Here is a 288,358-nt window from a genome sequence, read left to right on the forward strand (position 1 = left end):
CGTGACAGACTGCACTATATGGCTTGAAAAGCAAAGTGCGAAATGTCATTCACTTTAATATGGAAGCAGCGCTTTTTCCATAGCGATAAAACGTTGTGCGAAAAGCTGCTCAAAAAACGCAAACTGTGTACAAGGCCTAGATGTCCGTCTATGACCAGCTGGGAGACGTGAACATATGAGACTACAGAGCGAAATAATAATAATAATAATATGAATGCGGCCTCATTCAGTCACACAGTATCCGGCCGGCTTCCGCCATAGTGTGTGGTACTAGAATTCCTGAGAGAAATCAATGCCGCTCCACACACATCCCCGGCCTCCTCACTGACATGTAACGTTACACACGCCGGCTGACACGGGGGGAGGAGCCACGCTGTACCCGCCCCCAGCACACACATACACACGGACTGACACAATAGAGAGGCCGAGGATAACACAAGAGGGTCGTAAGGATACGGAATTTGGAGCGCAGAGACGCCCTGGAGACAGTGTCGTATCACCCGAGAGGTCCGGGCAACTGACCGGTAACACAACAGCCACGTAAGACTGCAAGAGTCCTGGTAAGAGAGACCGTTGTGTAGCCGGGACACTAATAACATGGATACACGTACACTGCCTCTATTAAATGAGCCAGGAATACAGTGACATTCGGTTACATAGACACCTGAGCAAGAACAGAGCAGCCGGGTCCTAGATGTCAGACATCTGGATATAGACCCCCAGTTGACTTGCTGTATTAGGCAACCTGGATCTAAACCTCTAGGTGCCCCACACACTGGTCACTCCATACTGGTTTTGCTGGAGACAGATTGGTGATGCTAAAAGCCCCATGCTGAGTTTCTTTGGCAAAGTGTCCCCCAGGGGCCCAGGACAGGATGTTGGAGCCGGCAGGGTTCGCCGAGGCGTGGCGTGCACAGTTCCCCGACGCGGAGCCGCCACACATGGAGGTGCGCACAGTGCGGGACATGGAGCAGGAGCTGGAGAGATGCCAAGTGTCTGTACGTAGGTTGGAGCGGGAGCTGAACAGGGAGAGGTTCCGTATGATCTACTTGCAGACCCTGCTGGCCAAAGAAAGACGAGGTTATGACAGACAACGCTGGGGATTTGAGCAAAGGGATCCACCAGGTGGTGGTGAGGAGAGACCTGTAGGTCCTGGTCGAGAAGAGCGGGCCCTGGGTCCAGGAAGGGAGCAGAAGAGTCCAGAGGAAAAGATTCGAGGTCCAGGTCGGAGGGAGCCACCTGTCGGAGCCCCTGATCTGTCTCCAGGGGATATGCTTAGGGGCCCGCGCCGCCTGCTAAGTTTAACAGAAAGGGATGCACCAGAACCCCGTTCGGATAGACTTCGCAGGGCAGCCTCTCAGCCTGAAGGGAATCCAAGACCTCCACAGCCTGCAGAAACTCGTCGTGGACGCTCTTCAGACAGCAGTTGTGGTTGGGATGGCGAGTATGACGAAACCGAGTTGAATCCACGCTTCATTAGGGATAATGCATTACCTGGCCCTGGAAGTCACTGGGGTGGACCATGGCCTCGGCGCTCTGTTTCACCACAGAGCTTTGAGGATCTAGGGGGAGGATATACACCTGACTGCAGCTCCAATGAGAACTTGACTTCCAGTGAGGAGGAGTTGTCTTCTGGACCCTCAGGAAGGGTGTCACCACGGGGTCCCTGGGGTCGATCCCCTCCCTCTCCTGGCAGTGCCAGCCCTCCCACACCCCAGGTACCTGCCCGCCACTGCCAGCTGAGGGTATCTGAAGCCGCAATTGTTGGTGTGAGACGTAGTGGACAGATCTGGCCAAGTTGCATAGAGCCGACTGGAAGAGATGGAGGATACCATGGAGATGGTGGTGAGAATATTCTGTTTCATACCTTTTCCATATTCTCTGAAACATTCCAACATCATTCAACTTCATTGTTTACTCTCTTCCTTTACTGAACTAACTTGATGTGATATTGATCTATCTATCTCATACCTTCCAACTTTGAAGTATCGCAAAGAGGGACAACCGTTGCGCGCGGCAACTTTTTTGTTTTAAGCCACACCTCTAGCCCTGCCCAATCCCTGCCCATACACACCCGGTAAAGCCCACACAGTAACATTCTCCCATAGTGCCTCCCCAATAGTATAATGCCCCCATAGAACCACCCACACGTTATAATTCACCTAATGCTGCCCCCACACAGTATAATACCCCATAATTCCACCTACACAGTAAAATGCCAAATAGCTGCCCCCATGCAGTAAGATGCCCCCATGCAATATGTCTCCTTAGCTGCCCCATACAGTATAATGCCCCCTTAGCTGCCACCATACAGCATAATTCCCCATGGCTGCCCCCATACAGTATAATGTGGCCTTAGATGCCCCCATACAGTATAATGCCCCCTTAGCTGCTCCTAGTCCCAGTGCCCACATATAGTCCCAGAGCCCACATAGCGCCACAGTTTCCCCTGTAGATTGCTCCGTTGGGGCTGCTTCTAGGAGCGGAATCCCCAGTTAGAGCATCGTCCACGATGTGGCCAGGGAAGAGCCACTGACGTCACTGTCCATATATGGACAGTGATGTTAGGGGCTTTGAGGTGCAAGAATCCCCGAACGTAGCGTCGGCAACGTTCCGGCAAGGCATTCCCTTGCTCCTCAAGGAGCCACTGGCATCAATGTCCATATATTGGCAGTGACGTCAAGGGCTTTCCCGGGCTCAGCGCTTAAAGTAGCGCTATGCCCGGGGGGGGGGGGGGGGTCCTCGATGAGTGGAAAGTGAGTGCTGAAGCAGGGAGCTGACGGTTCCTTGCTTCAGCATTGGATTCAACTGTATCTGCACCCTGAGGACGCAGATGCAGTTGACACCGGGACATACTACCAGCCACCTAGGACAGCGGAACACCGCCCGGAATCCAGGACTGTCCCGCTGAATCCGGGATGGTTGGAAGGTATGCTCTTTCTTATCTCAAATTCACCACAAATACTTATTTTGTAGGTTGATGTTAACATTAGTGAGCAAGACAGAAGAAATGAACTAATCCATATTTGTTCCCTATGAAACCAATCACTGTCAACCACACAGCTCTCCCCCTGTCAACCCTCTCACTGTACAGCTGGAGTGAGCTTTATGGCTACAGACATGCATTCAAGGGATAAAATCCAGCACATTTTCACTTTCATAAAGCATATGCCTTATACATGTACATCAGTGTCCTGAAACTTGTAACTCTCCAGCTGCTGTGAAACTAAAAGTGGCAGCATGCCATGAAAGAGGGGATGGATTGCTAGGACTTGTACTTTCGCAACAGCTAGGGTGGCAAGGTTTGCTGCCCCTCTCAGCAGTAATTGATGGCTGCCAAGTAATTGTTTGCTGGCAGTGTGCTCCCTTCATGAATACAGAGGACTTATAACTGAGGCCGCTAGCTAATACTAGTCAATCGGCACTGTGTGTGTGTGTGTGTGTGTGTGTGTGTGTGTGTGTGTGTGTGTGTGTGTTTTTTTTTTTATAGATCCACGTTCTCTTTTTCATTCCATTAAAAAAATAAAAAAAAATTTGTCTGAAATGTTGTCAACAATGAAAAGTCAGATGTCAGCTGGTAAATAGGGCTGCATATTCTGATCATCTATGTTTAAGTATACATATATTTAGATATTGTGACCGTACAAGAGTATGCATCCTACAATCCATCCTCTATTTCTAAGTAAGGGGGAAGAAATTGAAGGCGTATGCTGGCTAAATGTTACCAGGTTCAGCAGATGGACATATAATATGATTATGTGTATCGGTTAATTATTTCGGTAGGATTCTTGATGAACTAACAACTCCAGTCAGAAATCCTCCATGAGAATAGACACGCTGATGTTGGGAAACACCTGAGCTGGAAAGGTTTTCAGTTTCGTCAGTTTGACTGGATACTACAGCAACGCTGCTGACATCACTTTCTGTTCCCCAAAGCATTACTTGTTCCATTTTACCAAGTGCAGAACTTCCAGGTTAACCCATGTAAAAGATATGGCTCTTCTCCCTCACTATTTTACAATACTTGAATACCATTATTTTAGCTGCTTTCGTCCATGCTGAATGAATAGAAACCCTAAAAGGAGCGGTTTTCGATCCTCGCTCCCAGGGTGCATGTGGGCTGTCACGTGACCGGTATAGATGGGCCTTTCCCATGTCTACTAATGCGAGTAGGCACTGAGGACATGGGGTTGAGACTATGGGAGCAAAATACAGACAAAATAAAGACAGGCAGAGTTGAAAGGGAAGAATGTGTAAAATTGTTTACAATTTGGGTGACTGGGGGACACGACATCCCTCCATAGCGTCTACAATTCTGCCTATAGTTGCATCTTTCTGTCCCACTTGACAGAACAGCAACTCTGAAGAGGAACATTTATGGGCTTTGGCTTAAAAAAACGGAGCCAGAAACCGCACTAAAACCGTATGTGTGATCCTGGCCTAAAAATGGACAAATGGATTTGTGTTAAAGTAGGAAATATTCCTCTAATAGAATGGCGCCCTTTGGAGAATTCTTTTAATGTTTTGACATTAATTTGTCCAAGGTGTAAATTAATTTGTGCATATGCATTTTTCCGGATAATTACGGTTATCCTTATTTAACCCAGAGAGAACATGAGGTCCTGGGAAACAAACCCCCTCCAATTATCATTCATTTACATAAGGTAAACTAGATGGTTGCAAATTTACTGTAATCTTGAAGCAGTTTAATGGTGTTCGTATGTTCGATTTGCAGGCACAAATAAGCTTCTGAAAGGAGAACTCCATTAAATATAAAATAATATATTTGTCCCAGGGTGTGAATGATTGGTCCGTTCCCTTGTAGCCTTCCTTATCTTGGAGAGAGTCAGCAAACACCGATTTAGAATTCACAACCAGGCAGGTAAATCATTTCAGTTGGCTCCAGGGGACATTTACTGTAATTAAAGGGGTTATCCAGTGACCTAAAATTGATGGCCTAGGCCATCAATATCTGATCGGTGGGGTCTCGACTTGGCACCCCTGCCGATGAGCTGTTTGAAGGGGCCATGGCAAGCGCTGCTTCCCCTTCATTGTGTACACAGCTTGGTACTGCACAACGCTGTCACATTTTTAGCGGTGGTGCACAGTATTACAGCTTCCTCGCTTTCGTTTGAGGGGCCCCTTCAAGCAGCCGATCGGCAGGGGTGCTGAGAGTCAGGCCCCACCGATCAGATATTGATAGCCTATCCTGAGGATAGGCCATCAATTTTATGTCACTGGTTGACCGCTTTAAAGTATATTAGCAAAGTACTCTCCTTTTATATGTCTGTTTTAATAAATGCTTCTCCATGAAAAAACCCTGGAGCATCTTTTCGTAAAACTCTGCACTGTACCATTCCTCTGTTATTCCTCCTGAAAATGTATGAATACATTGTACAACTGGGCGTTACCATTCCACTTGTCAAAGGGGTGTGTCCCTGCAGTGTGACACTGAGCACTGATTGGACAGTGGCAGACTGTGTAGGGACACCCTCCCCAACTGGTAACACCCAGTTGTCAATTTATTTACACATATCTAAGAGGAATAACAGTAACAGCACATTGCAGCATTCTAAGAAAAGATACTCTGTAATTGTTATATTTTGTGGAGCTGACCGGTCCTCAATCATTTTTCCTAGTCATACAATCATGGTAGAACTAACCGTTTCGCTTTGCATGTATTCCGAACCCCTAGACCATCTGTGTGCCACCATGCATCTTTGAGCGTTACTTCTAGGGAAAGTAAATCCGCGACATGTGCAGGTACAGTATGGGCCAGTATGTGTACAGTTTGGTCGTACAATATGACACTCGAATAGAAATATGTGCATGAAGCCTTATCGCTCAAGCACGTGGCAAAGCTTTGTCCACGATTCCTGTGCAGTGGCACACGGAGTTCCTATGGGTCCATATTATGGACCTTTATGCACTCCGTATTCTCGCCTAGAAAGCAATCTTCTAGGGGAGATTTCCTGCATAATGACCTCAAATTAAGCAAAATATCTGTGTCTATATATAGAATCAGAAGCACACTGAGGTATAGTGTGGGCAAATGGCAGACTATGGACGCCGTTTAATGGATTTGTACAACACCGATCTGTAAGGTTTTCCTACAACTTAAAACATATAGGTCTATTCACTAATGAATTGGTGACACAACACTGCTGATGCGGGTTCTATTTTGTCAGCCATAAGATATGATGAGCCTCTATTGTACACGCTGCTTTTCTTCAGGTTTTGTAATTATTTTTTATTTGAGCCTCTGCTTCTAAATAAGATTCATTTATTCTAGGGCAATATGGAGGAATAGTCTCCTCTTGTACACTCGTCTGTTCAGCAGGGCCGTTTTTATAGCTCACGCTGTGCTAGACGCATACAACCCTAAATGCCCATTTATGCTGGCTAATTATTGTCATGACTTGATCATTTTTGGGCGATCATGACGGTCATTGGCCAATGTTAATGGAGAAGATCAGCGATAAACATTAAAGCTAGATCATTGATCTTTATCGAATATGCTGTTGTAAAATCATTATTGGAGGCCTGATCTGTAAATGTAAACACCATACCGTTCCTAAATAATATCATCATACAGTAACTTAATAAAACCATCATGCACTGACTCGGTAATACCACCACACAGTGACAGAATAATAACACCATACACTGACTGAATAATACTATACTGTGAATCAATAATACCACCACAAAGAGACAGAATAATATCGCCATACACTGACTGAATAATACTATACTGTGAATCAATAATACCACCACAAAGAGACAGAATAATATCGCCATACACTGACTGAATAAACACACTATACAACCAGTAACCCACCATAAATAGCCCGATTCAGCTAGTGCCTCCAAATATAACCCATAGTAAATAGTGCCTTACAGTGATCCATAATAAATAGCGCCATAAACATCATCTTTTTAATGTTTATTAATGACCTTGTAGAGGGTTTATAGAGCATAATTTCAATATTTGCAGATATTAAGCTCTGCAAAGTTATAAACACAGAGTAGGATAATATAATATTACAGAGGGATTTAGGAATGCTGGAGACATGTGTAGAGAAATGGCAAATTAAGTTTGATGTGGCTAAACGTAAGGTTATTTACTTGGGCCAAGGAAACAAATTCTATAATTATATACTGTAAAACTGCTACTGAAAAGAACTTGGGGATATTGGTGGACTGTACACTTAAGCATCCAGTGCCAGACAGCTGCTGCCAAGGCAAATAAAAAAGATGCACATGACAAGAACATAGTTTGCCTCTATACAAATCACTAGTCGGATCACACATGGAATATTGTTAACAATTTTGGGCACCTGTGTATAAGAAGGACATGGCTGAACTAGCAACCAAGGTAATTAAGGGAATTCCTGTAATGATGTCAATGGGGAAAACTCTACGTCTAGGAAAGCTTTCACCATAGTCAGGGATTCTTTACTGTAAGAGCAGTGAGACTATAGAACTCTCTGCCACATGATGTTGTGATGGTTAGTTAATTGAGCAAGTTCAAGGAGGACTTGGATGCCTTTCATGAAAAATATAATCTTACAAGATTCTGGGACGTTGATCCAGGGAGTTATTCTGATTGCCATATTTGAAGTCGGGAGGAATTTTTCCTTTAATGAGTCAATTGAAATCTGCCTCAAGGGTTTTTGCCTTCCTCTGGATCAACATGGTAGTATTATAGGTTGAAATGAATGGATCTGTGCCTTTTCAACCTAATACACTAAGTAACATCGTGACCCCTCCAAAGTGCCCCATAGTTAATAGCTCCATACAGATTGGGTTACCCCAAAAATACCACAGTCCGGGTGCAGCAATGCATAGTGCCGCATAGGTTGCTGGCCAAAAGAAGCCAGCATCCTATCTAGTGAGTGGCATAGCAGGGAGCAAACCGTTCCCTTGCACTGACAACTTTTAAGATCGAGCTTCTGCTGGCGGAAATCGCTGTATCTAGGTGGGGGGGGGGCACCATTTAAAAAATGTGTAATATATATATTTTTTATTTTAGTATAGGGCTCACTCCACTATAGGCACTGAAACTCCAGTACCTAGGGTAAAATATTTGCCTGTTCACTTTAACACTTGGGAAACCTGGTTTTCCAGAGATAATGTAGTGCTCATGGAGTGCTCTTGACTATGTCTACATTGCAGTGTCCTCTATGAAAGTTTTATCATTCTTTTCATCTATAATTAGCTTATATGTTCATGGTTTTACATATAATTTTTACTTTTATATAGATGACTAGTACTTTTATAGATGGCCCTTAACACTAAAAATATCTAAGGGCCCATTCACACGTCAATCTCGTCTGTGTGCTGTGCGTTGAAACCGATCAGCAAGTTACCTCTTAGGCGGGATTCACACGACAGGGTTTCCCGGCCGGGTGCCGGCCGTTCATAAATCGGCCGGCACCCGGCTGCATTAGGAATAATAGACCCCCTAATGGGGCTATTCACACGACCGATTTTTTGACGGCCGGGAAAACCGGCCGTCAAAAAATAGGACATGCTCTATTTTCGGCCGGGTGCCCGGCCGCCCGGCTCCCATAGAAGTCTATGGGGCCGGGTAATACCCGGCCATCACCGGAATGTGTCCCGAGTGATGGCCGGGTCTACCGTCGCTCGCGCACTCTCTCTCCTCCTCAGAGTGCATGTGAGGAGGAGGAGGAGGGTCTTTTATTGCTCGCTGTAGGAGTCGGAATCCCCAATCCCCGGCCGGGGATTGGGGATTCCGCTACAGGAGAAGTGCGTGACTACACTGTCCAGATATGGACACAGCAAAGTCACTCACTTCTGCAGCGGAATCCCCGACTCTATGGCCGGGGATGCCGCTAAAGGAGAAGTGCATGACTACACTGTCCATATATGGACACAGCAAAGTCACGTACTTCTGCAGCGGAATCCCCGACTCTATGGCCGGGGATTCCGCTACAGGAGAAGTCAGTGACTACACTGGCCATATATGGACATTGAAGTCAGTGACTTCTCCTGGAAGGGGGGGGGGATGGGTGCAACCTACAGGGGGCTGTGTGGGATCACCTACAGGGGACTTGGTGGCATCACCTACAGGGGGCTGGTGGGTGGCATCACCTACAGGGGGCTGGTGGGTGGCATCACCTGCAGGGTGGCATCTCCTACAGGGGGCTGGGTGGCATTACCTACAGGGAGCTGGGTGGCATTACCTACAGGGGACAGGGTGGCATCGCCTACAGGGGACAGGGTGGCATCGCCTACAGGGGGCTGTGTGGCATCACCAACAGGGGGCTGTGTGGCATCACCAACAGGGGGCTGTGTGGCATCACCAACAGGGGGCTGTGTGGCATCACCAACAGGGGGCTGTGTGGCATCACCTACAGGGGGCTGTGTGGCATCACCTACAGGGGGCTGTGTGGCATTACCTACAGGGGGCTGTGTGGCATCACCAACAGGGGGCTGTGTGGCATCACCAACAGGGGGCTGTGTGGCATCACCAACAGGGGGCTGGGTGGCATTACCTACCAGGGGGGCTGTGGCATTATCTACAAAGGGCTGTGTGTGGCAACAAATTTAAATGAAATTCATCCGATTTTAAAACGGACAGGGAAAAAAACGGATGCAAATCGGGTCCAAATCGGCCGGTAAAAACGGCAACTCGGCCCGGAACGGAATCGGAACGGATGCAAATCGGATGCAAACCGGCCGGGAAAATCGGCCAAAAACGGTCGATTTTCCCGGCCGACACTCGGACCCTGTCGTGTGAATGAGGCCTTACCCTACGGATAGGGGGTAACTTTTTGTAGCTGGAATACCCCTTTACTTTATTTTTACTTTTTGATTTTTAAACTTTATTGTTTAGATTAAAAAAAATACACACCCATTTTTTATGATACACTATAAAATAAGTCTCAATACATAAAATATACACACATTCGGTATTGTCGCGACCCTAATAACCTGCACACCAAATTTATAGCGTCATTTATGATGTGTACAGTATAAAAAAAAATAAATAAAAACAACTTTCTTTCACTTTTTAATGTGAGACATGAGTTATGAATTTTATACCTCCATGTGCCTCATTAATAGTAATTAACCCCATCATGTACCTCACACATGATAATTGAACAAATCTCATCCACGCGCTGCGTAAATAACCCACTGAAAAACCGTTCATAAGTTGACCTGCGGTGCGTTTTGTTTATCCGCAGCATGTCCATTTATGTTGTGGAATCGCTGGTTCTCTGTTGCAGGTTTTCCCTATTAAAGAGGCTCTGTCACCAGATTTTGCAACCCCTATCTGCTATTGCAGCAGATAGGCGCTGCAATGTAGATTACAGTAACGTTTTTATTTTTTTTAAAAAGGGGCATTTTTGGCCAAGTTATGACCATTTATGTAAATGAGGCTTGCAAAAGTCCAAGTGGGCGTGTTTACAGTAAAAGTCCAAGTGGGCGTGTATTATGTGCGTACATCGGGGCGTTTTTACTACTTTTACTAGCTGGGCGTTCTGACGAGAAGTATCATCCACTTCTCTTCAGAACGCCCAGCTTCTGGCAGATCACGCTGTGACGTCACTTCCCCAGGTCCTGCATCGTGTCAGACGAGCGAGGACACATCGGCACCAGAGGCTACAGTTGATTCTGCAGCAGCATCAGCATTTGCAGGTAAGTAGCTACATCGACTTACCTGCTAACGCCGATGCTGCTGCAGAATCAACTGAAGCCTCTGGTGCCGATGTGTCCTCGCTCGTCTGACACGATGCAGGACCTGTGAGTGACGTCACAGCGTGATCTCTGGAGAACACGGCTGTGTCTGCACTGCCAGAAGCTGGGCGTTCTGAAGAGAAGTGGATGTTACTTCTCGTCAGAACGCCCAGCTAGTAAAAGTAGTAAACACGCCCCGATGTACGCACATAATACACGCCCAGTTGTACTTTTACTTTAAACACGCCCACTTGGACTTTTGCAAGCCTCATTTGCATAAATACAAAAATGGTCATAACTTGGCCAAAAATGCTCGTTGTTTAAAAATAAAAACGTTACTGTAATCTACATTGCAGCGCCGATCTGCTGCAATAGCAGATAGGGGTTGCAAAATCTGGTGACAGAGCCTCGTTAAATTCAATGGGGAGGTAAAACCCGCAACAATTAGCACATGTTGAGATTTTTGTGGCGGAAAAGCTGCGTTATCGGGGGCGTCAGCCCTAAAAGTGCCTAGGGCAGCACAAACTCTAAATACGGCCCTGTATGTGCCCTAAATGGAGCGTTTTAGGAAAGGTGTAGCAGTATGTACTTTGAATCAAAGTGTGCCATTGTTTGCCTTGAGCGCCTGTGTGTAAATTCTTTGTGCCGGTTTTGCTGACAAGGCTGCTGGTTTTGTAAGGCCGTAAAGCGATCATTATCTCCTATTCCTCCAGTGTTTTGGAGTGAGGTTTATGTATGTTTATGGTCCAAGCTGTTTACTTCCATTCATTGTCTCTCTTGCTTGTTGCATTTTAATGGGCAGGATACATTGAGAAGATGGTGAAGGGGAAAGATGGGCAGATGTTAATCAGGCGTATCTTGTGCAGACCATCTGTCTCTGCACAGCGGCCGCTACTCTTAGCTAAGAACAATAGCCTTGTTGCATGGAGCACCTGCTAATCCCAAAGCACTCTGAACCCACTAGGGCAAACCCCGGGCGCTCTTTTATTTCCCTGTCTCTTGTACAGTTTTATCTTGAAATACTGACATTGCTTCACTTTCCAAATCCTGTGTTCTCCGCTGTGCCTTGGGTATGATTATCTAGGGCATCTCTAAGAGGATGATGCTTTTATAACTGGGAAGAGGTAGTGGATGTGGTGGGGGAATACATGATGGAAGGGAAGAAAGAGGTCATGTGACATTGAAAAACGGACACCGATAAAGGGAGGTCATGTGACTTGGGACTTCTCAACGGCGAGATATTTACAGCCTAATCCCATTGTGTCCACTCAACCTTATCAGGCTTTGAGCACCTCCAGCTCGGCTAATAGCCAGCTAGTTAAAGCTTCTTTGTGTTTTGTCTAGTTTAAACCACATCGCTCTGACTTTTTTTCTCCTGGTTTTTGGAAAAGCATTGGGAAAATGGACCCTGCCCCCACAGTAGGAATATTGGCTGCGTAAGCTAGAAATTTTCCGAGCAGCAGCGTGAATATTTTATATGTAGCTATACCCAAGCTGACCTTCTGAGGCTTTTAGGCTATTGTCCCGGGGTGAGTAGAGGAGTGATTTCTTATGACTCCTCTGGATCCTGTAGGTAATGGCCGTAATGCATTTGCTGATCATGTGTTTGTCCGGAAACAAGGTGTGATCACTTAGTAGTTGAAAGCGTGGGAATGAAACCGATATGTGATATGAACTCCATGTGAACAGGCTAGAAATGAGCTCAAGAAATTTTTTCCCGAAAGTCCCCCAAATTAGAATTCTGTTCTTTATATAGTGCTGACGTAGCTCAGCCCTGCTCAGATTATAAATCTTTATTATTGAGTTGTCCTTTTCTGTCAGGACTTTTTTCTGCCATACACCGGGCGTAGTGATAGGATATGCAGTAATTGTTTGTTTAGGGTTGAACCCCCCCCCAACCGTTGTAGGGGATTGTGTGTCTCCCAATTACAGAGGAGGGGTGACTGTACATGTGCACTCTCCATTATACTCTGTGGGAGATATGGAAGCTGAGGGGTGAGCTTGGAGGACACGAGAACCGCATAGTTTGGACTGGAACTCACACGGTTACCTGTTTCTGGGAAAGCTGACTGACAACCAATATGGCTGCTATAACGGCTCTCACCCAGGTTTACCATTCTGCCTATTTATGCTGTTATACATCCTCACTCCCATGTTGATGCATAAAGATTTGCCGTCGGGTGGCCATTTCTGTGGAGCTGTAATGGCGGCCATATTGTTTGTCATCCTGTTTTACCTGAAGCCGATACAACTCCGATATCGTTAAACTGAACTTTTAACAATTTGACAGAAGAGGACTCCTAAAGGACTAGTATTCTGGTAACTTTTATTTTAGGTAGTAACGCTTTGTAAGTCGACATTCTTTGGGTATAGATTGTTTCATATATATATATATATATATATATATATATATATATATAGCCGTTTCCAGCTTGGCATCTGCTAGGACGTATTGCTTTTCCACAAGCATTTTCGTCTGGGGTTGACCAATATCCGCTTTGATACAATTAGAGAGCAAGCCGTACATAGACCACCTGACGGCTCCAGAATATGGCTATACACACAGCTCAGCGAAGACACTAAGGTCTATGTGAATGGAACCGCTCCAGCTGGCATCGAGGTAGCAGGTGCACTGTATCCAAAACAGCGGGTTGTCAAGCCACACGTGTTACACCTGTTGTTCCTGCCAGTAGTCCGCACTGCAATTAGTTACTGATACAATGTGGTCCCTTGGGTGTACAGAGCTCATTGCGGAGTGACCGCTGCTCTGGAGGTTCATGGTAAACATTGGAAAACCCTGTAATACCATGGCCACAAAATGAGATTTGTTATAGAGACGCAACTGTACTAGAATTTGTCATTTGTGGCACTGAAGACTGTTATCCTGCTGGGTGTTACCTGGCATAGCTGACCTATTAGTCAGGATCATGTCGTATGAGTTTCTCACAGCAGCCTTTGGCACACTGTACTGGATCCTGTCGTTGCAGAATATTTTATTTTTTTCTTGTTTGCTTTCCACAGAAACCTTAGTTTGGTTTCGTTTTGAAAGCACAACACATACATGGCTTTTTGTCTTCAGCACTATATGTTCACATTGCTTATTTTCAGGCTGATTTTGGGGCAGAAAAGCCTAATTTTAGGCCCTGTTCAGTTTTTTGGCGCTGATTTTGATGCGGAAATCACGTCGGAATCTGTGCCAAAAAACATCTGAAAACGCCCCCATTAATTACAATGGGAGGCAGAGGCGTGTTTTTGTTTGTGTTTTTTTGTTTTGTTTTTCCAGGGGGGAAAAAAAGTGCCATGCAGTCTTTGACCTCCCATTGAAATCAAAGGGAAGGCAGAAAAAACCAGCGGAAGTAGTTTCCGAGCATTTTATTTTTCACTTTGTTTTTGCCCACGGTCCTTGCATTAGTGTCAATGGTCGCAGGTGAAAAACGCGGCAAAACAGCGAACGCAGGTCAAAATTCCTGAAGGAATTCTGAGGCCGATTTTCTTTCTTCCTGCAAAAACAGGGAAACAGGGTGAACAGGGAAATACACTGTGCCGTTCGCATGAGGCTTATTTTTACGCTGCTAAACAAAAAAACAAAAACGCCTCGTAGAAGAAAAAAAAGCCTCATAAAAAGAAGTAGCATGTCACTTATTGAGGCGTTTTTTGGAGCTGGTTTTCCATTGAAACTATGAAAAACGCCTCAAAAGAAGCTTCATTTTCAGCTTCAAAAATGCCTTGAAATCAGAGACTGTTTTCCCTTGAAAAAAGCTCCGTGATTTTCAGCCACTTCTTTTGGGTGAAGTCACTCGCGGCAGATTTTGTTGCACTCATCTGAATGGAACTTGAAGAAATCTGTGCACCTGCTGCAGAAACCACCACATTCAGCTAAATGGAACTGACTTTCTGCAACAAAATCTGCCACGTGTGACTGCACCCTAGGCCTTGTTCAGACAGTGCAGATTTGATGCAGATTTTGTATGTATTTTTTAATTCAAATCCAGGAATAGGAACCTAAACAGAAGAAATATATAAAGGGAGGCCTTAAAGTATCTTCTCTCCTGGATCCAATTCTGGTATGACTTAAAAAATGCATGCAAATCTATCAAATCTGCACTGTGAACAAGGCCTAAATTTTTAAACCAGTTTGTTCTTTACCTTTGTGCATGGTGTGTAGTATTGGTCCCTTTAGTTAGCCTCATAAACTTTAAGGCCTTATGCACACGACCGCAATGGTTTTGTGGTCCACAAAACCACGGGTCTGTATTGGTCTTTCGGACCGCAAAAAACCTATGTTGTGCATCTATGTGTCGTCAGGACTCGCGGATCCACAACAATTCACCAGTATTGGTGAATCTGCAAATCCAGACTGTAAAATTACTTGTCTGGATTTACGGCCCCCACACGGTTCCATGTAAGCCACGGTAGTGCATGGGGCCATAGAAATGAATGAGTCCACCATTGATCCTCAAAAATGCAGATAAATTGCGGATGCAAAAGCACGGTCGTGTGCATGACGCCTAAAGGTGACTTCTCAGCAGGTTAGGGCTGTGTTTTTATTTGAGGCATATGGAGTACCATACTCTCAAGTGCAGGTATTGAGAATTATGCTCCTTACCAGGTAGGTAGGGATCAAAAATAAAGCTGCATTTACATGTTACTATTTTAAGTCCGCGATGAATGATCTGTGTTTGGCAAAATAGCTTTAAGCACTAAATGGACATTGCCATCATTTTGTTTTGGTACGTACGCCATTTTCGGACATCTGTTGATCACATCGACAATGTAATTTTATAGGGTTTATTAACCATAAACGATAGTGTTATTGATGCTTTTTTTTTGCTTTTACTTTTGCAGTTCTCGGAAACGTATACTGATAATTGATGCTTGTAAACTGCTCATAACTAATAGGTGCGCTGATCCCAGTTACACTCAATCCTGGGTAGCCACTTCCTTGAATGTGTCTGCTGCAGAAGTGCTGCCTGCAAGGGAGGAATCCATATGCTTAATACGAGAGTACAGGGCTCCACTGAAACCTTCTAACGTCCTGAACGCTTTAAGAAATTGCCAGTAAATGTCTTTGTGTTTGTGTTCTATGAATTTGTTGCCATTTCTTAGTTCTGTCTGTTTCTGGTAAAACTTGATAACAACCAATATGGCCACCATTACAGCCTCGTAGAGGTTTTCACCAATCTTTTCTAACATCCCAAATATCAAAAGCCTACTTGTGGCTCTATGTAGGAGCTTGGGATGAATCTGTATGCAGCCAGTCAGACTTCAGGCTGGAGAACTATAATGGTGGCCATCAAGCCTCCCAGAAACAGAAATACCCAAGAAATGGCTAAATAGAATTAGCATCCTGACAGAAAAGGGAATACTCATTGGGACAGAGATACTTCTATTTAGACAGTGTAAACTTAGACCTGGCAGTCAAAAGATGCGTCAAATTTGTCAAAGTGGTTTTCTCTTCCTTCTACCATCTCTTGGTTCGCTTAGTTTATGCCAGTTTTTTGGGACAAATTTGATGCACGTCAGAGGGAAAGGGGCTAGGTTTAGAATGCACTAAGCCATGCCCTTGCAGAGTCTGGCACAAAAAGGGTATAAAATTTGAGACCGAATTCTGGCCCATTTTGAATAGTTCTACTGCCCCAATGTCTATTGCTAGGGCTACACGGAGGCTTTTGTAGCATGACAGCTGTAGTCTATAGCCATACATTGAGCAATTTATCAGACTGTGATGACCTTTCTTCCTTTTTTTTAATCGCATGCAGCGAGACTTTTCGTGATACATTTCAAAATTGCAGACAGTCTGTGTATAACCCCAGTGTTACGAGGGGAATGTCTTAGGCCCCATGCACACGACCGTGTTTTTGCGTCCGCAATTCCCCCGCAAATCCACGGGAGAATTGCGGACCCATTCATTTCTATGGGCCCATACACACTATCCGTGTTTTCACGGGTCTCCGCATGTCCGCAAATCCGTGCCGCAGAAACTCAGGACATGTCTTATTACGGCCCGCAAATTCGGATTTTTGCGGATTTGCGGAAGTGTTGCTAGGCGACGACCGGGAATGAGTTCTGTCGTCATCCTGTTTTACCTAGGCTTTTTTTTTTTCATCCGCATTTTGCGGATTACATACGGATGAACTGCGGATTACATACGGATGAACTGCGGATGACATTTCACGGAACACGGTCCTGGAATTTGCGGACCAGAAAAACACTACGGTCGTGTGCATGAGGCCTTAAAAGCACTGGAAAGATAGATTTTGCTTTATATTCGGAAATAAAATTGGTGATAAAGTAATGTAGCATCTAAATAAGGACCAAACTTTTTCCTTGGATATTATAAGGCTTTTAATAAGAATTAGACAATCTGGAAACACATATTGACCATACAAATGAAGTTTTCCATAAGGGTTCTAAAACCATACAGTGCCGTCGGAAAGTCTTCAGACCCTTTTCGCTTTTTTCACATTTTGTTATGCTGAGGCCTTTTGCTAGAATAAAAAAAAAACTAGCATTTTTACCCATCGTTCTGCACTCCATACCCCATAATGACAAAGTAAAAATAGAATGTTAGAAATTGTTGCAAATTTATTGAAAATTAAAAACTCCAATTTCGCATGGACTTAAATATTCATACCCTTTGCAATGACACGTGAAATTTTAGCTCCGTGGGTCCCCCCTTTTTTTCAAGATCATCTTTGAAATGTTTCTACACATTCTCAAGGACCGTATCCGGAGAGTTGTGGTCAATGATTCCTACTCTGAATGGTCCCCGGTTATAAGTGGTGTACCCCGGGGTTCCATGCTGGGACTACTATTTATTAATGATATAAAGGATGGGATTAATAGCATTATTTCTATTTTTGCAGATGACACCAAGCTATGTAGTATTCAGTCTATGGAAGATGTTCGTAAATTGCAAGCTGATTTGAACACTAAGTGTTTGGGCGTCCACTTGGCAAATGAGGTTTAATGTAGATAAATGTAAAGTTATGCATCTAGGCAGGGGCGTATCTAAAGGCTCATGGGCGCCGATGCAAAGGTTCTTCTTGGGGGGGCCCCCCCCCCCAAAAAAAAAATTCTCATGGCCGATGGCCCGCAGCTTTCAGCTGCATCGCTGGGTCTCCTGAGCAACCGAATGATGCAACACCAGCAGCCAGGGGCGTCCCTAAGGTCTTGAAACGTCAGGGGAAATAGCCCCAATACATATTACCCCCCCCCAAAAAAAAGTGTGTGTGTGTATATAAGAGACGGCATATCTATAGCACTATGACCCTATAGCTATGGATGGGATTAGATACAGGGCTCAGCTCGCTGACATTGCGGCTCCAGCGCTGGACCCAGGAAAGGTAAGATAATAATTGTTTTGCTTTTTTATGTGTTACTAATTATGTTTGTGTGTTTGTATTTTTTTTACAAGTTCGGTTGTTGGACTACGTCGGATTCGAGGACTACTTCAATGATGGCGTTTTTTTTAAATCTCAATAAAATGGTTAATGAGGATTGTGTGTCGGCGATTCACAGTGTGAGAAAATGACCGGAATGAAGGGGAAGTAGCACTCGTACGAGCGCTACACCCCCTTCAAAACAGCTGATTGGTGGAGGTCCCGGGAGTCGGACCCTGACATATCCGCTCCAGCAGACCGTGGTATTAAACTTACCCTCTTGGCCGCAGTGGAGGCCCTGACTCCAGCCAGGGTCGGGATGTTGGGCACAGCACATAGTGTTGTGACGTCAGGACCGTCGCTGTGCTCCGGAAGGAGGAATATAAGTACTGTCAGTTGCTATAGTAACGGGGGGCCCGTGTAGTTTATTACATAGGCCCCAGTTACTATAGTAACTTTTCATTGCTGTGGTGCAGGGGGGCCGCGGGCCCCCTGGCTTTGGGGCCCAGTTGCAATTGTGACAGCTGCGACCGCTATAGTTACGCCACTGCATCTGGGAACCAACAATCTGCGTGCATCATATGTCCTAGGGGGAGCTATACTGGGAGAGTCGCTTGTTGAGAAGGATCTGGGTGTAATTGTAGATCGTAAATTAAATAACAGCATGCAATGTCAATCAGCTGCTTCAAAGGCCAGCAAGATATTGTCGTGTATTAAAAGAGGCATGGACTCTCGGGACAGGGATATAATATTACCGCTTTACAAAGCATTAGTGTGGCCTCATCTAGAATATGCAGTTCAGTTCTGGGCTCCAGTTCATAGAAAGGATGCCCTGGAGTTGGAAAAAATACAAAGAAGAGCAACGAAGCTAATAAGTTATGAGGAAAGATTAAAATAATTAAACCTATTTAGCCTTGAAAAGAGACCACTAGAGGGGGGGGGGGCGGCATGATTAACTTGTATAAATATATGAATGGCACATAGAAAAAATATGGTGAAATCCTGTTCCATGTAAAACCCCCTCAAAAAACAAGGGGGCACTCCCTCCGTCTAGAGAGGTTCAACCTGCAGAGGCGACAAGCCTTCTTTACTGTAAGAACTGTGAATCTATGGAATAGTTTACCGCAGGAGCTGGTCGCAGCAGGGACAGTAGATGGCTTTAAAAAAGGCTTAGAAAATTTTCTAGAACAAAAAAATATCAGCTCCTATGTCAATGTGTTGAAATAGCTGCTTTTTAGATCTAGTTTTTCGGTGCGCGGACAGCCCAAGTTTAGACTAATTTCTTAGGAGATGTGGTTTTAATTAGTTGCTTCTTACTCCTGTGGGCTTCAAATGAAGACTGGGCTTAACGGCGTTCCTACGACTTTCGCCATGTTTTCAAAAATGTGGGTGGAGCTGAGCAGGAAACTGCCGTAAATTATTAGCAGCTCATGGCTGGTGTAGATTTAATTCAGTGTCAGACGGAGAGTCGAAAATGCGACTTTATTAAGAGGCCTTTTTATTAAATATTTTTGTTTTTATTAAGACTGGCGCAGCCTTAACACCTTTGACCACCAATACGCTTTTTTATGGCTGTCACTAAGGGGCCTTAGGCTAGGCCATCGCCTTTTCACGGCGGCCCAGTCGAGGTCCTGCACGGGTGTCCCATGCAGGCTGAAACCGGGGCTCGGGTGTCTGATGACAGCCAGGCTCGTGCTTCAGCGTCCACGATCGATCGCGGCCGTTTAACCCGTTCAATGCCACGGTCAATACTGACCGGGGCATTTAAATAATTTGCAGATGGAGGGTGCTCCCTCTCTCACCCATCGGCGGCCTGCAAATACGATCATGGGCCTCCGATGGGTTGCCGGGGTCTGATAAAGGCCCCCTGGTCTGCCCGGGGCATATGCATATTAGGACGTGCCAGAGACCCATCCTAATAGATTGCCTGTCAGATTTACACTGACAGGCAATAATGCTCTGGTATACGAAGTATACTAAAGCATTATAGCAGCGATCTAAAGTAATCGCATAGTAAAGTCCCCTAGTGAGACTAATAAAATAAGTAATAAATGTGAAATAAAAATTACAGTAAAAAAATAAAACCATTTTTTTCCATAAAAAGTGGTTTTATTTAGTAAGTGTAAAAAATAAATAATTTTAGTTCAAAAGTCTTTTTATTGTGCAAAGCTGTAAAACATAAAAAACCTCTACATATGTGGTATCGTCGTAATCATACTGACCTATAGAATAAAGGTAGCGTGTTATTTACGCCGCACAGTGAACAGCGTCAATTTAAAACGCATAGAACATTGGCGGAATTTCAGGGTTTTTTTTTTCTATTTCCCCCACAAAAATTTAATAAAAGTTAATCGAAAAATGATATCTACCCCAAAATGGTGCCATTAAAAAGTACAACTAATCCCGCAAAAAACAAGTCTATGGGTTTAATACATCTTACCCTATGTTGTTGTTTTTTTTACTTTGTTAGGTTGTCTCTAGATTTACAAGATATTTCTGTCTACCTTGCTTGTCATTTGGGAAAAGGATCTTATTCCTAATCGCACGTAATAGCAATGATTGATTTAGAAAGCAGTTACTGTAAAGTTATCGATACAAGGTGGGTACATGGGTATGATTGCTGCAGGGGCGTGATGTTGGCTCTGGGCCTGGGTTTCCATGAGATGTCCAGTTTCCTAGTCTGCTCATGTTGTTTCCTGTGTGCACACCCTGAGAGCTGTAGTCACACGGATGGGTCACGTGCACTTGTCTGTTTGCATTTCTCTCCCTTGTTGAGTTTTGTGTGCAGTAGGAGTATGTGGCACATATACGTCACTTTGTGCCCTTTCTATTTATCTTCCTGTATCTTCCGGACGCTCCCTAACCAAGGGTATGTCTGTCTTTGAGATTATATCTTTGTGAAACTGTGGTTGTTTCCTAACTCTCCTACCAAGCTGGAAAAACCGCTCTTTCAGAATCTTGTCTCCTCCGTGTAAGAGAGAGCTGGTAAGAAAGGGCAGGGGCGAAGGAAAAAAATGTAGAAGGGCACATCACAGGGAAGAATGCTATAATGTGTCCATCTAAAATATTTTCCTTTCTGTGTTCCTGACATTTGTGGTTTAGTTTTCTGCATTAATACCCATGGCGTAGCTATTGGCATTACAGAGATTGGAGTCGCACACGGGGCTCTGCACCTGTGGGGCCCACTGGCCCATCTTTAACATAAGAGAGTGGCAGGGCTAAGCTGAGGTTGTGGAGGCGAATGACATCCTAATAGTTGTAGTTTTAGAGCCATCTCGCTATAAAGTAATGCTTCATTTTAAAAGTATTTTACTGAATGTAGCAGGTTGTCCTTACATGCACTATATGGACAAAAGTATTGGGACACCTACACACTACACGTCCAGAAGCTTTTATGGCATCCCATTCTAAGCCAGTAGGCATTAATATGCAGCTAAAACCGCTTCCACTTTAAGGCCTTATTCACACGGCCGTGTTTGGTCCGTGATATACGGACCGCACGTCGGCCGCATTTCCTGGACCGAACACCGTTCAGGGAGCCGAGCTCCTAGCATCATAGTTATGTATGACGTTAGGTGTCCCTACCGCCCCGCAGGAATACTGTCCCATACTGAACACATGTTTTAGTCTGAGACAGTATTCCCGCGGGGCGGCAGGGACACATAGCGTCATACATAACTATGATGCTAGGAGCCTGGCTGCCTGAATGTGCTCGGTCTGGGAAATGCGGCTGACATGCAGTCCGTAAATCATGGATCGACCGCAGCCATGTGAATAAGGCCTTATGGGAAGGATTTCTTTTTTTAAATCCGATTTGTATTGACATTTTTTTCAAGTTTACAACCAGAAACCACAATACCCACCCCTCCCCCTGGTCTTTAAATAAAACTACACTAATCCGGTTCCAGTATAAAATGTTACAAACCCATGACAATCCCAGAAACATTGAAAATTCTAAACTACATTTCAGATCGCATTGTTAGCATGGTATTTACACGTAACATTCAGTCATGCAAAACTTGCAATGGGTCCACCCCTTGAGGGCAATGAAGGTGTCTTGGAAGGCTTTCTACAAGATTCTGGAGTGTCTGTGGAAATGTTGCCCATTCATCAAGAAGAACCTTTGTGAGGTCAGACATTTATGTTGGAAAAGAGGGCCAAACTCGCCCAAAAATTCCTTTATGGACCTTGCTTTGTGCACAGGGGCACCGTCATTCTGGAACCGAATAGACCTGTGCCCAAATTGTTCCCACAAAGCATTAGGATTTCCCTTCACGGGAATTAAGGGGCCTAGACCAACCCCTGAAAAACAACCCGTAGCGTTCTCCATCATCCACCAAACTTTACAGTTGGCACAATGCAGTCAGGCAGTTAACGTTCTCCTTGGCAAACCCAGACTCGTCCATCAGACTGCCAGATAGAGAAGTTTGATTCATCACTCCACAGAACACGTTTCCACTGCTCCAGAGTCCTGTGGCGGTGTGCTATACACCACTCCATCCACTGCTCGGCATTGTGCTTGGTGATGTAAAACTTGTCCATGGAATACCAATGCCATAAAGCTCACTGGGCACCGTTTTTGTGCGGATGTTAAAATGGTTTGGAACTCTGCAGTTATTCAGTCAGCAGAGCGTTCTCTACTTTTATGCACTATGTGCCTCCACACTCGACAACCCTGCTCTGCACTTTACATGGTCTGACACTTCGTGACTGAGTTGCTGTGGTTCCTAAACGCTTCCACTTTGCAATAATACTGCTCCGCTCACGGTCAATGGTGGAATATTTAGGAGGGAAAAAATGTTACGAACTGACTTGTTACAACAGTGGCATTATATTACAGTACCACGCTGGAATTCAGTGAGCTCTTTAGAATTACCCATTCTTTCAGTAATGTTTGTAAAGGCAGACTGCATGGCGAGGTGCTGGATTTTATACACCTGTATCAATGAGAATGAATGAAACACCTGAATTCAATGATTAACCCCTTGCTGACATTGTCGTAACTGTACGTCATGGTTGGCAAGGGGTTACCACAATTTTGCATATATTTACGACAAGCTTATGGGCGGGCTCAGAATCTGAGCCCATTCCATAAGTTGTGGGTGTTAGCTGTATATTATGTGATTTGTATATTACAGCTGACACTCTGCTGTAATGATAGGGGATCAGAGCTAGCTCAGTTTCCGGCCAACTCCTTAGGAGCCGAGGTCAAAAGCGGCCGCAGCATGGTTTGTAGCCAATGGGCACCATGTGGCGCGATCTCGGGGGTGCAGATGGTCCCTATTCTAACTGGAGGCCGAACAACGGCCTCCAGATCTTCCATCTTCCAATCTTTTGGGCCTCCTGCACACTTCCATCACCGTTTTCACGGCAGTTTTTGACGGGTCCGTGAACCCGTTTTAGCGGCCGTGTGATTTCCGTGTGCACTCCGTGTTTCCGACCGCCGAGCATGATACTATCCAGGGTGCTGAAAGAGCAGGGTTGTTCAGCACTAGTCACTGTACAGGGTGCTGAAAGAGTTAATGGGCTGCACTGATCGGCGGTAACTCTTTCAGCACCCTGGACAGTGACTAGCGCTGAGGAATGACCAGGCGCTCGCAAAATACAATTTATGAAATAAAAAATTAAAAAAATCAGTTCATACTTACCCAGAACTCCCTGCGTTTTCCTCCTGTCCGGCCTCCTGGGATGATGTTTCATCCCATGTCACCGCTGCAGCCAATCACAGGCTGTGGTGGCGGTCACGCAAGTCTGGATGACGTCAGAAGGCCGGCCTCCAGGGATGACCCTTCATCCCACGTGACCGCCTCTGCAGCCAATCACAGGCTGCAGCGGGCTCTGCAGCCAATTACAGGCTGCCGCGTCATACAGGAAGGTTGGACTGGAGGAAGAAGAGGGACTCGTCACCAAGACAACGACCGGGATACGTATGAACTTCTTTTTATTTTATTTTTAATCAGCAGCCTCTTCTCTCTATTAGTGATTGATAGAGACAAGAGACTGCCGATTAGTGTAATATCTCTAATGTACTTCTGCCCGCCCGGCCGTTTCTAGGCAACGGCTCCGTCACACACGGACGGATGCCTTCCGTGTGCCTTCAGTTTTTTTGACGGCCCCATTGACTTGCATGGGCCTCACGGTCACGGAATCTCGGACCAAAGTAGGACATGCTCTACTTTTGTCGGAACGGAGCAACAGGACCGTAAAAAAAAACTGAAGTGTGCATGGCCCCATTGAAATAAATGGGTCAGGGTGCTAGCCGTCAGAAAAACGGCTAGCACCCTGAAGAAAAAGACTGAAGTGTGCACTTAGCCTTAGGCTGCCTGTAAGTGTAAAACTGACAGTTGTAACACATTGCACTACATTAGAAATGCAATGTATTCTAATACTAGTCAGGGGTTCAGGCCTTTTAAGACCACTAGTGGGACTAAAAAAAAAAACAGTGAAAGTGAAATGAAAAAATATATATTTTAGAAAAAATCCACTATCTCTCTTTTTTTTTTTTTTTTTTTTTTCCCCCCTTATCAAGTCCTTTTTATTATCCCAATTTCTCAGTGGAAGCATAACCTCAAATCATTGCGATTTGAGCTTTCAATTGTTTTCTATAATGTCTTGTTCTTACTTGTCTTTGGTGAAGTGTGCAGTATAGATGACAACCCCAAGTTTAAATTTGGAGGTAGTATTGCCTATCTCCCAAATTCAATTTATGTTGACCTTTTATTCTTCTTTTTTTTTTTTTTTTTTCTGCTTTTGATGTTCGATTTCCACCTCATTGGCTTGTATGTTCTCTTTTGCTGCCCACGACCGTAATTTTCATTCATAATTACGGGTGTAATTTCTGACTTATTAATTTCTATTGGCCACGGACACCTTTCCGTATATTTACAGATGTGTGTCCGGGCCATAGAAATGATCCGCAAAATATAGAACATGTTCTATTCTTGTCAGCAGTTGCGGCACGGACTCGCCCAAAGAAGTCTATAGACACTTCCGCAATTGCGGATGGCTATGGATGTGTATCCGTAGCAGTTGGATCCATATTTGCGGACCGTAAAATCCTTTGTCTTGTGCATTAGGCCTAAATTATATTAAAAAAATCCAAACAGGTGTGCTGCGCTTTATCCAGGGATGAAGTGATGGCGTTCTAATATACATTTTCAGGAACACACAAGATCTACACACATGTACCGTTTATATATAAATAATACACACACACACACATACACGCCTTACCTTTCAGTAATAACATCAAACCCATTTACAGGTGAAGTAAATAGCTTTCTGTCAAGGGTTAAGGCCCCATGCACACGACCGTAGCTTTCGTCTGTAATTGCGGACCGTAATTACGGACCCATTCATTTCTATTGACCATGGACACCTCCCAGTATATTTTCGGGAAGGTGTCCGGGCCGTGGAAAGCCTCCGCAAAGGATAGGACATGTCCCATCTTCTACTTTTTACGGACCGTGCTCCCATACTTTATATGGGACTACGGGCCGAGAATGCGGGTGGCTGGCCATCCCTGTAATCGCGGAACCATTCTTACGGGCATGGCCGTGTGTATGAGGCCTAAGCATATCAATCGGCAATTGAGCAGTCCATTCTCAAAGTGGATGTGCTGGAAGCAGGAAAAATGGGCAGGCATAAGAATCTGAGAAGGTCCAAGTTGTGATTGCTAGATGACTAGATCAGAGCAACTCCAAAAAGGCAGGTTTTGTGTAGTGTTCCTGGAATTATGTGGTTAGTACCTACCAAAAGTGGTCCAAAGAAGAACAACCGGTTAATCAGGGTCATGGGCGCCATAAGCTAGTTGGTCCGATTCTAGGAGCGAAGGCTGGCCAGTTTGGTCCGATCCTACAGAGGAGCTCTTCTAAAATAAATTGCTGAAAAAGTTAAAGGGGTTAGTCCGGTTAGACAGGCCATAAATATATGAAAAGCGGGGGGCCTGCCAAAGCTGCGTCCCTATTATTCACTACACTATTCTATACTGTACAACCCCATCACACTCCTAACGGAGGAGCACAGTATTAGATTCCTCCCATTCACTTGAATGAGAGTATGTTTTTATCAGTGGTAGAGCACAGAATTACACCAATGTTATGCAGTATATGTATGTGTGGATATATAATCTATATTAACACATTCTATGATGGGAGTCAATGGTGGATGCACGCAACTCGCTATAGTCATGCAATTGCATACGATTCTATCCCTTCTAACATTTTTGCTTTTTAAAACCAAACCATATTACCCAAACATCTGAACAATGCTCCAGTCACTGGATCATTCTCAGACCAATAATTTTAGTCTTTGTGTGTTTCTGGTTTCTCCTTTTTAGATGGATCTCTTTCCAGGACACCACCTGGTGGTACAGAAGAGCAAAGGACACAGAATGAACTTATGCCATATATTGATGATTCCCCAAGCTCCTCTCCTCAGCTCAGTGGCAAGAGCCACAGCAGCAGAGACACCCTCTCCTCTGCATCTTTGGATTCCAGCAAATCGGTGAGTTGTATGGAATAAAAGGGTTGTCTCTTAAAGACGACCCGTTTTTAAAAATAAGTTGTCGAGCCGATCGGCTTCCCTAACATCCCCCACCCGCAATATGTTTGCACGGCTGATCACACATTTTCCCCCTGCACCGAGTGCTGCAGGGAAAGTGTTACAATATATGCCGACCATTTGAATGAATGGCAATCTATATAGTGCATTTATGGGCTGGATCAGCCAGAGTGGGAGCTGCACAAAATCACCTTGTGTCTCTCACTATTTATATAATAGCAAGTGTATTCGGGAGCTACACATCCATCACGAGTCAAATTTGGGTATCGCAATCTCATTTCCCTGCCACAAACCAGTTATGGACAACTGGCGACCTATAAAATTGGCCCATCTCTGCAGTTTTGGAAGTGCACGGTAGAACGTAGAAACTCATACACACAACCACGTATTACATGGTTACCAATTAATTTAAATGGGCGCCATGTATTACCACAGGGGGCACCTATAGCTTTCCCTAGCGAAAACCGCAGATCACCATGGTTTCAGCTGCCAAACCTGTTGTGACCAGCTAATCGCCAGCATGACCTCATTTAGAGAAGGGGTCATCCAGGGAGCTATTCGTTACAATATTCATCTTTGAGTTTTGTATGGAGTGGTAACTCCAGAAGTTAAATGGTAATTGATTCTCAGGGGCCACACAAGCTCAGTTGTGTCTAAATCCTATATCGTGACATGTAAGAAGAACCACGCTCATAATACTTCAGTTTAATGATTGGCTCAACTGGATGTTGGCCAAACACCATGAGACCTTTTGAGCTGTTGCTAAAACATCTCCTTGCTCTGTGTGACTAAGGGATGTTGGGAAAACTCCTTCTTCTGAGATATTCTGATTACCAGAAGAGCTTCATTGCTCATTGAACAGTCCAACTCTCAGCTTGATCGTCATATCCGGCTGTGCATGTCAAGCTCAAGACAATGTGCACTTGGTTCATGGCTGGATATCTGCAAATGATGACACCCCACTTATTGTCTATGATGGTTTCTCTCTACTTAAAGAACGAGTTGGATCTGGAGAAGGGCCTGGAGATGAGGAAATGGGTCCTGTCTGCAATTTTGGCTAGTGAAGAAACATATCTGAGCCATCTGGAAGCCTTGCTGCTGGTAAGTGTATGGATAATACTATGCTTTTTGGGTCTTGATTTTATCACAAAGTCTCTGCAACCAACATTCAATATTTTTTTTTATTTTTTTTACTCCTGTAGCCAATGAAACCTCTTAAAGCAGCAGCGACCACTTCACAGCCAGTTTTGACCATCCAGCAGATAGAAACTATTTTCTTCAAGGTTCCAGAGCTGTATGAGATCCACAAGGAATTTTATGATGCTTTGTTCCCACGAGTCCAAAAATGGAGTCATCAGCAACGAGTTGGGGACCTTTTCCAAAAACTGGTAAGTGAAGCAGTAGGCTGTCAGACATAATTTAGTGTTTAGAAGGCTTGGCTGTTTGTCTTGGATGGTTTTCTACTGGAAAAATGTCAAAAGCTAGAGGTTCACCTTTAAAAAAAAATCTCCTGATATTTCATTAATTGGTGGGGAGATGTGCCCTTTGACCCCAACGATCAATAAATAGAATAGGCAATTGTACTTCTTAGAGTTCCATGCCCGTTTGTTTTCGGACTAGGAGATTTTGTGATCTCCAAGTCTGTTGTTGGAATTTCCCATTCACTACAATAGAACTGTATATGCGCACAGTCCATTTGGTGAATGGACGATTCCCTTTAACCCTACCTAGATAAATGCATCCTTTTTTTTTTTTTTTTGCATTCGTTACTATAGTAGTAATTGTCTCTCAAGGGAGTCATTTTGTAGTTTTATGGTATTTCCTATCGGTGGGGTATGATATACCACCCCTCTGCATATATCTTTTGTGTTTTTTTTTTTTTTTCTCCTTGTTTTCACTGTACAATTTAAAAATCTTCACCTTTTTTATTCTTTTGTATTTCTACTTCCATGTACAGGCCAGCCAGCTTGGTGTGTATCGCGCCTTTGTTGACAACTATGAGGTTGCTATGGAAACAGCAGAAAAATGTTGTCAGGCTAACGCACAGTTTGCTGAAATTTCAGAGGTGAGAAGGTTTCGCCCCTAATGCTTAAAATAAAGTGTAATAGAGCGGAGTGTAAAAAATGATGAATTAATATACCATGCTATTTAAATCCTGTATATTTAAATGCTAATCTGAACGAGACATTATAAAACTATATTGTTTTCTCTATTAGGGTATTACTAAAGTACTTAGAGAAACTAGCAGAATCCCAGCATTATTTAAATGGTCACTAACTTTTCTCCAAACTTTGCATAAATCAATAGTACAAGCAAATTTAAGAAACTTTGTAATATTTCTTATTAGAGAAAAATCCCTCTTTCTCCACTTATCCCCACACACACACTGTTCACTCACAATCTAAGGGGAGGGGAGGGGAAGGAGGAGAGCAGGAGCTGAGTGAGAGAGGCAGAGATAGACACACAGACGCTGCTGCTAGTAAGTGATATATCTCACCCCAGTGCTGAATTCTCAGCTACACTGCTCGCGTGTGTATATATATATATATATATATGTGTATATATATATATATGTGTGTGTGTGTGTATATATATATATATATATATATATATATATATATATATATATTTACACAGCTTATTCAGAAAATCCACCTGAAAGGTTAGGTACGCTTTAACAAAATAACTATACTAGCACATTTTACTACTAAGCTCTCACATTAAACCTTTTGCTTGTCCACACACTTCTTTTTTTTTTTATTTTTATTATTATTATTATTATTTTTCTGTTTTGATAATGCAGACAGCCTGTACTGTCTGTTACCATCTGCTTTACAGTTTTAAGCTTGGATAAGCACATCTTGAAGCTTACATACACTTGGCCACCATGGATGAAATACACCTTTAGGGCTTTAGTTGAATAGCAGTCACCAGTGGCATTTTTTGATTACTATCATTGTCTTTTCTTATGAACCAAACAATTTAATTTGGTTTCTTGATGGACCTTTTTTAGACTTGCATACTGGATGACTATTTGTGGTTAGAAGAGTTGTCTGGTCAAGATTGGGAGCATTGACTATCCGTGTATGTTTATTGTAGAATGTAGTATAGTTAAAGAGGATCTGTCATGTCACTAGGACATATAAGTTGAACTGACCTAAATAGTGGCGTCTCTCTGATTCTAGCACTGTTAATTTTCCTGGGCCCCCGCGTTACAGAGATATGGACAGTAAATTAGCATAAAGGGAGCCAACGCAACAGTGGGCCATATCTTTGGAACAAGGGCTTGGGACTCCAGGAAAAAAAAAAACAAGTGCTGGAATCAAGGAGACAGTGTTTTTCAGGTCACATAACCATTTTAAGTTCTGACCTAGTGACAGGTCCTCTTTAAACATAAATCTTCCATGCTTTTGGTTCATTTGTTCTTAATTCATCCATGAAAAATGATTGTCCATAGTTAAACTTGAATATGTAACCTGGACTTTTGTTTCCAGAATCTAAGAGCAAGAAGCACACGTGAGTCCAAGGAGCAACCAGCTAAAACCTCCCTAGAGGGTGAGTGATTGCACTTGTAAAGGTTAGGGAAGGGCTGGTTGGCATTGCTGTGGCACATTAGCTAATTTTGTGATCTACAGAAACATATTTATGACGGCCAAATTGGCATTGACCTGGAATATTGGATAGTCCTGGGTGTGTCATCCTGTTTTTATGCTGTAATGGTAAAATGTGTCACCCTGTTTGTTCTTTGTTTCTAGCTCTGCTCTATAAGCCAGTGGATCGGGTGACACGCAGTACACTTGTTCTACATGTGAGTGATTTTATATTTATGGACCAACTCCGGTCATTATAGAATTTTACACGGATGAACTCCCAATGGTGCCAGTAATTATTCCCTTTAAAATTGTACAGTGGAAATGTATGTTATGTGACATAATGCATCTATTCTAAACCTTTCCTACTTAGTTGCCTTATAGCGGTGTATGCATAACTATTGACGCCTGTATAAGAAATGTTAATTAACATACTGCTGTCACGTTTCCTGGTGTGGGAAAAAATGTATATGAGAGATAACAGCCACAGGCTTCTGCAATGCAGAAACCATACTGTAATAGAGAATAAGGGAAGAACAAGGCCTTAACAGGTTCCCGACCGCTGGCTGTATATATACGGCCAGCGGTCAGGGTCTCTGAAGTCCGCCGTATAGACTATTTACGGCGGCACTTCAGAGACTGGTGCACGCGCGATCGCGTGCACACAGCTCTGTGCCCTGGCTGTTGCTAACAGCCATGGGCACTGGGCAGAATGTCAGGGGCCAATCTTTTGGCCCCTGAACATGTGATCGCTGTGACAACCAATCACAGCGATCACATGCATTTCTGCGTATAAAACAGTGTGCACGCGATCGCGTGCACACAGCCCTGTGCCCACGCTGTTACCAACAGCTCTGGGCACTGGGCAGAGTATCAGGGACCAATCTGATGGTCCCTGAACATGTGGTCGCTGTGAAAACCTATCACAGCGACCACATTTGTTTTATTTTGACTTTTCTGGCAGTAAATATCCTGCCTCTTTTTTCTTCTCCTCAAACATTGTTTCAGTTTGAGGAGAAGAAGAGACTCGAGAGAATTGCTGCCAGAAGAATACAGTGAAAAAAAAATACAGTTACACTAAAACATTCTCTGTATAGATAGATTTCTATCTATCTATACAATCTATCCATCTATCTTTTTTTCTATCTATCTACCTTTCTTTCTTTTATTCTATTAGAATAGGCAGGTAGGGAGTATATAATTATATATATATCCACATATATATAATATATATAGCAATAGCGGTTTATTTTTTTGTTAGCGGTAGTGTAGATATATATACCAGTTAGTTTGTGTGTTTTATAAAAAAAAATAATAAAATAATTGTTTCGTTCGTGTTAGTTACGTTATGGCGGGGAAGTTGTTTAGCGCCGAGGAGGCATACGCCATGCTGTGGTCTGAGTCGGAGACCGCATCAGAGATGGCGTCCGAGATGGAACCTGTTTTAGGTAGTGACGATGACAGCGTCACTTCAGGTTCATCTTCAGGGGACGTTGTCCCTGATGCAGTTGAAACTGCAGAACATGAAAGCGCAGGGCCAAGTAGCGCTGTAGCACGGGACAGCCTGGTCCCTCCAGTCCAGGCTCTTGTATGGGCACCTGCCCCATCTTTTGGGCCTAGAATCCACGGATTTACTGCCACTCCTGGCATAACCGTGGACAATACAAATTTTGTCCAAATGGATTACTTCCATTTATTTATAACGGACGACATCCTAAATCAGATTGTCCACGAAACAAATTTATATGCCACGCAATATATAAGGCAGAAACCTTCATCCACCCATGCCAGAGATTGGACGCCCACCAATTTGCAGGAATTTAAAAATTTTTTGGGGCTCACCCTAAATATGGGTATTGTCAAAAAGCCCTCCATTAGGTCTTACTGGTCAACAAGACCCGCCCAAGCCACCCCAGTATATTCTGCAGTAATGCCCAGGTCTCGTTATGAGACAATAATGAGGTTCATCCACTTCAACGACGACGCACAGGCCCCCCCCAAGTACCGATGCAAACCTGGATCGGTTGTTCAAAATAAGACCGCTAATAAATTCCCTGAATAATTTATTTCTGCAACTCTACACCCCTGAGCAGAATGTAAGTGTGGACGAATCCCTCCTCAACTTCCATGGAAGACTTAGCTTTCGCCAATATCTACCTTCCAAAAGGGCGAGATATGGCGTTAAGCTTTACAAATTGTGTGAAAGCGGGTCAGGATATACCACCGCCTTCAGGATTTATGAAGGGCGGGACCGCTCAATAAATGTTCCTGGATGCCCCCTGATCTTTCCACCAGCAGCAAAATTGTGTGGGAGATAATGCAGCCTCTGCTTCACAAGGGGTACCACCTGTACTGCGACAATTTTTATTCCAGTGTGCCCCTGTTTAGGTATTTGCATGCTGCAAGGACTGGGGCATGTGGTACGATGCGCAAAAACCGAATTGGTTTTCCACAGCAATTAGTGGGGAAGCGCATGGTAAAGGGGGACTCCTGTGCTTATGCATCTGAGGAATTGCTGGCGGTCAAGTTCAGGGATCGCAAAGATGTGTATGTGCTAAGCACGATTCATACCGCAGGAACAGTGGCAGTGAGGGAAAGAGGGGCAACATCGGACAAGCACAAACCAGTGAGCGTGTCCGAATATAACAAGTACATGGGGGGGGGGGGTGGATTTAAGCGACCAGGTTTTACAGCCCTATTTAGTAAAGCGAAAAACAAAAACCTGGTACAAAAAAGTGTTTGTTGCAGGTGGCAATCCACAACTCATTTGTGCTCTACAAAAAAAAACAGAGGCAGAGACACATACCTGGATTTCCAGGAGAAAATTATTGAAGGCCTCATTTTTGATGTTCAGGACACCCGAGAATGCCCCCAGTCTGAGGATGTCAAGCCACTGACTGAAAGACACTTCATCAGTCGGATTCCCCCAACAGCAACCAGAAGCAACCCCCAGAAAAAGTGCCGCGTCTGCAGAAAAGACGGGCACCGCAAAGATTCCCGATATTTCTGTCCCTCATGTCCCTCGCAACCAGGCCTGTGCATTGAGCCATGTTTTAAAAAATACCACACTGTTCTGCATTATTAGATTTTAGTTAATTCGTTGAAAATATATTTGCCCTACATTACATTTTTATTTTTCCCCTGATTTTACTCCAAGGGTGAGGGAGGGAATGGGTGGGTGGGGGGTGGATGTCGGGGGGTGGATGTCACGTTTGCATATTTTCTAAAGATCATCTGCTGTAGAGATCCATTTGCATAAACCTGCAATTTCTTATTTTAGAAAACCCCAAAAAATAAATTCCCATTATACCCCTAGATGAATGTTTTGGGATTTCTGCTTCAAGAGCAGATATTTTGGAAGTGTTATAGAAACTCTGTTGAGTTTTGTAAAACCAGCTTTGAAAAAAGCCATTTGTGAAATAATCTTCTTCTATCGTCCGCCCTCCTACATCTCTATGTGATAATAAGGCCCACATATTTGGTATCCCTATGCTCAGGAGAAGTGGAAGAATGTGAAAGGAGATGAATTTTGTCCGTGGTCCATACCGTGTGTGAAAAATGCTATTATAAACTGACGCAATTGCTAAATTCTTGCAATTTTTTCCAATTTTGCCCACTTTAGAGAAAAAAATAAAAATGATATATACTGACAAATGCCACTAAAACAAAGCCCTATCTGTCCTTTTAAAAAGAGTGTAAAATTCAAAGATGAACTTTATTCACCTGCAGAGTTATAGTCATCTAAAGAAGCGCATAGCAAAATTGTGAAATTTGCTCTGGTCATTTAGCTGTAAACAGCCTAGTCCTTAACCGGTTAACAATGTGCAGTTAGATAAAACATACAAATACTGTGTGATCACCAACACATTTCAATACTTGTAGGACTTACTGAAGCATACGCCCATTGGTCATCCGGACCACCCCCTACTTCAAGATGCACTTCGAATTTCCCAAAACTTTCTGTCTAGCATCAATGAGGAGATCACACCACGACGGCAGTCAATGACTGTTCGAAAAGGAGAGGTGAGTGACAACTGAAGGAGACTGATTGTCGATTTGGAAATTGTACTCTTTATCCAAGACTATATATAGATAGAGAGAAGAACGTTACTCATTCATTTAAATATAATGTAACATATTTGAATGCACACTTAACTAAACTGTAAGGATGGCTTTCAATATTTTGCTAATCTTTATAAAGCCCTATTCAAATGACATTTGGTACGTAATGTTAAAGCATTCTTTTTTTTTTTTCATATACTAGTTATATGTACAAATGTCGGTCATTGACTTTCATTGCGAAACTACATATACCCTAGGATATTTTGTATATATTTTTTTTCTCTCGGTTTTTTTCTGTATTGAAATAGCGTTGCAGGCTATGCTTTTCAATACATTTAATACTTTAAAAAAACAAAAACATTATCCAGTGTTAAGTTTGGCCCAGATGGATTCATCTGAAGAAGCCCATAGACTTGATGATAATGAAGCCTGAAGTACAAACTTCCTAGTCAAAAATATTAGTCACATGTGCCATTTTTGTTACCTTTATACTTAAGTTTATGGTGGGACAAGCCCTTTATCACCTATCCACAGGTAATCCCAACGATTACGAGAACGGGGGTTCCGGATCCCGTGTTTTAGTGGATCGTCGGTCACATATGCACACTGCCACTCCATTCATTTTTCACTGTAATTGAAGCATTAATCTTCTCAGGACCCGATTCCACAAGTGTTTTGTTTCCTGTCAACTTTAATCTGCTCCTCCTCTAAATGAAGTGCACGCCATCTAGAAGTTTTGCTTCAGTTTTTCACTTTTTGCTCCAAATAGTCCCACAAACTTTCTATGGGACTGTGACCCAGTGAGTTTGTGGGCTAGTTCAAGTGTTCAATTAGTCCATCTTGTTAACCAAACTTGGTATACATATGTATATGATCATATTGCAGACTGGGGCTTTTGTGGTGGGAGCTCGACTGTAGACACAAATTGATCATCAATTTCCTGACAATTTGATTATCTTGAAACACATTATATTATTGAGCGTTTTGCCCGAAGCTGGCTTCATTGCATCATAAATGGAATCCACATAGATTCTGGAGCAATGTTTACCCTTTTTCCTAATGTAATAGAAATACATACCATTATATTAGTACTACGTAACTTTTTTTTTTTTTTTTTTACTTTTCCTGTTTTTTTTTCTTAGCATCGGCAGCTTTTGAAGGACAGTTTCATGGTAGAGCTGGTAGAAGGATCTCGAAAGCTGCGTCATGTCTTTCTTTTCACTGATCTTCTCCTGTGTGCAAAGCTAAAGAAACAGATAGGAGGGTATGAATCTTTTGTTTTTTTAAATATGGTACTAAAAAAAAAAAAAGTGACAGCCATATAATTTTAACATTTCTGAATTCTCAGGAAAAGTCAGCAGTATGACTGCAAGTGGTACATCCCTCTTGCGGATCTGAACTTCCAACCTTTGGATGAATCCGAAGCTGCCATCAACATTCCACTTATACAAGATGATGAGCTGGAAGCTATCAAAATAAAAATTTCACAGCTGAAAAGTGACATCCAAAGGGAAAGGGTATGTCTTATTTCCATGTATTATGTAATTTAATAGTATAGTTCTAAAAAGTCACTAGGCTGATTTGTAATTTTATACATGTCAATGGGTTTTTTACCCCATTCATGTGTTCACCCCATTAATATATGTATAATCGGTGCATTCTGATGTCAGAATTTGCCAATTATACAGAGATGAACGGCACTAACTATTCCGAGGAAGAGAGCACTGGGCAACATGCTGAAGGTGAGCATTTATTGTGGTGGAGAGGATTGGTATTTTGGCTGGTACTATCTGAGAGGGGCACAACTGTGTCTCTCTGGCACTGCATGGTCATGCACAATGTGACTGGCACTGTAATACAAACTTCATCTTTACAACTTGATTTTTAAGAACCGGTTCAAGTTATTCAGTCGGGGATTACCATGAAGCTCCTTATTCAGAAAAATGGCTTGCAGCGTGGGGTGTATTTTAAGGAATATCCTATAAATTTAATATAATCAAAGCTGTGTAGAAGAGAAACAAAAGTTTGGAGTTCCCTTCCGCAGAACTTTATGAAGTGTTTTATGTTCTATACTAGATAACTCAAGCATAATAACCACAGTGACGTTGAAATAATTTATCTACTTCTTTATTTTAGAAAGCAAACAAAGGAGGAAAGGGCCTGGAGCGTCTACGCAAAAAACTTTCAGAACAGGAGTCAATGTTGCTGTTGTTGTCCCCCAGTATGGCCTTCCGAGTGCACAATCGCAATGGCAAGGTGACCCCCCCCCCCTAACTCCCCCTGTCACAGTTCTGTCTGCCCTATGTTTGGTTCTTCATCACGTTCCTTATACCAGTCATATCAGCCCCGTCACTGTCTTATCTTTTAACTTTCCACCTTTCATAGGGTTACACTTTCCTAACATGGTCCGATTATGAGCGGGCTGAATGGGGAGAACACATCCGGGAACAGCAGAAGAAATGTAGGTGTACATCTGATTGGCTTAGGTTGTACTTCAATATAGCATTTATGATTTATAAAAAGTGTTCTAGTTTTGGTTTATTTAGTTTCTTTCTTTTTACTTAGGTATAAAAAGCTTCTCTCTTACGTCACTGGAAATTCAAATGTTAACAAACTCCTGTGTGAAACTGCAAACTGTACATAGAGTTCCTCTAACCATCGGGAAAGAAGGTGAGAACACTTGGTGGCTGCAGTTGAAAAACCAGTCTCGCAAGTTGTACATTTTGTGATTAAAAAAAAATAGGAAACACTAACTGTTTTAGATTTACTCAGAATTATTATTTTTTTTTTCTACAGATGATGAGTCTTCTGGTCTCTATGGGTTCCTAAATGTTATTGTTCACTCTGCATCAGGATTCCAGCAGAGCTCAAGTGAGCGAGATTGTCTCCTGTTTACGTAAAATACAATCTTTACAACATCTATAAAAGCGTTACATTTATGACACTGGCATCTTTGTACCAACAGATTTGTTTTGCACTCTTGAAGTGGATTCTTTTGGATATTTTGTTAACAAAGCGAAGACACGAGTTTACCGGAACACCACCGAACCCAGCTGGAATGAGGTGAGGATCCAGTGCAGCATTCTTTTCTCAGACCCATGGTATTCTACCAACTCTTTACAGAAAGCAAGAAGGAAAGTATAAAGGAAAGACCGATATATCTCCTCTCCTGTGCATCCACTCCTGTGTTTGGCTCAAAAACCGCATAAAAAAACTACCATGAAAACTACATGTGTGATTCCAGCCTAAAGAGGACCTATTGGCTCTCCTGACATGTCTGTTTTTTTTAGTAAATACTTGCATTTCCCATTAAATAACAATGCTGGATCACCTTTTCTTAGAACTCTGCGTTTTGTCGTTCCTCTGATATTCCTCCTGGAAATGTATGAATACATTTACAACCGGGCGTCATCGTTCTCTGTTCAATAAGGCGTGTCCACCACACACTGGCACTGCCCAATCAGTGCTGACGGTGTCAGACTATCTAGGGACACGTTCTATAGACAAGGGGAATGGTTATTAATTTCTTAGTACATTTCCAGGAGGAATATCAAAGGGATCAAGGCAGCGTTCTAAGAAAAGATTCTTGAGTTTTGATATTTCATGGGGAATACAAGTATTTACTAAAACCTACATCCTGAGAGGTGATCGGTCCTCTTTAAACAAATCCTCACACTGGCTGGGGTATTAAGTAGTAACCACTTTTCAGTAGAGTATAGTCTTCCTTTAATACATGCAAACAAGGCATTGCTAAGGCCAATTCCAATTTGCTGTGATCTTTTTCTCCTGTTCCTTAATGATATGTATGCTGGTCTAAGGATATGAGGAGGATGACGTCTCCTTTCTTTCTGTCATATGTTAGTTGTTACTTAGGTTTTATATTGCTGTTTTTCCTATGCTTTCAAAAACCAATATACAGTACAGCGAGTACACTATGCTGTTAAGGGAATAAATGTGCATCAAATGCTGAAATGCCAAGAAGTACCAATAGGGAGGAAAGCCTAGTAGACCATTTTGATTAAGAAAGGCAGATTACCTAAGGCTCTGTTCACATAACGTTTTAGCCCCCTGTCGGAGGTAAACGTCGGAAGGACATCTGATGTATGCCTTTGATGGAAGGCTGCAATATCTGCCACTGGACATTCAATGGCATGTGTCACCCAATTGACTGCATAGTAAAAAAAAAAAAGTATACAGTTATTACTGTATCTCTTTGTATAGAATAGCATGGTCTACTATGCTATTCTATACAACAAAAACAAAGCTAACATTTTGGCGTATACCCTGGGAGCTTTCCCGCGTTGCTCACGCCAAACGTAGGTCATAAAACGGTATGTGAACAAAGCCCAACGCTGGTCTGTAATCTTCCAACCTGCCTCCTAGTACAGAAAGTATTTCATTTTGACAGTACAAATTTGGCTCTCCTTCAGTAAACTCCATTGGCATATACCTTGCACTGTCTCCATTGAGGATAATGTAGTATTATTATTATGGTCCTAAACAAATGCACGCACGTACTTATTTTTATTATATTATGGGGACCTATTGACTGATGGTCTTATTTTTTTGTAGGGACACACGTATCCTAATACTTTTTCAACAAAACGATAAAAAAAATGTTAGGCAATGGTTCATCATGACCATCAAGATCACTTGAGATTTTCAGTTAAACCCATAACAAGAGACTGACATTTTCACTGCCTTGTGGGGGACCTGTGTCAGGTATTCTGATCATCTGAGGACCTCTCCTACATGGACGAACTATTCATTTTTACACTCTTGTGAACTGCGCATAACTGTAAATCATTTTGAATAGCTATTTCCATTGGAGGCAGATTGACAGTGACTGACCACGTTCATGGCATTGGTGGGTAACCATTAGCAGAAATTCCTAAGGTTTGCCTTTAACCCCTTAAGGACGTGGACTAGTTGGCACGTTCAGGATGCAGCCCCATTTTTCAAATCTGACGTGTCACTTTATGTGGTAATAACTTTGGAATGCTTTTACCTATCCATGTGTTTCTGAGATTGTTTTCTCATGACACATTGGACTTAAAGAGGCTCTGTCACCAGATTTTGCAACCCCTATCTGCTATTGCAGCAGATAGGCGCTGCAATGTAGATTACAGTAACGTTTTTATTTTTAAAAAACGAGCATTTTTGGCCAAGTTATGACCATTTTTGTAATTATGCAAATGAGGCTTGCAAAAGTCCAAGTGGGTGTGTTTAAAAGTAAAAGTCCAAGTGGGCGTGTATTAGGTGCGTACATCGGGGCGTTTTTAATACTTTTACTAGCTGGGCGCTGTGAAGAGAAGTAACATCCTCTTCTCTTCAGAACGCCCAGCTTCTGGCAGTGCAGATCTGTGACGTCACTCACAGGTCCTGCATCGTGACGGCCACATCGGCAGCAGAGGCTACAGTTGATTCTGCAGCAGCATCAGCGTTTGCAGGTAAGATCGACTTACCTGCAAACGCTGTTGCTGCTGCAGAATCAACTGTAGCCTCTGGTGCCGATGTGGCCGTCACGATGCAGGACCTGTGAGTGACGTCACAGATCTGCACTGTCACAAGCTGGGCGTTCTGAAGAGAAGAGGATGTTACTTCTCATCAGAGCGCCCAGCTAGTGAAAGTATTAAAAACGCCCCGATGTACGCACATAATACACACCCACTTGGACTTTTACTTTTAAACACACCCACTTGGACTTTTGCAAGCCTCATTTGCATAACTACAAAAATGGTCATAACTTGGCCAAAAATGCTCGTTTTTTTAAAATAAAAACGTTACTGTAATCTACATTGCAGCGCCTATCTGCTGCAATAGCAGATAGGGGTTGCAAAATCTGGTGACAGAGCCTCTTTAATGTATCGACCAAATTTTTACCAGTAACGTAAACACCAAAATGTAGCATTTTTCGAAATTTAAATGTATCTGCTTGTAAGACAGATAATTATACCACACAAAATAGTTGCTAATTAACATCCCCCATATGTCTACTTTATATTCATAGTTTTTTGAACATTCTTTTATTTTTCTAGGATGTTACAAGGCTTAGAACTTTAGCAGACATTTCTCACATTTTCATGAAAATTTCAAAAGGCTATTTTTTCAGGGACCAGTTCAGTTGTGAAGCGGTTTTGAGGGTCCCATACAATTCTAACCCCCATAAATCACCCCATTTTAAAAACTGAACACCTCAAAGTATTCAAAACAGCATTTAGAAAGTTTATTAACCCTTTAGGCGTTTCATAAGAATTAACGCAAAGTAGAGGTGAATTTTCCAAGTTTAATTTTTTTTTTTTTGCAGAAATTCATTTTTAATCCTTTTTTTTTTTTTTTTAATCTGTAACACAGAAGGTTTTACTTGAGAAATGCAACTCCATATATATTGCCCAGATTCTGCATGTGGCCCTAGTGCGCTTATGGACTGAAGCACAGGCCTCCGAAGCAAAGGAGCATCTAGAGTATTTTGGGGCCTTCTTTTTATTAGAATATATTTTAGGCTCCATGTCTGGTTTGGAGAGGTCTTGTGGGGCCAAAACAGTAGAAACACCCCCAAAAAGACACAATTTGGCAAACTACACCCCTCAAGGAATTTATCAAGGGGTATAGTGGGCATTTTGACCCCACATTTTTTTTTTTTTTGCTGAGTTTTGTGGAATGAAGCTGTGAAAATAAAAATGACATTTTTTTTTTTCCAATAAAACGTAGAAAGTTTTTATTTTTAAAGAATAAAAAAACACCAACATTTGAAAAGCAATTTCTCCCGATTACGGAAATACCCCATATGTGGTCATAAACTGCTGTTTGGACCCACAGCAGGGCTCAGAAGGGAAGGAGCACCATTTGGCTTTTGGAGCTCAAATTTTGCTGGAATGGTTTTCGGTTGCCATGTCGCATTTGCAAAGCTCCTGTGGGACCAAAACCGTGAAAAACCGGCAAAAGCAAACTACACCCCTCAAGGAATTTATCGAAGAGTATAGTGAGCATTTTGACCCCACAGGTTTTTTGCTGACTTTAGTGGAATTAGGCCATGAAATTGAAAAGCTAAATTTTTTTCTAATAAAATGTAGTTTGAGCTCTTTTTCCATTTTCACAATAAATAAAGGAGAAAAAGCACCCCAACATTTGTAAAGCAACCTCTTCTGAACACTGCAATACCCCATATGTGGTCATAAACTGCTGTTTGGACCCACGGCAGGGCTTAGAAGGGAAGGAGCACCATTTGGCTTTTGGAGCTCAAATTTTGCTGGAATGGTTTGCGGCGCCATGTCACATTTGCAAAGATCCTGTGGAACCAAATCAGTGGAAACCCCCAAAAGTCACCCCATTTTGGAAACTACACCCATGAAGGAATTTATCAAGGGGGGGATAGTGAGCATTTTGACCCCACAGTTTTTTTTGCTGAATTAAGTGGAATTAGGCCATGAAATTGAAAAGCTACATTTTTTTCAGATAAAAGTGGACATTTTCAATTCTTACAAGGATTAAAGGAGAAAAAGCACCCCAACATTTGAAAATCAATTTCTCCCGATTACGGCAATACCCCATAAGTTGTGATAAACTGCTGCTTGGACACACGGCAGGGGTCAAAAGGGAAAGAGAACCATTTGGAGCTCAAATTTAGCTGGAATGGTTTTCGGGTGCCATGTCACATTTGCAAAGTGCCTGTGGGGCAAAAACAGTATGAACCCCCCCCCCCCCAAAAGTGACGCCATTTAGGAAACGACACCCCTTAAGCAATCTATCTAGGGGTATAGAGAGCATTTAGACCCAACTGGTCTTTTGCATAATTTACTGGAATTAGGCCGTAAAAATGAATATCAACATTTTTTCCACTAAAAAGTAGAATTTTTTTTTTTTCCATTTTCACAAGGGATAAAGGAGAAAAATCACCCCACCATTTGTAAAGCAATTTCTCCTGAGTTCAGTAATACCCACATGTGGTCATGAACCGCTGTTTGGACACACGGCAAGGCTCAGAATATCAGGAGCGCTATTTGGCATGCAGATTTTGCTGAATTGGTTTTTGGGCACCATGTCGCATTTGCAAAACCCTAAGGTACCAGTACAGGGGAAACCCCCAAGAAGTGACCCCATTTTGGAAACTACACTGCTCAAGGCATTTATCATTTGCCTGGACATATGACAGAGCTCAGAAGTGAAGAGCAACATGCGCATTTGAGGTCTATTTTGGTGATTTTCACAGCATTGGCCCACAATTGCAGGGTTCTGAGGTCAAATAGTAAAACAAACCCCAAGTAGTGAGCCCTATTTTGGAAACTACACCCCTTAAGGCATTTTAAGGGGTGTAGTTAGCATTTTGACCCCACAGGTGTTTTTTCATTAATAATTAATGCACAGCGGATGGTGAAAATCGCAGTTTTCCTCTGATATGCCATTTTAGTGAACAATATGTTGTGCCCAATTTGTGCCACCGAAGACACACACCTCGTAAACTGTTAAGCTAGTTCTCCCAGGTATGGCAATGCCATATACGTGGACGTAAACTGCTGTTTGGGCACACTGTAGGGCTCATAAGGAAGGGAGTGCCATTTGGCTTTTTGAGCGCAGATTTAGCTTGGTTGTAGTTTTGTTTGGGGTTTTGCTAGTATTTCAGTTTGTAATGTGGGGGCATATGTAATCTGTGTGGAGAACATCCGGGTATAATAAGAGGGTATAATAATGCGGTAAATAAATAATAATTCAGAGATGTGTGGCCGGTGTCGCACTGATAAATGGTGCTGATCTTATCCGCTTTTGCGCACATTGCACATTTTGTGTTGCCATATTCTGAGAGCCAGAATTTTTTATTTTTTTTTTTCAGTTAAAAAAGCTGTGTAAGGGCTTATTTATTGCGGGACGGGTTGTAGTTTTTATTGGTACTATTTTTGGGGTACATGGGACTTTATGATCACTTTTTATTCCATGTTTTAGGAGGGGTGGTGATAAGAAAAAAAAAGGCCATAATTGCTATTTAGTTATTTTTTGCGGTGTTCACCTTGCGGGAAAAATAAAAATTCTAGTATAGTCTTATAGATTGGGTTGTTACGGACGCGGCAATACCAAATATGTGTACTTTTTTTTTTAAACTTTTTTTTTTCCTATAGTAAAAGACTTATTATAGGAAAAAAGGCAGTGTTTGTTTTTATTAACTTGAAACTTTTATTTTTACACTTTTATTCAGTATTTTTATTAACTTTTTTTTTTTTTTTGTCCCTCTAGGGGACTTGAGGTCCTGCACTTCTGATCTTTACTCTAATACATTGCACTACCCACATAGTGCAATGCATTAGAGCAGTTAGTCATTCACTGACGGCAAGCCTAATAGGCTATCGTACGTGGCAGACTAGGAGGCCATTGTTAGGCCTCTGGTTGCCATAGTAACGATCAGCATCCTCACGATCACATCGTGTCGATGCTGATCGCTACAAACCACTTAGATGCCGCTAGCTCTGTTCCCTGCCGTTACAGCACGGTGTCAGCTGTAACATACAGCTGACACCGGCGGCTGATGGCGCAGGCATTTTAGGCCCCACCTCTGGGCGGGTCCTAGCAGGCATCCATACTTTGCAGACAGGACGCCATTGTTAGGCCTCCGGTCTGCCAGAGCAATCATCGAAACCCTGCGATTTCATTGCGGGGTTCCGATCTGCTTGTAAACACCATAGATGCAGCGCTCGGTTTTGAGCGCTGCATCTAAGGGGTTAATTGGCCGGATCGGAGGCTAGTTACGTTCCTGGCCTTGAAGCAGTGATCGCGTTAAGCTATCACTGCTTTCAAACTGTGTCTGCAGACACATTACCCTGTTAACGCTATTACGTAATAACGTGAACTGACGGACTAACAGGACAACGCCTGTGACTAACTATTACGTCACATAGCGTTAAGGGGTTAAAAAAATACTGATGTGAGATTCAGTCCACTGCATTCCTTACCAGAGCTCCAGACTGCTGCAAGTAAAGGAAAGGATTACATAATGATTATGGAAATCCGCTATAAATTCTAGAGCATGAGCTGCTTATTTCATCAGCTATCTGCTCTGGCCAATGGAGTAGGTTCCAGATTGAGGAGCGCTCCTTTGTTATCACCAACTGCCCAGATAGGGCATTTGGGTAGATTTTTTTAAAAGAAGGCAGCCACCCATTACTTTGACGGCTCAAAACTGATTTGTATAATAAAAAAATGTCTGTCTTGATGTAAATATTTGAACTGTTATTTCACACAAAACTTCATTTGTTTTCCCATGTACAGGAATTTGAGATTGAACTAGAGGGCTCCCAGACCTTGCGCATCCTTTGCTATGAAAAATTCTACAATAAGAACAGACCATTGAGGGAGGATGTTGGTGAAAGCAGTGAACGCTTGGTGGCCAAGGGACAGGTACAGGTAAGAGCTGGTAACATTTAGTGCCCTCAGCAAGCCAGTGTAAGCAGGATATACATGTTCATTCAATATTACAGCGTTAAGTGTGTTTATATCTGTGTGTCAACTAAGCCTTTGTTTTTTGCTTTTCGCTACAGTTGGACCCTCAGCTTGTCATGGGGAAGGATTGGCAGCGGTCAGTAGTCTCTATGAATGGGGTAAGTTATCACGATTAAGAAGGCCTGAATGATGTGGATAGTGTCTGTTATGCAGGTCAAAATCTTATCTAACCTCCCCTTATTTACCCCCTCTGGCTGCCCCCAATACATTTTGGCCCTCCCATCACTCCCTATAATTCTAATCCATTTCTTTGTAGATAGAGGTCAAACTGTCAATGAAGTTCACAAGTCGTGAGTTTAGTCTGAAGCGATTCCCATCTCGAAAACAAACTGGGGTCTTTGGCGTAAAAATTGGTGTTGTAACCAAGTAAGTGTAGTCTATTACATTTAACTACAAAAGCATTGCAGGTGTACGATTACACAATAAGCAGATGCAAAAGATGCAATTTGATTTCTGAATTGTGCATTTTATTTTCAGTAAGTAATTGTATTTGTTTACTGACAGACGAGAACGCTCCAAGGTCCCATACATAGTACGACAATGTGTGGAAGAAATTGAGAGGCGCGGCATGGAAGAAGTTGGCATCTACCGAGTTTCTGGAGTAGCCACGGATATTCAATCACTGAAAAATGCTTTTGATTCAAGTAAGTAATAAAAGGGGCTATCCAGGTTATTCAAATTGATGGCCTATCCTTTGGCTAGGCCATCAATTTTAATAAACCAGATAACCCCTTTAAGAAAATTTTAAATACAGGGCAGCTAAATATATTCCTAGAGAATTGTTAAATATACCAGAACATAAAATTTGGAGAAATGAGGATATACGTAATAGAGCAGCTTCTCCGTCGGCATAAATACTGGATACTGAAACACTGCTTCATTGTCATCTTTAAGATAACAAGGATGTGGCTATCATGATGAGCGAAATGGATGTTAATGCCATTGCCGGAACCCTCAAATTATATTTTCGAGAACTACCAGCACCTCTTTTTACTGATGAGTTGTATCCGAACTTTGCAGAAGGAATTGGTGAGTTTGTTTTTCCTATGATATTTTCGAGAATGAGACCTTTATATTGACCTACTGTATAAATGCTGTCCACTACCACCTTAATTTCTCAGCTTTGTCAGACCCTGTGGCCAAAGAGAGCTGTATGTTGAATTTGCTGCTGTCCCTGCCAGAGCCCAACCTACTCACTTTCCTCTACCTCCTTGACCATCTCAAAAGGTAAAGGCTGTACTTATTCTTTTCATGTGTTCGTTATTCAATCCTTACTGGTCAATGCTGAATCCAAACAACCCGCTTGATTTTTCCCAGTGTTACTTTGTTCATATCCATATGTCATCCTATCCTATATTGAACTAGTGAAAGTGTTCTAATTTGGTGGGGGTATGTATGTCCACATTAAGCGAATCCTACTGGAACTACGGTATTTCTTTTATTTTTTTTATTTATATAATCTCATTTCCCAAAGCGAAAGTTTTTGATGAACTGCTTTTTGGTAATCTATGCATTGTTCTAGCCTACACCCCCCCCCCCCACCTCTTCTCTCTTCCCCCCCATTAATTTAGATAGAAAGCTTATTATGAGCAGGGTCTCCTCCATCCGTATGTTGTTAGGGCTTGTCCACACGTAACGGAATTGCTGCAGAAAATTTCTGCAGAATTTCCGTTAAAACTAGCAGGTTAATTTCCACTGCGGAAAAACCGCACCATTTCCTGCGTGTTTACTGCAGAAAATGATACAGATTTTGCTTCATTTTTCTCAATGCTGGGAGATGGTGTCATCTCCTCTGAAAAATGCAGCGATTCAGTCCACTCCCGCAGCAGGAATTGACATGCTGCGGTACGAAAAATATGCGCCGCAGGTTAATTTCTGCTCAGAAATTTTACGCAGCGTGTGGATGAGATTTGTTAGATTTCACCCACTTTGCTACTACTTTATTCTGCTGCGTATTTTCCGAATGGAAAATACGCAGCAATTCCGCTATGTGTGGGGACAAGCCCTTACTGGTCTGTTCCAGACTGTGTTTGCAGAAACGGTTGTGCCTGTATAATTATTATTATTTTTTTTTTTTTAAAGTAGGTGGATGTCAGATTTAACAAAATACAAACAAAAAAACAATCGCCTGCTAATTTCTGACCATCTTTTTAATCTGTTTATAGTATTTGTAATATGAAGAAAAAAAAACAGCCTAGTGCACAAAAATTTACTTCTTGGATATGCATTATTTCTTACACTCAACAATTGAAACAACTGAATGAATGTACCTATAAGGGCCTGTTCACATCAGCGTTGCCCTTCCGTTGAGGGGTTCCGTCTGAGGTTTCAGTCAGGTTAACCCCTCAACAGAAAGGTAAACGGAAACCTTAGCTTCCGATTGCATCATCATTGATCTCAATGGTGACGGAAACGTTGCTAATGGTTTCCGTTTGTCTCCGTTGTGACAGGTTTCCATTGTTTTTGACGGAATCAATAGCGCAGTCGACTGTGCTATTGATTCTGTCAAAACAACGGAACCCTGTCATAACAGTGACAGACGGAAACCTTCAGCAATGTTTCCGTCACCTTTTGAGCTCAACGGTGAGGGAAAGGGAAGCTAAGGTTTCAGTTTGCTTTTCCGTTGAGGGGTTAACCCGAGGGAAACTTCCGATAGAACCCCTCAACGGAAGGGCAACGCTGATGTGAACAGAGAGAGTCCCTGGAAACGGTGACACAAGTTCCCTTTTAGCCAATTGTTCCAAAATGTCAGAACACGTTGTGAAAGTAAATTCCACCTTTGTCGAATACAATTCTGAATAGTAAACCATCAAATCAATAAGTTTAAATATTCCTTGCGTACAACATGCTGCCAGAGATAACAGCCTGCTGCTCTGTGTCCTGAGCATGGACTATAGAGCTGGTTGTCACACACCGCCTCTGTCACTTCACATGATCTAATCCAGAGGCTTCTTATTAACCACAACTGGAAAAGCTGCTGCCTTTCTGCAATTTGAGAAGGCTGGATTCACATGTGCAGTGTTGATGCAGTTTTTTTAAGTTCAAGCCAGAAGTGGATAGTAAGGAAGAGTACAAACAAAAGACTGTATTTGACTCTCTTGTATCCTCTCCTATGTTTGACTACAAAAACTGCATCAAAACTTGGTGTGAATCTTACCTAATTGAGTACCTAGAGAACCTAATGGGGTAGATCTACTTAGACTGGCGTTTCATTTGTCAGTCTAAAAGCAAAATAGGTTGGATTAATTTCCACCAAATTTATTAAGAGGCGCTTGCCTCTTAATAAATTGACACATCTTTGGCTGTCCATCTGCATCAGCTATGGCTGGCGTCGATTTCCTCTATCGTTTATGGCAGCTTCTGGTGTAAATTATAGTAAAATTGATCACGACCCCTTATAAACTGCTTCACCCCCTTTTTTTTTTTTTTTTTCCTGAGAGGCGTAAAAGTGAAAAAAAGTCTAAAAAATGTTGTTGCATGCGCCAAAATTTGCTACTCTTTTGTGCCAGGATACTGGTGGAGAGGCTTTAAAGGGGTTTTCCCGTAATACCTGTGGATAGGTAATAAATATGTGATCAAGAACAGGCTTACCTTGGAAGTGTTTGCAAATGTTTCCCTAGCAGACATTGGCGTGAATCCATTCTATATACAGAAATGAAAAAAATATATATACCAAATAGGGAAATGGACTGAAACAGATGCCGGTTTGTTTGTTTGTATCCATTTTTTTTTCTTTTCAATTGTCTAACGATAGTGAGCAGGATGCCAGGCATCTAATTCTAAACATTGATTCCTCGCTAGTATACCGGAGTACGTCATCTTGTATTTGGGAAAACTGTCTGTATAACAGGCGGATGGGATGTAATGTACATATTGTGATATTTAGATCAATATGTCAGTACTTCTGTCGTTCATTCTAACCTGCATTTAATTTGAACAAACTGGTTTAAAAAGGGAAGAAATTTATTCCCTCTGAACAATTCTTCAGACTCTATTTTGCACAGTATTGTGCTTTTTCTAATCATTTCTTTGTTTTGTATCAGGGTGGCTGAGAAGGAGAGTCAGAATAAGATGTCCCTACATAACCTGGCCACAGTCTTTGGTCCAACTTTACTCCGGCCTTCAGAAAAAGATAGCAAGATCCCTACCAACCCCACTCAGCCGATTAGTATGGCAGACAGCTGGAGTTTGGAAGTGATGTCACAGGTAATCTGGGAGTATACATTGAGTCTGCGTAAAACAATTAATGTAGAAGTTCTATTGTTATAGAAAACTGTCATAGAAAAGTTGTTAAATTCTCCCCAATGGCTTTTTATGCATTGCCTTCTGTAAATCAACCAACCAGTTGTCTTCTTATTGCCAGTCTCTTTATAAGTTGGCCTAAAGATCTTTCTCACTATTCACCACTGTCAATTATAGCACCATTTATTTATTTTTTAAGTGTTTCCTTATAGTGAAGCTACACCAGGGACTACTTTTAAAATCTGACCATATACATGTATTTATCTCTACGCAAGACATACACTCCTCAACATTGAAATTGCAACACCAAGAAAGACCAGCCGTACTGTCATGCAAATCGAGGAAGTAGCAGGTGTCGCTAAGATCCGCAAATTATCAGATTTTCAAGCCCCGAGCTACAAGCTGTGGCATGCGGGAGAACCGAAAGGTCAGATAGAAAGCAAAATTTTTGAGCCACATGAAACTTCAAATATCAGATGAAGTGGTGTGGGCTGATTGTGCGATGCCTCTTGTTTGTCGACGTGCCAGTTATCAGCACTTGTCGCAAACTGAGAGGGAGAGAATCCTTGAACTGAGAGACCTTAGTTTATCACTCTGGCAGATTGCTACACGCCTGGGCCGAGATGTCAGCAATGTTCAATGTTGCGTATCCTAGACGTTGAGAGAGCAACAATAAATGGGAATGCCAGCAAGAGGCGCGCGGAGGCGAACCTCTGCTTGGACGGATCGTCTGATTGGAAGAATGGCGCGTAGTGATCTATTCTGTACTGCAAGTGAGATTGGACGTCACATCCCAAGCCTAGGGCGACAACCAGTGTTGACACAAACCATCAGAAAGCGTTTGCACGACGAGCCAGGCGTCCAGCTACAGGTGTTTCATTGACTACACGCCACCACTCTCAAAGGCTATCATGCTGCACAGCGAGGCTGGAATGGAAATCTATCCTCGTCAGTGATGTGTCCCGCTTTTCTCTCGGATGCAATGATAGCAAGAGATTGGTCTGGAGACCACGTGGCCAATGCCATGAAGAGGCCTTCACAAGGTAACGTCACACCGATCCTACTCCTGCCATTATGGTGTGGGGTGGCATAATGTATGGTAGCCGGACCCGTCTGGTCTTCATTTCAGGTACACTAACAGCACGACGTTACGTTGATTTTGTCGTGGAACCAGTGTTACGGCCATTTCTCAAGTGTCCCAGGAGCCATTTTTAAACAGGGCAACGCCAGGCCGCATGTTGCTCGTGTTCCCGTGAGCCGCCTGCGTGGCCTAAATGTGCTACCATTGCCTGCAGCGTCTCCGGACTTGTCTCCCATCGAGCACATTTGAGACGTCGTTGGACGGCAATTGCAAAGGGAGCGGCCAGCAGCCAATCTTGATGGTTTGTGTGCCCAAGTGTATTCAGCGTGGCATAACATTCCTCAGGCAACCATTAATAACCTCATTGATAGCATGCCAAGGCGTGTAAGTGCGTGTATTACTGCACGTGGCGCTCATACTCGATACAGAATAAATCAAGAGTTTTGGAATATTTTGTTTCCATTTTTTTATCATTTGCATATGACTATCGATCATGTGATTTCCACAATTCCAAAACTTCCTTCTTGGTATTGCAATTTCGATGTTGAGGAGTGTATACAGAACTTTTCAGATTTGCATTCCTTTTTTGTGGTAACACGTTTTGAACCTGTAACTCTGAATTTCTGCTTTAACCTGCTTTTTCTTTGGTGATTTATCTTTTCAGGTGCAGGTTCTGTTGTATTTTCTACAACTAGACACAATTCCCACCTCCGACAGCAAACGTCAGAGCATACTCTTCTCAACTGAAGTGTAACACACTACTCCACCCGCTCTATACATATTACAAGAAAACGTGCTGCCTCTGTGGGCTTTTCTTTTACCATTCTTAAACCTCTCCCATGAGAGTTATGAGAATAAGGGACAGTGATTTTTCTTCAACCAATATGAGGCTTGCACTAGAAAATGACTAGCACTGAAAGTGCTCTATTTTTAATTTATTTATTTATTAGGTCATCTGTAGCGCAACTGTGGACCCATGGCTTCCATCCCTCCACGACATATGGACGTCTTCTAAGCAATTCTATCTTCAAGAACCAAAATATCCTAAGGATTTTCTGTAAATCTCTCCACAATACAAGAAAATACTTGTTTTTTAATTTCTTTATTCAGTTAGTTACTTTGTATGGTTAATGCATCCTCAAAATGTCATGTTCTCCGTTTGATTAGAATGTAGATGATTGTTAGAAGTTGGAGCTCATACTTGTCATTGCACAGTGTTAACATGATATATAAATGCAATAGCTAATGTTTATTATATCTAGGACATTTTTCTAATAAGCTTCAGAACTTGGCTTGGCCACTAGGTGTCAGGATAGGCCGCCAAGACAAACCTGCTGCTGAATTAACTTTTCCAATGCTGGATATATCGGAGGTCCACATTTTTAGTGCTGGGATGTTCTTTGTAGGACTTCCTTGAGCCTGTTATTTCAGGTGTATTTGTAGTAGTTTTTAGAACATTTTTTTATTGTCTGTGGTAATTGCAGCATGTTTTAGCTGGTTCTTTCTTCTGACTGGCCTTCTACATGAAAGAAATTTAGCCAAAAATGTCAGGATCCAGTTTTATGCAGGAAACGTCAGACTTTATAATACTCAATAGATTTCTGAGTGTAAAATATAATTTATCGTAATAAGCAACTCTCTTTTTCCAGCCCATTGCTATAGACAAGTGTACGTTCTACACTTCAGTTGTATATCACTGTCCATCTATGCTACCTTTACGTTTAGCGGATATGAAAGTTGGAAAGTGATCTTACGGCCTTGGCATATTTGTTAAATTTCATGCAGCATCAACCAGCTAAAGCATATGCCGTGTCATCGGATAAACTGTCTACAATGGGATCTGAAGCCATAAAGTGAGTTACTGCCTTTATTTCAAGTATTTCCTCCACTCGGCGGCTGACGGAATAATGTATCGGACAATGTTACAAACTGAAAGCGGAGCTGGTCTCTGTGTTCAGGTGCTTCATACTAAGGACCACAGGAATTCACTGCCAGAAATGTGGATACATTTCCTCCACATACTTCATTATCCTTATGTACAGTTTTAGGTGGGATCTGTACACGATAAATACAAAGGCAAGTAATGTGTGAGACGTGCTATGAAGTAGGCTGCCTTGTTTGGGGGGGGGGGGGGTGCAGGGCAGTTACTGAGCATATATGGTGCTTTTGTGTGTAATGTCTTTAAAGAGGCTCTGTCACCAGATTATAATTGCCCTATCTCCTACATAGTCTGATCGGCGCTGTAATGTAGATAACAGCAGTGGTTTTTATTTTGAAAAACGATCATTTTTGAGCAAGTTATGAGCAATTTTAGATTTATGCTGATTACTTTCTTAATGACCAACTGGGCGTGTTTTTACTTTTTACCAAGTGGGCGTTGCACAGAGGAGTGTATGAGCCTGACCAATCAGTGACCAGTGTCCTACACTTCTTATTGTTCCAGCCCAGCTTCTTTCACTGCAGAATCACACTGGAACAATGAGATGTGTATGTGTATGCTGATTGGTCAGATTGGTCAGCATCATACACTTCTCTGTACAACGCCCACTTGGTCAAAACTAAAAACACGCCCAGTTGGTCATTAAGAAACGAATTAGCATAAATCTAAAATTGCTCATAACTTGCTAAAAAATGATTGTTTTTCAAAATAAAAACCACTGCTGTTATCTACATTACAGCGCCGATCAGATTATGTAGGAGATAGGGCACTTATAATCTGGTGACAGAGCCTCTTTAAATGATGAACCAGAATCCTCCTGAATGGTTTAGTGGAGGAAATTTGATTCTTCTGCAAACATTTTGAGATTCCATGTTTGGGGTTGAGAGAGATTACTAAAACATGAGCCTTCCTAAGGCCTGTCCCACCGTGCTGTCTGAGATGGTGGGGTTATAGACCCTGGAGCTCTGTCAGGCAGTGGATCATTAAACAGATATGAATATTATTTTTAGTTGAATGTGTGTAGAATCGGCCATAAAAAAAGGGAATCGTGAATTTAAACTGTTTCTAACAATTTGTTTTAGTTGTCCATCGCATCTAAGCAGAATGGACCATAGGCTACAAGAAACCAACCAACTGACCAGAGCAACAGCATATATTTTAAACTGCTTTTTTGGTTAGTAGCAACGCCCATTTCAAAATGCTTCACCGACCGACTGCATAATCGCAACTTTTTTGGTTGGTATGGCCTTTTAGTTATGGTGGAATAGTATAGGAGAAAGGACTATTAAGCATTATTCGGATGAGCGTACGAATCGGCCATGTGACTGCTCTTTTTTGTTTTGTTTTAACAGGCGTCACATGGCTGCATGTAATTCTATAGGGCTATTCACACGGCCATTGTTTTAACAGACCATGTGAAGGGCCTGGGAATAAATAGGACATGTCCTATTTTCAAGGATCCCTCAATAGACTCAAGTCTATGAGGGATCTGTGAAAACAGGTCCCGCACGGGTGCAAATTTGATACCCGCTCATCTGAATAATGCTTTAGTGTGAAACTTACCGATGCTACAGCTATAACCTACCATTGTGTGTGCTTATATTCTTTCCTTCTATGCGATGGGCTGAGCGTTCTTTTAAAATGTTGTTGTTCTGATCCATTGGTTTCTTTAAGAGTAGGCTTACACGGGTCGGATTTGCTGTGGGAAACGCTGCAACAAATCCTACCCAGATTTCACAGGGAATTCTGGCCGATAGTCCACATTAAATTGTATTTGATTTGCCGCAGATTTTCGGCCGGATATGCCGCTACAGACAACAGAAGAGGGGATAAACAAAAAGCCCATCCTCCTCCAACATAGGTTTTATTTTAAAGTGGAATAAGTGTTTTTTTGCTGCAGTAATGCAGCTATTCCGCAGCAAAAAAACCAGTTGTCATTTGTTGCGGATTTTCACTTCCCCAATGAACATAATGGGGAAAATAGGCAACATATGTGCAACCATCCTGCGGTATAAATTGACATTCTGCAGTTTTAAAATCTGCATCGCAGGTAAATTTCTCCATAGAAATTTTCCGCAGTGCGTGGATGACTTTTTAAAAAAAAATCTCATCCACTTTTCTGCCACTGCAATATGCTGCAGATTTTCCGCTTGCAAATCTGGACAGAAAATTTGCAGCAATTATGCTATGAGTGAACAGAGCCAAATAGTCAGTAAAGGGCAAGTGCTGATCTTACACAATGCTTGGCAGGCTCACCTCAGTTTTAGGGGTAACAACAAGAACCCCAGATACATTGAATTTTTTTTTAATTTACTAAAATGGATACATAATATTTAAAAAAGGGAATTTTATATTGTATTTGTTTAAATATCCAAATGCATTTTTAGCCTGTTTGTACACAAGCTATACAATAAAACTAAAGCTGGAACTAAATTGTGGTTACTTTCATCAGTACTACTTGGGCTTGGCAGGACCGGGGATCCGGGATGCAATGGAAAAAATCCTAGTACCAGTATTTTTCTTGCAATTTGATGTTACCTCACATTGAAAGGCAAAAACTAAAGCAAAGGAAAACTGTGATAACCTATAGCACTTCTGCCAGGGAGTCTGAGGGGTTTTCTAAGATGAAAATGGGTAATGGTGGACAAAGGAGAGTGCTATTTCTTAGGCACACAAAAAGATCCATCACTGCAGCCAGTGTTGGGCTCCTTTACACTGGCCAATAATCGGCACGCGAGCGTTCATATGAACACTTGTTCTCGATCATTGCCCAGTGTAAACAGTTCTTCATCGGCTAATCTGCTCGTTTACACAGCGCTAAATATTATCATTGTCGGCAGCACATCTCCCTGTATAAACTGTGCGGTTAGCTTGCCCTAAGGACTATGACATGCACAGCTCTTCTTAGGATATCAGTATGTGTGCACATAACCGCTCTAATTCCATGTATCTCAGGAGCCTGCCAGAAACTCGTGACTGTCTGAGATGTCAATAAGGGTATATTCACACAGAGCTTTTTTTTTACACGTTTTTTGACGTGGAAACCGCGACGGAAAATGCGCCAAAAAACTGCCAAAAATGCCTCCCATTGATTTCAATGGGAGGCGGAGGCGTTTTTTTCCCGTGAGCGGAAAAACAGTCTCGCGGGAAAAGACGCGACGTGCCCTATCTTCGGGCATTTACGTCTCTGACCTCCCATTGACATCATTGGGAGGCAGAGAAAGCGTATTTCGCGGCGTTTTTTGCCAGTGGTGCTCAATGGCAAATAACTCTGTGTGAACCTACCCTAAGGGTCCTAATACACGGCCTGATATGGCTGTAAAAACGGGCGCCGATCAATGAGACCGTTGATCGCCACTCGTTTGCTTCTTTCACAAGTTGCTATGATTAGTAATGTATCCAACACAGATACAGTGGAAAACTAGAAAAAAAAATGCGTGAGATGACCTCCGTTATATGCGCGAGAGAGAATACATCAGTTACGTGCACTGAATTTCGATTTTAATGGTTTTTTTTTCCGATTAATTGTACGTTGGGCTGGGCAATCGTCCAAAATGTCTTCTGCCCTATTCACACGACAGGGATTCTCGGCCGTGTGACGGAAGTTTTTTGAACGGCCGTCACACGGCCGCAGTAGGAACAATAGACCCCAAATGTGGCTATCCACACGGCCAATTTTTGATGGCCCGGTAAAATGAAACGTGCCCTGTTTTGGGCCGCTCTCGCGGCCGTACGGCTCCCATAGAAGTCTATGGGGACGTGTAAAGCACGGCTGTCACTTGGATGTGATCCGAGTGATGGTTGTGCTTTCTGCCACTCACTCGCTCGCTCTCTTCTCATCACAGTGCGTAGTGCATGTGAGGAGATTTTTTTTGCTCCCTGTAGGAGCGGAATCCCTAATCCACGGCCACGACATTGCTGAAGCTGCGGCCGGGGACTCCGCTCCAGGATATATATGGACAGTGAAGCCAGGGACTTCTCCTGACGCGGAATCACCAGCCGCTGTGGCCGGGGATTCGGCTTCAGGAGCAGGGGACCGCTCCAGAAGGCCATGACGTCACTGTCAATATATGGACAGTGAAATCAGGGACTTCTCCTGGAGCGGTCCCCTACAGTGGCGCTATATACAGGAAAAGGGGGTGCTATGTACAAAGGGGCTCTGTGGCACTACCTACAGGGGGGCTGTGGCAGTATCTACTGAGGGCAGTATATGGCATTATCTACAGGGGGTCTGTGGCAGTATCTACTGAGGGCAGTGTATGGCATTATCTACAGGGGGGTGTGTGGCGAAAAGTTGACAAATTAAATTTGTCTGTTTTTTAGATGGACAGGGAAAAAAACTGATGCAAAATCGGCCGTTAAAAACGGAACACGGAACGGATGGAAAACGGCCGAAAAAAACTGACCAAAAAGGCAGACACTCTGACCCTGTCGTGTGAATATAGCCTAAGGCCCTTTTACACGGTGCAGTGAGCGCCGATCAACGAGACATCGTTGATGGGCATTCGCTTGCTCCTGTTAGGCTTGATTTACACGAGCGTGTGCGTTTTGTGCGCGCAAAAACCGCTGCATATTGCGCACACAAAAAACGCTGCGTTTTGCGCGAGGAAAAGGCACTTAACCGCTCCGTGTGTCATCACCATATGATGCGTGGCTGCGTGATTTTCGCGCAGCCGCCATCATTATGACACTCTGTATGTTTGTAAACAGAAAAGCACGTGGTGCTTTTCTGTTTTCAATCATACTTTTTACTGCTCTTGCGCGAATCACTCGCGTCACAGGGAAGTGCTTCCGTGTGCTGCGCGTGATTTTCACGCACCCATTCACTTCAATGGGTGCGTGATGCGCGGGAAACGCACAAATATAGGACCTGTCGTGAGTTTTACGCAGCGGACACCCGCTGCGTAAAAATAACTGACTGCACGGCCGTATAGTCTAACATAGGTCCATGCGAGGTGCGTGGAAACCACGTGCGTTGCACGGACGTATTACACGTTCGTCTAAAAAAGCCCTTACACAAAGCTATGGATGGGTCGAGCGGCCGTTACTCCGATCGCTCGTACCCATACATTATTATCATGTCGGCAGCACGTCTCCCTGTTTACACAGGAAGATGCGCTGCCGACAATGATAATCTTTTACTATTTTAAAACTATACGACCAGCAGATGATCGAGCGTTTTTACACAGGGCAATTATCGTCAACGAGCATTATATTAACGCTAGTCTGCCTGATAATCATTCTGTGTAAAACCCCCTTAAGTATGCTGTATTTCCCTTCAGTGGAAATAAGAGGCCTAGGCCAACCCCATAGCATTATCCCTCCTCCACCAAACTTTACAGTTTACCTGCCTGACTGCATTTTGTTAAGTTTTTCTGGCATTCGCCAAACGCAGATGATTCCATGTGACTGCCAGATAGAGAAGCGTGATTAGTCTCTCCACAGAACACGTTTCTGCTGCTCCAGAGTCCAACGGCGGCAGCGGCGTGCTTTACACCGCTCCATCCGACGCTTGGTGATGTAAGACTTGCATGGAGCTGCTTGGCCATGGAAACCCATGCCATGAAGCTCCTGGCGCGCAGTTTTTGTGCGGATGTTAGTGCCAGACAAGGTTTGGAAAACTCTGCTGACTCAGTAACTGCAGTGTTGGCGACTTCCGCCTCAGAACTTGGCGAACCCCGCTCTGTAACTTTGTGGTCTGCCACTTCGTGGCTGGGTTGCTGTAATTCCCAAACACTTCCACTTTGCAATAATACCACTCACAGTTAATGGTGGAATATCTAGGAGGAAAGATATTTCACAAACTGACCTGTTGCAACAATCGTATAAATTACAGTACAACGCTGGAATTAAGTGAGCTCTTTAGAAAGATCCATTCTTTCATAAGGGTTTGTTCACACAGGGCAGATACACTGCGTAAAAGTGCACAGCGTATCCCTGCAGGGAACTCAAGCCGAAAAACCGCACCAAATTGTAATGCAGTTTTTCGGCTGGAATGTCTGCTGCCGAAAACAGCAGGTAAAAAAAAAGCCTATACTTACCCATAGCCATGGCGATCCGTCCCTCTGACGTCCTGCAGCCCGGCTTCCTGGGAAGACCTTTCATCCCATGTGACCACTACAGCCTGTGATTGGCTGCAGCAGTCCCATGTGATGAAAAGATTTTTGCAGCGGAATCGCACCTTTTCCGCCTTAAAAATCGCAACATCTGCTACTTGTTGCAGTTTTAACTCCCTATTGAATTGAATGGAGAAAAACTATAACCAAAAACCAGGTCAATTTGAGGTTTTTTATGCAGCGCGTGGATAAACAGCGCTCTCTGCTCCTGGCCGTTAGTGCGAAGTGTCAGCTGTAATACACAACTGATACCTGCAGCGTATGGAGCCGACTCAGTGCGTGAACCCACTCCATACTTCACCCCCGCACCATGACATATAGTTTAGTCATGGAGCGTAAAGGGGTTAATGTCCCAATACTTTTGTCCATATAGTGTATGTATTTAAATGCCATTAACCCCTTCCCACCGCAGCCCTTTTTCCGATTTCCATTTTCGTTTTTTTTTTATTTATTTTTGTTTTTTCCCGTCCCCACCTTCCAAAAGCCATAATTTTTTATTTTTATTTTTCCGTCGATATAGTCCAATGAGGGCTTGATTTTTGCGGGACATGTAGTTTTTTGTAGCACCACTTATTGTACCATATAATGTACTAGGAAACGGGGAAAAATGAAATGGTAGAAAATGAAAAAAATAGCGATTTCTCCATTGTTTTTTGCACGTCGTTTTTACGAAATTCACTGTGCAATTAAAACAACATGTTAACTTTATTCTGTGAGTCAATACGATTACGGCGATACCAAATATATATAGTTTTTTTTTCTATATTTTACTAGTGTAAAAAAGAATTTATTTTGTGTCGTCAAATTCCGAGAGCCATAACTTTTTTTATTTTTTCCGTCGATTTAAGTGATATGGTTTATTTTTTGCGGGATAAGCTGTAGTTATTAATAATACCATTTTGGGGTACATGCAACGTTTTGATCACTTTTTATTTAATTTTTTGTAGGAGATGAGGCGACCAAAAAAATTGAGATTCTGGCGTTTACAAGTTTCTTTTTTTTTTACGGCGTTCACCGTGCGGGTTAAATAATGATATATTGTAATAGTTCAGACTTTTATGGACGTGGCGATACCAATTATGCTTATTGTTTTATTTATTTTTTTATTTTTAAATTCTTTTTTATTTTCATTTTGTAATTTTGTAACACAAAGTATACACAACACAATTGGAAAATGCCAGTGCAAAACAGGCCACAGGTCGACTATCAGCATGACATAAGTGCATGGGGTCACATGAAATTAATACATCGCTCGAGTATGAAAGAATCTCCGATATGCACCGTGAACCCGCAGCCGTGCATAATACTCCAGAAGCGAACATGAGAACAGTAAGGCCTCATTTACACGAACGTGATATACGTCCGTGCGACGCGCGTGCTTTTCACGCGGGTCGCACGGACCTATACAAGTCTATGGGGGCATGCAGACAGTCCGTGAGTTTTGCTCAGCGCGAGTGCGCTGAAAAAAACTCACGACATGTTCTAAATTTCTGCGTTTTTCGCGCATCACGCACCCATTGAAGTCAATGGGTGCGTGAAAACCACGAAGGTCGCACGGAAGCACTTCCGTGCGAACTGCGTGATTCGCGCAAGAGCTGTCAAACTCTGAATGTAAACAGAAAAGCACCATGTGCTTTTCTGTTTACAAACATCCAAACGGAGTGTCTTAGAGATGAGCGAACCGAACTTCACCGGGTTCGGCCGAACTCGGTTTGACCGAACCCGGCAAAAAAAATTCCAGTACGCGACGTCAGGAGACAGTCACTGTCCAGGGTGCTGAAAGAGTTAAACTGTTTCAGCACCCTGGAGGGTGACTTCCGATCACAATATACATGAACGTGTAAAAAAAAAAAAGAAGTTCTGACTTACCGATAACTCCCGGCTTCTTCCTCCAGTCTGACCTCCCGGGATGACAATTCAGTCCAAGTGACAGCTGCAGCCAATCACATGCCAAGCACAGGCTGGAGCCAATCACAGGCTGCAGTGGTCACATGGACTGCCGCATCATCCAGGGAGGTGGGGCCGGATGTCAAGAGAGGGACGCGTCACCAAGGCAACGGCCGGGAGACCGGACTGGAAGAAGCAGGAAGTTCTTGGTAAGTATGAACGTCTTTTTTTTATTCACAGGTTGCTGTATATTGTGATCGGAATTCACTGTCGAGGGTGCTGAAAGAGTTACTGCTGATCAGTTAACTCTTTCAGCACCCTGGACAGTGACTGACGTCGACTAGCCTCATCTCTATGATGGCGGCTGCGCGAAAATCACGCAGCCGCGCATCATACACTGATGACACACGGAGCTGTCAAGTGCCTTTTGCGCACGCAAAATGCTGCGTTTTTTTGCGTGCGCAAAATGCACACGCTCGTGTAAATGAGGCCTAAGAGGAAGAAAGAAAAGCAGAGACAGTAGGAAGGAGAGGAAAAAAGGGGGGGGGCGAAGCTGACCTGACACATCGGATCTAGGTCTGAATTCAAGAGGCCATGATGGTCTTATATTCTGCAGTTGATTGAAATCTGATCCATTCACGCCATGTTCTGAGGAAGGAGGCATGGGACCCTTTCATTGATGCCGTGAGGTCCTCCATTCTCATGATCTCCTGAATCTTGCCGAACCACATGCCCACTGACGGGGGACAGGATTGTCTCCACAGTGCAGGAACACACGCCCTAGCCGCGTTCACCAAATGGCGAACTACTGAGCGTCTATACGTAGACAGAGGGACCTCACACAGATGGAGCAGGAAAAAGCCTGGGAATCGTGGGAGGGCGAAATCTGTAAATTTCGAGGAAATGCGCCACACCTCGGACCAGAAACCAGTCAGGAGTGGGCAGTTCCAAAAAATATGTATAATTGTACCCACATGGTCACCACATCTCCAGCATAATGGCGAGGCCGCCGGGATCATTGCATGCAATCTGGAAGGCACCCTATACCAACGGGACAGAATCTTGAACCCTGCCACCTGAAATCTGCTGGCCAAAGAGGACTTATGCGTCATGGTGAACAGGCGTTCTTTTTGTTCATGGGGTAAATGTCTCGCCCAAGTCCCTCTCCCAGCTAAGCAGGTAAGGGGGTGGAGGCAGATTGGAGGGTGAGATCAAGAGAGTATAAAGTCTGGACAACGAGTGACGAATCGTGCCCGTGCCTGTACATAAGAGTTCAAACGGGGAGCAATCTCGCGGTTGCGCTGCAGGATGTTCTAATGATGCCAGGAAATGTCGCAACTGGGTAACCTGCCACGCCGAGAAAGGGTCTGGGTCAGACAAAGACTGTAGTTGAGCGCTCGACATCCACCTCCCATCCTGCAAAAAGTGTACGGCCCGTTCCTTACCTGCCCTCAACCATAGCTGAAATGGGCCACTGTCCAGTCCCGGTGGAAAAGCATGATTGCCCAAAATCGGGAACATTGGGGAGGGGGACGGCGAGAACTCCGCCTGAGGAAATACCCGTGCCGCAACTGCAAGGGTGGGACCGATTGTCGGGTGTGTCCGTGCTACCAGGGGAACATGTCTACTCAACCAAGGTAGTGCCTGTAAAGGGACTGTCATAAAAGCCTGTTCCATAGTTACCCATTCTTTAATCCCGCCATGTCGGAACCAGTCTAAAATTCGTGTCAAGTGGGAGGCGTGATGGTAGGAGACAAAGTCCGGTAGACCAATGCCCTTTACACGAAAAAGCAAGGATCGGGCAACACGCGCCGGTTTCCCTGCCCAGATGAATTTGTGCACAAGGGACAGCAGGGATTGAAAGAACGGGCGTGGGATATGTATCGGTAAGGCCTGTAAAAGATACAGAATCTGCGGTAAAATGTTCATTTTAAAAATCGCACACCTACCAAACCAGGTAAAGGTGCCCGACATCCAAGAATCCAGGTCTGCCTTTATACGTTGAAGAAGTGAGGGAAAGTTCACCGCATAAAGGCGAGATAGATCACTGGGAAGTCTGGTTCCCAGGTATTTAAGCGAGTCTCTTGCCCACTTAAAAGAGAAGGACTCAGACAGGTCAGTAACCAGAGTCTGTGGTAACGAGATGTTAAGAGCCTCTGACTTCTGGTAGTTTATTTTGAAGTTGGATAGTCTCGAGTATCTACTCAACTCCGCCATCAGGTTGGGCAAGGAAATTCTAGGGGCTGTGAGGAAGAAGAGTAAATCGTCCGCGTAGGCGGCAACCTTATGGGATCTGCCTCCCAAGTCCAAGCCCGTAATATCCGGGTTGGAGCGGATATGGCACAGCAAAGGTTCCAGGCATAAGATGAAAATCAGTGGAGATAGGTAAATGAGGATGAGAAGTGCCCGTTGACCTTAACCTGGGCCAATGGGGAGGAGTAGAGACCCGAGACCCAGGACATCATATGAGCCCCTATTCCTATATGTTGTAAAGTTTCCCACATAAAGTCCCAGCTGACCCTGTCGAAGGCCTTTTCTGCGTCCGTCGACAAAAAACAAGTGGGGAGTGACGAAACTGCCACCTGGTACTTTAAATTAATCGCCTGTGTGGTGTTATCTCGTGCTTCTCGTAAGGGCATAAAACCCACTTGGTCGGTATGTATCACATTGTGTAGGAGCGGAGACAACCGATATGCCAGAATCTTCGCAAATATCCAGTAGAGAAATAGGACGATAACTCTGGCATAGGGATGGGTCCTTCCCCTCTTTGGGTATGACCGTAATGTGCGCCCTCAATGTGTCTCCAGGGATGGAGCCCCCCTCGGTGAGTGAATTAAAGGCCCGGAGGAAGTGGGGCGTGAGCACGTCTGAGTAGGTCTTATAGTATGGCAGGGACAGGCCGTCTGGGCCCGCGGCCTTCCCCGTGGGTGAGTCCTTCAGTGCCCATGACAACTCCGGGGAGATGGGGGCCTCCAAGGCCGCAATATCGTCTAGCGGGATAGATTTAATCCCTGAGGACCGAAGATACTGCTCGATCTTCTCTAGCTGACTGCTGCCTTCCAGAGAGGAGGATGCCTTCGGGAGGTTATAGAGAGAGTGGTAATAAGCACGGAAGGCCTCTGAAATGTCTTGTGGGAGCTGCAGCTGTTCATTATGTGGGCCTAGGACGTGTGGGACATAGGTACGTGAGCGGGTTTTCCGAAGAGCACGGGCCAGGGTCCTACTGGGTTTATTACTGAATTCGTAAAAGTGCCGTCTACATTTAACTAAGGTGGCCTTCGCCTTTGCAAGACAAAGTGAACGTACCTGCTCCCTCAACTGCCCCAGTTCTGCCCCTAATACCCAATCCTGAGATACCTTATGGGACTGTTCCAGTCTATGTATTCGGGACAGTAAGTCCCGGAGGTGAGCCGTCCGCTCCTTCTTAAGTTTGGTTCCGGTTCGTATAAAGGAACCGCGCACCACGCATTTGTGCGCCTCCCAAATACAAAAAGGGTCCATCCCCGGTGTGTTGTTTGTGTCGAAGTACTCCACCAGGTCCCTGCGAACATCGGAGACCACTGTCGGATCATGTAGGAGCGATTCGTTCAGTCGCCACTGCCAAGAACGAGGGTGGGCCGTTGGGTGAGCTAAGGTGAGAGTAATAAGGGCATGATCTGATATCATTATGTCATCTATTGAAGACAATGTAAGGCTAGGGAGATATGTGTGACGCAGGAAAAAGTAATCCAACCTAGAGTAGGAATTGTGTGGTGCCGAATAGAACGTGTAGTCTTTGGTTGTGGGATGCAGAACCCGCCACAAGTTGGTGCTCATGCAGCAGTCGTCGTATACGACGATGAGCTGTCCTGGGTAGAGAGGAGTGCCCTCGCGAGGTGTCTAATACGGGGTCCAGTGTGACATTTAAACCCCAGTATTAGGGTGCCTTCCATAAAGCCATCCAGCGCTGTTAAAACTCTGTCCAAGTAGGCCACTTGACCAGAGTTAGGGAGATAGTATGAGGCCAGTGTGTACAGTGCGTTATCCAACTTACCCTTCAAGAAAAGTGCAGGTCTCTACGTGTTCCCAGTGGAGGGAACGTGAGATCAGGATGGAGACTCCCTTAGTCTTGGAGTCAAGGGATACACTATGATACCCATCAGGGTAGTTAGAGTCCGTGAGCTTCGGGATGCAGTCTGCCCGAAAGTGGGTTTCCTGCAGGAAGGCCACGTGTGCTTTTCTTTTCCACAGAAGACGGAGAATGGAGTACCTCTTTTCCGGAACATTCAGACCCTGCGTATTTAGGGAGACAACGGTAATGTCAGACATGGTAGCGGATTTAGGGATGGACAGAAGGGAAAGGGGAGGGAGAAAAGAAAGAGAAAAAGAAGAAGAAAGAACTCCTACACAGGAGCAGCAATAAAGAAGGAGCCAGAAAACACGAGTTCCCTAAAGTCGGAGTACAATATCTCTCCACTACTCAACGTGAGCTATGTCGCCCGCAGAAAGCCTTCGAACACGACACAGCTGCACGGAACCCTAATAGGGAACGAGGAAAGACAGTAGTGCAAAAACAGCGTGTCAGCAATTCAATTGTCAACTAGTTATTTCAATTAAACTGAAGTGCATTGAAGCCCCGAACTCACCAAATCAACAATTAACAATTCCAGAAACCACCTTCCCCCACTTGGTGAGAAAGATGAAACATCCCCCAACTGGTGAAAACCTTCCCTCCCCCCAGGCCCACAGCAGTACAGATGGCCGTAGAGCAATACCAGCAATGCGTTTTTCACCGTCCTACAAGAGCCCTATGGAAGAAAAAGGTGGGAAGAAGTACAAGTAAATGTCCACATAGTAGTGCCGAAGATCAGTCAGTCCCTCCGCGGTGAACGTCGTCCTGGAGGATGAGTGTCAACGGGCCCGAACCCACGGTCTCGGCGTGGAGGTCGACGCTCCTGGGGTCGGAGTTCGGGCGGCTCCGCTCCTGGTCGAGTCGGAAGATGAGACACATAATCTGGATACGGGCCTCCTCTGGGAGCGAATGGTGCCGGAGGGTCAGTCCAGTCTGGTAACCGCACTGGTGGGATCTCCAAGAACCGGAAGGCCTCCTCTAAGTCATCCGGGGAGCGGACCGCAAATGACATTCCCTGCTTGCGAAGGATGATATGGAAGAGGTGTCCCCACCTGTAGGTTGTGCCTGCTGCCTTTGTCGCTTCCAGTAACGGATGGACAGTTCTGCGCATGGAGAGTGTCAGTCTTGAGACATCTGGCAGGACTATGATGTCGGTACCGTTGAAAGGGACGGCCCCCTTCTCCCAGGCTTTCCGGGCAATCTCCTCTTTCTGCTTGTAGAAATGTACTCCACATATAACATCTCTGGGTCGGTTGCCATCTCTATTCCGGGGGCCCGCCAGTCTGTGAACTCTGTCCATCTCTATGGGCATATCCCGCGGACGCTCCAGGAACTTGTTAAAAATGTGTGTCACAGCATCGTAAAGCCCATCTGGGGGTACAGACTCGGACAAACCCCTCAGTTTCAAATTATTACGCCTCCCCCTATTCTCGACATCATCCAAATGTAGGGAGAGGTCCCGGAGTTGCGTAGCTTGGGTAGCCAAGGACTGGGAGAGGACCGATATGTCCAGGGAAGATACGGAATGCTGGCGCTCTGTTTCCACCCGCGTGGCCAGGGCTCGTACATCCTGTGTGACCTCACCAAGGGCCCTGTCGTGTTTCTCCTCTAACCGGGCGAGGCGGAGGTCCAAGTCGGTTTTTGTGGGCAATACTCTGACTGTCTCCCAGAGTTCTGCCAGGGTCCGTTCCATTGAGAGCGGGGGGCCCGAGGACAGGCCTACGTGATTATCCCGTGTGCACTGGTGGGGTGGGGGTCCCCCGGAAAATGTCCGGCATTCCCTGACTCTGCTGGCTGTCTGGCGGTAGAAATGGCGCCTCATGCACCCTGCCAATTGGCACCGTGTTAGAGACCCAGCGTCCGGGTGCCGGCTGGAGATGGGGAATGGCCTCTGCCGGGGCCGGTGGGGTTGGCCCTGGAAATTCCGTCCCACACTGACCTCTGTCTGCAGACGACATCTCTCCTCCAAGGGCTCGGGAGTGGTCGCCGGTCTGTAGCCGGCCGGAGGGGGAAGAAGGCGGGGTGTGCCCACGCGGCGACGGAGTCTGGGTGGGGCCTACAGGAGGAGACGATAAGGACCGCTGCGGAGTGCCATCCAGAGTGGACCGGAGAAACCGGCCGATGGAAGGGGTGCCTGAGGCGTCCGGGAGGTTCCTGCGGTGTTTCCCCCTGGTCATTCTGAGTCGAGAGACCGGTGAGCAAGCCCTGTCGGGCGATTTTCGGCGGGGTGAGTCCGGAGCTGCAGACACGCGTCCTCACACCGCCATGCCTAAGCCACACCCCTCGTTTTATTTTATTATGCTCTAGGGGGAAAATGGGAAAAGGTTTTTTTTTTTACTTTTTTTTATTTATTTTTTTACATAAAAAAAAAAACTTGAACTCTTTTTTTTATTTTTTTTATTAGTCCCCCTAGGGGACTTCAACCAGCGATTGTTAGATCGCTTGCACGGTATACTGCAATACTAATGTATTGCAGTATATCGTGATTCTGACAGGCATCTATTAAGCCCTGCTGGAGGCAAGGCTTAATAGGTGTACAAAGATGGCGGACGTGGGGGCCTTCATTAGGCCCACAGGCAGCCATAGCAACCATCACCCGCCCCCCCCCCGTGATTGCGTTGCGGGGGCGCGATGAGCTATTAGAGGGGTCGCCCCCTCTTTCTAATGATTTAAATGCTGCGGTTGGTATTGACCGCAGCATTTAACGAGTTAAACGAGCGGGATCGCGCTTGATCGCGATGCCGCTCGTTACTCCTGAAATCTCTGAAGTGTAGGCTGTAACATACGTGAGTCCGTTCCATACTTCCCCCTACCCGACTTTGGCGTATGGATACGTCAAATGTCGGCAAGGTGTTGTCCCAGAATTGACAATTACCACCTATCCACATAAAAGGTAATCATTTTCTGGTAGCTGGGAGCTCCACCCATAGTGAGAATGGGTGTCTCGCACCCCCAGATCCTCCTTACTGCACCCCCTTCAGTGAAGAGGAGCTTGATTGTAGTAGAAGTCTAGCATGCACCAGCAGCTCCATTCAATGTCTACCAAACTGATGGAAACAGCTGAGCGCTGCACCCAGCTGTTTCCAGCATTCCCATTTGACTTTGAATGCGCATGTCAACCGCCACTACTTTCAATATTCTTTACTGCGGTCTAGCAGTGAGAAGGAACAGGGCGATGCTCGCAATCTGTGGGGTCCCCAGTGATTAGACTATTATTACCTATCCTGTGCAGAAGTAAAGATTTATTTCTTGTGCTTATGTCATTTACATCAGTTATGGGAAAAATAAAGAGGAGCTAGTTTTCATAGTTCTCACGAATGGAGACAAAGTGTAAGATTAGATGTAATGGTAGTTAAAGAGGACCGGTCACCTTTTCTGACATGTCTGAGTAAATACTTGTATTTTCCATAAAATAAGGATCTTTTTTTATAACTCGTTGTGCTGATCCTCTATCATGCCTCCTTTTACATTTTTTAATAAATTGACAGCTGGATGTTCCCATTCTCCTTGCCAATGGTGTGTGTTCCTGCAAAGTCAGACACTGTCCACACTCTTTGGATACATTCAGTCTATGTAGGGACAACCCCCCCCCCTCCAACTGGTAACACCCAATTGTTTAATTTAGGCCACTTTCACATGTCAGTGTTTTGCGTCAGTATTTGGAACCAAAGCCGGGAGTGAAACATAAACAGAGAAAAGTATAATAGAAAGGATTGTACCTATATCCGTATTTTGGACCCGGTCCTGGTTTTTACTTAAAAATACTGTGAAATCGCATGTAAAAGTGGCCTGATTCATAAGTTTATAGGAGGAATAACAAAGGAAAGTCACAATGTAGAGTTATAAGAAAATATGCTCCAGAATTGCTAGTTCATGGGAAATACAAGGATTTACTAAAAACAGACATATCAAGAGATGACAGGTCCCCTTTAAACCTGAATTTTCTGGTTTTCGGAGGAGATTGAGAATAATGTCAAGTAAATCCTATTTGTGTAAAACTTGTCTCCTGTGTCCGAAAATAATCAGATTTTTCTTTTGTTGGACATAACCGAATGTAAGTAACAGCTGCATTGTTGGTTGCTCTGTTTAGTAAATATGAATACATGAAACTTGGTAAGGCCTTGTTCACATCTGCGTTGGAGGCTCTTTCAGGGGCCTCTGTCACAGATTCAGCCGAAAATACTGCTATGCTTCGCTATTGTTACCAGTAAAACCACGGACACTGACGGAACCCTTTAAAGTCAATAAGTTACGTAAGCAGTAGGTGGTGTCTGTCGTGCAACGGAACTGGCGCTTCCGGTATTTTTGTTGTTCTGCTCCTCTGACGGAGCAGATGAACGGAAAGCCTATTGCAGGTGTGAACCCAGCCTAATCTAGATTATTAGCAGAAAGTGGCTTCGTCCTCATCTTCCATCAGCCTGTTTTCCCCGTCTGCAGGCTATCTGTAATTGTTTAGAAACCTCCTTAGTTCCCCCCAAATATGCATCTGCCGTAATATGGTAAATAGAAGACAGAGGAGGGGGATGTAACTGCAGTTTCTCTTTTTCCTGTGTCTGTGGCATTGCATGCTGGGAGAGGGGAGGGGAACAGAAGTAGGGGAGACTTATGATTGGCTCAGCGTGCTAACCACTAGCTTTAAAGGGTAACTAAGCTTTTAAAAAACTTTTGACGTCATAGTGACATGTCAGAAGTTTTGATTGGTGGGGGTCCAAGCCCTGAGACCCCCATCGATCTATAAAACAAAGTGGCAGAAGCGCTCGGGTGAGCACAGTGCCGCTTCGTTTCTGAACGACCTTACTCGAAGCAGTGTACGTACGGGCTCAATAAGTGTATGAGCCAGTACACGCTCTCTCAGCTTTTCAAGAAAAGCTGACCAGAAACTAAGCGGAACAGCGCTCACCTGAGTACTTCTCAGTACTCGGACCCCCACCGATCAGAACTTCTGACATGTCACTATGACATGTCAAAAGTTTAGTTACACTTTAAAGAATAGAGTAATACACAAAACACATCTTGCTGCCGATTTATTTTTCATCTATTGAAGACACCAGTTTGAGTCTGTAATGTTTCCGTAATCCACTCTAGTTCTGGGCCTATGCCAGTTCTTAGAAGCCGTTCCAAATTTTTAAAGATAGCCATGCTTTCTATTGTGCGCTCTAGGGACACTCCTACTTGGCTTTGTTTCCACAGCAGAAAGAATATTTGAACAATTTGAAATAACTGTCTTCTGTAACGTTAGACTAGAGATCATACAGCACTAAAATCCTAGTAGACTGCTATTTTGATGGGCATACAAAACTATGGATTTTCATGTGCACTTTATAATAAAAAAAAATAAGTATGTCAAGCTTGGTCTGCATGGGAGCAAAGAAATGTGTGTCCGAATGCTTAGAAACAACACAAATTTTAAGTATCACAAAGCTGGCTTATCTGTCCGTAGTTAATGAGGTTATGTCCCAGCGATCATCCGTCTCTATCAGGGAAACCACGCAGCAGGAGAAAGTGAAGTATCACTACACAGCACTCACTGATGATATAGGCATCACTATTGTTAAAATGGTATTCCCGTTTTAAGCATTTATGACATAACGCGATATGCCACAAATTCCTGATAAGTGCCGGCACACCTGTGGGACCTTCACTTATCTGGAGGACAAGGGTTTGGTGACCCCCATTTGCTATTTCCCAACCGCCACAGCCTCCATATAGTTCAATGTAGAGGCGACTGTGTGCACGTAAGGATAGGCCATCAATATCAGATCGGTGGGGATCCGACTTCCACCCCCACGATCAGCTGAGTGATGGGGCCACGACGCTAGTCACCGCAGCCTTTTACCAGTTTACAAGGACAGCGCCATACGCATTCATAACGGCTGTGCCTGGGATTGCAGTTCCGGTCCCATTCAAGTGAATGCGACTGAGCTTTCATAGCTTCAATTGCTATGGATGCGTACACCACTGTGCCTGGTAAACACTGAAGAGGCTGCGGCAACGAACGCCGAAGCCTCTTCAGTCAGCTGATCAGCAGGTGTGCTGGATCTGACCTCCACAGATCTGATACTGATGGCCTAAGCCTAAGGATAAGCCATCAATATAAAATGCCTGGAGAACCCCTTTGAGAAGTGCTCGGCTCTTTCCATAGCTCCTATAGAATTAAGTAGAGAGCAAACGGGGGTCACTGGACCCCTGTTCTCCTGATAGGTGTAGTCATGCCTCTTCGAACTTCATCTATAAAGCATTTATGACATATCCTGTGTGTGTATATGTGTATATATATATATATATATATATATATATATATATATATATTTATTATAAATGCTTAAAAGGGTTTTCCAGTCGCTAAAAATTGATGGCCTATCCTCAGGATAGGCCATCAATAGCTGTTCGGTCAAAGTAGACTCCCAGGGACCCCGCCGATCTGCTGTTTTGAAGGGGTGCAGCGCTCATACGAGTGCTGCTTCCCCTTTATTTCTACTTGCTCACTGTGAATTGCCGACACACACGTAGCGGTGGTTCACATGTATTGCAGCCTTCTCCCCTTTGATCTGGGAAGCTGCTAGCCACGGGTGCCTCCTGGAGAAACCTATATTTAGCGCACAAGAAAATGGCGACCGCACACTGCGAACACCAATGTCACCTAAGCCACTAAATATAAATAAATATGCATTACTGCTAAATCTACTTACAATAGGGAGGTACTTAGTGCACATTCTAATCAAATTGTGTTTGCCCACCTGCCACAACACGGCGTCCCGCATAGGTGTGGACCTACTCTAGACATACACCCAGAACTGGGACTAAGCCTACATATATCTGGGGATGGTAGGAACCAGCATTAAACAAATTAAAATCACCCAGGGCAGGATGGGAGGAGCGCAAGATCAAAAAATGGAGGCATTGCACTCCTCCCATTCTGGCAGTATTTCTCAAACAGCGCAGTTTGTGAACTGTTTGCGTGCTGCTGTGGTGAAAGTGTATCCTGAGTGGAGAAGTGGCACCATTGGGAATAACTGATGTGGAAACTGCAAAGAACAACGTGGCATTGGATGTGGGAGGTGAATGTCGGCTACGAAGGTATGCAAGGGCCAAATGACACGCTACAGTAGAGCAGCTCACCGTGAATTTCATCCAGATGTGTGTCTAAAACAACAGTTCAGCGGATCACTCTGCAGTTCCGAAGCAGACGGATGATCACTGCCCCTATGCTAACAAAGGTGCATCTGAAAAAAGGCTTCAATTTGCACGGCCGTATCGGAATTGGACCAACGATGGGGAATTTTTTCATGGCATTCTCTAGGCCCACTCATCCATGTGGAAGGCACTCTGAACCGATTTGTGTATGTATCCATCGTTGCAGATCACGTCCACCCATACATGCTGTTTGTCTTCCCTGGGACAGATGGAATCTTTCAGCAGGACAATGCGACATGTCCGACAGTGTTTGGAAGAGCACGACCAAGTACTTCCCTGGCCCCCTAATTCGCCAGACTTGAACCCAATTGAGCAGCTGTGGGACCACTTCGATCCTCTTGTTGGCTCTATGGATCCTCCCCCACGCACCTTCCAGCAAATGTGGGATGCACTGCAATCAGCATGGCTCCAGATACCTGAGACAACCTACCAGCACCTTATTGAGTCACTACCAGTCTAACTGCTGTCCGTGCTGCACATGGAGGTTACTCTGGATATTAGCTGGTGGTCATAATAATGTAACTCGACTGCGTGTGTGTGTGTGTATGTATGTATGTATGTATGTATGTATGTATGTACGTATGTGTATGTATATAATATCTCCCAGTGAAGAGGATTGATTTTTCTAGGATGCAATACACACAAAGAAACTTTTTTTTTTTGTTTTACTTGGCACCAGCACTCCACAGATTTGGACCAACTGATTTTAATTTAGGAATGACCTCATAAGTGTTTCTGCTCTTGCTTGTGTTCTCTGTTTGTTCACTAGGAGCATATGGTAAGGTGAGCTGTTTCCATCTGTTCGTATGTTGTGGTACTGTTGGGTGGTATCTGTTGCTGTAGTGCTGCACTTGTGGGTGGACGTGGCCCTGAATCAAGGAGGCTTGGCATGGCCCGACAGCATGGGGGCTTTTGGGTCTCGGAGTAACGACCGCTCGTCCCTATCCATAGCTCCGTGTGACAGGAGCAAGCGAGCGCCGATCAACGGTCTCAGTGATTGGCGCTCGCTGCACCGGCCGAGTGTCAGCTGGTGTAAAAGGGCCTTTAGGCTCTATTCACACGACCGGGTCAGAGTAAGGACCAGACATTTTGGCCTTAAAGGGGTTGTCCAGGATTTTTTTTTTTTTCTAAAAGGTGTCCCCCAGCCTTGATTTGCCTTCCCTAATACCCCCTATTAGGCTGGGTTCACACACACTATTTACAGACGTAATTCGGGCGTTTTAGCCCCCGAATTACGTCCGAAAATGCGGCTCCAAAGCGGCAGCAAACATCTGCCCATTCATTTGAATGGGTTTTACGATGTGCTATGCCGACGGTCATCTTTTTTAAGCGCCGCTGTCAAAAGGCGGCGCGTAAAAAAAGACGCCCGCGTCAAAGAAGTGCCTGTGACTTCTTCAGACGTAAATGGAGCCGTTTTCCATGGAAAAACAGCTCCAATTACGTCCGTAATCGACGCAGCGAAAGACGCCTGCACATGCCATTACGGCTGAATTTACGGTGCTGTTTTCAGGAGAAAACAGCACCATAATTTCAGCCGTAACGGACGCTGCCATGTGAACATGACCTTAAATTTCGAACCAGTTTCTGTTTGATTTCCATCGTCACTGCTGCTCTTTCTGTTTGTTTACATCCCTTGCTGTTTGTTTACATCCTTTACTGGCTGTTTCCGGTCTTGTAACCCACCATACCCATGATCCCCTGCTGCATCTGAGGAGACAGTTGCATCCCCCCCTTCCTCCAAAGCGCCTCAGCAATTTGCATACTGCCACGCCCCTCTATGGTCACAGTGTCCTTCCCTGCTCTAATTACAAATTACAGACAGCTCCCTCCCTGCACACTGTCTGAGGCCAGATTTACACCAACGTGTGCCTTTTGCGTGCGCAAAAAAACGCGGCGTTTTGCGTGCGCAAAAGGCACTTAATAGCTCTGTGTGTCATGAGCATATGGTGCGCGGCTGCGTGCTTTTCGCGCAGCCGCCATCATTATGACACTCTGTTTGTATGTTTGTAAACAGAAAAGCACGTGGTGCTTTTCTGTTTTCATTCATACTTTTTATTGCTGTTGCGCGAATCACGCGCGTCCCACGGAAGTGCTTCCGTGTGCTGCGCGTGATTTGCACGCACCCATTGACTTCAATGGGTACGTGATGCGCGAACAACGCACAAATATCGGACATGTCGAGAGTTTTACGCAGCAGACACACGCTGCGTGAAACTCACGGACAGTCTGCACGGCCCCATAGACGAACATAGGTCCGTGTGACGCGCCTGAAAATCACGCGTGTTGCATGGACGTATTACACGTTCATCTAAATAAGCCCTTATGGACCGTGACGTCAGTGGATACTCCTTGAGCGAATCCCCGTTGCCGACTCTGGCCGGGGATTCCGCTCCAGGAGGAGCCACTGACGTCAATATCCAGATCATCGACAACGGGGATTCCGCTCAAGGAGTAGCCACTAATTCTGAAGCAGGAAACTATCAGCTCCCTGCTTCAGAATTAGTTCAGAGCGGAGGGAGCTCCTCCGCTCGCCGAAGACTCCCCGGCATCATTGCCAATCTCCACTTCAGAAATTTCTGGACAACTGAGCTAAAAATCACGGACAGACCAAAAGTTTTACTGACACATTACAAAATCAAGAGTAAGGCCCCATGCACTCGACCGTAGATTTAGTCAGTAATTACGGACCCATTCATTTCTATGGCCGTAGAAACCTTCCGTAAAGAATAGGACATGTCCTATTTTTGTATTTTATGAGCCATGGTCTGCAAATGCGGATGACTGTACGCAGACGTCCGTGGCCGGCCGTGCCCGTAATCACAGAATCTGATTACAGGCAGGGTTGTGTGCATGGGGCCTCAGTGATCATAAAGAGCATAACTAACACCTTTTATAAGTGATCACACAAGTGGGTTAGAAAAAAGAAGAGTACGGGCACAACTGAAGTTGAATTAAAAAACTATTAAAGTAAGGGCCTGTTCACATCACCGTTCGCTTTCCGTTCCGGAGTCCGTCGGAGGTTCCCGTCGGGTGAACCCCGCAACGGAAAGTCAAACTGAAATCACAGCTTACGTTTCAGTCGACTGCGCTATTGATTCCGTCGGAAAAACGGAAACCTGCCGGAATAGTGACTGAAACGGAAGCTGTGGTTTCAGTTTGACTTTTCGTTGCGGGGTTCACCCGACGGAAACCTCCGACAGAACCCCGAAACGGAAAGCCAACGCTGATGTGAACAGGCCCTAAGGCTTCTTTCACACTAGCATTAATATATGTTTACCTCTCTTCCGTCAGAAGAAGAGAGGACCGATACGTTAAACGGAAAGCAACGGTTCCATTAGAATTACCATTGCTTTCAATGGTAATTCTTTTGTATCAGTTGCTTTCCGTTTGTCTCCGTTCGCTAAGTTTTCGTTTTTTTTTAAAGGAAACAAAAGTGCAGTCTGCAGAACTTTCATTTCCGGTCAAAAGAATGGAAACCTAGCGAACGGAGACAAGCGGAAAGCAACTGATACAAAAGAATTACCATTGAAAGCAATGGTAATTCTAATGGAGCTGTTGCTTTCCGTTTAACGTATCGATCCTCTCTTCCTCTGACGGAAGAGAGGTAAACGTATATTAATGCTAGTGTGAACAAAGCCCAATACAAGTAAGATATTAATAATATTTAAAAAAAGAAACCCAGATGGGCTTTGAACCAACAACCTTTCATATGTAAGCCAGACAATCTGACCACTACACTATAGAAACTGTAAAGACAAAACCTGGGAAACAGTAGTAGTTGAGGGTTTATTGAATAACGACAGGCACTATCTCGATCTATCCTGCCGACAACGTCTGTCTGCTGCGTGTGGATGGTGACTGGTCAGAGACTGGCTGCCGCATGCAGTGTGCACTGGGAGTGACTGTAAGACTCACCAGTCACAGCCCCGCTTGTAGCTTTCCCATGCTAATTAAGCACAGGAAAGCTACAAGCGGGGCTGTGACTGGTGAGTCGGACACTCAATCCACCCACAAAGTAGCACTGTGCCCGGGGAGCCCTCGGCGAGCGGAGGAGCTCCCTCTACTCCTCCGCTATGAACCAATTCTGAAGCAGGGAGCTGATGGTTCCCTGCTTCAGAATTATTTTGACAGCGGGACATACCCCTGGCCGCCCGGGACAGCGGGACACCGCCCGGAATCCGGGACTGTCCCGCTGAATTCGGGACGGTTGGGAGGTATGCTAAAAGTACAGAGGCTGCCACTGTACCTCGTAGACTGTGCTAGTCCTACGCAGGTGCCGTCCTTTTTCACTGTGAACACGCATAGGCGCGCTCACAGTGAAAAGCTACATAGGCTGGGCGGGCACTAATGAACCAGCACCCACAGAAACGACACGTCACCAGTGACGTGTCGTATCCCATCCGAGGTCTCTCTGGGGCGAGACCATGTGATCGGGATACGACACGACAGTGGAGGAGGATGAAAAAGTGACGTCAGAAGTCATGTGATCTGAAGAAAAGAGCAGCCAGAGAGGAGAACAGAAGCAAGATTGCACGGGTAAGAATATTATTCAACTGTAAATATGTGCATTGTGGGTTTAAATTTACTGTAAAAATAAATCTCGGACAACCCCTTTAAGGTGTTTGCAGCTCATCGGAACCCCAGCAATGAAATTGCCGGGGTTCCGGTGGCTGCAATGGCAACCGGAGGCCTAATACTGGCCTCCCGGTCTGCCTAGCACGGAAACCGGTCAGGACCCGCCCGACGGCGGAGCCTGATCGGCTTCCGTAGCCGCCGGCAAGATGGCGCCGGCTCAGGAGAAGTCAGTATGTTACAGCTGACATCCACCTGTAATGGCAGGAACCGGAGCTAGTTCCGATCCCTGCCATTAACCCCTTCGATGCAACAATCGAAAGCGATCGCTGCATCTTAGCGGTTGCTAGCAGATCGCCAGCCCTGACAGGCAATTAGGACTGGCGACTGCTGCTATGGCAGCAGAAGACACAATAGCCACCTGCTCTGCCATTACGGAAGACGATTAGGCCCCGCCGGGAGGCGAAGCCTAATCGGCTTGCTGTCAGTGAATAACTGACAGATCTAATACATTGCACTACGTAGGTAGTGCAATGTATTAGAAAAAAAACATCAGAAGTTGGACCTTCAAGTCCTCTAGTGGGACTTGAAAAAAAGTGTAAAAAAAGTGTGAAAGAAATAAAAGTTTGAAAACATAATAAAAGTTTCAAGTAATAAAATAAAATAAAAAAATCCCCTGTTCGCTTATCAAGTCCTTTATTATTGAAAAATAAATAAATAAACCATCCGTATTTGGTATCGCCGCGACCGTAACGACCTGAGGTATAAAAATATTATATTATTTATTGCACGCGGTGAACAGCGTAAAAAAAACCCGTAAAAAACTATACCAGAGTTTCTGTTTTTTGGTCACTTTGCCCTACAAATATTGAAATAAAAAGTGATCAAAAAGTCGCACATATCCAAAAATGGTACCTATAAAAACTATAGCTCGTCTCGCAAAAAACAAGCCCTCATACAGCTCCGTCGACAAAAAAGTTATGGTTCTCACAACTTCGCGACAGAAAAAATACATTATTTTTGCAAAAGTAATTTTATTGTGCAAAACGTTGTAAAACATAAACAAGTGCCATAAATTAGGTATCGCCGGAATCGTACTGACCCGCAGAATAAAGGTAACATGTAATTTATAACGCGTGGTGAACGCTGTATAAAAAAAACTTTAAAAACTGTGCCAGAATTGCGTTTTTTTTGGTTACCTGGCATTCCAAAAAATAGAATAAAAGGTGATCAAAAAGTCGTATGTGCCCCAAAACGGTACCAATAATAACTACAGCTCGTCCCGCAAAAAAACAGCCCTCATACCACTACGTCTATGAAAAAATAAAATTATTTAAGGCTCCAATAAGTCAGGAAATAAAAAATATGCAGTTGTGCCGGCCTGAGGGGAACATTTCTTCTGTTTCAAGAGGCGATTTATCAAGGCCCTAAAATTAGGGAACCAGGAAGGGGAGGGTCCAAACATATCTGCTGGAAGCGAGGGTGCCCGTATTATTCCAGGACAACACTTCCCAACAAAATTCCCCAAACTGCAAAGGTGCGGAGTGTGGACCAAAAGGGGCATAAGAAAGGACGCCATTTATCAGTGCGACACCGGCCTGTGCAGAAAGGATTGCTTCACAGCGTAAGGACTTATTCAGACGAACGTATAAAACGTCCGTGTACACGCGTGATTTTTACGCGCGTCGCACGGACCTATGTTAATGAATGGGGCCGAATTCAGAGAAGCGTATTTCTCGTCTGTGTGACGGCCATTAAAAAAAACAACAAAAGAAAAACGGCTGTCACATGGACGCATGTATTTCAATGGAAAAATAGGGCATGTCCTATTTTCGACTCAAGTCTATGAGGGATCCGTGAAAACGAGTCCCGCACAGGTGCAACTTGGACGTGAAAAACTGCAGTTTTTCACGTTGGAGTTTGCACTCGTTTGTGTAAATCTGGCCTTAGGCAATGCCTCTGGCACTGCCTAATAGGCATACAGCCAGGGAAGGCCTTGGGGCATTTGTTAGGTCCCCGGCTGCCATGGCAACCCGTCGGTGGTTGCCGATCGGTGACAGAGGGATCTCCCTCCCATCGTGTTGGACGAGCGAGGACACATCGGCACCAGGCGACAGAGGCTACATCGACTTACCTGCAAACGCCGATGCTGCTGCAGAATCAACTGTAGCCTCTGTCGCCTGGTGCCGATGTGTCCTCGCTCGTCCGACACGATGCAGGACCTGGGGCAGGAAGTGACGTCACAGCGTGATCTCTCGAGAACACGCTGTGTGTCTGTGCACTGCCAGAAGCTGGGTGTTAACGAAGAGAAGTGGATGATGCTGATTCGTCAGCATCATACACTTCCATTCACAACGCCCAGCTAGTAAAACAAGTAAAAACGCCCAGATGTGTACACACACAATACACGCCCACTTGTACATAACTTTAAACACGCCCAGTTGTACTTAAGAAAGGCTCATTTGCATAAATATAAAAATGGTCATAACTTGGCCAAAAATGCTTGTTTTTTTTTAAAAAAAACACGTTACTGTTATCTACATTGCAGCGCCTATCTGCTGCAATACGAGATAGGGGTTTGAAAATCTGGTGACAGAGCCTCTTTAAAGAGGCTCTGTCACCAGATTTTGCAACCCCTATCTGCTATTGCAGCAGATAGGCGCTGCAATGTAGATTACAGTAACGTTTTTATTTTTAAAAAACGAGCATTTTTGGCCAAGTTATGACCATTTTTGTAGTTATGCAAATGAGGCTTGCAAAAGTCCAAGTGGGTGTGTTTAAAAGTAAAAGTCCAAGTGGGCGTGTATTATGTGCGTACATCGGGGCGTTTTTAATACTTTCACTAGCTGGGCGCTCTGAAGAGAAGTAACATCCTCTTCTCTTCAGAACGCCCAGCTTCTGACAGTGCAGATCTGTGACGTCACTCACAGGTCCTGCATCGTGACGGCCACATCGGCACCAGAGGCTACAGTGGATTCTGCAGCAGCATCAGCGTTTGCAGGTAAGATCGACTTGCGGGACCACAATATTATTTACCGATGGGGGTTCCCGTTCTCCCTTACAGCTCGAAGAGATGGCGTCTCTGCAACCGAGATACCCGGGAGATTTGCCTCACTTTTGTGACACCCTTGGTATACCAACGCCCAAGATGCAGAATTGGGAGACTCCTTTGCCGCTTTCTTCTCCACCCCCAGTTTGGCAATCCGTCAGAAACAAGCGGAGGCACTCCTCAAGACGACCGCCAAGCCGAAGTTCCTCGAGACCTGATCAGAATTGATGGACGCTGCGCTGTTACACGGCACTTTTGTGATTTCTGTGAAGGAGTCTCGTCACCTATACCAGATGCTCTCTTCACCAGTTGCACTGTTTTAGGCTAAAATACATTTAGGAGTATATTTCTTGTTTTACATTGCTTCTCTTTATTCCGTTAAAGTAAATTGTGGCAGGGTGCGATTAACCTGAGTTCACTTAGCTCATTCACCCCTTTTTGCTTTTGGCCTGTACGTATTTATATGTACTTTTGTTTCAGGTTCTTTGACTGCTGAGGCCCGACCTCCTCTTTTGATAGGGGTAATATTTTTGCAGTTCTCCCTCTGTTTTTAGAGAGAGTTGCAAAGGGTAATATTGTATTGCCAGCTTTTACTTGCTTTAATACCACCTGCACCAGGGTATAGTATTCTCCCTGGTAGTCCTTTCTGTTTTTGTTTGAAGTACACTGAATTCATGCATTTTTCTTTGTTCTTACTGCAGATATGTGTTTTGTTTGCCTGGTACGTCTCTATCCCAGTGTCTCTCCCTTCCCTTCTACTTTCATCCGAGATAACAACTGAGACGACTTTGCGTCGTCCACGAACCTCCACGGTGGAAGGACACCACAGAACACTGCTTGCTCTGAGACCGGACTGGGACCGGTACCGACGTAACTGTGAGCTGTACACATCCGCACTTTCCACATCCTTCTTTGCTCTCTCACACACCTTAGATCATGGTTAAAGAGGCTCTGTCACCAGATTTTCAAAACCCTATCTCGTATTGCAGCAGATCGGTGCTGCAATGTAGATTACAGTAACGTTTTTTTTTTTCAAAAACGAGCATTTTTGGCCAAGTTATGAGCATTTTTATATTTATGCAAATTAGCCTTTATTGAGTACAACTGGGTGTGTTTAAATTTATGTCCAAGTGGGCGTGTATTGTGTGTGTACATCTGGCCGTTTTTACTTGTTTTACTAGCTGGGCGTTGTGAATAGAAGTGTATGATGCTGACGAATCAGCATCATCCACTTCTCTTCATTAACACCCAGCTTCTGGCAGTGCACAGACACACAGTGTGTTCTCGAGATCACGCTGTGACGTCACTTCCTGCCCCAGGTCCTGCATCGTGTCGGACGAGCGAGGACACATCGGCACCAGAGGCTACATCGACTTACCTGCAAACGCTGATGCCTCTGTCGCCTGGTGCCGATGTGTCCTCGCTCGTCCGACACAATGCAGGACCTGGGGCAGGAAGTGACGTCACAGCATGATCTCTCGAGAACACGCTGTGTGTCTGTGCACTGCCAGAAGCTGGGTGTTAACGAAGAGAAGTGGATGATGCTGATTCGTCAGCATCATACACTTCTATTCACAACACCCAGCTAGTAAAACAAGTAAAAACGCCCAGATGTTACACACACACAATACACGCCCACTTGGACTTAACTTTAAACACGCCCAGTTGTACTTAAGAAAGGCTCATTTGCATAAATATAAAAATGCTCATAACTTGGCCAAAAATGCTCGTTTTTGAAAAAAAAAAAAAACGTTACTGTAATCTACATTGCAGCGCCGATCTGCTACAATACAAGATAGGGGTTTGAAAATCTGGTGACAGAGCCTCTTTAAATTTGTCACACTTAATGTCAAGGGCCTCAACTCCAATGTGAAGTGACGCTTGCTTCTTAGGGAGCTGAAATCGCTTGAAGCGGAGGTCGCTTTTCTGCAGGAAACACACTTAGAGTCCTCCGGATCTTTCCAATTTGCTCGAGGGGCATATCCTGCTGTGTATTCTGCCTCGTCAGGTCGTAAGAGGGAGGGGGTGGCCATTCTGATAGCCACAGCCTATCCCATACAGGTTCACACCTCACATTTAGATCCGAGGGGCAGGTATTTTATCTTGGAGAGGACTCTGTTGGGCCAGCCCATTGTGTTATGTAACATCTACTCCCCTAATACTGCGCAGATTCCATTCCTACGCAGACTCCTCTCCAGGCTCCAAAAGCTCCCTAGGGGTGCATGGTTGGTGGGGGGAGATTTCAATATCCCATTCTCCACGACCATGGACAGGGCTTCTCTTACGCACGCTACTCCGTCCCCCACCCTTGCAGGACTTTCTACTCGCTTCAGGCAACTGATTAGGGAACATCATCTCTATGACCTGTGGCGAGTGGATCATCCGGGTGATAGGTCCTATACTTTCTTCTCCCATACGCATAACACTCACACGCGCTTAGATTACTTCTTTGGTAATGTCCCTGCCCTCCGTTTGCTACAAATGGGGTTATAGACCCCATTTCCTGGTCAGATTATGCGCCAGTTTCTGTGACTTTGCAAATAGGGAAACTTTCCACGAGAATATGTCATTGGCGTCTAAACGGAACTTTGATTAAGTCTCCTGCTCTTAGGGATAGCTTGGCCGGGCACATGCGTGAATTTTATGCACTTAATGAGGGTTCGGTTCCTTCCATATCCACTCTCTGGGAGGCGCATAAGGCGGTGATGAGGGGGCAATGCATCGTTATGGGTTCTAGGCTGAAAAGAGACTCTGGGGCCAAGCGGGTGGCTCTCCTTCGGACAATTGCTAAACTGGAGAGAGAAATGGGGACTAAACCAGCGGTGCCGACATTACGGAGATTGATAGAGGCTAGAGCACAACTCAAGGATTTAGCTATGAAGAGGGTAGAAAAGTCACTCTTATACACGAAACGGAAATATTATGACAAAGGCAATAAGGCGCATTCGCTTCTAGCCCATCTATTGCGGGATCAGGCGACTGCTCGTACTCCACAGGTGGTTCGGGATAACGCAGGCATCCTCCAGCATCATCCAGACACGATAGCCGCACTCTTCCACGACTATTATAAATCCCTATATCATTTACCGACTACCTTACCACCTGATCCAGCCCGCGGGAAACGCTTCAAGCTTATCTTTCTTCCTGTACTCTCCCTAGATTGAAAGACGAGGAGCTTTCTTCTTTGAATGCCCCGATCTCTGCGGATGAATTGTCTGATATACTGAAGGACCTCCCTGGTGGTAAAGCCCCTGGGCCAGACGGCTTCACGTATGAGTATTATAAAACATTTGCGGAGATCCTGGTTCCAAAGATGGTTTCGTTATTTAACGACTTCCTGCAGGGTTCTCCCATCCCTCAAACGTTTCAGCATTCCCATATTACGCTGATCCCTAAACCGGGTAAAGACCACGCAGATTGCTCCAATTACAGACCCATAGCTCTTTTGAACTCTGATCTCAAAATTTTCACTCGTCTTCTTGCAAATAGACTTAATGTTTGGCTCCCATCTTTGATCCATAAAGATCAGGTGGGCTTTGTGCCTCTTAGACAAGGGGGAGATAACACGCGAAGGACCCTTGATCTCATTGATGCCCTCCACAAGCAAGAGGAATCAGCGATCCTTCTTAGCCTGGATGCGGAGAAGGCGTTTGATCGCTTGGGATGGCCATTTATGTTTGAAACTCTAAAATCATTTGGGATTTCGGGTCCTTTCTTGATGGCGCTGCGTGGTCTTTACTCCACCCCAACAGCGGCAATTAAACTTCCGCACTCCACCTCTCCACCGTTTCAAATTTGGAATAGTACGCGTCAGGGGTGCCCCCTGTCCCCTCTCCTGTTTGTGCTCTGCATTGAACCCCTAGCAGCTCAAATATGGCAATCCATCGATATAGCGGGGGTCAAGATATAAGATAAAGAGTTTAAGGTTTCCCTGTTTGCGGATGACGTCCTCTTGACAATCACTAAACCTCATTTCTCCCTTCCTACTGTTCTCCGTAGGTATGGGCGGCTCTCAGGGTATAAAACTAATACATCTAAAACAGAAGCGCTCCCTCTCAATGTCCCACACCGGGAGCTCATGCTCCTCAAACAAAACTACACCTACAACTGGAAGGAAACCTCCCTGACTTATCTGGGAGTCCAGTTCACTCCCTCTTATGCATCAGTCTACAAGGCTAATTTCCCCTCTCTGTTTATGGAACTACGTAGACTTATGGCCAGGTGGGATCCTCTTCCCATGTCATTTTTTGGACGCATAGCTGCGGTTAAAATGACCTTGCTCCCTAAATTACTGTACTTCTTTGAGACCCTGCCAGTGGCGGTACCTATGAGGGAATTGTGGGCTATGCAGTCTTCCATCCTCCGGTTCATATGGCACTCCGGCAGACATCGAATCCCGAAATCGGTTTTATTGTCCGGTCGATCTGCGGGAGGGTTGTCAGTGAAATACTACTGGGCGACCCATCTCCGCCGCTTACCTTGTTGGGTGTCCTTACGGGCATACAACAAGTGGACTGAAGCAGAGAAGCTATGGATGGCTCCGGTTCACCCAAACTCTTTGTTATGGGGCGACCCGCTGGTATTGCCGTATTCATCTCTGTTGGGTCCCATGCGCTTTCAGCGGGAGGTGTGGGAAACCTGTAAAAAACGCTTTCATTTGGCGTCGGGTTGCCCGCCCTTGACCTCGGTACTCTACACTCCCACTACCCCGGGCGGTACTACCTCCCGAGTAGTCCGATTGTGGACGGGAATAGAGGTATTTCATCTGGCCGACATGGTTGATCCCCACACGCTAGAGCTCCACCCGTTTTCATATTTCCAACGACATCATAACGTCCCCTCTTCTACATTTTTCCACTATCTTCATATCAGACATTACATGCAACAAACTTTCGGATCCACGCGGGTCACTACACCTACAAGCTTCGAAAGGTTGTGTCGGCATACTACCACCACTAAAGGGCTTATATCTGCTATTTATGCGATACTGCTATCCCCGGATGATTACACTCCGCCGGGGCATAGATATATGTTGAAGTGGGAGGCCCTGCTGAATAAACCTATCCCTCTCTCATTGTGGCAGATTATCTGGTCACAAGCAGCTAAAACTTCCATCTGCACTGCATATAAAGAAAATCAATACAAAATTCTGATGTTTTGGTACCATACCCCTGCCTTTCTGCATAGCTTAAATCCGGGTATTCCTTCGGATTGTTGGCGATGTAGAGATCAGAGAGGTGACCTGTTCCATATTTTTTGGAGCTGCTCACTGGTCCAACAGTTTTGGTTAGAGGTTAGGAATTTGGCGTTGGCGGTGTTACAGCAGGATATTCCTCTAGACCAGGGGTCTCAAACTCGCCCGGGTAAGTGGGCCGCATATAGAAAAAATGGGAAGTTGACGGGCCGCATTACTTTCAAATTTGATACAATACAAAATTAATGTTAATCAGTTATTTGAACTACTATAACACTATATTACTAGAATAATAATACTACATTACTATAAAATTAATACTACATTACTATAATAATACCGCTAGGTTTAAAATTTGAGATATTTCTCCACGTGCTTATTTCAACAATCCAGCTTTCCAGTTTAAGTGTCGCTAAATGCAGTCCGGCGGCTCAGTTAGCACACATGTCAAGATTGGGCAGCCCCTTTTTAGATAGTGCCGCAGTGCCCTCTGTGGATGCTGCCGCAGTGCCCTCTGTGGATGCTGCCGCAGTGCCCTCTGTGGATAATGCAACACACCCCTAGATAAGGCCACAGTGCCCTCTGTAGATAAGGCCACAATGCCCTCTGTAGATAAGGCCACAGTGCCCTCTGTAGATAAGGCCACAGTGCCCTCTGTAGATAAGGCCACAGTGCCCTCTGTAGATAAGGCCACAGTGCCCTCTGTAGATAAGGCCACAGTGCCCTCTGTAGATAAGGCCACAGTGCCCTCTGTAGATAAGGCCACAGTGCCCTCTGTAGATAAGGCCACAGTGCCCTCTGTAGATAAGGCCACAGTGCACTCTGTAGATAATGCAACACACCCCTAGATAATGCCAGTGTCCTCTTCAGATACTGTCACACACCCACTTGTAGATAACGCCACAGTGCCCTCTGTAGAGGCTGCCAAAGTGCCCTCTGTAGAAACAAGTAAAAATAGGGAGGATTTCTCCAGCTCACCTTGTGAAAGTTGCGTGTTTTGTAATTGGTGATCCTGGCGCTCGGATCCTCGTGGTGGCACACGGAAAACTTGCTGTTTTGTAGGAAAGAGTGGTTGGATCCAGCGCTGGCAGAAGTAAAAGGAAACTTTTTCCAAGTTTTATTTGTTCTTGATTAAAAGAGGGTATTCATTTGCGTATATGGTATATCTTGCAATGAAAAGTTTGAAGGTAGGTAGCCTACGCGTTTCGGATGGTGTCTCCATCCTTATTCATGGCTTAGAATGTAGAGGCTGCCCCAGTGCCCTCTGTAGAGGCTGCCCCAGTGATGTCAGGGGCTTGCCCAGAGCTGGAGTCCCAGGCAGAGCGCTAGTAGGCTCTTCCTGGGACTCCAGCTGTGTTCCTGACATCACTGGGACTCCTGCTCTGGGGAAGCCCCTGACATCATTGTCGATGTATGGACAGCGATGTCAGAGGCTTCCCCAGAGTCACGGAGCAGAGCCGATAATAGCGCTCTGCCCGGGACTCCGCTCTGGGAAAGACCCTGACACACTGTCCATATATGGGCAGCGATGTCAGGGAATTCCACAGAGTCCCGGAGCAGAGCAGACACCAGCGCTCTGCTCGGGACTCCGGCTCTGGGGAAGCCCCAGACATCGCTGTTCATATGTGGACAGCGATGTCAGGGAATTCCACAGAGTCCAGGAGCAGAGCCGACACCAGCGCTCTGCTCCGCTCTGGGCAAGACCCTGACACACTGTCCATATATGGGCAGCGATGTCAGGGAATTCCACAGAGTCCCGGAGCAGAGCCGACACCAGCGCTCTGCTCGGGACTCCGGCTCTGGGGAAGCCCCAGACATCGCTGTTCATATGTGGACAGCGATGTCAGGGAATTCCAGAGTCTCGGAGCAGAGCCGATACTAGCGGCTGTGTCCCGCGGGCCGCAGATGACAGCCCCAGGGGCCGCATGCGGCCCGCGGGCCGCGTGCTTGAGACCCCTGCTCTAGACCCTCTTCATTATCTCCTGAATGTCCCTCCTAGGTCCTTGGAGAAGCCACTAGCCCGACTTTTTCGACACTTTCTCACCGCCGCTAAGACGTTGATAGCTTGGAAATGGAGACAGACCGCCCCTCCTTCTCACATCGACTTACTGACTAGAATTAGGGAAATTCGCACTATGGAGCATATGACGGCCTCTATTAACAATGAGCTGGACAGGTTCAAAGTGGTGTGGGATCCGTGGGATAAGTATTGGCTACAGATATCTCGGGATTAGGCCATAGAGTGATCTCTGACTATCCTTCCCCCTTTTGTCTTTTCCCCGGTGTCTTGTTTTGTCTGTTGGAATTTACTGCTATGTCAAATGGATTGTATGGCCTGCCCATGCGTCCTAATGTCATGTGTATATTTTGAAAAATTTTCAATAAAAATAAAGTTGAAACAAACATCTGCCCACTGCTTTCAATGGGAATTACGATGTTCTGTTCCCACGAGCCTTTATCTTACGCGTCACTGTCAAAATACGTTGCGTAAAATGACGGCTCGTCAAAAGAAATGCATGTCACTTCTTGGGACGTTTTTGGAGGCGTTTTTCATTGACTCCATTGAAAAAGCTCCAAAAATGGCCGTGAAAAACGGTAGTTGTTAAAAAAACGTCTGAAAATCAGCAGCTGTTTTCGCCTGAAAACAGCTCCGTATTTTCAGACGTTTTTGGTCACATGCACGGTTTTCAGACGTAATTCGGGCATTTTATGACTTGAATTTCGCCTGAAAAAATGCCCCTAACACTCCTACAAACATCTGCCCATTGCTTTCAATGGGTTTTACGATGTTCTGTTCCCACGAGGTGTAATTTTACGCGTCGCTGTCAAAATACGGTGCGTAAAAAGCTACCAGCGAGAAAGAAGTGCATGTCACTTCTTGGGCTGTTTTTGATTGACTCCATTGAAAAACAGCTCCAATAACGAACGTAAAATACGCGAGTTGCTACAAAAACGTCTGAAAATCAGGAGCTGTATTCGCCTGAAAACAGCGCCGTATTTTCAGACGTCTTTTGCGTTTGCCTGTGAACATACCCTTATAGGGCAAGGCCAAGTAAGTGCAAGACAACAGATATACAGTATGAATATAGTGGCGGGACTGACTTCTAGAGCGCCACCTAGGGTGAATAAAAGGCAAAATCTAAAAACAGCATGTTACCAAAGTGCACGTCACAAGCAATATACCAGACTTGTATAATATTTACAATGTCATGATGGGCCAAAAAATACAAAAATTCCCTTTTAATAGTTGGGGTTCTTCTCCCCACACATTACACCCCTCTCCAACATTTATTTGTTTACCCCCTTCCCTTGAAACTTCCTTCCTTGCTAGTGTGTGCCAACAACATGGTACTCAAACCCAATACAGCTGTGAGGGCGGAGGTGGCAAAACAGTAGAAACCCGTCAAACCATATACCAACTGGTCGCCACCTGGAAGTCTGGAATGCGGTCTATTCCCAGAAAACACACGCACTTGGACTTTTTTGCTCAGGGCACTCTTCTCTATAACCAGTCTGACGTTTTCTAGGTAACGCTACTCGAATACCAGTCACTCAGTGACCCGCTAACGGAGCATGCGCAGTGCACTGCTCCCCTGCCGGACAGTGGGCAGGATCAGCAGAATACGACTGGGGATTAGTACGCATGCGCCGTGCTGTTTCGCCCCCGTGTCTTGTAGAATTCCGAGAGCGCCGGAACCGGAAGTGACCCCGGGACCTATCCCGACCCAGAGCCGCTTCAGTTTCGGGACAAGGGATGAACACCGTATGTATACTGTATCTTGTACTATTGTCTGCTTAGCCGCCTACAACCAGATAGTACGACTGAGGGTCTCCTTTTGTCACCACGTATTATGACGGTATAGTCTGTTACTAGGTAGATTACTTGTGTGTGTGTGTGTGTCACCTGTATAGATTGAGGCGAAATTGTACGTGTAGTTGTTTTTCAGTAGTTCGAAATCTGACATATCTTGTGGTTTATACGTGGGCTACCTCTACATACTGGCACCGAGAGTAGAAGACTGGATCGCTAGGGTTACATAATGATTATGAGAGTCCGCTATACTGACTGTAATTGGAAACATGCCCCATTCTGGGATGGGAGTTGTCTGAGGTCTTCTGGTAACTCTGCTTGCCTGGCATCAATGTGAAAGCTGCCCTTGCCAGGGTATGTGAGTGGTCAGCAGCCGGGTGGCATAGCTCTAGGATAGATTGCCTTTTTCTTGTAGAGTTGTGTGGGATTTTAGCTAATGGTTGTCCTCCTGTCCATGTAACTATTGGCATGTTGTGACAGCTGTCCTCTCCGCTTCATGTTTCTGCTAGTCTGTGGATTATGTGCCATCTACATGTTCGAGAAGAATATGAAGTGATGGGGCAGATTGAAGAATGCCCCAGCCAGCCTCTCCTTATCCTGTATTGGCATCTTTTTGGTGTCTTTCCTCTGTTATTCCTCAGGGAAATATAGGGACACACCCTAGTAGAATTGTTAGGAGAGCTGATAGGTCCTCCGAAGGTCTTTTGTTCTACCAAACATTCATAAAATGTAGATTCCTATGTGAGCGTTTCCTATTAGAACGTTTTTATTGCCTCCGCCAAGGTTTGCTGTTTTAAAATCGTTGCAGATATTTTTCTGCAAAGTTGGAATGGAATAGTAAAAAATTCAATTTGTAGTATGGAAATATGAACATACCAGATGCGTAAAGCAGGCAAAACACATGAGATGGGTAGTTTTATCCCCCATAAACATGCAGGCAAAGGTTCTGTGTTTACTGCCTAGGGGAGAGAGGGATAAGGAGTTTCCAGACACCTCTGGCGCCGTTTATCTTCATGAACTATCTTAAAGTCTGCAAACTGATGAACTGCTCCCATGTGGAATCTTCCGACGTTACCTGGTGGAGTTGTGAAAGACGATTGGTTCAGGCTATTTTAAATGAATGTAAAGCTATGTTCACACAGTGCGGTTAATTACCTCTAAACCAAATCATTTTGCTTCAATTTTGCATAGAAATCCATTGTGTGTTATGTACATGGAACTTTCTTGACATTTCCATGCAACTGTCATACTACAAATAGATCAATAAGGCTCTGTTCACACTTGCGCTGAGTTCCATTTAGTCGTATTTTAATATTTTTGACAGGTAGAATAGTTTTTAGCCTGCAGCATTATTCTTGGCATCAAAAACACCGGAATCCTATGTCCTCTCAGGTTTCCATTTGAAAATTGATCCATCATCGCTTTCATGGAAGCTAAAATGCTTGTGTGAACAGGGGCTAAGAAAGACGTTGGCTAAATAAAACCACAATGTTGCATGCAAGTTTTGCTGAAATTTAACAGCAATTACTCTTAAAGCTGTTAAAATTGTATCTGTGTCACCACAAAAAGTCTACCCTTAAGGGCCTGTTCACATGGCGTCGGCCTTCCGTTCATGGGTTCCATTGCAGCTTTCTATCGGAGGAACCGATGAATGGAAAGCCAAATGGAAACCATAGCTTTCGTTTGCATTACCATCGCTTTTAATGGTAATGTTTTTGTTTCCGTTTTTTTGCGGAAACTCTAGCGTAGTCGACTGCGGAACTAAAACAAACGGCTTTCTGTTCATCGGTTCCTCCGACGGAAAAGTCGAACGGAACCCATGAACGGAAGACCGACACCGATGTGAACACAACCTAAGCTGGGCTCCTACACAGCGTAAACACTGCGGAATTTTCAGCGACTAAATTCTGTGTGGAAATTCCGCAGAATTTACAGTAGCAGCAAAAGTGAATGAGATTTTGCAATGATTTTGCCACACGCTGCACAAAAAAAGCGAAGAACAGTGTTTCGGAAAGTGCTCTGCGGTTCAACTTTCAATTCCGCAGTACGTCAATTTATGCTGCGTATTCTGTGCGGGGATGTTGCGTGTTTGCCGCAATTACGGGAATCGGGACAAAATGCATTGTTTTTTGTCTAATTCCAGCAAAACTGCTGCCAGGAAAGGTATTCAGTCCCTTAGGGCTTCTCCACACGTAACTGAATAGCTGCGTATTTTCCGTCCGGAATTGTGGACGGAAAATACGCAGCAGAATACAGTAGCAGCAAAGTGGGTGACATTTACCAAATCTCATCCATGCGCTGCGTAAAATTTCCATCCCGAAATTCACCCTGCGGTGCGTATTTTTCTGTTTTGCAGCATTTCAATTCTTACTATAGAAAGTGGACTGAATCCGCACCATTTTCTGCAGCAGTTCCGTTGTGTGGACAAGCCCAAACAGTATATTTAGCAAGTTGCAGATCTTTTCAAGTTACTATTTTCATTATTTGCATAAAGCTGGAAAAATCCTTTAACCCCTTAATGACCAGCCTATTTTAGACCTTAAAGACCAAGCTATTTTTTAAGTTTTTCCGTCGTCTCATTCCAAGAGCTATAACTTTTTTTTATTTTTGCGTCGACATAGCTGTATAAGGTCTTGTTTTTTGCGGGACAAGTTGTATTTTTTTAATAGCACCATTTTGAGGTTCATATTATTTGATTAACTTTTATTAACTTTTTTTTTTTGGGGGGGAATAGAAAAAACCCTGAAATTTCGCCACTATTTTTCGCGTCCTAAATCGACGCCGTTTACCGTGTGGTATAAATAACACAATAAGTTTATTCAGCGATACCAAATGTGTATAGTTTTTGTATGTTTTACTACTTTTACACAGTAAAAACGCTTTTTTTTCAAAATTATTTGTTTTTGTGTTTCTATATTTGAAGAGCCGTAACGTTTTTTATTGTTCCGCCGATGCAATTGTATGAGGGCTTTTTTTTTGCGGGACGACTTGTAGTATTATTGGTACCATTTTGGAGAAGGTGCGACTTTTTGATCACTTTTTATCACATTTTTTTTAAGTCAGGATTCACAGAAAACAACAGCAATTTTTCCATAGTTTTTTATTAAATTTTTTACCGCATTCACCGTGCGAGTTAAATAATGTAATAGATTTATAGTCGGGGTCGTTACGGACGTGGCGATACCAAATATGTGTAACTTTTTAACTTTATTTTGTTTTTTTAATAGTAAAGCAGTTTGTAAGGGGAAACGTGGGGTTTTATTTTTTTAACTTTTTTTTTAAATTACACTGCAGTACTTTTGTATTGCAGTGTATTATGCCCCATATAAACCGGACAGGCATCTGCTAGGTCATGCCTCCGGCATGATCTAGCAGGCATTCACTACAGGCAGACCTGACACAGACACTCAGCGATCTTATCGCCGGGTGTCGGTGGGGAGAGAGGGAGCTCCCTCCCTCTCTCCAAAACCACTCAGATGCGGTGCACGCTATTGCGCACCGTATCTGAAGGGTTAAACGGGTGAGATCGATACTAATATCGATCTCACCTGGCAGAGCAGGGACGCTCCCAGCCCTCATCTACATCTGGCAGCTGAGAGCAGGGAGATTTGACAGCTCCCTGCTCTTTACTTATTCTGATACAGCGACGTAAAAAGTCTATGGCATCGGAATAAGGCCTGTTAGTGACCGACGTAGAAACACGATGGGCCGGTCACTAACGGGTTAAAGTGTAGCTAAACGTTCGACAAACTTCTGACATGTCATAGAGACATGACAGAAGTTTGGATTGGTGGGGGTCCGAGCACTGAGACCCCCACCAATCGCTAGAACTTTAAGGCCTCATGGCCACGATTGTGGGCACGGCCGGCCGCGGACAGCCGCCCGCATTCTCGGCCCATGCTCTTATACAAAGTATGGGAGCACGGCCCGTAAAATGCAAAAGAATGGACAAGTTCCATAATTTTCGGAACATTTCTACGGCACGAACACCCATCCGTAGCGATACGGAAAGGTATATAGAACTGAATGGGTCCGTAATTGCGGACGATATTACGGTCCGCAATCACGGAGAGTTTACGGTCGTGTGTATGGGGCCTCAGTGTGAGGTCTCTGAATTTTTCATGCATGTTCTGTTGTAGTTCGTTCTATAAGAACAAGTGAATAAAAGCACATAACCTCTTTACGCTTCTGAGATTCTTTGTGGAAATATGAGCTTACACTTGGCATATCGTTTTCTAATGATCGTGAAAAAGGGATCAGAATCAAATCTCATATTCACTGTGAAAAGATTAACTTCCCTTCATAAAGACAGATTAACTCTGCATGTGCTGGCTTGGTGCAGAACGGCAACTGGGTAGTGTTGCTTGCTATGTGTTGCGGTATGGAAACAGTGTGTTTTTTTATGCTGCGGTTTTTCCCTACTGAAAGGGATTGGAGAATGGTGAGGGATAGGGCATGCTGTAGTTTAGCATTACCTAAAACCTGCATGGTTCGAAACTGCATTGTGTGAATAGGATAATCTGGCAGCAGTAAATTACAGCAGTGTGTGAGCATCGTACTATTTTTTTAAAGTCTTGTGATCTGGCATTGTTTTTTTTTGTCTTTTTCGACTTGTGTGTAGTGACAGCTGCATCCCAGGATCGAGCCAGAGCCTGTCACCCCTTCTGGCATGTCTGTTTTCGTAAATAATTGTATTCTCCACAAAATACCAATTCTAAAGGATCTTTTCTTAGAAGTCTACGTTTGTTCCCTTGTTCCTTCTAGAAATTGATTTAAAAAAAATTGACAGCTGGATGTTACCACTTGGGGGTGTGTCTCTACACAGACAGACAATGTCCAATCAGTGCTGACTGAGTGAGACTAGGGACACACCCCTTTGACAAGGCTAATGGTAACACCCAGTTGTCAATTTCTTCATACGTTTCGTGGGAGGAATAACAGACAAACGGCACAATGCAGTTCTAAGAAAATATGTTCTAGGGGAAGTATTTGGACAAGCGTTTACTAAAATAGACATGTTATGAGAGACGACAAGTTCTCTTTAAATCCAGACATTTAAACCGCAAGAAGAGAGAGATCTGCTAATAGTAAATTTATGTATTTATTTGTAAGGTTCTGTTCACACTGGCGTCCATGGCTACCCCTTATAACAGAAGCCATGACACTGTCAGTTAGGGATTCAAACAACACCTGATGAACACCATTGACTTATAATGTCGTGGCTTTCGTTTTTTGACAGCGAATATAAGGGTATGTTTACGCTTAGCGGGACATCTGCAGCGTATTACAGTAGCAGCGAAGTGTATGAGATTTGAATAAATGTCATCCACGCGCTGCAGAAAAAATCAGCTGAGAAAACGTTCAAGTGAGCCGCCGTGCTGTTTTTTTTTAATCAGCAGCATATCAATTTATGTTGCGGATTCGCTGCTCCTCTGTTTCAGGTTATGCCCATTGAATTTTTGCGATTCCGCGGCAAAAATGGGCAATCAGAAAACGTTTTTTTTTTGTTTTGTTTCTATTGTATAAAAAGAAAAAGTCTATACTTCTCCCCCAGCCGTTGCCATAGCAAAGAGTTCCTCGCGCAGCCTGGCTTTCTGGGATGACGCTTCATCGCACAAGCTGTAGCGGTCACATGGGCTGCAGCGTCATGACAGGAGGCCGGGCTGCACGGCGAACAGAGGGACGACACGCAATATATATAGCAATGCCGGATGGTAAGTATTGGCTTTTTGTTTTTTTAACTCTGTTTTCTACGGCGAAGATTCTGCTTGAAAATCTGCACTAGAATTTGGTGCATTTATTTGGCCGGAATTCCCTGCGGGTTCTAGGTCGAATACGCTCCATACTTTTACTCAGGGTATCTGCCCTGTGTAAACCCTGACGCTGCATGCCACGTGTTGGCGGGAACCCCCACAGAACCCCTGATAGACCTAACGCAGATGTTTATTCTACTGTTCCTACAGATAATATCCATTCTCTAAACAGAAAATATATTGGTCCACTTTAGTTCTAGATAACGTGTGCACATTGAACATAATGTCCACGAGTTTTCTCCATAATATAATTGACATTGCGTCTTTTTCAGGTGGGAGCATTGTCCGCAGTGTACAGGCACAATTTGTGGCAATGTAATGGTTTCCAAGTAACACAGATTTTCCTCTACAGTTTATTAGGCTATATTCATGTGACAGTGGGAAAAAAAAAGGCAATAAAAACTGATCAACTGTCACACTGATTCATAATGGCCATGAATTACAGTCTCTAAATTTTCATCTATTTCCAGTCCGTCTGTCTGTTTTTAATGTCCGTTTGTCACCCGTTTGCCGTCCGTTTTTCATGGCCGTTAAAAAAAAAAAAAAAAAAAAAAAAAAATGGATGGATTTCATTTGTCAGCGTTTTTTTATTGTCCCAACTCCCTGAAAACGCCACAGTGCCCATGTAGATAGTGCCGCAATGTCCCTGTAGGTAGTGCCACGGTGCGCACTGTAGATACTGCCCACTGTAGATAGTGCCACAGTGCCCACTGTAGAAAGTGACATAGTGCCCACACATAAAGTGCCAGAGCCCACATAGTGCTACAGTGCCAGCATATAAAGTGACATAGTGCCCACATATAAAGTTCCACAGTTGCCCATGTAGATAGCGCCCCTGTGGATGGCACCCCCTGCAGATAGTGCCACTGTAGCTCCCTGCGGCCGGAGATTCCGCTCTTAGATGGAGCTCCTGATGTCTCTGTCCATATATGGACAGTGACATCAGGGTCTTCCTCTAAGGGCTTATTCAGACGAACGTATAATACGTCCGTGCTACGCGCTGGATTTTCACGCGCGTCGCACGGACTTATGTTAGTCAATGGGGCCGTTCAGACTGTCCGTGATTTTCACGCAGCGTATGTCCGCTACGTAAAACTCACGACATGTCCTACATTTGCCCATTTTTCGCGCATCACGCACCCTTTAAAGTCAATGGGTGCGTGAAAACCGCGCACGGTACACGGACGCACTTCCATGTGTCAAGCGTGATGCGCGCTACAGTAGTCAAAACTGTGAATGAAAACAGAAAAAACACCACGAAAAACGCACACGCTCTTGTGAATCCGGCCTAAGAGTGGAATTCCCTGACAGAGCGTCGGCAGCACTCTAGCCGGGGATTCCGCTCCAGGAGTAGCCCCTGACGTCACTGTCCATATATGGATAGTGACGTCAGGGGCTTCTCCAGGATGGGAATCCCCGGCCAGAGCTTAGGCAACGCTCTGGCCAGGGATTCTGCTCCAGGAGTAACCCCTGACGTCACTGTCCATATATGGACTGTGATTCCGGGGGCTTCTCCAGGAGCGAAATCCCCGGCTAGAGCGTTGCCGACACTCTGGTAAAGGATTCTGCTCTTAGAGGGAGCCCCTAACATCACTATCCATATATGGACAGAGGCATCAGGGGCTCCCTGTAGGAGCGGGGTCTGGCTGCTGTGGATTCCGCTTATACGGGGGGGGGGGGGGGGCGGTTTGCTGTCTTCAGCTGGGGTGCTATCTACAGGGGGAGTCAGAGAGAGCCCCTGACGTCACTGACCATAAATGGACAGTGATGTCGAGGGCTTTCCCAAGACAAGAGTCCCCGGACAGAGATCTTGCGATTCTCTGGCCGGGGACTCCATTGTTAAAAGCCCTGACTTCACTGTCCTTATGTGTACCTTTTATTAGCGCTATGCCCGACGAGTCCTCGGCCAGGATCAGTTTTTATCGGCCGTTACAAGGATTGATTCCTGAAAAACGGCCGTTAACTGATCCATTGAATTCTATGGGAGCCATCTGCCCGTGAAACAGGCAAAAATAGGACATGTCCTATTTTTACGGCCAGTATTCATGGGCCGTTAAAAAAAGGCGGTGTAAATACACCCATAGAACCTCATTGTTCTGAAAACGGCAGTTTTTCACTGTCGTGTGAATGTAGCCTTAGGGCGGATTTATACGAACGTGATATACGTCTGTGCAACGCGCGTGATTTTCACGTGCCTTGCACGGACCTATATTAGTCTATGGGGCCGTGCAGACAGTCCGTGATTTTTACGCAGCGGGTGTCCGCTGCGTAAAACTCAGGACGTCCTATATTTCTGCGTTTCTCGCGCATCACACGGAAGCACTTCCATGTGATTCGCGTGATTCGCGCAACAGCAGTAAAAAGTATGATTGAAAACAGAAATGCACCACGTGCTTTTCTGTTTACAAACATACAAACAGAGTGTCATAATGAAATCACGCAGCCGCGCATCATATGGTGATGACACACGGAGCTGTTAAGTACCTTTTGTGCACGCAAAACGCCGCGTTTTTGTACGCGCAAAACGCACACGCTCGTGTAAATCCGCCCTTAGTGTGACGGGTGGGGTTAGATCGCTTGGATCGCCATGATCCTGAAAAAGGGGGGTAATAAACTAATGGCTATGCATACACGGCCCTGCTACATTGAGGTGAATGGAAGCACTCTCACAAAAGTGTATAGTGGGAAAACCTATAAGGCTACAGATTGGCGTAGAAATGTATAGTATAGTAATTTTCCTGGCCTCTATGTAAATACGGCCTCATTTGCTGTCTGCACAAATATTGGTGACTGGAATGTTCATGGAAGTGGAGGCCACCGCACAGGGACATGGAAGACTAGAGACTGGTGTATGAGGTACTGTGGTGTTTTCTAGTCACTCAGTATAAAGATCTATCTCATATGATGACTGTTGTGACTGTCTAGTTTTGGTTTGTTAAAATAAATAAATATATATGGGAACGCCTGTTATTCTATAAGACGCAAGTTGGCGGTTTCGTGGAGGCTGGACGCATTATAATCCTTCTGTTGTTTCTTTGCAGTGTGTTGCTGTCAGTGTTTTCCCAGCTCTTTGAAGTGGCTTTTGGAGAACAATCCTCCCCCTCACAATCTGATCTTCAGTGAAAAGAATGCCTAGCTGCACACTTCCTATTAACTGAATCCCCTGTGGTCACCTACTAGCACGCTTAGGAAAATCAACCCCCCCCCCCCCCACAGTGTACAAGCTCGCCTATATATAGTGGAATAGGCATCACACAGATGCAGGTTATGCCAGCTGCCCATACAGCATTGTTGTAATCTAGGCACTGAGCGTTTTGAAGAGTTGCTGAATTCCGAGATCATTGCAGTGACTGAATTAACTTTGCCATATGTTGTAAAATTGTGGTATGCTCGGTGCGTGCTATGCGTATGTACGGAGCTATTCTCTAGAAGCATTGTTTCTAGGGGAGAATAATTTCGTATGCAGTACCCGACGGAATATGGTATGAGAGCACGCGGAGTTCCTGAGATTCCATAGTACAGGGAAGCATAGGGCTCCATGTGCCGCCATACAGCCTCCTTCACATTCCTTCCGGCCCCTGACAGGGTGCCACTCATTGGGTGCCATTGAATCCACTTGTTACCAGCTATATGGTTATCCCTTTAGCTCTTGCTTATCTGTGTTTGATCTCATTGGTTTTCTTCTTTAGTTGCTGCAGTCATCTCGTATTTTTTTTTACATGAAGCGATTTCCCGACTAGCGATATCGCACTTTTTAATGCATTCATAATTGGTGTCGTTGACCGTTTTAGAATTTTGCTCATTTTCACAGAACAATTGTTCAATATCTCATAATAATTCTAAATAGTAATTCTACTGTCTCTTTATTACCAGCCATGGAGTGGGTCACGTGCATCTGACACCTGTTCTGGGGATTGTGAGTGGTGTCTCTATCAATGGTGGCCACCATGCAGTGTATCTATATATTTAGGCAGTGGCTGAGATCGGGCCAGTTGGCAGACCATATCTATATTCCAATGTTATAGTTTTCTACTCTTAATGATTTCTCCAATAACAAGTGAAGTTCTTGATCATACTAGTATTACGTAGAACAGGCGCCCCCTCGGTTGTTGGTAAGGCTAGGTTGGAAGGCAGTTTTGCCAGGAGTGACAATAGGCTGATCTCCTCTGCTACACGGATTTCCATCAGGAGAACCCATGAACGGAATCCATACGGAAACTATAGGTGGTGACGGATCCGGTGCAAATTATTTCCATTTGTCCCCGTTGTATAAAGGTTCTGTCGTTTTGACGGCATCAATACCGTAGTCGACTGCGCTATTCATTACGTCAAAACGATGGAACCCTTGCATAACTATGACAAATGGAAAATGTTTGCACCGGATATGTCTCTGTTGAAATCAATGGTGATGTCTTAAACACTGTTGACTTTTTTGATCACTATGGCTTTGACCCCCCCCATGCACTGCAGCTCCGTGCCATTCAAGTGACTAGGACTGAGCTGCAGTATCAGGCGCACTTGCCTGTATGGACGAGAGTCCTGTGCCTGTGTAAACAGTGTAGGGAACACAGCTCTTGTAGGAATGCCACGGCCCCTGCATTGTGCTGATTGGTGGGGGTCTTGAATGTCGCGCCAATCAAACACTGCCATCTGTCCAAAAACCTCTAAGTATTGCAGAAGGAAGCCCGACTAAGGGACTGTTTTATGTGATCTCCAGTCTCTAGCTTTGCTTGCGATGACCGCTATAAATACACATGTTCTCAGAGCTTTCTGTTCACCTCACTTTTTGCATGGAGTGCTGTGTTTTGCATCCGTACAGTTATTGGTACAAGCGTCTATTAAAACAAATGACATGTATTTGTAACCTTCCGCATTATAGAGGTAGATCGGAGTTGTCCGAAGACTAGCTGACCACATTAATTCACACGACAGGGTCCGAGTGTCGGCCGATTTAAAAACTGCCGTTTTGGTCCGTTTTTCTCGGCCCTTTTGCATCTGTTTTGAAACCGTTCCGGGCTGTGTTTCCGTTTTTTAACTACTGATTTTGACCCGTTTTGCATCAGTTTTTTTTCCCCTGTCTGTTTTAAAAACAGATGAATTTAATTTGTCACTTTTTTTTTTTTTTTGCGGAGGCCACAGGCTGCCCCCCCGTAGCGGAGGCCACAGGCTGCCCCCCCGTAGCGGAGGCCACAGGCTGCCCCCCCGTAGCGGAGGCCACAGGCTGCCCCCCCGTAGCGGAGGCCACAGGCTGCCCCCCCGTAGCGGAGGCCACAGGCTGCCCCCCCGTAGCGGAGGCCACAGGCTGCCCCCCCGTAGCGGAGGCCACAGGCTGCCCCCCCGTAGCGGAGGCCACAGGCTGCCCCCCGATGTCACTGTCAATATATGGATAGTGAAGTCATGGACTTATCCTGAAGTAGAATCCCTGGCCACAGCTTCGGCAATGCTGTGGCCGGGGATTAGGGGTTCCGCTTCTACATGGAGCAAAAAAATCTCCTCCTCCTCTTCACATGCACTTTGCACTGTGAGGAGAAGAGAGCGAGCAGTAGAAAGCACAGCTGTCGCTCGGATCACATCCAATAGACTTCTATGGGAGCCGTGCAGCCGGGAGAACGGCCCAAAATAGGGCGTGTTCCATTTTTTGACGGCCCGGTTTACCGGCCCGTCGAAATATCGGCCGCATGAATAGCCCCATTTGGGGTCTATTGTTCCTACTGTGGCCGTGTGACGGCCGTTTAAAGGACGTCCGTCGCACGGCCGAGAATCCCTTTCATGTGAATAGGGCCGTATGTGTTACGTCAGTCACTATGCATAACAATAAACAATAGGTACTGTATCTTAGTAATGCAAATGTGCATAGAAAATGTTTAGTACTGGATAAATTCATTAGATGGGGGTTGGGCGAGTACAAACTTTCTCTTGTCTGTCATTTCCATGGAATTCCAAATATTAGGAGCGTTTAATGTCTGTCAGAATGGCTGCAGCGCTGTGTGAGATTCCAAATAAGGAAGATTTGTCCCCTGTATACGAGCTGCGGTCTCTCAGCACTTGCTGGATTTGAATCTGAATCCTGTTACCTTTTTGACCCTCCTGATGCATTGTTGCTCGTTTCTGAGGGGAGGAAAAGATTCCCCGAGTGTTTACTGATGTCTGATGCATCGCAGCCCATTGGGTTACAGCAATTTTTGAACGTTTAGAGGGCGGGCGAGTAAAAGCTATATATATCTTAGATGACTCTATTGTAGTGATATGAAACCTAGTCCAGATCCGTTTCTCCATGTGTTCTCCTAGAAGACTCCAACTTAGCAGCAGGTAACAAAGCCAATGTCTCATGAAGGACACCTTTCTTCTAAAAGACACGGATTTTTATTCAGGTCTGACAAGTGCTGGACAGGTATGTTGTTAATGTAATTGTAATGAGTATAGAAAAAGGACCCATCAAGATATCCGAAATAACGTATGTAAGTTTTTGTATTTGCTCATACGTCTCTACTGTCTCCCTCAGTGTCCTATATCTTACATAGCAGAGTATCTCTTAACATGCAGATGTGATCAGAAATAGAAAATGTGAAGATAAAGATGGTCAAGAATGTTATTTCATATGCTTTTATAGATTTCCTGCATTTAACCCACTCTTCTAGTAGTGAAATTCTATCCTATGTACAGAAGCGGGCCGCCTATGTTATTAAATAGACTATCGGGCATTACTGTGCCTCTGACTTTATACAGAGGCATTAGGATGTTTTTTTGTCAGATTCCATATGAATCCAACAGAAAAAAAATGGTGCCATGTTCACTTGGATGCCCTATGATGGATGTATTCTTCTTTAGAGGCATTGCTTTAAGGGGAGAATATCTTCGCGATAAAACGGCGGTACACGGTGCCTACAGCTCCTTTAGGTGAAGATGCCGTGATTCCATCTGCCACCATACAGTCTCCTGCCCACGGCTCTGCCATGTGCATGAGGCCTAGGATGGAGTCACAGATTTCTTTGGAAAAAGATCATGTACTAGCTAATCTACGAATGGTTCCATTAAAAGTTATAAAACATGGCAGAATTTGCTGTTTAACCCAACATGTGCCATAGTAGTGAAACTACAAAAAAATGCACTATAGCATGTTGAATATCTTTCTTTTGCTTCACAGATTCAGCTGTAAATGCATCACAAACAGGCCGCCCAGGATGAGGAAATCAACCAGGAGTATAAACTCTGCCCCCAAAGTACCTGCCACCAACAAACCACAGGGCAGTGAGAGGGCGAAGTCAGACAGCAACGCGCCTACATCATCCAAAGTATCCCGTCCGGGATCCTCTTTATCTAAGGTAAGAACTAGTGCTGACAGAAAGTGTAACTTATATACTGTAATGAAATAAATCCGCATCTAACATTATATTTTGACATATTATTAATTAATTGCTAGTGAAGCTGACAGGAGACAGACCATAGGATCACTAGTGCGAGGCCGAAGAAGCATGGCATCTCATGGCCTGGTCCCCAAACTTGCAGACGTCCATCCAGAATGGTCCCTGTGCTCTTAGCTTAGGGCAAATTTGACACAGAGTGTATATTCTAAAGCTTACACGTTGTCCCTCTTTACGCCCAAGTAAAGAAGTCCCAAGGGACAATAAAGCTAAAATCTGTCCTCCATTCTCTGTAAGCGTTCTTTCGAGGAGGGTGATAGACTGATAATAGTGGTCTTCAATGGGATGACCGGAAAGTTCAGAATATTCGGAAATGCGTTTGTCCCCTTGATCACTGTTGATACCTTTTTTTTTTTTTTTTTTTTTTTAAGAAATGCATTTATTTTGTGTTAAAAAAAATTCTGTCATTTTACTTTTATGAAAAATAATTCATCGTTTTACTTCTGCAGCTTCTATGTACCACAATACATAGAAGTTGCGGAATCCCGTTCAGTGGTAATCAGTCAGTGAGCTTCTCTGATGGCTCGGTCCGCAGCAGCCAGTGTGCTTCTGAGCTGTCTTCTTAAAACATACACCAAGCACATTGTCATAATGCCACTTCATACACCCAGGCATCGTCATGCAATTTTTTTTTATGGAACTTGCATACAAGTTTATGTTTGTGGCTGATGATGAAAGCAGAAAATTAGATGCGCCACACTCCTAAAAATAAAAGTTCAATATGTGCAGAGTTCGTGCGCCTTTTGTCTACATGCATATATCTTCATTAATAAACCAGAAATCTGGTTTGAAGAAAGTAACAACCTATAAAATATACGGGATTAAACACTTTAAAAAGAAAGTGAACCCCAGACCTATATATTTTATTAAGGCCACACGCAGATGTTGGCGTTAATTAAATGTTACACAAGTTTTTTTTAGCCGTTTTTAGTGACTTATTTGGTGACGTTTTTCATTCGGTGTCATTTTTGTACATTCTTATTTTCTGACATTTTTGAAGTCTTATGGAGAAGCCTATGGGAAAAACACCAGAAAAACCTCCATACACGTTTTGGAAAAAAACGCCACTGACTACAAAATTGCCTCAAAACCAAACGCAGTTGTGTGTAGACATTTTATATTTTTCTGTAGACTTTAATTTAACATCTGGCCGAACTAAAAAAATACAACAATAAATCGCAGCAGTAAAAAACGCCAATAAAAACTCACTAAAAATATCAAAAGGCTCTGTGTGAATACAGCCTTAAGCAGACAACTTGACGATTGTTTTGGCGTGCTGTTGGCAGCCATGTCCAACTTCACATAACTTTGTGACAAACAGGAACCATTTTAAAAAATTGCATTATAACATACATTTGCGCCTAAGACTCAAATACAAGCAGATTCTACACATGAAAACGTAAAATGTAAAAATAATAGACCAAGGTAGGCAAAATTCACATATCACATGTCTCATCGTTAAAAGCTTGTGTTTTCAAAAACGCTGAAACGGAGGCTATGCAATATTTGTCCGTCATCCACAAATGTGTTTTAAAATATATACAGCACACGGCTACAATGCTACCAAAGTTACATTTTTTTGAGAGCGCACAGAATATGGTGTATAAAAATACAACGTAATAATTTCTACACACAACCACGAAACCGTGATTATAAGCAAAAATTGCATCAATATTCTACTTTAACTAAATTGCGTACTCTAGTAGATGTGAGGGATTGTTACTTACGACACATTTCTATGGTCACAAGTGCTAGCGTTGATAAAATAAAAAATTTGCAAGAAACCAATTTTTGCATGCATTGCTCTACAAACACGAAGGCTGTGTTCACATGTGAAGGTCAAATTACATTTTTTGCCGCATTTAAAAAAAAATGCAGTAAAACCCTCTATTTTGCGGCGGTTTGCAAAAATCGCATAAAAACATATACACTGTAAGTGAACACAGCCCTACTCTGATCAATAATCGCAATTCCCTAAACTTAGAGGCTCTGTCACCAGATTTTGCCACCCCTATCTGCTATTGCAGCAGATCGGCGCTGCAATGTAGATTACAGTAACGTTTTTATTTTTAAAAAACGAGCATTTTTGGCCAAGTTATGACCATTTTTGTAGTTATGCAAATGAGGCTTGCAAAAGTCCAAGTGGGCGTGTTTAAAGTAAAAGTCCAAGTGGGCGTGTATTATGTGCGTACATCGGGGCGTTTTTACTACTTTTACTAGCTGGGCGTTTTGACGAGAAGTATCATCCACTTCTCTTCACAACGCCCAGCTTCTGCCAGATCACGCTGTGACGTCACTCACAGGTCCTGCATCGTGTCAGACGAGCGAGGACACATAGGCACCAGAGGCTTCAGTTGATTCTGCAGCAGCATCGGCGTTAGCAGGTAAGTCGATGTAGCTACTTACCTGCAAACGCTGATGCTGCTGCAGAATCAACTGTAGCCTCTGGTGCCGATGTGTCCTCGCTCGTCTGACACGATGCAGGACCTGTGAGTGACGTCACAGCGTGATCTGGCAGAAGCTGGGCGTTCTGAAGAGAAGTGGATGATACTTCTCGTCAAAACGCCCAGCTAGTAAAAGTAGTAAAAACGCCCCGATGTACGCACATAATACACGCCCACTTGGACTTTTGCAAGCCTCATTTGCATAACTACAAAAATGGTCATAACTTGGCCAAAAATGCTCGTTTTTTAAAAATAAAAATGTTACTGTAATCTACATTGCAGCGCCGATCTGCTGCAATAGCAGATAGGGGTTGCAAAATCTGGTGACAGAGCCTCTTTAAAGAGACTCTGTCACCAAATTATAAGTGCCCTATCTCCTACATAAGGAGATGGGCGCTGTAATGTAGGTGACAGTAATGCTTTTTATTTAAAAAACCGATCTTTTTTCACAGGAAAGGAGCGATTTTGGTTTATGCTAATGAGCTTTCTTAATGCCCAAGTGGGCGTACTTTTACTTTCGACCAAGTGGGCGTTGTACAGAGGAGTGCATGACGCTGACCAATCAGCATCATGCACTCCTCTCCATTCATTTACACTGCACTAGCGATATAGATATATCGCTATGTGCAGCCTCATACACAAGTCCTAACATTACTACAGTGTCCTGATAATGAATACACATGACCATCCAGCCTGGACGTCATGTGTACTCAGAATCCTGACACTTCTGACTCTTTTCTGTGAGATTCCAGCAACGGATACGAAATCTCGCGAGATCACGGAGCTAAACGAGATTTGGTTTCACTTACCGGAATCTCACAAAAAAGAGTCAGAAGTGTCAGGTTTCTGAGTACACATGACGTCCAGGCTGGATGATCATGTGTATTCATTATCAGGACACTGTAGTAATGTTAGGGCTTGTGTATGAGGCTGCACATAGTGATATAACTATAATCGCTAGTGCAGTGTAAATGAATGGAGAGGAGTGCATGATGCCGATTGGTCAGCGTCATGCACTCCTCTGTACAACGCCCACTTGGTCGAAAGTAAAAGTACGCCCACTTGGGTATTAAGAAAGCTCATTAGCATAAACCAAAATCGCTCCTAACGTTGTGAAAAAAGATCGGTTTTTTAAATAAAAAGCATTACTGTCACCTACATTACAGCGCCGATCTCCTTATGTAGGAGATAGGGCACTTATAATGTGGTGACAGAGTCTCTTTAACATAATGCCTAGATTCTTAGCTTCCCAACAAGCCCAGGATTGCAGCTGTAGATGAGCTATAGCCTGATTTATAGCTGTTAGGGTATGTGCACACGATAACGTCAATTACGGCTGAAATTACAGAGCTGTTTTCAGGAGAAAACAGCTCCTGCATTTCAGACGTAATTGCTCGTACACGCGTTTTGCGAGGCTTCAATTACGGCCGTAATTTGGAGCTGTTCTTCATTGGATTCAATGAAAAATGGCTCCAATTACGTCCTAAGAAGTGTCCTGCACTTCTTCGACGAGGCTGTTACTTTACGTCTTTTGACAGCGACGCGTAAAATTACAGGTCGTCGGCACAGTACATCGGCAAACCCATTGAAATGAATGGGCAGATGTTTGCCGACGTATTGGAGCCGTGTTTTCAGCCGTAAAACGCCTAGTTTACGCCTGAAAATAGGTCGTGTGAACCCAGCCTTAGAAGCACGGGTGGGAGTGAGAGTTGCATACAGAGTGATCTATTTCCAGCATTTTTTCTTTTAATGTTGATGCTTATGGCGAACAGTTAATGAAAACCCAAAATTTAGTCTCTCAGAAAATTAGAATATTGGGTAAAAGTTGAAGATTGTAGACTCATGGTGTCACTCTCTAATCAGCTAATCAATACAAAATACCTGCAAATTTTTCCTAAGCCTTTAAATGGTCCAATAGTTTGGCTCAGTAGGCTACACAATCATGGGGAAGACTGCTGACTTGACAGTTATTATTATTATTATTATTATTATTATTATTATTATTTCAGTTACTTATATAGCGCCAACATATTACGCAGCGCTGTACAGAGGTCCTCTTCTTTTACTGTCCCCATTAGGGCTCACAATCTAAATTCCCTATTGGTATGTTTTTGGGGTGTGGGAGGAAACCGGAATACCCAGAGGAAACCCACGCAAACACAGGGAGAACATACAAACTCCATGCAGATGTTGTCCTTGGTTCTTAGCTTAGCTTTGAACCCAGGACCCCAGCGCTGCAAGGCAATAGCGCTAACCACTGAGCCACCGTGCACCCTGCTGACGGTCTTCTGGACAGTTGTCCAGAAGACAGTTATTGATGCCCTCCACAAGGAGGGTAAGCCACAAAAGGACATTGCTAAAGAAGCTGGCCGTTTACAGAGTGCTGTATCCAAGCATATTAATGGAAAGTTTACAGGAAGGAAAAAAATGTGGTAGAAAAAAGGTGCAGAAGCAACAGGGATAACCGCAGCCTCTAAAGGATTGTCAAGAAAAGGGCATTCAAGAATCCGGGGGACATTCACAAGTAGTGGACTGTGGCTGGAGTCAGGGCTTCAAGAGCCACCACACGCAGACGTATCCAGGACATGGGCTACAACTGCCGCATTCCTTGAGGCAATGTCAGAAGCGTCTTACCTGGGCTAAGGAGAAAAGGACTGGTCTGTTGCTCAGTGGTCCAAAGTCCTATTTTCAGATGAAAGTAATTGTTGCATTTCATTTTGAAATCTCGGTCCCAGAGTCTGGAGGAAGAGTGGAGAGGCGTCAATCCAAGTTGCTTGTGGTCCAGTGTGAAGTTTCCACAGTCAGTGATGGTTTGGGGGCCATGTCACCTGCTGGTGTTGCTCCCCTGTGTTGTATCAAGTCAAGAGTAAACGCAGCGTCTACCAGGAAATTTTAGAGCACTTCATGCTTCACTCTGCTGACAAGCTTTATGGAGATGCTGATTTCATTTCCCATCAGGACTTGGCACCTGCCCACACTGCCAAAAGTACCACTACCTGGTTTAATAACCACAGTATCACTGTGCTTGATTGGTCAGCAAACTCGCCTGACCTAAACCCCCATAGAGAATTTATAGGGTATTGTCAAGAGGAAGATGAGACACCAGACCCAACAATGCAGACCAGCTGAAGGCCGCTATCAAAGCAACCTTGGCTTCCATAACACCTCAGCAGTGCCACAGGCTGATCCCCTCCATGCCACGCCGCATTGATGCAGTAACTCATGTAAAAGGAGCCCGACCAAGTATTGAGGGCATATACTGTACATACTATTCAGTAGGCCATCATTTCGGTATTAAAAATCATTTCTGAAATTGGGCTTATATAATATTCGAACTTTCTCAGAAATGAAATTTTGGGTTTTCATTAACTGTTAGCCCTAATTATCAACATGAAAAGAAAAAAAATGCTGGAAATAGGTCACTGTGTGTTACTGAAATAAATTAACTTTTTGAAGATATTCTAATTCATTGAGAAGGACTAGTATATCGGAGAGAAGTAGACACACAGACATTGCTTTTATGATCAAAATACTCCCTCTGAGGTTTATTGCCAAAATCATTACAATAATATCATTCAAAATGGGTGGGTAGGCTTGAGGTTAACCAATCAGAGGCAATGTGACAATAACTCTGATTCAGCCAATAGCATACAATGAGAATATTTCATATTGAGCCAATCAGACATACAATACATTTAAAATGTAAAACTATAATGCTTCATTAGATGCTTTAGCTGGTCTGTTTGGCCCCTAAATGGAATACAATAGCCTGTTTTTCTAAATGGTATTAGATGTGGAATAGATAGATACATTCACGTGTGTATGTGAGCAACAAATAATAAGGAATGTGATAACTTTTTGTCTGGGCGTTCAGCCAAACTCCCTACATCTCCCTTTATCAAGATTAGAGAGAGAACATTCAAAGATTAAATATATTTCTGAAGTAGAAGGGGGAGAAGATCATTGCAGGCAGAATAGAATCCGGCATCCTGCTTGATAATTCACAATGTAATTTAATACAGAGAATATAATCAAATTCACCATCCACCACAGTACTGTAATTTATTATACATAAAAGCTGTACTGCTGGACTGACGGTTTGGCTGACAGCGGCTCCTGTGTGCCTCTAACGCACAATATAATGCCAATACCGATTTTAAAATTGCAATGTCATTTATTCCTTGTGGGAAAGAAGAATGTAAACTACCTTGTGACTGTGAAAAACTCAGTCTGCACTTACGCCTCAGTTCGTGTGCAATTTTATGTTGCCACCCTTATGTGAAAGAACAGTCAAGAAGTGGTAATATAAATGTTTCGAATTTGTCACTCCCCCTTCAGGCTAAAAGTAACGATGACCTCCTAGCTGGAATGGCTGGCGGGCCGCCAGCAAGTAATGGTGTGAAGGCAAAGAAAAGCAGTGCCGTATCAAATCCCAGTTCTGGAGTTATGAGTGGATCAGATGGCAAAACAAGGAGCAACACTGGTATGAATATTTTAACTAGTACAGAGAAATCCTCTTGACTGTGGTACTATTTAGTAATCGTTTGTTCTATACTTTTATATGGATGATGGATCAGCCCCTTTTTTTTTTTTTTTTTTTTTTTACTTTACGATTTGCTGTTTACACCACAGTGGCCAGTAGTGAGAAGCTGTTAACTACATTGTGTTATTTGGTATGATGCTTATTGAATGTTCACACACCTGTTCTGTTCTCTGTTGCCGTTTGCTTCACCTTGGAATTACCGTGCATATTATCAATGTACAGGCAGCACCAGCACCAAGAGAAGTGGCTCATCTGGGACCAAAGAAGCAGGATCATCTCGAGAGAGAGTGCGTGAACGTTCTCGTTTGAGTGCCAGCAAAAAAACACAAAGCTCAGGTGTCAGTATAGGAGAGACACCTGCCCAAACTAAACGCTCTCGGGCCCGTGCAGAGTCTGATGTTCTTCGTATGAGCAAATCCAAATCTGACAACCAAATTAGTGATCGTGCTGCTCTTGAAGCTGAAGTCAAGGACTTGGTTAGTCTGGCCAAGAGTAAAGATTCTGAGATTTTGCTCCTCCGTACAGAGCTAAGGGACATTAGGACACAATTAGGAGATGACCTTTCTGACAAAAGTCCTGAAGAAGTCCCATTAGTCCAGTTGCAGGAGCAGAATGCTGTGGTACGAGAAGAGCTGCAACAGCTGAAGAATGAAAACCGCATGCTAAAAGATCGTTTGAATGCATTAGGTTTTTCATTGGGTCAGCAGCTAGATGTAACAGAGAAACTGTATGGCTACCAATCCATGGACATGGCTGCTGGCAGCCACAGTGACTGTGGAGGAGGTACCTTAGCCTCATCTGTGGAGGGCTCTACACCTGGCTCCATGGAAGACCTCCTGAGCCAGGATGAGAGCACACTGACCGGAGAAAGGAGGAGTAGTTCCATGGATAATTTAGATAGCGAGTGCAGTGAAGTTTACCAGCCTCTCACCTCAAGTGATGATGCTCTTGATGCTCCATCTTCATCATCGGAGTCAGAAGGCCTTCCTAGTACTGACCGATCCCGTAAAGGCAGCAGCGGAAATGTAAGTGAGGTGTCTGTAGCTTGTCTGACTGAGCGCATCCACCAAATGGAAGAGAACCAGCATAGCACAGCTGAGGAGCTGCAGGCCACACTACAAGAACTGGCTGATCTACAGCAGATAACTCAAGAGCTAAACAGTGAAAATGAGAGGCTAGGAGAAGAAAAAGTCATTTTGATGGACTCCCTTTGCCAGCAGAGTGACAAGCTAGAGTTGTTCAGCCGTCAATTGGAGTATGCAAGAGCACTTCTTGATGAGCACCACGTGTCATACTCTCTAGATGAGGACTTGAAGAGCAGCCGATACTTAGATCTAGAGCAAAGATATATGGAATTGGCGGAGAGTGGCCGTTTTGAACGAGAGCAGTTGTTGGGCGTTCAGCAACATTTGAGCAATACTCTAAAAATGGCAGAGCAGGACAATAAAGATGCCCAGGAGGTAATTCGTGCCCTTAAGGAGCGGAACCACCACATGGAGCGCATTGCTGAGGCCGAGAAGCTTGCCAAGCAGGCACTTGCTGCAACTCTGGAGGAATACAAAGCTTCCTTAAGTGCTGAGCAGGCAGAATGTTCACGGCTGAAAACGCAGCTGGAACAGGAGAAGCAACGAGTGTCAGAGCTGTACTCCATACACAGCTCTGGAGATTCATCTCATATCCAGAATCTACTAGAAAGCGTGCGTTCAGATAAAGAGAAAGCAGAAACTCTGGCAGGGAAACTACAGGAGGAATTGGTGCATACACAAAGTGACCTCCGACGGACGCAAGATGCCTTCGACAAGGTGAGTCGGTGTAAAAAGAGTATCTTATTTTCAACAATGATTTGCAAACTGCTGTTTAATGTTGTGTTTTCTGTTCTCAAATGATTTCTTTAGCTGGAAGATGAATATAGAGCATTCCGTGAGGAGGCACAAAAACAGGTGTCCGAGTTGACTCTGGCACTGGATAAGGTGAGGAGTGAGTTGGAAGAAAAGGATACGGAACGCAGTGACATGAAAGAGACCATATTTGAACTGGAGGATGAAGTTGAGCAGCACAGGGCGGTGAAATTACATGACAACCTCATCATATCAGATCTTGAGAGTAAGTGTTTTGCCTTTTTTCCAGCAGAGGGCGTTATGACACCGTCAACATCAAAACACTAACGTTTACATAACATTCAATACAGAAGTATTTGACCCGTACAGGAGACCCGCTACGTAGCATCAAAATGCGTAATAAAAATTCATCACAGAACATATTTTACATAAACACTTACCAAATAGTAGTCCTGAATACTAATGAGATCAATTCACATATTAGAGTGTAACATTTTTAATGTTGACTTCTAATGGGGTTCATCAGGTTCTGCCAAGATGTCAGTCGTTTTGATGGGAAAAATAGTACTGCATACAGCTCTGTTTTATCTCGTCGAATATGATGGAATATGCGATGGAGGCTATGAATCGTTTATTTATTTTTATTCATTGAACTTTTGTCATAAAAACATACAAAACAAGCCACAACAACAAAAACACACCCCTCCTCACAAAGAGGCACATATAGGCTTTGAATACATGATACACTTTTTAGTTCTATAATTTTGTTGCTAAAGAAGATATAATTGACTGATAAGAAGTTCACTAAGGTGAAAGCCCATCGAATACCTTATGTATATTTTATTTAAAAAAAAGAGTCCTTCAGCATGATCGAGAACCACATGTTTCCAAGAATGATTTGATAAACTTACAACACGATTTCACCCTCATAGATGGCTTATTCCCATCTAATAAGGTGATGGCATATTTCTAGGCTATGCCATTAATTTCTAATCTGTAAGGGTCCGACTTCTGGGACCCCCCGCGATCTTGAGAATGAAGTAGCTGCAACACTGTTTTATCGCTGTGGTTCCGTAAAACCGAGAAGGGCCCGAGGCACTTAACCAGTGTAGCGGCTACTTCATTTTCAGGATTGCTGGGGGTCCCAGGAGTCGGACCCCCACCAGTCAGAAGAGTGATTGCCTATCCTAGCAGATGAGATTAACTCTTTAAAGTATTTTAGTGATACCATGTCAAACTAGGAAAAAAAATGTGAAATTATACAAATATAGAAAAAATTAAGACCGTAATAAAAAACACTTTACATTACGTTCTAGAGAAAAGGCGCCCAGTCAAATAAAATATCCAGTTTAGGAATGAAACGGACCATTAGAAGACACTAGTAGCTCACGTCTCAAATATTCCTATCAGGAATATGAAGTAGGGGAGGGCAGGGAAGCGAAGGACATTAGCTAGTATCGGGGTTAGCTACCCATGATTGCCATAGTTTTGCAAATTTATGCGGGCACCCCTACGCTTCATATGTAGGTTTGAAAAGGGGGAGATTTGAGTTTATGGAAGTAATCCACGCTTGCAACGTAGGAATCTTGGGGTGCTTCCAGTTTAATAGGATAGTTTTATTTGCATAGAACAATAAGAGCATCATTAGGGATCTGGTAGCCACAACAGCAATAAGGTCTTCCACCAAGAGAAGCAAGCAGACTTTGGGAGCTAATATACGGGGAAGTCCAACTTTTTAATTCAATAAACTCCATTACTTCAGTCCAGAAATCGAAGATAACAGGGCTCTCCCAAAACATGTGGAGAAAGGACCCCCCCCGGTAGCGTAGGCAAACCGGAGAAGGAAGTTTCCTTCCCCATCCTAAACAATTTAGTGGGCGTATAGTAAATTTGATGAAAGGCATCTAACATTTCTGTATGATCATCAGCAGATATAGAGGGAATGGTCTATCCAGGGCTCTATTAAGTTTTAGAGGTGGCATGCGAGGAAAATGTTTGCAAAAAATAATTTTAAATACAGCTTTGTCTATGCTGATGCCTACTGTTTGACATCCATTACTCCATAAGTTGAATTGTCCTAATAACAATGTCAGGACCTTTTAATGACATAGTTACAAACCGCCTTAAAGTAGCATCGTGTATGTGTTCATTTGCATTAAGCTCCCATGACTTTTTGTCTCCAACAATAAGGCACTTACCCCGAGGAGGTGTTAAGACTTTGCCTTATCAGGGGAACATGTCTCAAGTAACTAAATGTAACTATTTTTCTCATTTCCTTTTATCACTCATGTCTACATACATCCTCATGGTTTCACCAGTACAAGAACATGAATTAACTCTAAAATTGTTGGTCTGGATCATGTCCTAAATTGTGTAATAAACCGATGTGCTATATATGTCCAGCACTTAAATATGGATTCTCATTTATCCTACAGACACCGTAAAAAAGCTGCAGGATCAGAAACATGACATGGAGCGTGACATTAAAATATTAAATCGGAAGTTGCGGGTAAGAACTACTCATGGCCGTCCCCATTGATTGTTTTTTCAATATTAACCCAGTTTAAAGAAGCACTCCCATCAAATTTCTTATTCTCTAGCCCATTAGAAAGGCACATTATGTAGTTTGTAGTGAAGGTATTTTTCGTACCGGTGGCTGTATTTGAGTTATCCACTCCCTTCTGGTCCACACATGAGACGCCGTGGCTGTCGGAGAGTCCTATTGCTGGTCACATGAGACAGCTGAGGAGCAGAAGGGAGTGGATAACTCCAATACAGCCACTCAATGCTTGTGTGACTAGAATATAAGGGTTAAAGCTTAGATCTTGGTATTATCTGATAGCCCAGAATCTTAGCTGTATGTGCAATACTCAGGCCGCGGCCCATGTTTGACGCAGGGAAGCAGAATGAAACGTTTTTTCCTTGTGTCTCTGTAAGGAGGGTTGGGAGAGGGGAAGCTGCAAGTGAGAGCAGGAAGAACGATCAGTTTGTTACTGTAATTTCCCCCCTGTACAGCCCTCCAGTGACCCAAAGGGGGGGGGGGGGGTATAGGGACTTTTCTTGATGGATATGTCCTCTCTGATTTTCACACATAAAGGGTCTTTTTTATTTTTTTTTATTTTCCCTACCTCAGGTTTTATTTGTGTGTATTACAAATATCTTAAAGCCATGCCTATATTCTTTTTAAAATGATGTGTGTGACAGGCCTGTTAAAGAGATTTCTAACTCATTCTCCAACTCTGATGGCCATATAGGAAGAGTCTGCTGAGTGGCGCCAGTTTCAAGCTGATTTACAAACGGCTGTTGTAATTGCTAATGATATCAAGTCCGAAGCCCAGGAGGAAATTGGTGATCTAAAACGACGACTCCATGAGGCACAGGAGAAGAGTGAAAAACTTTCAAAGGAATTGGAGAACGCTGCATCCCGCAAGTAAGGCCGTCGTCGTATTAGGGAATGGAAAAATGTAGAAATCTGCAATAATTTTTGTGTAAGTCCTAAACCTCCCACATCTCCCTAGGCAAGAAGAAGAAAGGGGTCGTGTCTTTAATTACATGAATGCAGTGGAGAGAGACCTGGCCGCGCTGAGACAGGGAATGGGTCTTAGTCGTAGGTCTTCCACCTCTTCTGAACCCACACCTACGGTCAAGACTCTCATCAAATCATTTGATAATGCATCTTCACCAGGTAAAGTTTTTATCGGCAAAACGGGTCAACAAAAATGGTATATGCCATCGACTTAGTAGTTCCGTGTAGTGTAACTTGCATATTATCCCCTCTTGATAGCCCCCAGTCCAGCAGCAGTAGCAGCTTCTTCAGCAGCTTCAATTCCCCGCACACCCCTCAGTCCTAGCCCAATGAAGACACCACCAGCTGCTGCTGTGTCCCCCATGCAGGTAAGGGGAAAATTGAATTCTGCAAATGCTTGGTGCTTTGTGTTTTGTACATCCTGACCCATGTAGTTTGTGAATTCTTTAATTTCTGAATAGAAAATTTGTAGGCCGATGCACTTATTTACTTAGTGTTTTGGCAACATTCATTCATAGATTTGTCAGTATGGTCATGGCATTAAATGTAACGTTTTATGCGAACTAGTGTAAGAATGAATAGGATACCACTAGTTGTTTTATCACTTCTTGATTTAGATATTCATTGGGCTTTACCCCGTTATTCTGCATCAATAAATATAATTGAGACCAAAAAAATATACATAGGATTGTAAATATTTTAAAAATGCAATATTCTTTGGAAGTTTAACGAATAATCAAATATGTCACAAAAATGGACTCTTCTATATTCTGTTCTTCTTGCAGAGACACTCCATCAGTGGGCCGATATCTTCCACTAAATCATTACCGGGCCTGTCAGAGAAAAGACCAAGTTATACTGAAATACCAGTGCAAGGTACATAGAAATCATCTAAAGGACAAAAAAAAGTTATGTTGTACTTCTTTCTTGCCTTTCTCATTGGGAGGCATAGCACCATCGGTAAAGGCCTTGCCACTAGAAGGCTGACACTAAGAACAAGACTATATCTGTGCGAACATCTGTTTTAGTACATAACTATATTCCCCATAAAATAACGATACTGGAGCATCTTTGCATAACCTCTGTTTTGTGCAGTTCCTCTGTTATTTATACTGAGAATGTATAAATATGTTTGACAACTGGGTGTTACCCTTGTCAATAGGGCATGCACCTATAGTCTGACACTGTCCAATTAGTGCTTATCGTGTCAGACTGTGTAGCAACACACCCTATTGATAAGGGAATGGTAACACCCAGTTGTCAAATTAATTCTACATTTCCAGGAGGAATAACAGAGGGAGGGAATTATGTAGAGTTCTAAAAGGCGTTTGTCATGTGTTTTGCGGACAAGTATTGAGAGACATGCTAGGTGGGCTGACAGGTCCTCTTTATCAAGGCAGAGCAAGAACTTCCCTTAACCCGTTAGTGACCGCCAATACGCCTTTTAACGGCGGCCACTAACGGGCTTTATTCTGATGCATATGCCTTTTTACGGCACTGCATCAGGATAAAGTAAACCGAGCAGGGAGCGTCAAATCTCCCTGCTCTCAGCTGCTAGAGGCAGCTGAGGGCTGGGAGTGTCTCTGCTCTGCCGGGTGAGATCGATATTAGTATCGATCTCACCCGTTTAACCCCACAGATGCGGTGCACAATAGCGAGCACCGCATCTGAGTGGTTTTGGAGAGAGGTAGGGAGCTCCCTCTCCCCCCACCGACACCCGGCGATACGATCGCCGAGTGTCTGTGTCTCTAATGGCAGCCGGGGGCCTAATAAAGGCCCCCAGGTCTGCCTGGAGCGAATGCCTGCTAGATCATGCCGGAGGCATGACCTAGCAGATGCCTGGACGTTTTAAACGGACAGGCAGTAATACACTGCAATACAAAAGTATTGCAGTGTATTATAAATGCGATCGGAGAATCGCATATTAAAGTCCCCTAGTGTGACTAGTAAAAAAGTAAAAAAAAAGTTTAATAAAGTTAATTTAAAAAAAAAATGTGAAAAAAAATGAAAAACCCAGATTTTCCCCTTACAAAATGCTTTACTATTAAAAAAACAAAATAAAGTAAAAAAGTTACACATTTGGTATCGCCGCGTCCGTAACGACCCCGACTATAAATCTATTACATTATTTAACCCGCACGGTGAACGCCGTAAAAAATTTAATTAAAAACTATGGAAAAATTGCTGTTTTCTGTGAATCCTGACTTACATTTTTTTTTTGATAAAAAGTGATCAAAAAGTCGCATCTACTCAAAAATGGTACCAATAAAAACTACAAGTCTTCCCGCAAAAAAAAAAGCCCTCATACGACCGCATCGGTGGGACAATAAAAAGGTTACGGCTCTTCAAATTTGGAGACACAAAAACAAATAATTTTGAAAAAAAAGCGTTTTTACTGTGTAAAAGTAGTAAAACATACAAAAACTATACAAATTTGGTATCGTTGCAATCGTAACAACCCGCTGAATAAAGTTATTGTGTTATTTATACCACACGGTAAACGGCGTTGATTAAGACACGAAAAAGAGTGGCGAAATTTCTGTTTTTTTTCTATTCCCCCCCCCCCCAAAAAAAGTTAATAAAAGTTAATCAATAAATAATATGTACCTCAAAATGGTGCTATTAAAAAATACAACTTGTCCCGCAAAAAACAAGACCTTATACAGCTATGTCGACGCAAAAATAAAAAGGTTATAGCTCTTGGAATGCGACGATGGAAAAACGTAAAAAATGGCTTGGTCATTAAGGTCTAAAATAGGCTGGTCATTAAGGGGTTAAGGAAACAGAGCTGGCAGAGCTGCTGTTTTTGTACGCATACATCATTACACCTACTACCCCAAGCTGACGATCAGTCTCTCATATTTGTTGCTCCTTGCACCCTCTTAGGCCGGGTTCACACGAGCATTTTACGCCCGTAATGGACGGAACGTATTTCTGCCGCAAGTCCCCGACTGAACACATTGCAGGGTGTACGACGCTAGGACTCGCTGCGGGACAACTGTCCCGTACTGTAATCGTGTTTCCAGTAGGGGACAGTAGTTCCACGGAGAGGCAGGGACTCCTAGCGTCGTACATTACTATGATGCTAGGAGCCCGGCTCCCTGCAGTGTGTTCGGTCCGGGACTTGCGGCCGAAATACGTTCCGTCCATTACGGACGTAACATGCTCGTGTGAACCCAGCCTTTGAAACTTCACAACATGGTGTGCTGAAATGTGAACCATATCCAAATGGCAGCATCCACATACAGTAAGCCACCAGTACTTCCAGTCCTGCAACTACAGAGGATCCACAGGGGCTACTGTGCGCAGCACCAGCAGCTCTTTCATTCAGCACCTAGTTGGTCAAACGGCGGCTTCTGTGGGCTTCCTCTATCTCATCTTCTGTTATTCTTACTGTTTTCAGGGGGGGGGGCTCCATTGAGAGTTTCCCGTTCACCCACCTCTTTTTACAACTATGACCATGTCTGAGCGTATATGATCTGCCATAGTAGGGCATCTGTCATTGTTACTCTAAAGTAAGAGGAATCCTCTCTGCATGGTAAGGAGGGACATATTATTTCACAGCAGAACTGTCCCAGGACTCTTTGTATTGCTTATCAAATTGTGCGTACTGGCAAGTGCCGCTCTTTAACTGGGTCATCTTGTACATCTTGTCGCAAGTTAGTCTGTTAAATTGAGATACACAGGGCTATCTGATAAAAATGCTGGGCAGCAGATCTGATTTTGAGAAATACTTGACACTCTACCGTGTTAAGGAAGTTAATGTTTCGAAAGGCGTCTTGATGAAATAATCTTCAGAGCAAATTAGGGCACCAGCGCTCTCCCCAACAGATCCAAAAGAATTAAATAAAAATAAAAAAGCCCTTTAAGAAAAAAAATAATTCTCTCAACAAGGCTACTTTTGATATTAGTCCACAAAAACAAGGGGGCCACATGCCTTGCCTCCCTTATTTATATCCTCTAACAGGGAACACAATTTTAACCTTTATTTAACCCCTTAAAGAGCAGGCCAATTTGAGATTTTTCATTTTTACCTCCCCACCTTCCAAAACCATTACTTAGATATTTCATCGTCGACATATCCATATGAGGGCTTGTTTGTTGTGAAGCAAGTTGTAGTTTTTCATGGCACCATTTATTGTTCCGCATAATGTACTGGGAATCTGAAAAAATAATTATTTGTGGGGTGAAATGGGCAAAAAACCGATTACACCATTTTTTGGGGGGTTTTGTTTTTACGGCGTCCATCAGGTGGTAAAAACGATGTATTCACCTTATTCTACAGGTTGATACGATTACGGCCATACCAAATTTCTATGTTTTGTTCTATGTTTTACCACTTTAAAAAAAAATAATAACTATTTGCTAAAAAAATAAAGATGTTGTGTGTCGCCATATTCTGAGAGCCATAAGTTTTTATTTTTTTATTTTTCCATCAATTTGAAGGTGTGAGGGCTTAAATTTTGCAGGGCGAGCTGTGTTTTTCACCGATACCATTTTGGGGTACATGCGACTTTTTGATCACTTTTTATTACTTACTTTTTTTTGGAGAGCTAAGGTGACCAAATAACAGCAGTTTGCATGTTTTATATATAGATTTTTTTCCACCAAGCGGGTTAGTTAAATAACTCTCTATTGTGATAGTTCTGACTTTTACAGACGTGGCGATACCAGTCATGTTCACTTTTATTTTATTTTTAACATTGCTTTAGGGAAAAAATGGGAAAAGGGGGGTTTTTTGAACTTGTAATGGAAGGTCTCTCTGCCTCTATGTACTATACGGTTCTCTATAGAGTAACCGGCAGCAGCAGAGCGCAGGGAGGGGAATGACCGCTCTGCTGCTGTCCAGACTATAGTATGTGCGAGAGGCGCTTCCGTATCAGAAGAGCAGGTCTGGCACCCCCTCCCTGTCCCCTCTTCCCCCTGTCCACAGTACTGTAACCAACAGTAGCAGAGCGCAGGGAGGAGAATGACCGCTCTGCTGCTGTCCGGTCTATGGTATGTGTGAGTGACGCTTCTGTAGCAGAAGCGCAGGTCTAGCGGCGGCTCCCTCGCTTGACCTGCACTTCTGCTACGGAAGCGTCACTCGCACATACCATAGACCGGACAGCAGCAGAGCGGTCATTCGCCTCCCTGCGCTCTGCTACTGTTGGTTACAGTACTGTGGACAGGGGGAAGAGGGGACAGGGAGGGGGCGCCAGACCTGTGCTCAGTGGCGTATCTATAGGGGTCGCAGCGGTCGCACTTGCGACCGGGCCCCTTAGCCACACGCTGACTGGGCTGTACTAAGCAGGAGCCAGGATAATGACACTGCCGGACTCCGCGCTGTCAGGCTGCAGTGATGGACTTGCATGCACTGCTGTTCTCTTACTTCCCCGTCATTTGGCTGAATTTTCTTCGTGCACTGGTCTCTGTGCCTGGGTGATTCTCCCCGGTCCTAGTTCGAAGTATAAAATTGGTTTATTCAGACAACTTCAAAAAGGTGCAACGTTTCAATCCCACATTGCTTGAGAAAGATCCCAGTGTGGGATTGAAACGTTGCACCTTTTTGACGTTGTGAACATGTCCTATCTTTTCCATGGATCATGGACGGGACTCATGCAGCACACACGGTTGTGTGCATTAGGGCTAAGGGTACCACCACACATAGTGTATTTAGATATGGAGAATCCACAGGTACACTGAAATCTGGACATAAAATCTGCACGGACTCTGGCATATTTTAGTTTGGCTTTCAGTGCGTGGATATGCGTTGTATGTGTTTTATGTTTGATAGGATTTCACCCTTTGCATTGAAAGAGGTGAAATACACAGGGAGCATCCGAACCAATAATAGGCGTGCTGAAGATTGTAAATTCTGCAGCTTGTCAATTTACGCGCGGACAAAACCGCAACGTGTACATGAGATTTTGAAAATCTCATCTAAAATGCTACTGTATTATGCAGCCAAAGTTTATAGTCTATATATACTGTATACAGTGCCGTACACTGTCCTTATAGTATATACTGTATATAAAGCTGTCTTTATAGTATATATACTGTATACAGTGCTGTACACTGCTGTCCTTATAGTATATACTGTATACAGAGCTGTCTTTATAGTATATATACAGTGCTGTCCTTAGTATATAAACTGTATACAGTGCTGTACACTGCTGTCCTTATAGCATCTACTGTATAGTTTATACAGAGCTGTCTTTATAGTGTTTATGCTGTATACAGTGCTGTATACTGCTATCGTTATAGTATATACTGTATAGTGTATACAGAGCTGTCTTTATAGTATATATACTGTATACAGTGCTGTACACTGCTGTCCTTATAGTATATAGTGTATACAGAGCTGTCTTTATAGTGTATACAGTGCTGTACACTGCTGTCCTTATAGTATATAGTGTATACAGAGCTGTCTTTATAGTATATATACTGTACACTGCTGTCCTTATAGTATATAGTGTATATAGAGCTGTCTTTATAGTATATACTGTATACAGTGCTGTACACTGCTGTCCTTATAGTGTATACAGAGCTGTCTTTATAGTGTATATATACTGTACACTGCTGTCCTTATAATATATAGTGTATATAGAGCTGTCTTTATAGTATATACTGTATACAGTTCTGTACACTGCTGCCCGTATAGTGTATACAGAGCTGTCTTTATAGTATATATACTGTGTACAGACCATATTTTACCTCATAGTGTATGGCTGAAGTGAGAGCAGGCAGGAAAAATCATGCAGGAATATGGAGGCAGAGGGGGATGCTGGGAGAGGAGGTATTTATCCGAGTGCTATCAGATACTTTCTAAAACAAACTTTAGATACTTTGCATTGGTAGAGTAGAGAAGATGTGTCTGATATGGTAAATCCAAGATGTCCGATGCAAAAGACAACGGTGCTGCAAAAGGACCTTTGGTTTTCCTGATTGGCTGGCTGTTTAGGTGCATGATGGGAACTATGGGCAGATTGAATATTGCATACAGTACTGGCAAACATCACACACAATAAGACACGCCCCTAGCAACTGGCCAGTACCAAGTAGTGGGAGAAAATAGATGTGGACGGTTTCACAAGAAAAAAAGCTGCAAAAAACGTTCTTTGAAGTGAAAAAAAAAATTACAAGGAGAAATGTATTCACATAGAGCGACATAATGGCAGTTTAAATATATATATTTTTTTTAGCTACGCTTTAAAAGTTGACCCTAAGCTTGGACTCCCTCCCAATCTTTCTAGTTTGTATTCAGACCTGGATCTGAAGTTCATAGTTTCATCCACACACCATTACTCACTGGGGTTAATTCTGGATGCAGATCTTCACATTTTATCAGTTCCATTAATAGTTGTGTGCTTCTGAGGTCTACACTCTCCAGTCTAACTTTTTAATCATGTAATCATGTAATGGTCCTATTGATCTAACCCATGGTAACCGCAGTTGTTCCATATAATACTACCGCCAGGGGATCCTCCTGATAAAGGCTCTTCCGAAGAAGCCAGTTTGGATATCACTATGGACACCTGCCCATACATGGTGGATGAACACTTTAACTAAATCTTCCTAGTGCCAATACTATAGTACAGAGGTCAGTGACTGCTGAGCAGTTCATTCACCAGGAATCCACAATGCTGATACATGGTCTTATACTTACGACACCAAATTTATCAATTTAGTCCCTTTACCTTGGTGGATGCCAGCCTTGTTTTCAAGAAGCTGTAGTATTTCTTTTGCCCTTTAGAAGTTCCCACGAGACAAAGTGAGTATAGAGGAGTTTTAATACTCACTTGAAATCTTTTTTTCTCTCATCAGGTTTTTTGGGGATTTTTATTTTTTTCCTTTGGTTCACAAGTGCTCTTTCTTTGTGTGTCGTATGGTATCAGCCTCCTATTGGGAGGAACTCTACTCATGATGCTGAATTTACTTTAAACTCCACAACCAAATATTTTTACAGGCCGTATTAGAACCTACTTTTTGTCTAGAAGACTGTAGAAACATTAAGTATGCGTAATTAGACCTCATTGTCTGCAGATCATTTGCTAAGAACCGCTTCCAGCGCCAGATCCGCATCTTCCTTACCTAGGGGCTCGGCCATGGACAGTAACAAATCAATTGCTGGTAAAGCCAAGAAACTTGTTTCTATATAGATATATATCTCTATTGATATAATATTAAATTTGAAGTAAAATAGTTTTTATATAGTTAAAAGACAAAATGTGATTGTTGTTTATAGGAAAGGAACATAAATGAACATAGTTCTGGTAATCTACAGTGTTTAATTCTAGAATTTCCACTCACTAACCTCATTTACCACAATTATCAGTCGTTGTAAATGATGTAATAGTCCTTATCCATAAAACAAAAGCATAGACTGGTGATAAGAACATAGAAGCAACCCTTAGCACCATTTGTGGAGGCAGCTGTACAAATATGGCTCCAGCCTCCACCAACATCCAGCAAGAGTTAAAGAGACTCTGTCACCAGATTATAAGTGCCCTATCTCCTACATAATGTGATCGGCGCTATAATGTAGATAACAGCAGTGGTTTTTTTTTTTTGTTTTTTTTTTTTAAAACGATAATTTTTTAGCAAGTTATGAGCAATTTTAGCTTTATGCTAATTCGTTTCTTAAAGACCAACTGGGCGTGTTTTTACTTTTGACCAAGTGGACGTTGTACAGAGGAGTGTAGTATGACGCTGACCAATCAGCCTCATACACTTCTCATTGTTCCAGGCCACCTTTTTTCACTGCACAATCACACTGTGCTGTGGATCATGCTGGGCCGGAACAATGAGAAGTGTATGACGCTGATTGGTCACTGATTGGTGAGCCTCATACACTCCTCTGTACAACACCCAGTTGGTCAAAAGCAATCAGTGACCAATCAGCATCATACACTTCTCATTGTTCCAGCCCAGCATGAGCCACAGCACAGTGTGATTGTGCAGTGAAAGAAGCTGGCCTGGAAGAATGAGAAGTGTATGACGCTGATTGCTCACTGATTGGTCAGGCTCATACACTCCTCTGTACAACGCCCAGTTGGTAAAAAGTAAAACACACCCAGTTGGTCATTAAGAGACTTGTTAGCATAAATCTAAAATTGCTCATAACTTGCTCAAAAATGATAGTTTTTCAAAATAAAAAACACTGCTGTTATCTACATTACAGCGCCGATCACATTATGTAGGAGACAGGGCACGTATAATGTGTTGACAGAGCCTCTTTAAGGGGGTTTTACACTGGGCGATTATCTGGGAGATGAGCGTTCATATAACGCTCGTTGCAGATAATTGCTCTGTGTAAACGGGAACGATCAGCAAATGGACAAGCAAACGCTCTATGATCTGCTGGTCGTATCGTTTTAAATTTTTTTTAAATATTATCGTTGTCGTCAGCACATCTCCCTGTGTAAACAAGGAGACGCGCTGCCAACATAATAATAAAATATGGGGAGAAGCGATCAGAGTAATGACCGCTCGTCCCCATCCATAGCTCCGTGTGACAGGCGCAAACGAGCGCCGATCAACGATGTCTCGTTGATCGGCGTTCGCTGTAAAAGGGCCTTTACTGGTGGAGATTTATCAAAACTCGTGCAAAGGAAAAGTGGAACTGTTGCCCATAGGAACCAATCAGGTTGCTGCTTTCATTTTCCATGGAGCCTCTGAAAAATGGAATTTGATTAGTTATTCTGGGCAACTACTCCACTTTTGCCTTGCACTACTTTTGATAAATCTCCCCCACTGTCCAGCGCAGAGCACCACTGCACCAGACTCAGGATAAGTTTGCAACTAAAATGCTGTGTTTATTTCTTTCCAAGCAAATATGCATCCAAAGCAGGCACTGTTTCTGCCATAAAGTGGCCTCTCTCGGGCTTAAGAAAGGTGACTTTATGGCCAAAACATTGCCTGCTTTGTATGCATAATTGCTTGGAAAGAAATAAACACAGCCTTTTATTTATAAACTTCTCCTGAGTCTGGTGCCAGTTGATATTTTCACTGGACAGTAACTCTAGGCTGGTTGATGAGTAACAAATACAGAACTGGAAATGGGGAATTACCTTTCCTTATTCTGTAACTGTACGGTATTTTAATAGATGGCTTAATAGCTGTCCCTTTGCACGTCCTACTTAACCATTCCGGTTTTTTTTCTTTATTTACTTGGTTCTTTTGTTTTTACACTTCCTGGCCTGATATTAAAAACAATATTGGGGAGGAAGTGTCTGACCTGAACTTCCACACTGATTTCCTGTCCCTTTCCTCTCCTTGTCTGGGATCCCTCGAGGTGCTGGTTACAATGTAAAGCGGACATGTTAATAGGATACATTAGGAGTTCTCCCTATTCAGCAGAGTTTTATTGCTTAAACCAGCCATATTTGTCAGTTGGTAACTTTGCTAAAAGTTGGGTAAAGTAACAGAGTGGTCTACTTGTAGCCATATCTAACCCTGAAAGCCGTTTCCTTTGCTACTCTGTTCTGTAATGTCTATTTTTGTTGTTTCAGTATCACGCCGCAGCAGTGAGGAACTGAAACGTGACATCACAGTGCCGGATGGGGGTGCTCCTTCTCCTTTAATGTCAATGGCCTCATCCTCACCACAACTTTCCCTTACTTCTTCCTCTCCCACAGCATCTGTTACACCAACTTCCCGAAACCGCATCAGGTATATTACATTTACCTCGCCGTTTTTCGTATTGGAACTGTACCTTTTTAGGTCACAAATACTGTTTTTGCATTTGTTCATTTACTTATTAACCATAAAATTCATGGTATATATTTATATTTATTTTTTTTAAATATATTTAGGCTCATCAGGTGTTTTCCAACTACTGAAAATGAGCAGATCTGATATTTTTTATATTGTATTAGTTACAATTGTAAAATACAACGAACGCTTAAGGTCATGTGCACACGCCGAAAATTTTCCCCACTGCTGCCTTAAATTTGCAATTGGTTTTCTGCAGCAGATTTTTACCCTTCATTGTAATGGGTGAAAATTGATAAACATCTGGAAGAAATCCGCGACTGGACATTCTGCGGATTTAAAAATCCATCTGCACATATCTCACATACATTACACTGGACATTGCAGATCTGCATCAAATACTCCATGTGTGAACGTGGCCTAAAGTGTACATTCACCTTATTAAACGCTATTTTCCGGTTTGATTTCTGAATATAATCTACGTAAAAGTTCAGTAATTGTGTAAATACTATGAATTCCTTATCTTGTACTGACCCTGAGTTACAGCCTGTATTATAGACCCGAGCTGCATTCACAATTGCTATTGGAAACAGTCGACAGACACACCCTTAACAGGTTAGCTGAGCTTCTATAATGCAATACTCTGTGCTCCGCTGTGTTCTGGGAGAGTTAGCTTTTTCAACATCAGATTACTGTACGGTACCTGGTGTAAATACTACACTTCTCAGAATGCGTATCATCAGCGCAAGCTCTATACAGACACTGGGGTATCAATCAAGTGGACTTTTCTTTGCTTCTTGTTTTTGCATTTCGCTTGTTTTTATATCTCCCGTTTACTTTTATTTTGTTTACTTTTATTATCTCCATCTTTTATAAGTATTGTGTACGTTGCTTGTAGGGAGGAAAGGAAGGACCCCTTGTCAGCCCTTGCTAGGGAATATGGTGGTTCGAAGAGGAATGCTTTGCTGAAATGGTGTCAGAAGAAGACCGAAGGATACCAGGTGATTACCTTCATACATGTCCTCTAACCGGTTTTTACACAGAACTGGCACTGCAGGGGTTATCATGTAAATGTGGATTTGACCCTGAATAAGCATAGGCAGATTGTTAGGTTGGTTAATTAGGTCCTGGGTTATTAAGCAGCACTCTCTCTCTCCCGGGAGCGGATGAAGGATAGTTACCGGGATACACGTAGCTCCATCTGTCCAGAACCAGGAAGGAATTAGCAAATGCTCTTTTAAATACACAGATGTTGGTTAGATGACTTTAGCCCTTCCATAGTATAAACAATGGATTTGAGGTTGCCCGTTTTTGGGATTTTTAAAAAAAAATATATTGGCCCAACAATACTGCCATCCTGTTTTTGGATCCCAGTGTCACTCTTTCAATTACTTTTGCTTTTCTAGGTGATAAATCAACTAGAAGGGAAAGTTGGGATTTAGACTGTTCGTCCCATGTGCACTTTGTTTCCTTGCCGATCATCATTTCATCATCCGGTTTAGGATGTTGCTTGAAAAACATTAACAAAATACTTACAGTAGCATGACGTTAGCTTTGGGGATGAATTTTGTCTTTTCAATGCCGTACTCCTACCATTTAAAGCACTAAAGGGGAGAATGAAATCATTTGAACAGCTATGTTGTTGGTTTAAAGGTCATGTGACTTCCTCACAAATGAGGGCATTGGGCCAAATATTAGAGACGCTTCTTTCTGTTTAGCTGTATGGGCACTGCACTGGGGTGGAAGCCTCTACAATGTGCACTTAATCTACATTATATTGTCTTGGGGTATGTTCCCACAGTTTTTTGCCTTTGCACCTTTGTTTCCGCGCTTCTTGACGTTCGCCGGTTTTAGCGATTTCTTCAACAGAGGGAAGAACCGCGAGCGTTTTTTTGCCAAACAATGCGTCAGAAAACGCGGCAAAAAAACACAGCAAAAAAACGCATTTATTTCTGTCTCCCATTGATTTTAATGGGGTTTTTGAGGCGGAAAACGCCTCAAGATAGGGCATGTCACTTCTTTTTCCTGCGAGCATTTTTTTTTTTGCTCGCTGGAATAAAACGCCCCCACCTCGCATTGGAATCAATAGGAGGCAATTTCAGCCGTTTTTTGCCACAGTTTCCGCGGCAAAACTCCTCCGTGTGAAAGGGTAAATTCACACAGTTTTTTTTACGCGGAAACCGTGTCAGAAAATGCGACAAAAAACAGCCGAATATGCCTCCCATTGATTTCAATGGGAGGCGGAGGCGTTTTCTCCCGCGGAAAACTGTTCGTGGGAAGACATGCCCTATCTTCGGGCATTTACGTTTTTGACCTCCCATTGATATCAATGGGAGGCAGAGAAAGCATATTTTGCTGTGTTTTTTGCCCACGGCGCTCAATGGCCACGAGCGAAAAACTGAATTTTGAGGCAGATTTTCTGTCTGCAAAAAACTCTGTGTGAACCCAGCCAAAAAGAGTATCCTCTCCTATGTCCTCTGCAGAGTAAGGGCCAGTTCATACTGAGTTTTTGACGTGGAAAACGCGCCAAAAAACAGCCAAAAATGCCTCCCATTGATTTCAATGGGAGGCGGAGGCGTTTTTTTTTTTTTTTTTCCCGCAAGCCAGTTTTTCCAAATACTAGAACATAAAGATCTTTTCTTTTGTGTTCTAGAATATTTGTACAAGTCTGTTCTTGTCTGTTTCCTACTCCTTTGACAAATGTGTTGGTCAGTACTTGTTAAATCCACATTCTTCTTCTTTTCTACGTTTTTTTTTTTATTTTTTATTTTTTTTTATGTGCATCTTTCTGGAATTTTTCTATGGTGCACTTTTTAAATAGATGTGAGGTTTGCGCTGATATAATAGATTAACCTCATGTAAACCTTATGTGATCGTACTACATAATGGTGGTGCCATCAATCATTTCATACCTGGACAGTAGGGCTTTTCCAGGTGCATCGGCAGAATGTAAGTAGATGGTAGAGATAACACAAAGTGATACATATGACCACATAACCAGAAACAAACCGGTCAGCAAGACACAATGATAATACAACTATGTTGTATACAATTAGATCTTTGCATTTTGTTTGGTTTGGACAACACCTTCTCACATTGCGAGTCTGCCTGAGACCAGCTGATCACGGGTGATCGCACTTCTGAGGGTACCTATGATCAACTGTTTTATTGTGTGGGCAGTCGCTGCATTGAGTCTTGTTTTCCTTGCAGATTACACACAGGTTTGTTTGTAGTCTGGCATGTAAATATATAGGTTCACATAAGAGTTGTAGACACAGTACTTTGGGTGTTAAATCAATCTTCCATAAGGTCCAAAAGTGTTTGTACGTGGTTCAAACTCCACATATATGTACTAAACTGATAATTGGCCTAACAGGAGTCCTACAAATCATATTAGATATATGAATATAAAATATACCTTTTATTGAATATATATTAAAATCTACAACGGTTAAAAAAAATAAAGGTATGAAACAACACTAAGCCGGCGTACACTTTCCACTTAATATACTGTATGACATATATATGAAGGAATATATAGCTCAAAATTTACAGTGCAGTGGCAACCAAATGCATATACAGATGGAAATAACAAGTAAAAAGTAACTCGGGTGATATGCAATAAGATTTGTCCTACTCTACGGAAACCAAAATGGACATCATTTGTACACAACTGTGCCGATACAACTAGAGAAGGTACCCAATGGAGGTGTTAATATAAAGCAGTCATTTCATTGGGTATGGTAGCTCACCTAAACATTGGTCTTTAGAGCGTCTAATGAATCTAAGAAGTCTCAGGAGACAAATGTTGATTTATGTCTACTGATATTTCTGGCAAAGAATATACCTGACACAAATTTACTTGGCATAATATATTTACACAGTATATACCATTTTTTGCACATAGCACTTTGAATAGAAAATGTTTTCTGATACTTTATATGGTATCATACACTTTTGCTTACACGGAGTATCTCTGTCTTCTGGCACTATAGCACCTCTATTAATCATTTGAAACCATTTTAAACACGCTATCTAGTATTTGATAGCTAAATCTATCTACTTCATAGTCTTTATTCTATTTAAAGGGGTTGTCTGGGAATACATTTAATTTCAATTTTAACTTACTTAGTCATATTTAATAACATTTCGAATATAGTGTCTACTTACCTGTGCCAGCGTTCTCCTGTTCTGATCTGCCGTCACGTGACCGCACCCAGGGGGGTAAATTTTTTATTTCCTGTGAGGTACCGTGTCTTTGCTCAGCCAGCACTTCCGGCTAAGAAAGGCAAGGCGCGTCATCCACTACATTTCCAGGCAGTGGGCCGGGTGGATGTTTCATGAGCTCTTCAGAGCTCCGCCTCCTCTGGTCCCGCCGCCTGTAGATGTAGTTTATGACGCGCCGTGTCTTTACACAGCAGGAAGTGCTGGCTGAGCAAAGGCACGGAGCGTCATCAATCTTAGTACATGCCTCCTCCTCCTCCTTCTTCTTCACTCTTGGAGCTCCCGCACTGGAGTGCATGTGAGAAGAAGGAGCGGACAGTAAAGTCAGGGCATGTTCCTAAAGCAGAATCCCCGGCCACAGCAGTCGACGATGTGGCCGGCGATTCTGCTCCAGGAGAAGTACCTGCCTTCACTGTCCATATATGGACACAGTGACGTCATGGACTTCTGAAACGGAATCCCCACCGCTGTGGCCGGGGATTCCGATCCAGGAGAATTCACTCACTTCACTGTCCATATATGGACAGTGAAGTGAGGGACTTCTCCTAGAGCCGTCCCCTACAGGAAGGGGGTGACTATGTACAAGGCGGCTGTGTGGCATTCACATGACACAGTCTAATGACAGTCTCCTGAGACTACTTAGATTCATTAGAAGGGCATCTCCCCTATAATGACATGTTGGCGTTTGCACAATTCTATTGGTGGCTGCTTTCTTTATCAACCGTCTGCCCCCTCCTCATAAGCCACGCCTCCTGATGAAGACTTGAGAGAAACGTGCATCAAGGCGGCCGGTGACACCCTAGGACCAATGTTTAGGTGAGCTATCATATCGTATAAAATGAGTTCTTTGTAACCCCTCCATTAGGTACCTTTTCTTGTTGTAACAGCACAGTTGTGTGAAAATGACTATGGCCATTTTCGCTTCCTTAGGGTAAGACTTCGCTATACGCATATCTTATTGCATATCACCCGAGTCACTTTTTTACTTGTTATTTCTATCTGTATGAAATGTATGCATTTGGTTGCCACTGCACTATGCACTTGAAATTTTGAGCTATATATTCATTCATATATATGTCGTACTGTATATACAGTGGAAAGTGTACACCGGCTTAGTGTTTCATATTATTATTTGTGTTTTTTTATTTTTTTACTGTTGTAGATTTTAATATATATTCAATAAAAGGTATATTTTATATTCATATATCCAGTATTCTGGTTTGTATGGCTCCTTTTAGACCAATTTTCATTTTAGTTGATGTTAAATCAAGCCTATTGGCAAGGTTACTTTAGTTTATTTATTTTGGATGCATTGAAGCATTAAAATAAGGGTTGCAAAAGTGGGTTTATTGTGGCCCCTTTATTTAGTACAAGCTGAGAAATTGGTTCCGGTACCTAAAAAGGTAATGAATCCCAGCTATAAAACAAACTTTATAATGAGAAATTAACCCCTTCCCAACATCCGGCGTATATATACAGAGCTGTCGGGCGGGGCTTCCCGCAAAGTGCAGTACCATTACGTCACTGTGATAGTGCGGGCTCAGTAGCTGAGCCCGCACCATCACCGGCGGTTGCCAGCTGTATGTTACAGCTGGCACCCTGATGTAACGGCCAGGACTGGAACTAGCCTCTGATCCGTCCGATTAACCCCTTAAGATGCTGCGTTCAATAGAGATCACTGCATGTGAGGGAGGTTTTAGTCACCGGCATCCCAGCAACGTGATCGCTAGGTTGCCGGTGGCTGCAATGGCAACCGGGGGCCTAATACTAGCCTCCCGGTCTGCCAGCAACGGAAGCCTCCTATTCCCCGCTCGGGGGCAGGGCCTAAAAGTCTTTCGGTACCATCGGCAAGATGGTGCCGTCTCCGCTTCCGGCTCAGAAGCTGAGCCGGCGTCGTCAGCAGTGGGTGTCCGCTGTAACGGCAGGAACCGGCGCTAGCTCCAATTCCTGCTGAAAGCGATCGCTGCATCTTAGTGGTTTGTAGCAAATTGGCAGCCCTGCCATGTGATGGCAAGGCTGCCGACTGCTACTATTGCAACAGGAGGCCTAAAAATGGCTTTCTGTCAGCCATTACTGAAGCCGATTAGGCCCCGACCGGAGGTGGAGCCTGATCGAATAGCTGTCAGTGAACAACTGACAGTTCTAATACATTGCACTACATAGATAATGCAATATATTAGAACATCAATCAAACAGTTGGACCTTCAAGTCCCCTAGTGGGACTAAAGAAAAGTGTAAAAAAAAATAAGTTTCAAGTAATAAAATAAAACACAATCGCCCTTTTTCCCTTATCAAGTCATTTATTGAAAAAAATAAAAATAAAACCATACATATCTGGTATCGCCACGTCTGTAACGACCTGAACTATGAAGATATTATGTTATTTGTCCCGCGCAGTGAACTCCGTAAAAAAAAAAATACTAAAAAATAGTGCCAGAATTGCTGTGTTTTTTTGGTCAACTTATCTTCCAAAAATTGAAATAAATACTGATCAAAAAGTCGCATGTATCCAAAAATGGTACCTATAAAAACTATAGCTCGTCTCGCAAAAACCAAGCCCTCATACAGCGCCATCAACGAAAAAAGTTATGGCTCTTACAACATGGCGACAGAAAAAAGACATTCTTTTTACAAAAGTAATTTTATTGTGCAAAAAGTTGTAAAACATAAATTAGGTGTCGCCGGAATCGTACTGACCCGCAGAATAAAGTTAACATGTAGTTTATAACGCGTGGTGAACGCTATATAAAAAAAACTAAAAAGCTATGCCAGAATTGCTGTTTTTTGGTCACCTTGCCTCCCCAAAAAAAAGGATAAAAAGTGATCAAAAAGTCACATGTACCCCAAAATGGTACCAATAATAACTACAGCTCGTCCCGCAAAAAAAACAGCCTCATACCACTACGTCTATGAAAAAATAAAATTAGTTAAGGCTCCAATAAGTCAGGAAATAAAAAATTTGCAGTTTTGCCGGTCCGAGGGGATAAAAGGGGGATAAGAAAGGACGCCATATATCAGTGCGACACCGGCCTGTGCAGAAAGGATTGTGTTACAGCGTAACACACATCTATGGATTATTTTATTCTTTTTTTTTTACCCCATTATTATACCACTTGACTTTGCCCCTGAGGTACTCTGCCCAGCTTACATGTACCCCCACATTATAAACTGAAATACCAGAAATACTCAAACAAAACTACTACCAAGCAAAATCCATGCTCCAAAAGCCAAACGGCTACTAAAGTTCTAAGCCTTGTAATATCCTAGAAAAATAAAAGGATGTTCAAAAAATTACACCAACATAAAGTAGACATATGGGGGACGTTAATTAGCAACAATTGTGTGTGTGATACAACTGCCTGTCTTACAAGCAGATACATTTAAATTTGCTAATTTTTGCAATTTTTCACTACATTTTGGTATTTTTCACAATTAAATACTGAGTGTATCGAGCAAATTTTGCCAGTAACATAAAGTCCAATGTGTCACGAGAAAACAATCTCAGAATCGCTTGGATAGGTAAAAGCATTCCGAAGTTATTACCACATAAAGTGAAACATGTCAAATTAGAAAAATGAGGCTCTGTCAGGAAGGTCAAAAGTGGCCAAAGAGGGAAGGGGTTAATAGATGGGAACAGAAAATACATCTTTTGTGTTTGTGGAAAGTACTCGTTCAACTTTGGTGCATTAACAAATCAAGACCATGATAAAAATATGAAGTATTGAGTTTTCCTTCAAAGACATTCCATATAGCAATATGTCGTGCTGACTACAGTGGATATTTGCACATCCTGAAAGTTAATAATTAGTACCCAGAAACCGGTAATAAAGTATGTAAAGAAATTAAATATTTTTTTTATGCATGGTAAACTGCTCTCGTACTAGAAACTTCCCAAATCTCAGGCTCCCTTGAAGCAGAACTGCTGCCCTGGTTCAGTGTCTACTCCACTTGTTCCCGACATTAATGAGTTATGGGTGTGTGAAGAAAGAGGTTGTTTGTCTGTGTCTTTCCCTTATGCAACTTTTACCAGTGATTTTGTTCCTTGGAATTATTTCTTACAGATTTTGCGGAAGGTTCACCTGTTCTTTATTATGTCTTTTTTTTCTATTTATAATGGGTGTTTCGTAAAAGGATTATTCCCGTCAAACAAAGTGATGGCATATTGCTAGGATATGCCATCACTTTGTGATCAGTGGTGGTCCCACTAACGGGACCCCACCGATCCAAGGAATGCTCAATTCTTAACCAGCGCTGCGGCCCTTTATTTTCAGAAATGGCAATATGCCATCACTTTGTGCGATAGGAATGACCCTTTTAAATATTCTCACAATGTAGTTAAGACAAAAGAAAAATACATTGGGCTTTACTGTGTGTCAACAACATCTGATAAATCTGATCAATAGACTGGCATCACTTTGAAAAAGTCCAACATGTTGGGAAATATCGAATGGGTTTAGGCTCCTATAAATGTACCCCAACTCATGTCAAATCTGGCCATGTATCGGTCACCTACAACTTATCATAGAACTAATGCAGCATGCTATGCTGTTCAGCAAGGATACAGGTTAAACGCATGACGAAATCGGAGCTTCACACTTAACATCCCATCGAAATCAATGGGAATTCAGAAAAGAATGTAGGAACAAAGTTTTTGTGAATAGACTTTAACAGGGAAGATGAAAATCAAATGCCAGTTTTGTAATAATTTAAAAAATCCTATATCTCGCATAGAAACTGTCTGAGAATCTCTGATCTCAAGAGGTCTTCTTCTCTGTATTAGAGAATATTAGTAAATCCTGAGTTTCTACACCTTCTGCGTCGTCAGATCTGCTGGATAATCAGATGCTTGGACTGGACTCCCCGATTTAGGCAGGTCATAGCTATTGTGTGTGTCTGCGCGCCTCAGCACGTACAGCTGTACTAGAGTCAGGAAATGAATTCTTTATTATTATTGGTATTATTTTAGTTTCTTCCCAGAAATGAATTTGACCCAGGGACAGGCGGGGGTAGAGAAGGCATAGACAGCGGGAGGGAACTTCCTGCTCCAGTGCGAAGGAGATTCCTTTGTATTACTATAGACACACAAATATTTGTCTAAACCCCTAACACACATGGACATGCTTACTCTTCTTGGATATGTGTAGAAGCCATTCATTTTGCCTTATGCAGCTATATTAGATATAAGTATATGGCAACTTCAGAGACCTTATCTGAATTTCACTGCACAACCTTTAAAACAAAACTGTTTCTGTGATGTTTATGATCCAAAATCCTCTTACTTGGTAATCTGACGCAAAACCAACTTAAAGAGGCTCTGTCACCACATTATAAGTGCCTATCTTCTACATAATGTGATCGGCGCTGTAATGTAGAGTACAGCAGTGTTTTTTTTATTTAGAAAAACGATCAATTTTGACCAAGTTATTCATGCACTCAGCACATAGTGATCTTGCGAGATCATGATGTGCTGTCACTCACACATTAACATTACTGAAGTGTCTTGAGAGTGAATAGACATCACCTGAAGCCAGGACGTGATGTCTATCCACAATCCCGACACTTTGGTAAAGTTTTTGTGGGACTTAATGACAGTCCAGCGTGATCTCTGTGCTGTGCTGTGCTGGAAGTCCCACACAAACGTTACCGAAGTGTCAGGATTGTGAATAGACATCGCGTCCTGGCTGGAGGTGATGTCTATTCACTCTCAAGACACATTTCCTTAAAGTTAATGTGGGTATATGTGACAGCACAGCGAGATCACGCTGTACAAATGGACATGAATGGAGAGAAGTGTATGACACTGATTGGTCAGCGTCATACACTCCTCTGTACAATGCCCACTTGGTCATATAGTAAAAACATGCCCAGTTGGGCATTAAGAAAGTCATTAGCATAAAGCTAAAATAGGTCATAACTTGGTCAAAATTGATAGTTTTCTAAATAAAAAAACACTGCTGTAATTTACATTACAGCGACGATCACATTCTGTACAAGATAGGGCACTTATAATGTGGTGACAGAGCCTCTTTAAAGGCATACGAAGGCCAAAAATACAAGTACAATAGTGCATAAAAAATAGTAAGATAGTGCCAATATGTGGGGAATGTGGCTGTTTTTTTTTTTTACAATTTATCATGGTGTTTAATGCAACTTTTGAATTGTTTTTTTTTATCTCAAAAAGTAAAATAATTTTTAACAAAAACAAATTAGACAGTTTTGTGAAACACCGATACGTTATTTTTTTTTATAAACAAAGGTTTACATAGCCTTTAGGAATAAATGTATGCATCTTTTCAGGTAGTGAAGGAGATACTGCCAGGATACAGATGAAAGAGATGTATTAGAAGATACCAGTAGTACAAAGAAAGCCAGCCTTTCAAAATATATTTTATCTGATCCCTGCATTTTTTTTTCTTTGTTATTGTATACACTGAAAGAATAACACTGCACATAACGGTCTTTTGCCCTGTAGACTAGACTATATAGTGTAGATGCTTACACGGTCTTTATATTTTGCAGAATATCGATATCACGAATTTCAGCAGCAGTTGGAATGATGGTCTTGCATTCTGCGCTTTACTTCACACCTATCTTCCTGCGCACATCCCATACCAGGAGCTGAGCAACCAAGACAAGGTGACTAGTTGACTGACCTGTATTCGGGTTGTAGCTGTACATAGAAATGGCTTACCATCACCACCGCGCCAGTTCTGACTGGTCAGGCAGTCTTTTGTTTTATTGTTCTTTTTTTTCCCCACTTCGCAGAGGAGAAATTTCACTCTAGCTTTCCAAGCAGCTGAAAGTGTAGGCGTCAAATCTACCTTGGTGAGTTATGGAGACTTTGTCATTTTCTCTTTTATTTGATGGCTGTCATCTTACACCTTTTATGACTTTGTATTGGTGCTTGTTCTTTCCAGGACATAAATGAAATGGTACGAACTGAGCGTCCGGACTGGCAGTGTCTTATGACGTACGTCACATCGATTTACAAATACTTTGAAACCTGAAATTGAATGTTCCTTATGTCCATCAAGACCTCTTCCCCCATTTCGAATTTTTTTTGAGGAATTGCGGACATAGGATTTTCCAGTCATATGAAGTGAGGGTGGAAGAAGTGTCTTAACTGCCCAGCATCTTCAACAGATCTCACCGGTATGCGTCTGTTGTATGACACACACACACATCCGTCTACGTGAGCTATGGGTCATCCCATTTTCAGATTGTAGTATCTCAGGATGCAGTTTGTAGCCGTGGGAGCAACAAGATGAATGCGGTGGATTGGAACAGTTTTTAAGTCTTTGCGATGTTCTCCTAGTGCCTTAGTAATGTGTGCTCCAGATGCTTTGACCACCATCAAGAAGGAACCAAGTAATTCCATAGAAAAAGGATACACACTAAAGCACATATTGTGCAAACATCTTCGCTGCTGCCTTTTAATTCCTGATTGTCGCCTCTTCTTCGTGCCTATAACACTAATGGCTATACATGTGAATGTTTTGCTACATACAGCTCTTGGCCTTCAGACTTATGAGAGCCGTAACTGACACAACTGATGGCTGCGTGTCCGGTGTTACTGCAGACTAACCACACTTGGAATATAGCTGCGGAGATGTTCCCAGACTTTGTCTTGCAACAAACCTTGGATTCAACAAGCCACACACCAGGCTCGGTACATGCTTCCTTCCATAGGTGCTTTCCCGGGAGGGTTATATCAATATTCAGAATTTTATTTTGTTTTTATTATTGAAATGGATGCTTCTCATTCCAATGCACAGTGTAGTGCCAGCATTCCCACTACTCCGTAGAATTGGCATCCCACTGAACAGGCTTCATCTGGACTTCTCAGCATTTCAACATCTTCTAAAATGTCGATATTGGTTTTGCTGAATTCTATTTTAATATGAATCTTTGACTTTGTTGTTTGCAAGTGTGAACGGATGAACAGTCCTGTTTTCCATGTCCATCTCTCTTTTTCGATAGTCATTCCACTCTTTGGGTCATGATAAAGAATCCTACAATGGCTTCCTAAAATCGTTTTTTTTTCTTTTTACAGGGAAAGCACAAATCTTGTAGCACATAAGACGTGGCAGTGCCGCTTGATCCGTTAAATTTTATAATTCAATGTCGGCGCTGCCATTGCACTTTGTATAATGTAAGTATGAACTAGGCTAGAAAAACACCACTCTCTTAAAGGGATTGTACTTTACAAGATCTCGCGATAATAGCCGATCGTAGGTGGTTCGTGGAAACCTGCTCAATTCTAAAGGGGTTGTCCAAAGTAAGGAAAACCCTGGCGTTATTTTGAGCTAAACCAGGAAACGATTATTCGAGACCATCTCTAGAATGATGGTCCAGAATGCTGGTTGCTAGCTTAGCAAGTAATCCATTTTGATCCCAATAGAGCATGTTTAGCTGGTGCACAGCCCTTTCTACCTTCACAGGTTACATACTTTGCAGCTATTTCTGAATGTTCTCTACCAATTGGCTGTGACGGAAACATTTTGGAGTGTATTTCTTGCCTTCTGATTGCCAGCCTTAGGTGTCATTATGAGGTCAATTTATATAGGGCATTCATTGTTAAATACCATTTACTTAGGACTCTATAGGCATATTTTATAATGTACATTTTCCAGGTTAATTTATTTTGTTCTGTTATTTCATAACTTTTCTCACATGTACAACTGTAGAAAGTGAACGGTTTGCCAAAAAATATTTTGTTTTTCTATGTGGGACTCCGAATGAGTCTTTTTGTATATGACTTAAGTTCTGTTCTTATTCTATGTTACGTACAAAGTATTTAAACAGAGACTGCCTTCATAATAAAAATAAATTCCTTGCAGCCACAGTTACATTGATACTTGAAGGGTTATTCCCATCACACAAAGTGATGGCATGTCGCTAGGAAACGGCATCACTTTGTGATCGGTAGTGGTTTGACTGCCGGGACCCACACAGATTTTGTGATTGAAGTAGCTGCTTTAGTGCTTTGTCGTCTGGTTTTTTCTCCCCTGTACAGCGGTGTTCCTGGCCACCAGCTGTGCAGGAAAACTGCAGCACGACCCATTCGTTTGAGTGGAGCAGTGTTGCAGCTCCTAGCACAGCCGGGTGCCTGGGAGTGCTGCTGTGCAGGGAAAAAAAACTGAGAAGGGGACAGAGTGGTAAAGCAGCACTGTGGCTCCTTTAATCTCCATCTGCGTGAGACACGGCAGTCGGACCACCACCGATCACAAAGTGATGGCATATCTTACCACGTCCTGGCAGCAGAGCCCTATCAAAGCAGTAACCATAAAATATAAGGATGTCAGCCTATTTAGGTCTCTCTCTGCAAGCAAGGTGTTAATGGCAGAGTTTTATTATTATTATTTTATTAATAAAATATCTATTACATATGTTATATGTTAATATGCGTTAGCTTTGTGATGCAAAAGGGCATTTTCAAAATAAAGACATAAAGCTTCATTTTCACGTGTCACCGTTAGTTATTATGTTAGCTTTACATGAAACCAGTCTGTTTAGGACCTTTGTAAGGATACATTCTCACAACTGTATTTTCAGCCCATGTTAAGTCTGTTTATTTTATGATGAAATGGGACGGGATCATAAAATAGTGGGAAACCCTTCTCAAACAAAAAAAGTCTTCTTGCCTGCCTCTGATGGGAACATGGATCACTGTCGCCTATACGATCTCTTGCCGGAAATATTGTTTATATTGCTTTTGCCTAGTATGTGTGATGGATTTAGTCTGGAACATTTGCGAAGACCTGTTCATATTTCAAAATCATTTTAGTTTTTAACCCCTTACCGCACCAGGACGCATCGGTACGTCCTGTATTACAGTGCTTTAAAGCATCGGGACGTACCGTTGCGTCCTGGCTAAAAACTGTCACGCTGTCAAAGGACAGGGTGACAGAACTGTGCCGTCAACTGTTTTTGACAGTTGATCGGCACACTAAGACGGCAGGGGACCATTCACAGCGGTCCCCAGCCTGCGATTGCTGTGATTGGTCAGTCTGCTGTTACTGACCAATCACAGCTCCCTAAGAAGTTGTATGTGATGGCGCTGGCTCAGAAACTGAGCCAGCGCCATCACCATCGGGTATCACCCGCCTGACACCCCGCTGTAACGGCCAGGACCGGAGCTATGCTCCGATCTGGCCGATTAACTCTTAGATGCAGCGATCAAAGCGATCGCTATATCGAAGTGTCTTGTAGCCTGTCTGCAACGATGATGATTGCCACGGGCGCCGGTGTCAGCTGTTTGTCACAGCTGACATCATGCTCTAATGGCCAGGACCGGAGCTAGGCTCCAATGCGGACGATTTAACCCCTTAGATCGCACCCTATGGTTGCTAATGGCAACCATCGGCACCCGCAGGGGTTCCGATGGTTGCTATGGCAACTGTAGACTAACAATCGCTTCCTAGTACGGAAGCCTATTAGGCCCCGCCGGGAGGCGAAGCCTAATAGGCTTGCTGTCAGTGAATAGCTGACAGCTCTAATACACTGCACTATGTAGGTAGTGCAGTGCATTAGACTAGCGATCAGGGCTTCATGCCTTCAAGTTCCCGAGTGGGACAAAAAAAAAAAAGTTAAAACAAGTTAATCAAAATGTAAAAAAATATATAAGTTTCATGTTAAAAAACACTAACAGCGTTTTTTCCTATAAGTCTTTTATTATAGGAAAAAATTAAAAACATTTAAAAAAGTACACATATGTGGTATCCCCGCGTCCGTTACGACCCGAACTATGAACATATCATGCTATTTTACCCGCACGGTGAACACCGTAAAAAAATTAAATAAACTATTCAAGAATCGCTGTTTGTTAGTCACTACCCCTCGCAAAACAGAATAAAAAAAGGGATCTAAAAGTTGCATGTACCCCAAAATTATACCATTAAAAACTGCAGCCCGTCCCGCAATAAACAAGCCCTCCCACAGCTTTTTTAACGGAAAAATTATGGCTCAGAATATGGCGAGAATTTTTTTTTCTTATTTGAAACAAAGGTGATTTTATTGTGCAGATGCTGCAAAACATAAGAGAAACTATATACAGTGGAGGAAATAAGTATTTGATCCCTTGCTGATTTTGTAAGTTTGCCCACTGTCAAAGTCATGAACAGTCTAGAATTTTTAGGCTAGGTTAATTTTACCAGTGAGAGATAGATTATATAAAAAAAAACAAAAAACAGAAAATCACATAGTCAAAATTATATATATTTATTTGCATTGTGCACAGAGAAATAAGTATTTGATCCCCTACCAACCATTAAGAGTTCAGCCTCCTCCAGACCAGTTACACGCTCCAAATCAACTTGGTGCCTGCATTAAAGACAGCTGTCTTACATGGTCACCTGTATAAAATACTCCTGTCCACAGACTCAATTAATCAGTCTGACTCTAAACTCTACAACATGGGCAAGACCAAAGAGCTTTCTAAGGATGTCAGGGACAAGATCATAGACCTGCACAAGGCTGGAATGGGCTACAAAACCATAAGTAAGACGCTGGGTGAGAAGGAGACAACTGTTAGTGCAATAGTAAGACAATGGAAGACATACAAAATGACTGTCAATCGACATCGATCTGGGGCTCCATGCAAAATCTCACCTCGTGGGGTATCCTTGATCCTGAGGAAGGTGAGAGCTCAGCCGAAAACTACACGGGGGGAACTTGTAAATGATCTCAAGGCAGCTGGGACCACAGTCACCAAGAAAACCATTGGTAACACATTACGCCGTAATGGATTAAAATCCTGCAGTGCCCGCAAGGTCCCCCTGCTCAAGAAGGCACATGTACAGGCCCGTCTGAAGTTTGCAAATGAACATCTGGATGATTCTGAGAGTGATTGGGAGAAGGTGCTGTGGTCAGATGAGACTAAAATTAAGCTCTTTGGCATTAACTCAACTCGCCGTGTTTGGAGGAAGAGAAATGCTGCCTATGACCCAAAGAACACCATCCCCACTGTCAAGCATGGAGGTGGAAACCTTATGTTTTGGGGGTGTTTCTCTGCTAAGGGCACAGGACTACTTCACCGCATCAATGGGAGAATGGATGGAGCCATGTACCGTCAAATCCTGAGTGACAACCTCCTTCCCTCCACCAGGACATTAAAAATGGCTCGTGGCTGGGTCTTCCAGCACGACAATGACCCGAAACATACAGCCAAGGCAACAAAGGAGTGGCTCAAAAAGAAGCACATTAAGGTTATGGAGTGGCCTAGCCAGCCTCCAGACCTTAATCCCATCGAAAACTTATGGAGGGAGCTGAAGATCCGAGTTGCCAAGCGACAGCCTCGAAATCTTAATGATTTACAGATGCTCTGCAAAGAGGAGTGGGCCAAAATTCCATCTAACATGTGTGCAAACCTCATCATCAACTACTAAAAACATCTGACTGCTGTGCTTGCCAACAAGGGTTTTGCCACCAAGTATTAAGTCTTGTTTGCCAAAGGGATCAAATACTTATTTCTCTGTACACAATGCAAATAAATATATATAATTTTGACAATGTGATTTTCAGGTTTTTTTTTTATATAATCTATCTCTCACTGGTAAAATCAACCTAGCCTAAAAATTCTAGACTGTTCATGTCTTTGACAGTGGGCAAACTTACAAAATCAGCAAGGGATCAAATACTTATTTCCTTCACTGTACATCTGGTATCGCCGTAATCGTACCGACCCACAGAATAATGTAAAATTGTCATTCATAGCGCATGGCGAACGACGTAAAAAAAAAAGAATAAAAAACATCAGAATTGCTGGTTTTTGGTCACCTTGCTTGCCAAAAAAAGGAAATAAAAAGTGATCAAAAACTCGCAAGTACACCAAAACGGTACCAATCAAATCTAGAGATTGCAACGCAACAAATAAGCCCTCACACAGCTCCGGTGAAGAAGTTCTGTCTCTCAGAATATGGCGATGCAAAATGTGCAGAGTGTTCCAAAAGCAGATAAGATTGGGCACCATTTAGCAGTGCGACACCTGCCACATATCTATGAAATATTATTTATTTACCCCATTATTATACCCTCTTATTATGCCCTGATGTATTCTGGACAGCTTACATATGCCCCCACAGTATAAACTGAAATACCAGTAAAACCCCAAACAGAACAGTTACCAAGCAAAATTTGCGCTCCAAATGGCGCTCCCTCCCTTCTAAGCTCTGCAACATGCCCAAACAGCAGTTTATGTCCACATATATGGCATCGCCATACCCGGGAGAACCCGCTTAACAGTTTGAGGTATTTGTCTTCAGTGGCACAAACTGGGCACAACATATTGTGCACTAAAATGGCATACCTGTGGAAATTTGCAATTTTCACTTTGCACCATCCACTGAGCATTCATTTCTAATAGAAAAAAAAAAAACATCAAAATGCTCACTACACCCCTTAATAAAATGCCTGCATGGGTGCAGTTTCCAAAATGGTGGTCACTACTTGGGGGTTTGTTTTACTATTTGACCCCAGAGCCCTGCCATTGTGGGCTAATGCTGCGAAAATCACCAAAATAGGCCTCACATGTGCCTTTCACTCCTAAGCCCTGTCATATGTCCAGGCAAATGATAAATGCCTTCAGGGGTGTAGTTTACAAAATGGGTTCACTTCTCAGGGTTTACACTCTACTCTGGTACCTGAGGGAGCTCTGCAAATGCGACATGGCGCCCGTACACAAGTCCAGCAAAATCCGCGCTCTAAAAGCCAAATGGCGCTCCTTCCATTTTGAGCTCTGCCATGTGCCCAAATAGCAGTTAGGGGCCACAGATGGGGTTTTGCCGTACTCGGGCGAAATTGGGTAACAAATTGTGTATTCTTTTTTTTTTTCTCCTATTACCCCTTGTGGAAAAAAAATTGGGTGCAAAACTACATATTTTTGGGAAAAAAAAAATATTTTTCATTTTCACTGCCTCATTCTAATACAATCTATGAAACACCTGTGGGATCAAAATGGTCACTACACCCCTAGATGATTACCCTGAGGGGTATAGTTTCCAAAATGGAGTCACTTCTCAGGGGTTTCTACTGTACTGGTATCTCTCACGGGCTCTGCAAATGCGACATGGCGCCCAAAAATGAATCAACCAAAATCTACATGCCAAGTAGCACTCCTGCCATTCTGAGCCCTGTCGTGTGTCCAAGCAGCAGTTTATGACCACATATGTGATATTGCCATACTTGGGAGAAATTGCTTTACAATTGTTGGGGCGCTTTTTCTCCTTTTATTCCTTGTGAAAATGAAAGAAATTCAACATTTTAGTGGAAAGAATGTAGATTTTCATTTTCACTGCATAATTGCAATAATTCAGCAAAAAAACTGGGGTCAAAATGCTCACTATACCGCTAGATTCCATGAGGGGTGTAGTTTCCCAAATCGGGTCACTTTTGCGGGGTTTGGACTATTTTGACCCCTCCGGGGCTTTGCAAATGTGACATGGGGTCGCAAAACTTGAGCTCAAAGTCAAATGGCGCTCCGTTCTTTTTAAACCCCGCCGTGTTTCCAAACAGCAGTTTATTACCACATATTGGGTATTGCTGTGCTCAGAAGAGTTTGCTTTACAAATGTTGGGGTGTTTTTTCTCCTTTATTGTAAAAATGAAAAAATCTGAGCTAAAACTACATTTTATTCTCATAAATTGTGCAAAAAATGTGTGGGGTCAAAATGCTGACTATACCCCTAGAAAAATTCCTTGAGGGGTGTAGTTTAGAAAATGGGGTCACTTTTGGGGAGTTTTCACTGTTATGGTCCCTCCAGGGCTTTGCAAACGTGACATGGCACTGAAAACCATTCCAGCAAAATCTGCGCTCCAAAATCCAAATGGCGCTCGTTCCCTTCTGAGCCCTGCCGTGGGTACAAACAGCAGTTTATTATCACATATGGGGTATTGCTGTAATCGGGAGACATTGCTTTGCAAATGTTGTGGTACTTTTTCTCCTTTATTCCTTGTAAAAACCCAAAAATTTGATTTTCACAGACTAGTTCCAATAAATTTAGCAAAAAACCTGTGTGGTCAAAATATACGTCTATACGTCTAGAAAAATTCCTTGAGGTGTGTAGTTTCCAAAATGGGGGGTTTTCACTGTTTTGGCACCATCTTGTACGGTGCCTAAAATATATTCTAATAAAATAGAGGCCCCAAAATCCACTAGGTGCTCCTTTGCTTCTGAGGCCTGTGTTTCAGACCATTGCCACACTAGGGCCACATATGGGATATTTCTGAAAACTGCGGAATCTGGGCAATAAAACCTTCTGTGTTACAGAAAAAACTGTATTACAAATTAATTTCGTAAAAAAAAAAATGACATTTCTTAATTTCACCACTACTTTGCTTTATTTTCCGGTGAAATGCCTGAAGGGTTAAAATAATTTCTGAATGCTGTTTTGAATACTTTGAGGGGTGCAGTTTTTTTAGTTTTTTAAAATGGGTGAATTTATGGGGATTTTCTAATATATAAGGCCCTCAAAGCCACTTCAGAACTGAACTGGTCCCTGAAAAAATAGCCTTTTTAAATTTTCTTGAAAATGTGAGAAATTGCTGCTAAATTTCTAAGCCTTGTAACGTCCTAGAAAAATAAACTTTCAAAAAACGATGCCAACATAAAGTAGACATATGGGAAATGTAAACTAGTAACTATTTTGTGTGGTATTACTATCCGTTTTACAAGCAGATACATAACAATTTAGAAAAATGCAGATTTTTGCAAATTTTCTCTGACAGTCAGTATAATCTTCAAGCCATCAACCGTTGGGAGTATAATGCAAATTTTATTGAACAAATCTCCTAATGATAACAGATTTTTTTTTTTTAGAAGTAAAAAACTCAAAATGCACTGTTTCAAATTCTTATGCACAACAGAGATCAAAACATTTTAAAGGTTGTAAAGAGAACTAAAATGGTAATTTGTTGAATTTGCAGCATCAGGAGGTCATATTTACAGAAATCAAAAGCTCTTTCAATAAAAAAAAACTTAACAGGCCAAGTTACATGTTAACGTAGGACCCCTTCTTTGATATCGCCTTCACAATTCTTGCATCCATTGAATTTGTGAGTATTTGGACCGTTTCTGCTTGAATATCTTTGCAGGATGTCAGAATAGCCTCCCAGAGCTTCTGTTTTATGTGAACTGCCTCCCACCCTCATAGATATTTTGCTTGAGGATGCTCCAAAGGTACTCAATAGGGTTAAGGTCAGGGAAACATGGAGGTCACACCATGAGTTTCTCTCCTTTTTATGCCCCTAGCAGCCAATGACACAGAGGTATTCTTTGCAGCATGAGATGGTGCATTGTCATGCGTGAAGATAATTTTGCTATGGAAGGCACGGTTCTTCTTTTTGTACCACGGAAGAAAGTGGTCAGTCATAAACTCTACGTACTTTGCAGAGGTCTTTTTCACACCGTCAGGGACCCTAAAGGGGCCTACCAGCTCTCTCCCCATGATTCCAGCCCAAAACATGACTCCGCCACCTTCTTGCTGACGTCGCATCCTTGTTGGGACATGGTGGCCATTCACCAGCCATCTACTACTCCATCCATCTGGACCACCCAGGGTTGCACGGCACTCATCGGTAAACAACACGGTTTGAAAATTAGTCTTCATGTATTTCTGAGCCCACTGCAACCGTTTCTGCTTGTGAGCATTGTTTAGGGGTGGCCAAATAATAGCTTTATGCACACTTGCAAACCTCTGGAGGATCCTACACCTTGAGGTTCGCGGGACTCCAGAGGCACCAGCGGCTTCAAATACCTGTTTGCTGCTTTGCAATGGCATTTTAGCAGCTGCTCTCCTAATCCTATTAATTTGTCTGGCAGAAACCTTCCTCATTATGCCTTTATCTGAATGAACCTGTCTGTGCTCTGAATCAGCCACAAATCTTTTCACAGTACGATGATCACGCCTAAGTTTTCTTGCAATATCCAATGTTTTCATACCTTGTCCAAGGTATTGCACTATTTCACGCTTTTCGGCAGCAGAGAGATCCTTTTTCTTTCCCATATTGCTTGAAACCTGTAGCCTGCTTAATAATGTGGAACGTCCTTCTTAAGTAGTTTTCCTTTGATTGGGCACACCTGGCAAACTAATTATCACAGGTGTCTGAGATTGATTACAATGATCCAAAGAGCCCTAAGGGTATGTGCACACGAGGGCGTCCGTTACGGCTGAAATTACGGGGATGTTTCAGCCTGAAAACATCCCCGTAATTTCAGCCGTACCGGCATGTGCAGGCGCTTGAACGCCGCGTCAATTACGGCCGTAATTAGCGCTGCTATTCATTGGAGTCAATGAATAACGGCTCCAATTACGGCCAAAGAAGTGACAGGTCACTTCTTTGACGCGGGCGTCTATTTACGCGCCGTCATTTGACAGCGGCGCGTAAATATACGCCTCGTGTGAACAGACAAACGTCTGCCCATTGCTTTCAATGGGCAGATGTTTGTCAGCGCTATTGAGGCGCTATTTTCAGACGTAATTCGGGGCAAAAACGCCCGAATTATGTCCGTAAATAGGCCGTGTGAACATACCCTTAGACACAATACCATCCATGAGTTTAATTAAAAAACTAATAATTAAATGTTTGACACCTAAATCCAATGTGCATAATAATTTGGAACACTGTGTGTGTGTGTGTATATATATATATATATATATATATGTATATATACACACACACACGCACACACACACACACACACGTGTGTATAATACATACGCACGCGTGTATATGTTCCAGAGAGCATCTCTAAGGGTATGTGTACACACACTAATTACGTCCGTAATTGACGGACGTGTTTTTCGGCCGCAAGTAGTGGACCGAACACAGTGCAGGGAGCCGGGCTCCTAGTATCATACTTATGTACGATGCTAGGAGTCCCTGCTACTCCGTGGAACTGCTGTCCCGTACTGAAAACATGATTACAGTACGGGACAGTTGTCCTGCAGAGAGGCAGGGACTCCTAGCATCGTACATAACTATGATGCTAGGAGCCCGGCTCCCAGCACTGTGTTCGGTCCGGGACTTGCGGCCGAAATACGTCCGTCAATTACGGACGTAATTAGTGTGTGTGCACATACCCTAAAAGTAGGTAAGAATTAAGAGGAGAATCAACATCAGAGGATCTGTTAGAGACATGCTTTGAAGTTAGGCCATCTATTAGATGCACTAATAAAGCTAAGGAAGTGAATTCTATGAGTGAAAGAAGAGAAAGGGGGGGGGGGTGCTGGTGATTGGGGGGGGGGGGTGATAAGCACAATAAGTAAGGAGGGGTTATGCCATACTGACAACTTGCAGCGTTCTTAAATGTGGAGTCTTAGTTTTCATTGAATAAGTTAATGTTACTTGGGGTAGGAAGCATGTACACAATCTATGGACCAGTTTTTTTTGGGGGGGGGGTTTCCAATTAAGTTCTGTATTTTAAGTCTGAGATGGTTTGTGTATAGATTGTGCTCCAAACATTAGGTGTCGAGTTTTATCCCATTTGTATATCATTGTTATAATCTGTATTGTTTAGACATTTGTGTGAACTGCTCTCCGTTTATGACCTAGGATTTTCATTATTGGGCAACTATAGATTGAGCAATATCTTGAGGACACATAGATCTGAATACTAATTATACCTGACGCCAGAGCATCATTGGGTGAAATGGGGTGGTTGTCCCTGTCGAACCCTGTGTTATGTCAGAGCTTCACAAATATATAAGTGTGTGTGTGTGTATACTCTACCATTCAAAAGTTTAGGGTCACTTAGAAATTTCCTTATTTTTGAAAGAAAAGCACCGTTTTTTTTTTTCAATGAAGATAACATTAAATTAATCAGAAATACACTCTCTACATTGTTAATGTGCTAAATGACTATTCTAGCTGCAAACGTCTAGTTTTTAATGCAATATCTACATAGTTGTATAGAGGCCCATTTCCAGCAACCATCACTCCAGTGTTCTAATGGTACATTGTGTTTGCTAACTGTGTTAGAAGGCTAATGGATGATTAGAAAACACTTGAAAACCCTTGTGCAATTATGTTAGCACCGCTGTAAACAGTTTTGCTGTTTAGAGGAGCTATAAAACTGACCTTCCTTTGAACTAGTTGAGTATCTGGAGCATTACATTTGTGAGTTTGATTAAACTCTCAAAATGGCTAGAAAAAGAGAGCTTTCATGTGAAACTCGACAGTCTATTCTTGTTCTTAGAAATTAAGGCTATTCCATGCGAGAAATTGCCGATGAAAACGAAGATTTCCTACAACGGTGTGTACTACTCCCTTCAGAGGAAAGCACAAACAGGCTCTAACCAGAGTAGAAAGAGAAGTGGGAGGCCCCGCTGCACATCTGAGCAACAAGACAAGTACATTAGCGTCTCTAGTTTGAGAAATAGACGCCTCACAGGTCCTCAATTGGCAGCTTCATTAAATGGTACCCGCAAAACGCCAGTGTCAACGTCTACAGTGAAGAGGCGACTCCGGGATGCTGGGCTTCAGGGCAGAGTGTCAAAGAAAAAGCCATATCTGAGACTGGCTAATAAAAGGAAAAGATTAATATGGGCAAAAGCACACAGACATTGGACAGAGGAAGATTGGAAAAAGTGTTATGGACAGACGAATCGAAGTTTGAGGTGTTTGGATCACACAGAAGAACATTTGTGAGACGCAGAACAACTGAAAAGATGCTGGAAGAGTGCATGATGCCATCTGTCAAGCATGGTGGAGGTAATGTGATGGTCTGGGGTTGCTTTGGTGCTGGTAAAGTGGGAGATTTGTACAAGGTAAAAGGGATTCTGAATAAGGAAGGCTATCACTCCATTTTGCAACGCCATACCATACCCTGTGAACAGCGCTTGATTGGAGCCAATTTCATCCTACAACAGGACAATGACCCAAAGCACACCTCCAAATTATGCAAGAACTATTTAGGGAAGAAGCAGGCAGCTGGTATTCTATATGTAATGGAGTGGCCAGCGCAGTCACCAGATCTCAACCCCATAGAGCTGTTGTGGGAGCAGCTTGACCGTATGGTACGCAAGAAGTGCCCATCAAGCCAATCCAACTTGTGGGAGGGCCTTCTGGAAGCATGGGGTGAAATTTCTCCCGATTACCTCAGCAAATTAACAGCTAGAATGCTAAAGGTCTGCATGCTGTAATTGCTGCAAATGGAGCATTCTTTGACGAAAGCAAAGTTTGAAGGAGAAAATTATTTGCAAATTTAGTTTAACCCCTGTCATATAAGTTTGTACGCAATAAAACTACAGCTCCCAGTATAGCCAGATCGATGGTAAGGATATGCTGGGAGTTGTAGTTTCACAAAAAAGAACGATACACACATCATCTCGCAGCAGATCATACATTGACTACAGTACTGAGCAGTCAAGGGGGAATAAACATTTACATTTAGTGACTCACCGGTGATGACTTCTCAGATTCTAGTCGTTCTCTTTACTTTTCCATCTGGTCCAGAACTCTATGATGCCTCCTGACCATGACCCATTTCTGCCGAAATGGGTCAATTTGCTCAATCAGATGTCTTTGGAAGCTCACTTTTTCAACATTTCTGCACCTATAAATGAAGAGCAAAATCTTATGGTGCCACACTCCATTGCACTAGATATAATTGTATCATACACTGTTTCCCCGAATATAATAGTGCTACACACTGTGCCGCTGAATATAATCGTACCATACACTGTACCCGATTATAATAATACCATACACTGTGCCCATGAATAAAATTGTGTCAAACACTGTAAAGTAATGAACCACACACAGTGCCCCCTGTAGATAGTGCCCCTCATAGAGCCCTCTGTAGATAGTGCTCACCATAGAGCCTTCTGTAGGCAGTAGCATTCCCTGCAGATAGTGCCCCATGTACTGTTCCCTGCAGACAGGGCCCACTGTAGCGTTCCCTGTAGATAGTGCCCCCTGTGGCATTCACTGTAGCGTTCCCTGTATAGTTTCCCCTGTAGATTGGGCCCCCTGTGGCGTTCCCTGTATATAAAGCCCCCTTGGCGTTCCCTGTATATAAAGCCCCATGTGGCGTTCCCTGTATATAGGGCCCCCTAAGGCGTTCCCTGTAGATAAGGGCCCCTATATAGTCTCCTGTAGTTAGTTCCTGTAGTTAGTCTCCTGTAGATGATGACCTTTGGCTGTCAGCTGACGGCGGGGGGTCACATGGGCAGGTGTCACGAATCGAGAGGGTGTTGTGATTGGTCAATTCATGTGTTGCCGCCGAATACGATGGGTGGAGTTTAGCGTTTATAGTAACCTAGCGCCTGCAATGAAGTATGCCGTTGACATCGATACGTGCATCTTCCCGTGACGCACAGCGGAATATCCGCTGCTGAATACTAATATCGCTGGTGATGAGGCCAGAGTTACCAAGATACGGACCCCTGAGGATGAGTATCTGAAACGCGTAGGGTCGTTTAATGTTTATGGAATGTGTGCATTGGGGACAACTATATTGTGTTACACCCAGCGTTAGGAGATCCGATTTTGTCGGACACCTATGCTTCAATTTGGGTTTGTACTACGGTTGTGCCCTGGGTATATGCTGATTCCTACAAATATCATTTAAGCACAGAGATATAGGTATCATAATAACTCAGTGTTTTTTTGTTTAATACATTTTTTATTTTCACGGTGGGGCTTATGTCACAGTGGTGTGTTACCCCTGTTTTTAAACTAGTTACTATTAAAGATATCTTTTTACTCAGTTGTCATTTCAGTGAACCTTATAATTAAATTTCTTTATATTGTGGGAGCACAATTAGATGTCTATCTAAACTATACAGTGAAATTATATTTAATTTATACAGTTATTAATTTCGTTCTATCTGGGTATGGCAGCCTTTGCACTCTCAGATTTAAACACAGAAGGATGGATGAGTGAGGCTAAAAGCGTTTTTTCTGAATGTGAACTGGTGTATACAGTTCAGGGTGCGTCTCTTAAATCTACCTTTAAAAACCTTAATAGATTGCATAAAGACTATACTAGAAGTTGGTGGGAGATCCAGAGTCTGGAAAACTATTTAAAGAACAAGATAGTTCCCAGAGGCCTCAGGGTCCCCATTGTCCCAGCATTAAGATTAAAAACCGCTAATATAAAAGAAAGGTGGGAACAGGAGATTACAGGGAGTTCACTTAGGCTGATGCAGATTTTGGTAGAGGAAGAAAAAATTCAGTTCGACTCTATCAGTGCTGAGCTTAAAAAAGAGATTGAGGCAGCTAAGTCCTTGGTAGATACCCCTGGTTTTGATAAACGGGATAAAATCCTCCAACAAACTTTAGAGAGGTTCACCAATCATCTTAAGGAACGTAAACACTTCCAATTCCAGAGAGATCTACAGGAATTTAGGGAGAAAAAAGCGTATGATTTTGTCCATACACAACAACAACAATATCAACAGACCAATAGGGGGCCGAGGGAATCTGACCCTTCCACATCAGAGAGTGAAACCACAGACTCTGAAAGAGTGGGCCCATTTTTCGGTGGTAGCGGTGGGAAACAAAAATTTAGGGGAGGAGCTAGAGGTAGAAATAGAGGCCGTGGTAGAGCCTCTTCTAATAGTGGCAACAATTTTTTAGCCAACAATCCCCCCATTTCCCGCTATATGCTGAGGGGACAAAAGGATTAGTAAAGGGAAAAAATATGGATAGGCTACAAATTATTAACCTATCTGAATACAATTTGAGTGCACCAGAGAACACATTATTAGAAAAAGGACTTTCCTTTGTCCCCACAGTTAAATTTGACTCTTTCTCGTGGATAAAAGATCTTAATTTATTTGCTCGTAAACTCAAATGGATCAAATTTTTCAAACATCACAATAGAAAAAAATTTATGGAACTAGGGTTGGAAGAGTCTGATATGGAAGGCCTTGCAGCCTTGGAGGGGCTATTAGAGGAATCTGGAAGAGCTCCAGGTCTAGGTCCCTTTACCAACCTAAAAATGAAGAGTAGAAAGCTGCCACCTATAGGAGACTTTACCAATGTGGATTTATTTGTGGATATGGTGGGAGATGAGATCAAAAATCTTAGTCAGGACAGTAGGGGCATGGATAACAACTTGTCTTGGTCCGAACGACTAGCTCTGACCACTCTAGAGAAAAAACAGAACATCGTTCTAAAAGCATCTGATAAAGGTGGGAACATTGTGGTCATGAGTAGGGATGATTATAAAAAAATGTGTGAGGACATATTGTTTAACCACAACTGTTACACCATTTTAAAGGATAACCCCACAGCACTATTCAAGAAGGAGTTGCTGAGCATTCTGAGTGATGCAAAGAGCAGATCCTTGATTAGTGCAGGAGAGTTTGGGTTCCTGTACCCACAATTTCCTGTTATGGCGTGTTTTTATAGCCTGCCCAAAATCCACAAAGGGTATCCTCCCTTACGTGGCAGACCCATTGTTTCAGGCATTAATAATTTAACTCAAAATGTGAGTACTTATGTTGATCAGGTGTTGCGCCCTTTTGTCTTAAGTCTTACATCATATGTACGTGACACCATGGATGTCTTGAAACAGATTGATGGTATTTCTCTGGAGAAAGATACAATCCTGGCTAGTCTGGATGTTGAGGCGTTGTATTCATCCATACCTCACAAATGTGGTTATAAAGCGATCGAGTATTATTTGGGATCAAGAGGTACACAGTTTGCTGCCCATAACCAATTTGTTTTGCAGTTATTACAGTTTGTTCTTGAAAAAAATATATTTATTTTTGAAGACAAGATCTTTCATCAGCAATGTGGTACTGCAATGGGGAGTCCTGCTGCTCCCACCTATGCAAATCTATTTCTTGGCTGGTGGGAGGAGACAATTGTTTTTGGGGACAAATTTGTCAATTGGACTTCATCCGTTGGACTATGGATTAGATATATTGATGACGTGCTGATTCTCTGGAACTCTACAGCAGATGAGTTCCATAGGTTCGTAGCAGCCCTCAACAAAAATGATGTAGGACTTAGGTTTACATGTGAGATCAGTGAAAACGAACTGTCTTTTTTAGACTTGAAAATCACAAAAACGGAAGGAGGTACAATCCGCACAAAGGTACATCGTAAAGAAACAGCAACTAATAGTTTTTTGCAATGGAATAGCTGTCATCCTTATTCCCTCAAACGTGGCATTCCGAAAGGCCAATTTATGAGAGTACGCAGGAATTGTAGCTCTATGGGTGATTTTGAGTGCCAGGCCCAGGAACTCAAAACAAGATTGAAGGATAGAGGCTTCCCCGAGAGTGTCATTAGGAAGGCCTATGAGGGAGCAAGGGATGCAGATAGGCAATGTCTCCTGGTCCCTAAAAAACGGAAAGAAGAACAAGTTACCAGACTCATAGGCACCTATGACTCAAAACAAAATGACATTATGCAGATACTGAATAGGTATTGGCGTATTCTCAGTTCTGATATAGATTTAGTAGACCAGATCACACAGAGGCCATCTGTTACGTATCGGAGAGGGAAAAATATAAGGGACAGAGTCATGCACAGCTGTTTCGACCCCATTTCACCTAGGGGCACATGGCTGCATAGACAAACACCAGGCACTTTCAGATGTGGTAGTTGTAAAGCCTGTGATTTCATTCTTAAAGGGAATAGTTTTACCAGTGTTGTCACACAGAAAAAATACAATATTCGGGATTATGTCAATTGTAAGACAGCAGGAGTAGTTTACCTAATCACATGCCCATGCCCCCTAAATTATGTGGGTAAAACAGCACGACAATTTCGTCGTCGTATTAGGGAGCATGTTGGAGATATTATCCATGGTAGGGACACTCCAATATCCAAGCACGTGCATGCTAAACACCAAGGCCAGGCAGCAGTGTTAAAATTTCAAGCAATTGAACTCGTCAGACCCCCCAAAAGAGGAGGGGACTGGGACAACCTGATTTTACGGAAGGAAGCGCAATGGATCCATAGACTGGAATGTATACAACCAGCAGGTTTAAATGAGCAGACCAATTATACATGTTTTATCTAAATGTGTGATACCATCCCCCTATAGGTGGTTTACCTTGGGGTGGGTGAGTGTTTATCTGCATTTTTTGCATTACCTATTTGAGATGGCTACACTGATTAGCCAATACATAAAGAGATCGTGTTGTCAGTTTTTCTAAGGAATAGAGATTTCAGCAACTTCGTCCACCTCATATGTGATTATTTACTCTTGAGTTGCTTTGTGAGGTTGCCCACTTGCGGTGTTATACTGTCCCGCAAGATATACTTATAACATATCATCGTTTAGCGCTTACCTCCTCGTGTTTGGCAGTCCGGGCGATACGTCCTTGGCTTCCACTGCGCCTGCGCGTTCGGCATGATGCGGCCGATGATGACCTTTGGCTGTCAGCTGACGGCGGGGGGTCACATGGGCAGGTGTCACGAATCGAGAGGGTGTTGTGATTGGTCAATTCATGTGTTGCCGCCGAATACGATGGGTGGAGTTTAGCGTTTATAGTAACCTAGCGCCTGCAATGAAGTATGCCGTTGACATCGATACGTGCATCTTCCCGTGACGCACAGCGGAATATCCGCTGCTGAATACTAATATCGCTGGTGATGAGGCCAGAGTTACCAAGATACGGACCCCTGAGGATGAGTATCTGAAACGCGTAGGGTCGTTTAATGTTTATGGAATGTGTGCATTGGGGACAACTATATTGTGTTACACCCAGCGTTAGGAGATCCGATTTTGTCGGACACCTATGCTTCAATTTGGGTTTGTACTACGGTTGTGCCCTGGGTATATGCTGATTCCTACAAATATCATTTAAGCACAGAGATATAGGTATCATAATAACTCAGTGTTTTTTTGTTTAATACATTTTTTATTTTCACGGTGGGGCTTATGTCACAGTGGTGTGTTACCCCTGTTTTTAAACTAGTTACTATTAAAGATATCTTTTTACTCAGTTGTCATTTCAGTGAACCTTATAATTAAATTTCTTTATATTGTGGGAGCACAATTAGATGTCTATCTAAACTATACAGTGAAATTATATTTAATTTATACAGTTATTAATTTCGTTCTATCTGGGTATGGCAGCCTTTGCACTCTCAGATTTAAACACAGAAGGATGGATGAGTGAGGCTAAAAGCGTTTTTTCTGAATGTGAACTGGTGTATACAGTTCAGGGTGCGTCTCTTAAATCTACCTTTAAAAACCTTAATAGATTGCATAAAGACTATACTAGAAGTTGGTGGGAGATCCAGAGTCTGGAAAACTATTTAAAGAACAAGATAGTTCCCAGAGGCCTCAGGGTCCCCATTGTCCCAGCATTAAGATTAAAAACCGCTAATATAAAAGAAAGGTGGGAACAGGAGATTACAGGGAGTTCACTTAGGCTGATGCAGATTTTGGTAGAGGAAGAAAAAATTCAGTTCGACTCTATCAGTGCTGAGCTTAAAAAAGAGATTGAGGCAGCTAAGTCCTTGGTAGATACCCCTGGTTTTGATAAACGGGATAAAATCCTCCAACAAACTTTAGAGAGGTTCACCAATCATCTTAAGGAACGTAAACACTTCCAATTCCAGAGAGATCTACAGGAATTTAGGGAGAAAAAAGCGTATGATTTTGTCCATACACAACAACAACAATATCAACAGACCAATAGGGGGCCGAGGGAATCTGACCCTTCCACATCAGAGAGTGAAACCACAGACTCTGAAAGAGTGGGCCCATTTTTCGGTGGTAGCGGTGGGAAACAAAAATTTAGGGGAGGAGCTAGAGGTAGAAATAGAGGCCGTGGTAGAGCCTCTTCTAATAGTGGCAACAATTTTTTAGCCAACAATCCCCCCATTTCCCGCTATATGCTGAGGGGACAAAAGGATTAGTAAAGGGAAAAAATATGGATAGGCTACAAATTATTAACCTATCTGAATACAATTTGAGTGCACCAGAGAACACATTATTAGAAAAAGGACTTTCCTTTGTCCCCACAGTTAAATTTGACTCTTTCTCGTGGATAAAAGATCTTAATTTATTTGCTCGTAAACTCAAATGGATCAAATTTTTCAAACATCACAATAGAAAAAAATGTATGGAACTAGGGTTGGAAGAGTCTGATATGGAAGGCCTTGCAGCCTTGGAGGGGCTATTAGAGGAATCTGGAAGAGCTCCAGGTCTAGGTCCCTTTACCAACCTAAAAATGAAGAGTAGAAAGCTGCCACCTATAGGAGACTTTACCAATGTGGATTTATTTGTGGATATGGTGGGAGATGAGATCAAAAATCTTAGTCAGGACAGTAGGGGCATGGATAACAACTTGTCTTGGTCCGAACGACTAGCTCTGACCACTCTAGAGAAAAAACAGAACATCGTTCTAAAAGCATCTGATAAAGGTGGGAACATTGTGGTCATGAGTAGGGATGATTATAAAAAAATGTGTGAGGACATATTGTTTAACCACAACTGTTACACCATTTTAAAGGATAACCCCACAGCACTATTCAAGAAGGAGTTGCTGAGCATTCTGAGTGATGCAAAGAGCAGATCCTTGATTAGTGCAGGAGAGTTTGGGTTCCTGTACCTACAATTTCCTGTTATGGCGTGTTTTTATAGCCTGCCCAAAATCCACAAAGGGTATCCTCCCTTACGTGGCAGACCCATTGTTTCAGGCATTAATAATTTAACTCAAAATGTGAGTACTTATGTTGATCAGGTGTTGCGCCCTTTTGTCTTAAGTCTTACATCATATGTACGTGACACCATGGATGTCTTGAAACAGATTGATGGTATTTCTCTGGAGAAAGATACAATCCTGGCTAGTCTGGATGTTGAGGCGTTGTATTCATCCATACCTCACAAATGTGGTTATAAAGCGATCGAGTATTATTTGGGATCAAGAGGTACACAGTTTGCTGCCCATAACCAATTTGTTTTGCAGTTATTACAGTTTGTTCTTGAAAAAAATATATTTATTTTTGAAGACAAGATCTTTCATCAGCAATGTGGTACTGCAATGGGGAGTCCTGCTGCTCCCACCTATGCAAATCTATTTCTTGGCTGGTGGGAGGAGACAATTGTTTTTGGGGACAAATTTGTCAATTGGACTTCATCCGTTGGACTATGGATTAGATATATTGATGACGTGCTGATTCTCTGGAACTCTACAGCAGATGAGTTCCATAGGTTCGTAGCAGCCCTCAACAAAAATGATGTAGGACTTAGGTTTACATGTGAGATCAGTGAAAACGAACTGTCTTTTTTAGACTTGAAAATCACAAAAACGGAAGGAGGTACAATCCGCACAAAGGTACATCGTAAAGAAACAGCAACTAATAGTTTTTTGCAATGGAATAGCTGTCATCCTTATTCCCTCAAACGTGGCATTCCGAAAGGCCAATTTATGAGAGTACGCAGGAATTGTAGCTCTATGGGTGATTTTGAGTGCCAGGCCCAGGAACTCAAAACAAGATTGAAGGATAGAGGCTTCCCCGAGAGTGTCATTAGGAAGGCCTATGAGGGAGCAAGGGATGCAGATAGGCAATGTCTCCTGGTCCCTAAAAAACGGAAAGAAGAACAAGTTACCAGACTCATAGGCACCTATGACTCAAAACAAAATGACATTATGCAGATACTGAATAGGTATTGGCGTATTCTCAGTTCTGATATAGATTTAGTAGACCAGATCACACAGAGGCCATCTGTTACGTATCGGAGAGGGAAAAATATAAGGGACAGAGTCATGCACAGCTGTTTCGACCCCATTTCACCTAGGGGCACATGGCTGGATAGACAAACACCAGGCACTTTCAGATGTGGTAGTTGTAAAGCCTGTGATTTCATTCTTAAAGGGAATAGTTTTACCAGTGTTGTCACACAGAAAAAATACAATATTCGGGATTATGTAAATTGTAAGACAGCAGGAGTAGTTTACCTAATCACATGCCCATGCCCCCTAAATTATGTGGGTAAAACAGCACGACAATTTCGTCGTCGTATTAGGGAGCATGTTGGAGATATTATCCATGGTAGGGACACTCCAATATCCAAGCACGTGCATGCTAAACACCAAGGCCAGGCAGCAGTGTTAAAATTTCAAGCAATTGAACTCGTCAGACCCCCCAAAAGAGGAGGGGACTGGGACAACCTGATTTTACGGAAGGAAGCGCAATGGATCCATAGACTGGAATGTATACAACCAGCAGGTTTAAATGAGCAGACCAATTATACATGTTTTATCTAAATGTGTGATACCATCCCCCTATAGGTGGTTTACCTTGGGGTGGGTGAGTGTTTATCTGCATTTTTTGCATTACCTATTTGAGATGGCTACACTGATTAGCCAATACATAAAGAGATCGTGTTGTCAGTTTTTCTAAGGAATAGAGATTTCAGCAACTTCGTCCACCTCATATGTGATTATTTACTCTTGAGTTGCTTTGTGAGGTTGCCCACTTGCGGTGTTATACTGTCCCGCAAGATATACTTATAACATATCATCGTTTAGCGCTTACCTCCTCGTGTTTGGCAGTCCGGGCGATACGTCCTTGGCTTCCACTGCGCCTGCGCGTTCGGCATGATGCGGCCGATGATGACCTTTGGCTGTCAGCTGACGGCGGGGGGTCACATGGGCAGGTGTCACGAATCGAGAGGGTGTTGTGATTGGTCAATTCATGTGTTGCCGCCGAATACGATGGGTGGAGTTTAGCGTTTATAGTAACCTAGCGCCTGCAATGAAGTATGCCGTTGACATCGATACGTGCATCTTCCCGTGACGCACAGCGGAATATCCGCTGCTGAATACTAATATCGCTGGTGATGAGGCCAGAGTTACCAAGATACGGACCCCTGAGGATGAGTATCTGAAACGCGTAGGGTCGTTTAATGTTTATGGAATGTGTGCATTGGGGACAACTATATTGTGTTACACCCAGCGTTAGGAGATCCGATTTTGTCGGACACCTATGCTTCAATTTGGGTTTGTACTACGGTTGTGCCCTGGGTATATGCTGATTCCTACAAATATCATTTAAGCACAGAGATATAGGTATCATAATAACTCAGTGTTTTTTTGTTTAATACATTTTTTATTTTCACGGTGGGGCTTATGTCACAGTGGTGTGTTACCCCTGTTTTTAAACTAGTTACTATTAAAGATATCTTTTTACTCAGTTGTCATTTCAGTGAACCTTATAATTAAATTTCTTTATATTGTGGGAGCACAATTAGATGTCTATCTAAACTATACAGTGAAATTATATTTAATTTATACAGTTATTAATTTCGTTCTATCTGGGTATGGCAGCCTTTGCACTCTCAGATTTAAACACAGAAGGATGGATGAGTGAGGCTAAAAGCGTTTTTTCTGAATGTGAACTGGTGTATACAGTTCAGGGTGCGTCTCTTAAATCTACCTTTAAAAACCTTAATAGATTGCATAAAGACTATACTAGAAGTTGGTGGGAGATCCAGAGTCTGGAAAACTATTTAAAGAACAAGATAGTTCCCAGAGGCCTCAGGGTCCCCATTGTCCCAGCATTAAGATTAAAAACCGCTAATATAAAAGAAAGGTGGGAACAGGAGATTACAGGGAGTTCACTTAGGCTGATGCAGATTTTGGTAGAGGAAGAAAAAATTCAGTTCGACTCTATCAGTGCTGAGCTTAAAAAAGAGATTGAGGCAGCTAAGTCCTTGGTAGATACCCCTGGTTTTGATAAACGGGATAAAATCCTCCAACAAACTTTAGAGAGGTTCACCAATCATCTTAAGGAACGTAAACACTTCCAATTCCAGAGAGATCTACAGGAATTTAGGGAGAAAAAAGCGTATGATTTTGTCCATACACAACAACAACAATATCAACAGACCAATAGGGGGCCGAGGGAATCTGACCCTTCCACATCAGAGAGTGAAACCACAGACTCTGAAAGAGTGGGCCCATTTTTCGGTGGTAGCGGTGGGAAACAAAAATTTAGGGGAGGAGCTAGAGGTAGAAATAGAGGCCGTGGTAGAGCCTCTTCTAATAGTGGCAACAATTTTTTAGCCAACAATCCCCCCATTTCCCGCTATATGCTGAGGGGACAAAAGGATTAGTAAAGGGAAAAAATATGGATAGGCTACAAATTATTAACCTATCTGAATACAATTTGAGTGCACCAGAGAACACATTATTAGAAAAAGGACTTTCCTTTGTCCCCACAGTTAAATTTGACTCTTTCTCGTGGATAAAAGATCTTAATTTATTTGCTCGTAAACTCAAATGGATCAAATTTTTCAAACATCACAATAGAAAAAAATGTATGGAACTAGGGTTGGAAGAGTCTGATATGGAAGGCCTTGCAGCCTTGGAGGGGCTATTAGAGGAATCTGGAAGAGCTCCAGGTCTAGGTCCCTTTACCAACCTAAAAATGAAGAGTAGAAAGCTGCCACCTATAGGAGACTTTACCAATGTGGATTTATTTGTGGATATGGTGGGAGATGAGATCAAAAATCTTAGTCAGGACAGTAGGGGCATGGATAACAACTTGTCTTGGTCCGAACGACTAGCTCTGACCACTCTAGAGAAAAAACAGAACATCGTTCTAAAAGCATCTGATAAAGGTGGGAACATTGTGGTCATGAGTAGGGATGATTATAAAAAAATGTGTGAGGACATATTGTTTAACCACAACTGTTACACCATTTTAAAGGATAACCCCACAGCACTATTCAAGAAGGAGTTGCTGAGCATTCTGAGTGATGCAAAGAGCAGATCCTTGATTAGTGCAGGAGAGTTTGGGTTCCTGTACCCACAATTTCCTGTTATGGAGTGTTTTTATAGCCTGCCCAATATCCACAAAGGGTATCCTCCCTTACGTGGCAGACCCATTGTTTCAGGCATTAATAATTTAACTCAAAATGTGAGTACTTATGTTGATCAGGTGTTGCGCCCTTTTGTCTTAAGTCTTACATCATATGTACGTGACACCATGGATGTCTTGAAACAGATTGATGGTATTTCTCTGGAGAAAGATACAATCCTGGCTAGTCTGGATGTTGAGGCGTTGTATTCATCCATACCTCACAAATGTGGTTATAAAGCGATCGAGTATTATTTGGGATCAAGAGGTACACAGTTTGCTGCCCATAACCAATTTGTTTTGCAGTTATTACAGTTTGTTCTTGAAAAAAATATATTTATTTTTGAAGACAAGATCTTTCATCAGCAATGTGGTACTGCAATGGGGAGTCCTGCTGCTCCCACCTATGCAAATCTATTTCTTGGCTGGTGGGAGGAGACAATTGTTTTTGGGGACAAATTTGTCAATTGGACTTCATCCGTTGGACTATGGATTAGATATATTGATGACGTGCTGATTCTCTGGAACTCTACAGCAGATGAGTTCCATAGGTTCGTAGCAGCCCTCAACAAAAATGATGTAGGACTTAGGTTTACATGTGAGATCAGTGAAAACGAACTGTCTTTTTTAGACTTGAAAATCACAAAAACGGAAGGAGGTACAATCCGCACAAAGGTACATCGTAAAGAAACAGCAACTAATAGTTTTTTGCAATGGAATAGCTGTCATCCTTATTCCCTCAAACGTGGCATTCCGAAAGGCCAATTTATGAGAGTACGCAGGAATTGTAGCTCTATGGGTGATTTTGAGTGCCAGGCCCAGGAACTCAAAACAAGATTGAAGGATAGAGGCTTCCCCGAGAGTGTCATTAGGAAGGCCTATGAGGGAGCAAGGGATGCAGATAGGCAATGTCTCCTGGTCCCTAAAAAACGGAAAGAAGAACAAGTTACCAGACTCATAGGCACCTATGACTCAAAACAAAATGACATTATGCAGATACTGAATAGGTATTGGCGTATTCTCAGTTCTGATATAGATTTAGTAGACCAGATCACACAGAGGCCATCTGTTACGTATCGGAGAGGGAAAAATATAAGGGACAGAGTCATGCACAGCTGTTTCGACCCCATTTCACCTAGGGGCACATGGCTGGATAGACAAACACCAGGCACTTTCAGATGTGGTAGTTGTAAAGCCTGTGATTTCATTCTTAAAGGGAATAGTTTTACCAGTGTTGTCACACAGAAAAAATACAATATTCGGGATTATGTCAATTGTAAGACAGCAGGAGTAGTTTACCTAATCACATGCCCATGCCCCCTAAATTATGTGGGTAAAACAGCACGACAATTTCGTCGTCGTATTAGGGAGCATGTTGGAGATATTATCCATGGTAGGGACACTCCAATATCCAAGCACGTGCATGCTAAACACCAAGGCCAGGCAGCAGTGTTAAAATTTCAAGCAATTGAACTCGTCAGACCCCCCAAAAGAGGAGGGGACTGGGACAACCTGATTTTACGGAAGGAAGCGCAATGGATCCATAGACTGGAATGTATACAACCAGCAGGTTTAAATGAGCAGACCAATTATACATGTTTTATCTAAATGTGTGATACCATCCCCCTATAGGTGGTTTACCTTGGGGTGGGTGAGTGTTTATCTGCATTTTTTGCATTACCTATTTGAGATGGCTACACTGATTAGCCAATACATAAAGAGATCGTGTTGTCAGTTTTTCTAAGGAATAGAGATTTCAGCAACTTCGTCCACCTCATATGTGATTATTTACTCTTGAGTTGCTTTGTGAGGTTGCCCACTTGCGGTGTTATACTGTCCCGCAAGATATACTTATAACATATCATCGTTTAGCGCTTACCTCCTCGTGTTTGGCAGTCCGGGCGATACGTCCTTGGCTTCCACTGCGCCTGCGCGTTCGGCATGATGCGGCCGATGATGACCTTTGGCTGTCAGCTGACGGCGGGGGGTCACATGGGCAGGTGTCACGAATCGAGAGGGTGTTGTGATTGGTCAATTCATGTGTTGCCGCCGAATACGATGGGTGGAGTTTAGCGTTTATAGTAACCTAGCGCCTGCAATGAAGTATGCCGTTGACATCGATACGTGCATCTTCCCGTGACGCACAGCGGAATATCCGCTGCTGAATACTAATATCGCTGGTGATGAGGCCAGAGTTACCAAGATACGGACCCCTGAGGATGAGTATCTGAAACGCGTAGGGTCGTTTAATGTTTATGGAATGTGTGCATTGGGGACAACTATATTGTGTTACACCCAGCGTTAGGAGATCCGATTTTGTCGGACACCTATGCTTCAATTTGGGTTTGTACTACGGTTGTGCCCTGGGTATATGCTGATTCCTACAAATATCATTTAAGCACAGAGATATAGGTATCATAATAACTCAGTGTTTTTTTGTTTAATACATTTTTTATTTTCACGGTGGGGCTTATGTCACAGTGGTGTGTTACCCCTGTTTTTAAACTAGTTACTATTAAAGATATCTTTTTACTCAGTTGTCATTTCAGTGAACCCTGTATATAGGGCCCCCTAAGGCGTTCCCTGTAGATAAGGGCCCCTATATAGTCTCCTGTAGTTAGTTCCTTATATAGTCCCCTGTAGTTACTGTTCCCTATGTATAGTCCCCTGTAGTTACTGTTCCCTATATGGTCCCCTGTAGCAACTGTTCCCTATATAGTTCCCTGTAGCTACTGTTCCCTATATAGTCCACTGTAGCTACTGTTCCCTATATAGTCGCCTGTAGCTACTGTTCCCTATATAGTCCCCTGTAGCTACTGTTTCATATATAGTCCCCTGTAGCAACTGTTCCCTATATAGTCCCTTGTAGCAACTGTTCCCTATATAGTCCCCTGTAGCTATTGGGGACTGTATACCCACGGTAGAAGAAAAAAAAAAGATTTCTTACCTGTCCCACGGTAGAAGAAAAAAAAAAAGATTTCTTACCTGTCCCATTCCAGCTCCATCCTCGAGCGACACCAGTCCTCCAGCAGAATGATGCAGCGGTGCGAACAAATACAATTGAGTGCAGGGGACCGATTCCGGCTTCCCGCTTCACCCGGTTCTGAGAACCGGCTGTAATTTTAACAACCGGTTCGGGGGAACCGGAGCAAACCGGCCGGATCCCATCCCTGGTTGTATGCTTCTAACATTGTGAGAACAGTTTGGGGAAGACCCTTTTCTATTCCAGTATGACTGTGCCCCAGTGTCCATAAAGGCATGGTTTGGTGTGGAAGAAGACAGAGACCTGACCACAACCCCATCAAACAGCTTTGGGATGAACTAGAATGGACATTGTGAGCCAGGGCCTCTCATCTAACATCAGTGTCTCACCTCACAAATGTTCTTCTGGATGAATAGGCAGAAATTCCCACAGACGCTCTCCAAAATCTTATAGAAAGTCTTCCCAGAAGCTACAAAGGTGGGACCAACTCCATTTTAATGCCCGTGGATTTAGAATGGGATGTCATAAATAGATTTAATGTGCAGGTGTCTCAATACTTTTGTCTAGAGAGTGTGTGTGTGTGTGTGTGTGTGTGTGTGTGTGTGTGTGTGTGTGTGTGTGTGTGTGTGTGTGAAGTTCCATGGTGGAACTGAAACGTCACTTGGCTTTAAACATAGGCAAATAAAACCACCGATTTCCTTACTGGACCTATATATATATATATATGTAGTAGTCAAAAAATGAGCAGCACTCCAAATGTCCAGGTGAGCGATAGGTACTGCTGGAATTTTGCATTTTTATATATATATATATATATATATATATATATATATATATAAACAAACGTATTCAATGGGGCGCCGCTGTGACCAATAAATATATATATATATATATATATATATACTCTATATACCACATTTTGGACATGTGAACATCGTTGCCGTCTTACACTGAATATTCCAGATTTATGGAGACGTGAACATCTTTGCCGTCTTACTCTTTTCAGTCGGTATCCTAGTTAAAAACAAAAAACAACAACACACACAAAGTGATTATTTCAAGGGAAACACATCTTGTTCTTACGACCTTGTTAAAACTTGTCTTGTTAAACACCCTAATTAAATGGTTGACTCAGCTGAATGTTATCTTAATAACCATTTAAGAGCAAAGCCAATTTTGGCCTTAGGCTCAGGGTGGTTTCACACGTGGCGTTTTGATTCAGGTTTTTTTTATGCCGTTTTTCAAGCCAATGAATAGTAAAGGGAGGGAAAGAATACAAGAAAGATCCTACTTTTCTTTTTTGAATCCACTCCTGCTTGTGGCTAAATAAAAACACCTGCATCATAATGGCACGTGTGAAAGTACCCTCAGGCTACACTGAGACTTTTTGTAGTGCTACTGATAGATTTTTAACTATTGATTGAGTGATAGCTGCAGTACACAATTTCATGCAACTCAATGGGGGGAATACATCAAGAACTTCAAGGCTCTTTTACAGGGGCCAATTATCAGGCAAACAAGTGTTCACAACGCTCATTCACAATTATTGCCCTGTGTAAAGAGGGCAACGATCAGCCAATGAATGAGCCTTTGGTTGTTCATCAGCTGATTGTATAGTTTATGCTGCCAGAAATATTATCGTTGGCAGCAGCACGTCTCCCTGTGTAAACCGACATGATAGAAACGTATGGGGACGAGCGATCATAGTAATGTTCGCTTATCCCCATGCATTGCTCTATGTGGAAGCAGCAAAAGGGCGCCGTTCAATGTGCTGTCTGAATGATCGGCGCCCGTTTACATGGCCCATGTCGTGCCATGTAATAGGACCCTTACTCCGGTTTTCTGGCATAAAAATTGGTCACATTAATTGCACTAAAACGTACAACTTTTCTTGGCACTTTCTGAAAGTGGCACGTACATAAATACAGCACCAGAATCAAGCTCAGTACAGATATACAGCACCAGAACAAAGCTCTGTACATTAATACATCACCAGAACCAAGCTCTGTGTCTTACTCACCCCAGCGGCCGCCAGCCTTCCTGCTCTCTGCTGGCGTCTCTCTGCTCTGGGACACCATCGCGCTCTGCTCTGCACAGGCCGGTGGAGAGAGTAGAGCGCGATGGGATACCATCGTGCTCTGCTCTCCCATCCAGCCTGTGCCCATAGGGCCAACGCGCACACCAGGAATATTGCTCCCAACAAATCCCAGCACACCCTGGACTTTTTAAGGAACTATTCAGACTTCCTTAGTGCCTGAGCAATATTGTCGCTAACCTTGTGCTAGTCTTCAAAGGTTCCGTAGCCTGTTCCTGTATCCAGTGTCCGTGATGCCTTCAGTGTCCGTGTCAAGTCCAGTGTCCATGACAACTTCAGTATCCGTGTTCGTGTCAAATCCAGTGACCATCTCTGCTCTCACCAAACAGGGAGCCAATGCAACGGATTGGCCCCCTGAAGCTGAATCTGCATTCTCAGAGCTTAAAAGGTCATTCACTTCTGCCTCTGTTCTACACCATTCAGATGACTCCTGTCAGTTCTCGTTGGTGGTTGATGCCTCTTCCATTGGTGCTGAGGCACTCCTCTTCCAAAGAAACTCTAAGAGTTCACACAGAGTTTTTTGATGAGTTTTTTGACGCGGAAACCGAGTCAGAAAATGCGCAAAAAAACGGGCAAAAATGGTTCCCATTGATTTTAATGGGAGGCGGAGGCGTTTTTTTCCTGCGGGCGGAAAAACCGTCTCGCGGGAAAAAGAAGGGACATGCCCTATCTTTGGGCGTTTACGCATCTGTCCTCCCATTGCCATCAATGGTAGGCAGAGAAAGCGTATTTCGCTGCGTTTTTTTCCGCGGGTGAAAAACGGCACGAAAAATGCTGAGAAAATCTGCCTCCAAATGGCAAAATTTTTAAGCAGATTTTCTGCCTGCAAAAAAACTCAGTGTGAACCCAGCCTAAGGGAAAAGCTGTCTCCTGTGGGTTTTTCTCTAAACTCTACTTGGCAGCAGAGAGGAAAAATTATATTGGAGATTGTGAGCTTCTAGCCATCAAGTTGGCCCTAGAAGAGTGGAGAGTGGAGACATCTGTTGGAAGGTTCGGCACACCCAGTTGTCATTTACACAGACTACAAAACCTTACCTACTTACAGTCGGCTCAATTACTAAATCCACGTCAAGCCAGGTGGTCGCTTTTCTTTGCTAGATTTAATTTTCAACTTCATTTACATCCAGGGGATGAAAACATCAAAGCAGATGCGCTATCCCGATCATTTGAGACAACTAATCATGAAGATAATTTACAGCACATCATTGACTCCTCACTTATAAAAGCTGTTACACCTCTGCAGATCAATTACATTCCTCCACGGAAAACCTATGTTCCTCCTGCAGATAGGAGGAAAATTCTCTCCTGGTGTCACAACTCCAAATTGGCAGGTCATTCTGGTATTCGGAAAATCCGGGATTTCATCACCCGCCACTATTGGTGGCCCACATTACCCAAGAATGTCCAGAACTTTGTCTCCACCTGTATCAAGTGTGCCCAAAACAAAGCTACTCATTACAAGCCTGCTGGTCTACTGCAACCTCTGCCGGTTGCTAATAGCCCTTGGCAGCATATTGCCATGGATTTCATTACAGATTTTCCTCCCTCCGCTGGATGCACCACTGTCTGGGTCGTAGTAGATAGTTTTTCCAAGATGGGACATTTAATTCCTCTGTCTGGTCTTCCATCAGCTCCTCGCTTGGTAGGCCTCTTCATTCAGCATGTCTTTCGTCTGCATGGATTGCCTCTCCACATTGTCTCTGATTGTGGCGTCCAGTTCACAAATTTAAAGAGGCTCAGTCACTAGATTTTCAAACCCCTATCTCGTATTGCAGCAGATCGGCGCTGCAATGTAGATTACAGTAACGTTTTGTTTTTTCAAAAACGAGCATTTTTGGCCAAGTTATGAGCATTTTATATTTATGCAAATGAGCCTTTCTTAAGTACAACTGGGCGTGTTTAAAGTTAAGTCCAAGTGGGCGTGTATTGTGTGTGTACATCTGGGCGTTTTAACTTGTTTTACTAGCTGGGCGTTGTGAATGGAAGTGTATGATGCTGACGAATCAGCATCATCCACTTCTCTTCGTTAACACCCAGCTTCTGGCAATGACCAGACACACAGCGTGTTCTCGAGAGATCACGCTGTGACGTCACTTCCTGCCCCAGGTCCTGCATCGTGTCGGACGAGCGAGGACACATCGGCACCAGACGACAGAGGCTACATCGACTTACCTGCAAACGCCGATGCTGCTGCAGAATCAACTGTAGCCTCTGTCGCCTGGTGCCGATGTGTCCTCGCTCGTCCGACACGATGCAGGACCTGGGGCAGGAAGTGACGTCACAGCGTGATCTCTGGAGAACACGCTGTGTGTCTGTGCACTGCCAGAAGCTGGGTGTTGACGAAGAGAAGTGGATGATGCTGATTCGTCAGCATCATACAATTCTATTCACAACGCCCAGCTAGTAAAACAAGTAAAAACGCCCAGATGTACACACACAATACACGCCCACTTGGACTTAACTTTAAACACGCCCAGTTGTACTTAAGAAAAGGCTCATTTGAATAAATATAAAAATGCTCATAACTTGTCCAAAAATGCTCGTTTTTGAAAAAAAAGACACGTTACTGTAATCTACATTGCAGCGCCGATCTGCTGCAATACGAGATAGGGGTTTGAAAATCTGGTGACAGAGCCTCTTTAAATCTGGAGAGCTCTATGTAAACTTCTGGATGTAAAACTGGATTTCTCTTCTGCGTACCATCCGCAATCCAATAGCCAAGTTGAACGAATTAATCAAGTGTTCGAAAACTATCTCAGCCATTTTGTATCAGCTCAACATGACAGCTGGGTACATCTCCTCCCATGGGCCGAATTTTCGTATAATAATCACGCAAGCGAATCCACTACTACTTCTCAGTTTTTCATAGTTTACAGCCAACATCCTTGTGTGCCTCATCCCTGTGCATGCTACCTCCGAAGTTCCTGCAGCCAATGTTTCCTATAGAAACTTCCTCCAGATCTGCCAACAGACCAAGTCAGCAATTTTTGAGGTGGTGCCGCGGATGAAGAGATACGCTGATAGGAAGAGAAGGCCACCTACTCAATTTTCCCCTGGGGCTAAGGTCTGGTTGTTCTCTAAGAATATTCGCTTGAAGGTTCCTTCCTACAAATTTGCTCTTAGAGTTCTCGGTCCCTTTGAAGTCTTGCGACAAATTAATCCTGTGTCCTACAAACCACGTCTGCCTCCTACCCTCAAAATTACCAACTCCTTCCATGTGTCTCTCCTGAAACCAGTAGTTCTCAACCGGTACAGAGAATCATCTAAATCTGCAACTGCCCCCAGCGGTTCTTCAGACGTCTTCGAGGTCAAGGAGTTTCTGGACTACAAGAAAGTAGTGGATTGGAAGGGTTTTGAACTTGAGGAGAGATCTTGGGAACCTGAAGAGAATATTAATGCCCCAGCACTGGAGACTAGATCTCACCTACCCCAGCGGCCGCCAGCCTTTCTGTCCTTTGCGCCGGCGCGCTCTGCTCTCTCCTCCGGCCTGTGCCCATAAGGAATATTGCTCCCAACCTATTCCAGCATACCCTGGTCTTTTTAAGGAACTCTGCCCACTTCCTCATTGTCTGAGCAATGTTGTTGCTAACCTTGTATTAGTCTGCAAAGGTTCCGTAGTCTGTTCCTGTATCCAGTGTCTGTGACACCTTTAGTATCCGTGTCCGTGTCAAGTCCGGTGTCCGTGACAACTTCAGTATCCGTGTCCGGTGTCCATGTCAACTCCCGTGTCCGTGATGACTTCAGTTTCCTTGTCCGTGACAAGTCCAGTATCTGCATCCAGTGTCCGAGACCAGTTCTGCTTCCGATAATCCAGCAGAAGCCATCTTCAGATAATCCAACATAAACTAGCTTCAATACATAAACTCAGTACATATATACAGCACTAGAACAAAGCTCACTACATATATACAACACCAGAACAAAGCTCAGTACATAAATAGAGCACCAGAATCAAGCTCAGTACATATACACAGCACCAGAACCAAGCTCAGTATATATATACAGCACCGGAACAAAGCTCAGTACATATAAACGGCACTAGAACAAAGCTCAGTACATATACAGCACCAGAACTAAGCTCAGTATATAAATGCAGCACTATAAATAAGCTCAGTACATATATATATATAGTACCAGAACAAAACCAAGTACATATATACAGCACCAGAACAAAGCTTAGTACATATACACAGCACCAGAACAAAGCTCAGTACACATATACAGCACCAGAACAAAGCTCATTATATAAATGCAGCACTATAAATAAGCTCAGTACATATATATAGCACCAGAACCAAGCTCAGTGCATATATACAGCGGCAGAACCAAGCTCAGTACATGTATACAGCACACCAGAACCAAGCTCAGTACATATATACAGCACCAGAACAAAGCTCATTATATAAATGCAGCACTATAAATAAGCTCAGTACATATATACAGCACCAGAACAAAGCTCAGTGCATATATACAGCACCAGAACCAAGCTCGGTACATATATACAGTACCAGAACCAAGCTCGGTACATATATACAGTACCAGAACCAAGCTCAGTACATATATACATTACCAGAACAAAGCTCAGTACATATATACAGCACCAGAACAAACCTCAGATCATATATACAGTACCAGAACAAAGCTCAGTACATATATACATTACCAGAACAAAACCAAGTACATATAAACAGCACCAGAACCAAGCTCAGTACCTATATTTAGTACCAGAACCAAGCCCATTACATATATACAGAACCACAACCAAGCTCATTACATATATACATCAGCAGAGCCAAGCTTAGTGCATATATACAGTACCAGAAGCAAGCCAAGTACATATATACAGCACCATAACAAAGCCCAGTACCTATATTTAGTACCAGAACTAAGCTCATTACATATATACAGAACCAAGAGCATTAGATATATACATCACCAGAACAAAGCTCCGTACATATATACAGCACCAGAACAACACATTACATATATGTAATACCAGCACAAATGACTACTGTGTTTGGAAACTCTTTACCAGTGGCAGGATGACTTCCTACCCCTTACTTTTACTACTGGTAATAGACATTCCTGACTTCCCTCTGTGTGAGAAAGAAGTCAGCTTTGTTTAGGGCACACCATTTTCTTACTTGTGATGGTTGGCCTACCATTCAATGTGTTAGTACACAGCCCGATCCATATCCCTTAGGGTATGTTCACAAGATGAGTCAAAAACGTCTGAAAATACGGAGCTGTTTTCAAGGGAAGTTTTTTAAGCCACTCGCGATTTTCGCGGCGTTTTTTACAGCCGTTTTTGGAGCTGTTTTCTATAGAGTCAATGAAAAACCTCCCAAGAAGTGTCCTGCAGCCGTTTTTCCGCCATTTTTCCCATTGAAATCAATTGGCAGATATTTGGAGGCGTTCTGATTCCAATTTTTCGGCCGTTTTTCGGGCCGTAAATGCCCGAAAAATAGGCTGTGTGAACATACCCTTAGGCTGAATTCAGACGACTGTAGTATAAAACAAGTTAAAACGTACAGCGTATATAAAGTATAACGTAGTTAAAACAACGGCCGTCACACGGACGCATATATTCAAAGTGTCCGTTGAAAATAGAACATGTCCTATTTTGTTCCTTTTTCACGGATACCTCGAAAGACTCAAGTCTATGGGGATCCGTGAAAACGGGACCCGAACATGGGCAGCTCAAATACCTCAAGTATCCCTACGTTTGTCTGAACTTGGGCCTTAGGCTGTAATCAGTTGAGCGTTGTAAAACCGGTCTGTGTTTAATCAGGTAAAAACGTACAATTTTACATCCGAGTTGAATCAGTATTGTGTCCAAAAGTATTTAGTTTGGCCGTTTTTCACGTCCATGTGGCATCAGTGACCATCAATTTTTCACGTCCGTCAAAAAAAAGTCCTGCTTTCTTATCAGCATCTCCTACCAACGCATCCGTGAAAAACTGGCCACACTCGAATAGCGTTCGTGTGCTGTTTTATTTTATTAACTGAACCATGAACTTGAATGGACGTGTCTAATGTGAGAATTGGACAAAAGCAGTGCATGCTGCGATTTTGGATTTTTCGGCAAAAAATCGGACATGCGGCCCATTTACTTGAATGTGTCAGCGTTCCGTCTGTGTGCTGTCTTTTCTACACTTGGATAGCAAAAGGACGTGACCAACGCTCATCTGAATAGTTTCCTTAAATTTACCATTTCGTGACCTCCCTCACCCTGTGTCGTCTTTTGTGCAGCACTTGACACAGTTTTAGTCTCAATGCAAATGATTCTGATCCCCGGAGAAATTCCCTCTCGCAAAGAGTCCTATTGAGTAAACGAGAGGAGGTTTTTCACAATCCCTCACAACAGTATAAAGCGACAGAACACAAGATCTTGCAGCTCTAATTAAACGAGCTGTCTGCAGAATTAACACAGCAGTTACCGATCGGTAAGGTTGGATTCACAAATCACAGTCAAAATGCAGGGCCTCTCTTAAACCACTTAGATGCCACTGTCGCTACTAACCGCAGAATCTAAGCGGTTAAACAGGTGGGATCGGAAGTAGCTTTGATCCCGCTTGTTAGAGCAAGAGTCTATGCCGGGCATATGACACAGCGCCGTGAAGGTGCCGTAAAAGTAAAATATTTTTTTTATTAAAGTCAATTTTAAAATTGTTTAAAATCACATAAAAAAATGTATATATCTAAAAAAAAAAAAATTCTCTTTAAGGGCTTATTCAGACGAACGTGATATACGTCCGTGCAACGCGCGGGATTTTCACGCGTCTTGCACGGACCTATATTAGTCTATGGGGCCCTGCAGACAGTCCGTGATTTTTGCGCAGCGTGAGTCCGCTGCGTAAAACTCACGACATGTCCGTTCTTTGTGCGTATTTCGCGCATCACGCACCCATTGAAGTCAATGGGTGCGTGAAAATCACGCACACCACACGGAAGCACTTCCGTGGGACGCGCGTGATTCGCGCAACAGCTGTGAAAAGTATGAATGAAAACAGAAAAGCACCACGTAATTTTCTGTTTACAAACATACAAACAGAGTGTCATAATGATGGCGGCTGTATGTGTGATACTGTTTGTTGAGCCACAGTATCTCATCCTATAATGTGTGATACTGTCTGCTAAGCCACTGTATGTAATCTTATCCATAGCTTTAGGGTCGTAGTGCTATAGATATGCTGTCTCATATATACACTACCGTTCAAAAGTTTGGGGTCACCCAGATAATTTTGTGTTTTCCATGAAAACTCACACTTATATTTATCAAATGAGTTGCAAAATGACTAGAAAATATAGTCAAGACATTGACAAGGTTAGAAATAATGATTTTTATTTGAAATAATAATTTTCTCCTTCAAACTTTGCTTTCGTCAAAGAATGCTCCATTTGCAGCAATTACAGCATTGCAAACCTTTGGCATTCTAGCTGTTAATTTGCTGAGGTAATCGGGAGAAATTTCACCCCATGCTTCCAGAAGCCCCTCCCACAAGTTGGATTGGCTTCATGGGCACTTCTTGCGTACCATACGGTCAAGCTGCTCCCACAACAGCTCTATGGGGTTGAGATTTGGTGACTGCGCTGGCCACTCCATTACAGATAGAATACCAGCTGCCTGCTTCTTCCCTAAATAGTTCTAGCATAATTTGGAGGTGTGCTTTGGGTCATTGTCCTGTTGTAGGATGAAATTGGCTCCAATCAAGCGCTGTCCACAGGGTATGGCATGGTGTTGCAAAATGGAGTGATAGCCTTCATTATTCAAAATCCCTTTTACCTTGTACAAATCTCCCACTTTACCAGCACCAAAGCAACCCCACACCATCACATTACCTCCACCATGCTTGACAGATGGCGTCAGGCACTCTTACAGCATCTTTTCAGTTCTGCGTCTCACAAATGTTCTTCTGTGTGATCCAAACACCTCAAACTTCGATTCGTCTGTCCATAACACTTTTTTCCAATCTTCCTCTGCCCAATGTCTGTGTGCTTTTGCCCATATTAATCTTTTCCTTTTATTAGCCAGTCTCAGATATTGCTTTTTCTTTGCCACTCTGCCCTGAAGGCCAGCATCCCGGAGTCGCCTCTTCACTGTAGACGTTGACACTGGCGTTTTGCGGGTACTATTTAATGAAGCTGCCAGTTGAGGACCTGTGAGGCGTCTATTTCTCAAACTAGAGACTCTAATGTACTTGTCTTGTTGCTCAGTTGTGCAGCGGGCCTCCCACTTCTCTTTCTACTCTGGTTAGAGCCAGTATGTGCTGTCCTCTGAAGGGAGTAGTACACACCGTTGTAGGAAATCTTCAGTTTCTTGGCAATTTCTCACATGGAATAGCCTTCATTTCTAAGAACAAAAATAGACTGTCGAGTTTCACATGAAAGCTCTCTTTTTCTAGCCATTTTGAGAGTTTAATCGAACCCACAAATGTAATGCTCCAGATACTCAACTAGCTCAAAGGAAGGTCAGTTTTATAGCTCCTCTAAACAGCAAAACTGTTTACAGTGGTGCTAACATAATTGCACAAGGGTTTTCAAGTGTTTTCTAATCATCCATTAGCCTTCTAACACAGTTAGCAAACACAATGTACCATTAGAACACTGGCGTGATGGTTGCTGGAAATGGGCCTCTATACACCTATGTAGACTTTGCATTAAAAACCAGACGTTTGCAGCTAGAATAGTCATTTAGCACATTAACAATGTATAGAGTGTATTTCTGATTAATTTAATGTTATCTTCATGGAAAAAAAACTGCTTTTCTTTAAAAAATAAGGAACCCTAAACTTTTGAACGGTAGTGTATATATATATGCACATATTCATACACGCACACATTTTCTGGGGGGGGGGGGTAAAAATGAAAAAGAAAAAATTATTTTAATAAAAACCTTAATGACATACTATGCATTTTCTGATTATACATTCCCTTTAAGTTAATCTAAGAATTGTTTTCCTGTTATCAGAGAGCAATGCATTGTGGCAGCTCAGACGAGTTACACAGTTGGAACTAAGCTGTAAGGCCCCTGCGCACGGCCGTAGCTGTAATCCCAGTCCATGATTACGGCTACAGCCTGCCGCGGAAAATCACCCACATTTGCGGGCCATGCTCCCATTATAAAGTATGGAAGTATGGTCCGCAAAATAAAAAAAAAGGACATGTTCTATTTTTTGTTGAGCCTTTCTACAGCCCGCAAATATACGGGAAGGTGTCCGTGGGCAAAAGAAATGAATGGGACCGTACTTTTATCCGCAATTAAGGTCTGTAATTGCGGATCAAAATTACGGCCGTGTGCATGGGGCCTTAAGTCGCGTATTATGTATGAAGAAAATTTGCAAGGTACCTCAACGTATCATAGATTTAACCTGTGAAATTTTGTAAAAGCAGGTTTACACTCTAATACTTTGAAAGCTCTCCAGGGAATGGAATACTATCATTTAATAGTTGGTACGATTTAACCGCATTATCTGCAGAACATGTAGTATTAGTCACACACATTTATCTCCATTTCTACATAGACTACCCTATTGTAGATGTTGAACTAGGGAGAGCATACTGGTAGCTGACCTATGTATGACTATTAAAGACCAAGATCTAGTTAAAGTAGAATAAGGATGATAACGGTATTTCAATGAACCATTGTGTCCAGGTCTCGACTTGTCCAAACTAGGAGATCTCCATTTTCTGAAAGTATGAGAGAAAGTGCTGTGGGTCTATTTTATTCTTAGAGCAGCAGGTTGTCACTTTTGTCAACTTTCGTAAAGACTGCTGTACAGTTTATCAAGTTAAAAGTTTATATGTAAAAAGGCTTTCTAGGAATCTCAATAAGGTCTCAATGGGCTTGGGCCTAGCAGGAGACTTAGTCATATACTTACCTTACCAATTCTCCCCCATACCCAGCTCTCTGGATTCCTTGGTCTCTGCCAACACCTTGTGTACAATCCATCATGATGTCCATGGTGATCAGCCATAGTGACGATTGGCCACCACATTGACATGAAAAGTTGTCGCTATGGGCGGCATATCATGATCCTGGACTGTAAACAAGGGAGAAGCGGGGACAAAAAAGGACAAGAACAGGCGAGAACTGACAGATGATTGTTTTTTTACTTTTAAGCCCATAAAACCTTTGAAATTGCCGGAAAACCACTTTAACTGACAGAGAAGACCCACAAACTGATTTCAAACTAGGTGAAACTCAAGAGTAAAGATGCTCTTATACGGCCCGTCCTGGCCCTTGCAAACAAGCGCCGATCAACGAGACAGCTTGTTAATCGGAGTTCGTTTGTTCCTTTAACAAGGAGCGATGTATGGGGGTGAGCGGTCGTTACTCCAATCGCTCGTCCCCATACATTATCAAGCCGGCAGCGCGTCTCCCTGTTTACACAGGGAGATGCGCTGCTGACAACGATAATCTTTTACTTTTTTAAAACGATACGATCAGCAGATGATCGAGTGTTTGCTCGTTCATCTGCTGATCATTCCCCTATTTACACAGGGCAATTATCGTCAACGAGCGTTATATGAACGATTCTTTGCCTGATAATTGGCCCGTGTAAAAGATCCGTTGCTTCTATGAAACACTGTGACACTGGCATACATTCCATGTTATATCTAAATGTCTTGCTCTTATTAGTATGTTATTAAATATGTTAACAAATTGTTTATATTCTGGGTGTCCGCCTTTTTTAGTAATACTCCAGCATAGTCTTGTATTGCACACACTTGAGTCCTATAAAGCAGTGATCCCCAACCTAAGGCAGTATCTGGTATCCGCCCTGGTGGCCGCAGGGAATTCCGGGCGAAAAACCGCACCAAACTGCGGTGCAGTTTTTCGCCCGGAATGTCCGCTGTGGAAAACTTCTGAGTATTCAGCCAGGCTGCAAGCAGGTCGGCCCCCTGGGATAACGTTTTATCCCAATCACAGGCTGCAGCGGTCTCCTGGGATGAAGCGTCACCCCAAGAGCCCGGCCCTCTGATTATTATTACTTATGTTCTATTAAGCTGCACTTAATGTGATTATCTCAGCATTCATTACAGAATCATCTACAACTTTTTTTGCACTTACAAGAAACAATTCATGTGTGAAAGCAAGGTTGGGCCCACACACGGGCATTTTGTCATCCAACTACAAAAATCCTGAGACAATTGGCGTCAGTAAGAAAATATTAGTTTACTATCCAATCCTTGCTTGATGGAATTTCTAGCAAAAAAAATTATTTTCCTCAATAGATAGAATAATATGACAATCACTTATGAATTTCATGCAACTTTTAAATAACTTTTATTTTATTATTTCATCAATAATTGATGCATTGTTAGGAAGTATAACTGTTCCATTTCTTCATATTTTTTACATTAAAATTCAGTCAGACTGTAATGACTCTTTATAGCAGCATTCCCCAACCTTTGTGTGTGTGTGTGTGTGTGTGTGTGCGCGTGTGTGTGTGTGTGTGTGTGTGTGTTTCGGGGTTTAGGCTCAGTTCACACGTTGCGTAAATACTGCAGATTTTCCACAACGGAATTCGTTACGGAAAATCCACAGCATAATACAGTGGCAGCAAAGTGGATGAGATTAAAAAAAACTCATCCACACGCTGCGTAAATGATAAGCGGAAAAAGCGCTCAGAAATTGACATGCGTTGCGGAATTTTATTCCGCAGCATGTCAATTATATTTGCGTAAACGCTGCTTATTTGTTGCGGGTTTTTCCCATTTAATTCAACGGGGAGGTAAAACCACGACAAATAGCAGTTGTTGCATTTATTGCGCCGGAATTCCGCCGCAAAAAACGCAATTCAGGAAAAATGAAATCTTATACTTATTTAAAAGTCAGTTTCTTCCTCCAGGCCGGCCTGCTGGGATGACGATTTATCCCATGTGACCGCTGCAGCCAATCACAGGCTTTAGCGGCGGTCACATGGCATGAAACGTCGGTCGGCCTTCTACTGTATTATGTTTATGATTTTCCGTAACGAATTCCGTATTTACGCGACATATGAACTGACCCTAAACCCCAAAACACCCCCCCCACACACACACACACCGATCCGTGGAAAATTTGTCTTGCATGAAACTGGTCCTTGGTTAAAAAAAGGTTGGGGAATGTTGCTATAAAAGAGTTTTAATGTAAAAAATCAGAAGAAATTGAACAGTGAGGATATGTTCACACACAAACTCAAAAACGTCTGGAAATGCGGAGCTGTTTTCAAGGGAAAACAGCTCCTGATTTTCAGACGTTTTTTTAACAACTCGCGTTTTTCGCAGCGTTTTTTACGACCGTTTTTGGAGCTGTTTTCAATGGAGTCAATGAAAAATGCCTCCAAAAACGTCCCAAGAAGTGTCCTGCACTTCTTTTGACGAGCCGTCATTTTACGCGCCGTATTTTGACAGCAACGCGTAAAATAAAGGCTCATGGGAACAGAACATCGCCCGAATTACGTCTGAAACCACTGCGTGTGAACATACCCTAATTCTATCTATGGAGGAAAATATTTTTTTTTGCTAGAAATTCCATCAAGCAAGGATTGGATAGTAAAAATTTGTAGCGACCCACATGGTCATAATAAACTAATATTTTCCTATTGGCGCCAATTGTCTCAGGATTTTTTAAGTTGGATGACAAAATGCCCGTGTGTGGGCCCAACCTTGCTTTCGCACATGAATTGTTTTGTGTAAGTGAAAAAAAGCTGTAGATGATTCTGTAATGAATCACAATTAGGCTCTGTTCACATCTGTATTGGGGTCCCGTTCTGAAGTTCCGTCGGAGGTTTCCGTCAGAATGGGACCCTGAGCAGACACAAACTAACACAGACAGAAACCGTTTCCATCACCATTGATTTAAATGGTGACGGAGCCGGCACCCGTGGTTTCCATTTGTCTCTTTTGTGCACCGGATCCGTCGTTTTTCCCCGAAGCAATAGCGTAGTCCTCTCTTTTTGAATATGCCTTAGGCCTTATTCACATGACAGGGATAATTGGCTGGGTGACGGCAGTTTTTTTTAACGCCCGTCACACGGCTGCATTAAAATCAATGCATCTCTATGGGGCTATTCACACAGCCGTGTGAATAGCCCAGGTAAACATAGGACATGTCCTATTTTTGCCCGGTTTCCCGGATCCTTCAATAGACTCAAGTACGTGAAAACGGGTCCCGCACGGGTGCACGTTTTCGGTGAAAAACGTCTGTTTTACATGGCCAATTTGACACCTGGTCATGTTAGTAGAGCCTTAGTGCAGTTACACATGACCAAGTGCCACTCAGGCCTTTTTTATTGGCATCCGAGTGGTACCTGATAGTTTTCACGGACCCATTCACTTTAGCGGGTGAATCGGGTCCGTGAAAACTGAGTTGATTCTCCGAGCCGTGGAAAGATAGGACATGTCCTATCTATCCACGGATCATTGACAGGACCCGGGCGGCGCACACTGTCGTGTGCATGAGTAAAGGCTCTATTCACACGACAGGGTCTGGGAGTCGGCTGATAAAAACGGCCGATTGTGACCCATTTTGCTTTCGTTTTTCACTGCCCGTTTTAAAGATGGATGAATTTCATTTGTCAGTTTTTTTGGTCCCAACCCACTAAAAACGCCCAAAGGAAGGTCACATGATCGCCCAGTCACTATTTTCTCTTGCTTTCAGAGTATAGAGAGCTTTGTCTGATCCCTCAGCTTCTTTACATTGGTTTCTGTTTTTTTCTCTGCTATTTCTTTACTTACTACCATGTCCTCACAACCATTGAACCATGTACTGCAGCTTTGGCTGATTTCTCTGCAATTCAGACAGCAATCGCAGATGTTGATGCCCTCTGTAGATAGTACCACATTGCCCCCTATAGGTAGTGCCAAACAGCCTCCTTGTAGGTAGTGGCACATAGTCCCCTTGTAGGTAGTGCCACACAGCCCACTTGTATATAGCACCCCCCCTTAGATGGCACCCCCATGTAGATAGCACCACCTAGAAGGAGCCCTTGACGTCTCTGTCCATATATATATATATATATATATATATACAGTGATGTCAGGGGCTTTCTCTAAGAGCGTAATCAGCAATGCTCTAGCAGGGAATTCTGCCTCAAGAGGAGCCCCTGACGTCACTGTCCATATATGGATAGTGACGCCAGGGCCTCCTCCAGGAGCGGAATCCCCGGCCAGAGCGTTGGCAACGCCCAAAATAGGACTTGTTCCATTTTTTGATGGGCTGGTAAAACGGGCCGTCAAAAAATCGGCTGTGGGAATAGCCCCATGTGGGGTGAGTTGTTTCCACTGCAGCCGTGTGACAGCTGTTAAAAAAACGTGAACGTGAGAAACCCGGCCGTGTGAACAGAGCCTACTTTATCACTACTGGACGTGAGCTGCCAAATGGCCGAAGGCTACCTTAAAATATGCATTTTTACATTTTATGACTCTGTGTTGCTTGAACAATTTTATGTATCTGTGCTCGTGAGGTCATGTTTAGAGCTTGCACAGCTAACATGAGGCTTAGCACCAGCAAAGTTCACCGTATAATGTGGCTTTAAAAGTGAAAGGCCAAGGAGAAACACATGTTAGGCCCCATGCACACGAACGTAAAAACGCCCGTAATTACGGGCCGTAATTACGGCACGTTTTTATGTTCCCATGGACTTCTATTGGCCATGTGTACCTCCCCGTATGCTTACTAGTCTATGGGGCCACCGTAATAACGGGTGACTACGTGTGTGCACCCGTAATTACGGGAGCATTGCTAGGCGACGTCAGTAAATAGTCACTGTCCAGGGTGCTGAAAGAGTTAAACGATCGGCAGTAACTCTTTCAGCACCCTGGACAGAAACTACCGATCACAATATAGATCAACCTGTAAAAAAAAAAGACGTTCATACTTACCCAGAACTCCCTGCTTCACAGGCCAATCACAGGCTGCAGCAGTCACATGGACTGCCGCGTCATCAAGGGAGGTAGGGCTGGATGTCGAAAGAGGGACGCGTCACCAAGACAACGGCCGGGTAAGTATTAATTTCTTTTACTTTTACTATGGAAAGGGCTGTACTCTTCTCTCTATCCTGCACTGATAGAGAGAAGGGGCTGCCGATTAGTGCAGTGCAATTTTGCAGCGAAAACATGCCCGTAAATACGGGTGGAATACTGGTGACACCGGACACGTATTTCCGGGCACGGGTGCGTAAATACTGGTTCAATATGGGTCGAATACGTGTGACCAAGGACTCGTATTTACGCCAGTATTTACGGGAGGAAAAAAATAAGTTTGTGTGCATGAGGCCTTAGAGACAACTAATGCCTCTATAATAAACCTTGTGAGATTTGTATTTTTCCCCCATACATTTTATTATTTTGTTTCCACATATGCACATATAGCCTTATTTTATTGTCAGAACCATATACTTATTATGGTTGTTCCTCAAATTACGTGATATTTCAAACTGTTTACCGTTGGGTGTTATGATTGACAGCCACAAAAACACTAGGTTAACTCCTTCAGGACCAAGCCTATTTGGACCTTCAGGACCGCAGGATTTTTGTCATTTTTGCGTCCCTTATTCTGAGAACCATAGCTTTTTTATTTTTCCATTAATGTAGCTGTATAAGATCTTGTTTTTTTAGGGATAAGTTTTATTTTTCAATGGCATCATTTTGGGGTACATATAACTTATTGATTAACTTTTATTAACTCTTTATCCCCCATGGAAAAAAAGCCATTCCGCCATAGTTTTTTGTCGCTATAAATTTTGCACCATTCCAAGATCCATAACTTTTTTATTATTCTGTTGATGTAGCAATATGAGGGCTTGTGTTTTTGAGGGACATATAAATTAACTTCTATTATTATATTTTTGGGGGTAGAATAGAAAAAAAAATCTGCCATTGATTTTTTTCTGCAGTTTTTTTTACGTCATTCACCGTGCGGTTCTAATAATGTGATAACTTTATTGTATGGGTCGTTACGATTCCAGCGATACTACATATGTGTATTTTTCAAAAAAAATTTTGACTTTTGCAAAATTAACTTTATTTTTATTAACTTTATTCAACTTTATTGAATTAATTAATTCATTTATTATTTATTAATTTATTTAGACCCACTAGGGAATCCCATAATGCGATTCTTTGATTGCTGATAACAAAAAAGCCAAAGTAAGGGCTCATTCAGACGAGCGTAAAACTCGTCTGTGTGCTGTGCATGGAAATCATGCACGGCACACGGACGCATTGATCTCAATGGGGCCGTTCACACGTGCAGGAGTTTTTACGCAGCGAGAGTCCGTTGCGTGAAACTCACTGCATGTTCTATATTGGTGCGCACCTACGGGCCTATTGAAGTCAATGGGTGCGTGAAAACCACGCACAGAACACGGATGAACATCAATTCCATTTTAAAAAAAAAGTGCTTAGCGAGTGCGTGAAAAACACATACCACTCACAAAGCACAATGCACACGGTCCAGATTTATGCACGTTTTTTATGCACGTAAATCTGTCACGCTCGTGTGAATCTAGGATTAGTCCCATACGTATAAATTATTATATACCAAAATCAAGAAAAATACCAATAAACATATATCAACCCCCCTCCCTCACGTCTTCCTTTGATTGACAGGGGCCAGGCAGCGTACAAGGCGAGTTCACGCGTAGCTCGTAGTGTAGTGAACGCGCACGTCCCTACATTCTAATTACAGAAGCGCAGTAGTGCCGACTGCATGCGCAGTGTAGTCTTTATGCGCATCGTTCTAATCGGCAATACTGCGCATGCGCTGATTAGGATGTTAGGGACGCGCGCGCGTTCACTACACTACAGAGCTCGACTTGTACGCTGTCAATCAAAGGAAGCAGGGAAGGAGGGGGGTTGAACTGGGGAATGAGGAGAGAGCATTTTGGAGCAACGGTGACGACCTCGTTGCTCCAAAATTCTCATTTGCATAAATGTAATAAAATCTTTTTTTCTCTTCAAAGGAGGCGCTCTGTGGAAAGACTTAATACACGTCAGAATCAGGTTAGCCTAATCTATAATAGCCTGTAGGTAGTTCAATACGGACATCTGGTGACAGACTCCCTTTAAAAACTAGGCTTAACACATTAACCTATATGTGTTTGAAAAAGCAAGTTCAAAGGGGCACAGGTTGAAGCGTAAAAAAGTATGAAAAGTTTATTTTGTTAGTACATTTTTAACATTTGTTTTTAAGATTGCATTTGATTAAAGTATCAAAAAGTAAACCCCATTGTTCTCAATGTGAAATCATTAAAACAGAGTTTAACCCCTTAATGACACAATTGAATTCTTTAATATATTTGTATAGGTTCCCCAAACATTTAAAGGCCCATGCACACAAGCATATTACAGCTCCATACAATCTTTGAGTTGTACAGAGCCGTATTATACGGCACCCACAAACTTTTAAAGGACCCAACTGTAGATCCATATGCTTCTGTTTTTAGATACAAATTGTGGCATGCTCTAACAGATGCCATATTACGGAGCTAGACTAGATAGGATATTATGGAGCTACACAAGAACATTGTTTCTAAAGAGAATATCTATAAAATATGGTGCCATGCAAAGCACCATATAGCAGCACATGAAGTACATACAATTCCATAATATGGAGCTGCAGGGGCTCCTTGTGCCTTCATACTGCCTCTGTGCATGCCGCTCTAAAGTCTATGAAGTTTTTTAACACTTTTGTAGAGACCTTCCATAGGTTTGCACAGATGATGTGGTCCTGGTGTACCCTGGGAGAGACTTCTGTATAAGGTACTAAGGTTTTTCTTTTAATTGTATTTTTCTCCCCAGGATCCTAACAACAGCTGTGTATATTTGTAACCCCCTTAATGACCGCCCATACGTCTTTTTACAGCGGACATTTTCATGGCGCTGTGTTATAAGCTCAACACAGGTGACCCGTGCCGGCTAGAGCGGGTGTCGAGCTGTCTGAAGACAGCCGGGCTCCTGTTTAAGTGGCCAAGATCGGGGTTACCTCTGATCTTGGCCGTTTACCACCTTAGACGCCATGGACAATAGTGGCATTTAAGTGGTTTCAGAGGGAGGGGGCTCCCTCTGTCACCCCATTGGCACCTCCGCGACGCGATCACAGGTTAGCCGATTGTTTTCATGGCAGCTGGGGGTCTAACAGGTCTGCCATCAGTGTATGCCTATTAGGCCCTACCCCTTTTTTCCCACACAAAATGCTTTATTATGACAAAAAACTCAAATAAATTAAAAAAGCTAAGCATAACTAGTATTTTCCTGTCCGTAACGACCCGGTTTATAAAAAACGATTACGTTATTTAACCGCAGGGTGAACGGCGTAAAAAATAAAACAAAAAATGGCAGAATTGCTGTTTTCCATTTACCCTGCCTTACAAAAAAATGCAAAAGAGCAATCACAAAGTCCTATCTACCGCAAAATGGAACCAATACAAACTACAAGTCGTTCTGCAAAAAGTAAGACTTTATACAGCTACATCAGTGGAAAAATAGAAAAGTTATGGTTCTTAGAATATGGCAACACAAAAACAAAGACTTTTTTTAAAAAATGTGTTTTTTATTTAGCAAAAGTAGTGAAACATAAAAAAACAATATATTGGTATCGCAGTAATTGTAACTAACCGCAAAATAAAGTTATGTTATTTATACCACAAGGTAAACAGCGTCAATTTGAAGCGCAAAATAGAATGGCGGAATTTCCGTTTTTTTTTCATTACCCCCCCAAATAAGTTAATAAATTATATGTGCCCCAAAATCGCGCCATCAAAAACCACAACATTGTCCCACCAAAAACAAGCCTTAACGCAGCTATGTCTATGGAAAATGGAAAAAGTTATGCAACGATCACAAAAGCAGAAAAAAACGCTCTGTCATAGGTTGGTTACTAAAGAGTTAATGCACACGATGCAATTCTCCACTTTTAATTAGTAACACAGGCAGCAAAGTAAATAAGAGAAATACAAGGATCTAACCTGATATCATCCAGCTGGATTACTGTAAAACACTCAGTACAAGGACCTACTAATCTCCAGTCTAAAGTGTGCCAAGTGGCACCTGTTTCTATATTACATCTGTTATAACTAAGGAAACGTAAGGCCCTTTTACACGGGCCAATGAGGACAAGCGTTCATATAACGTTCGTTGACGATCATTGCCTTGTGTAAACAGAGCAACGATCAGCCGATGAACGAGCAAATTCTCATTAATCAGCTGATCGTGTCGTTTATGCATCAATAAATATTATCGATGTCGGCAGCACTACTCCCTGTGTAAACAAGGAGACCCCCTGCCGACATGATGTAAATGTATGAGGACGAGCGATCGGAGTAACGATCGCTTGTCCCCATGCATTGCTCCTTGTGAAAGCAGCAAACGAGCGCCAATCCATGAGCTGTCTTGTTGATCGGTGCTCGTTTACATGGCACATGTCGGGCCATGTAAGGGGACCCGTACTCTAGTTATATTTAGTTATTCACAAGTTTTGGCATCACTTTTAAAGCATAGGTTTATATCATATGTTTATACCCAAACCAGGGCCCTGAACACATAATCCTAGACATCATTTTATTTCTATTTATTGAGAATAAACTGCTGACTTGATACTGTGGTCTACAATGTGACATAAATAGGTGTCACCCTGTTGCTAATTTTCTTTTAGTACAGAGATATTTATAGTGGCACTTGCTATTTTGTGGTCTCTAATAGGAAAGTACATACGGTAAGTCAAGTACATAACTTAAAAGTACTGCTTGCCAACACTTTCCGGCTCACATCCTGAATAAAATATGTTGGTTGTTCTCTTGTTACTTTTTAGATTGTATTAGGTTTTGTCATTACAGTGATACTAATGTATTACATTGGTTAGTATGCACTTTCCAAAGAAAAGGCAGAATAGTTATCCACCTGAACCAAGGACATAGCTAAAGGCGTTGCAGAGGTAGCCCAACGCCCCTCTGCCACATAGAAGACACCACTATTATAAATGGCACATTATAGGTGGGGCCCCTATTATAGAGTTTGCACTGGGGCCCAAGAGCTTCAACTAACACCTTTGATCTGAAAGTAATACCCAGCGGTATAATAAAAAAAGGTTAGTTGAATGAGGTTTGCCTAAATTAAAAAAAAGCCCAGTATAACACAAATATCATAAAATATAACAAATTGTCACGCAATTGTCACCTTTCAGAAAACTTGACCACCACAGCCAGTGATTGGGAGCCGCAGTCATGAGTCGATCTGAAAAATGTTTCCATTCACTGAAAGAAAACAATCAAGCACAATTAGCCCCTTCTGGTGCTGCTATTGCCAAACTGTGGACACATTAACCTATATGTGTTTGTAAAAGGAAGTTCAAAGGGGCACAGGTTGAAGCGTAAAAAAGTATGAAAAGGTTATTTTGTTAGTAAATTTTTAACATTTGTTTTTAAGATTGCATTTGATTAAAGTATCAAAAAGTAAACCCCATTGTTCTCAATGTGAAATTAAAACAGAGTTTAACCCCTTAATGACACAATGCAATTCTTTAATATATTTGTATAGATTCCCCAAACATTTAGGGTATGTTCACACAAGGTCATTACGTCCGTAATTGACGGACGTATTTCGGCCGCAAGTACCGGACCGAACACAGTGCAGGGAGCCGGGCTCCTAGCATCATAGTTATGTACGACGCTAGGAGTCCCTGTCTCGCTGCGGGACAATTGTCCCGTACTGTAATCATGTTTTCAGTACGCGACAGTAGTTCCACGGAGAGGCAGGAACTCCTAGCGTCGTACATCACTATGATGCTAGGAGCCCGGCTCCCTGCAGTGTGTTCAGTCCGGGACTTGCGGCTGAAATACGTTCCGTCCTTTACGGACCGAACATGTTCGTGTGAATCCAGCCTAAAAGGATCATTAAAGTAGCTCAGTTTTTTTTGCTAGTTACCATTTTCATACGTAAAAGAATTGTATCTAATTTAACAATCCTAATTATTTTTGTATTGTATTGTATTGAGTATTCTGCCCATATTTGCAGCTTGGCATTACTTGCCATTATTATGTATGCATATTGTCAAAATATTAGGATATACATTTTATCTGGGTTTTTGTTTGTGCAAGATCTAGGGAATACGACGTATAGGGCTGTTTTCATAAACAATTAATGCCCTGTAGTCTGTGACTATAGCGGGAAGAGCCTTCAATCTTGATAACACATCTTTCGCTATACTCATTTACTTGTATGAGGCATCTGATGGGAGACAGTAATTCCCAATTGCACAATATTTTTCCAGGGTTCAGTTGTCGCTCATTTGTTATATATTCTCACGCTACAGATAGGAAATGTCCCAATCTCTTTGTGTCAGCTTTTCCAAAAATCTGCCTGCGTAGATCTTTGATGAGCATTGTTTATTTGTGTCTGTGATACTAGTAAAATAAAACTCTTGCTGGCACCATACTGTCCCTTTGGAACCCTTTTTTTTATTTTTTATTATTTAAAAAACTTCTTTTTACTCGTTCTCAGCAGTAAAGGCAATTCAGCTACACTTTATAAGCTGCAAATTTAATGAAATATGAACTGTGAAGCTGTCATTCATTAAAACTAAAACCCTCATTTTCATCTTGCTTATTTCCATCAATTACTTGTGTTCAAGGTTACTATGTTTGGGAACCCATATCCTTGTGGGAAAACTAAATCAGCCCTGTGGCATGAATGTGCTTAACCCCTTCCCGCTCCTTGACGTACTATTACGTCATGGCAGCTGTATCGTTCGCGCTCCATGACGTAATAGTACGTCACGGGAGTAACGGCCGTTTCGGCCGTCCTCCCGACACATACAGGAGCTGTGACGCTGCTGTCTTGTTCAGCAGCTGTCACAGCTCCTACAGCGGGGACCGATCGCTGTGTCCCCGCTGATTAACCCCTTAAAAGCCGCGTTCTATAGAGATCGCGGCTTTTTAGGGGTTAAGCTGCCATCGCCGGCCTGCTACGCGATAGCGGCCGGCGATGGTGACTATGGCAACCGGACACCAAACAATGGCGTCCGGCTATGCCATAGACGGAAGCCTAGTGGGTCCTGACAACGTCAGGACCCACTATGCTTGCTGTCAGTGAGTAGCTGACAGTTCTAATACACTGCACTACGCATGTAGTGCAGTGTATTAGAATTGCGATCAGGGCCTCCTGCTGTCAAGTCCTCTAGTGGGACAAAGTAATACAGTAAAAAAAAAGTTAAAAGAAGTTGTGTAAAAATAAGAAAATAAAAGTTTTAAAAGTATTAAAAGTAGAAATCCCCCTTTTTCCCTTATCAGTCCTTTATTATTAATAAAAATATATAAACAAACAAATAAACTATACATAATTGGTATCGCCGCGTCCGTAACGGCCTGAACTACAAAATTATTTCATTATTTATCCCGCACGGTGAACGCCGTAAAATAAAATAATAATAAACCGAACCACAATCACAATTGTTTGGTCACTTCACCTCCCAAAAAATGGAATAAAAAGAGATCAAAAAGTCGCATGTACCTAAAAATGGTCCTGATCGAAACTACAGTTCGTTGCGCAAAAAATAAGTCCTCGCACGGCTTTATTGATTGAAAAATAAAAACGTTATGGCTCTTAGAATAAGGTAACACAAAAAGTGAATTATTGCTTACAAAACGTATTTTATTGTGAAAACGCCATAAGACATAAAAAAAAACTATAAACATCTGGTATCGCCGTAATCGTATCGCCCCGCAGAATAAAGTGAATGTCATTTATAGCGCACGGTGAACGCTGTAAAAAAAAAAGAATAAAAAAACAATAGTAGAATTGCTGTTTTTTAGTCACCACGCCACCTAAAAATAGAATAAAAACTGATCAAAAAGCCGCATGCATGACATGAAAACTACAATGGATTCCTCAAGGGGTCTAGTTTCCAAATTGGGGTCACTTTTGGGGGTTCCCAATGTTTTGGCACCACAAGACCTCTTCAAACCGGACATGGTGCCTAATAAAAAAAGAGGCCTCAAAATCCACTAGGTGCTCCTTTGCTTCGGAGGCCGGCGCTTCAGTCCATTACCGCCCGAGGGCCACATGTGGGATATTTCTAAAAACTGCAGAATCTGGGCAATACGTATTAATTTGCGTTTCACTGATAAATCCTTTTGTGTTATAAAAAAAATTGTGTAAAGAGGATTTTCTGACAAAAAAATAAATTTAAATTTCACCTCTACTTTGCTCTAAATTTTTGTGAAACACCTAAAGGGTTCATAAACTTTCTAAATGCTGTTGTGAATACTTTGAGGGGTCTAGTTTCTAAAATGGGGTATTTCATAGGGGTTTCTAATATATGGGCCCCTCAAAGCAACTTCAGAACTGAACTGTAACCTAAAAAAATAAATAAATGAGGCAATACTTCGCTTCTTACATTATACTGATAATGAGTCGTGCCCAACCCGAGATGACCCCAGTTTTGACCGTTTGTATAAACGGAGACCCCTATTAGACCGTTCCAGTGCCCAGTTTTCCCCAGCATACACCCCCGAGAAGTGTATTTCTATTGATGAGTCCCTGGTACATTTTAAAGGGAGGGTTCAATTCCGCGAGTACCTGCCGGGTAAGAGGGCAAGGTATGGCGTGAAGATGTATAAGCTGCGAGAGTGCATCAGGGTATACCTACAGGTTTAGGATATATGAAGGAAAGGCCACCCCCAAACCAGACTGCATCCTGGACTACAATAGGTACATGGGAGGGATGGACTTGTAAGATCAAGCCCTGAAGCCCTACAGCGCCATGCGGTGTGGTATAAGAAGCTGGCCGTGCACATCATACAGATGGCTTTGTACAATGCGTACGTGCTACGTCGATGTGCAGGCCAGACGGGAACTTTCCTGGAATTTCAAGAGGTGATTATCAAGAACCTAATCTTTAGGGACCAAGAAGGGGGGGCACCCAGTACTTCTGGAAGCGGGGCCACACGCATCGTACCAGGGCAACACTTTCCAGGGGAAGTTCCCCAAACTGGCAAGAAGGGAAAAAGTCAAAAGAGGTGCAAAGTCTGCTATAAGAGGGCGATAATGGATGACACAATATATCTATGTGACACGTGTCCCGAATAACCAGAGCTCTGTATGAAAGTGTTTTAAAATTTATCATACATCCCTTGGTTTATAATTTACCCCAATTTTACTTACCCTGATGCACTCCGCACAGCTTATCCCCCCTCGTCTTTCCCCTCTGAGCCCTGCTGTGTGCCCAGGCAGCTGATAACAGCCACATGTAGGGTTTTGCCATACCCGGGAGAACCCACATTACAGTTTATGGGGTGTAGGTCTCCGGTCAAAATGCTCACTACACCTCTAGATGAATGCCTTAAGGGTGTAGTTTTTAAAACGGGGTCACTTCTTGCGGGTTTCAACTGTACTGGTACCTCAGGTGCTTCTGCATACATGACTTCGCACTAGAAAATCCCCAGTAGGCCAAATGGTGGTCCTTTCCTTCTGAGCCCTCCCATGGGCCCAAACGGCAGTTTATCACAACAAATGGGGTATTGCGGCCCTCAGAACAAATTGCGCAACAGAATGGGGTATTTTGTTTCTTGTGAAAATAAGAAATTTTCAGCCAAAACTACATATTATTTGAAAAAAATAATTTTGTTTTCATTCCCAGCCCAATTCAAATTAGTTCTGTGAAAAAACTATGGGGTCAAAATGGTCACAACACCCATAAATGAATTCCTTGAGGGGTGTAGTTTCCAAAATGGGGTCATTTGTGATTGGTTTCTATTGCTTTGATAGCTCTGGGGCTCTGCAAATGCGACATGGCACCCGAAAACCAAACCAGCAAAATCTGGACTCCAAAGAACACAGCGCTCCTTTCCTTCTGAGCCCTCCCATGGGCCCAAACGGCAGTTTATTGCCACAAATGGGGTATTGCCGCACTCAGGACAAATTGGGCAACAAAATGGAGTATTTTATTTCTTGTGAAAATAAGAATTTTTGAGCTAAAATGACATATTATTGGAAAAAATATATATTTTTTTAATTCCCAGCCCAATTCAAATAAGTTCTATGAAGAAACTATGGGGTCTAAATGGTCACATTACCCATAAATGAATTCCTTGAGGGGTGTAGTTTCCAAAATGGGGTCACTTCTGGTGGGTTTCCATTGCTTTGATATCTCTGGGGCTCTGAAAATGCGACATGGCAGCCGAAAACCAATCCAGCAAAATCTGGACTCCAAAGAACACACAGCGCTCCTTCCCTTCTGAGGCCTCCCATGGGCCCAAACGGCAGTTTATTGCCACAAATGGGGTATTGCTGCACTCAGGAGAAATTGGGCAACAAAATTGAGCATTTTGTTCCCTGTGAAAATAAGAAATTTTGATAAAAAATTACATCTTATTGGAAAAAATGTCATTTTTTTAATGTCACAGCCCAATTGAAATAGGTGCTGTGAAAAAACTGTGTGCTCAAAATGCTAACAACAACCATGAATGAATTCCTTGAGGGGTGTAGTTTCCAAAATGGGGTCACTTTTGGTGGGTTTCCATTGCTTTGATACCCCTGAGGCTCTGCAAATGCGACATGGCACCCAAAAACCAATCCAGCAAAATCTGGACTCCAACAAACATATAGCGCTCCTTTCCTTCTGAGCCCTCCCATGGGCCCAAACGGCAGTTTATCACCACAAATGGGGTATTGCCACACTAAGGACAAATTGGGCAACCAAATGGGGTATTTTGTTCCCTGTGAAAATAAGAAATTTTGATCACAAATGACATTTATTTGGAAAAAATGTCATTTTTTTCATTTCACAGCCCAATTCAAATACGTGCTGTGAAAAAACTGTGCGGTCAAAATGGTAACAACAACCATAAATTAATTCCTTGAGGGGTGTAGTTTCCAAAATGGGGTCACTATTGGGGGATTCCTACTGTTTTGGCACCTCAACACCTCTTCAAACCTGGCATGCTGCCTAAAATATATTCTAACAAAAAAGAGGACTCAAAATGCACTAGGTGCTTCTTTGCTTCTAGGGCTTGTGTTTTAGTCCACGAGCGCAGTAGGGCCACATGTGGGACATTTCTAAAAACTGCAGAATCTGGACAATACATATTTAGTAGTGTTTCTCTGGTAAAACCTTCTGTGTTACAGAAAAAAAATGAATAAAATGGAAATTCCGCAAGAAAAATGAAATTTGCAAATTTCACCTCCACTTTGCTTTAATTCCTGTGAAATGACTGAAGGGTTAAAAAACGTTCTAAATGCTGTTTTGAATACTTTGAGGGGTCTAGTTTTTAAAATGGGGTGTTTTATCAGGGTTTCTAATACATAGGCCCCTCAAAGCCACTTCAGAACTGAACAGGTACCTTAAATAAAAGGCATTTGACATTTTCTTAAAAATATGAGAAATTGCTGTTTATGTTCTAAGCTTTGTAACGTCCAAGAAAAATAAAAGAATGTTCAAAAAATGATGCCAATCTAAAGTAGACATATGGGAAATGTGAACTAGTGACTATTGTGGGTGGTATAACCGTCTGTTTTACAAGCAGATGCATTTAAATTCTGAAAAATGCAATTTTTTCAAAATTTTCTCTAAATTTTGCAATTTTTCACCAATAAACACTGAATATATCGACCAAATTTTACCACGAACATGAAGCCCAATGTGTCACGAGAAAACAATCTCAGAATCGCTTGGGTAGGTTTAAGCATTCCCACGTTATTACCACATAAAGTGAAATATGTCAGATTTGAAAAATGGGCTCTGAGCCTTAAGGCCAAAACTAGGCTGCGTCCTTAAGGGGTTAAGATGTTAGTTTACCCTCTGGCCATTGCTAGACTTTAACTGTGAGTCACACAACTCTTCCCATAATAGATGTAAATAGGAAAGAAAAGTGACTGCCTTGGTGCCTATTGTTGGTGCCCATCTTGTTAATGCTTTGGGTAGTGTGTAAAGTGCAACTCAGTGGGTTCCTATGGTTGAATCTATTGTGATGTTGTCTAGCCAAGGCTTTGGCCAACCTACATTGTATATTATGGAGCTACTGGTACAGAAGGTTCCTATTATACTTCTCCATAATGGTTTCTAAAACAAAAGACAAAAGATATGCCAAGTGAGACGCCTTGCCACAGTGCTCAATCTTCCTGCATCAAGTAATTGATGTAGACCAATGTTTTTATCATTTTATCACACCATCAGGAATAACCAACATTTCTGCTTTTATATGTCCCTGTTTTGCAAACTACCTACATATGTCTATTAAATATCGTTTTAGTAATGTGGAAATAATACCAGAGATATGTTGAAATCTCTGAATGTTGGAACATCTTTGTTTAATGCGAACCAAACTTAAGCTGCCACATTAATTTCAGTTATAAGAAATATTTATTCTGCTATGTTAATAATGTCAAATGAGTATGAAAGTTACAACCGCCTGTTTGGAATTTATTTTATAATAGTCAGGTCATGTAGGCAGATTCACTGATACCACCAGTTGATAAAATATCTACAATTATTTTTATTTTTTTTTCTACATTAGTCCCTATAAGAAACAGAATTCATCACCGATACATAAAAAGAATCAATTATGCTATATTATACTGCTGCAATAGCATACACCCTAGGTCCCTAACCCGTCAGATGTGTTCTCCAGAGGGTACATGCCATGTCTTCAGTGGGCACGTACACTGTCCTTACGCTGTGCTTTTAATAAGTGCAGCACAGTGTATGTTTATACAGTAGCCTTAGATGTACTTTAATTTAATGTATCTGAATGGGGGGCATTTGGCTTAGAAACAGGGCCGCCATCGGGTTAGTCTTGCTAGTACTCCCGTCAGGGGCCCAACCAAAAAATAAAAAAAGGGTCCGTCTGACGCCATTGTCTACCGTGACTGCCTAGCGTAAATTTGGAGAAAGGAACGGGTCCCATTGTATTGCAAGGTCCATTCCCTTTTCCAAAGCAACTAATGCTAGCGTCCTTCTTCACAAGAGTGATGATAGCTAGCATCACAATGTTATGTGTGGCAGCGCATGCAATGTCCTGACATTGGCGTTAAGACGCTGTCTTGTCAGGCAGGGCCCCAGTGCCCGAGAAAAAGAGGTGCCCGAGAAAAAGAGGTGCCCGAGAAAAAGAGGTGCCCGAAAAGAAAAGGCGCCCAAAGAAGAAGAGGCTCCCGGCCGGATGTGAAGCCAAGAGGACCCGGTAAGTCTATAGAAGTCTGAATTTGTTTTGTTTTTTTGGGTCTGGTTTGGGGAAAAATTTAATTGGGGTCTAAATTTAGGGGTCAAGTTGGGAGTCTAAATTAATTTAGGGGTCTGGTGTCTGAATTAATGTAGGGGTCTGATCCGGAGTATGAATTAATTTAGGGGTATGGTCAGGGGACTGTATTGATTTGTGGGTCTGATTGGGAGTCTGAATTAATACAGAGGACAGATCAGGGGCTGAATTAATTTAGGGGTCTGGTTGGGAGTCTGAATTAATTTAGGGGTCTGGTCGGGAGACTGAATTCATTTAGGGGTCTAGTTGGGAGTCTGAATTCATTTAGGGGTCTGGTCGGGAGACTGAATTAATTAACAAGTCCGGTCAGGAAACTGATTTAATTTAGGGGTCCTGCTGGGAGACTGATTTAATTTAGGGGTCTGGTTGGGAGGCTGATTTAATATTGGGGTCTGATTGGGGCTGTTAATTAGTTTAGGGGTCTCAATTATTTTAGGAATCTGGCTAGGCGCCTGAATTAATTTATGGGTCTGGTCGGGAATATTAATAAATTTTGTGTCTGTGCAGGTGACATTGGTGCGACGTGTGAGGAGAAGGTGGAGAACAGGCATGCTGCGGCGGTGGAAGTTCTTAGAGCCTGCAGAAGCCAGAAGCAGCAGCCAGAACTGCAACTTGATGAGTGACTCTGCTGTGTAAATGAAGCAGCTTCAGTGCAATGATTTTATTTATGTTGCCCCCCTACACACCTACTGTCTCTCCCTTGGCCAGCCACAGAGCCGTTGCATACCTGTCTTCCCCCATGCTCCTCCACAGAGCTCCTGTCAGGGTGTGTGTCCCCCTTGGCCCCACTCCCGTCTCTGCCACTTTCTGCTCTCTTAGCCCCCCCCCAAAGCTCTGCCACCTAGTCTCTCCCCTTGTCCTCTGAGAGTGCCCCTGCCCACCTACTGTCTACGCCCTGCACCTCCACAGAGTCGCTGCCAGTTTGCGTCTTACTCCAGTACTTTGTTACCCCCCACTTGGTAAAGGGGTGGGGCCCAACATTTTAAATGTATGAGTCCCATACATTTCTGATGGTGGCCCTGCTTTGAAACATAAAAAAAACCTGGAATACACTATTATCACGGTAAAGTGAACTAAGCCTTACATTGGTGTGTGCTCCATGTGTTTTTATCTGTCCTACTAGAACACCTATTTTTCACATTAATGTGCTTGAAGTGTTGTATTAAAATTTTGGCAAACCAATCTTCTCATGGGGCTAGTAACCACCCCGGCATTCCAAGTAATGTCTAATGTGAATCCATATACTTATGCTGTACATACAGTATGTTTTCCTTCTAGCATAGGCTTGGCAACTATTATTGCTCATAGCTTCCCTTAGTTTTTCGGTGGCCCATTGTAACGCTTAAAAATATTAGCTTCACACAAGGCAGTGTTAATGCAAAGTGCGTGCTGAACCAACCTGAATGCTATACCTATTTGTACGTGCATAGATCTCTGTGTAACATGCTGAGTTGCTCAACTAGTTTTTTAAACAATAAGGTAAATTACATTTTTGACCTGCCCCCACTGACCATTATTGCAAAGAGAACAAAAGAGACAGAAGGCAGGACAGAACTATGACCAAATGTAGATGATAAATATCCATTAGGCAGAAATGGCAGAGAGGATGGAGTGAAAGTCCTAGATAAATTATAGTAAGTCATAAAAGTAAGGATGACCTCTGAGCACTGGGCAGGTACAGACATATTCTATATCTTTATTATGTTATTGATTATCTTGTAATATTGCTATACTTTATTGGTTCAACTGTTTTATGCTTGCATATTGCTTAAAAAAGTATTATTTTATAATCATAAATGGCATTGGGGCCAAGGAGCTTCAAGTTACGCATCTATGTACATTCCCCTGTAAGGGCGGGTTCACACATGGCGGAATTTCACTTAAATTCCGCTGCGGACACTCCGCAGCGTTAATCCGCAGCGGAGCCGTTTCTCCATTGACTTTCACTTTAATTTAGCAGTGTTCGTTTACACGATGCGTACAATTCCGCTGCGGAGCAGAGGCTGCGGAGCGGAATTTGGTGTCCGCAGCATGCTCTGTCTGTTGCGGAGCAGTGGCGGACTCATGGCGGAATTTCTCCATTGACTTCAATGGAGATTCAAAGTTCCGCAATGAAGTCCGCAGCTGTCATGCACATGTCATGTGTGCTGCGGATGCGTCTTGCTTTTTTCACTTGACATTTCTTCATTCTGGCTGGACCTATGTATTTCTAGGTCTACAGCCAGACTGAGGAAGTCAATGTGGCTCCCGTAATGACGGGAGCGTTGCTAGGAGACGTCAGTAAATAGTCACTGTCCAGGGTGCTGAAAGAGTTAAGCGATCGGCAGTAACTGTTTCTGCACCCGGGACAGTGACTACCGATCCCAATATACATGTATCTGTAAAAAAAAATGAAGTTCGTACTTACCGAGAACTCCCTGTTTCTGTCTCCAGTCCGGCCTCCCAGGATGACGTTTCAGTGTAAGTGACGGCTGCAGCCAATCACAGGCCAAGCACAGGCTGCAGCGGTCACATGGACTGGCGCGTCATCCAGGGAGGTCGGGCTGGATGCCGAAGGAGGGACGCGTCATAAAGACAACGGGCGGTAAGTATGAAATTCTTTTACTTTCACTAGGGAAAGTGCTGTCCCTTCTCTCTATCCTGCACTGATAGGGAGAAGGGAAGCACTTTTCCCGCAGTCCGCAGCAGCTAGTCCGCATCAATTTTCTGCACATTTTGTGCAGATCCGCAGCCGTAATCCGCAACCCGGATTAGGTGCGGCATTGATGCGGACAGTTGCGGAGGAATTCCGCCATGTGTGGTCATGCCCTTAGAGGATCAAGACAGCAATCCATCATAATGTCTACAAAGAGGTCCCTATAGATGAGATGGTTTTTGCCGGTTCACCTCAGAAAAAAAGTGATTTCATTCTGCAGAACATTGATGTATAGGTTTAAATACTTTCAGAAGATCTTTCATCAGTGACAGAGTTTGTTGTGCTCTACTTTCACGACCACACTACATCCCACCATGAATTATAAATGACATTTATGACCTCATACATTCTCAGCCTTTCATGACAAGCTAGAACTTGTTCCCTTTTGTACGGTTATTGTTGACTGTCAGCAGCTACAGCTGAGAAAGGGTTACAAGTGTCATAAACTTTGACTTTTGTTGCCCTAATGAGAGATTGAACCATGGCATGCCCCAGCAGGATTGGGGAATAGCTATGGCCTTGTCGATTCCATGCCCTGCAGGCTGGGTAGCGATCCAACTGATGTTGCAAAGGAAGGTACTGCATGCCAAGCTTGCAATTTTATCGGGTAAAGAGGCTTCTGTATATGCACATCGGAAAGCTCAAAAAGAGCTACCATTAGTTTACTAAGCCACCACAGATGCATACAATATTCTAAGACCATCTGTTATTATTGATAATAATGATTCTCAAATGCACATTATTAGTATGTGATATTAGCATTTGTAGGACACAACTATAGTTTTATATGCATCTTACATGGTTGTAGAAAACCTAATTGAAGACAAGTTGTAAGATGCGGCCTAGGTGGTATACCGCCATTACAGGAATGTTAGGGCGAAATGATACAAAACAGTTCATGCAACTTTTTATTTTTAGACCAGTGCCAACAGCCACGCAACAAAATCTTCCCAATGTGGGAGGCACTTGTTTGGACACAGGTCCGGCAGGCGCGAATGATGGCTGGCTGGCTTGTTGCACTGTCACCGACAGGGCCAAGAGTGCCCCTCCCTGATACAGGAGTTTGGTCTGGCAAATTAAGCCTAGTAGGCCACAAGATAGCTGCTTGTTGTTCGTGAGCAGGCTCCTGCTACACCCATCACTGCTCATATGATTGTACACCAATCGCGATGAGACTCGTGCCTACAAACTGTAATCTGCTCCAGAACCTCTGCCACAGGCCCAACGTTGTGCTGACTGTCAACAGCTTCCACGGCAGCTAATGCAGTCAAAATGGCGTCTGGGCCGTACATCCCAGGGCCAATTAGTTCAGGAGGCAGCCAGCCTACCATCATTTGCCGTACCTGCAAATTAAAATGTTACAGTACAGCACAATACAACTAAAAATATAGGCAGGATAGCCACAATTACAACAACACTAGACACAAGTCTTCTGCAATGCAACCTATGAGGGAAAAACAGTGGAGAGAAAAAAAATGGAATGTAAGGTCTCCTTTCAGACTTGGGGATGCTATTTGAAACACTTTACAAATGAAAACAAAAAACATTATAAGGTACCACTTGAAACATTGAAGAATTATCTGCAGTCAATGACTAAAACGTCAAACAATTATATCTCTAGTATGATCATATAAATAAGTAATATTAGGGGATATGTTTGGGGAAAAAAAGTTATGTTCAAGGACCTGTTCACATTGGTGTTGTGTTTCGTTCCATCAGACAATTGCTTTTTGACGACAAGAATGGTGCAGTCTGCAGCACTATTTTTGCAGTAAAAAAAACCCTGAAGCTTAATAAGTCAATGTAGCTTGTCAGGATTCATTGGGATGCATTCAAAAACAGATCCGTCATGGTTACCATAATTCTGTTCAGGATGGAAGCCACGATGCTAATGTGAGCGGTGTCTAAATTTGCCATATGTGTTACAATGTACAAAATATAAAGTAGCATATGAGCCCATTTATTATTACATTTCTGATTGATAACATATTTCACCTGCTCATGGCTTCTGTATATGATTTTCCTTACTACATATATTTTTAATATTTGCATCTACCCTTAAAAGGGTCAAGCAATGCTGAGCTAATCAATGACCCCTCCACTAGCTAAAACTCAGAACCACATCATATCCTGCTCTCTGCTGTGGGTAACTGGATATCCAAAGAAATCAATGAATGCCCATTCATTTCAATGTGTAACCTACAATGCAGCTACTGAGTGGTTATCTGGGTTAAATACCAGCCCGATATACACTATAATGATTGAGTTCATGTATTTCAGACACATCCATTACAAACAGGTGCCTAAAATAAAGCAAAATGTCTAGGAGTAACAACAGCTCAGCCATGAAGTGGTAGACCATGCACAGCAGGGCCATCGAGTGCTGAAGCACATGGTGCCTAAAAATTGCCTATCCTTTATTGCATCACTCACAACAGGGTTCCAAACTGCCTCTGAAAGTGACAAAAACTGTGCATTGGGAACGTCATGGAACAGCATTCCATGGTTGAGAAGCTGCACAAAAGCCTAAGATCACAATGCCAAAGCTAAATGCCAAGCTTTGACTGGCATAGTATAAAGTGCTCCGTCACTTGACTCTGGAGCAATGGACTCTTTGGAGTGACGAATCACGCTTCTCTATCTGGCAGTCTGATGGATGAGTCTGGATTTGGTGGATGGCAGAAGAATGCTACCTACAGGAATGCATGGTGCCTACTGCTAAATTTTGTGGTGGAAGGGATAATGCTCTGGGGCAGTTTTCAAGGGTTTCGACTTGGCATCTTACAGTATTTCCACTGAAGGGTAGTGCTGATGCTACAGCATACAAATACATTTTGGACAATTGTATTCTTCCAACTTTGTGGCAACAGTTTGGGGAAGGCCTTTTTCTATTGCAGCATGATTGTGCCCCAGTGCACAAAGTGAGGTCCATAAAGGCATGGTTTCATGAGTTTGGTGTGGAGGAACTTGACTGGCCCGCGCAGAGCCCTAAATTGGAATGCAAATCTTGAGCCAGACCTTCTTGACCAACATCACTGTCTGACCTCACAAATGCTCTTCTGGATGAATGTGAACAAATTTGCACATACACACTGCAAAATATTGTAGAAAGCCTTCCCAGTAGAACGGAGTCTGTAATAGCTGCAAACGGGGCCCAACTCCATATTAACAACTATAATTTTGGCCATATAATGTTCAAGGGAAAGCTGCTCCTAATAAAATGTTTGTCCCAACGAGAGCTGTACTGCGCCTATTGAGACCTAGTTTCCTCTCCATAGTGCCCATCAATCATGTGATCAGTCCAATGATTATCGGCTAATACAGGAAGAAGAACGCAATTAAAGGGGTTTTCCCATGAAGGACATTTATGACATATCCACAGGATATGTCATAAATGCAGATAGAAGCGGGTTCCACCTCTATCTGACATCTGACATCTAAACCCTGTTCTAGCTTTTTGTGCTTACTGATTACATGGTCGGGAGTTACAGAAACAGCCTAACTCTCTGAGCTACGCTGTTTCCGTATCTCCCATAGTACTGAATAGTAGTTACGGAAAAAGCGTAGCTCGCATGCTACGCTACTTCTGTAACTGCCATTCACTACTATGGGAGTTACGGAAACAGCGTAGCTCAGAGAGTTACGCTGTTTCTGTAACTCCCAACCATATAATTAGCAAGTGGCCGGGAGTTAGCGTGAGCCCAAAATGTTAAAATGGGGATTAGGGGGCCCTGTTCTAGAGATAGGTGCAGGTCCCAGAGGTGGGACTTGCATCTATCTGACATTTATGACATATCCTGTGGATATTTTGTGAATTGGGGGACAATTGCAAGATTATGGTAGTAGAACAGGGTTCTTCTTTTTGATATTTGGGCATTTAATCGAGAATAGAGGCTTTGATTGACCTAAATGTCAGACCTCTCGAAGCGAGGGATACGACCTAACCTAGTCTTCCACTATCCAAGGCAGACAGAATCTATTTCTTTAAGACATTTGTCTTTCCACAATTGTTATTTGTTGTCAGTAACTCACCCCTTTGGCTCAATAGGAAGGTCTTTAGACTGACTAATAGTATTTTGTCTTTATATGGAGAGGAAAAGAGAATGAAATTATTTTATTTTACTGCACCTATGCAGGGCCGCCATCAGGAATTTCTGGGTCCCATACAGTCAAAGAGATTCCCCGCCCCTCCATTACCGGGGCTGGGAAACGGAAACTGTGGCGCTCACGTTTGTACGCTATATGCAGTAACTGATTTTGTTACTGATGTCAAGTTACAGTGAACGAAACCATGAAGGAGTCAGTGACCAGTTGATACCCTGGATTTTATTGAATTCTGCCAAAACATAATGAGATACAATGGGAACTTCGCCTGGGGAATGGCCCTGGGGAAACTCCTGAAGTCACTGTCCATAAATGAACAGAGATGCCAGTAGCTTTACCTGGGACAAAGTCCACAGGCAGAGAGCTTGTGATGCTCTGTCTGGGGACTCCGGCATTGGGAAGCTCCTGACATTACTGTCCATATAGTGTTGTCAGGAGCGGTTTACGTTTTTTTGTGGGATCTCTCAGGATGGAATAGCAAAGTCTACTACGCTATTCCATCCTTCAAAAAAAATAAAAATGTTGGGCGATAACTTGATGTGGAGGGCGCCTTAAGAGAAGGTGAAGCACTTGTGAGGATGTAAGGAGCACTAAGGCAGGTAAAAAAAAAAAAAAAAAGCCTACACTTTTAACACATTAAATACACAGCGGCAAGATCCTTTATCATGACTTTTGCAATGAGTTTTGTTGTGTGATATCACGCTGCAGCATGTTATCAGTCAAGATAAAGTTTTCTACATCTGTATACTTTCCATGCCAGGCGTCTGTGACGTACTGTAACAGTCACATGGCATGAAACTTCATCCCTGGAAGCCGAGCTGGATGCAGAAGCACAGAGTTCTGGGTAAGTATAAGCTTTTTTTGAGTTGCAATTTTTTGGTGGCCGAATCACAGCTTTTCTGCTGCAAAAATTGCAACATCTGTTTTTTGTTGCGGGTTTTACCTCCTCATTGAATTCAATGGAGAAAACCCACCACAGAAATCAGAGATTCTGCAACATAAATAGACATGCCGCAGGTCAATTTATCAACGATTTTCTAGTGCATTTTTCACGCAGCGTGTGGAAGAGATTTGTTCAAATCTCATCCACTCTGCTGCTACTGCATTATGCTGTGGATTTTTTGCAATGAAATACATTTTAGAAAATCCGTAGTGTTTATGCTATGTGTGAATTTTACCTTTAAAGATTTGCAGCAAATTAACCATTTGCATTGTAAAGGGTGAAATGCGTGGCAATTTTGCAACATAATAGGCATGCTGCTGATTTAAAGGGGTTATCCGGAGACCAAAAATTGCATTGCAATAATATATTTATTTGAAACGAAGTAACTTACTAATATACTTTAAATTAAAATTCTGTACTAAATGGTGTCGTTCAAACCTCGTGAATTGTTCCTGGAAGTGCTGGAGTTTTTCTAATAATGATGACGCTCCGACACGGCCCCACGTGACTGAGCGCTTGCTTCATATGCTGTTCGTGAACATGATCGCAAGGGGCTGTCACATTGCCTATTGCTCGAGTCCCAAGCAGAACATCAGCTAGCGCTTTGTTTGGGACTCCAGCACTGCTCCCGACGTCCATATTTGGTCAATGTAGGGGTTTCCTATCGCAGGAGATCCTGAGCAGAGCATCAACTCATGCTCTGCTCGGGGGCTCAAGTACTGCTGCCGACGTCGCTGTCCATATATGGACAGTGACAATGACGTGGGCAGAAGTGCTGTAGTCCCCAGGCAGAGCATCAGCTGAAGTTCTGCTCGGGAACTCCAGCGATAGGAAACCCCTGAATTGACCAAATATGGACGTCGGGAGCAGGACTGGAGCCCCCAGCAAAGCGCTAGCTGATGCTTTGCTCGGGGACTCCAGTAGTGCTGCCGACGTCATTGTCCATATATGGACAGTGACGTGGGCAGAAGTTGGGGAGTCCGCAGGCAGAGCATCAGCTGATGCTCTGCTCGGGAACTCCAGCGATAGGAAACCCCTGAATTGACCAAATATGGATGTCGGGAGAAAGACTGGAGTCCCGAGCAAAGCGCTAACTGATGCTCTGCTCGGGACTCGAGCAATAGGCACTTTGACAGCCCCTTGCGGTCATGTTCAGGAACAGCACATGAAGCAAGCCTTCAGTCACGTGGGGCCATGTCGGAGCGTCATCATTATTAGAAAAGCTCCAGGACTTCCGGGAACAATTCATGAGGTTTGGACTGCACCATTTAGCACAGAATTTTTAATTAAAGTATATTAGTAAGTTACTTAGTTTCACATAAATATATTATTGCAATGCAATTTTTGATCCCCGGACAGCCCCTTTAACAATCAGCAAAATGCCCTAAAGCCCATGCATATTTTTTTCTGCTGCATGTGAATGGGGTTTTGAAAACCCCATTCACATAAATTGTATCGTAATTTGTAGTGGATTTTCAGTGCGCAATGAGCACTGAAAATAGGAGACAAATCCACCATGTCTGAAGTGGTGGATTTAAGGGGGATTTACACTGGGCAATTAACGGGCAAACAAGCATTTATAGAACGCTCGTTGCCGATAATTGCTGTAAACAGGGCAGCGATCAGCAAATGGTCGATCATCTGCTGGTCATATCGTTTTAAAAAAATAAAAATATTATCGTTGTCGGCAGCACATCTCCCTCTGTAAGACATGCTTTTGACATGAAAATAACGTATGAGGACGAGCGATCAGAGTAACCACCGCTCGTTCCCATCCATAGCTTCGTGTGACAGGAGCAAACGAGCGCCAATCAACGATGTCTCGCTACACCGGGCGATTATCGGCCGGTGTAAAAGGGCCTTTAGGGTCTATTCACACAGTGGAGTCAATTCCCATTTTTTGCCATGATTTTTGCACAATCGCAGCAAAAACGTGATTTGACTGCACTGTGAGAATATAGCCTAAAAGCACTTTTTTTTCATGTTTTGTGCCATTTTGTTTAATGTAATTTTTGTAATCACGGCACAAATAAGGCAGTTTTGCCAAGATTTTTCAAATCGCGGCAAAACTGAGCTAATTTTTGCCACAATTACGAATATCGTAGCAAAAAAACGCAAAGTAAACGAAAAAAACAAACACTTTATTTTCTACAAGTGGGGTCAGGGGGGATGTGAAGGAGGATAAGGCACTCACTAGTCTTGCAGGGTCCTGTCAGCTGTGTCTGGTGGACGGCTCTCTCTACACGAAGTTGCTTTCATGCTTCTTATGCAGCAGCTTCCCCTACTGTCCTCTCAGGGTCCCAGTGTTAAAGTTACTTCGGAGGAAGGGTCCGTTCCTTTCTCCAAGTAACTAACATTGGGGCCCTGATAGAAATGTTTACAGTTACTAAGAAGCGGACGGGCCCCTTTTTTCCAGTATTGTGGCCGGGCCCCTGGCTGCAGTACCAGCTGTACTACCCTGATGGCGGCACCTATGAATGAGGGTGATTTTTCAGTCCCCAACTTCCCAACTTGGAGCGTTACTTCCTGGCCTAACAGCTTCAGCACTTTATCTTATTGGGGTCATCTCCCTATTTCTGTCACATTTCTTTGTTGTTTCAATTTCAAAATATAATCCAGGTCTGAATCTGCTGGGATCTTGGGAGGATCAAAATGATCTTTGTGTCTCAGCTGTTCAAGAGAGGGTACTGCTTACTTTTGGGGCATGACCACACGTGGCGGATTTCCTCCGCAACTGTCCGCATCAATGCCGCACAGAATCTGCGTTGCAGATTCTGCTGCGGATCTGCACAAAATGTGCAGTAAATTGATGCGGACTAGCTGCTGCGGACTGCGGTAAAAGTACTTCCCTTCTCCCTATCAGTGCAGGATAGAGAGAAGGGACAGCACTTTCCCTAGTGAAAGTAAACGAATTTCATACTTACCGGCCGTTGTCTTGGTGACGCGTCCCTCTTTCGGCATCCAGCCCGACCTCCCTGGATGACGCGCCAGTCCATGTGACCGCTGCAGCCTGTGCTTGGCCTGTGATTGGCTGCAGCCGTCACTTAGACTGAAACGTCATCCTGGGAGGCCGGACTGGAGACAGAAGCAGGGAGTTCTCGGTAAGTATGAACTTATATTTTTTGACAGGTTGCTGTATATTGGGATCGGTAGTCACTGTCCAGGGTGCAGAAACAGTTACTGCCGATCGCTTAACTCTTTCAGCACCCTGGACAGTGACTATTTACAGACGTCTCCTAGCAACGCTCCCGTCATTACGGGAGCCCCATTGACTTCCTCAGTCTGGCTGTAGACCTAGAAATACATAGGTCCAGCCAGAATGAAGAAATGTCATGGCAAAAAAGCAAGACGTATCCGCAGCACACATAACATGTGCATGACAGCTGCGGACTTCATTGCGGAATTTAGAATCTCCATTGAAGTCAATGGAGAAATTCCGCCATTAGTCCGCCACTGCTCCGCAACAGACAGAGCATGCTGCGGACACCAAATTCCGCTCCGCAGCCTATGCTCCGCAGCGGAATGTTACGCATCGTCTAAACGAACACTTCTAAATAGAAGTGGAAGTCAATGCAGAAACGGCTCCGCTGCGGATTAACGCTGCGGAGTGTCCGCAGCGGAATTTAAGTGAAATTCCGCCACGTGTGAACCCAGCCTTGAGAGTTTGTCAGCTCATTTCTTTCTATCCAACACAGATTTTTTTTGGATACCTGCTACTACGAAGCGCTGCTTCCTCTTCCATTGTCAATTATGGTACACAATCTTCACTCATTTTAGATTTTTATTATTTCTTCCAACTCGCAAAAGGGTGAAACTCAGGTAATGCGTAAATTAATTAACTTTCATGTCACTTATAAATTTAGCTTTAAGTCTAGGAAACACTGGGAACATGTTTTACGGGGACTGTCGGATGACAGATGACACAAAATATTACAGTCCTTTGACATGTCCTCTCCTTCTTTTGATCACAATATGGTACAATGTATGTGGATACATAGGGGGCAATTTATCAAGACTAAGGGCTTATTCACACGAGCGTACTTTACGTCCGTGTTGCGAGGACCTATGCAATTCAATGGGGCCAATCAGAAGTTCTGTTTTTCACTCAGCGTGTGTCCGCTGCGTGAAACTCACTGAATGTCCTATACTTGTGTGTTTTTTGCGCATCACGTACCCATTGAAGTAAAAAATGCGAAAATCTCCATGATTCACGCAACAGTTGCTAAAAAAATAATGAGAAATAGAAAAACCCCACCTTGAGTTTTTTGCTGACGTAAAAAACGCGTGACATACAGATGAAATACGCGCGTAAAAACCGCAGACGCGCACCATACACGCATGTCACACGGAACTGCAACACACGCAAAATGTTGCATTTTTTACGTGCGCAAAATGGACACGCTCGTGTGAATTAGGCCTAAAGATTTATACACCAGTCTTAATAGTAAGGAAAGTTAGAGTAAACTGTGACACATTTATTAAGAGGCTTGTGGCACAAGAACCACGGCCATGCGCCATCCATTTTCCCCCTGGGTTTATAAAAAAGCAAAACAACCACATACCCACTTTAGCGCTCCCCTTCTCTCCTCCAGTTCCCTTATCACTCCAGCGCCGCTCGTACAAGGTCCTGACTCCAAGCAGTGTCAGGGCCTTATATGCGGCGTAGTGCTTCAACTTCATCAGTGCTGTGTCGCATACAACGTCCCGACGCTGCCCGGCATTATTAGGTTGTATGAGCCACGCTAGAGTGATAAGGGAGCCAGAGGGGAGAAGAGGAGTGGAAAAGTGACTATAATTGTTTTATTTGTTTTTAATGTCCATTGCGGGAGGAGTAGTCTGATTGGGGGGAGCAATGTAGGGCCCCTCCACCTAGCTACTCCCCATAGAGTGAAATTGACACCAGTTGGGAAATGGCTTAGATTTCCACTATAATTTACGCCAGTTTTCTGTGTAAATTATGATAAATTTGCCAGGCCTCTGTAGTCACGTCTCCTTTCATTGAGGCTACATCTACTGTGGCGGAAAAAGAGCATAATTTGCGACTTTTGGGCCCTTTTGTGACTTTTCAACCCAAGAAAACTGGCGTAGAAATGTTGATAAATTAACTCCATGGGCTCTATTACGCTTCTTCTTTTCTGTGTAGAATTGGGTTGCCTCAAAACTATAGTTGTATGAGGTATGGCGCTTTGGATGCTGATTTCTTGCATATGTTCTAGACATGTTCCAAGATTAAGTGATACTGGTCAAAGGTTTTGGCATTTATAAAGCTTAAAATTAATACGGTAGTGCGTTTGACATATTGTTTGTGTTTTAGAGGATATATCTGAATTACCTACATGAAAAGAAACGTGTTATATTTTTGGCAAGGCTTCTTATAGTGAAAAGATGGATGACTGCCCGTTTAATAACGAGTGAAGCTTGACTTAATCTGGTAAAATATATTGCAATTCTTTAAGGGTAAGTCCACACGGAGGTTTTTGTCAGGTGTTTTTTGGTGCGATTGTTTTAGCCTTTTTTAATGAATCAAATGCAAAAAACGCTTCAAACGAGTGGCGCTTATTTTCTGCCTCCCATTGATTTCAATGGAAGTTCAGAGGCGGAAACCCCTCCAAGATGGGGAGTGACGCTTTTTTTTCCCACAAGCGATCAAAAACCGCCCAGGAAAAAAAACGCCTCTGCCTCCCATTGAAATAAATGGTAAGGTTGGGTGCGTTTTTCAGCACTGATTCCAATGCGGTCTCTGCATCAAAATCAGTGGCAAAAAACTGTGTGAACTGGGCCTTAAAGTTGAGGGTCAGTACAATCCTCAGAAGCGCTACTTTAATTGTGATCTAAGTTATTTGTTTTTTTTCCCTCTTTCTCTCTCTTTGTCTTCTCTTCCTTTCTCTCTCTCTTTTAGGATCCATGAGGTTGGGGAATAATATATATATATATATATATATATATATATATATATATATATATATATATATATATACACCGTGTTCCAAATTATTATGCACATTGGATTTAAGTGTCATAAACATTTAATTATTAGTTTTTCAATTAAACACATGGATGGTATTGTGGCTCTTTGGATCATTGTAATCAATCTCAGACACCTGTGATAATTAGTTTGCTAGGTGTGCCCAATCAAAGGAAAACTACTTAAGAAGGACGTTCCACATTATTAAGCAGGCCACAGGTTTCAAGCAATATGGGAAAGAAAAAGGATCTCTCTGCTGCCGAAAAGCGTGAAATAGTGCAATACCTTGGACAAGGTATGAAAACATTGGATATTTCAAGAAAACTTAAGTGTGATCATCGTACTGTGAAAAGATTTGTGGCTGATTCAGAGCACAGACAGGTTCATTCAGATAAAGGCATAATGAGGAAGGTTTCTGCCAGACAAATTAATAGGATTAGGAGAGCAGCTGCTAAAATGCCATTGCAAAGCAGCAAACAGGTATTTGAAGCCGCTGGTGCCTCTGGAGTCCCGCAAACCTCAAGGTGTAGGATCCTCCAGAGGTTTGCAAGTGTGCATAAAGCTATTATTCGGCCACCCCTAAACAATGCTCACAAGCAGAAACGGTTGCAGTGGGCTCAGAAATACATGAAGACTAATTTTCAAACCGTGTTGTTTACTGATTAGTGCTGTGCAACACTGGATGGTCCAGATGGATGGAGTAGTGGATGGTTGGTGAATGGCCACCATGTCCCAACAAGGCTGCGACGTCAGCAAGGAGGTGGCGAAGTCATGTTTTGGGCTGGAATCATGGGGAGAGAGCTGGTAGGCCCTTTAGGGTCCCTGACGGTGTGAAAATGACCTCTGCAAAGTACGTAGAGTTTATGACTGACCACTTTCTTCCGTGGTACAAAAAAAAGAACCGTGCCTTCCGTAGCAAAATTATCTTCATACATGACAATGCACCATCTCATGCTGCAAAGAATACCTCTGTGTCATTGGCTGCTATGGGCATAAAAGGAGAGAAACTCATGGTGTGGCCCCCATGTTCCCCTGACCTCAACCCTATTGAGAACCTTTGGAGCATCCCCAAGCAAAATATCTATGAGTGTGGGAGGCAGTTCATATCAAAACAGAAGCTCTGGGAGGCTATTTTGACATCCTGCAAAGATATTCAAGCAGAAACTGTCCAAATACTCACAAATTCAATGGATGCAAGAATTGTGAAGGTGATATCAAAGAAGGGGTCCTATGTTAACATGTAACTTGGCCTGTTAAGTTTTTTTTTATTGAAAGAGCTTTTGATTTCTGTAAATATGACCTCCTGATGCTGCAAATTCAACAAATTACCATTTTAGTTCCCTTTACAACCTTTAAAATGTTTTGATCTCTGTTGTGCATAATAATTTGAAACAGTGCATTTTGAGTTTTTTACTTCTAAAAAAAAATCTGTTATCATTAGTAGATTTGGTCAATAAAATTCGCATTATACTCCAACGGTTGATGGCTTGAAGATTATACTGACTGTCATTTGCATTGACTATTTAGGAAAATCAGCGAAAAATAACATTTGCGTAATAATTTGGAACACGGTGTATATATATATTGTGATGAATATATTGTATCTGGCATTTAGAAAATTTTGTAAAAGGGGCTAGCCACAGCTTTATTAACATTTAGATAAAAGACCTTGTCCGTTAATTGTGTATTACACTGTATTTGATATTCAGATGACTATCACCTCGCATGCCGTGCCACCGCAGTATGATTACAATACCCCTTAAAAGAATGGAACAAGATCCTCCAAATACGCCTGCTGTGACAAAATGGATATCAAAAGAAAAGTTACACATAGGAACATAATAGAACATAAAACAATCTATACACTTTCCAAACCAAATGGGCGGGTGGGCGGGGGTTACTTTTCCTTAGCAGGGGAGAGGGAAAAGAAGCTTGATTAGAGGAAGTAAATAGTTTTTTTATTAAACTAATGAGACCTCCACTCATGTGACTTCTATTGACCAATTAACTCAAACCACTCAGAGGACAGCATTTTGGGAAATCCCTTAAAGAGGCTCTGTCACCACATTATAAGTGCCCTATCTCCTACATAATGTGATCGGTGCTGTAATGTAGATAACAGCTGTGTTTTTATTTAGAAAAACTATCAATTTTGACGGAGTTATGACCTATATTAGCTTTATGTTAATGACTTTCTTAACCCCTTCCCGCTCCTGGACGTATTATTAGGTCATGGTAACCATAGCGTTCGCGCTCCATGACCTAATAGTACGTCGCGAGTAACGGCCGTTTCGGCCGTCCTCCCGACACATACAGGAGCTGTAACAGCTGCTGTCTCGTACAGCAGATGCCGCAGCTCCTACAGCAGGGACCGATCGATGTGTCCCCGCTGATTAACCCCTGAAAAGCCGTGTTCAATAGCGATCACGGCTTTTTAGGGGTTAAGCTACAATCGCCAGCCTGCTATACGATAGCGGCTGGCGATTGTGACTATGGCAACCGGGCACCAAACAATGGCGTCCGGCTATGCCATCGACGGAAGCCTAGTGGGTCCTGACGAAGTCAGGACCCACTATGCTTGCTGTCAGTGAGTAGCTGACAGCTCTAATACACTGCACTACGCATGTTGTGCAGTGTATTAGAATAGCGATCAGGGCCTCCTGCCCTCAAGTCCCCTAATGGGACAAAGTCATAAAGCTAAAAAAAAGTTAAAAAAAGATGTGTAAAAATAAGAAAATAAAAGATTTAAAAGTAATAAAAGTAAAAATCCCCCCTTTTCCCTTATCAGTCCTTTATTATTAATAAAAATATATAAACAAACAAATAAACTGTACATAATTGGTATCGCCGCATCCATAACGGCCTGAACTACAAAATTATTTCGTTATTTATCCCGCGTGGCGAACGCCGTAAAAGAAAATAATAATAAACCGTACCAGAATCACAATTGTTTGGTCACTTCACCTCCCAAAAAATGGAATAAAAAGAGATCAAAAAGTCGCATGTACCTAAAAATGGTACTGATGGAAACGACAGTTCGTTACGCAAAAAATAAGTCCTCGCACTTATTGGCTTTATTGATTGAAAAATAAAAACTTTCTGGCTCTAAGAATAAGGTAACACAAAAAGTGAATGATTGTTTACAAAACGTATTTTATTGTGCAAACGCCATAAGACATAAAAAAAAACTATAAACATATGGTATCGCCATAATTGCATCGCCCCGCAGAATAAAGTGAATATGTCATTTATAGCGCACGGTGAACGCTGTAAAAAAAATTGAATAAAAAAACAATAGCAGAATTGATGTTTTTTAGTCACCACGCCACCTAAAAATAGAATAAAAACTGATCAAAAAGTCGCATGCATGACATGAAAACTGCAATGGATTCCTCAAGGGGTCTAGTTTCCAAAATTGGGTCACTTTTGGGGGGTTTCCACTGTTTTGGCACCACAAGACCTCTTCAAACCGGACATGGTGCCTAATAAAAAGGACGGCTCAAAATCCACTAGGTGCTCCTTTGCTTCGGAGGCCGGTGCTTCAGTCCATTACCGCACTAGGGCCACATGTGGGATATTTCTCAAAACTGCAGAATCTGGGTAATAAGTACTAAGTTGCGTTTCTCTGGTAAAACCGTTTGTGTTATAAAATAACATGGTATAAAAAGGATTTTATGAGATAAAAAAAAATGTACATTTCACCTCTACTTTGCTTTAAATTCCCGTGAAACACCTAAAGGGTTCATAAACTTTCTAAATGCTGTTGTGAATACTTTGAGGGGTCTAGTTTCTAAAATGGGGTGTTTCATAGGGGTTTCTAATATATAGGCCCCTCAATGCAACTTCAGAACTGAACTGGAACCTAAAAAAATAAATAAATTAGGCAATACTTCGCTTCTTACATTATACTGATAATGAGCCGTGCCCACCCACGAGATGACCCCAGTTTTGACCGTTTGTACAAACGGAGACCCCTATTAGACCGTTTCAGTGCCCGGTTTTCCCAAGCATACACCCCCTGGAATTGTATTTCTATTGATGAGTCCTTGGTAGATTTTAAAGGGAGGGTTCAATTCCGCGAGTACCTGCCGGGTAAGAGGGCAAGGTATGGCGTGAAGATGTATAAGCTGTGCGAGAGTGCATCAGGGTATACCTACAAATTTAGGATATATGAAGGGAAGGACACCAGTATTCAGCCCCCACAATGCCCCCCCTTACTGGGAGTTAATGCAAAAATTGTGTGGGATTTGGTGCACCCACTGCTGGACCAGGGTTACCAACTCTACCTGGATAATTTTTATACCAGCGTCCCACTCTTCAACTGCCTCGCTTCCAGAAGTCCTGCGGCATGCGGTACTGCTAGAAGAAATCTGAGAGGCCTCCCTAAGACTCTGCTTGGGCAAACACTCAGAAGGGGTGAGAGCAGGGCACAATCTAGCAGCAATATATTGTGTGTCAAGTACAAGACAAGAGAGATGCCACACCAGTACCCATGTACCTGTACGAGGTACCAGTACAGAGACCCCCAAACCAGACTGCATCCTGGACTACTATAGGCAGGGGTGGACTTGTCAGATCAAGTCCTGAAGCCTTACAGCGCCATGCGGTGTGGTATAAGAAGCTGGCCGGGCACCTCATACAGATGGCATTGTACAACGCGTACGTGCTACATCGATGTACAGGTCAGATGGGAACTTTCCTGGAATTTCAAGAGGTGGTTATCAAGAAACAAATTTTTAGGGACCAAGAAGGGGGGCACCCAGGACTTCTGGAAGCGGGGCCACACGCATCGTACCAGGGCAACACTTTCCAGGAGAAGTTCCCCAAACTGGCAAGAAAGGAAAAAGTCAAAAGAGGTACAATGTCTGCTATAAGAGGGGGATAAGGAAGGACACAATATACCAATGTGACACGTGTCCTGAAAAACGAAGGCTCCGTATGAAAGAGTGCTTCAAAATTTATCATAGATCCCTTGATTTTTTTTATTTTTATTTAAATCAGACAAATTTTTATTGAAAATACAACATGAATTATACATCCTTTTCATTTCTGGTAAAGTACAAAGAATCAGTCAACAGAAAAAAAAAACAAAGTACCAACATAACATCTTGTGCTTAGACCAAAACTCCTGCAATTTACATTACACTTTGCCTTTCATCATCATTAGTTATACCAGTATATATATCCCTTTCCCTAACCCTAACACCCGAACTCCCCTCCCCTTTCGCAGTACCTCCTCTGTTCCTTGATTCGCCAAGTCCCTCCACCTCTTCCCTCCTTCCTGTATGCCTGCCCGTGATTTCACCATACTTTACACATATATATGCATCAGTCCACCTTCAAATCCCATCTAATGTGTCACATTACTATAGGTGTTCACCCATTTACTCCATTGCTTCTCATATTTATGCATTGCCCCTCTTTTTAGATATATTCGGTGTTCCAGTGATACCGTGTGGTTAACATATCCAACTAGCTCAGCCGCCTCCGGGGGATCCGCCTGCAACCAATATTTTGCAATTAATTTCCTAGCATGGTACAGAACCTTTTTTATAGCCAGTAATTCTACCCCATCTCCTCCTTCCTCCCCCATACAACCCAATAAAAAGATCTTAGGTTCCAGTGGGAAATCCCTACCATATACTCTAGATACCATTCCCTTAACTGCTTTCCAATATATATTCAGCTTTGGGCAACTCCAAAACATATGCTTTATATCTGCTCCATCAAACATACATCTGGGACACTCTTTTGTTGTTCTAATTCGCATTTGCCACAGCACCTTAGGTGTCCTATACACCCTATGCAGCAGAAAGAGTTGCGACCTCCTGTGTGCCACACTAATAGAGATTATTTTGGGCGATCCGATTAATTCCTCCCATTCTTCATCCGCTATCGTCCCTACATCCTCTTCCCATTTAAGTCTAGTCTCTACCAACGGATCTCCTAGGAATTTAGTAAGTAGCATACTATATAGCACCGAAATAAGCCCCTTAGTGTCCTGGGCCTCTAGCACTCGTTCCATCCCTCCCATAGTGGAGCAACTCAAATCCACCAGCCTCTCTTGTGTCTGCATCGCATGCCTGAGCTGAAGATATTGATAGAACCGCCTATGTGAGAGTCCAAACTCTTCCTGTAGCTGCGCAAACAGCTTAAGAGTCCCTCCTTCATATATCTGGTGCACATATCTAATCCCTGCTTGTTTCCAATCCTGAAATCCTTCCAAAATATTAACCTCCCATAGATAAGGATTATCCCACAAAGGCATATAGTTGGAGCATCCTGCAATCCCCAATATCTTCTTACTTTCCCACCAAACTTTATGTAATAGTAGCAGAGTCGGTTTCCCTCTCGCCTCCCTCCGTAATTTATGCGACTCCATGGCCTCTAATAAATTCGTTCTTTGACCCAGATAGTATACCAGTTTCCCACTGGAGTTCCAATCCTCCCTGTTCTTCCATCCTTTAAAGTGTTGTATTTGGGCTGCTAGATAATATATCCACGCATTCGGAATAGCTAACCCCCCCTGTTCTGCTGGTAATTGTAGCTTTTCCATTTTTATCCTGGGGACCCCCCTTTTCCACACTAAGTCTCTAAACAAATTATGTATTCTCCTGAACCAGTATTTAGGTAACCACATTGGGGCATTGTGCAGAATATAGAGAACCTGGGGCATCAGAATCATTTTGATGAGGTTTGCTCGTCCCAGTGCTGACAGCGGCAGCCCAAGCCAGACTTTGGTCCTATCTGCCAATTTATTCATTAATGGTATCACGTTCAACTCGACAAAGTCCTGCACCCTTGCTGATACCGTAATCCCCAGATATTTAAATTTCCGTACACACGGCACTTCAGTTCCTCCAATCATCAATGGTGTATTCACTGGCTGGAGTGGTAACAACGCCGACTTATTCCAATTAATTTTTAACCCTGAAAACCTGCCAAACCTCTCCAATATCGCCATTATCACTGGCAGTGAATGATCTATCTCCCCCAGGAACAGCAGTATATCGTCCGCGTATAGTGCTATACGCTCCTCCAACTCTCCACAGCGAAACCCCTCTATCCCCGGATGTTGTCTTACCATATTTGCTAGTGGCTCAATCGCTAGCGCAAACAGTAACGGAGAAAGTGGGCACCCCTGTCTCGTCCCCCTCTCCAACCTAAAAGAGTCCGACATCCTTCCATTTGCTCTGATCCGAGCCACCGGTTCCTTATACAGTAATTGTACCCACTTAATAAAATTCCCTGCAAAGCCAATCCGCTCCAATACAGCCCATAAGTAGTTCCATTCCACACTATCGAACGCCTTGGCGGCATCTAACGACAACACTGCTCTACACCTCATATCCGGGGCATCTGTCTGCAAATTTAAGAATAGTCTACGTAAGTTAACTGCTGTAGAACGTGCTGGCATAAATCCTGACTGATCCATCCCTACTATTGTAGTCACTACGCGCGACAACCTATTAGCTAGTACTTTAGCTAAGATTTTTATGTCTGTAGTCAACAGAGATATCGGTCTGTAAGAGTCAGGTTGCGTTCGATCTTTCCCATCTTTAGGAATCACAACTATAGCAGCTTCATACATTGTCTGCGGTAAACGCCCTCTGGCGAAACTATCCTGGAACACCTCCAGTAACTCTGGCAGAACCGTCTCTCCATATGTCTTATACAATTCAGTGGGTATACCATCTATCCCTGGGGCCTTTTCATTTGCCATAGAGCTCACCGCCTCCTGTATTTCCTCTAAAGTAATTGACTCCTCCAACCCCTCCTTCTCTTCCTCTCCCAAAGTAACCCACTCCATTTCTGCCAGATATTCTGACAGAAGATCCTGCGGATAGTCCACCTTAGTGCGATATAGTTCCTTATAAAATGATGTCAACACCCCTAATATATCTCCTGTTTCCTCCACCAGAGCCCCACTTGCTGTCCTTAACTGATGTATGAACGCACTCTCCCGCGCCGGCCGTGCGATATTTGCTAACAATCTGCCTGTCATCTCGCCCTCCTCATAGTATTTTTGTTGCAGAAATAATCTTTTATTAGCTGCCTGCTCCATCTGATGTTCCCTAAGCAATTTTTGAGCCGCCTTCCATTGTGCCAAAGTTTCCGCATTATTATTGGTTACGTGGCTCGCCTCCGTTATTGTCACCCGGTCCGTCAAATGCTGACCTATTTGCCTTGTCTTAGTTTTTATGTGGGTAATCTCCCTTATATACACCCCTCTTATATTCGCCTTCATAGCATCCCACAATATATCTGTAGGAACCGTACCCTTATTAAATTCGAAGTATTCTCTCAGGCTCATGGTTATGGTCTCCTCCCCCACCAAGCGTATCCAAAATGGGTTGAGCCTCCAGTGCATTCTCAGCCCCCCCGTCTGTACACCTGTTCGGAGCTTTAGCAACATTGGAGAATGATCAGACAGCGATCGTGACAAATATTCCACTCCCTCCACACATTCCATCCCTATTCCATTATTAAACATTAAATCTATTCTGGACAGCGATCCATAAGTAGATGAAACACACGAGTGTTGCGTAGTAGACGGCCACTTTGCCCGCCAGATATCCGTGAGCCCAACTTCCGTCATGTATTTACCAAACCTTGTCAGACAAACATCTCTCCCCCCCCCATTTGGAAATGTATCCCACCCTTTATCCATTATATTATTAAAGTCTCCCATCAATATGGTCGGTACCATAGGCCAGCCAGCCAGTTTCTCCAACACCTCTCTCATTGGTACCACAGAGTACGGAGGAGGCACATACATCACCACAAGTATACATTCCCAATTAAACAATTTACAATGCACCCCAACATATCTCCCATCTCTATCTTTAAAGGAATCTAAACAGCTAAACGGTACATCTCTATGCACTAGGAGGCTAACCCCCCTCGAGTATGTAGAATGAAAAGAATGAAAGCTGTGCCGTATCCATACTCTATGTATCTGTTGCACCGTATCAGCAGTGAGATGAGTTTCCTGTAGGCCCATCACTCCAGCGGACTGCCCTTTCAAGTAATCAAACATAGCCCGCCTTTTAGCTATCTCCCCCATACCTCTCACATTCCAGGACAACAGATTTACCCTACCCCCCATCTGGACGTTTCTTGCTTTTGATAGTGGCTATTCCTATTACCTCCAGGGGCTATCTGAGTGTACTGCGTTGCAAACTCCCTTTCCCTCCAAAACTTCTCCCCTCCCCCCACCCTAACCCCCCCAACTATCCATAAACATACCCTCCTAAGAGGGCCCGGGCTGGTAAAGAAAACTTCACCTCTATGACCATACAGCTTCCTACTCACTTTGCAAAAACACATTCTTTTCCTCTTACAGTGTTAATCTCAGAACCAAGAGCTTCCCGCTACCTCCTCCTCAATAAACAATTAGTATTGTTAATGACTCCATCATCTCAGTCTGCCTTTGAACTGACAGCACTTCCCTCCCCTCCAACCATCAATGACACATGAACTGCAGCCTAACTTTAGACCACCATAAAACTGCATAAAAAACAAGGCCTGATGCCCTCATGTAACTCATCTTCCTCCTTTCATAGCAGAGTCCCTTCTTTAGCCATCCGCCTGTTGATCACGCCGCCGCTTCCTCACGATCATGCCGTAGGCGATCATCATGACTGTCCAGCCATCTGAGTGCATCTTGCGGGCTTTCAAAGAATTGTACGGATCCCAATGCCGCCACCCGAAGCTTTGCAGGATACAGCATAGAATATGGAACCCGATGATTCCTCAGCCGCCTTTTTATGTCCAGAAACTGCATCCTCCGCTTCTGGACTTCTGCAGAGAAATCCGGATAAAAAGACACCTTCACACCGTTCACCCGAATATCTTGCCTTTCCCGGGCCTGTCGAAGAATTATGTCTCTATCTTTATAATGGAGCAATTTTACCAGAACAGGTCGCGGTGGCCGCCCAGGTGGACCAGGACGTGTGGGTACTCTATGAGCTCTTTCCACTGCAAATAATGGGGTCAGTGACTCTTTTCCAAATACCTCCAATAGCCATTTTTCAAAAAAGGAATCCGGATTAGACCCTTCCACTTTTTCAGGGATTCCCACCATCCTCACATTATTTCGTCTTAAACGATTCTCCAAATCATCAGTTTTAGATAAGAGATACTTTACATCCTCCGCCACCGCATTTACATCCCGTCTCATGGGCAGCATGCCATCTTCTAAGTTGCTGACTCTGCCCTCCACCGCTGTTGTGCGTTCTGCCACCTTCTGCAGGTCATGACGTATGATAGACAAATCCTCCTTGATTCCCCCCACCTGGCAGGTAAGCTTAGCCAGCGTAGTATTACTCAGGCTTACCGCCGAAAAAACATCTGCCAGCGTGGGGCCCGGCTTGTCCAAGTTCTGCATGCCTCCATTCAATCCTCCTCCTGAACCGCCTGGAGCGTCTCCTCCATTCTCCTCCTCCTCCTCTGACTCCATCTGTGCTCGCAGCGGCTCATATCTCGAGCCTGAACGGCCAGCCTGCTCCATCCCTCCATCCGACATTCCTCCAGCTGCCTCAGGTTTCATAGGGGCCTTCCTAGCAAAGCGTTCCAGCCTGGATGCTGCCGCCCCTCTCACATCTCTGCTCTCTGTATACGAGCACATGTCGGCGCCATCTTGCAGCCCCAGCTCACCGTCTTCTGCCGCCTTAGATTTCCTGGACCGGGTCATAACAGCTTCAATCAGCTCCAGAATTGTACCTGGAGGATCACCGTCTTCTCCCCTGTCACTACAGGTATGTCCGCGTTAATATAGTGGAGTCTCAGGATAATTTCCAGGGTATCGGCAGCGGGAGCTCCGGTTCCTGCTTCCTCTCACATATGCCGCTAAGCCACGCCCAGATCCCTTGATTTTTAATCTACCCCAGTTTTACTTACCCTGATGTACTCCGCACAGCTTATCCCCCCTCGTCTTTCCTTTCTGAGCCCTGCTGCGTGCCTAGGCAGCTGATAACAGCCACATGTAGGGTATTGACGTACCCGTGAGAACCCACATTACAGTTTATGGGGTGTACGTCTCCTGTCAAAATGCTCACTACACCTCTAGATGAATGCCTCAAGGGTGTCGTTTTTAAAACGGGGTCACTTCTTGGGGTTTCAACTGTACTGGTAACTCAGGGGCTTCTGCATACATGACTTCGCACCAAAAAATCCCCAGTAGGCCAAATGGTGGTCCTTTCCTTCTGAGCCCTCCCATGGGCCCAAACGGCAGTTTATCACCACAAATGGGGTACTGCCGCACTCAGGACAAATTGGGCAACAGAATGGGGTATTTTATTTCTTGTGAAAATAAGACATTTTCAGCCAAAACGACATGTTATTGGAAAAAAATAATTTTGTTTTAATTCCCAGCCCAATTCAAATAAGTTCTGTGAAAAAACTGTGGGGGTCAAAATGGTCACAACACCCATAAATAAATTCCTTGAGGGGTGTAGTATCCAAAATGGGGTCACTTCTGGTGGGTTTCCATTGCTTTGATACCTCTGGGGCTCTGCAAATGCGACATGGCACATGAAAACCAATCCAGCAAAATCTGGACTACTACAACCCTCCCATGGGCCCAAACGGCAGTTTATCACCACAAATGGGGTATTGCCGCACTAAAGACAAATTGGCCAACAAAATGGGTTATTTTGTTTCCTGTGAAAATAAGAAATTTTGATCAAAAATGACATCTTATTGGAAAAAATTTCATTTTTTTAATTTCACAGCCCAATTAAAATAGGTGCTTTGAAAAAACTGTGTCGTCAAAATGATAACAACAACCATAAATGAATTCCTTGAGGGGTGTAGTTTCCAAAATGGGGTCACTATTGGGGGATTCCTACTGTTTTGGCACCTCAACACCTCTTCAAACCTGGCATGCTGCCTAAAATATATTCTAATAAAAAAAGAGGCCGCAAAATGCACTAGGTGCTTCTTTGCTTCTGGGGCTTGTGTTTTAGTCCACGAGCGCACTAGAGCCACATGTGGAACATTTCTAAAAACTGCAGAATCTGGACAATACATATTTAGTAGTATTTCTCTGGTAAAACCTTCTGTGTTACACCCAAAAAATTTAATACAATTTAAATTCAGCAAGAAAAATGAAATTTGCAAATTTCATCTCCACTTTGCTTTAATTCCTGTGAAATGCCTGAAGGGTTAAAAAACTTTCTAAATGCTGTTTTGAATACTTTGAGGGGTCTAGTTTTTAAAATGGGGTGTTTTATGAGGGTTTCTAATACATAGGCCCCTCCAAGCCACTTCAGAACTGAACAGGTACCTTAAAAAAAAGGCTTTTGACATTTTCTTAAAAAAAAGAGAAATTGCTGTCTATGTTCTAAGCCTTGTAACGTCCAAGAAAAAGAAAAGAATATTCAAAAAACGATGCCAATAAAGTTGACATATGGTTAATGTGAACTAGTAACTATTTTGGGTGGTATAACCATCTGTTTTACAAGCAGATGCATTTAAATTCAGAAAAATACAATTTTTTATACATTTTCTCTAAATTTTGCAATTTTTCACCAATAAACACTGATAATATCGACCAAATTTTACCACGAACATGAAGCCCAAAGTGTCACGAGAAAACAATCTCAGAATCGCTTGGATAGGTTTAAGTATTCTGACGTTATTACCACATAAAGTGAAATATGTCAGATTTCAAAAATGGGCTCTGAGCCTTAAGGCCCAAACTAGGCTGCATCCTTAAGGGGTTAATAGACAACTGGGCGTGTTTTTAATTTTTGACCAAGTGGGCGTCTTGGAAAGAAGTGTATGACACTGACCAATCAGTGACCAATCAGCGTCATACACTTCTCTCCATTCATTTACTCTGCACATAGTGATCCTGTGTTGTTCACTATGTGCAACCACATACACACACATTAATGTTACTGAAGTGTCCTGACAGTGAATAGACATCGCGTCCAACCAGGACGGGATGTCTTTTCATTACTGCCGACACTTCGGTAACGTTTGTATGGAACTTACAGCACAGCAAGAGTAATCTCGCGAGATCACTCTGAAAATCACGCTTGCTGTCATTAACTCCCACACTAATGTGTGTGTGCATGAAGGGGGAGGTAGGGGAGCTATATATACATTATATGAGCTATGGATTTCAGCTATATAAGTTTAGAAAGGTTCATAGTTATGTGGTGGCAATGCAATGTTTCAGCTGTAAGTATCTAAATATTTAATTATTGCAGAAATTGTGTTGAGTAAGCAAATTGTGAAAGTAGGGCATTCCAGAGGAGGATAGCAAGTGGTGTATTGTGGTATAGATGGTAGAGGGCATCACATAAAGGCCCTTTTACACCGCCCAATTATCGGACAAACGAGTGTTCACGGAACAGGGTAAACAGAGCAATGATCAGCCGATGAACGAGCAAACACTAATTGCATCGTTTTATATGCCTAAACTATTATCATTGGTGGCAGCACATCTCCCTGTGTAAACAGGGAGATGCGCTGCCAACATGATAATAATGTGTGGGGACGAGTGATCGGAGTAACGAGCGCTCGTCCCCATCCATAGCTCCGTATGACAGACGCAAGCAAGCACCGATCAATGAGCTGTCTTGTTGATCAGCACTCGTTTACATGGCCTACGTTGGGCTGTGTAATACCACCTTAAGTCTGATGGTAAAGCTGAGTTATTCCAGAGAATACAGTAATATTAAGTTATTGGAAAACGGATGTTCCACTTAGAAAATTGGACTTCATTCAAAGGTATATGTAAGGGCTGCCATTGGCCCAGTGGAGTCAATGATTATTGGGTGAGAGTTTGGTGTCTGTAAAAAAAACCCTGAAGAGGACATTGCTACTTTAGTGTAGGCAAGGGTACACCTAAGGTTAGATCTAGAGGTGTGCCAAAGCGATAATAACATTCTTTGGAGTTTACATTCGATGTTTGCAGAGATAGTTATGAGAACAAAAAAGAGATAGCAAATTTTTGGAAGGATGGTCATTTTGGTTGAGTATATCCGCTGAATAGAATATTGATATGATTTTCCAGGAGTCTAACAGGGATATAAGCTATCTTTTCAGGGGTGGATTGTTTGCTCAAAATAGCTGCAAGATAGAGGATGTAATGCGTTGGTAGTCAAAACTATTCTAAAAGGGAAACTAAGATTTCAGAAGGTTAAAGGAGTAAGAAACAGAGACATGATTAATGCCAAAGATTTGCCATTGTTCATTGATAGATCTGCAACATTGTGTAGTATGGGGTCACTGAGGAAAATAAAGACATCATTTATGGTGAATTTCTGACATATTTTTCCCTTTCAAGTTGAGCTTTTCCCTTATAAAATGGTTAGGTAATACGGATCAACAGGGAGAAGGAAGAATAAGAGTGGGGACAGGTAATAATCTTGATGAACAAGGAGTTGTTAGGAATCAGGATGAAAGCAATCTAATATCTGTTGCCACCTAGGAGGGGCTTTCTTGCATCCTTTAGTTCTATGCACTAGAGATTGTAATAAAATGAATAATTACCAAGCTCTTAAGGCCCTTTTACATGGGCCAAGGAACGGGCAACTAAGTGTTCATATAACGCTCGTTCCCGATCATTGCCTTGTGTAAACAGGGAAACGATCAGTCGATGAACGAGCAAACGCTCGTTCATCGGCTGATCGTATCGTTTAGGCAGCATCAAATATTATCATTGTCGGCAGCACATCTCCCTGTGAACAGGGAAACGTTCTGCCGACGTAATGGAAATGCTTGGGGACAACCGACCGCAATAGCAATCGCCCGTTCCCATATATAGCTCCTTGTGAAAGGAGCATACAAGCGCCGATCAATGAGCTGTCCTGTCGATCAGCGCTCGTTTTTACGAGCCGGTGTAGAAGGGCCTTTACTGAGTAATGAGTAATGATTTATCAAGTTGTTTGCGTTTGAAAGTCTGTTTATTGCATGGGATAATGATTGATAAAAATGAGTGCGATAATCGCTCTGTCTCATAGGGCCTTAATGCTGGCTGCCAGATATCTCTCCAGCTAACCTATAATGAACACTTGAATTAGCTGAGCATGGATGTTTACTGTCATATGGAGAGGGGGATAAGCTACTGCCAGACACCTCTGATAGGGGGAATAAAGTATTGTACATGTTAAAATCCAACATAAGGGGAAATGTAGTACTACATACTGGCCATTCAAATTACTGGCCACCGAATGTTAGAGCCATTCTTTGTTAGCGGCTCTCCGTTCCTGATAATAGAGCATGTCCTAATCTGATAGGCATAGGAGAAGGGATTTTCCTATTGTTTGTAAGTACTAGATACCCAATATTGTAGATTTTTGCCTAGCAAATGATTGTATCTAGGTTAAGAGTTAAATGTGCACTTTTAATGTAAATAAGCTTACCAAAATCAAGGATCTCGCCCGGGTGTAACAGCGATTGTGCAGTGCCTCAGAATAGAAAGGTGCCACAAATGATAAAATAAAATAATGAATACTATTACTCAGTGGAAATGAACCTTGCTGAAATCACTGAGCCATAGTTTATTGCAGACTAGAAGATATAATAACATGCATGCATTGACAGATAAAGAGAGAGATACACTTAGGAAACGCTATAATTGTAGAGTTTTACTTTAATATCATCAGATAAAAGCATGTAGGGAAATGAATAGTCACAAAACTTCCCATATTAAAAATGAATTTTCTTCTAACGGACAGTCGGTATGTCTATGACTAGCTTCACATACTTGCGCTGGCACAAACACCTCTATGAAGACAGAATACTTTTGTCCCTTTCAAGTATGCATTCAATACAATGGAATGGAATGCTTTTGTGTGAATATTCCCAAGTCATTGAGAGGATCAAAACTGCTAGGGTCTACTCAGTAGAAAATAGAAAGGCAAGAAAATGGTTAAGAGAAAGCAGAGAAAATGTCATATAAGGAATTAAAGGGGTTATGTGGGCACCAAAAATTATTAGCAGTGTCCTCGCTGCAGTATGTGAGTACACTCGCTAATATACATTCCGGTGCCCCCTTCACGTTCATTATGAGATTTTCATAGATTTTTATAGCGCTGCCGGGGGACCGGAAGTCTAGTTGCACAGCTGCCTTCTTTGATGACGATACGACTCTTCGTCATGTGACCGCTCCGCTGTACTCTATGTTCAAGCAGTAGCAGTAGTACATCAATTACATAGATTACAGCGGGCCGGTCACATGACGAAGAAACTACAACTCCCAGCGGCTGTCAGAGCATGCTGTGAATTGAAAATTCGCAACAGCTTGAAAGCCATTGGTTGAAGAGCCATAACGTTGTGAACGCCGCAAATGTACAAAAGCTACAATACAATACATTAAGTATTTCTCTGTGTATGTGTCAATTTTACAAGACTGAATACATAGACTTTGGTCCAATCTGTTAAGTGCCTCAGATCATCATTATTTCCCCTACACTACCCATGTATAGCACAAGTAGGAGGAAAATGCTGCTAGTGTGACCTACATGGTCTGTGAGTATTGTGGGCGTTCTTCAAGTCCAAATACAATGTCAGCCGCACAGCCTTATAAATCGTAGGTGGGTGCCGACCTGCCCAGGTCAGGGCTAACAGACCTGCTGTAGTAGAATCCAAAAATCAGGCAGCACTCCAAGGTATAAGCAAAGTAGAAAAAGGTGCTTTATTGGTCCATATACACACACGACGTTTCAGCTCAACACAGGAGCCTCACTCGAGAAAGGCTCCTGTGTTGAGCTGAAACGTCGTGTGTATATGGACCAATAAAGCACCTTTTTCTACTTTGCTTATACCTTGGAGTGCTGCCTGATTTTTGGATGATAGATAGATAGATAGATAGATAGATAGATAGATAGATAGATAGATAGATAGATAGATAGATAGATAGATAGATAGATAGATAGATAGATAGATAGATAGATAGATAGATCTGAGATAGATAGATAGATAGATAGATAGATAGATAGATAGATAGATAGATAGATAGATAGATAGATAGATAGATAGATAGATAGATAGATAGATAGATAGATAGATAGATAGATCTGAGATAGATAGATAGATAGATAGATAGATAGATAGATAGATAGATAGATAGATAGATAGATAGATAGATAGATAGATAGATAGGAGATAGAAATGTATTAGATAGATAGATGGATAGATAGATAGATAGATAGATAGATAGATAGATAGATAGATAGATAGATAGATAGATAGATAGATAGATAGATAGATAGATAGAAGATAGAAATGTATTAGATAGATAGATAGATAGATGATAGATAGATAGATAGATAGATAGATAGATAGATAGATAGATAGATAGATAGATAGATAGATAGATAGATAGATAGATAGATAGATAGATAGGAGATAGAACTGTATTAGATAGATAGATAGATAGATAGATAGATAGATAGATAGATAGATAGAAGATAGAAATGTATTAGATAGATAGATAGATAGATAGATAGATAGATAGATAGATAGATAGATAGATAGATAGATAGATAGATAGATAGATAGATAGATAGATAGAAGATAGAAATGTATTAGATAGATAGATAGATAGATAGATAGATAGATAGATAGATAGATAGATAGATAGATAGATAGATAGATAGATAGATAGATAGATATATGTGAGATAGATAGATAGATAGATAGATAGATAGATAGATAGATAGATAGATAGATAGATAGATAGATAGATAGATAGATAGATAGATAGATAGATAGATAGATAGATAGATAGATAGATCACCCTCTTCACAGTCATAGAAAATAAATGCTTGACTGATGCAAATAGTGGTTGCGAACAGTTACATACACATAAATAAAATATTGAACCATGTGTGATCAATGTAGAATACACAAGAATGCAATGTCAAGGCAAGAAAAAAGTGTATTCATAACTTTTTGTAAAAGTCTGAGTTAAAAATACGCACACTGACATAGGAAATAGAATTTGCATGTGTGAGAGAGAAGAGGTGTGTGTGAGAATGACTGGCAGGAGAGACAATGTGACAAGGGAGGGAGGGAGCCGGGGAGGGGGATGGAGGGAGTCAGAGCAGGGGAGGTGGAGAGACATAGAACACTTTGGGGAAAGCCAGCAGTGGAGAGAGCAAAGAAAATGATGAGTTCATGGGACTGACCACCATAGAGACATCCTATTACTTCATATTGCGGAAGATAAAATCAAGTTTCTCCCAGCAAGGTAAGAGGCTGCTTGTTACCTGGTGGAGGGAGCTACAGTTGAGGTCATATACTTTTATTGTACTTCAGAAATGTCATGAAGGACGAAAGAATAACATAAAACATTAAAGCCTGGCTGTAGAAGGTTCACAGAGAACATGTGGATGGAGTAGATATGGACAGGGGAGGAGATGATATGGACAGAGGCTTGAATGACTATAGTATCAGACACCGGATCATCTTATTGTAATAACTTTCTATTTTCGTTTCGTTTAATAAAATATTATATGCGGCAAATCATATTGTTAACATAATTCCGTGTTATTTATATGTATTAAATGAGTCAATCCAGGAATCCGAAGTCTGATAAAGTGGGAACATGATAAACGTTTGGGTTAAAGCTAAAGTTGAGTGTTTTCGTTTTACTTTGTTAAGACATTAGTCGATAATATTTATTTTAAGAAGAACAAAGTACGTTTTGATAACTGAGCAATCGTTTTATTCTGACGTCTTCATATCATTTTTGCTATTGATTTATATGGTGTTATAATCTCCCGGAGTACTGTACATGGTAAAATAAGGCTTAACGGGTAATCCCTACAGAAAATGTATTGTGGCATACAATTAATAGTCTCACATAATAAAAACAACCATACAAATACACTATAGACTATCAACATGCTAATACAGAGTGATCCCGATAACAAAATATAGTCTTTTAAAGATTCTTTATGTGTGGCACATATAGATGGGCAAACTTTACACCTGACAAGCGGAGAAGGTATCCTGGGTGTAGTCGTTATCAATAAATGATGCCGTTAAGGTGGGTGATGCTAGTGTTGCTTTGGCGCTCTTGTCTTCAAGGCATCTTTATGCAAAGGCCTTAACTACCTAGTTATTACAGACAGGCACTGGGTGTATAGAAGAAGATGGATGGCCTTTCTAGAGTGGAAAAATTGCAATTAGATATGCTTAGATTAAGGGCTTATTCAAACGAGCGAGTGTGAACTGGGACGTGAAAAACCGCCATTTTTTACGTCAGAGTCGTATCCGTCCGGGACCCATTTTCACAGATTCCTCATAGACTTGAGTCTATTAAGGGATCCGTGAAAACCAACAAAAATAGGACATGTCCTGTTTTTTCACAGGCCCTTCAGACGGTCCGTTAAAAAAAAATGGCCGTGTGAAAAGCCCCATTGAAGTATACATACAGCCGTGTGACGGGCGTTAAAAAACGTCCGTCACACGGACTATATTTACGTTCGTCTGAATAAGCCCTATTGAGAGTTCTACACTAGATACATTGATGTAGGTTGTTTTTGTACTTGTTCGGAGTTTTACATGTGTACAGTGTGTTAAGAGTTGGGTGTGTCAATGTGGACGGCACTGGGCTCTGAGTGAGGCGATATATTTTTGTGACCCGGGGCCCTTGCTTACTCATAGTGTATCTGTGTTGTGCACCTGTCACAGAGATGGGGGTGTTTGAGTGGTTTATACTGATAATGTATGTGCAAGACTAGAGGGAGTGTAAACAAGAAAACACAATCCTAACACTTCTACAAACCAAGGGCTCATATAGCGCAGCCTTTAGTAACCTATTACAAATGACTAGACCTGGCAGCTGCAATTCTGATATCATTATGTTAATAAATCATTAATACATTTAGTTGCTGTTTGCATGGCGGCGTGTAATGCATTTTTATACTTAATATTAGATTATATTGACAAATGTTCTTTGAGCAGTTAATATACTTAGAGATGATATTGCTGTGTTTATACACTGTGTTTCGTGCCGGTAAATGTTCATGTGAAGTCAGGTTACTAACATCACTCCTCTCTCGGCAGGAATTTGGCTCTGCTGCATTGTACTTACTTAACCAGTATGGACTGCCTGTGGATTTTTAACAAAGATGACTCTAGAGGCTCCCAATGTTAAACTGCTGAAACAATGTAATAGCTGACCAATGCCTGGAGTATCACCGGTATACTGCAAAGAAAGTGAGCGGCTGCAGAAATGACTGATGAGGCACCAGCACTCCTTTACTCCATGCCAACATCACCATGTTAAAGGGAGGGTTCAAAAAAGAGGACCTGGCTTACATAGTCCTAGAGGTGGTCATTGCCATTTTGGCCATTCTTGGCAACGTGCTGGTGTGCTGGGCTGTGCGCATTAACAGCAATTTACAGAACGCAACTAATTATTTTGTGGTTTCACTGGCTGCGGCAGATATTGCGGTGGGGGTACTTGCAATCCCATTTTCTATTGCTATTAGCACTGGATTTTGTGCTACCTTCCATGCTTGTCTTTTTACTGCTTGCTTCGTTTTGGTGCTGACACAGAGTTCCATTTTCAGTCTTCTGGCAATAGCTGCAGACCGCTATATTGCTATCCGCATCCCACTCAGGTAAGCAATCCTTACAAAACTTTTATTAAAATATTATATTGTCTGCCTCTGTTCAGTGCATTCATATGACACCCAAATATTTTTTTTATAAAAAAAATACCATGTACACATAAGACCCCAATATGCCTAGTTCTGTCAAATATTCTGCTCATCTATATATTCGTTTTGTCTGTTTTTGGATGGCAACCAATATGGCTGCACATAGGTTGTCACAACATTTTACAAATCTGCATAGTTTTGCTGTCATGCATCCCACTCTCCTGTATTGCTGTATAAGGCCTCGTGCACACGGCCGTGCCCGTAATCACGGCCCGCAACTGCGGGCACGGCCGGCCGCCGACGGCTGCAACCCGCATTTTCTGGCTGCTCCCCCATACATAATATGGGAGCACGGCCCGTAAAATACGAAAAGTAGGACATGCTCCATAATTCCCGGCACAATTCTACGGCACGGACACCTATCCGTAGCGGTATTGAAAGGTGTCCGCGGCCAATAGAACCAAACAGGTTCATAATTGCGGACCGTCTTACGGTCCGCAATTATGGAGATTTTTTACGGTCGTGTGCATGGGGCCTAACTAGGAAGATTTGATGATGGGAATACCGGGTAACAACCCCTGTGTAATGACAACCATATTGGTTGCCACCCAGAAATAAATGTTACCAAGGAACAGCTGAAAAGAGACCTTAACCGGTTCCTGACCGCTGGCTCTGTATTTACGGCCAGCGGTCAGGGTCCTTAAAACCCGCGCCATAGAGTACGTACGACGTGGGTTTTAGCTTGCTGCTCGAGCAATCGGGCAGCTGAATGTCGGGGGAATGTCGGGGACCCTGACGAGAAGATAGAAGCAGCTTTCGCTGCTTCTATCTTCTCTGATGTCTTCTACACAGCGCTAAATGAGCACCGTGTATATGAACAGATTGGTCCAGGTGATCATGTGACTGCCGGGGAACCTGAGGAGAAGATTGAAGCAGCTTTCCCTGCTTCTATCTTCTCTGATGTCTTCTACACAGCGCTAAATGAGCACCGTGTATATGAACAGATTGGTCCAGGTGATCATGTGACTGGCCACATGATCGCCGGGTGCCGTTAGTGGCAGGCTGCTGCTGGGTCTTACAAGACCCAGCACAGCCCTATTAGTGACAATAGTCACTATGAGAAGGCTGATTTTCCCTGTAACTGTGGCTGCTGTGCAGCTCCAGTTACAGTGGAAAAACATGGTGTTTAAGAAGAAAGAAAAAAAAAAGTCCCCCAATGGTCTTTTCTGACCTTTGAGGGAAAGACCATAGTAATAAAAAAATAAAAGTAAAGTAAGGTGCAAAAAAATTTATAATAATACACATAAAATACCCACCCCAAAAAAAACTTTCTCCCCCGCCAATCATTGTCGTAATGCTAGACCTGACCCAATTACCCTAAAATAGACATGTAATATATTACAATTTACGGTAGATAATGACGATCACAAATAAAAGGTCTATTTTAGGGTAAAACTATGTTATTACCAGAAAAAAATAGCTAAAAAGTAAAAAAGCTTATTTTTTTTACTATTATTTTCAAACTTTAAGCCTAAAAATTCTAATATAGCAAAAAGGATGTGTATAAAGATAATAAAAAAAGAAACGTGCATTGTCTACGGAAAAAACAACTAAATAAAAACGTTGCTAGCCCAACAAATAAAAAACTATAGCCGTTTAAATAATGAGAGCTAAAAAGGGCTAAACGGTGTCTGGTCCTGAAGGATCTAAATAGCCCGGTCCTGAACCGGTTAACAACTTGACAGAAGAGGACAACGCTTGGACTTTGGCCATTTTCACATCACGTTTTGAGTCTACGTTTGGCTTATACGTTTCACTCATGCGTTTACCGTACACGCAGGGGCGTAACTAGAAAAGACTGGGCCCCATAGCAAACTTTTGACTGGGCCCCCCCTCCCGTGGGTGTCACACAACCCCCCCCTTGTAGATAGTGCCTTTTTTACAGCCCCCCTGTAGATAGCGCCATACAGCCCCCCCTGTCCCCTGTAGATAGTGCTATACAGCCCCCCCTGTAGATAGCGCCATGCAGCCACCCTCTAGATAGCGCCATGCAGCCCCCCGGTAGATAGCGCCATACAGCCCCCCCTGTAGATAGCGCCATACAGCCCCCTTTGTCGATAACGCCATACAGCCCCCTTTGTAGATATCTACAGAGGGGGCTGTATGGCGTTATCTAGAGGGGGTACTGTATGGCGTTATCTACAGGGGGGGGCTGTATGGCGTTATCTAGAGGGGGTACTGTATGGCGTTATCTACAGGGGGGGGCTGTATGGCGCTATCTACAGAGGGGGCTGTATGGCGCTATCTACAGAGGGGGCTGTATGGCGCTATCTACAGAGGGGGCTGCATGGCGCTATCTACAGAGGGGGCTGCATGGCGCTATCTACAGAGGGGGCTGTATGGCGCTATCTACAGGGGGCAGTATGGCGCTATCTACAGAGGGAGCTGTATGCCGCTATCTACAGTGGGGGCTGTATGGCACTATCTACAGGGGGGCTGTATGGCGCTATCTACAGAGGGGGCTGTATGGCGTTATCTACAGGGGGGCTGTATGGCGCTATCTACAGGGGGGGGCTGTATGGTGTTCCCTACAGGGGGGGTCTGTATGGCGTTATCTACAGAGGGGGCTGTATGGCGCTATCTACAGAGGGGGCTGTTTGGCGCTATCTACAGGGGGGACTGTATGGCGTTATCTACAGAGGGGGCTGTATGGCGCTAACGCCATACAGCCCCCACTGTAGAGAACGCCATACAGCCCCCCCCTGTAGGGAACGCCATACAGCCCCCCCTGTAGGGAACGCCATGCAGCCCCCCTCTAGGGAACGCCATACAGCCCCCCCTGTAGGGAACGCCAAACAGCCCCCCCTGTAGGGAACGCCATACAGCCCCCTGTAGGGAACGCCATACAGCCCCCGCTGTAGGGAACGCCATACAGCCCCCTCTAGGGAACGCCATACAGCCCCCCCCTGTAGGGAACGCCATACAGCCCCCTGTAGGGAACGCCATACAGCCCCCTGTAGGGAACGCCATACAGCCCCCGCTGTAGGGAACGCCATACAGCCCCCCCTCTAGGGAACGCCATACAGCCCCCCCCTGTAGGGAACGCCAAACAGCCCCCCCCTGTAGGGAACGCCATACAGCCCCCTGTAGGGAACGCCATACAGCCCCCCCTGTAGGTAATGAGGTAATGCCATACAGCCCCCCCTGTAGCGAACGCCATACAGCCCCCCCTGTAGGGAATGCCATACAGCCCCCCTGTAGGGAACGCCATACAGCCCCCCCTCTAGGGAACGCCATACAGCCCTTCCTATAGGGAACGCCATACAGCCCCCCTGTAGGGAACGCCATATAGCCCCCCCTGTAGGGAACGCTATACAGCCCCCCCTGTAGGGAACGCCATACAGCCCCCCTGTAGGTAATGCCATAGAGCCCACCCTGTAGGGAACGCCATACAGCACCCCCAGTAGGGAACGCCATACAGCCCACCCCTGTAGGAAATGCCTTACAGCGTCCCCAACCCCCCAAAAAACTGCGACCTACAGTGTGTCCTACGAAAGACATGCATCCCCTATCCACAGGATATCCACAGGATAGGGGATACATGTGTGATCGCTGGCAGCGATAGGGAGAACGGGGGACCGAAAGTTCCCCGAAGTTCTCCATGACTAACCTCTAACTTCCGGCATCTGCGCAGCTCAATAAAAATGAAAGGAGCGCTGGTCACGCATGCGCACAAGCGCGACCGGCGCTCCATTCATTTCTACAGAGCTGCCGGCACAGACCCCGGAAGTCCGAGGTTTGTGATGGAGAAGTTCAGGGGACTTTCAGTCCCCCATTCTCCTTATCGCTGTCAGCGATCACACATGTATCCCCTATCCTGTGGATAGGGGATACATGTCTTTTGTTTAATGGCAGAGCGGGGAGATACCTCCCTGCTCTGCCGTAGTGTTCAGTGGCGTCGCGCTGTAGCAGCCATAGCGGCAGCTAGGGGAGTCTCCGGCCATGGTGGGGGCCCGTGCCATTTCTTTGGAGGGCAGAAAAGCATGGAAGACTACAATATTCTGTCCTACAAAAAACAATATCCCGATGTAAAGTATACGCTATTGGACTACATTTTAAGCCAATAATGTCTATAGATATGCCGAGGAATACGTTTGAATACCTGTTGTTATATTCAAATGTATACGCTTGCTGCAGAGAAGAAACGTAATGTGAACAGGACCGTTTACTTACCTCTTTTAGGGCCTGTTCACATCACCGTTCATTTCCGTTCCGGGGTTCCGTCGGAGGGTTCCGTCGGGTGAACCCCGCAACGGAAAGTGAAACTGACAGCACAGCTTCCGTTTCAGTCACCATTGATCTCAATGGTGACGGAAACATCGCTAATGCTGTCCGTTCGTCACCATGCCTGGTTTCCGGTTTTACGACGGAATCAATAACGCAGTCGACTACGCTATTGATTCCATCGGAAAACCGGAAACCAGACGGAATGGTGACGAACGGAAAGCATTAGCGATGTTTCCGTCACTATTGAGATCAATGGTGACTGAAACGGAAGCTGTGCTGTCAGTTTTACTTTCCGTTGCGGGGTTCACCCGACAGAACCCTCCGACGGAACCCCGGAACGGAAGCCGAACTGGGATGTGAGCAGGCACTTATTTGTTTTTACATTTTTTATCTTACTTAGCACAAAAGCGGATCTGTCTTCATAATATGCTGCCCTATGTAATGGCAGAAATACCATAATGACAGGTCTGCTGGGCTATTAGACCAAAAGAAATATTGTGCGTTTGGTTAATAGAGCCTAACACAGTATACAACAGACTCATGGTTATGACTCTGCTGTACTCACGAGGAGCTTCCTTCCCTGCCACCTTTCGCCCCCTTCACCAATGATTGACAGCCGCCGTGTAGACAGGCAGATATACTGCCTCAACTCATAACTATGAGCCTGCTGTATTCTTTTTATCTGCGATTAACCAGACAGCACAATATTTTTTTTTAAATGAGTCAGCATATTATGGTGACAGATCCACTTGAAGATGTGATCCAATTCAACTAAATACCTTTCCGTGATATAACCAACTTAGGGTGGCGTTACATGTTTTGATAATACATACAGTCGAAAGATTAACAAATCGCTATGTGTAAATGCAATTGTTCGATATTCTTACACTGAAAAAGGTTGTTGCCATGAAGATCCATCCAGTAGTGTGCACGATTTTGACGTTTTTTCACGTCTCTTTACCATGTGACTACAATTTCAACATCTACAATTGCAAAATCGAATACACGTAAAGACGCATTGTATGCTTTCTTCCCGATCAGGAGCTGTAGTCCAACAAGAGGTTAAAGCGATAAATCATATACATCAAAGCATGTAAAGCCACCCTAATTTTTATAATAGGTGTTTTTTGTGTTAGATAGAGCCTGGATTCAAGCTGGCCATACACATTAAATGTAAGTCGACTGAACCGGCCGACCATCTAATGTGTATGGTGGTATCCCGACTTTCCCCCGACGGCAGATGTTGGGGAGAGAATGGTTGGGCATGTTGAATTTCAACATGCCCCATCCTTATGCTCGTTATTAGATAAGTTGCTGTCAGAGGATTCTGGCAGCGGCGTTTTTCCTGAGAACACATGCACGTTCGAGCATTCTAAAATGTATGGTCTTCCTTACTTTGACCAACATTTTCTATATTGATACTACAGTGTTTTTTTTTTTTGCTTTACCTTGAATCTTATTAACAACTTACTTTATGCTATTGCATATTTAATTTATATTTTCTGCCAATACATTTTGTTTAGATTCTATATAAAAAAAATTTTAGGCCTTATTTATTGTTCAACACTTGCTTTTTTTTTACATTTCTAAGTTTCTAGTATGTGTTTGCATCTAGTATATTTGCTCCGGTGCCCTTCTGACACTTGCCCCTATTTTCAGTGTCATGTACATTGAAAATGTTTTCTTTTTGTAACCTGCCCCCCCATATACACATACAATCATGCTATAAGTACAATATAGCTTCATATAGAGTTTCTTGTAAATTCTTTATGGTTGTTATATATATATCGTGCATACAGATCCTATATATAGGCTTTCTATCCCAATTTTATGATAAGGTAACTGGTACAATTTTCCAATAAAGTATAACCTTTCCATTTAACGCACTCTATTGCTCTTTACAACCACTACACTTCATTTGTCTTTATAGCTTGGACTGTAGGTCATATGACGGCTTCATTCCTCGGGCTATATGTGCTTCTTATACATTTATAGGTCCTCTCCCATTACAACATTTTTTGTTTTAAAAGTTTATTTTCAACTTTATGATATTGTGCTTCTCTGTGTACCAACCCTGCAACATTTAATAATACACATATAAATGTGGTACCTTGTACTTTTAATGCACAACACTTTCTAAAACTTTGATCCATTGTGAGCAGCACTTACTAAATGTCGGCTGATCCCAATTATTTTGGTGAGATCCACTGACAATCTAATATGTATGAGGCAGTCTGACTGTACACCCACGTCTGAAATTAGGGGAAACATGTCATCATGTCTAATCCTTTGTCCTCCTGACCCCCCCCCCCTCCACCGGTAACAGGCTATTGTCAGAGGCGTCTGTCAGCATATGTCCCCCTCTACTTATTACAAAAAACATGTATGCTCAGCCAAGCCACATGAGTTAGAGATAGCTGGCGTTTGGCTGACAGTTATCTTATGTATATTGCCAGCATAGCTGTCAAACCCGCCACGAGTGACTTGTCCGAAACGCCTACGCCCGCTATCTGATGCATCCACCCCTGTGTATATGGACTTTTTAATACGTTTGGAATAAAGTTGGAATATTACTTCCTTTTAAACTCAGCGCTGGATCAAGTTTCTCTTTTCTGCCTTCAATGTTGCACTTATCTGGGTCTTTTAAGCTTATGTGTTATAGACATATATGACTAAGCTTTTCAGAGAAAATTATTTTCAATCATTTGGTAGAGCTGCATTGCCTGGTGAACACAGTATAAATGCCTATTTGCAGTAAAATAGACATGGCATAATTGTGGTCAGGGAGAAGTCTATGCTTTTGGAGGTCCCTTGTGACTACATACCAGATGTTTGTTTCCATGTTTTTGTCAACTCTTAGACTTAGACACTGTCACCTCGGCATGGAAACAGAAGTCTTCCAGCTGTTATCCCATGGATGGGAAGATTTTGTGATTTCTATAGAAGGCAGGCAGAATTCCCAGGTTGTCTCCTCTCTCTGACCTGACTTCCATGTTATCTCCCATCTTGTAATTTTATATATTTTCTCCCAATCTCCACATCTGCTTTTTGCAGTTCTACCTAAAATTTAATTTGATTCTTCTGCTATAATACTTCTGCTATAATACTTTGAAGTCCAATGCTCATATTTTTCATAACTGCTTTAGTTATACTCTCATTTCCTTTTTCAGATATAACAGTCTAGTAACCAGTCGAAGAGCCAACGTCATCATTGCTGTATGCTGGTTGCTGTCCTTTGTCATTGGTCTTACCCCCATGCTAGGCTGGAACAAGAACATGCTAGGCTTGAACAAGAAGGATTTTGCATCAGTAAACGCATCTCGATGCAGCCCCCCCATGTTAGAGTGCCTATTTGAAAATGTTGTGACTATGGATTATATGGTGTATTATAATTTTTTTGCATGTGTGTTGGTGCCATTACTGCTCATGTTGGCCATTTATTTGAGAATTTTCATGGCAGCACGGCGCCAGCTAAAGCAGACTAATTCAAAAGTGACATGTGGTGAACGCTCACGGTCAACACTACATCGAGAAGTTCATGCGGCCAAGTCTTTGGCTATTATTGTGGGACTATTTGCAATTTGCTGGTTGCCACTACACATCATCAACTGCTTTACGCTCTTCTGTAAGGACTGTGATCGAGCCCCACCTTTACTTATGTACTTTGCTATTCTCTTTTCTCATGCTAACTCAGTGGTAAATCCATTAATCTATGCCTACCGCATACGTGAGTTCCGCCAAACATTTCGGAGGATCTTGCGCCAACACATCTTTGGTCGAGTACAATCTCCTCAGACACGTACAGCTAGTGGCAAATCTTTAACTTATGGAGCTGATGCACTGTCAGGAATGAATCGGACTAGTTTCAATGGCTGCACAGAAATCAATGGGAGTAGCTGTAAATTGAAAGAAGCCTGGCATCAAAATGGGTATCCTACTGAGGAGAAAGTTGACCGGGCAACAATTCAAGAATCAGAAATCCAACAGAAAGAAAAGCTGATACATTCTTGAAATTTATTTTGAACACCCTAGACTTTTACATAGAATTGTGAACAGAGACAATGCTGGAAAGATTGTGTTGACTATTCGTTGCTTAGATATGTTCTAAAACTCATTTATTTATTAAACTCCTTTGCAAAGTGTTTGTGGTTTTTGCTCCTCAACATGTTCTTACCAAAAGGTACAGATTTGTACATTCAGAAATGTCTGCTTTTATAGGAATACTCATTGGAATATCTTTCCAGAATTTCAGCTAATCATTATACTTACTGATAGCCGAACATTGTGCAAGTTATAGAAGGGCCCCCCCCCCTGTAGAATCGTACATCACGAAAATAATCTAATCATTATCATTATGTATTAGACCGATACAAGATTCAGTGCGTCTACAGCTATATTTGCACATTTCTAGATTTAAAGAGGCTCTGTCACCAGATTTTGCAACCCCTATCTGCTATTGCAGCAGATAGGCGCTGCAATGTAGATTACAGTAACGTTTTTATTTTTAAAAAACGAGCATTTTTGGCCAAGTTATGACCACTTTTGTAGTTATGCAAATGAGGCATGCAAAAGTCCAAGTGGGTGTGTTTAAAAGTAAAAGTCCAAGTGGGCGTGTATTATGTGCGTACATCGGGGCGTTTTTAATACTTTCACTAGCTGGGCGCTCTGAAGAGAAGTAACATCCTCTTCTCTTCAGAACGCCCAGCTTCTGACAGTGCAGATCTGTGACGTCACTCACAGGTCCTGCATCGTGACGGCCACATCGGCACCAGAGGCTACAGTTGATTCTGCAGCAGCATCAGCGTTTGCAGGTAAGATCGACTTACCTGCAAACGCTGATGCTGCTGCAGAATCAACTGTAGCCTCTGGTGCCGATGTGGCCGTCACGATGCAGGACCTGTGAGTGACGTCACAGATCTGCACTGTCAGAAGCTGGGCGTTCTGAAGAGAAGAGGATGTTACTTCTCTTCAGAGCGCCCAGCTAGTGAAAGTATTAAAAACGCCCCGATGTACGCACATAATACACGCCCAGTTGTACTTTTACTTTTCAACACGCCCAGTTGTACTTTTGCAAGCCTCATTTGCATAAATACGAAAATGGTCATAACTTGGCCAAAAATGCTCGTTTTTTAAAAATAAAAACGTTACTGTAATCTACATTGCAGCGCCTATCTGCTGCAATAGCAGATAGGGGTTGCAAAATCTGGTGACAGAGCCTCTTTAAGGGTGTGTATTAGAAAAAAAGGATCTGTTTTTTGGGGTTTTTTTCAGCATCACTCATCCTTGCAGTGTTTTAGGTATTGTGGTGATCCCCACCATGTGGTATAGGTTTGAAATATGTTTGGATTCATCAATCTCAGTGTTGGTTATGTCGTCACCTCTCTCAACAAAGTGAAATGCACATGTAAAACAGCTGCAAAGCAGAAGTACTGTTTCCTTAAATAGATTGTCTCGCTCATCTCCCCTGGGGAACGTATGTTCAGAAAATCCTCACTATAGGGTCCAGATGGAAGGGGCATTAGGAATATCATTTTAACATTCAGCTTATTGTCCGATTGAGGTACTTTGGACCTACCAGAAGAAATGATTGTGAGGGCCCATCCTTCAGCAATACAGAACTGGTTTATGTCCATGTTTAATTTGATAGTAAATTTTGCAGTTCTGATTGCAAACACAGACCAAATGTCTATTAAGTTATTAGACTCTATTCACATTACGTCTGGAGACTATTTTTAGAAAAGTGCCACCCAGCATATGCCCCAGACGTATATAAACTGTATGTCGCTACTATTGCACAGGTCAGCTATTGTCTTTTATCGCGCAGCATACTTATTTTTCTGGGATTCAGTGGTATTGAAAACGTAGGAAACGATACTTATGTATAGACATATTTTGCCATCTGTCTGACTGATAGAAGTCTATGGGCTTGTTAGACATATACGTCAAGAGTATTTCCTAACGTTCCTGCCCAACATAGGTCCCAAATGTGATGTGAACAGGGCCTTAGTAAGTGACCGCAAATAAAGTGATACTTGCAAATAAATGCAAGATTCTCCTATCTCCTATGATATAACACCTACTACGATAGTTGGGCTAATACATGCATATAGCAACTCAAGTGAACTGTGTGACATACGAATATGAACACCTATATAAGAAATCACACATGAATCATTTCTAGCTAGAAATAGACAATATTTTATTGAAAGACAAAATAGTTAAGAACAAGTAAATTGGCAGTAACATTACCCATAGAAAAAGGATCCCCACATAGGTCGTTTCCCACAACCTCTATAGTAAAGTGCAAATAGTGCATGCAGAAACTGGTACATAAATCATACAGTAAATATGGATAGAAACCATCCAAGGCAAAAAAGTATAATAGAAACCAGACAGCAAAAAAAGTAGCAGAAATGGTTCATGTGTGATTTCTTATATAGGTGTTAATTTTTATCTCCTATGGTAGGCTAGTCTGACATTGATGTAGTTAATATCATCAAGTTAGCCATACATAGCAGAGGACAGACCTCCATTCACATGAACAATATTTGTGAAAAGTCTCATCAAAGGATTCAATTTCTTAAGGGGGTTTTACACTGGACGATTATCAGGCAGACGAGCGTTCATAGAATGTTCGTTGCCGATAATTGACCTGTGTAAACAGGGCAGCGATCAGCAGATGAACTGGCAAACGCTCGATTATCTGCTGATCGTATGGTTTTAAAAAAGTTAAATATTATCGCTGTCAGCAGCACAAACAGGGAGACGCGCTGCCGACATGATGATAATGTATGGGGACGAGCGAACAGAGTGAAGACCGCTCGTCCCCATCCAAAGCTCCGTGTGACAGGAGCAAACGAGCGCCGATCAACGATGTCAGCCGGTGTAATAGGGCCTTTACTCTTCTGGGTCTTACCTCTGCAGTCCACGAGACAAGGGATCTCTACTAACTAAAATTCTGAATGTTTTCCAATAGCAGCCACCTAATGCATATGTAATTATCTCTGCTCTGCGTAAAATACAATATTTTATAACCAAAAAAACATTTTACAAATATGGGAAGGTTCCAGCATTAAAACACAAGACAGAACAGTTGTCTGAGACCTCCAGATGATGGATAACAGCTCCAGCTGTGTTAGACACAATACTGACAAATCCCAGACTGCTCACGTGCAATATTCAGCCCTTCTGCCCGGTACGTTATTATATTATTGGTGAGAGCTTCCTGCGGAGACCTCAGCTCTGATATACGTATTGACAAGAAGTGGGGCTGTGAAAGGGAAATGTAATGTACTCACACAGCAGACACATACTTCTCAGTGTATGTAGCCTTTTGATAGTCATTTATTGGGTTTGCCTACATGCACTCCAGTAAGAATTCAGTATGATATAGCGCAGGCAGGGGTGCTCCAAAAATGTGTTGTCATATTTGGTAAATGCTTCCCATGTTGGGTTTTGGTAAACGAAAGTTCATACTAATATCACCCAAAATTTCAGAAAAGTGAAATGCAATGTTTCTGCTCTGGCCTGGACTGACAATCTGTAGATTCTCTCAGTTTCCATAAGGGACGAGTAAAGCTGGCCATACATATTAGATGAATGTCGGCCGAACCCCACAATTTTGTCGGGACCAGCTGTCCATCTAATGTGTATGGAGGTCTCCTAACTCTGCCTCGGGGATATATCCCCGGGGAGATATAAAATTGGGCTGCTGGATTTCAACATGCCCGATCCTTTTGTTCGTAAGGAAATAAGCTTCTGCCGGAGGTGTCTGGTTTAAGTGGCTTCTATCGAGAACACATCTGAGCTAAACGTATATGTATATGGGAGGTTGTGAGGAATAGCTGTCGGTTGGACAAGCATTTGCCCCAACAGCTATTTAAAGTGTATGGCCAGCTTAACTATAGAGGGACTGGTCCCTAGTACAAAGAACAAATACATAGGCCTGAAGTAGAGATAAAGCTACAGCCACTGATTCCTTCAGTTTAGGGGGGCTAATTTACACCTCTAAACAACCGATGAAGTTAGAAACTTCTCCCTATATTTCAAAATTAAACCTTGCTCAGAGTTTTCTGCCTCTTTAAAAAAGACAATATAGGACAAGAGAAAGAGTAGTCTGGGATCATGTAATAATCCTTCAAAGTGACATATGTGTAAAGAACATAGCGTAATGAGCGTGTAAATCTAGTTATGTATTCCAGAGGTCCGGTCACACATAATGTCCAGTTGTCAACACTTACTGTGGAGCTACAGCTTCTGACTTGTCACAGAGAAAATATAATTTGTGGAGCCCAGGCATTGAGAACTTCCATAGGCTAGAACACACTGTAAGAAAGTTTGTTTTACTGGGTTTGAGCATTATGAACCCCGACAATCGCAATATCTGATATGTCTCTATGATACGCCACAAACGGTATAAAGTGAGAGCTAGACTTGTATAGAAGTGTATAGGGAAAAGCTTAAAGAACGATTCTCAACTAGACTTTAATTAGGGAAAGTGCTTCATTTGTGAATGGTAGCAGGACTCTAAGCAGCTGACACAGTGGGGATCAAGTACTATTTGGCTAGAGGGGCATAAGTGGGCAGCACCAACTCTAATGTCTAGAGTAGCCTAGTAGTGGGGGTCCTGAAAGCATGAGCTAGGAGACGTTCTGCTGTTCTTCTGGATATATATTAATGTAGTGAGTGCATGCACATGTGTATTTAGTGAATGTATGTGTAGGGTGTTTGTGTGTCTGTGCACGTACAGATGTGTCCCCCCTTAAAGGAGATGTCCAGGATGTCTGACGTTCGACTACGCTATTGCTTCCGGCCAAACGACGGGTCCGGTGCACAACAGACACAAACGGAAACCACTGGCACCTGATCCGTCACCATTGAAATTAATGGTGATGGAAACGGAAACCTCTGGTTTCCGTTCCTGTCAGTTTGTGTCTGTTCAGGGTCCCGTTCTGACGGAAAGCGCCGATGGAACGTCAGAACGGGACCGCAATGCAGATGTGAACAGAGCCTAACTTCTGCTCCTCAATAATCTACTATTTACCTGTTAGAGACCTGGACAGTGTCACCTGAATGCCAGTGGTCACATGATGTGAGTCACATGACTGTCCATTCAGTTATCCTATGGGTGCTTTTTTTATGGACAAATCTGTGGGCTATACCATTTTTTTATTTTTAGACAGAGTCAATGCACTGATGAAATGTTTGTGAGCAGACTTTTAAATACATGTATATTAGAAATCTATAGGATTTTCTATTCTATGAATAAATTCATAGAATAAATAAAACGTGGACAACCCCTTTAAGTTTTATTGAATTGCGTTAAGTTATACAATTTGTCATGATACCATTTCAATGCAATCTTGCACCATTGAGTAAAAAATTGCAGTTTATGTGTGACAGATGACATACGTCAGAGGATTCTGTTACAACTATCCAGTAAAAAACAAATACGTTAAATGCATATGTTTTTTAACATTGAAGTCTATGGGCAGATGGCTGAGAGATGGCATTTGTCTGAGGCATCTCCATCGGAGGTATACGTTTTTCTTTGTTTAAAATCTTTTGCCATATATCTTGGTTTAAGTGGTAAATGTGTGTATATACAATGTGCTTGTATATAGTGAGCGAGTGTACTTACTGTATGTGAGGGCTGCTGTCATTTGTGAACTAGGGTTGATTTTTATTCCCAGTCCGGCCCTGTATTCTGCTCCAGCATGAGCCTTTTTTTTATTGCCACTAAAAGCTTGCATTGTAGCATTATTGGATGCTGCTAGTGTTCTCATTTTTTACTACTAATATAGTATCCATCACATGACCATGGACAGAATTTTATCTACTAGAAGTAAACAATGAATGTTCCTACTGAATAACAACAAGCAGAGATCTTTAACTTAAGTACACGGTCAATTTTGGCGTGAGGACAGAACAATTTTTATATATTTACCTCTTTGCATCCCGACGCTCATAACTTTTTTATTTTTTGTACGAAGTAGTTGTATGAGACTTTGTTTTTTTGCGGGACGAGTTGTACATTATCGTTTAATTTATATAAACTTATATTTTGGCGAAAATGCAGAAAAAAAGCAGTTCCGCTGCAGTTTTAATATTTTTTTTTTACACCATACACCGATCATCATAAATAATGTTATTAATTTGTTGTACAGGTTGCTACGGTCGTGGCGATACCAAATATGTCTATATTATTTCATGTTTTGGGACTTATATTTTAAAAAGTTTATTTATTATAAAAAAAAATGTGTGTTTCTGTGTATTTTGTTTGCTTTTTATTTATTTATTTATTTATAATAAAAAATTTTTACATTCAATTAACTATTTTTTTTAATCACATCAAGGGATTTTTCATTCAGATTTTTATTTTTTAACTGTAATGTACTGGCATAGATCTATATGCCAGTACATTAGCCTGGAATATGTTCAGACAGCCCTGGGGTCCTTCAATGGACCCTGGGCTGTCTGGACGTACAAGTTATAGGCTTTGATCGCATCACAGTTATTTTCTGTGACGCGATCAAAGTGCAGTCCCCCCTCCTTGAATGCCACGATCAGCTTTTATCACGGCATTCAAGGGGTTAATGGCAGAGAGAGGATGTTTCTCTTCTCTCCGATGTTAGAGTGGGGCAATGGCTGTGTATTACAGCCGTTGCCCCGCTCTCGATCGCGCGTACCGACGGCTGTCACACAGGACGAGAATACTCATCCTAATGCACAAAGTACCCGCCGCTCAGAACGAGCATTCTCGTCCTGTGTCGGCAACAGGTTAAAAACTATATTGGAAAAATTGTAGAACTTTTAATTATACGAAAAATAACATTAATTTGCTGAAAGTGGTCAACCTTTTTAACAAATATTTAGACTGTAAAGAAGTTGACTGTTTTTCTTTAACCCCTTTACAACCACAAACATTGTTTGTACATCAAAAGGGGAGGTTGGTTGTATAGAGCGGTCTAACGGGTTGAGCCCGCTCCATACATTGCAGGTGTCAGCTGTATATTACAGCTGACACCGTGCTGTAACGGCTGGGATTGTAGATGACTCCAATCCCAGCTATTTAACCCCTTAAGTACCGCAGTCAATAGCGACCACGGCATCTAAGCTGTTGAAAGAGTGGGGCAACCTCCTCTAACAGCGATCAATGGGGTGCCGATGGTTGTCACTGCAGCCTTGGGGCCTAATGAAGGTCCCCAGGTCTGCCATCTTTTTGCTCCTATTAAATGCAGCCAGAGGCAGGGCTTTAATAGAAGAATGTCAAAATATACTTTAATACGTATTGCAGTATATTGTGCAAGCGTTCCAACGATCACTTGGTTTAAGTCAACTATGGGGACTAAGGAAAAAAAACATTGAATACAATTTTTTTTTAAGATACAAAAAAATATTAAAAGTTAAAAAAAAAACCTTTTACCATTTTCCCCCAAAAGTAAAAAACGTAATTGGTATCGTCACACCAGTAAAATTCCAAACAATTACAATATAACATAATTTAAATAAATAAAAATGACAGAATTGCTATTTTTTTGGTCACCTTGTCTCCCACAAAAAATGAAATAAAAATGTATAAAAAAATAACAATATAAATTTGGTATCGCCGTAATCGTATTGACCCACAGATTAAAGTTAACATGTCATTTTTACCACAAGGTGAAGGTGTAAATACAAAACCCAAAAAACCATGTGGAAATTGTTGTTTTTTTTCCATTCCACCTTACAAAATAATTTTTAAAAGTTTCCCAGAACATTATATGGTGCCATTAAAAACTACAACACGTCCCACACAAAAAAAAGCCCTCATACGGCAATGGAAAAATAAAAAAGTTATGGCTCTTGGAAAACAAAAATGTTAAAATTAAAAATGGCCTGGTCATTAAAGAGTTAATGGGATTAGGGCCAGGTAGTTAAAGAGGCTCTGTCACCAGATTTTGCAACCCCTATCTGCTATTGCAGCAGATAGGCGCTGCAATGTAGATTACAGTAACGTTTTTATTTTTAAAAAACGAGCATTTTTGGCCAAGTTATGACCATTTTTGTAGTTATACAAATGAGGCTTGCAAAAGTCCAAGTGGGTGTGTTTAAAAGTAAAAGTCCAAGTGGGTGTGTATTATGTGCGTACATCGGGGCGTTTTTAATACTTTCACTAGCTGGGCGCTCTGATGAGAAGTAACATCCTCTTCTCTTCAGAACGCCCAGCTTGTGACAGTGCAGATCTGTGACGTCACTCACAGGTCCTGCATCGTGACGGCCACATCGGCACCAGAGGCTACAGTTGATTCTGCAGCAGCATCAGCGTTTGCAGGTAAGATCGACTTACCTGCAAACGCTGATGCTGCTGCAGAATCAACTGTAGCCTCTGGTGCCGATGTGGCCGTCACGATGCAGGACCTGTGAGTGACGTCACAGATCTGCACTGTCAGAAGCTGGGCGTTCTGAAGAGAAGAGGATGTTACTTCTCTTCAGAGCGCCCAGCTAGTGAAAGTATTAAAAACGCCCCGATGTACGCACATAATACACGCCCACTTGGACTTTTACTTTTAAACACACCCACTTGGACTTTTGCATGCCTCATTTGCATAACTACAAAAGTGGTCATAACTTGGCCAAAAATGCTCGTTTTTTAAAAATAAAAACGTTACTGTAATCTACATTGCAGCGCCGATCTGCTGCAATAGCAGATAGGGGTTGCAAAATCTGGTGACAGAGCCTCTTTAAGAAATAATTTTGTCACCATGATCACTACTTCTCTTATACCTCCAGTTCTGAGGACCCCTAAAATCATTAATATACGTATGCGAATGGTATATGCTGCCGATTTCATTCTATTCAATTTAGAATCCTTTTACTCTAGGTCTAGTCCCCCTTTGATCTACTGGTCTTGTCAGGGGGTGATCTAAAAATGCATTAACCTGATTTTTTTATATACTGAATGGATTTTACTTTATGGCTTTTTAGGGGTGTATTATTTTTTTTTTATTTCTATATAGAAACCTGGAGGTCTATGAAACATACATACATATACGTAGCATTGCTCTTCTTATTAAGAATGAAGTGAAAAATAGTTGCCAGTAGAGGAAATATGTACAAGAGTGTTTTAAACGTGACACTTTTTAGATTATCACGTCACTTGAATGTTTGATAAAACCCATCTGTGAGAAAGATTATGCATCCCAAGATGTTGTGAGAACATTATAACAATTTTACGGTCACAGGGCAGGGGGTGAGAGCTGTACAACACAAGTCCCACTGGGAGTATTTCCAGAGAAGAGACAGCTGGCGGTATGCATGACTCCTGGTGATGTTTCACTGGCTGGATTGTGGATCCTAGGGGTTGTGTGCATATAACTTTCTTATATTTCTCACATAAAGCCCATAATTATCTCAAGCATCCGTAAATCTCACTAAACCATTACATACTCCGGGTATCTCCTTCATATAAAGTAACTTGCATATAAATCCTCTTCCATAGTAACCACTATTGATGCCATTGACTTTAGAATCTCAGTGCTGCTTTCTCTGTGAGCAAACCTGTTACCGTGAATAGCTGGCTATGCAAAATGACGGTTATCCTCCTTTGTTAAAGGAGTCATGTGGGACCAAAAATGATTAGCAGTGTACTCACTGCAGTATGTGAGTAGACTCGCTAATATACATTCTGGTCCCCCCATCGCGCTGATTCTGAGATTTTCACCGATTTTTATAGCGCTGCTGGGGGACCAGAAGTCTAGTTGCACAGCTGCCCTCTTTGATGACGATACGACTCTTCGTTACGTGACCGATCCCACTGTAATCTATGTACTTGCTGTACTACTGCTACTACTTGTACATAGAGTACAGCGGATCCGGTCACATGACGAAGAGTCGTATCGCCATCAAAGAAGGCTGTGCAACTAGACTTCCAGTCCCCCGGCAGCACTATAAAAATCTATGAAAATCTCAGACTCAGCGGGACGGGGTAACAGAATGTATATTAGCGAGTGTACCCACATACTGCAATGAGGACACTGCTAATAATTTTTGGTCCCCACATAACCCCTTTAAAGGAATAGGAATAACAGAGAGCATAAGATTTTTATTGACTTTGCTGTGACATTGAAGATGAGATTGTCTATATTAAATAATGTTCTGTTCAGTCCTGATGTATATACCACATTGGATCAATACCAGCAGAGATGTAATTTTTTTCTCCTGGGCCCCAATGTAAAATCTGTAACAATGCTGACCACCTACCATGTGCTATTTATAGACCGAGAGGATGATACTGTACCTAAGATCCCAGTGGGATTAACCAAACATAATAGAAAACATGGAAAAGGTCAGATGTCTTCATAATAAAGACACATACAAGGTTGATGTTGGTGGAAGTGGAATGGCCACAGCTTTCTAAGGAAAGAGAGAGAACCTTGCAACCAATTAGAAGCCTTCTCTTTGATGTTTCCACTCGTCATGGTGGCCATCTTGTCCAAGGTGGACATGTGAGTCCATCATCCTGTGTCTGACAGCTAGGTTCTGCCAAGCTGTGACAAATGTGAATAAAAGAACAATAAATAAGTTTATAATTACAATATAAACACTAGAATAGCAAGTCATAAATAACCATCATATAGAAAAGGTGTGGGACGGTTGTTAGACCAGAACATGCTGAGTGAAGGGAATGGGTAACTTCTAAATGCCGCTCCCAAACCCAGCACACCAGCCAATAAGAAGCAAGCAAATAGTCTGCGGTTATGATTATATCTAGCCCTCCCCCTCAGTCCGCATGCAGCCCAGACTTATCCCCTGGGGTGCCTGTCAATAATGGCATCTACTTTTGTGGCAGGGGACTTTTGGACCTCAGGCACCAGAGCATGGGTAAGACTGCTATCTTTGCATACCTTATTACCAGCGTGTCGATATACAACATGTAAAACCAATTATCACTTTATATATTATAGAGATTCATGGTAAGACATATTTGTGTGACTAAACGATGATTTAAAACAGCAAAATTAGAAAATGTTGCAGTTTTGTTTTTCTTGATTCAGTGGCGTAGCTTGAACCTTTTGGGCCCAAGTGCAAAATCTTTTCCCTGGGCTTCCTACCTAGCAGGAAACAGCTTTGTGTAGCGTGATTACCTTAGGTTATTTAGGGTCTATATATAATATATGAGGCAATATCCCTCTACTGTATATTAGAAATAAATAAAAAGTCTTTGGGGAGTTCTGTGGCATTATAAAAGCATGAGACTGCAGGTCCAGGGGGTACAATATTCCACATAATACATACTTAAAAGACAAGTACTGCTGCACTCACACATACAGATATACGTTTGTACGTATTTGAATGGGCACGGATGGCCACCTCATTCACATGTAGGTTCAACCATTCATTATATTTTTCTGGCGTGCAACCATTTTATAATTGTTCTGTTCCTACATAAATAGTCTCTCCCACCAGACACAAACCACCCTGGACGAAGCCATAGACGAAACGCGCATTTCATGTTGGTAAGTGTGCCTCATATTCTGTCATTTTGCATGTGCTCCTTGTATATTCACTGGGGAACACTGTAGCACTCTCCTTTACTGATTCGCTTCATGTCTCAGCTCAGTTCCTCCTTCCTTACGGCTTTATGGTATTGAACCTTTATGCACTTACATGTGGCTTAGGAGTATCTGATTCATGCATTGCAGCACATGCAACTTACTTTATATTTGCTCTGCATTTTTAATATCATACGCAAAATATTCATGCACTTTGTGCTTATATGTATTTTTGGACAAACATGTTGGTCACCCACATTTTTAATGGCTGTAATGCAGTGATGAACTGAACCTTTTACTTGTTATTTATTAATAAGGACTTTAAAAGGATTTTCCCATAGACATTATTTATCACCTGTCCACAGGATAGGTGATAAATATCTGATAGGTGGGTGTCCCAGTGGTCGGACCCCCACCAATCACGAGAAAGGTTTTAACTTGACGATCCTGGGAGCCCCATAGGAATGGAGCGGTTGTGTGTATCCTTGACCACCGCTCTATTTATTTCTATGTGGCTGCCGAGCACTATCTTCGGCAGCCCTATAGAAATGAATGGAGCAGTGGCCGAGCATTCGCACTATCGCTCCATTCATAGGTAAGCCCGTTCATGTGATCAGTGGGGGTCCCAGTGATCGAACCCCCACCAATCAGATATTTATCACCTATCCTATGGATAGGTGAAAAATATTGAGTATGAGAAAACCCCTTTAAGTGTTTTTGCATATACTCGTGGTTTCGCACCATCTCTATTTATATGGTTATTCCTACAGTAAGGCCCCATGCAGACAACCGTAATTTTCGCCCATAATTATGAAATTCGCAACTATGGATGAAATTGCAAACCAATTAATTCTATTGGCCACGGACACCTTATTGACGGATATGTGTCCGGGCCGTAGAAATGATCCGCAAAATATAGAACGTGTCCTATTTGTGTCCGCAATCTGCTTCTGCGATTGCGGACGGCTACGGATATGTATCCGTAGCCGTTAGATCCATATTTGCGGACAGTAAAAACCCTTACGGTCGTGTGCATGAGGCCTTAGTTGTGAGTTTCAGGACTAGGTCATTCCTACCACAGGGGAAGTTTCTTCTTTAGGTGATGTTATACCAAGGGTGTGATGTATGTTATAAAGTGCCCCTGTGCCAAAATGTACGTTGACCAAACAAAACCTATGTTTAATTGGATATTGGATATTGAAAACATCTTTCAAATATCCTTAAAGGCTTTGAGGGGCACCTATTGTCACATCACTATATGGAGAAACATTGGTGCCAAGTAACCAATACGTGATGGAGGAAAGGAGATTTTATTAAATGAATGTCTCGCACGAAAAGTAAATGCATTTTTAATTTACTTATGATGGTCCGCGGGGATTAAATCATTAAACTGAACTAGCTACTTTTTAGTCTTAATTAGAAATAATTATATTTTTTATTTTTTTTGTCAAATCTGTTTTTTATTTTTGAAAAGAGTAAAAACAAACATAAAAGCAAATAACATAACTGTACCCATGTGCAACATGGGTTTAGAAACATACATAAAGGCCATCAGCAATTGTAGAGAAGAATTGATCCAGCGCTGATAATGAGTTAAAAGGGAAACCGAAGTCCCATGTTTATTGGAGAAAGAATAAAACAGAAGGGAGACGCAGTCCCAAGGTGTGAGTAGTCAGGGCTCAGGTTCAAGCCCTGACTACTCACACCTTGGGACTGCGTCTCCCTTCTGTTTTATTCTTTCTCCAATAAACATGGGACTTCGGTTTCCCTTTTAACTCATTATCAGCGCTGGATCAATTCTTCTCTACAATTGCTGTCTTACACCGCGGGCCGTCGTGGGGATCCGATTGACGCTGTCAGGAGACGCACACCGGTGAGCTGGAGGTTCTCTCCCTTTTCTATATAAAGGCCATCAGTTTTGGGTAATTGTACATTATCACAAGAAATAAGATCTAAAAGACAAGCATTTCAGGTACATTAAGATATAGGTACAAGTTTGAAGAACCTGTGGCACAATAGGGGAGGAGAGAAAAACAAGGTAAGGGGGGGGGGGGGAAGGGTAACAAGTTTATGTAGCTTACAGGAATTTGTCGTTACAGCTCTTTTCAACCTCATTTCAATGCAAAATTTTTCAGTAGACTGTGCATCTCATACGTACGTTTATGCACCTTCAATGTATGCTCGTTCTATAATGTAGCCACGGTCTCCAAGTGTTTAAGAATTTTACATGAGTGTGTTCTTGCCATCTGGTCAGCTCCTCCAAACTACAAATCTGCTGAACCTTGTCCAACCATTGTGTTTTGGATGGGGAGGTGGTTTGCAGCCAGTAAAGGGGGATTAAGTATTTGGCCGCAGCTATCAGGTGTGCGGCTAGGTGTACTTTAGAGGGTTTGAATGTTTTTGAGGGCAATGCCAAAGCTATCAATTCTATAGAAAGGGGTATGTCGGAGTTACAAATTTTGTTAATCTCCACTGATATCTCTTTCCAGAAGCCTGTGACCAGCGGGCAATACCACCAGATATGGGACAGTGTCCCCACATCCCCTTGACAGCGCCAGCATAACTTAGAGGCCGCTAAACACAGATGGTGCATTCGCTCCGGCGTCTTGTACCACCTTGTTAATAATTTGTAATGGCTCTCCTGAAGTTTTACACACCTGGAAAAACCATGAGAGTGTCTCAATATCCATTTCTGTTCCTGTTCAGTGAATTTCTTGTTCAATTCCATTTCCCAGGACACTAGAAAAGTTGGGGTCCCAGGTGTGCCTAAGCTCATCAGTATGGGGTATATTCTAGATAATTTGCATTTAGTCACCGCCTTGACAAGGAGCATTTTCTCTAAATCGCCCAGATCTCTACTGCTTTTTTGAGAAGCTAGGAAGGTCTTGCAAACGTGTTGCACATGATTGATCTGAAGGAAATTTAGAGAGCCCAGTGAGACCAGTGATCTAATTTTGGCCGTTGAGGGAACCATATTAGCTTCTAGCAAGTCTGAAATATTCATATGAGAAAACAAGTCCCATACATCGTCTGGTAGGGGATCCTTATGTTCAACATTGTAAGGCAATAGAGAGGCAGGCATAATCGGCGAGGGCGTCCAGGGAGGTATGCTCACGGCTTTGTGCGATATCCACACCGAGAGTGTTCCCTTCAGGAGAGGATTTGTGATGGATTTTAGAGCTCTCTGGTCAGGTAACCACAGCAGTCTCAAAGAATCTCTACCTAAGGGTGCTGTCTCCGGTTCTATACACCAATCCATTGACCCCGGCGATGCCAAATCCATCCATCTTTGTAGATGAATCGCCTTATAGTACACCTCCACGTCCGGTAGCCCCAAATCTCCTCTATCCCGTTTTAGCGACAATAATTTATAGGACAGGCGGGGCCTACGCTGATTCCACAGGAAGGAGGAAAATATACGTCTCACAAGTGTAAAGAAGGTCTTTGGTAGATATATGGGGACCATATTCATAACATATAATAGTATCGGCAATATGTATGTCTGCAAAAGATTTTTGCGACCCATCCAGGACATGAAGGGTATGTGATAAGAGGAGAGGTTTGTCGACACTTTCTTTAATAGTGGTTGGTAGTTAAGCTTATATAGGTCTTGTAATTGGCTCGGTATTTGGACACCCAGGTATGTTATATAGTGAGAAGGCCATGAAAAGAGCGAGTCTCGTTGTAGTTCCTGTGCTAAAGAGGGAGGAAGGGAAATATTTAGTATTTCAGATTTGTTATAATTAATCTTGAAGTTGGAGACCCTTCCATACTCAGCAAAAATATGTTGTAGCCGTGGCAGCGCTTGTTGCGGGTTAGTAACCATGAGGAGTATGTCGTCTGCAAAGGCCGCCACTAGATGTGTATGTTCTCTTATCTGTAACCCCCTTATCAGAGAGTCTGATCTAATATTTTGCAGGAGGGTTTCCAAAGTCAAAATGAAAAGAGTGGGGGATAGTGGGCATCCCTGTCTAGTACCGTTCGTGATGGAAAAGGACGGTGAGAGGACCCCATTAACCCGTATCCGAGCATGCGGTTCTGTATAAAGTGAGAAAATTGCTGCAATAAATTGAGGTGGGAATAAAAATTTAGCTAGCACTTGTTTCATGAAATCCCAGTCCACTCTATCGAACGCTTTCTCAGCGTCAGTGCCCATAAGTATTAAAGGTAGTTTAAAATGTTTAGCATAATGAATAGAGTTTATCAGTCTTCTCGAGTTATGTTTACCTTCCCTTCCTCTTATAAACCCCATCTGATCCGGATCGACTAGTTTAGGCAATAGGGTCCCAATTCTCAGCGCCAAGAGTTTGGCCCATATCTTCAAGTCAATATTCAATAAGGATATAGGCCTGTAGCTAGCACATAGGGATGTGTCTTTTCCCTCCTTCGGTATTATGGTGATATATGCTTCTAAAGATTGTTTCGAGAAGGGGGTGCCATTTAAAAGCGCGTTACACATGTGGGTCAGGTGTGGTAACAGATAGTCTAGAAATTTTCTATAATAGGTGAGAGAGAAGCCATCTGGGCCTGGGCTTTTACCAGTTGGGAAAGAAGAAATTACGCTCCTCACCTCCTCTACCGTAATAGGGTGTATAAGAGTGTCAGCCTCTTCTGAGGAGAGAGTGGGTAGTTTGAGTGACCCTAAAAAGTCAAGAACCCGTGTGTCCCTCTGATCAGACTGAGTTCCAGTTTCCTCTTCCCTGATGTTGTAGAGGGAGGAATAGAATGACATGAATTCTTTAGCTATCTCAGACATGGAGGTGTGCATTATCCCATCAACTCCCCTAATTCTTGAAATTAAAGATTTTTCTTTTTGTTTTTTAATAAGTGCCGTCATGAGCCTACCTCCCTTGACCCATGTGCATATATCTTCTGCCTATAGTACATCAGATTTTTGGCCATTTTAAAATTCAATAAGTCTTTTAGTTTTACTCTCAGGGTGCCAAGTTCGACTTGAGTATCTTGTGCCGCTGATTTTTTATGTACTTTTTCTAGTGCAGCAATTCGGGTCAAAAGAGAGTTAATTTGTTTAGATTTTTCTTTTTTGACCATAGACCCTAGGGAGATCAACAAGCCCCTCATATAAACCTTATGTGCTTCCCATGTGCACGTTGCCGTTACGTCAGAAGAGGTGTTAGTGTCAAAATAAAATATCAGTTGTTCAGTTAAATATTTTACGTGTGATTCACTATCTAAGAGGGTGTCATTTAGTCGCCATGACCACTCTCTGATGGGCAACCCCACCAAAGGCAAAGTGATGCTGACCGTGGAATGGCCCGAAACAGTCATTTGACCTATCTGAGCTGACTTTAGGGCTGGAAGCAAACTCTCATGAATAAAGAGATAATCCAATCTCTGATGTGACCTGTGCGCTTTAGAATAAAATGTAAAATCTCGAGTCGAGGGATGTACAGCCCTCCATGCATCTATCAGTTGTAGGCCCTGTAATTTCCGTTTAATTTTCCCCAGAGCAGCAAAGGTTAAAGCAGATCTTTTCGTGGAGGAATCCTGAAATCCCCCCCCAAAATTATAGGTCCCTCCGCAAAAACAGTTAGTGCGTCTAAGATCTTATCAAACCAGCCTACCTGCGATTTATTTGGGGCATATAAATTTGCGAATGTGTAAATAGAGTTTCCAATATGTCCCTTCAAGAACAATGCTCTGCCATCAGCAGTACTGTGTTGTGCTATCAGACCAAAAGGGAGGTCTTTATGAAACGCAATAGACACCCCTCTCGCTGCTGAGCTGGATGATCCAGTATGGAACCACGGGTTGGTAATCTAGGTATCTTTCCCTCCTTGAAATGCGTTTCCTGTAGGAAAACTATAGCGGCTTTCTCCTGTTTGAGCAGCATCAAGACCTGGCTCCTTTTATTAGGAGAGTTAAAACCCTTTACATTGTAGGTGAGTATGTTAGTTAACGCCATGAGATGTCAGAGTATCTTTGTGTCTTAGTGAGCTGTAGCAATATCACGTTTATCTTGTAAGGTTCCGGGTGAGGGGTAGAGGTAACATAGGAGACATACAAAAGGGGTAAACATTGAATGAACAATGAAAATGAATGCAGCCAGAGATCAAGGATCAGGTCCCCCTGGGGGAGCTCACGACCCTTAGTCCCTGGGGCATCTTGATAAACATAGCTCAAAGAAGGTACAGCACAGAATATCATAATGAAACACAATCCCAGCGTTACATTAGGGGAGCCGCAACTCATCCTAAAGCGTGGGGTACAGAGAAGCATCAACACTAAGCCGATACTTGATCACGGATCACTATAGCAATATACATATTCTCATTAATTTAAGGCACTCTTGTATAATAGCAATAAACATCAGTATGACACATAACGGGAACTCAGCAAACCTGTCATAACATACTCACTATTCCCGTGCATAGTATACCAAAGGCAATTATGACATACGAACCCCATGTGGGGTCGCTGATGGAAGTCCACATTCAGGTAAAATCTCCATCTTCTCTTCTTGCTTGACCTTTCTTGGACCTGGGAGATCTCGCTTTTCCCGACGTCGCCCATGGTGTTAGTTGTGGTAGGCTCGGCAGATGTAAGTCTGTATGAGCCGGCATCCAGGAAGGTATATCTATCGGAGCGATTCCCAATTTTTCCCAGGTGTCTTGTAAATCCTCAGGAGTGTGAATGATGATGCGTTTACCATTTTTCAGTATGGCCAGGCCGAAGTGATACATCCAGTTGTATGTGAGCCGCATGTCTTGCAATTTTAGCAGGAGAGGCCGCATCATTCTGCGTTTTGCCAGTGTGGAGGCTGCAATGTCCTGAAAGAGCTGAATTTTCGTGCCATCTAGTACGATATCTGCACATGCTCTGTTAGCCTGTAAAATAGCCGAGGTGTCCACAAAGCTGAGTAAGCCACATACCACATCTCTTGGGGGTTCAGATGCCCTCGGTGCCGGGCGTAGTGCCCTGTGGATCCGCTCGATGACAATTACAGAAGCGCGTTCCTGTCCCAGTAAATCAGCAAATATTTTCCTGGCCACCGCTTGCAATGCCTCTGATGTCACTGATTCAGGTATACCTTTAAATCTCACGTTCTTCCTCCTGCTCCGATTTTCCTGATCCTCCAGCAGTGTCATTACTTTATTTAACTGGGTCTCTTGTTGCTGCACTTTGTGGCCTAGTGAGTCACAGTAGTTAACCGAGTCAGTGACCACAGACTCCAGGTGCTCCACGCGGTTTCCAATATGGCGGACGTCCGCCTTGATGTCTGCAAGCTCCTTCATCATTGGCGTTAGAGCTTGTACTATAGTTTTCTTTAAGTATGCTCGGGAGATCGGAGCTTTCTCCTGGCGTGAAGATGTGGAGGCAGCCACAGACTCTTCTTCCGAGTCATCTTCCTGTCTGGGTTCCATAGTCACCGGCGGCGCCATCTTGGTTTTCTGTGACGGCTTCATTTTCAAGAATTTGTCTAGGTCTGCCTGACCTTTGTGCGTTTTTGGTGTCCCTGAGTGATCTCTGGTGTCAGGTTTACCGATCTTCACCATTTTCAGGTTTGTGCCTTGCGATGTCAGTGATCCTAGATCATGTGTGTGAGGAGCCGAGAAACTAAGCTGCCATCACTCTCCGCGGTCAGGCTCCGCCCCAGAAATAATTCTATTTTTGATATTAGGAGGAGTGTATGCATATATGTATGATTTTTACTGAGAATTAATATATCTATGTATATATGTATGCACATTTTGCAGACAGAACTTCATATTCATATTTGTGGGTTTTTTAATGATTAAATATTAAATATATTTATTATTGCCATTTATATTTTAATATTATGTTGGGTAAAGGTAAATAAATAAATAAATAAATAAATACAATTGTATGAATATGTTATATATGTGCTACATGATTTTTAAATAATTTTATATAGAAATTATTAAGGGGATTTACCTTATTTATAATTATTTCATATACCTCATACCATAATGATATAAGGAATTGCTATACTTTGGAACGAGGCCATTTTTCTCTAAGTCCGTTAGAAATCCAGTCTGAAATGTCTGCCGCCACATGGGATCCGCATGTGACAAGCAGATATCAAAAAAGGCCTCTAGTAGTTCATTGGTGAATATATAAGCCAGGTGGGATAGAATTTCAATTATGCCCTGAAAAAAAACAAAAAACTGCAAGTTTTTTAAATGTGTTGGCAGGGTGTTTTGCCCTCAAGTAGCTGGAATCAAAAAACTCAATAGGGGGGGCGTGGCTGGACGAGCTGGAGAGCAGACGCGCGTGAGGCAGCTTTCCACCAGCCTGAGCAAAAAAAAGGGACAGACTGCACATTTGAATGGGTAAAACCCGATCAAAAAAGACCCCACGGGGGACCCAGACCCACGGGGGTGCGGACACCCCGATTTCTAACTTTTTTCTGCCGCTGGCAGCCGGAGACTCAAGCTCGGAGGGAGCCGTGACGCTGCCGCTGCGGGAGCCGCCGGCAGGGCGCATGGAGTGCAGTCCCGCCCGACTTGCTGCTAATCTGGAGGAGCTGCTTTCTACGGAGGTGGAGAGGGAAGCGGCACGGGCACCCGAATCCCTGACAGAGAGAGACGACTGGGAGAGGAGAGGAGGCCACTTACCCGAGTCGGCTGGAACGTCGAGGAGGAGCCAAGATGGCGGTGGCCAGGACCGAGGTGAGACGCATTTGTCTGGGGCTTATTTTTGGTGCTGATGCTATTGTGGATTTTGTATGTTCTTATTATACATACCTCTTTTTAAAGAGGAGGAGGGAGCTTCCGGTCAGTCACTAATTAAATATCATTTAAACAAACCGAGCAACAGCCCCAAATGTTACTTTAGTCGTAGTGACAAATATATCAAACCAAAAAGAGAAAAGAAGTCACGACCATGTATTTGAAAAAAATACAAAGAATACTTTATTAGGCCTCGTGCACACTTCCGACACCGTTTTCACGGCCGTTTTTGAAGGATCCGTGTGGCCGTTTTAGCGGCCGTGTGCACTCCGTGTTTCCCTTTCCGAGCGCCGAGCATGGTACTGTCCAGGGTGCTGAAAGAGTTAATGGGCTGCACTGATCGGCGGTAACTCTTTCAGCACCCTGGACAGTACCATGCTCGGCGCTCGGAAAATAAAATTTTAATGCAATATAAAAAAGTTCATACTTACTTTCCTCCTGTCCGGCCTCCAGTGATGACGTTTTATCCATGTCGCTGCTGCAGCCAATCACAGGCTGTAGTGGCGGTCACGCACGTCAGGATGACGTCAGAAGGCCGGCCTCCAGGGATGACGCTTCATCCCACGTGACCGCCTCTGCAGCCAATCACAGGCTGCAGCGGCCTCTGCAGCCAATCACAGGCTGCCGCATCAGAAAGGAAGGCTGGACTGGAGGAAGAAGAGGGACTCGTCACCAAGACAACGACCGGGTACGTATGAACTGATTTTTATTTTATTTTTAATCAGCAGCCTCTTTTCTCTATCAGTGATTGATAGAGACAAGTGGCTGCCGATTAGTGTAATATTTCTGTAATGTTTTTCTGCCCGCCCGGCCATTGCTAGGCAACGGCTCCATCACACACGGACGGCACGCGGATGCCTTCCGTGTGCCTTCAGTTTTTTTGACGGCCCCATTGACTTGCATGGGCCTCACGGTCACGGAATCTCGGACCAAAGTAGGACATGCTCTACTTTGGATCGGAACGGAGCAACGGGACCGTCAAAAAAACTGAAGTGTGCATGGCCCCATTGAAATTAATGGGTCAGTGTGCTAGCCGTCAGAAAAACAGCTAGCACCCTGAAGGAAAAAACTTAAGTGGGCATGGGGCCTTAGGGCGGGTTCACACATAGCGGAATTTCACTTAAATTCCGCTGCGGACACTCCGCAGCGTTAATCCGCAGCGGAGCCGTTTCTCCATTGACTTTCACTTTAATTTAGCAGTGTTCGTTTACACGATGCGTACAATTCCGCTGCGGAGCATAGGCTGCGGAGCGGAATTTGGTGTCCGCAGCATGCTCTGTCTGTTGCGGAGCAGTGGCGGACTGGTTGCGGACTCATGGCGGAATTTCTCCATTGACTTCAATGGAGAGTCAAAATTCCGCAATGAAGTCCGCAGATCTTATGTGTGCTGCGGAGCGTATTGTTTTTACTACCATGACATTTCTTCATTCTGGCTGGACCTATGTATTTCTAGGTCTACAGCCAGACTGAGGAAGTCAATGGGGCTCCCGTAATGACGGGAGCGTTGCTAGGAGACGTCTGTAAATAGTCACTGTCCAGGGTGCTGAAAGAGTTACGCGATCGGCAGTAACTGTTTCTGCACCCGGGACAGTGACTACCGATCTCAATATACATGTATCTGTAAAAAAAAATATAAGTTCATACTTACCGAGAACTCCCTGCGTCTGTCTACAGTCCGGCCTCCCAGGATGACGTTTCAGTGTAAGTGACGGCTGCAGCCAATCACAGGCCAAGCACAGGCTGCAGCGGTCACATGGACTGGAGCGTCATCCAGGGAGGTCGGGCCGGATGCCGAAAGAGGGACGCGTCACCAAGACAACGGGCGGTAAGTATGAATTTCTTTGACTTTCACTAGGGAAAGTGCTGTCCCTTCTCTCTATCCTGCACTGAATAGGGAGAAGAGAAGCACTTTTCCTGCAGTCCGCAGCGGCCAGTCCGCATCAATTTTCTGCACATTTTGTGCAGATCCGCTGCAGAATCTGCAACGCAGATTCTGTGCGGCATTGATGCGGACAGTTGCGGAGGAATTCCGCCATGTGTGGTCATGCCCTTAGGGGGAGTTCACACAGAGTTTTTTGACTATTTTTTTGATGTGGAAACCGCGCCGCAAAACACGCCCAAAAAATGGCCGAAAATGCCTCCCATTGATTTCAATGGGAGGCAGAGAAAGCGTATTTCACTTTTATGCCTGCGGCACTCAATAGCCACGGGCAAAAAACGCGGCGAAAATTTCAAATGGAATTTTGAGGCAGATTTTCCTCCCGCAAAAAACGGTGTGAACCCAGCCTTAATGTTACTTGAACATACATATGAATAAGATTAAAAACACAACATAAAACAACCCTTTCATCCCAGGATGAAACTGGAAACAGAACGCTGAAGCAGCGGTAAATCCGATGGTGACACGGTAACAAAGTCCCCCAAATACAAAAGTGTATGCAGAGTCATTTTAAACAGGTGAAATGTATAATATATTGCACAGATTGGTATTAAGTATTCATCAATGTAGGCACACGTGAATCAAGGTATAGCATAAACCAAAGTATATACAGGTGTATACCTGTATGAGACAGCAATAGCTGGGAGACCAAGACCGGCGACCCGACGCGCATTTCGCAGCGGCTTCACCCCCTCACGAAGCCTCTGCAAAATGTGCGTCAGTGATAGAGGTGATCGATTACAGCTGGGTCCTGCGTGTCAGAGACACTGAACCCGTCAGTCCCGCGAACCTGACGGATTCAGGTCTTAGCAAACGATACAACTGCTCTGTATTCAGAATACAAAGTAGCTGTATCTCAAAAAGTAAAAGGAAATTGCACCAATCATACTGATGCACAAGTTTATTAAAAAAACAACAACAATAATGTCAAAGGTGTACATAGCCTTTAAGACTTTCATTATGTCGGATTTAGACTTTTTCTAATCTTTCTTGTGGACAGAAATGAACAGAGGTTTATATGCTGTAATATAGCACGGTGGCTCAGTGGTTAGAACTGTTGCCTTGCAGCAATGGGGTTCTAGATTCTAATGCAACTAGGAGCAACATCTGCATGTGGTTTTTATGTTTTCCCTGTAATTTTGAGGGTTTCCCCTAAATACTCTTCAATTTCCACCCAAAACTTACTGATAGGTGATTGGCTTGCCCTGAAGTTGGCACTTGTGTATGTGATGGAGAAATTTTGTCATGAGCCCCATTGGAGCCAGGGTCTGCAGTGAGTGATGACAGTCTCAGTGGCGTAACTACCGCCGTAGCAGCCGTAGCGACTGCTACGGGGCCCGCGGCATGAGGGGGCCCGTGTCGCCCGCAAGCACGGGCCCCCACCATGGCCGGAGGCTCCGCTAGCAGCCGCTATGGCTGCTACAGCGCGACGCCACTGAACACTACGGCAGAGCAGGGAGGTATCTCCCCGCTCTGCCATTAAACAAAAGACATGTATCCCCTATCCACAGGATAGGGGATACATGTGTGATCGCTGGCATTGATAGGGAGAATGGGGGACCGAAAGTCCCCTGAAGTTCTCCATCACAAACCTCGGACTTCCGGGGTCTGTGCCGGCAGTTCCGTAGAAATGAATGGAGCGCCGGTCGCGCTTGTGCACATGCGTGACCAGCGCTCCTTTCATTTTTATTGAGCTGCGCAGACGCCAGAAGTCAGAGGTTATCAATGGAGAACTTCAGGTTACTTTCAGTCCCCCGTTCTCCCTATCGCTGCCAGCGATCACACATGTATCCCCTATCCTGTGGATAGGGGATACATGTCTTTTATAGGACACACTGTCTTTTATAGGACACACTGTAGGTCGCACTTTTTTGGGGGGTAGGGGACGCTGTATGGCGTTCCCTACAGGGGGGGCTGTATGACGTTCCCTACAGGGGGGGCTATATGGCGTTCCCTACAGGGGGGCTGTATGGCGTTCCCTACAGGGGGGGCTGTATGGCATTCCCTACAGGGGGGGGACTGTATGGCGTTCCCTACAGGGGGGGGGCTGTATGGCGTTCCCTACAGAGGGGGCTGTATGGCGTTCCCTACAGGGGGCGCTGTATGGCGTTCTCTACAGTGGGGGCTGTATGGCGTTCTCTACAGTGGGGGCTGTATGGCGTTCTCTACAGTGGGGGCTGTATGGCGTTCTCTACATTGGGAGCTGTATGGCGTTAGCGCCATACAGCCCCCTCTGTAGATAACGCCATACAGTGCCCCCTGTAGATAACGCCATACAGTCCCCCTGTAGATAACGCCATACAGCCCCCTCTGTAGACATCTACAAAGGGGGCTGTATGGCGTTATCTACAGGGGGGCTGTATGGCATTATCTACAGAGGGGGCTGTATGGCGCTATCTACAGAGGGGGCTGTATGGTGCTATCTACAGAGGGGGCAGTATGGCGCTATCTACAGAGGGGGCTGTATGGCGCTATCTACAGAGGGGGCTGTATGGCGCTATCTACAGAGGGGGCTGTATGGCGCTATCTACAGAGGGGGCTGTATTGCGCTTTCTACAGGGGGGCTGTATGGCGCTATCTACAGGGGGGCTGTATGGTGCTATCTACAGGGGGGGGCTGTATGGCGCTATCTACAGGGGGGGGGTTGTATGGCGTTATCTACAGGGGGGGCTGTATGGCGCTATCTACAGGGGGGCTGTATGGCGCTATCTACAGGGAGGGCTGTATGGTGCTATCTACAGGGGGGATGTATGGCGCTATCTACAGGGGGGCTGTATGGCGCTATCTACAGGGGGGCTGTATGGCACTAGCTACAGGGGGGCTGTATGGCGCTATCTACAGGGGGGCTGTATGGCGCTATCTACAGGGGGGGCTGTATGGCGTTATCTACAGGGGGGCTGTATGGCGTTATCTACAGGGGGGCTGTATGGCGTTATCTACAGGGGGGCTGTATGGTGTTATCTACAGGGGGGGCTGTAAAAAAGGCACTATCTACAAGGGGGGCGTTGTGTGACACCCAGGGTAGGGGGGCCCCAGTCAAAAGTTTGCTATGGGGCCCAGTCTTTCCTAGTTCCGCCCCTGGACAGTCTATATACCGTGACACAGAATATGTTGGTACTAGTCAATGGAAAACAAAGATGACATTAAGCATATATTTATATACTGGTCTCTATGTACAACTGTCTATATTGCGTGCTAAGTTAGGTGGAATGTAGATATAAGTTCAGTAGCTATTTTTTCTCCTGACTCATGCTAGTTTTTCTCTAAGCCCTAGATCTTTCAAAGTCAGACCCTAAAAATTATGCTTCTATCAGATACGTTGGTGACCTGCAAAGTATGTATCAAGGACAGTGGCGTTGCTATAGGGGTCGCAGCGGTCTCAATTGCGACCGGACCCAGAAGCCAGGGGGGCCTGCAGCCCCCCCCGCACCACATCAATGAAAAATTACTATAGTAACTTGGGCCTATGTAATAAACTACACGGGCCCCTGTTACTGTAGTAACTGACAGTACTTACCCTCCTCTTCTTGGAGTGCATCAGAGGTTCTGATGTCACAGCGCTATGCGCAGCGCATAACGTCACGATGCTATGCGCTGCGCACAGCATCCCGACACTTGATGGAGTAAGGACCTGCGGTCGAAGAAGAGGTAAGTTTAATTTTTGTGTCTTGCTGATGGTTTGGGGTTAGACACCCGGGACCCCCGCCAATCAGCTGTTTTGAAGGGGTTGCAGCCGCTCATACGAGTGATACTTCCCCTTCATTCCGGTCACTTTCTCACACTGAATCGCCGACACGGACGTGTCAGCGATTCACAATGTGAGCAAGTGAGGGAAATGAAGGGGAAGCAGCACTCGTACGAGCGGCTGAAACCCCTTCAAAACAGCTGATTGGCGGGGGTCCCTGGTATCTGACCTCAACCCATCAGCTATTGATGGGCTATACTGAAGATAGGCCATCAATGTTTAGGGACTGGACAACCTTTAAATTCTACCGTGTGTTAGGCTTAGATACAGGGCCCCAGCTTATACTGCATAAGAATACTGTCTGCTGCACCCTGTATCTAAGCCTACATTAGGCTTAGATACAGGGTCCAACAAACAGTATCACACATGCACATGGGCCCTGTTCACATCACCGCTGCCCTTCCGTTGAGGGGTTCCGTCTGGTTAACCCCTCAACGTAAAGGCAAACGGAAACCTTAGCTTCCGTTTGCATCACCATTGATCTCAATGGTGATGGAAACTTTGCTAATGGTTTCCGTTTGTCACCGTTGTGAACGGGTTCCGTTGTTTTGGCGGAATCAATAGCGCAGTCGACAATGCAAAACAACGGAACCCTGTCACAACGGTGACAAACGGAATCTTTAGCAACGTTTCCATCACCATTGAGATCATGGGTGATGGAAACTGAAGCGGAGGTTTCAGTTTGCCTTTCTGTTGAGAGGTTAACCCGACGGAATACCAGCAACGGAAGGGCAGCGGTGATGTGAACAGGCCCTTACTAATGTTTTTTTTTGTGTTTTTTTACAGTTTCGGTTGTTGGACTACGTCGGAATTGATGACTACTTCAATGATGGCTTTTTTATTCTCAATAAAATGGTTAATGAGGGTTGTGTGGGGGTGTTTTATTTCAATAAATCTATTTTTTCTATGTCTTTGTATATTTTTTTTTTTACTTTATCGCTGCCAACGAAAAAAGGCTAACACTAACCCCCATAATTACCCCGGTACCCACCGCCACCAGGGGTGCCAGGAAGAGCCGGGTACGATCCAGTACCCGACCATCTGTAGTGATGGTCGGGCACTGGGGTGACCGCAGGCTGGTATTATTAGGCTGGGAAAGGCCAAAAACAGTGGCCCTTCCCACCCTGGTAATGCTAGCCTGCTGCTGTGTTGTATCTGGCTGGTTATGAAAAATGAGGGGGACCCCACGTCATTTTTTTTATAAATAATTGGACAGCACGATGTGGGGTTCCCCCATTTTTATAACCAGCCAGATACAATATAGCAGCAGCAGCCTAGCATTACCAGGGTGGGAAGGATCACAGTTTTTGGCCTTTGCCAGCCTAATAATACCAGACTGCGGCCGCCCCAGTGCTCCTCTGTCACTACAGATGGTCGGGTACTACATCATACCCGGCTCTTCCTGGTGGCGCTGGGTACCAGGGTAATAATGGGGATTAGTGTTAACCTCTTCATGTCTAACATTAAGTCCCCCCCTTAGTAATGGGCGTTGTGAATCAGCCAGCGACAATTACTAGGGCGGTAGTTATAAAGTTTAAACAAATACAAAGACATAGATAAAATATTTTATTGAAATAAAAATTCCACACAACCCTCGTTATCCTTTTTATTGAGAATTAAAAAACGCAGTTATCAAAGTAGTCCTTGAATCTGAAGTAGTCCAACAACCGAACTTGTAAAAAAACATACACACAAAAATAATTAGTATCACGTCAAAAAGGAAAATAATTATTATTCTTACCTTTCCTGGGTCCAGCGCTGGAGCTGCAATGTCAGGGAGCTGGGCCCTATATCTAATCCTATCATGTGTGATACTGTCTGTTGAGTCACTGTATCTAATCCTATCATGTGTGATACTGTCTGCTAAGCTAATGTGTCTAATCTTATCCATAGCTTTAGGGCCGTAGTGCTATAGATATGCTGTCTCATATATATATATGCACATATTCATACACACACACATTTTGGGGGGGGGGGCACATATGTATTGGGGCTAATTCCCCTGATGTTTTAAGTCCTTAGTGACGCCCCTGGCTGCTAGTGCTGCATTGTTGGATCACTTAGGAGACCCAGCGATGCAGCTGAAAGCTGCGGGCCATCGGCCCTGAGAAGTTTGGGGGGGGGGCCAAGAAGAACCTTTGCTTCGGGGCCCATGAGCCTTTAGCTACGCCTCTGATCAAGGATGTACAAAAAATTTCAGTTAGGTCGGTTTCAGACGGCAGTAATACAACTGCGTTATAGAGTCTTTATAATGTTCGATATAACCGGACTTCCTGCTTGATGGTCTAGATATTGTGACCAAATAATGGTTGTCTAAAAACCGGCCTTAGGCTGAGGGTCATTGTTCTAAATGTTATTTGTGCTTTTGGTTAACAAAGAATATATAGTCGTTTTTATTTGACTGGATAAAGCAGACCTCTCATATATAAAAGTATAGCATAACATATATATATATACATATATATAACAAAGACCTCACAGGTCCTCAACTGGCAGCTTCATTAAATAGTACGCGCAAAACGCCAGTGTCAACGTCTACAGTGAAGAGGCGACTCCGGGATGCTGGCCTTCAGGGCAGAGTGGCAAAGAAAAGCCATATCTGAGACTGGCTAATAAAAGGAAAAGATTAATATGGGCAAAAGTACACAGACATTGGACAGAGGAAGATTGGAAAAAAGTGTTATGGACAGACGAATCGAAGTTTGAGTTTGAGGTGTTTGGATCACACGGAAGAACATTTGTGAGACGCAGAACAACTGAAAAGATGCTGGAGGAGTGCCTGATGGCATCTGTCAAGCATGGTGGAGGTAATGTGATGGTCCGGGGTTGCTTTGGTGCTGGTAAAGTGGGAGATTTGTACAAGGTAAAAGGGATTTTGAATAAGGAAGGCTATCACTCCATTTTGCAACGCCATGCCATACCCTGTGGACAGCGCTTGATTGGAGCCAATTTCATCCTACAACAGGACAATGACCCAAAGCACACCTCCAAATTATGCAAGAACTATTTAGGGAAGAAGCCGCAGCTGGTATTCTATCTGTAATGGAGTGGCCAGCGCAGAGCTGTTGTGGGAGCAGCTTGACCGTATGGTACGCAAGAACTGCCCATCAAACCAATCCAACTTGTGGGAGGGGCTTCTGGAAGCATGGGGTGAAATTTCTCCCGATTACCTCAGCAAATTAACAGCTAGAATGCCAAAGGTCTGCAATGCTGTAATTGCTGCAAATGGAGCATTCTTTGACGAAAGCAATGTTTGAAGGAGAAAATTATTATTTCAAATAAAAATCATTATTTCTAACCTTGTCAATGTCTTGACTATATTTTCTAGTCATTTTGCAACTCATTTGATAAATATAAGAGTGAGTTTTCATGGAAAACACAAAATTGTCTGGGTGACCCCAAACTTTTGAACGGTAGTGTATATCTTGACCTTCCTAAGTAGAGTCGTGTGTTAATGAACCTTCCCTTACCCATCTTATCCCTCCACCCCCACCTTTAGGAAAGACACGTGACACCGAGGTTGGATGTGAAATGGCCACAGCAGCCGTTTATTAATTTCACAGTTTTATCAAAACAATTTAAATCCGAAACATTCGGATAACTATTTAGGAATCCACCAGAGAATTCCTCCTAATAATTCACTTGACCCAACATGGGTCAGAATCGTACATAACAATTTAACGTTAACATTAACCCGAGCAGAGGAAGTCCTTGAAGCCCCTTCAGATGTTCCTTTTTAAGAACACACCGAATTAGCCATCTGCAAACCACCAATTACCTCCAGCCGTAAACCAGCTCGGAAGCACCGTTCACCTCTGCAGATGGCTCCAACCACTAGAAGTCCACTTCAAGGGGATAACACCCGATGAAGCCCTCAAGTGATATACCGACCACTAGAAGTCCACTTCAAGGGGATAACACCCGATGAAGCCCTCAAGTGATATACCGACCACTAGAAGTCCACTTCAAAGGGATAACACCCGATGAAGCCTTCAAGTGATATACCTTCTACCAGAAGACCACTTCAAAGGGATAACACCCGATGAAGTCTTCAACCATGTACCTTTTTTGGGGGACGCATACCCCCGATGCGACCCCCCCACCATTTTGTACTGACTGGCCTCAAGGACTCCCCCCGCCAGCTGCCATGACAACAGAACCTACTCCGGGAAAAAAGGAAAAACATGTTAAATAAGCACACAAAACAAAGACAACACTCATAAACGGACGTACATAAAGCCCCACAGGGGTAACAAACAAAGGGCGGGAGGGTGGGAGCTTGTCTCTCCCTGTGTTACTCCTCCCGCTGCTTCCGGCTCAATGCCGCAAACAGCGGGAAGCTCAGCAACGGCCCCCTGACTCCTCCTTGTCCCTCCTCCACCTCCTCCTAACTCTCCCTCCAACTCTCCCTTACCTATTAACCCTTTCCCTACCAGTGAGGTCATGGAGGCTTCCCCTTAAGCCCTGCAGGCTGCGTCCAGCCTCTTCTTGACCTTCCTAAGTAGAGTCGTGTGTTAATGAACCTTCCCTTACCCATCTTATCCCTCCACCCCCACCTTTAGGAAAGACACGTGACACCGAGGTTGGATGTGAAATGGCCACAGCAGCCGTTTATTAATTTCACAGTTTTATCAAAACAATTTAAATCCGAAACATTCGGATAACTATTTAGGAATCCACCAGAGAATTCCTCCTAATAATTCACTTGACCCAACATGGGTCAGAATCGTACATAACAATTTAACGTTAACATTAACCCGAGCAGAGGAAGTCCTTGAAGCCCCTTCAGATGTTCCTTTTTAAGAACACACCGAATTAGCCATCTGCAAACCACCAATTACCTCCAGCCGTAAACCAGCTCGGAAGCACCGTTCACCTCTGCAGATGGCTCCAACCACTAGAAGTCCACTTCAAGGGGATAACACCCGATGAAGCCCTCAAGTGATATACCGACCACTAGAAGTCCACTTCAAGGGGATAACACCCGATGAAGCCCTCAAGTGATATACCGACCACTAGAAGTCCACTTCAAAGGGATAACACCCGATGAAGCCTTCAAGTGATATACCTTCTACCAGAAGACCACTTCAAAGGGATAACACCCGATGAAGTCTTCAACCATGTACCTTTTTTGGGGGACGCATACCCCCGATGCGACCCCCCCACCATTTTGTACTGACTGGCCTCAAGGACTCCCCCCGCCACAGCGAAACAGGCCTTGACCACCTTAAGCCTGTGAGTTCCGCCACACCACCACCGCCCTTTCTATTCCTTCTGCTATCGCCAAGCTCCAAAGATCAATGCCAACCTCGGTCAGATGAACCCCATCACCCCTCCAGAAGTTCCCCACTCCTGACTCCAAATCCCTGTGCCGCACACAAATGCCCCCGATTTTTGCTACGAAACGGGACACCGCCCGATTAACTTTTAATGCGAGCCTTATTGACTCTTTCACTGACCTAGCCAACCGCCAATGTTTCCTCGGGACTATGTCCGACCACACTATCACCAACTTGGGATAAGAAACCCACAAACCCAACATATCGTGTTTGATATCCCGCACCAACTCACGCAAGGGGCAGACTCCCAAGTCATCCCCACCCACGTGCAACACTAAGACCTCCGGAACCCTATCAAGCCGGGCCTATGTCTGGAATTCTGCCAACCCCCTGCTCCATGACATACCTCTAAATCCCAGCCAATGCACAACCGCATCCTGTCGCGGAATGCGCAACTGGCGACCGTCCGGGCACGTACGAATGACCCAGTGCACGTACGAATGACCCAGCAACCACACCAAACACGGAGGCGAATCTGAAATGGAAAACAATTAGACACTGCCATACAAAACATTTTTTAAGCGTTAACCACAACCTCATAACAAATGGAGCGGACATAGGACTTAACTCAGTTGGACTCCCAACGACCAATGCGCCGCACCCCTTCATCATCCAACCCCCAGCGCCCCGCTGCAGTTGCTGCGCCAATCCTGAAGGAATGAGATGAATATGAGCCCGCCGCGACACCAACCGCCGTCAGACATTCCTTAAATACATCTCCAAACTGAAACCTGGACAAAACGACCCGTCCACATGGCGTAACAAAGGCAAATCTGGAGACCCCGCTTGCGGCTTAAAAAACCCCGCATGCACTCTACTGGGCACATAACCGACCCCGGGAGGGCGAACAAAACTATCAGCTTACCCTTCCCTACTTGGCTAAGCAAAGCAAACGACACAGGCCTTCTACTATCCGCCTCCCCTCTACCTCGGCCCAACCCCTTCAAAGCCTGTAGCACCAAAAATTCCTTAGATACATCTTGAAAGCCTCGTAACTTGAAACCAAACGCCACCGCAGATATGAACCGGTTCACCTTTGCCACTGAAAACCCTGCCTCCCAGGCGTCCCCTAACCAGTACAAAAGTGCCACCAACCTGTCTCTATCCGTATTGACGTCACCCAACTCTCTTACCCACTCCTCCCACTGCCTCCAACAAGCAGAATAAGCACTCCACGTCGTGCGCGCCAAAGACCTTTGTATCAGTTGTTCTACGGGACCGAGACCAGATCCCAAAGATGTTCCGGACAAGCCAAACCGAGACGTTCCGCTCCCAGTGCCAATTGCCGAAACCGGTCCCACTGCGAGCGAGAAAGAGCATCAGCGATGCAATTCCGTACCCCCGGCACATGCACCGCCACCACCCACGCGTTCAACGACAAACATACCAACACTAAATGTCGCAACAATTGAACTACAGGAGGAGAGGACGCCGTGATGTTATTAATGGCCAGCACCACCCCCATGTTGTCGCAGTAAAAAAAAAACGAACCTTCTTATCCCTGACCCTGTCCCCCCAAATGGTTGCCGCCACCACGATGGGGAACAGCTCGAGCAGGGCCAGATTCCGCGTGAGTCCGCTGGACACCCAACTAGCCGGCAATTGACCTGCGCACCACGGACCTCCCCCGTAAGCTCCAAAACCGCCCGCCCCAGCCGCATCCGTAAAATTATTCAAATCACTCGCACTCCCGCCGTTGCCGCTGCCAACCGTCTACCAAACACCCTCCCCATTGGCATAATCCGGCAGGCGAAATTCAACTTCCCCAGCAGCGACTGAAGCTCCCGCAGCGTCATTTTCTTCAGTCTACAAGCCCGCCGTACCTCCAGCCTCAAAGCACCCAGCTTATCCGCAGGGAGACGACACTCCATTGCCACCGAATCTATTTCAATTCCCAAAAAACAAATCGTCGCTACTGGGCCCTCCGTTTTTTCTGGCGCCAAAGGGATCCCAAAATCCCTCGCAACCTTCTGTAGTGCATAAAGCAAATTACCGCAAACCGGCGAACCCCCCGGGCCAACGCACAAGAAATCATCTAAGTAATGGATCAACGAGTCGACCCCGGATACTCCCCTCGCTACCCACTCCACGAAGCTACTAAACGCCTCGAAGTACGCACAAGAAAGGGAACGCCCCATCGGAAGGCACCGATCCACATAAAAGGCCCCATTCCAAAGACAGCCCCAACAGCCGTTGGCTTTCTGGATGAACTGGCAACAACCTGAACGCCGCCTCGATTTCGGTTTTTGCTAGCAGCGCGCCCGGGCCCGCAGCCCGCACTAACCCCACCGCCTCATCGAATGAGGTATAGGCTACGGAGCACAACTCGTGATCTATCCCGTCGTTTACCGACGAACCCTTGGGATACGATAAGTGTTGAATTAAACGAAATTTTACGGGCTCACGCTTAGGAACAATACCCAACGGGGACACAACTAAATCTTTTACTGGCGACTCAACAAAAGGCCCTGACATGCGACCCAACGAAACTTCTTTTAACAATTTGTCCGACACGACCTTGGCATGCGAGTAAGCCGATTTTAAATTCCTCCGCGTAACCGGAACCTCATAAGGAGGCGGGGAATAACGAAACCAACACGAAAACCCTCGTAAAGCAACTTAGCCGCCGCCCTGTCCGGATACTCATTTAGATAAGGGGCCATCTTTTCCACCCTCACCGGTGACACCCCCTTGACCAGCCGCGGAGGACTGGTTCCCTGACCTCCTTTTCCGCATACATTTCGCCGCCCCGTGTGATGCACCATTACACTCCGAACACACGTGCTTGAACTTGCACGTGGCCCCGAACTTGCACTGGCCTTCATTAAATTGCCAGCAAAACCCTGCCTTTCCCCCGCCGCCTTGTCCAACCTGACTAGACTGGCCTCCTTGGCCGGCGCTCCCGGGGAAGGACTGCCTAACCGGAGCCGTAACCCGTAACCAGAGAGCAATATCCTTCTGGTCCCACCGAATCGCCGGCCGAACCGCTTTTCGCTGACGGAATTGCTCGTCGTATCGCAGCCACGCCTGGCCCCCATACGCCCTATGAGCCTCCCCAATAGCATCAAAATAACAAAACAACGCCGAACAATTTTCCGGCGCCTTTTCCCCTATCACACTGGCTAATATGGCGAACGCCTGCGACCAATTAACGAACGTCTGCGGGATAAGCCTATACCGCCGCCGTTCCTCCTCGTCCTTTTTACTCTCGTCCCGCTTGCTCTTATCCAAATTAAATTTAGCGAGCGGCAAGAGAGAAAAAATCTCTACATATTCGTCCTTCCAGATCCGCTCACGCACCTCCTGCTTTAAATGCGCCCCCAACGGACCTTCGAAACACACATACACCTCCCCACGAGCGCGATCATCAATACGCACCCGATCGCCATCTTTTTGCGCCTCGGTCTGTACCGACACCGCGACCGCCTCTCTAACCGCCGTTACGGGCCGCGCTTGTAACAATCCCCCTTCCCTGGGACCCTCCCAAACTACCGCCGGGGACACTTCCGTGACTACCGGCGCCACCGCCCTATCTAGGCGCCCGACCAGCTCTCTCAAGCAACCCACTAAGTCTGCCAAACCCGCGCCATCGCGCCCGCCCGCGCCACTACCGGCCACCGATGCGACGCTAGCAGCCCCCCCGCCGATACCCGACATAAAAATCGCTGGATATGACAATGATGGAGTTATACACTCACCGGGCTGCACAGGCGCTGTGTTCCCGTCAGCCGGACCATCCTGACCTCGACGATACACGTCCAGTTCACCTTCCTCCAGCTCTTCTCTCGCCGACGACTGTCCATCCAAACGACATCTTCGGAACGGGGATGAGGACGCGCTGACCGATGGGCCGGCAACCTGCCGCCCGACCGCCGGGACCCAGACTTCCGACCGGACCTGTTGCCTCGACGTCGCTGCAGATCTAGACGTCCGTCTCGCTGATCCTGAAGAAGCCTGCCCCCTGGCCGGAACATCACCAGGCGGGGCGGCCATACCTTGTCCTCCGAATCTTCCATCCGATGGGGGAGGGGTGACAGGGAGCCCGGCCTGCGACTCCCTGCTTACCGCCGGACCCCGTCGCGGCTTGGGATTCCTGCCAGGACGCAGGGCCTGGGAAGGGGCGGTCCTCCCAGCTGCCTGGCCTGCAGCGTCCGAGATCGGGCTCCCTCTGCGACGCCGTGTCCGCGGGACTGCCTCAGGACTGAGGCGCTCTGGAGGTCGGGACCGCCGGGAGGGACGGGTCGACCCGGCCTGAGTCGCCGTCACCCCCGGCAACGCTCTCAGCCTGCTCCGAGCAGGAGCGGTTGTTGCCGACTCCCCCCCGCCGCCATAGTAATGCTAGTAAGGGGGCCGGGGGAGGGGAGCCTGTCCCCTGCAACAGACCCCGAACGCCGGGCCTGGCGTGGCGAAACGGCGTCCGGGATCCTAGTTAATGCAGCCACGGTCTCCTCAAGCCATCCGGGACCGTGGTGCACATCAGCGGCACGCAGCCGCTCTAATAATACGGCCTCCGACATTGTTATAAGCGCGGGCAACGGGGAGCTTGTCTCTCCCTGTGTTACTCCTCCCGCTGCTTCCGGCTCAATGCCGCAAACAGCGGGAAGCTCAGCAACGGCCCCCTGACTCCTCCTTGTCCCTCCTCCACCTCCTCCTAACTCTCCCTCCAACTCTCCCTTACCTATTAACCCTTTCCCTACCAGTGAGGTCATGGAGGCTTCCCCTTAAGCCCTGCAGGCTGCGTCCAGCCTCTTCTATCTATCTATCTATCTATCTATCTATCTATCTATCTATCTATCTATCTATCTATCTATCTATCTATCTATCTATCTATCTACATACATACTGTACTTTTATTGATTATACCTACTTGCCATTACTATACTCTGTGTATGATGGACAAGAAGAGTTATCTGAAAGCAGATGAGATATGGAGTGACAGGTATTTATTGAAGTAGCACTAGAAGAACAGACAGTGGCCTCCAGGTGACATATCTGGCGGTGTCTCTACAGGAAGCACATGTCCCTTGAAATGTGATTATATGGAAGAAACAGATTATGTTCATGTTTAGAGCATCTGCCTCTTCCAGATATTTTGCACTGAAAGTACAGAGGTGTGTGCATTCAGATTGTGTATATGTGTCATGTTGGCTCTTTGATCTTGCGTTGCCAGTCTTATGCAATAATATAGCTGGATTTTAAAAGACAGAACGTGGTTGGAGCAAAAAGACAGGACTTCGGTATATATTTGCAAATAATGAGGTAATAAAATGGTTACAGGCCCATCATTTGACCTATGCTCTACTGTCTGCTATATGGAGATTGGTTCTACCACAGGAAACATTAGCAGAATATGATCTATTTTAGGATTGTGGCTAAATGCGTCTTAGGAAATGTTTTAAATTCTCTGCAAATAATAAGAATATTTACTTCTTGAGCAGTATGTACCATTGTTTTCTCTTCAAATTGATGTGCGGATGACACGATGCAAGAAAATGTATAACCCATGTAATTTTAAGTGTACAGAAGACTAATAAATTTGTGATGAGTGTTCAACTTATTGAATAGACAGGTCCTGTCAGCTGTATTCATACACAATGCACAGTGCATAGTTTTTTTTTGTTTGTATGACAGTCTTTCTTTTGCACGTAGCTAGCAGTATACATCACTAAGACTAGTCTCATTATGCAAACGTCAGCTTACAAAATCTCAGGGGCTAGTATAAATGATCAGCACTCAAACATTGTGTACGTGTGTGTATATCAGTATATCCTCTTGAGTGCAGTGGGGGCTGGTGAGACATATCCAGTCCTTTCTCCTCTATTCTTGCTCTAGGCAGTGGGAAGGAAGTTTAGGAAGCAGCTGGTGGAGATGGGGGTCCCCTATTATATACAGATTTTTAAATGTACACGTCCCAGTTCAGACACATCTGTCTGAAATTTTTGGGATTATGATTTTTGAATGAACAACCCTAAAAAGAGGTAAATATAGTATATATTAGCTAATTTACTGTACCCTGCAGCTACTATTCTGTTAGACAGGGTAAGGCCCTGATCACACAGTTTTTTTACGCGGAAACCGCGTCGGAAAACGTGCCAAAAAACGGCCGAAAATGCCTCCCATTGATTTCAATGGGAGGCGGACGCGTTTTTTTCCCACGAGCGGAAAAACCGTCTCGCGGAAAAAGAAGGGACATGCCCTATCTTCGGGCGTTTACTCCTGTGACTGCCCATTAACATCAATGGGAGGCAGAGAAAGCTTATTTCGTGGCGTTTTTGTCCGTGGCACTCAATGAGCGTGAGCGAAAAACGCCACAAAAAACGGCATGCAGGCAGATAAAAATCTGCCTCAGAATTTTCTGCCTGCAAAAAACTCTGTGTGAACTCAGCCTAAAACAATCACTGTCACCATTGTTTGGCCTCCATGTCACAAGCAGACACAGTTAAGAAAGGTGAGTACCCCAGATATTTAATCCCTTAACCTGCTGTCATACCGGAATTGGCAGGTTTTAAAGGGGTTTTCCCACAATTAACATTTATCAACTATCCACAAGATAGTCTGATTGCTGGGAGCCCCATTACTGGGACCTCAACCAATCTCTAGAACAGGGGTCCCGACCAGGGGCGTAACTAGGAAACAGTGGGCCCCATAGCAAACTTTTGACTGGGCCCCCCCCCCTCCTGGGTGCCACACACAGCCTGGCCTTGTAGATAGTGCCCCCTGTAAATAGTGCCATACAGCCCCCTCCTTTAGACAGTGCTATACAGCCCCCCTGGTAGACAGTGCTATACAGCCCCCTGTAGACAGTGCTATACAGCCCCCCCTGTAGACAGTGCTATGCAGCCCCCCCTGTAGACAGTGCTATACAGCCCCCCTGTAGACATTGCTATACAGCGTCAATTTTTTCTTTTAAGCCACGCCTCTAATCCCACCCAATCCACGCTCTTTCACACCCGGTTCAGCCAACACAGTATAATGCCCCATAGCTGCCACCATAAAGTATAATGCCCCCATACAGTATAATGCCCACACAGATGTCCCATACACTATAATGCCCACACAGATGCCCCATACAGTATAATGCCCACACAGATGCCCCATGCAGTAAAATGCCAAAACAAATTCCCCCATACAGCATAATGCTCCATAGCTGCCCCCATGAAGCATAATGCTCCATAGCTGCCCCCATGCAGCATAATACCCCCATAGCTGACCCCACAGTATAATGCCCCCCATAGCTGCCCCCACACAGTATAATGCCCCCCATACTGTCCCCACACAGTATAATGCTCTCCATATCTGCCCCCACACTGTATAATGCCCCCCATAGCTGCCCCCACATATAATGCCCCCATTGCTGTCCCCACAGTATAATTCCTTCAATAGCTGCCCCCACAGTATAATGCCCCCATAGCTGCCCCACACAGTATAATGCCCCTATAGTTTCCCCCACAATATAATGCCCCCCATAGCTGCCCAGATAGTATAATGCCATTCATAGCTGTCCCCACAGTATAATATCATCCATAGCTGTCCCCACAGTATAATGCCCCCATACAGTATAATGCCCCCCATAGCTGTCCCCACAGTATAATGCCCCCATAGCTGTCCCCACAGTATAATGCCTCCATAGCTGTCCCAACAGTATAATGCCCCCACAGTATAATGCCCCCATACTGTATAATGCCCCCCATAGCTGTCCCCACAGTATAATGCCCCCATAGCTGTCCCCACAGTATAATGCCCCCATACATTATAATGCCCCCATAGCTGTCCCCACAGTATAATGGCCCCATACAGTATAATGCCCCCTTAGCTGTCCCCACAGTATAATGCCCCCCTAGCTGTGTCCCCAAAGTATAATGCCCTTACACATTATAATGCCCCTCATAGCGCTCCCCACAGTATAATGCCCCTACACAGTATAATGCTCCCCATAGCTGTCCCCACAGTATAATGCCCCCCATACAGTATAATGCCCCCATAGCTGTTCCCACAGTATAATGCCCCCATAGCTGTCCCCACAGTATAATGCCCCCATACAGTATAATGCCCCGCATCACTGCCCCTACAGTATAATGCCGCCCATACAGTATAATGCCCCCCATATAGTAAAATGCTCCTATAGCTGTCACCATATTAGCCCCCCTTCGCTACCCGGTATAATGCCCCATAGTGTCTAATAGAAAAATAATAACATAATTACTTACCTATCCCTGTTCCCACGACAGGTGTAGAATCTTTCTCCTCTGGTCTGTGCTGTGAGTGACTCGGCGCAGATAGGCGATGACATCACTACATCGCGTCTGCCTGCGCTGAGCCGCTCACAGCAGAGTGAATGCTGGAGCACGGAGCTTGCTCCAGCATTCAGGAAGCGGGACCAGCGTGGTGAGCGCTGTGTGGCTACGGGGGCCCTGCGGGCGCCACAGGATTAGGATTGTGACCCCTAGAGCTACGCCACTGTATACAGTAGCCTATGGCAGAGCAGGGAGATACCTCCCTGCTCTGTCATAGTGTTCAATAGTATCTGCATCCGAAGGACGCAGACATTATTGAATGTGGTGTCGCTACCGCTGTAGCAGCCATAGCGGATAGGCGATAAATGTTAATTATGGGAAAAACCCCCATTAAGCAAATATAGTTTTATATATATAGCACGTGTGCACAAATTGTGGCCCAGGGATGTCATGTAGCGCTGTATGCCTTTTAGGGTATGTGCACACACACTAATTACGTCCGTAATTGACGGACGTATTTCGGCCGCAAGTACCGGTCCGAACACAGTGCAGGGAGCCGGGCTCCTAGCATCATACTTATGTACGATGCTAGGAGTCCCTGCCTCTCCGTGGAACTACTGTCCCGTACTGAAAACATGATTACAGTACGGGACAGTTGTCCTGCAGCGAGGCAGGGACTCCTAGCATCGTACATAAGTATGATGCTAGGAGCCCGGCTCCCTGCACTGAGTTCGGTCCGGTACTTGCGGCCGAAATACGTCCGTCAATTACGGACGTAATTAGTGTGTGTGCACATACCCTTACAATGAACAATGGGACATATGTACCAACATTGCCACTGGATCACTGGGTGGTATCCCAGTACATAATTATAACTTAAACAACCTACATAAACCTCTAACCAAACCAATGGCGTAAACAGGGGTCCCTATTATTCAAGTAGACAACCTAAACGCAAACCATAAGGGAACATGTCCCCTAAAGAAATAATGAGCAAAATATTTGCAAAAGTAGAAAATCTTTATTACATGTAATATACAATAACATGACCAGAATAAAAAGGATGTATCACATACGAAGAAAAAAAACAATGTGGTCAAATGTAAAAGACCAGTGACAAACAGTAACAACCGACCGTCAGCTGCCAAAAACCACTCATGTAACCCGCAATAGGAAAATATATGTAGATGGAATGGTATGTGCTAAAGCATTTAACCCACCTGTAAATAGTAACTAGTAGTAAGATATCCACATATAGAAAAAGTACAACCAAAGTACAATGCACAAAAAATAGTGTAGGGTGTCTAAATAGCCCAACACTGGAATGCAGGCAAAAAGACAAGGAGGTAAACTGCAGTGATCGTACAACAACAATTATTTATAGAAAAAAGGAGAAATGATCCAGCGCTGTGTCGGGATAAAAAGGATACGTAGATCCCACTTTTATTGGTAATAGAAAATATAAAAATATGGAAAGAGACGCAGTCCCAGGATGGTTGATGGTGCGGGCGTGTGCCCGAGCCTACGCGTTTCAAGCACTGACCGTGCTCTTAATCATGGCAAGAAATGAAGTGGCCATGTATGCTTGCTTCATCCAGATATACAACTGACAATTAGGGCAGAAAGTGACTCCAGCTGTTTGCTGAAATGGGAGTCAGTGGATAAGATTTAACCCTCCCAGTTCTGGAATGAAACTGGATAGATAAGGTATTGATATATATAAATAATTGTTTTAATTGGAAAATATACCCAAATACCACCATCCCAGAAAATTAGTTGATATATAACCATGTCAGAAAGCAATTTGTAAATATTTGAGTGAACAGTGGAAGATAGGTAAATATTTTAAAACCAATATCGAAATCCGATGCGATTTAATATCTGCCACTGTCTGTACATGAACGAAGCAAAAACATACATGGCTCAGGTTACAAAAGTCAGGTTACAAAACAATGATGATTCAAACAGTTATCCCCAACATGAATGTTATCAATATATAGAATAAGTACTGGTAGTACTGTGGAGCTGCATGAAACTATAGATATATCCTGACAAAAATTCCGAAACATACTGCAGGTTTGTAAAATAGACGTAATAAAAACAACAGATCAAAAGAGAAAGAAGAAAAAATGTATACATTAATTACTATGAATATATATTATTTAATCACAATTTTCCTTGTATGTATTTAAATATATTCATGTTATTATTAATATTTGTGTTTTTATTTTTTACATATTACATATTAATGTTTATATATAGATGGAAACTTTCTATTTGAGTGGTTATAAGTGGAGTGTAATTTCCATGGTCGACCTGTCAAGAATCCTCCCAGCGGACAGAAGAAAAGGAGAAGCAAACGAAATATCCCGACATCCCATGTCTACATGAGCAACTCTACGAATATATGTAAGTATGATATCCCTTGGGGGGCGTGGCTAGCGGGCAAGATGGCCGGACGCATTTGAGCTGCTCTCCAGGGGACCGCTGCACATCCTCTTAAAATCCTGAGCTGACGGCATGTTCTGGTGATCGGAAGAGACCAGAGCCAGACCACTATACCCCTGACTACTCCCGGACCAACTCCGCAACTTCTACCTCCTCCGAGTGCCGAGTAAGCACCAAGTGCAGGGCGGGCCGCGTGTGACTGCGGCCTAGCTGGCTTCTCTAACCGCCGACCGCAGTGAGACACTCCAGCAGCACGCACCGCACGTTCTACAAGTATACACCGGTGGGCGCCCGGAGCAGTACCTGGGAGGACACTGTTGTTGCCACAGGTACGACATATTAACCCTCTGGGGTATTACTTTGTATCTCAGCCACGTAACAGTGCACAGCACAGCCAGGTCTTTCTGAGTGGGACACAGAGTGATAAGAGAAACGCCCAAACTCCTGCATAACACTGTGGCTTGACCCAGCACTTACCCTCCTTAATCACATACGTCTAGCAGTATTCATCAGTGCTGCTATAGGGCAGAGGACACCAAGACACCTAGACATCCCGCCATTACTTTCGGGACCATCCTCTATTACCAGGGGCAACCACCCTCAGTTGAACGCTTCCCATACAATCAGAAGCTTCATCCCTTACTCTGATACGTTGGAGAGCGCCTTGATACTTCACATAACAGCCATGCACAGATCTAAACTTCAGCCCACTATGGATAGGCTGAAAGAATATGCTCATACAGACAACGACGACACTGTTTCCACTCCACTCGCCACGCGTTCCACACAGGGCAAGTCACGAGACGGGGACTCCCAAAGAGATACCACTGAACCTGAGATGGATCCTGAACCTACCTTACGCCAAGTATCTGATCAACTGCTGGCGGCCATAAATACCTGTAAAACCTCATTAACAGGTAAAATTGAGGAAATAAAGATAGACGTCACCCTATTACGTCAAGGTATGCATTGGAGAGATTGAAGACAGAGTCTCCCGGACAGAAGATAAACTCCGTCCATTGCTATCCACACTCTCCTCCACATCTCGCAAGCTGGAAGCTAATCACTCAAAAATTGACGATCTGGAAAATAGAATGAGACGTAATAATCTACGCATCATTGGTCTCCCTGAAAAAACCGAAGGACAGGCTCCTGAAACCTTTGCTGAAACGTGGCTGAAAACTATGTTGGGAGACACCTCCTTCTCGTCATGCTTTATCGTGGAAAGAGCACACAGAGTTCCAGCTAAACCTCCTCCTCCAGGCGCAAGTCCTCGACCATTTTTGGCTAGATTGCTGAATTATAGGGACCGAGATACGGTTCTCCGACTGGCTCGCCTGAAGGGACCGCTAAAACACAACAACTCCATCGTTTCCATATTTCCTGATTTTTCGGCTGAGCTACAGAAACAACGGGCCACCTTTATCGACGTAAAGAAGAAATTTCGAGACCGTGGCATTCCATACTCGATGTCCTATCCAGCTCGCCTCCGAATTGTGGCAGATGGGAAAGTGATCTTTCTGTATACTCCGGGAGAAGCGACTGAATGGCTCCAGATGCATCCACCTCAACCTTGATTTGGACGCTGGGTGATGTACTACGTATATGAGGGTATTGTGGGGATGTATTTCTAGTTATCCGTTCTGTATTGGTTCCTCTCTTATGTTGAGGGAGAGTGAATATATGAGAAATACATCCACATAGATAGATGGGAGTTACCGAATTTCACACTAATGTGACATATTCTTGCCTTTCTATAACACCTGTATCCTACTGGCTATATAGCAAGTGAGTTGGTATTCAACACCTTGATATTAAGGTCCTTGGTCGCTCTCACCGAACATGCTTTGTCACATGTCTGACAAATTGTGGTCAGGCATTCCCCATTTATTTCAAATTCAACCCTAATGATACATCTCCATAGGGTCATTTTGTTTTTGTTCTTCAGTGATACCCTGATCTGGTATTATGTTCTAATGTTAATAGCCTATGTCGCAAGTTCATTCAACAACTTTAGTGATCAGTTCTCTACCTACTATATATGCGCTTACTGTTTTTATAGCTTATTATGGCTCAAACTTTAAAATGTGTATCATGGAATGTGCGTGGTTTGGGTACCCCCCATAAGCGTGCATCTGTATTCTCTCATCTGAAACGCTCCAATCCCCACGTCATTGGTCTACAGGAGACCCACCTCACCCCTGACAAATCAGAGTATCTAAAAAAAACATGTATTCAGTGGTCCTGCCACTCATACCATACATCTTACTCCAGAGGAGTATCTCTCCTTATTCATAGATCATTACGGTGGAACCCCATTCAATCCCGTAGAGACCCAGAGGGACGATTTGTCTTTGTATATGCGGAAATAGATACTAGACCCTATGTACTTATCTGTCTTTATAACCCTCCGCAGGCTAATCTATATGTGATCCAGGCAGCTATTACCTTTGCACATCAATTCCCGACCTCCTTTATAGTGTGTATGGGTGATTTCAATCAGGTTATGCACCCCTCTCTAGATCGCTTTGGGACCTCCACATCCCCGCCCACTTCTGCTCCTACTCCTTTATGTCGACTGATGGATAGTGTGGGATGGATAGACCTTTGGAGAACTCACCACCAGGATGAGGTTGAATACACCTGTCACTCGACAGGACGGCACACACTGTCTAGGATAGATGACTGTTTTGGATCCCCGAATGTCTCTATTTACGTCTCTCAGATTACACATGACCTTAGAGGTATATCTGATCATAGCCCAATATTGCTTCAATTGACGTTTCCTGGCAGGGGTTTGTTGACCAACTGGAAATTTCATCCCTTTTGGCTGAAATTAATTGGTTCGTCTGATCGTATACCGGATCAGATTGATCAGTTTTTACAATTTAATGACTCGTTAATATCACACACCTTACGCTGGGACTCGTTCAAGGCATACCTCAGGGGTTGTTTGAGGTCATCTGTGTCATATGTTAAGAAAACTTCGGCACGGGTGGAGAGGGAGTTGGAGGAACAGGTCTCAGCAGCAGAGGCACAATATGTCACAGACCCCACTGACATCCACAGAACGGCCTGGCTAAGCCTGACTCAATTATACAAAAGGCAACTTCATTTCAAGTCTAAACGCAAATTATTTTTTACCAGACAATATTATTTCGAAATGGGGAACAAATCTAGTCAATTACTGGCCCATCTTATAAAACGAGCTAATGGTACTAGCTCGGTGTTGGGAATTCGAGATTCTGATGGATCAGTCATTACAGAAGCCAGACATATTACATCTCGATTTAGGGAATATTATACTGAGTTATACAGTTCCTCCACTTCTCACTCTATGACTGATAATTTAGAATATTTAAGTGATCTCACATTCCCCACTCTATCATCTGAACAACAGTCTATGTTAGATGCTCCCTTTACACTAGAGGAAATGCAAGAAGCTATCCGTGATATGGCTCTTAATAAATCCCCTGGCCCGGATGGCCTCCCAATTGAGATTTACAACAAATACATAGATAATATAGCCCCATTTCTTCTAGACACTCTTGATCAGGCGTCCCAATTACATACTCTCCCTCCCACGTTTTATGACGCTACCATTATAGTTCTTCTAAAACCTGGTAAGGACCCTCTTGACTGTGGTTCATATCGACCCATATCGTTAGTTAATGTAGACTATAAAATACTGACGAAAATATTAGCTAAAAGACTGAATGAGGTTATCCTCTCCATCATACATGTAGATCAAACTGGATTTATGCCAGGGAAATCTACTAGTATCAACATTAGGAAGGTACAGGCTATTACACAATTGGGCAGGGCACATGACATGCAGTGGGCGATAGCATCTCTGGACACCATGAAGGCTTTTGACTCGGTAGAATGGCCGTTTTTGTGGGCCTGTCTGGAACGTTTTGGCTTTGGTCCTCAATTTTGTCAATGGATCAGGTTACTATATAAATCCCCTAAGGCTAACGTGGTGGTTAATAATACTCATTCTCTCCCATTCTCGCTGTTCAGAGGTACCCGACAGGGTTGTCCCTTATCACCCGCCCTGTTTGCTATTGCCATAGAAGCACTGGCGATCAGGCTTAGAGCCTCCCCAGACCTTACTGGTATACAGTGGAAGGGCAGAACTTCTGTGGTAGGTCTATACGCAGATGACATGGTCCTTTTTTTGGATAATCCAAACTCCTCATTTCATGTGGCGGCAAAGCTACTTGATAAATTTTCACAGTACTCAGGACTAAAAGTTAACTGGCAGAAGTCGGCCATTTTATATACAGCTAGGCACCCGACTCCAGACCCGTCTATGTCGCAATACGGTCTTGAAACCGTTTCTAGCTTTAAATATTAAGGGGTGACTATAGTTAAGGATCATGGTCAGGCTCGAGATACATCCTTAACCCCACTGTTGACTAGGGTGGGAGACAGATTTAGGACGTGGTCTAAACTCCCGTTATCTGTAGCAGGGCGCATTAATTTGGTTAAAATGGTAGTTCAGCCTCAATGTACTTATATTTTGCAACACATGCCTGTTATAGTCCCCATATCGTTCTTTAAATCCCTTAATACCTTGATAATACGATTTATATGGGGCTTCTCCAGGTCTAAACTTAATCTGGCAACATTGCAACGGCCAAAAAGTGAAGGGGGAATGGCCTTGACAGATTTTTACTTGTATTACCTGGCGGGACAACTCCGCAATATCCGGGATTGGATGCGAGATTCACCTCTGTCTGACACAGATTATTACTTAGCCTCCCTAGTAGCAGGACACAATCTGATTAGCTTCCTAGAATACCCTAAGTTTACCCCCCATGCTGACCTGCTCCCTCTGCATGTTCTGGCACTGGCGGTTTGGCGCGCATCCAAGAAACTACTTACATACAATGCTACGATTCCAGAACTTCCTTTGTGGCATAACCCTACATTACCATATATTCAGTCATTGACTGATACACAGATGTGGCGGGATCTGGGTATTACCAGATTAGGAGATATGTACGATAGTGGGTTACTCCTTACATTCCTACAGGTTAAAGAGACGCATCAATATCCAGACTTACAATGGTTTAAATATCTGCAATTGCGCCATGCTATACAGACTCAATTCCCACCTCACTCCTCCATTATATCAGCATACCCTCTTATTGGCATACTGAAATCCCAAGGCCCTAAGGGGCTTATTACAGCTTTATATACCCATCTAATTTCGGCTAAAATTAACTCTACTCCGCTTCCGGTTTTGACTACATGGAAATCACAAATACCAGACCTTTCTTCGGAGGATCTGAATAACATATTGAACTCACACTTGAAAGTATCTCCGGCTATAAACAATAAACTCATACAGTTATACATTGTACACCAAGCTTATCTCACCCCTGTGAGATTACACCGCATGGGCAAAGTGCCCACTTCAGCATGCCATAGATGTGGTCAATCAGAAGCAGATTTCTGGCACCTTATGTGGGAATGTTCGTACATATTAACATTTTGGACAAAGGTATATGATGTTATTGCCCCGTTATTGCCTAGCCCTCTGTTGTTCCCTATTGGGACTCATTGATGATGAATGCTGGACACATCACACTGGCATTTTCATTAAGGAATCTTTATTTTTGGCTAGGAAAACAATAGCCATGCACTGGATGGCAGATACAGCTCCATCAATAGCCTCGTGGAAACGGTTGGTAGATACCGTTATTACTTACTAACAGCTGGTTTATTCCCACAGGGGGTGTCCAGACAAATTTCAGGGAGTGTGGGGCCAATGGATTGATACCAGGGTAGTTCCTGATGTTGGCCTTGTCCCATAATGGGGTAGTTCAGTTCTCCGATTCCCGGGCAAAGACTGGGGTACTGATATCCGTGATCTTGTAGTGCGGCATAGGCGACTTGTTTTGTTCAGTTTTGTTCTATCTGTGTAATTGTTCCTTTTTTTTTTTTTTTTATATATTTTTAAACAGCATGTAATAATCCTGCAATTTACTATATGATCGGCAATTGACTGATATGTTATTGTTATATATGTGATTATCGCCTACTGTTGATATCATACACTGTATATGTCCTGTCACTATTGATAGTCATACACTATCCAATTGCTGTGATACTTTATATATGATATTTTGAATAAACGAATTTAAAAAAAAGTATGATATCCCTTTATTTTAATCCATACAGATATGTGATATTACATTTCAGTGGGATAATGTCAAGTCAGTTAACTCATTTAGGAATGTACATGCGACATGCGATCTAATAATGTCAGGTTGTTCGAAATGACATAAAATCTCAGTTATCATATAGATAACATGATTTACTAATAAATGGTGTCATTATTATGAAAGAAGCTTAATCGATAGTAAATTATTGGATCATATTCTACATTAATATGTACTGGTACTGGTTCTCTTAATCTCATGACACTCATTACGAAACAAGAAGAATTGAAACTCACTGAGCTCCAAGTGGACATTGAGGGGGAAATCCATCTATCCTCCAGCTCACCCGATTTTACAAGAGAGGACATCTCACCACATTGAACAATTGGAGAAAGGCATAGCGGAAACTAAAAAAATCTAAATTTCTACGTGATACTCAGGACTATGCAAGGAGTGAAGTGTACAATTGGAACAAGAGATACAATAACCAATATAGGGCAAAATCAATCTTGAGAAATAAATCAAGACCGCACAGACGGAATTCGAGCCCATATAGAGTTAGTTTCAGTTCCACTGAACAGGAGACCACGGATGGAGCGGAGGAGGAGTTTGACATAGACTCTATAAGGAATACACACAAATCACGACAGAATGACACGGAACGACGAGTTTTTCCAAAAAACGGGGGAAGAGGGGGGGGCAGGAAACATCAAACCCATGGAGGTCACACAGCCCCGACGATTGAGAAATCAGAGACCATAAGTAACATGGATGTTATCAACTTATCATCGGTGTCTATGACACAGCAACAAATTAAGGTCCTCTCCCTGGGAATGAACTTTGTACCAAATCGCGATTTTGATGTCTTCTGTACCCTCCTGGACATTAATAAATTTGTTCGCAATTTAACTGTCAAGAGACATTTTCTGACAATGGATGATAATGAACCGACGACATCTTCGTATACTGATGGGACACCAATGACAAATAACCTGTATAGATCACTAATGTTCCAAGAACAGACGGCCCTCTTATGTCTTGAGGATCTGGCTGGATTGGATGAGAATCGTACGACCAACAAGAGTACGAAATTTACAACTAAGAACTCGGAGTATTACCCATTACAATCAAGGACTGAATCTATGGACAAGTTCCAACAGGTTATAGAAAGAGAACTGCACAGAATTAAAGATCAAAGTTTAAAAAATAAAGCAACACACAACCTTACCTGGGCAGAAAATGAAGCTGTGAGAGCCTTACGTGACAATAGAGATATTGTCATACGCATGGCAGACAAAGGGGGTAGTGTTACCGTTATGGATAAAGTCATGTATGTAGATCAAATCATGAAGTTATTATCAGATGTTGAAACATACACTAAACTAGATCACAATCCAACAACGACTTATCATCAAATTATTAAAAATCTTCTGGATAGGGGTCTCAACAACAGTACACTCACACAAAAACAACATGACTACTTACTATTGGAACATCCGGTAGTCCCCATTTTACACGCCCTGCCAAAAACACATAAAGGGGTCACCCCACCACCTATGAGGCCGATAGTATCAGGAATTGGCTCTCTCACGGAGCGACCATCTGAATGGCTGGACTCATTGCTCCAACCATTGGTCTTTAGAGTGCCAGGTCACCTCAGGGACACAAAAGATGTTCTCAGTATCTTTCATAATAAAGTCTGGGGTCACAACTATGTTTGGCTCAGTTGTGACGTAGTATCCTTGTATACCAGCATCCCACATCCAGTGGTGAAACAAGCCCTAATCCACCACCTGTCGAAATACAGTAATTATGATGATACACTTCAAGAGTTTGCAGTAGATATGCTCCATTTTTTAATGAAGCACAATTATTTCTACTTTGAGGGAAACTATTATTTACAGAAAAGAGGAGTGTCCATGGGGGCCAAATTCTCACCATCCATGGCAAACTTGGTCATGGCTTGGTGGGAGGAAATTTTTCTATTTGCAACTGACAACCCCTTTATGGAATCCATACATTGGTATGGCAGATACATCGACGACCTTCTGTTCATCTGGGAGGGCGATGTGTCTGCCATACCGGATTTTCTCAATCAGTTTAATCGCCAATTTACTTATCATCATGATTCCAATACTATCAATTTCTTGGACCTTAAATTGTCATCCACAGTGGGTGAGCACATATGTACAGAGATTTATCAAAAGCCAATCTCCGGCAATACTATTCTTCACACCACAAGTTGCCACCCCCAACACACCATTTCCTCGATACCCGTGGGAGAATTTACACGGGCCAAAATAAATTGTAGCCTGACAACAGGGTTTGACAAGGAAGAGTTAAAAATTCACCATAGGCAGTGGCGTAACTACCGCCGTAGCAGCAGTAGCGGCTGCTACGGGGCCCGCGGCATGAGGGGGCCCGTGTCGCCCGCCGGCACGGGCCCCCACCATGGCCGGAGGCTCCGCTAGCAGCCGCTATGGCTGCTACAGCGGGACGCCACTGAACACTACGGCAGAGCAGGGAGGTATCTCCCCGCTCTGCCATTAACTGGTTCCCGGCCGCTGGCTGTATTTTTACGGCCAGCGGTCAGGGTCCTTAAAACCCGAGCCATAGACTTTCTACGGCTCGGGTTTTAACTTGCTGCCCGTGCGATCGGGCAGCTGAATGTCGGGTCTCCGGCTGTCAGTGACTGCCGGGGACCCTGAGGAGAGGATAGAAGCAGCTTTCGCTGCTTCTGTCTTCTCTGATCACTTGTACACAGCGCTGAATGCGCGCTGTGTGCAGGAATAGAAACAGCAGCAGCGGCGCTGTCTCTATTCCTCCCGGTATCATGTGACTGGTCACATGATCGCCGGGTGCCGTTAGTGACAGACTGCTGCTGGGTCTTGCTAGACCCAGCACAGCCCTATTAGTGACAATCGTCACTATGAGAGGGCTGATTTCCCCTGTAACTGGGGCTGCTGTGCAGCTCCAGTTACAGTGGAAAAACATGGTGTAAAAGAAAGAAAAAATATATATAAAGTTCCCCAAAGGTCTTCTTTGACCTTTGGGGGACAGACCATAGTAATAAAAAAATAATAAAGTGCAAAAAAAATGTAAATAATAAACACACATAAAATACCCACCCCAAAAAAAAATTTCCCCCCCCCCGCCAATCATTGTTGTAACGCTAGCGCTGACCCAATTACCCTAATATAGACATGTAATATATAAAAATTTACGGTAGACAATGACATCACAAATAAAAGGTCTATTTTAGGGTAAAACTATGTTATTACCAAAAAAAAAATAGCTGAAATGTAAAAAAGCTTATTTTTTTACTATTATTTTCAAACATTATGAATAAAAATTCTAAAATAGCAAAAAAGGATGTGTATAAAAACGATAAAAAATGAAACCTGCATTGTCTACGGAAAAAAACTTCGCAAAAATCACATCGTTAGCCCAACAAATAAAAAAGTTATAGCCATTTAACTAACACGTGCTAAAAATGGCTAAACGGTGTCTGGTCCTGAAGGCGCAAAATAGAGCGAAAGACATGTATCCCCCCCCTCTCCACAGGACATGTATCCCCTCTCCACAGGACATGTATCCCCCCCCTCTCCACAGGACATGTATCCCCCCCCCCCCTCTCCACAGGACATGTATCCCCTCCCCACAGGACATGTATCCCCTCTCCACAGGACATGTATCCCCCCCCCCTCTCCACAGGACATGTATCCCCCTCTCCACAGGACATCCACAGGACATGTATCCCCTCTCCACAGGATCTCCACAGGACATGTATCCCCTCTCCACAGGACATGTATCCCCTCTCCACAGGATCTCCACAGGACATGTATCCCCTCTCCACAGGATCTCCACAGGACATGTATCCCCTCTCCACAGGATCTCCACAGGACATGTATCCCCTCTCCACAGGATCTCCACATGACATGTATCCCCTCTCCACAGGATCTCCACAGGACATGTATCCCCTCTCCACAGGACATGTATCCCCCCCCCCTCTCCACAGGACATG

The 288,358-nt window shown here is 43.4% G+C and overlaps 3 protein-coding genes and 1 long non-coding RNA gene across 9 annotated transcripts; 3 read left to right on the forward strand and 1 right to left on the reverse strand.

Moving 5' to 3' along the window:
• Positions 1-310: 310 nt before the first annotated feature.
• Positions 311-52,295, forward strand: BCR (BCR activator of RhoGEF and GTPase). The gene is made up of 23 exons (XM_075831769.1): positions 311-1,845; positions 26,428-26,594; positions 27,648-27,752; positions 27,854-28,039; positions 28,609-28,716; positions 30,146-30,206; positions 30,407-30,459; positions 34,124-34,264; positions 35,446-35,567; positions 35,652-35,820; positions 36,440-36,559; positions 36,689-36,764; positions 36,869-36,973; positions 37,100-37,174; positions 37,269-37,366; positions 44,558-44,692; positions 44,827-44,886; positions 45,045-45,154; positions 45,293-45,432; positions 45,683-45,817; positions 45,910-46,015; positions 48,832-48,994; positions 50,776-52,295. Exons 1-23 carry the CDS (start codon positions 876-878, stop codon positions 50,863-50,865), a joined length of 3,495 nt encoding a protein of 1,164 aa, XP_075687884.1. The 5' UTR covers positions 311-875; the 3' UTR covers positions 50,866-52,295.
• LOC142656844 (uncharacterized) lies at positions 25,848-87,714 on the reverse strand. The gene is made up of 3 exons (XR_012849768.1): positions 87,604-87,714; positions 35,382-35,547; positions 25,848-25,972 (listed from the first exon to the last, which is right to left on the reverse strand). It is a non-coding gene; the product is annotated as an uncharacterized LOC142656844 (long non-coding RNA).
• Positions 87,715-87,831: 117 nt separating this feature from the next.
• Positions 87,832-137,947, forward strand: SPECC1L (sperm antigen with calponin homology and coiled-coil domains 1 like). Of its 6 annotated transcripts, none has more exons than XM_075831789.1 (17): positions 87,832-87,936; positions 100,942-101,119; positions 108,001-108,145; positions 108,428-110,007; positions 110,101-110,308; positions 112,479-112,552; positions 113,298-113,473; positions 113,562-113,728; positions 113,828-113,937; positions 114,355-114,445; positions 121,595-121,681; positions 124,063-124,222; positions 124,811-124,879; positions 125,163-125,265; positions 135,008-135,124; positions 135,254-135,313; positions 135,406-137,947. In XM_075831789.1, exons 2-17 carry the CDS (start codon positions 100,979-100,981, stop codon positions 135,493-135,495), a joined length of 3,378 nt encoding a protein of 1,125 aa, XP_075687904.1. In that variant the 5' UTR covers positions 87,832-87,936; positions 100,942-100,978; the 3' UTR covers positions 135,496-137,947. The 6 variants fall into 6 exon arrangements, with proteins under 6 accessions (XP_075687904.1, XP_075687930.1, XP_075687939.1 ...); XM_075831815.1 differs by having other exon boundaries at positions 124,823-124,879; XM_075831807.1 differs by lacking the exon at positions 87,832-87,936 and adding an exon at positions 87,956-88,030.
• An 87,444-nt stretch (positions 137,948-225,391) lies between these two features.
• ADORA2A (adenosine A2a receptor) lies at positions 225,392-236,351 on the forward strand. Its single transcript, XM_075854071.1, has 3 exons — positions 225,392-225,500; positions 227,324-227,883; positions 235,380-236,351. Exons 2-3 carry the CDS (start codon positions 227,540-227,542, stop codon positions 236,218-236,220), a joined length of 1,185 nt encoding a protein of 394 aa, XP_075710186.1. The 5' UTR covers positions 225,392-225,500; positions 227,324-227,539; the 3' UTR covers positions 236,221-236,351.
• The last annotated feature ends 52,007 nt before the right edge of the window (positions 236,352-288,358 follow it).

Source organism: Rhinoderma darwinii, chromosome 1 (assembly GCF_050947455.1).
Source record: "Rhinoderma darwinii isolate aRhiDar2 chromosome 1, aRhiDar2.hap1, whole genome shotgun sequence".
Lineage (NCBI taxonomy): Eukaryota > Metazoa > Chordata > Amphibia > Anura > Rhinodermatidae > Rhinoderma > Rhinoderma darwinii.

Bases quoted from the DNA above. Each gene is read 5' to 3' on its own strand.
- BCR (XM_075831769.1), top strand. From the start codon at position 876: ATGTTGGAGCCGGCAGGGTTCGCCGAGGCGTGGCGTGCACAGTTCCCC. The intron at 37,175-37,268 runs GTGAGCGAGATT...TTGTACCAACAG, and splicing joins AGGATTCCAGCAGAGCTCAA to ATTTGTTTTGCACTCTTGAA. The intron at 45,433-45,682 runs GTAAGTAATAAA...GTCATCTTTAAG, and splicing joins GAAAAATGCTTTTGATTCAA to ATAACAAGGATGTGGCTATC.
- SPECC1L (XM_075831789.1), top strand. From the start codon at position 100,979: ATGAGGAAATCAACCAGGAGTATAAACTCTGCCCCCAAAGTACCTGCC. The intron at 113,474-113,561 runs GTAAGGCCGTCG...ACATCTCCCTAG, and splicing joins GAGAACGCTGCATCCCGCAA to GCAAGAAGAAGAAAGGGGTC. The intron at 135,125-135,253 runs GTGACTAGTTGA...CCCACTTCGCAG, and splicing joins AGCTGAGCAACCAAGACAAG to AGGAGAAATTTCACTCTAGC.
- ADORA2A (XM_075854071.1), top strand. From the start codon at position 227,540: ATGTTAAAGGGAGGGTTCAAAAAAGAGGACCTGGCTTACATAGTCCTA. The intron at 227,884-235,379 runs GTAAGCAATCCT...TTCCTTTTTCAG, and splicing joins GCTATCCGCATCCCACTCAG to ATATAACAGTCTAGTAACCA.